At 47.5% G+C, this 276,576-nt stretch overlaps 4 protein-coding genes and 1 long non-coding RNA gene across 9 annotated transcripts; 3 read left to right on the top strand and 2 right to left on the bottom strand.

The window, feature by feature from the left end:
• Positions 1 to 43,768: 43,768 nt before the first annotated feature.
• Positions 43,769 to 59,876, bottom strand: FAM32A (family with sequence similarity 32 member A). Its single transcript, XM_066604623.1, has 4 exons — positions 59,677 to 59,876; positions 58,472 to 58,610; positions 51,395 to 51,448; positions 43,769 to 43,951 (listed from the first exon to the last, which is right to left on the bottom strand). The coding sequence occupies exons 1-4, from the start codon at positions 59,748 to 59,750 to the stop codon at positions 43,883 to 43,885; spliced, it is 336 nt and encodes a 111-aa protein (XP_066460720.1). The 5' UTR covers positions 59,751 to 59,876; the 3' UTR covers positions 43,769 to 43,882.
• An 84-nt stretch (positions 59,877 to 59,960) lies between these two features.
• On the top strand, positions 59,961 to 81,059 carry LOC136628594 (integrator complex subunit 13-like). Of its 4 annotated transcripts, none has more exons than XM_066604624.1 (5): positions 59,961 to 60,083; positions 64,859 to 65,072; positions 68,057 to 68,077; positions 68,619 to 68,646; positions 80,608 to 81,059. In XM_066604624.1, exons 2-5 carry the CDS (start codon positions 64,883 to 64,885, stop codon positions 80,645 to 80,647), a joined length of 279 nt encoding a protein of 92 aa, XP_066460721.1. In that variant the 5' UTR covers positions 59,961 to 60,083; positions 64,859 to 64,882; the 3' UTR covers positions 80,648 to 81,059. The 4 variants fall into 4 exon arrangements, 1 of the variants encoding a protein (XP_066460721.1); XR_010792889.1 differs by lacking the exon at positions 59,961 to 60,083 and adding an exon at positions 70,353 to 70,485 and having other exon boundaries at positions 64,602 to 65,072; XR_010792890.1 differs by lacking the exons at positions 59,961 to 60,083; positions 68,057 to 68,077; positions 68,619 to 68,646 and adding an exon at positions 70,353 to 70,485 and having other exon boundaries at positions 64,602 to 65,072.
• Positions 81,060 to 94,372: 13,313 nt separating this feature from the next.
• On the bottom strand, positions 94,373 to 129,638 carry LOC136628592 (uncharacterized). The gene is made up of 3 exons (XR_010792888.1): positions 129,566 to 129,638; positions 102,932 to 103,032; positions 94,373 to 94,852 (listed from the first exon to the last, which is right to left on the bottom strand). It is a non-coding gene; the product is annotated as an uncharacterized lncRNA (long non-coding RNA).
• Positions 129,639 to 130,411: 773 nt separating this feature from the next.
• On the top strand, positions 130,412 to 182,206 carry AP1M1 (adaptor related protein complex 1 subunit mu 1). The gene is made up of 12 exons (XM_066604622.1): positions 130,412 to 130,548; positions 145,922 to 146,078; positions 147,253 to 147,320; positions 162,815 to 162,945; positions 163,309 to 163,456; positions 164,604 to 164,730; positions 171,127 to 171,269; positions 171,358 to 171,429; positions 174,532 to 174,690; positions 176,730 to 176,855; positions 179,870 to 179,945; positions 181,385 to 182,206. The coding sequence occupies exons 1-12, from the start codon at positions 130,507 to 130,509 to the stop codon at positions 181,405 to 181,407; spliced, it is 1,272 nt and encodes a 423-aa protein (XP_066460719.1). The 5' UTR covers positions 130,412 to 130,506; the 3' UTR covers positions 181,408 to 182,206.
• A 4,082-nt stretch (positions 182,207 to 186,288) lies between these two features.
• Positions 186,289 to 253,342, top strand: TMEM38A (transmembrane protein 38A). 2 transcript variants are annotated; one of them, XM_066604620.1, is made up of 6 exons: positions 186,289 to 186,446; positions 241,419 to 241,575; positions 242,214 to 242,398; positions 244,576 to 244,663; positions 248,149 to 248,266; positions 252,388 to 253,342. In XM_066604620.1, exons 2-6 carry the CDS (start codon positions 241,469 to 241,471, stop codon positions 252,595 to 252,597), a joined length of 708 nt encoding a protein of 235 aa, XP_066460717.1. In that variant the 5' UTR covers positions 186,289 to 186,446; positions 241,419 to 241,468; the 3' UTR covers positions 252,598 to 253,342. The 2 variants fall into 2 exon arrangements, with proteins under 2 accessions (XP_066460717.1, XP_066460716.1); XM_066604619.1 differs by lacking the exon at positions 186,289 to 186,446 and adding an exon at positions 215,856 to 216,092.
• Positions 253,343 to 276,576: the final 23,234 nt, after the last annotated feature.

The following is a 276,576-nucleotide window of genomic DNA, read 5'->3' as shown; positions in this document are numbered from 1 at the left end:
TAAAGGGACTGCAGAGTAAAATATCGATATTTGCAGACAATACAAAATTATACAAGATAATTAATACAACGGAGGACAATGTAAAGCTGCAAATTGAGCTAGATAAGCTGGGGGCTTGGGTAGAAAAATGGCAATTAGTTATTAGTGATGAGCGAGTATACTCGCTAAGGGCAATTGCTCGAGCGAGCATTGCCCTTAACGAGTACCTGCCCGCTCGAGTCAAAAGGTCTGGGTGCTGGCGGCGGGCAGGGAGCTGCGGGGGAGAGCGGGGAGGAACGGAGGGGAGATCCCCCCGCTTCCCCCTGCTGACTGCCGCTACTCACCGAACCCCCATGCCGGCACCCGAACCTTCTGTCTCGAGCGGGCAGATACTCTCTAAGGGCAATGCTCACTCGACCAATTGCCCTCAGCGAGTACACTCGCTCATCTCTAAAGGTTATGCATATGGGTAGGAGAAATGGATATGGAAAAAAGACCTGGGGTTACTAGTTATCTGTAGACTTAACTGGAGCAACCAATGCCAATCAGAAGCTGCAAAGTAAATAAAGTCTTGGAGTGCATTGACCCTTTCCAATCCAATTTGTATCCTGGTTTTCCTAGGGGGCTTACTCTTTTTCTGCCGTTATACAATGGCACTATATGCTGGCTAAAGCCAGGACTGCATGAGGTGACGCATTGGATAGGCTCCAATAGCAGAGAGGCTGGCAATATACAGTAAGAGAACCCCCACAGATGTCTTCAAACATCAAAGCTGTACAGCCTTAAATCATAATGTCTTCAGAGGTCAGACAGTGGATTGTAAAGGGTTAAAAGAGGTATAAGGGTGAGGGACAAGAACATTATTCTTCCACTATATAAGGCACTTGTCAGGCCTCACATAGAAATTGCAGTGCTTGAGAGGGTTCAAAGAAGGGCAACTAAATTAATGAACAGAATGAGAGGACTGGAACATCCAGAGAGGCATCAAAACTGGGACTATTTACCCTGGAAAAAAGACACTTAAGGGGTGACTAATTAATTATGTATAAATACCTTAGGGGGCAATACAAGGATCTCTCTCATGATCTGTTTGTACCCAGGACTGCGATGGTAACGAGAGGACATCCGCTACGTTTAGAGGAAAGAAAGTTTCACCAACAACACAGAAGGGGGTTCTTTCCTGTTAGAGCAGGGAAACTGTAGAACTCTCTGCCTTAAGACATGCTGATGGCAAAATCCATAGAGGAGTTTAACCCTTTCCAATTCAATGTCGGGCCCCGACCCCCGAGGAGAAGGCAGAAAGGGTTTTTAACCCTTTCTGCCTTCTCCTTTACACATTACATAGCGCTCAATTAGCGCTATGTAATGCATGGAGATTCCGGACGGCGATCATGTGACCGGGGGTGCCACCTGACCCCAGCGGTCACATGATTGCCTAGCCGGGAGGCAGAAGGGAGAATGCGGAAGACGCCGGACAGGTAAGCAGGCCCCCCCACGGTGCAGTGAGCACCTGCACCCTCCTGAACTCTGTCAGTTCAGGAGGGTGCAGGGAAATGTATTTTTTCTCATCCATTCTCACCAGCTCCAATTTATTTGAATGGATGAGTACAAATAATTGGATTGGAAAGGGTTAAGAGGGGACTAGATGTCTTTCTAGAGCACTATGATATTACAGGATATAGACATTACATAACCAGTAGGGTTGTTGATCCGGGTCTTGGAGTCAGGTAGAAACTTTCAAACATTGATCCACGGATTATTCTGACTGCCATTATGCAGTCAGAAAGGAATTTGTACTCCCAAATAGGCTAAATTGCCTTCTGCCTTATTGGGTTTTTTCTTGCCTTCCTCTGGATCAACAAGTGTGGGTGGAAACAGTCTTAACTGGATGAAAAATGCCTTCTTTCAGACTAACATGCTATGTTACTATGTCATCAATAAGTCAAATTATGGCCAATTATTATGTTATTTCTCATGTACACATACATGTCAGCTTATTCTGAAAAGTCACCTGAAAAGTTAGGTATACTTTAAATATATAATGATAACGATGTGCAAAAACATTTTTAAGTGGGTTTATATTTTTGCATATAAACATTTATAACATATAACAAATCATTTAAATGGTGTAACTTGGATTTGACTAAAATACTTATGATGCAACCATTATTAACTGCAGTAGACACTACATAATTTCACTAAATGAGGGGTTTCTCTGAATCTGGCAAAGTTATTGCATTTACAATAATGTCCATACTAGATGATGCCCTGTCTAGTATGCTGCAAAACAATGGATTACTTTATGTAAAAGTTTATAGCGCTGCAGAATAAGTTGGCGCTATACAAATAAAGATTATTATTATTATTATTATTACCCCCTTATTAATTTTAATACCTCATTTTTCGCCTACTCATATTAGTTCTCACATTCACTAAGGTAGTCTTGCACATATTCTCGGCAATATGGTGATCATATATTGCCTTTTTTCTCTTGCTGTCAGATAGTAAGTCCAGGTTGACTATAAATTGTATGGTAAATAGAAGTAGGGATTGCTAAACCTCTGTCTTTCTTTTTTAACTGCTTTTTCAACCAGGGTAATACAAAATGCAAGATTCAAATAAATGTGTAGCTGGGTGTCTGCTGTGACTGCAATGCATACACAAAAAACAGAACACTTAAAGGAGTTTTCTAGATGACCTGTCCATGCCGACATCCATGTAGTGGCCTGCGCTTATAACTGCAGGCACGGCTCTCAATGAAATCAACATGAGCTCTCGCTGCAGTTACAATCGCCGGCCACTACACGAGGTCAGCGTGGAGACTTCCGCTGCTTCAGCTCCGACCTCTATGTATTTGCAGCACTGACAGCATGCCCCTGCTCAGCTGTTGGTCAGGGTCCCGAGCGATGGACCCCAGCCGATTAACTATTGATGACCTATCCAGAGGATAGGTCTTCAGTGGTATTCTCCCTGAAAAACCCCTTAAATATTTAGTTTATGCACATTTCTTGGCCCCAGGGTGCTGCTGATACATTTTGTTGTTGTTATTTTAAAGGCTTTTAAAGGGGTTGTCCCGCGGCAGCAAGTGGGGGTATACACTTCTGTATGGCCATATTAATGCACTTTGTAATGTACATTGTGCATTAATTATGAGCCATACAGAAGTTATTCACTTACCTGTTCCGTTGCTAGCGTCCTCGTCTCCATGGAGCCATCTAATTTTCAGCGTCTAATCGCCGGATTAGACGCGCTTGCGCAGTCCGGTCTTCTGCTTTTCTCAATGGGGCCGCTCGTGCCGGAGAGCGGCTCCGTGTAGCTCCGCCCCGTCACGTGCCGATTCCAGCCAATCAGGAGGCTGGAATCGGCAATGGACCGCACAGAAGCCCTGCGGTCCACCGAGGGAGAAGATCCCGGCGGCCATCTTCAACCGGTAAGTAAGAAGTCACCGGAGCGCGGGGATTCAGGTAAGCGCTGTGCGGATTTTTTTTTAGGTCCCTGCATCGGGTTTGTCTCGCGCCGAACGGGGGGGCTGTTGAAAAAAAAAAAAACCCGTTTCGGCGCGGGACAACCCCTTTAAGATCAGAGGTTCAGTAAACAATGGGCATTGTAAATGAGTGCACTTCTCACTACCAGCTATTTTAAACAAGTAGTTTTAAACACAATAAAGCTATATACATAATAATGATTTTAATTTGTCAATTTCTCTGAAAATACATGTTACATTAATCAAAATGGACCAAGACCTTTGAAATAAAGAATAAGCAAAGGGACTATCAATGCAAATGACATACTGCATTAATAATTCAAAGCATTATTGTAGGAAAAAGTGAAACAAAGGTTAGGAGCAGAATGCCAGACATCAGGATGCAATGAGGAGAAGAGAGGTCAACCTAATGATGCTTAGCAAACCATAGCTGCTTTACACATGACTATTTTCATGACTAGCTATGGCACACAAAACACTCTTTGATCTCCTCATCAATGTCATCAGTACGATTTATATATGCAAGCCTATTTTTATCTCTAGCAGCCAATATCTCTCTACAGTGGTTTCCCTGCAAAATTAAACAACTAATTCTATAAAATGTCACACATAGGTCAAAGTTTGACAAGTATATTGAGGTTTCCCTTGTGTCTTGAATTTTGGAATTACATTAAAGGGGTTCTGACATGAAAAAAAAAAAATTGTACTCACCTTGCCTGGCCTGGCCCGATCGCCAGGCATGTCCCCTCCAGCCGGCATCTTCTTCTGTGCCTTTAAAGCAGAGCAGGAGCGGTCAAAAAGACCGCTTCCTGCTCTGGTCCGTCCGTCAGGCACTTCCGAGGTCAACGGACGGACCACCACAGCAAGCACGTCACAAGCAGTGCTTGCTGTGGGCGGCCCGTCCGTCCGGCTGAACTCCGGAGTGCTGAGCATGCGCAGTGGAGACGCGGCCCGTCCTGACTCCTGTCAGAGGGCACCTCTCCACTGCGCATGCGCGCGATCCCGGAGCGGCGCGGCTGCTGGAAGAAGAAGACTGCCTGCCGGGAGGCATACTAGCACTTTCTGCTTAGGTTAAGCAGCGCTGCTGATTAGAGCCACCTGATTGGCTCTTCGGCACCACGTGACTGCACAGCGTGCACCAATCAGGTGGCTCTAGTCAGGCTGCTTAACCTAAGCAGAAAGTGCTAATATGCTGCCGGGAGATGACCCCTCGATGTCAACAACAACAGGAGAACAGGTAAGTATAAGATTTTTATGCTTTAGCAGCCATTAACCCATGGGTTCCCTGGGTCCATTAGGCAGACCAGGGAACAATGGCTGCTAAAGCATAAAAAAATTATTTGTGTCAGAACCCCTTTAATCCATCAAAATGTTTCATAGGCCATGTGAGAGTAATATTGATCTAGTCCTGCAAAAACGCACCTTGTTTGATAATTTCCCTTTTAGCTATGGTTTATCAGTCAAAAAAACATATCATATCTATAATTATTATGGTAATATCCAATTCTCAATTAGAACTGGGCTACACAGGGAATTTTTGTATACATATATTTTTAAACAAGTTCTATAACAGACGTAAGTTCTACATAAGTTATTCCAAATGTAAGTACTGTAACAGACATGAAAAGGGTATTAGTGTATCCCTGTCCCTGATTGGGTGCACAGGCTGCTGGCCGGCAGGTCCTGCACGGCCACTAAAGAATTGCGTAAAAAAGCAAACAGCGGCCCAACTGCACTGCAGCTACGATTTCCCCGGACCAAGTGACTTACTAGGTGGTGGTGGGAAGGGGGCAGAAGGCCGAATCTCCCCCTTACAGTGGAAACAATGTGCTCCATCAACAAAAGGGAGGGCTAAGGCAACTGAGATTTTTGTACCGGCATTGGCTGTCCCAGTGGTGTGATGCGACCACCGGCCGGGAGGGGGCGCCGCTGAAAAGCAATGGATGAGCGGCCGCGCGCAAAGCCCGCATAGGTGCACTGCTGCGCCGCCACACTGCTGTAATGCGGCCGGTGGAACGGACATAACTGCCGCCAGCCAGGAGGGAGCCAGCACAGGAAAGGGAGAGGTGAGCGGCCACAAATGCCAGCCGGCCCAAAGAATACAGGCTGCAGCGTGTGCATTGCTTTACACCTGTGCTGTAGACTTAGGCTGACAGTTACTATAGTTATTTGCCTTACATAAGGAGATGTAAATGGTGGCAGGTTACAGCGGTGACCTGGCAGCATTTACAGATAATTATGTAAGGCTAACAAGTATAGTAACCGTCAGCCTGTGCCGTGTATGATGAGCCTTTCCCACAATACAGAATTACAACTCACACTGACATGGTAGTGGGTTGCCCTGTATCTTAACAGTGGGCCACACTGGCTGACTTCTTGGGCTTCCCCAGACGTCTATAGCAAACTGCATATAGGAAATATTGATACACACTAATAAAATGTGCATGTTAGTTTAGCATTTTGGCCAAGACGCATAAGCTGACGTGCCGACAGCAAGGCCACACCGCATCCATCAGAATCTACACTATCACTGTAAAGTAAATTAAAAACACAGAGGTGAGAAGGAATACAAGAACATATTTCACTGGAAAAGAGCCAAAAATGCAATACCTGAAATCACATTCAGCTTATGCGTGTGTTGGTGCTGTGTTGGAGCGTACTGTATCTACCAGTCTCTGTGGATGGTGAATTAGCCATAGGTATCAGCGTTATACACGAGTTTAATTTTTTCTGGCCTTGCTCAGAGCCTCTTAAATCTACCAGTCTCTGTGGGCAGTAAATTAGCCCTAGGTATCAGTGCTATACACTGGTTATATTTTTTCTGGCCCTGCTCAGAGCCTCTCAAATCTACCAGTCTCTGTGGGAGGTGAATTAGCAGCATACAGTGGTTTAATTCTTTCTGGCCCTGCTCTTTCCTTTATCCTACATGATGAAGACTAGGGGTAAGGCTTGAGGTCGTCGACATGGACACGGGCGTCCAAATGAGGGTGTGGGCAGAGGCCGAGTTCCTGGGCAGGGTGAAACAGTGCCTGCTGCTGAGGGATTAGTAAAGCGCCGCGTATCTCCATTCCCCAGCTTCATCTCACATTTTGCAGGTCGCGTGGTAGACCTTTATGACAAGCACAACAGTGCGATCAGGTGCTGACGTGGATAGCGGATAACACATCCAGTAATTTATCCAACATCCAGTCTTTCACACAGTCCACTCATGCTGGCCAAGGGACTGCACCTCTGAATCCTCAGGCTGCTCCTCCTTCCTCCCAGCCTGGTCACTGCAGGAAAAGGAGATATTCTGAACAGGCATACTCCCAGGAACTGTTCTCGGGTCCCTGCCCTGAGTTGGAAAAAATGGTTCATCAGCAGCTGAGGAGTTTGTTGTGACATATGCCCAAAATTTGGAACTTTCACAGAGTTAGGGTGGTGACGCTGGGGACTTCTAAGAACTGTCTCAAGAACTTTTTGTGGATGATGATGATGAGACACAGTTCTCTGTCAGTGATGTTGTTGTTAGGGTAGTAAGTCTGAGGGAGGAGCAGACAGAGGATTCAGAGGAAGAGCTGGTGGACGATGAGGTGACTGACCCCACCTGGCTAGCTAAGCCTACTGAAGACAGGGCTTCAGAGGAAGGGGGGGGGGCAAGTGCAGCAGCAGAACAGGTTGGAAGAGGCAGTGGGGTGGCTAGGGGCAGAAGCAGGGCCAGAGCAAATAATCCCCCAACTGTTCCCTACTTCCCTGTGTCACAACCTGGCACACAGATGCAATCCCCCTCCCAGGATGCATGCACGAGCGTCCCCTGGCCTGCACACACACCCTCAGCTCCACGGTCCACCACTGCCTCCACCAATGTCTCCCAGTGCAGCGTTCAGCTGTCGCTAACCCAAGCATTGGAAAGAAAGCATAAATACGCGGCCACCCACCCGCATGCACAATCTTTAAACGTGCATAATGCAAAATTACTCAGCCTGGAGATGCTGTACATACAGGCTAGTCAAAACGGAGGCTTTTTCGCAACCTGATGGCGGTGGCAGTCCCTTGGTACTCAGTTCCCAGTCGCCACTATTTTTCCTGGTGCGCCGTCCCCGCCCTACACCAGTCTATGCTGAGGTGGAGGGAACACTGTGAATGTCCTCCGTGATCCATACAACTATTGCGTGTCAAAGCTGGACACGAGGCATGAACTTGCGCTGTACGCATTGGACTGTCCTATCAGAGGAGGGTGTTTAGTGCTGCTGGAGGGATCATCACGGATAAGCGTACCCGCCTGTCAACTGAGAGCATCAACAGGCATCAACTCATTAAGATGAACAAAGGCTGGATTTCCCCAGACTTCACCGGTGGAAAGTAGCGGAACATAAAGATTCTTTTCAGCTGGAACAGGAGAACCATGCATCCTCTATCACCCCAAAAAAGGGGAGAAATTGCTTGGTCTATCCCTCTCTGATTTTCCTCCTCCTCCTAAACCAGCATGTCATCATGCTGAACAGACAATTTTTCAGAGGGCCAAAAGTCTCTGTTAAAACTAATTTTTTCGGAGGGCTGCCTCCAGGCTCTGTTAGCAAAGTAAGCAACTACAAACTCTATCTTTAAAAAATGTTTCTGTGTTTCACTTGCACTGTGGGTAAACAAATGTTTCTGGGGTACACCTGTACTCTTGGTACACAAATTTTTCAGGGGTTCACCTATACTATTAGTAAATACATTTTTCTGTTGTTCGCCTATACTCTTGGTACACCAATTTCTCCGGGAGTCGGCTATACTCTTGGTACACAAATGTTTCCAGGCATCGCCTATACTCTTAGTAAATAAATTTTTCAGGCGTTCGCCTATACTCTTGGTAGAGAAATGTTTCAGGGGTTTGCCTATACTCTTGGTATACAAGTGTTTCCGGGCTTCGCCTATACTTTTGGTACACAAATGTCCCAGGGGGTCGCCTATACTCTTGGTACAGAAATATTTCAGGGGTTTGCCTATACTCTTGGTACAGAAATGTTTCAGGGGTTCTCCTATACTTTTGGTGCACAAATGTTTCAGGGAGTCGCCTATACTCTTGGTACACTAATGTTTCAGGGGTTCGCCTATACTCTGGGAGTCTCCTATACTTTGGGTACACAAATGTATCAGGGGGTCGCTTATATTCTTGGTACACTAATGTTTCAGGGGTTCGCCTATACTCTGGGTACACAAAGGTTTCCCAGCATGGTGTTCAGCTATCTGACACATAAACAGAATGAATTGTCCTGCTTTGCTCACTCCAATTTCTTCACAGTTCATGCAGTCTTTGGAGCAATCAAAGGAACCGTAACTGATTTAATGAGACTTTCACACGTTTACTGCATACCTGTGGTGGCAACTTTTGTGACGCCTCCAGCTTCAAGCCAATTTTTGTGTTTTAGAAAGGGTTGTTGAATTGTGCAGATGGTTAGAAGTACTAGCATCCGCTTTATGCCCACGTTTGTGGCTCCTGACAATGTTGTGACAGAGGTGGCACTGGGTTGCAATTCTGATCAGCACTGTGTAACCAGACAGAACTCATCGTACACTGCGTATTTTAGGATTAAAGCGAACGTAAAATACCCTGAGTGATAAACAGATGGTTTGGTTTGGGTCTGATAGACGCACGTCCATGGTCGCCATGTATTAGCTTTCGTTTTACCACAGTTATCTGAGACACTGGATTGGACCAATCAAAGGAAGCGTAAATGATTTAATAAGACTTTCACAGGCTCACTGTTTACCTGTGGTGGCAACTTTTACGATACCTCCTGCTTAAAAGAAATCTTTTATTTTAGAAAGGGTTGTTGAATTTATCTGATGCTTAGAAGTACTGGCATCTGAGTCCACTTTATGCCCACGTTTGTTGAGGGTGTGGGCAGAGGCCAAGGTCCTGGGTGGGGTGCAACTCTGCCATGTTTTGCCACTCAAATTTCTGCATACTTGATGCTGTCCTTGGAGCGATCACAGGAACCGTAACTGATTTAATGAGACTTTAACAGGGTCACTGTATACCTGTGGTGGCAACATTTGCGACACCTCCTGCTTAAAAGAAATCTTTTATATTCGAAAGGGTTGTGGAATTTTGCATATGCTTTGAAATACTAGCATCTGAGTCCGCTTTATGCCCACGTTTGTTGAGGGTGTGGGCAGAGGCCAAGGTCCTGGGTGGGGTGCAACTCTGCCATGTTTGGCCAGTCAAACTTCATACTTGATGCTGTCTTTGGAGCGATCACAGGAACCGTAACTGATTAAAAGAGACTTTCACAGGGTCACTGTATACCTGTGGTGGCAATATTTGAGACATCTCCTGCTTAAAAGAAATCTCTTTTATATTCGAAAGGGTTGCTGAATTTTGTAGATGTTTAGAAGTACTAGCATCCGAGTCTGCTTTATGGCCACGTATGTGGCTCCTGAGAATTTTGTGACAGAGGTGGCACGGGATTGGAATAATTGGAACCCAGTAGTCCTTTCTAGAACTACTACTCCTCTCATTGTGTGCATCAACGTTTTGGCTGCCTAGGACCAGTAGTGCGCATTAGGCATTCGCAAGCATCCCTGTTGTATAACAGGTCAACTCATTGTACACTGCCTGTTTTTGGATGTCCGCTGACGTATAATGCCCTGAGTGGTAAACAGCCGGATTGGTTTAGGCCTGATAAACGCACGCATCCCTGGTGGTCAGCACTGGTTGCCATGTATTATCTCTCGTGTTACCACAGTTATCCGAGATACTGGATTAGAGCGTTCACTGGAAGCCAAACTGATTTCATGAGACTTTCACAGGGTCACTGTATACCTGTGTTGGCTACTTTTGCGACACCTCCTGTTTCAAACCAATCTTTGGTTTTACAATGCATTGCTGTATTGTGGAGATGTGTAGATGTACTGGCATCTGAGTCTCCTTTATGCCCACGTTTGTGGCTGATTAAATTTTGTGACGGAGGTGGCATGGGATTGGAATTATGACCATATGTTAATTTATCAGCAATTCTCATCAGCATTCTGAGCTATCGCCCACAATTTCAAAGTCAGTCGCTGGCAGGGCCTGCCAACCCTCCGCAGTGTGTCCTCTATTCCTCCTCAACCAATACGCAATTATAAATAGACATGAGGGTGGTGTGGCTATCACGTGACCGTGTGGCATAATTACAGCTGGACGCTGCGCTGGGAAAAATTTGAGTACACTGTGAACACAGGCTCATGCCTGCATCCTGGGGGGGATTGGACAGCAATGCCAGCATGTAATACAGGAGAAGAGGCAGTGGTGTCACCCGCAGGTGGTGATTGGCCTTTGTTGCACCTAGTGTGGTGCAACAAGGCATGTGCCTTGCTGATTATGGTCTGGCCCAAGTGAATTGTTAGGTGGGTGACCACCAGGCTCTTGCCCAAAATTTGGCTTAATAGTGCGACCTGGGAGCCTCAGTTGCATCCATGCATGCTGCCCCTGCTGTTCCCTATCCATTTCTGTGGTGTTTCCATCACTTTTTGATGTTTTCAGGTGATTCACACAACCTCCCCTAAGCAGAGCATCGTTCACCTTGAAAAATGCTCGAGTCTCCCAGTGACTTCAATGGGGTTCGTTACTCAAAACGAGCTCTCGAACAGATGAGCTGGGAGGACATGCCACTAGTGTGTATACTCGGGTATGTTGGCAGCAGTCCGATTCTACCTCCCCCGCTGCATTGTTCTATGATGGCTAGCAGTTCTTCCACACCCCCAGATCAGATGACAGACACGGTGGAGGAGTAGGCATCATCCTCTCGCCAAACTGTACCTTCCAGGTCATTCCCTCAGCTCCCTCGCTTACCTTCCACTCCTTTGAAGTCCACACCCTACGACTCTTCCGCCCACTGCCCCTGTGTGTAGGAGTTATTTACTGCCCCCCAGGTCCCACCCGCCTGTTCCTAGACCACTTCACTGCCTGGCTCCCCCACTTCCTATCCTGTGAAATTCTAACCCTCATCCTTGGTGATTTCAACATCCCTACTAACGACTCCAGCTCCAGCTTTTAACACTTACCTCCTTCCTTGGCTTATCACTAATCTCTGACTCCCCCACTCACAGAGATGGCAACACTCTCGATTTAGTTTTCCTCCGTTTCTGCTCTGCCTCTCACTTTACTAACTCCCCCCTTCCACTGTCAGATCACAACCTTCTCTCTTTCTCCATCAGGCACCCTAGCATCTCCCCTGACCCTCCTATCTATCGCACCTCTAGGAACCTCCAGTCCGTCCGCACTAAACAGTTTGCCGAAACTATTCAGTCCTCCCTATCCCCTATCTCTCTCCTCCCTTGCCCTAACCTGTCAGCCGAATACTACCACACCACCCTCAGTCGTGCCCTCGATGAAGCGGCACCGCCCGTGACTCGGGCCGTCAAACGCAGACCACGGCAACCTTGGCTCATGTCCCAAACACGCTTCATCAGGCGGTGCTCTAGGTGCGCCGAGCGGCTGTGGAGAAAGTTAAAGCTGCCAGCAGACTTCCTCCACTTCAAATTCATGCTTAAAACTTATAACCTAGCCCTTCACTATGCCAAGCAAGTTTATTTCGCCTACCTTGTCTCCTCACTATCCCACAACCCCAAACAACTCTTTGAGACCTTTCACTCCCTCCTCAGTCCCAAAGTACATTCCCCTGCGACAGACCTGACTGCTGGAGAACTAGCTGCCTATTTCAAAGAAAAAATTGACAACATTCAAAAAGAAATCTCTGAAAACTCATCAGCACTGCATCCAGCACCTACTCACTATCTACGTTAGAACCAACGACAGAGTAAGAAGTCTCCAGGCTCCTTTCCGCTGCCCGCCCCACCATCTGCGCTAGCGACCCTCTCCCCTTTCACCTCCTCCGGTTCCTTTCCCCAGCTCTTATTACTCACCTCACCACAATCTGCAACATCTCCCTAACCTCTGGCACTTTCCCCTCCTCATTTAAACATTCCATCATATCCCCTCTGCTTAAAAAAACCAACCCTGGACCCAACTGTTGCTGCCAGTTTCAAACCTACCCTTTATCTCCAAATTACTAGAACGCCTGGTCTACTCCTGCCTTACATGCTTTCTCTCTGACAACTCACTCCTCGCCCCCCTCCAGTCTGGTTTCTGCTCTCTACACTCGACCGAAACTGCCTTTACAAAAGTAAGAAATGACCTGATGACTGCAAAGTCGAGAGGTGACTACTCCCTACTAATCCTCCTTGACCAGTCTGCTGCATTTGACACCTCCTTCTCCTTTACACGACCATAACCTCCTTCTCACTATGCTCCACTCTATTGGTCTAAAGGACACTGCTCTCTCCTGGTTCTCTTACTACCTCTCTTTCAGTGTTTCCTTTGCTGGTTCTATCTCCGCTCCACTTCCTCTCGCTGTTGGGGTACCCCAGGGCTCGGTCCTTGGTCCCCTTCTCTTCTCTATCTATGCTACCCCAATAGGACAAACCATCCACAAATTTGCCCTCCAATACCATCTCTACACTGACGACACCCAACTATACACCTCCTCTCGTGAGATCTCTGGACCATTCCTCCAAAATATCACCGTCTTCCCTTTTTCTCAAACTAAGCCTCTCTAAAACTGACCTCCTTGTCTTTCCACCTTCTAACTGACCTGCCCTCAACATCTCCATTCCAGTATCTGGCACCATCATAACCCCCAGACGGCATGCCCAATGCCTTGGGGTCACACTGGACTCTGACCTCTCCTTTACCCCCCATATTCAATATCTGGCCCAAACATGCCCCATGCACCTCAGAAATATTGCTAAAATACGTCCGTTCCTAACCACGAACACGCTAAAGACACTCGTGGTCGCCCTCATCCACTCCCGGCTTGTCTACTGTAACTCGCTACTCATCGGCCTCCCCTGCATCAGACTCGCTCCACTCCAATTCATACTAAATGGAGCAGCTAGGCTCATTTTTCTATCCAATCGTTACTCAGATGCCTCTGCATTATGCCAGTCGCTGCATTGGCTGCCCATCCACTGCAGAAGTAAATTTAAACTCCTCTACCTCGCTCACAAAGCTCTGCATGGCGCTGCGCCAGCATACATCGCCTCCCCCGTCAGTACATCACCCAGCCCGCTCACTCCGATCGGCTAACACACTCAGACTAAACACCCCTGTAATACAAACCTCACATGCTCGCCTACAGGACTTCGCCAGAGCAGCACCCATCCTCTGGAACGCTCTACCCCAAGGCATCCGGACAATTCCCGTTACACGAAATTTCAGACGTGCCTTAAAAACGCACCTCTTCAGGGAAGCATACCAAATCTCCTGACCTAGTCCCCTGCCCCTCCCTATGGTGCCCCACTCGTTTGCCTTCTAATAATTGATCTGCACATGAAATTCCCTATTGCCTGTGTTCTCCATGCCTTGCTCCTCCCGCCCACTCCTTGCACTTCCTGTACCACCCCCAACCCATTTGTGTCAAACCCAATGTACCTCAGATTGCAATTGTTGTATTGTTTTGCATTTATCCATAGAGACGTTAGTACTGTTGTATTAACTCAGTTACTTAATGATTCTAACTGATTTTTTAAACACAGTGAATGTTCTTTATGATTATCAAAATCTCAGGGCTTTTTCCCAGGAACGCATATCAGCTGGCCATTTTAACGGCCGGCCGATATGCACTGTGATCTGATGCATTGGATTCCAATGCATCAGATCACATGGCTGTATTCCTGAGACGTAAAAGCACCGGCCAAGCCAGTATAACGCCGGGCATTTATACGTCAGGTCCAAAAGATAGTACTGGATCTTTTTGGCCGGAATACGTCAGCCGCTGCATGGGCCCATAGCAGCGGCCATAGGTGGGAGGGAGTTTAGCAGCTGCTAAACTCCCTCCCTCTGTTCTCCTCCCCCCCCCCCCCCCACCCCGTGCAGGCTCACCTCCCATTCCTCCCTGCTAGTTCTGTGCAATGGGAGGAGGTGGGGTGGAGGCGGAGCTAAGTGCCAGTCTGCCCCGCCTACTCCCATTGATGGCTATGCACAAGGAGCAGGGCATGGGTGGAGCAAAGCATCCGCTCTCATCCTGCCATCGTCCATAGCCATCAATGGGAGGAGGCTGGGCGGACCGACGGGCTTAGCTCCGAGCGAGCATCGGCATTCACGAGTAACTGCCTGCTCGTCCAAAAGGATTAGGCGGGGGAGAAGAGGGGGTGAATGTGGGGGGGTGACACCTCTCTCCCCCCCCGAATCTTTTCAGACGAGCAGGCAGTTACTCGAAAATGCCGATGCTCACTCAAGTAATTTCCTTAACTGAGCATGATTGCTGATCTCTATAGCCCCTTATTAATTTCAAAGCAGTTGGGAGGATTTACAGAGAAAGAGAGCATGAGCTGCTTTGTGTAAGTGTATAAGGTTTGTATTAGTTTAAAGGATCTGGTCTAGCTTCTCTATCTAGGGGGTAGAATCATAGAATGGTAGAGTTGGAAGGGACCTCCAGGGTCATCTGGTCCAAACCCCTGCTCAGTGCAGGATTCACTAAATCATCCCGGACAGATATTTATCCAGCCTTTGTTTGAACACTTCCATTGAAGGAGAACTCACCCCCTCCTGTGGTAACCTGTTCCACTCATTGATCACCCTCACTGTCAGAAAGTTTTTTCTAATATCTAATTTGTGTCTCCTCCCTTTCAGTTTCATCCCATTGCTTCTAGTCTTTTCCTTGTGCAAATGAGAATAGAGCTGATCCCTCTGCACTGTAGCAGCCCTTCAGATATTTGTAGACAGCTATTAAGTCTCCTTTCAGCCTTCTTTTTTGCAAGCTAAATATTCCTAGATCCTTTAACCATTCCTCATAGGACGTGATTTGCTGACTGCTCAGCATCTTGGTAACTCTTCCTTGAATTTGCTCGCATTTCTCTGTCTTTTTTAAATTGGGGTGCCCAGAACTGGACACAGTATTCCAGATGAGGTCTGACTAAGGAGGAGTAGAGGGGAATAATTACCTCATGTGATCCAGATTCTGTGCTTCTCTAATACATCTCAGAATTGTGTTTGCCTATTTGGCTGCTTCATCACATTGTTGACTCATGTTCAGTTTATGATCTATTAGTATACCCAAATCTTTTTCAAATGTGCTGCTGCTTAGCCCAATTACTCCTATTCTGTATGTGTTTTTTCCATTTTCTTGCCCAAATGTAGGACTTAGTGTTGCTCGGCACCGACTAACAGAATGGTATTGAACAAGGAGAAATGCAAAGTCCTAGAGTCTAGTTGTTCTCATCTGGGGTCTGATTTTTTTGCTGCTGTAAAGGCTGGAAATGTCTACAGAAGCAAGGGGACAAACAAGTATAGGCAGCAAACTCTGCAATTATGGTGAAGGATGTGGGATCATGGTGCTCTGGGCTGGATTGAGAAGATAAGAAAAGAAAACCACTCCAATTAGAGAAAAAAATCACTGGTTTCCTTGAGAATCTGTTACCTCTCCTGACTTGTCTGTTATTAGAGATGAGCGAACGTACTCGTCCGAGCTTGATATTCGTGCAAATATTAGGGTGTTCGGGATGCTCGTTACTCGTAACGAGTACCACGCGGTGTTCCGGTTACTTTCAGTTTCCTCTCTGAGACGTTAGCGCGCTTTTCTGGCCAATTGAAAGACAGGGAAGGCATTACAACTTCCCCCTGTGACGTTCAAGCCCTATACCACCCCCCTGCTGTGAGTGGCTGGGGAGATCTGATGTCACCCGAGTATAAAAGTCGGCCCCTCCCGCGGCTCGCCACACATGCCTTGTGACTTAGCTGAGGGAAAGTGCTGCTGCTGGTGCTGCTGTAGGGAGAGCGTTAGGAGTCAGTGTAGGCTTCAAGAACCCCAACGGCCCTTCTCAGGGCCACATCTACTAGTGTGCAGTACTGTGTTAGCACAGTATTTTTTTTTTTTTTTGTCCAAAATTGGATCTGCAGAGCATTGCGCCCTGCAATAGGGACAGAAGTGGGGGTTAGGCAGGGAGAGTGTTAGGAGTTAGTGTAGGCTTCAAGAACCCCAACGGTCCTTTCTAGGGCCACTTCTATCCGTGTGCAGTACTGTCCAGGCTGCTGTTAGCAGTGTTGCATTTTTTTTTTTTTTTCTCAAAACCGGCTGTGCAGACCATTGCACCCGGCATTAATACTACAGGGATAGAATTGTGTAGGCAGGGCCAGAAGACATTTGTTATTCATTGAATACACGCAGTGGGGTGTTCCTTTGCTAAAAAGGAAAAAAATTATATTTGGCCTGCCTGTGTCAGTCCTAAGGTCTCCGTGTACGTGTGTGCTGCGTGTACAACGTACAAAAATCAGACGCAACCAGCTACGCTTTACTGCAGGCTTGCGCCATTGTCTTTCCTGACTGGCAAATACCTGCTCTGCTAGAGTTAATAACTCTGCTACACTATAGTTGTGTGACACTTTTTGAGGGCCACACCACAGATATTAAACTTCTTGTTCATTGAATATACGCAGTGGGGTCTTCCCTAAGCTAAAAAGGAAAAAAATTATATTTGGCCTGCCTGTGTCAGTCCTAAGGTCTGCGTGTACGGGTGTGCTGCGTGTACAACGTACAAAAATCAGACGCAACCAGCTACGGTTGAGTGCAGCCTTGCGCCAATTTCTTTCCTGCCTGGGAAATCAAATCACTGGTAATACAGCATGCTGAGGGGTAGGGGTAGGCCTAGAGGATGTGGACGCGGCCGAGGACGCGGAGGGCCAAGTGAGGGTGTGGGCACAGGCCGAGCCAGTGCGGTGGCCAGGGGTAGAGGCAGGGCCAGACCGAATAATCCACCAACTGTTTCCCAAAGCGCCCCCTCGCGCCATGCCACCCTGCAGAGGTCAAGGTGCTCTACGGTGTGGCAGTTTTTCACAGAGACGCCTGACGACCGACGAACAGTGGTGTGCAACCTTTGTCGCGCCAAGATCAGCTGGGGAGGCACCACCAACAGCATGCGCAGGCATATGATCGCCAAGCACCCCACAAGGTGGGACGATGCCCGTTCACCGCCTCCGGTTTGCACCACTGCCTCTCCCCCTGTGCCCCAACCTGCCACTGAGATCCAACCCCCCTCTGAGGACACAGGCACTACCGTCTCCTGGCCTGCACCCACACCCTCACCTCCGCTGTCCTCGGCCCCATCCAGCAATGTCTCTCAGCGCAGCGTCCAGACGTCGCTAGTGCCACAGTTTGAGCGCAAGCGCAACTACGATGCCACGCACCCGCACGCTCAAGCGTTAAACGTGCACATTGCAAAATTGATCAGCCTAGAGATGCTGCCGTATAGGCTTGTGGAAACGGAGGCTTTCAAAAGCATGATGGCGGCGGCTGCCCCGCGCTACTCGGTTCCCAGTCGCCACTACTTTTCCCGATGTGCCGTCCCAGCCCTGCACGACCACGTCTCCCGCAACATTGTACGCGCCCTCACCAACGCGGTTACTGCCAAGGTCCACTTAACAACGGACACGTGGACAAGCACAGGCGGGCAGGGCCACTATATCTCCCTGACGGCACATTGGGTGAATTTAGTGGAGGCTGGGACAGAGTCAGAGCCTGGGACCGCTCACGTCCTACCCACCCCCAGAATTGCGGGCCACAGCTCGGTGGTGGTATCTGCGGCGGTGTATGCTTCCTCCACTAAAGCACCTTCCTCCTCCTCCTCCTCCTCCAACGCAACCTCTGTCTCGCAATCAAGATGTGTCAGCAGCACGTCGCCAGCAGTCGGTGTCACGCGGCGTGGCAGCACAGCGGTGGGCAAGCGTCAGCAGGCCGTGCTGAAACTACTCAGCTTAGGAGAGAAGAGGCACACGGCCCACGAACTGCTGCAGGGTCTGACAGAGCAGACCGACCACTGGCTTGCGCCGCTGAGCCTCCAACCGGGCATGGTCGTGTGTGACAACGGCCGTAAGCTGGTGGTGGCTCTGCAGCTCGGCAGCCTCACGCACGTGCCATGCCTGGCCCATGTCTTTAATTTGGTGGTTCAGCGCTTTCTGAAAAGCTACCCCCACTTGTCATACCTGCTCGGAAAGGTGCGCCAGCTCTGCGCACATTTCCGCAAATCCCACACGCACGCTGCCACCCTGCGGACACTGCAGCATAGGTTTAATCTGCCAGTGCACCGACTGCTGTGCGACGTGCCCACACAGTGGAACTCTACGCTCCACATGTTGGCCAGACTCTATGAGCAGCGTAGAGCTATAGTGGAATACCAACTCCAACTTGCGCGGCGTAGTGGGAGTCAGCCTCCTCAATTATTTACAGAAGAGTGGCCCTGGTTGGCAGCCATCTGCCAGGTCCTTGGAAAATTTGAGGAGTCTACCCAGGTGGTGAGCGGCGATGCTGCAATCATTAGCGTCACCATTCCTCTGCTATGCATCTTGAGAAGTTCCCTGCAAAGCATAAAGGCAGACGCTTTGCGCTCGGAAACAGAGCCGGGGGAAGACAGTATGTCGCTGGATAGTCAGAGCACCCGCCTGTCTATATCTCAGCGCGTTGAGGAGGAGGAGGAGGAGCATGAGGAGGATGAGGAGGAGGGGGAAGAGACAGCTTGGCCCACTGGTGAGGGTACACATGCTGCTGGGCTGTCATCCTTTCAGCGTGTATGGCCTGAGGAGGAGGAAGAGGAGGAGGAGGAGGATCCTGAAAGTGATCTTCCTAGTGAAGACAGCCATGTGTTGCGTACTGGTACCCTGGCACACATGGCTGACTTCATGTTAGGATGCCTTTCTCGTGACCCTCGCGTTACACGCATTCTGGCCACTACGGATTACTGGGTGTACACACTGCTCGACCCACGCTATAAGGAGAACCTTCCCACTCTCATTCCCGAAGAGGAAAGGGGTTCGAGAGTGTTGCTATACCACAGGGCGCTGGTGGACAAACTGATGGTAAACTTCCCATCCGACAGCGCTAGTGGCAGAAGGCGCAGTTCCGAGGGCCAGGTAGCAGGGGAGGCGCAGAGATCAGGCAGCATGTACAGCGCAGGCAGGGGAACATTCTCCAAGGCCTTTGCCAGCTTTATGGCTCCCCAGCAAGACTGTGTCACCGCTCCCCAGTCAAGGCTGAGTCGGCGGGAGCACTGTAAAAGGATGGTGAGGGAGTACGTAGCCGATCGCACGACCGTCCTCCGTGACGCCTCTGCCCCCTACAACTACTGGGTGTCGAAGCTGGACACGTGGCCTGAACTCGCGCTGTATGCCCTGGAGGTGCTTGCTTGTCCTGCGGCTAGCGTCTTGTCAGAGAGTGTGTTTAGTGCGGCTGGGGGAATCATCACGGATAAGCGTACCCACCTGTCAACCGACAGTGCCGACAGGCTTACACTCATCAAGATGAACAAGCCTGGATTTCCCCAGACTTCTCTTCTCCACCAGCGGACAGCAGCGATACGTAAGCAATACGTAGGCTGCACCCGCGGATGGAAGCTACGTTCTCTCTCACCATCCAAAACGGGGACATTTCTGCTTCATCAATCTGTGTCTAATATTCCTCCTCCTCCTCCTGCTCCTCCTCCTGAAACCTCACGTTATCACGCTGAACGGGCAATTTTTCTTAGGGCCACAAGGCTCGCTCATAATTTTTCTAAACAATTTTTATACGTTTCAATGCTCTTAAAAGCGTTGAAACTTTAACTTGAACCAATTTTTCGTTAAACTGGGCTGCCTCCAGGCCTAGTTACCACTTAAGCCACATTAACCAAAGCGATTAATGGGTTTCACCTGCCATCTTGGTTGGGCATGGCCAATTTTTTGGATGTACATTAGTACTGTTGGTACACCAATTTTTGTGGGCCCTCGCCTACATTGTAATCAAATGAATTTTTAGCCCACCTGCATTACAGCTGACGTTACATCCGCTGTGTTGGGCAATGCAATGGGATATTTTTGTGTATCGCCGGTGGGTTCCAGGGAGCCACCCATGCTGTAGGTGCACACGGAGTTTAACCTACATCTGTCCACTTGTAAAGAACCCCAGTCTGACTGGGGCATGCAGTGTGGGCCGAAGCCCACCTGCATTAAGCACGACATTAATACCTCAGCTGTGTTGGGCAATGCAATGGGATATTTTTATGTACCGTCGGTGGGTTCCAGGGAGCCACCCATGCTGTGGGTCCACAGGGACTTCACAATAGGGAGTTGTACCTGCCTGTGTCTATGAATTAAAAAGCCCGGTCTGACTGGGGCATGCAGACACCTTGACAGAATGAATAGTGTGTGGCACATAGGTTCCCCATTGCTATGCCCACGTGTGCAGCTCCTGATGGCGGTGGCACAGGATTCTATTTCTCATTGCTTCTGTACAGCATTGTGGGCTATCGCCCCGCCCCTTTTAAAGAGGGTCGCTGCCTAGCCGTGCCAACCCTCTGCAGTGTGTGCCTGCGGTTCCTCGTCATGGCAGACGCACTTCTAAATAGACATGAGGGTGGTGTGGCATGAGGGCAGCTGAAGGCTGCGCAGGGACACTTTGGTGTGCGCTGTGGGGGGGAGGGGGGAGGGGGGGTTGGGCAGCATGTAACCCAGGAGAAGTGGCAGTGGAGTGTCATGCAGGCAGTGATTGTGCTTTGTTGGAGGTAGTGTGGTGCTTAGCTAAGGTATGCCATGCTAATGAGGGCTTTTCAGAAGTAAAAGTTTTTGCGAGGGGGGGGGGCCCCACTCTTGCCGCTATTGTGGCTTAATAGTGGGACCTGGGAACTTGAGATGCAGCCCAACATGTAGCCCCTCGCCTGCCCTATCCGTTTCTGTGTCGTTCCCATCACTTTCTTGAATTGCCCCGATTTTCACACATGAAAACCTTAGCGAGCATCGGCGAAATACAAAAATGCTCCGGTCGCCCATTGACTTCAATGGGGTTCGTTGTTCGAAACGAACCCTCGAGCATCGCGATAATTTCGTCCCGAGTAACGAGCACCCGAGCATTTTGGTGCTCGCTCATCTCTATCTGTTATAGTAGGTACTTGTTTTCCAGAAAAATATCTACAAAACTTATTTGTGCTGCTCAGTTTTAATTGACAACTGGGTGTTACCATAGTAATTATATACATAAGTGTCTTTTCCTGGTGTTGGCTGCCTTCTGTTAATTTCAGCTGTGCTTGGGCATAGTCCCTGGTGGCATCCTGCCACACCACTGAATATTCACTGAACAAAGAAGACCACCTAAAGTCCCATTATTAAGTTAACAGTTGAGCAGTTCATATGGCAAATTTTTGGCACAAATTTTGCCATCTGAAAATCAGCTTCAAACATCTGAATATAAATATTTTAGCAGCATGTGTAAAGACTTTTACAGACCTCATTTAGCTTTATGGTACAGTCGCTGAAGTTTCTATAACAAGTCTGCTGCATGTGAACATATACTAAGCCTTAATTGTATACAATAAATAGATTAATTCATCTATCTATCTATACAGTGAAGAAAAAAAAGGATTTAGTCAGATACCAATTGTACAAGTTCAGATACCAATTGTACGTGGTATCAGTAAAAACAGTGCAGGTTCGGTCAGGATTCTGTAAGGAGCTGTAATAAAGAAAATTGGTATACTGGACCATCTCCGCAGCTTTTACTATATGCCTTCTGGGCTTAGGGGTGCCAATTGATCGGGCACCCCTGACAAGTAAGTCCTAATCTTTTGGAACTATAAATCTTCTCTTCCAACAGAGCGTTGAGAGTTTTTTCTGATACCACGTACATATTTTTATTCTCTCTGACATACACTATGCCTAGAGCTTTCTCATGACGCTCTGCTGATGGGATGTCTATATGGGCCAGTGGAATATATGAGATCAACTGCCATTGGACTATATACCATTTACTTGGATTTAACGACAGACTGGTATCTACTAATCTAGTTGACCGACGGCGTCGGGATGAGTTTATTCGTCTCTCCTTATTGTAAGATATATACACCTTCTATCAATTATTTCACTGTTCCACTGGAGCGCCGCTTCGGACTTTTGTTTTACTTAAAAAGATGAAAGAGGCCTGTAATTGACATCATAGGTAGACCTCAACTATGAGAGACAACATGAGAAAACGCTTCCAGAAAATCACAGTCTGATTTTTAATGTATTTATTTGTAAATTATGGTGGAAAATAAGTATTTTGTCACCTACAAACAAGCAAGATTTCTGTGTGTCACAGACCTGTAACTTCTTCTTTAAGAGGCTCCTCTGTCCTCCACTCATTACTTATAGTAATGGCACCTGTTTGAACTCGTTATCAGTATAAAAGACTCCTGTCCACAACCTCAAGCAGTCACACTCCAAACTCCACTATGGTAAGGACCAAAGAGCTGGCGAAGGACACCAAAAGCAAAATTGTAGCCCTGCACCAGACTGGGAAGACTGAATCTGCAATAGGCAAGCAGCTTGGTGTGAAGAAATCAACTGTGGGAGCAATAATTAGAAAATGGAAGAGCTACAAGACCACTGATAATCTTCCTTGATCTGGGGCTCAAGATCTCAACCCGTGGGGTCAAAATGATCACAAGAATGGTGAGCAAAAATTCCAGAACCACATGGGGGAACCTAGTGAATGACCTGCAGAGAGCTGGGACCAACATAACAAAGGCTACCATCAGTAACACACTACGCCGCCAGTGACTCAGATCCTGCAGTGCCAGACGTGTCCCCCTGCTTAAGCCAGTACATGTCTGGGGCCGACTGAGGTTTGCTAGAGAGCATTTGGATGATCCAGAAGAGTATTGGGAGAATGTCATATGGTCAGATGAAACCAAAGTAGAACTGTTTGGCAGAAACACAACTCGTCGTGTTTGGAGGAGAAAGAATGCTGAGTTGCATCCAAAGAACACCATACCTACTGTGAAGCATGGGGGTGGTAACATAATGCTTTGGGGCTGTTTCTCTGCAAAGGGACCAGGACGACTGATCCGTATACATGAAAGAATGAATGGGGCCATGTATGGTGAGATTTTGACTGCAAACCTTCTTCCATCAGCAAGGACACTGAAGATGAAAAGTGGCTGGGTCTTTCAGCATGACAATGATCCCAAGTACACTGGCAGGGCAATGAAGGAGTGGCTTCGTAAGAAGCATTTCAAGGTCCTGGAGTGACCTAGCCAGTCTCCAGATCTCAACCCTTTATTTAATGCTAAGTGCAAAAGTTTTGGCGCCCCTGTGTAATGTACCAAATCTACTTCTCTATCTTCCCACTGTCGTACAAAAATGAAATTTGGCAGGAGCATTCTTTAGGTCCTAAATAGGAAAATTACATTCCTGGGTCAAAACTCAACATACAGTTGGATTCTTTGTGATCTTAAAGAATTTTTTTCTAGCAAAGCACATGTGGCCATGGTGGCAATAAAATGTCATCTTCATAAATTCAGCAAATATACATTAGAACTAAAAGAATTTACAATGGAAAGTGTTTATTTTTTGTTAAAGCACAACTTTTTTTCATTTAATAATGATTTCTTTTTGCAAATTTCTGGAGCACCAATGGACTCCAAATTTTCCCCTATAGCTGCTAACTTAGTGATGGCATGGTGGGAAAGTATGTATATATTTTCAGAAAACAACCCCTTTTATGGCCACATGGTATGGTATGCTAGGTTTATCGATGATATTGTTAATTTGAGATAATAGGAAAATGGAAAGTATGGGAAGAATAGAGAGGGTGCAAGGTTTTGAAAAATATATAATATGATAATAATCCGAGCCACCAGTTCACATGCATGTTTCATACGGAAGAGATTCAATTTTCGGATCTAATTCTCTGTGGTGATGATAAATCAGGCAATATTGGAATTAAGATTAGAGATGAGCGAACGTACTCGGATAAGCGCTACTCGTCCGAGTAATTTGCTTTATCCGAGTATCGCTGTGCTCGTCTTGAAAGATTCGGGGAGCGCCGCTGCTGACAGGTGAGTTGCGGCGGGAAGCAGGGGAGAGCGGACGGGAGAGAAGGAGAGAAAGATCTCCCCTCCGTTCCTCCCGGCTCTCCCCTGCAGCTCCCCGCTCTGCGGCGCTCCCCGAATCTTTCAAGACGAGCACAGCGGTACTTGGATAAAGCACATTACTCGGACGAGTAGTGCTTATCCGAGTACGTTCGCTCATCTCTAATTAAGATGTTCAGGAAACCATCAGCAGGGAACACAATGTTGCATTCAGCAAGTTGCCACCCCCGACATACAGTAAGTGCTGTCCCTGTTGGACAGGGACAAAAGCGGGATTGTTCTAGAAATGAAGATTATGAATATATATATATATATATATATATGACGTGTATGAGATTATCACTATGGGTATAGAGTAAATCAGTGTTACACAGCGCGTGCATAAAATTAGACAAATCGAGGAAGGGAAGAACTTCTGGTGAGTCACATTAACAACGAAAAAGATGAAAAAAGTATATATGAGAACAGAAATAGAAGAATGGTATTCTCTACACAGTTTATTAAAAAAAAATTTACCAAATCAAGAAAATATTTCTCAGATATTTGCCAATCTTACGCCAAGACAATGACTTATGTGAGATACTGGATAATGGCATTGCAGTTGTTGACAGAAAAAATAGAAACCTTGGAAATATTCTTTCACCCAGCTTGTTTATTCTGAAAAAGAAAACGCGCTGCCTTACACAAAAAAGGTTTTTATTGATGCGGCGGCACCCAATGTAACGTGTGTCATCTAACTCTAAAAAAAGATACATTTACTAACAATGAGGAAACGAAGGAGTTTAAAATTAATACCTTTATTAATTGTAACACAATTGATGTAATATATATCATATGGTGTTTGGAATGTAAAATCAAATATGTGGGGAGTACAACCAGGAAATTAAAATCCTGCCTAGTGGAACACATAAGGGATATTAAAAATAATAATTCCAATTGCTCAGGAGATGCGAAACATTTTATGGATAAATATGCAGGAAACATGAGCACAATTAAATTCTATGGCATAGAAAAAGTACTGGATAAAGGGAAACAAAAAATTAGCCAAAATATGCTTCTTAAGGCCTTAGTCAGACGGGCGTTTTTTCGCGCGATTTGCGGATCGCATGACGGATGCGCATCCGCAAATCGCGTGACCGGTGCGCGCAAGTCGCCCGCAAATCGCCCGAAAATCTGCTCCTAGCTGCGTTTCATTAGAAACGGGCCGGAGCTGTCCAGCGCATTGCATTCAATGGAGACGGCAATACAGCCGTCTCCATTGAAAGCAATGCGCTGCGGGCGAGCCCGGGATGAATTGTCGGTAAGGGCTTAAATATATAAGCCCTTACCTGCAATTCATCCTAAAATGTGTTAAAATAAAAAAAAATTGTATACTCACCTTCTGCCGGCAGCCGGAGCTCCGTGCAGCCGTCCTGCAGTGGGTGTGAAGGGGGTGTGAGTCAGACCTGCCCCCTGATTGGCTCAGCGCTGAGCCAATCAGAGGCATGCCTCACTCACACCCATTCATGAATGGATGTGAGTCAGACCTGCCCCTGATTGGCTCAGCGCTGAGAGGCAGCAGTCACTCACCCATTCATGAATTCATGAATGGGTGTGTGAGTGTTTTCAGCCTCTGATTGGTCAGGGCTGTGACCAATCAGAGGCAGATCATTCAGCAGGCGGGGATTTTAAAGCCCCGCCGGCTGAATAGTGCCAAGAAGCAGTTCAGGAGAAGTGACAGCGGCCGCGGCTGGACTCCGGCTGCAGCGGAAAGGTGAGTATACAATTTTTTTTTTATTTTAACACATTTTAGGAGGAATTGCAGGGAAGGGCTTATATATTTAACCCCTTCCCGACAATTCACCCCGCGCATGCCAGCAGCCCATTGCTTTCAATGGAGCGGCTGTATTGCCGCTCCATTGAATTCAATGGGCATCGTTCTTCTCTGCCACAGCTGTTACAGCTGTGGCAGAGAAGAATGATTTGTCTTCTATATGTTCTCAATGGGGTCGGCGCTGCTGCCGCCGGCCCCATTGAGCGCATATACAGAAGAGAACAGGAATCGCAGATCGCAGATAGGTGCGATCTGCGATTTTTTGTTCTATAATTTATCGGACGAGCGCATAAAAAGCGCTCATGTGTCCGATACCATTGCAAAGCAATGGTTTTATAAAATCGCCGGACGCATGCGCATGCGCAAATCGCGGCTAAAAACGCCCGTCTGACTATGGCCTAAAAGAGAGGCGTTCTGGATTCTGAATTTGAATACAAGAACACCCAACGGAATGAACAATAAAACAGACTTGTTATATATTTATTAATAGAGGACTAGATTTTCTCATAGTTGTCAATAATAAAGAATAAATACTCTTAAAAAAATCACATCGTAGTTGGAATTAATATATAGAAAATACAAGAACAAGCAGGAAAGAAAAAGTTAATGTAATGTAAATTTCATATAGTACATAATGATGTGAGATGAGACTCTTGCGACATTTATAATACAATCTAGTTCTGAAATAATAGGAACAGAGTGATTAAAATGTTAAAGTGGAACATTGTCTTGAAACACTGAATTTTGATTGAAAAGAACACCAATTTACACAATCCTGGGTACAAATATATGATCTGAGAAATACACCCATTCCATTTATTAATTTAGTTCTCCCCTCTTGAAATCGCTCAAGCTTCAATATGTCCTCCTTGAGTACTGGTGCCCAAAATTCTACACAATATTCCATGTGTGATCTGACCAGTGGATTGTAAGGAGGAAGAACAATGTTCTTGTCATGTGCTCCTACTATTTTGAGGCATCCTATGAGCCTTGGCAGCAGCTGCTTGACACTGGTTACTCCAGTTAAGTAGAGATGAGTGAGTATACTCGCTAAGGCACATTACTCGAGCGAGTAATGCCTTAGCCGAGTATCTCCCTGCTCGTCTCTATAGATTCGGGGGCCGGCGGGGATCGGCGGGGGAGAGCGGGGAGGAACAGAGGGGAGATCTCTCTCCCCCCCCCCCCCCACCGCAAGTCACCTGTCACCTGCACCGGCCCCCGAATCTTTAAAGACGAGCGGGGAGATACTCGGCTAAGGCACTACTCGCTCGACCCCTCATGAACCCATGGTGACAAGGACTTACTGCTTTGTTTTCCTTGAGGTATTCTAGGATGGCATCTCTCAGAAACCCTTGAATATTTTTCCAATTATTCAAGTGAGACTTACCGGCCTGTAGTTACCAGGCTGTCTTCTTGACCCCTTAAAATCAAAACCCCCCAAACAAGAGCGCTATTATGTTTTATTGTTGGTTTCAGCAAACTTAAAATTTGCTGTTTTGCAATACATTATATGGTAGATTAAATTATGATTAGAGATGAGCGAACGTACTCGTCCGAGCTTGATGCTCAGGCGAATATTAGGGTGTTCGGGATGCTCGTTACTCGTAACGAGTACCACGCGATGTTCCGGTTACTTTCAGTTTCCTCTCTGAGACGTTAGCGCGCTTTTCTGGCCAATTGAAAGACAGGGAAGGCATTACAACTTCCCCCTGTGACGTTCAAGCCCTATACCACCCCCCTGCTGTGAGTGGCTGGGGAGATCAGATGTCACCCGAGTATAAAAGTCGGCCCCTCCCGCGGCTCGCCTCAGATGCGTTGTGAGTTAGCTGAGGGAAAGTGCTGTTGTGTTGGAGCTGCTGTAGGGAGAGCGTTAGGAGTTAGTGTAGGCTTCAAGAACCCCAACGGTCCTTTTCAGGGCCACATCTATCCGTGTGCAGTACTGTGGAGGGTGCTGTTAGCAGTGTTGCCCATTTTTTTTTTTTTCAAAATCGGCTGTCTGCAGAGCATTGCGCCCTGCATTAATAGTCCAGGGACAGAAGTGGTGCTTAGGCAGGGAGAGTGTTAGGAGTGAGTGTAGGCCTCAAGAACCCCAACGGTCCTTCTTAGGGCCACATTTAACCGTGTGCAGTACTGTGCAGGCTGCTGTTAGCAGTGTTGCATTTTTTTTTTTTTCAAAATCGGCTATGCAGAGCATTGCGCCCGGCAGTAATACTACAGGGAGAGAATTATGTAGGCAGGGCCAGAAGACATATATTATTGATTGAATATACGCAGTGGGCCTTTTCTTTTAAAAAAAGGGAAAAATTCTATGTGCCCTGCCTCTGTCAGTCCTCAGCGTTCTGTGTACGTGTGTGGTGGGTGGAGATAGTAAAAAATTCATACGCAGCCAGCTACGTTTAACAGCAGGCTTGCGCCAATTTATTTCCTGCCTGGGAAATTCCTTGCTCAGCTGTAGTTAATAACTCTGCAACACTAAAGTTCTGTGACACATTTGCAGGGGCACAACACAGTTATTAAACTTATTATTCATTGAATAGACGCAGTGGGCCTATCCTTTTAAAAAAAAGGGAAAAAAGTATATTTGGCCTGCCTCTGACAGTCCTCGGGGCTCTGGGTACGTGTGTGCTGCGTGGAGAACGTAAAAAAATCAGACGCAACCAGCTACGTTTAACAGCAGGCTTGCGCCACTTTCTTTCCTGCCTGTGAAATTCCTTGCTCAGCTGTAGTTAATAACTCTGCAACACTAAAGTTCTGTGACACATTTGCAGGGGCACAACAAAGTTATTAAACTTATTATTCATTGAATAGACGCAGTGGGCCTTTCCTTTTAAAAAAAAGGGAAAAAAGTATATTTGGCCTGCCTCTGACAGTCCTCGGGGCTCTGGGTACGTGTGTGCTGCGTGGAGAACGTTAAAAAATCAGACGCAGCCAGCTACGTTTAACAGCAGGCTTGCACCACTTTCTTTCCTGCCTGTGAAATTCCTTGCTCAGCTGTAGTTAATAACTCTGCAACACTAAAGTTCTGTGACACATTTGCAGGGGCACAACACAGTTATTAAACTTATTATTCATTGAATAGACGCAGTGGGCCTTTCCTTTTAAAAAAAAGGGAAAAAAGTATATTTGGCCTGCCTCTGACAGTCCTCGGGGCTCTGGGTACGTGTGTGCTGCGTGGAGAACGTTAAAAAATCAGACGCAGCCAGCTACGTTTAACAGCAGGCTTGCGCCACTTTCTTTCCTGCCTGGGAAATCAAATCACTGCTAATACACCATGCTGAGGGGTAGGGGTAGGCCTATAGGACGTGGACGCGGGCGAGGACGCGGAGGCTCAAGTCAGGGTGTGGGCACAGGCCGAGCCAGTGCGGTGGCCAGGGGTAGAGGCAGGGCCAGACCGAATAATCCACCAACTGTTTCCCAAAGCGCCCCCTCGCGCCATGCCACCCTGCACAGGTCAAGGTGCTCTACGGTGTGGCAGTTTTTCACAGAGACGCCTGACGACCGACGAACAGTGGTGTGCAACCTTTGTCGCGCCAAGATCAGCTGGGGAGGCACCACCAACAGCATGCGCAGACATATGATGGCCAAGCACCCCACAAGGTGGGACGATGCCCGTTCACCGCCTCCGGTTTGCACCACTGCCTCTCCCCCTGTGCCCCAACCTGCCACTGAGATCCAACCCCCCTCTGAGGACACAGGCACTACCGTCTACTGGCCTGCACCCACACCCTCACCTCCGCTGTCCTCGGCCCCATCCAGCAATGTCTCTCAGCGTAGCGTCCAGACGTCGCTAGCGCCACAGTTTGAGCGCAAGCGCAAGTACGACGCCACGCACCCGCACGCTCAAGCGTTAAACGTGCACATTGCAAAATTGATCAGCCTAGAGATGCTGCCGTATAGGCTTGTGGAAACGGAGGCTTTCAAAAGCATGATGGCGGCGGTGGCCCCGCGCTACTCGGTTCCCAGTCGCCACTACTTTTCCCGATGTGCCGTCCCAGGCCTGCATGACCACGTCTCCCGCAACATTGTACGCGCCCTCACCAACGCGGTTACTGCCAAGGTCCACTTAACAACGGACACGTGGACAAGCACAGGCGGGCAGGGCCACTATATCTCCCTGACGGCACATTGGGTGAATTTAGTGGAGGCTGGGACAGAGTCAGAGCCTGGGACCGCTCACGTCCTACCCACCCCCCGAATTGCTTGCCCCAGCTCGGTGGTGGTATCTGCGGGGGTGTATGCTTCCTCCACTAAACCACCCTCCTCCTCCTCCTACGCAACCTGTGTCTCGCAATCAAGATGTGTCAGCAGCAGCACGTCGCCAGCAGTCGGTGTCACGCGGCGTGGCAGCACAGCGGTGGGCAAGCGTCAGCAGGCCGTGCTGAAACTACTCAGCTTAGGAGAGAAGAGGCACACGGCCCACGAACTGCTGCAGGGTCTGACAGAGCAGACCGACCGCTGGCTTGCGCCGCTGAGCCTCCAACCGGGCATGGTCGTGTGTGACAACGGCCGTAAGCTGGTGGCGGCTCTGCAGCTCGGCAGCCTCACGCACGTGCCATGCCTGGCCCATGTGTTTAATTTGGTGGTTCAGCGCTTTCTGAAAAGCTACCCCCACTTGTCATACCTGCTCGGAAAGGTGCGCCGGATCTGCGCACATTTCCGCAAATCACACATGCACGCTGCCACCCTGCGGACCCTGCAACATCGGTTTAATCTGCCAGTGCACCGACTGCTGTGCGACGTGCCCACACAGTGGAACTCTACGCTCCACATGTTGGCCAGGCTCTATGAGCAGCGTAGAGCTATAGTGGAATACCAACTCCAACTTGCGCGGCGCAGTGGGAGTCAGCCTCCTCAATTACTTACAGAAGAGTGGGCCTGGTTGGCAGACATCTGCCAGGTCCTTGGAAAATTTGAGGAGTCTACCCAGGTGGTGAGCGGCGATGCTGCAATCATTAGCGTCACCATTCCTCTGCTATGCATCTTGAGAAGTTCCCTGCAAAGCATAAAGGCAGACGCTTTGCGCTCGGAAACAGAGCCGGGGGAAGACAGTATGTCGCTGGATAGTCAGAGCACCCTCCTGTCTATATCTCAGCGCATTCAGGAGGAGGAGGAGGAGCATGAGGAGGATGAGGAGGAGGGGGAAGAGACAGCTTGGCCCACTGGTGAGGGTACCCATGCTGCTTGCCTGTCATCCTTTCAGCGTGTATGGCCTGAGGAGGAGGAAGAGGAGGAGGAGGAGGATCCTGAAAGTGATCTTCCTAGTGAAGACAGCCATGTGTTGCGTACAGGTACCCTGGCACACATGGCTGACTTCATGTTAGGATGCCTTTCTCGTGACCCTCGCTTTACACGCATTCTGGCCACTACGGATTACTGGGTGTACACACTGCTCGACCCACGGTATAAGGAGAGCCTTTGCACTCTCATTCCCGAAGAGGAAAGGGGTTCGAGAATGATGCTATACCACAGGGCGCTGGTGGACAAACTGATGGTAAACTTCCCATCCGACAGCGCTAGTGGCAGAAGGTGCAGTTCCGAGGGCCAGGTAGCAGGGGAGGCGCAGAGATCAGGCAGCATGTACAGCGCAGGCAGGGGAACATTCTCCAAGGCCTTTGCCAGCTTTATGGCTCCCCAGCAAGACTGTGTCACCGCTCCCCAGTCAAGGCTGAGTCGGCGGGAGCACTGTAAAAGGATGGTGAGGGAGTACGTAGCCGATCGCACGACCGTCCTCCCTGACGCCTCTGCCACCTACAACTACTGGGTGTCGAAGCTGGACACGTGGCCTGAACTCGCGCTGTATGCCCTGGAGGTGCTTGCTTGTCCTGCGGCTAGCGTCTTGTCAGAGAGTGTGTTTAGTGTGGCTGGGGGAATCATCACGGATAAGCGTACCCACCTGTCAACCGACAGTGCCGACAGGCTTACACTCATCAAGATGAACAAAGCCTGGATTTCCCCAGACTTCTCTTCTCCACCAGCGGACAGCAGCGATACCTAAGCAATACGTAGGCTGCACCCGCGGATGGAAGCATCGTTCTCTCTCACCATCCAAAACGGGGACATTTCTGCTTCATCAATCTGTGTCTAATATTCCTCCTCCTCCTCCTCCTGCTCCTCCTCCTGAAACCTCACGTAATCACGCCGAACGGGAAGAGAGAATTATAAATGCATCTGAAACCACATCTAAAGAACCCCAGTCAGACTGGGGCATGCAGTGTGGGCCGAAGCCCACCTGCATTAAGCACGACATTACTACCTCCGCTGTGTTGGGCAATGCAATGGGATATATTTATGTACCGCCGGTGGCTTCCTGGCACCCACCCATGCTGTGGGTCCACAGAGAATTATAAATGCATCTGAAACCACATCTAAAGAACCCCAGTCAGACTGGGGCATGCAGTGTGGGCCGAAGCCCACCTGCATTAAGCACGACATTACTACCTCAGCTGTGTTGGGCAATGCAATGGGATATTTTTATGTACCGCCGGTGGGTTCCAGGGAGCCACCCATGCTGTGGGTCCACAGGAAATTATAAATGCATCTGTTCCCACTTCTAAAGAACCCCAGTCTGACTGGGGCATGCAGTGTGGGCCGAAGCCCACCTGCATTAAGCACGATATTACTACCTCAGCTGTGTTGGGCAATGCAATGGGATATTTTTATGTACCGCCGGTGGGTTCCAGGCAGCCACCCATGCTGTCGGTCCACAGGGACTTCACAATAGGGAGTTGTACCTGCCTGTGTCTATGAATTAAAAACCGCGGTCTGACTGGGGCATGCAGACACCTTGACAGAATGAATAGTGTGTGGCACATAGGTTCCCCATTGCTATGCCCACGTGTGCAGCTCCTGATGGCGGTGGCACAGGATTATATTTCTCATTGCTTCTGTACAGCATTGTGGGCTATCGCCCTGCCCCTTTTAAAGAGGGTCGCTGCCTAGCCGTGCCAACCCTCTGCAGTGTGTGCCTGCGGTTCCTCGTCATGGCAGACGCACTTATAAATAGACATGAGGGTGGTGTGGCATGAGGGCAGCTGAAGGCTGCGCAGGGACACTTTGGTGTGCGCTGTGGACACTGGGTCGTGCAGGGGGGGTTGGGCAGCATGTAACCCAGGAGAAGTGGCAGCGGAGTGTCATGCAGGCAGTGATTGTGCTTTGTTGGAGGTAGTGTGGTGCTTAGCTAAGGTATGCCTTGCTAATGAGGGTTTTTCAGAAGTAAAAGTTGTTGGGAGGGGGGGGGCCCACTCTTGCCGGTATTGTGGCTTAATAGTGGGACCTGTGAACTTGAGATGCAGCCCAACATGTAGCCCCTCGCCTGCCCTATCCGTTGCTGTGTCGTTCCCATCACTTTCTTGAGTTGCCCAGATTTTCACACATGAAAACCTTAGCGAGCATCGGCGAAATACAAAAATGCTCGGGTCGCCCATTGACTTCAATGGGGTTCGTTACTCGAAACGAACCCTCGAGCATCGCGAAAAGTTCGTCCCGAGTAACGAGCACCCGAGCATTTTGGTGCTCGCTCATCTCTAATTATGATATTAATAACTACAATTTGTCCAAACAAAACCAAATCCACACATACACTACCGTTCAAAAGTTTGGGGTCACATTGAAATGTCCTTATTTTTGAAGGAAAAGCACTGTACTTTTCAATGAAGATAACTTTAAACTAGTCCTAACTTTAAACAAATGCACTCTATACATTGCTAATGTGGTAAATGACTATTCTAGCTGCAAATGCCTGTTTTTTTGTGCAAAATCTACAAAGGTGAATAGAGGCCCATTTCCAGCAACTATCACTCCAGTGTTCTAATGGTACAATGTGTTTGCTCATTGGCTCAGAAGGCTAATTGATGATTAGAAAACCCTTGTGCAATCATGTTCACACATCTGAAAACAGTCTAGCTCGTTACAGAAGCTACAAAACTGACCTTCCTGTGAGCAGATTGAGTTTCCGGAGCATCACATTTGTGGGGTCAATTAAACGCTCAAAATGGCCAGAAACAGAGAACTTTCATCTGAAACTCGACAGTCTATTCTTGTTCTTAGAAATGAAGGCTATTCCATGCGAGAAATTGCTAAGAAATTGAAGATTTCCTACAACGGTGTGTACTACTCCCTTCAGAGGACAGCACAAACAGGCTCTAACCAGAGTAGAAAAAGAAGTGGGAGGCCGCGTTGCACAACTAAGCAAGAAGGTAAGCACATTAGAGTCTCTAGTTTGAGAAACAGACGCCTCACAGGTACCCAACTGGCATCTTCATTAAATAGTACCCGCAAAACACCAGTGTCAACATCTACAGTGAAGAGGCGGCTGCGGGATTTTGGGCTTCAGGGCAGAGTGGCAAAGAAAAAGCCATATCTGAGACTGGCCAATAAAAGAAAAAGATTAAGATGGGCAAAAGAACACAGACATTGGACAGAGGAAGACTGGAAAAAAGTGTTGTGGACGGATGAATCCAAGTTTGAGGTGTTTGGATCACAAAGAAGAACGTTTGTGAGACGCAGAACAAATGAAAAGATGCTGGAAGAATGCCTGACGCCATCTGTTAAGCATGGTGGAGGTAATGTGATGGTCTGGGGTTGCTTTGGTGCTGGTAAGGTGGGAGACTTGTACAGGGTAAAAGGGATTCTGAATAAGGAAGGCTATCACTCCATTTTGCAACGCCATGCCATACCCAGTGGACAGCGCTTGATTGGAACCAATTTCATCCTACAACAGGACAATGACCCTAAACACACCTCCAAATTGTGCAAGAACTATTTACAGCAGAAGCAGGCAGCTGGTATTTTATCTGTAATGGAGTGGCCAGCGCAGTCACCAGATCTGAACCCCATTGAGCTGTTGTGGGAGCAGCTTGACCGTATGGTATGCCAGAAGTGCCCATCCAACCAATCCAACTTGTGGGAGATGCTTCTAGAAGCGTGGGGTGCAATTTCACAAGCTTACCTCAACAAATTAACAGCTAGAATGTCAAAGGTGTGCAATGCTGTAATTGCTGCAAAAGGAGGATTCTTTGACGAAAGCAAAGTTTGATGTAAAAACAATGTTATTTCAAATACAAATCATTATTTCTAACCTTGTCAATGTCTTGACTCTATTTTCTATTCATTTCACAACGCATGGTGGTGAATAAGTGTGACTTTTCATGGAAAACACAAAATTGTTTGGGTGACCCCAAACTTTTGAACGGTAGTGTAGGTATAGAAACTTAAAAAGGTTGGGGTGCCCCTGAAGTATAAGTCAGGCCTAAAAATTTATTATGGAGTCTATAAGTTGAAGACAAAATGTCTTTGAGGAGTAATGTGTTGTGTAGTGGCATTCCCAATCAGAGAAACACCCCACAAATGGATATGAGTAGCACAAGAACGAGGGTAAAAACAATGGCAAAATAGTGCATCGCTTCATTGAAGGGACAGCAGCGGACACTTCATTCCATACTAAGCACAGCGTTGTACATTAACTAGTGGCTTTGCCTGGTACAGCTCAATCCCCATTGCTATGATTAATGAATGTTATATCACAGGCCTGGGAAGAGGCCGCAGTGGCGTGCTCAACCAGGAACTGTGATCTCTTCAATCAGATGATTGGCGGGAATGCCGAGCGCCAGATAGGTCAACAATTGTTTATTCATGGATAATTACGCTGCAGATTTCAGCTGTTCTTGTAAAATGCATGGAACTGGCCTGAATGTACTTGTTGTATCCATTGAAAAAAAGAAAAACTAGAAGTCTATGTAAATAAGGAATTAAATATTAGTTATACAAAATCCTGCGCTCGTAGGATCGCCTATATAAAATAAAACTCATCCATTGATAGCCGTATAAACAGGCTAGTCCCAACAATTACTTTGAAAAAGGGGGATATGTGGAACACAGAAGCCCCCCTCCTAGTAATAGTATATCAGAAGAACGTAAATGGTGTAAGCACGGCCCGTTACTCCGTATATAGATGAAGTAAACTTCCTTTATTGGACAGACAAAACTATGGCAACGCGTTTCTGTAAATAATCGCACCTTTCTAAAGCCTAAATGTACTTGTTGCATCTATTGGAGAAAAAAAACTAGAAGTCCATGTAGTCTAGTGTCTTCATTATGGAACTGGATGGAACGAACACGCTGCTGGGAGAACAGTGTAGGATTATTCATTTTTGCATTTTCAGCATACTCTGGAGTGCAGAACACATACTCTAGCTGTACGTTATTGACAGGAACATCTCTTGAGCATTTTTTCGAGCTGGGCATCATTACTGAAGCACACTCAGATCATAGAATCACAGAATAGTAGAGTTGGAAGGGACCTCGAGGGTCATCTGGTCCAACCCCTAGCTCAAGGCAGGATTCACCAAGTTATCCCAGAGCCGGTAAATGAAGTACAAAAAATATACCAGCGCTCCAGTGTTTGAAAAAGTATCAGACAGATGGTATATATATATATATATATATATATATATATATATATATATATATATATATATATATATATATGGGGATAATATCACACCCAGTTATGCAGCATATATCACTTACTTCTCAGGGGGTGCTTATTGAAAAGCACCCCTGGATCCCGGAAAACAGGCAGAATCCAAATATTGGATAAGGAAATCTTTATTATGCGACGCGTTTTGGCCGAGCAGTCGGCCTTTCTCAAGCATAAAATCATATACAACAAATTGACAATTTATAGAACATTCATACCAATCAGGTAAAGGGCATTTAGGTCGTGTCTCCCTTAGATGACGTTTCATCCTATCAGATAGAAAATATGGTGAGGATCATGCACAGGGGCAGAGCTGGATAGCTCGCCCCTCTGTGCATTAGGGTAGGTACGTCTTTGATGGACGTGGTTATGGGCGTGGCATCAATGATGCGATGCGTCAGACATCATTGGTGGGCGTGGTTATAATCACGTGGTTAATAACGAAATATACTCTATGGCACCTAACTAAGTTATAATGTCCTGTGGCTGGATATAAAATGAAAACGCTATGGCTCATAGGGAATATAATATCACGCTGCGGCCTGTGGAAAATGTACTGTCGCATGACCGCGGGCGTCATTGATGACGCCGTGGTCTATAGAGGGTGTGTCAGAGAGGCCACATAACCGCCGATGTCAGTAATGACGCCGCGGTCTATAGGGGGGGGTGGCCGGAGAATCACATGACCGCGGACGTCCGTCAAGAAGCCGCGGTCTGTGAGGGGTGTGGTAATTGTGGCATCACATGGCCGCGGACGTCACTCATGACGCCGAGGTCCATGGAGGTGGTATCCTATCACATGACCGCGCACGTCAGTAGTGATGCCGCGGTCCATAAGGGGTGTGGCCAGAAAATCACATGACCGCGGATGTCCGTCATGACGCCGCGGTCTGTGAGGGGTGTAGTAATTGTGACATCACATGGCCGCGGACGTCACTCCTGACGCCGAGGTCCATGGAGGTGGTGTCAAAAGCATCACATGACCGCAGGCATTCCCCCTAACAACAAGGTAATAGGGATTGTGTCACATGATTACAGGCATATCATAAATTGTATCTTTTGACATTAAATCAATAAATCAGCCATTGTCCCAAAAAAGTTCAATAGACCAACCATATTAAATACTCAAGTGGGTTTCAAGTGGTTGAACTTCTACTTATCATAAGTTGTTTATGAACTGTGTATTTGCATATGGATAAACATAAAAAAATATATATACATATTGTACTTTTTTAGGTGTTAGGTGCAAATATCTGGATCTGCATATGGATAAACATAAAAAAGTATACATATCTATTGTACTTTTTTAGGTGTTAGGTGCAGATATCTACTTATTGTATTTACATTAATGCATAGATTAAATAATCGATGTTTTATCCGTTTATTGTTGATAATATATATTTACACAAATTGATATATTGGTACATATTTCATCTTAACTTGATATACGAAGTTGATAATTTAATCTATATTTCGTTATTAACCACGTGATTATAACCACGCCCACCAATGATGTCGGACGCATCGCATCATTGATGCCACGCCCATCAGACGTACCTACCCTAATGCACAGAGGGGCGAGCTATCCAGTTGTTCTATAAATTGTCAATTTGTTGTATATGATTTTATGCTTGAGAAAGGCCGACTGCTCGGCCAAAACGCGTCGCACAATAAAGATTTCCTTATCCAATATTTGGATTCTGCCTGTTTTCCAGAATCCAGGGGTGCTTTTCAATAAGCACCCCTGAGAAGTAGTGTCTCTAACGACCAGTGCAAGAAAATCTAACCCATGCCTTATGATTTGCTACGTGACCTTGGGACCTTGACGTACCGGAGCCTGTTCTACGGGCCCGGCGTCACGGGTGAGTCCTTGTTTTCATAGTGCCTTTATACACAAATTTTATATAATTTTATTTTGATAGCTTATTATTTATTCCATTGTCTGGAGCGCTACCCATTATTACTTCTTTTCCAAGTTATCCCAGACAGATATTTGTCCAGCCTTTGATTGAACACTTCCATTGAAGGATAACTCACCACCTCCCCCGGTAACCTGTTCCATTCATTGATCACCCTCACTGTCTGAAAGTTTTTTGGTTTTTTTTCTAATGTCTAATTTGTGATCCCTCTGTACTTTAACAGCCCTTCAAATATTTGCAGACAGTTATTAAGTCTCCTCTCGGCATTCTTTTTAGCAAGCTAAACAGTCCCAGATCCTTTAACCGTTCCTCACAGACATGATTTGCAGACCGCTCATCGTCTTGGTAACTCTTCTCTGAACTTGCTCCAGTTTATCTAGGTCTTTTTTAAAGGAAGGAAGGGGGGTGGGGGGGGGGGGTGCCCAGAACTGGACGCAGTATTCCAGATGAGGTCTGACTAAGGAAGAGCAGAGGGGGATAATTACCTCACATGATCTAGACTCTATGCTTCTCAATACATCCCAGAATTGTGTTTGCCTTTTTATCTGCTGTATCACATTGGTGACTCATGTTCAGTCTATGAACTATTAGTATATACACAAGTCTTTTTTACATGTGCTGCTTAACCCAATTCCTCCCATTCTGTATGTGCTTTTTTTCATTTTTCTTGCCCAGATGTAGGACTTCTTCTTTGTCCTTGTTAAATACCATTACTTCAAGCTTTTCTGGTTCTTTTTGAGTAATCTCTTCCCTAGTGTTAGCTATCCCTCCTAGCTTTGTGGCATTGGTAAATTTGATCAGTTTCCCCATCAATTCCCTCATCCATATCATTTATAAAAACATTGAACACCACTGGGCCTTGTGGCTCCCCACTTGATACATTCTTACATTTGGATATGCAGCCATTTATAACCACTCTGAGTATGATCACTCAGCTAGTTGTGAATCCACCTAATAGTTGCCTTGTCATTTTTTTCAAGAAGTATGGTATGAGATGTTTGTTTGTTACAAACCCATGCTGGCTCTGGTTAATTACTCCATTTTTATCCAAGTACTTGCATACATGCAGTTTAATAATTTGTTCAAAGATCTTTCCTGGAATATAGAAGTCAGGCTCACAGGCCTGTAGTTTCCTGAATCCACCTTCTTCCCTTTTTTGAAGATAGGAACAACATTTGCCCTTTTTCAATCCTCTGGGACTTCTTCTGTTCTCCAGGAATTTTCTGAGATTATGGAGAGTGGGGCAGCAATTACCTCTGCTGCTTTCTTTAGTATCCTAGGTTGTAATTTATCTACACCTTGAGACTTCAATTCATTTACGTTCGCTTTGTGTTCCTTCACCATCTCTCTGCTTACAGATAGCCTGCATTCGTTTACTGCACCAATAACAGAGGGAAGATCAGTTGATGTTCCATCTACTCTGAGAGAAACCAGATACAAAAGTAAGAATTTAAAAGTTCTCAATATTATTCTTAACCAATTCATCATTTTCAGCTTGTAAGCATCCAATAGCATCTTTGATTTTCCTTTTGCTATCGGCCTCCCTTGCAAGCCTCAATTCATTATAAGCTTTAGTTTTTCTGACACTTTATATTGTGCATCAAGATATCTCTCTTCACCCCCTTTCATTTGATAAACATTTGTCTTACTAGTGCTGCACACTAGGGGTTGAGTGGGGGCAAACTGAGGAATTGAGAAGATTACACTGGCTCTGCTCAATTCAAAAGCAGGGTTGAGAGCATAGCATCAAGTTGGCAACACCCAGTGCAAAACCACTTCCAGTTTATCCTGGATCCAGGGCTGGTCTTGGGAGGAAGGGGGTATAATAAAATGAAGCAAACTAAGGAATTGGGGGACCCCAGGTAATCTGAGAAACTGGCTAGACTTGTCAACGTGGAACAGTTTAGACAGGTTGTGACCTCTTCTCTCAGTTGTGGCGTAGCACAAGGGGTTGCAATTGCATGGGCCATATGGTAGGAGGGCCTAAGGGCCCCCTTCACCACCGTGAATTCCACACGTCGGCCAAAAATCCAACTCTTTTCAGAGTCCTGTATGTGTGCTTTTCCCTAGACCTGTATGGTAAGATGCACGCACAGTACTCTAAAACGAGTTGGCTTTTTACCCGTAACACAGACTTTTAAATTGACGATCACCACAGGAACCAAGTAGCGGGTAAGTATGAAGAATACCTCACCTGGCTCCCTTTAACCTGCCCTAACAGTACCACGGGTTAGTTTATGGTGCTTTCGGCAAGTGACCGTTTCCTCTTAACTCCAAATTGTCTTCACCAATATGTGCAGAGCAGCACACCTTCCCATAAACTTGCTCAATGTAAAGCCCCACCACACGCCTCACCACTGTGCATCAGAATTTGGCTTTCTTAATAATTATTACTATACAATAATTTAGTCACCAACCAGCATGCCCGTTCACACTACATTCACCATGGATTTGCACTTGAGTACATGCCCAAGTCTGCTACAAAAGACAAGCGTTTTTGGCACCATAGCTTAGTGTGGATCTTGTACAAAAAAATAGATTATACCTACCTGATAATCAGGTTTCCAGGAGTCTCCACGACAGCACCAATTGAGATTGCCTCCTCCTGATAGGACAGGAACACACTGAGAGGTTAAAAGCTCCCCCCCTTCCCCACTTTCCTCAGTGGATTCTAACGAATTGCCGGGGTAGGAGCTCAACTTAAATTTCTTCCCTTAACCGGGGTTTTTTGTTGATTATAAAATTTTATTATATTATATATTTATTCATTTTTTATATTATATTCTATAGTTTCTTTTCTATCCATTTAGGGGGGGGGAAGGTACAGGTGCTGTCATGGAGACTTCTGGAAACCTGATTATCAGGTAGGTATAATCCGTTTTTTCCCCCAGTCGTCTCCACGACAGCACCAATTGAGATGTACCAACTAAAGTTTATTAGGGTGGGATTGCTGCCGAGAGGACTTTGCGGCCGAAGGCCATGTCCTCGTCCTGCTGCACTTTTACCCTATAGTGTTTAGTGAACGTGTGGGGTTTTTTCCAGACTGCGGCTTTGCATATCTGCTCGACCGAAGCTGAGCTATTTTCGGCCCATGAGGATGCAACTGCCCTTGTAGAATGGGCTTTAAGAGCTAAGGGGATTTCCTTCCCTAAGGGCCTTATAGGACTCTATGATGGCCAGGCGGATCCACCTGGCTATGGAGTTTTTTGCCGCTTTGTTCCCTTTATTTGGGCCACTGAACTGGACGAACAGGTTGTCGTCCCGTCTCTAGTGGCTTGTTGCATCTATGTAGTCTAGGACTGCTCTCCTGACGTCCAGGCAGCTTAGGGTTTTTCTTCCTCGTTTTTAGGTTTGCTAAAAAATGAGGGAATTATTATGTCCTGGGACCTATGAAAATGTGATACCACTTTGTCCGAGATTTTTAGAAATGGGTGGCGAATGGACAAAGCCTGAAGCTCGCTAACCCTCCTCGCAGACGTGATGGCTACTAGAAAAACGGTCTTGATCGTAAGCATTTTTATCGGTAGTGCTTCGATCAGCTCGAATGGCTCCGCTGACATGGCCCTTAGAACCCAATTAAGGTTCCAGTCTGGAACAAGTTTTATGGGTCTAGGTCGTAATCTAGCTGCTGCTGTCAGGAACCTGTTGACCCATCTATTGTCCGCGAACTTTGTGTCGCATATGGCGCTAAGGGCTGCGACCTGGACCTTCAGGGTACTTGGAGAGAGGCCCATCTGTAGGCCCTCCTGCAAGAATTCTAAGATCAAAGGGATGCTCGGGATAGAATCCCCCGGAATCCCTTTCCTGTCTCCATGAGGAGAACCTTCTCCAAACCTTCTGGTAGATAAGGTGGGTCGTCTTTTTTCTGCTGGACATTAACGTTTCTACCACGCTTTGTGAGAATCCCTATCCCCCTTAGTGAGGATTCCTCAAGAGCCATGCTGTTAAGTGGAGTCTGTCTAAGCCCGGGTGGTTCAGTGGCCCCTGTGATAGCAGATCTGTCCAGGTCGGAAAGGTGACTGGGTCCTGGACACTCAATGTTGTCAGAAGACCGAACCAACTTCTCTTGGGCCAGAAGGGGGTCACCAGGATTAGCGTGCATACCTGGGTTCTGAAATGTTGCAAGACCCTGGGGATCAGCGGTATCGGAGGAAACGCGTACGCTAGCCCCTTTCCGCAGTCCTGGCCTAGGGCGTCTATTGCTGTAGGACGATCTCCTGGCCGGAGGGAGAAGAAATTGCCTACTTTGGCGTTCTCCCTGGTTGCAAATAGGTCCAATTGTGGGGACCCCCACCGGTTGGTCAGGATTCTGAATGCCTCCAGGGAGAGAGACCATTCTCCTGGGTTTATCTGCCTCCTGCTGAGGAAGTCCGCTTTTTGGTTTAGCGTCCCTTTTAAGTGTGTTGCCGTGATCGAAAGGATCCGGCCCTCTGCCCAGTGGAAGATTTTCTGCGAAATGTTTTGCAGGGCAGGAGACCTTGTGCCCCCCTGGTGCCGAATATGGGCGACCGTGGTGGTATTGTCTGACAGTATCTTTATATGCTGGTTCCGTAGCGAGTTTCCTAACTGCTGTAGGACCCGCCATACGGCCTGTAGCTCTCCGTAATTAGAGGATTGTTCTTTTATCCTTTGGAACCACGGGCCCTGAAAGAACTGGTCCCCCCACATGCGCTCCCCATCCCCAGGCACTTGCGTCTACATATTATAAAAAGAATGACACCTAGCACATCTTTCAATGCCCAATAGTTAGAGAACCATCATTTTTGATAATTTATATCTTAGTTACCCTTGGAAAACTAACCCCATAACCAAATGAGACTGAAAACTGAGATTTTTATTCCATTAACAAAAAGTGCACGTGTTTGGAAAAATAGGAGACAGTTAGGCGTTTTGTCCTAGAATTAACCTTCTGTGGGTTTTCAAGCACTACGGTATTTTAAAAACTTTATAAATAAGGCCTTGGTCACACTGCTAACGATGGCTCCATTCAAAGCATTCACTGGTAGTTTCACTGCAAGAATACACAGCATGCAATACTATGCTTACTGTCAAAAAGACAAACTACAATAGATTCCATAAGTCACTTAAGGCTAAGGCGCTACTAGTATTTATCACACAACAGATATAGCAGTGTTGGGGCTTCATTTATAAAAGAAAGCTACAAAACATAAAAGTGTCAGGGATTAACAAAATGCCATTTTAAATTTGAAGTTCAGAAGAATAGTTTAGAAAAGTTTATTTACTCAACAAAAAACGTACAAGTGGATCAACAGGGAAAAACAAAGATATACAGTTTTATGAATGCGATCTTCATATCCATGACGATATAAATATTATTTGGTCCAGCTAACTTTAGGGATATCATAATGTTCAGTAAGTGTGTCCAGATGGCGATTAAAATCCTAAAAATAAAAAAAATAAAATTATTAACAATCCCCTGGAATTAAAGCGACACCACAGTTCTAAAAAAGAAAAATACAACGAAAAGAAAAACCCAAGATGGCTGCAACGCTTCTCCAAGTACATGATGCACACTGTATGTTGCTAGTGCAATGGTAGTTTGAGATTACACTCTTCTCTGATTGGCTAATCTAAAGAATTGAGTAATTTCTTACTGTCAATGTGCAGTGTACATCAGGTAGTAAAAACATGTGTCCTGCAGAGAATAAAGCCCCTCGGCTGTGGACATGACAGCTCCATGCTGTCGGTGTCCGCAGGTAGCTGACAGCATGGAGCTGTCATCCCGGGCTGTACGGACCCCCCCGACATTGCAATCGGCGCTATCCAATGATCCAATGGATAGCGCCGATCGCAAAAAAGTAAATAAAAGTTGAAAAAAAGTTACATATTCAGCTGCCCTGATGGATCGGATCCATCGGGGCAGCTGAAATTACTCACCGAGGTCCGCCGCACTGCTACCCGCTCTCCCGATGCTCCGGGCCCCGTAGCCGTCCTTCTGCGCATGCGCGCCAGGCGGCATTATGTCAGCCGCATGCGCAGAAGGCCCGGCGGCGCGTGAAATTTAACCCCTTAACGACCAGCCCATAGTGTTTTTACGTCCTCCCGAAGTGGGCCTTATTCTCCGAGGACGTAAAAACATGCTTCCTGCAGAGAATAATGCCCCTCGGGCTGTGGACGTGACAGCTCCATGCTGTTGGTGTCCGCAGGTAGCTGACAGCATGGAGCTGTCATCCCGGGCTGTTCGGAGCCCCCCCCGGCATTGCGATCGGCGCTATGCAATGGATAGCGCCGATCGCAAAAAAGTAAATGAAAGTGCAATAAAAGTTAAAGATTCAGCTGCTCTGATGGATCGGATCCATCGGAGCAGCTGAAATTACTCACCGATGTCCGTCGCACGACTCCCAGCTGTCCCGATGCTCCGGGCGCCGTAGCCGTCCTTCTGCGCATGCGCGCCTGGCGGCATTACGTCAGCCGCATGCGCAGAAGGCCCGGTGGCGCGGGAGACTTAAAATCTCCTGGCTCCCGGCTCCTGTAGGTAGCCGGGAGGCAGGAGATGTCAGCGGGGACTGTGGTGAGCGGTCCCCGGTACCGCGATCGCCGTTATCCAATGGATAGCGGCGATCGCAAAAAAGTTAAAAAAAAGTGTAAAAAAAGAAAAGTTTCACCTCCCCTCATGGATCGGATCCATGAGGGGAGGTGAAAATACTCACCTCAGGTCCGCCGATGTCCTCCGGCCGGTGTCTGGACCCCCCGCTGGCTTCTGCGATGTGCCGATGCGGCGCGCATGCGCAGAAGCCGGCGAGCCCGGCAAATTCAAAATCTCCCTGCACCCGGCTGTCACAGATAGCCGAGTGCAGGGAGATATGACTGGGGACCGCTGTATGCGGTTTCCAGTCATATGATCACCGTTATCCATCAGATAACGGTGATCATATAAAGTTAAAAAGTAAAAAAAAAAAAAAAAAGTTAAAAGTAAAAAAAAGTTTAAAAAGTTAAAGTTTCATCTCCCCTTATGGATCGTATCCGTAAGGGGGGATGAAATTACGTACCCAAGGTCCCGGATTTGTTCCCTGGTGGGATGTTGATCCGCGGATGTTACCCCAGCTTCGGCGCATGCGCCCGTCAGCATGATGGCGGACGCATGCGCAAAAGTGAAAGATTGCCCAAGAAATATAAAATCTCCCTGCTTCTGCCTACCAAAGGTAGCCAAGAGCCTGGAGATGTCACGGGGAGCCGCGGTATGCGGTTACTGGTCACGTGATCGCCGTTATCCAATGCATAATGGCGATCACGTAAAAGTTCTTTAAAAAGTGGCAGTTTCATTTCCCCTCACCGATGCGATCGGTGGGGGGAGATGAAACATCTTCTCGGAGGCTTCCGCATTTGAATCCAGATGCGATTATCCTCTATGGACCCTTCCGGCTGCTGCGCATGCGCCCGCCGGCAAAATGCCGGACACATTCGCAGGAGCCGGGAAGCCCAGGAAATGTTAAATCTCCTTGCTCCCAGCGACCAACGGTTGCTGAGTGCTTGGAGCAGTGACCGGTGGCCTCGCTGAGCGGTCCCTGGTCACATGATAAAGTAGCGAACTAACATTAGGCCGGTCACGCGTGACCGGAGAGGAATTACAGGTTCTGCATGCGCTTGATCAGCGGTAATCCACGGATCAATCGCATGCATTGGATTACACAATTCCCCCCAATTAGCGGGTCGGAATTACGTAATCCACTCGCAGAAACAGAACACGGCATGCTATATTTTACCACGAATATCTGCGACCTAGAGCCCTTTGTGCTCTATGACCGCGGATATACCCGCAGCCCATATGCAAACACATTGTGTACGGGCTGCGGGTACCCGAGTCATCTCTAAGCGACGGCACGGGAAATGCAAACAAAAAACCGCCTGTGTAAGTAGGCAGTTATGTGCAGTACATTACGCAACCGTACGCAGGGTTACAGCCGGGCTCACAGCTGGAATCCGCTGCGGGCCTCCGCAAGCAGATTCCGCCTACAGCTACGTGAGCCCGGCGTTATTCAGACCGCTACCTGTAATTCTTAATTTACAAGAAGCCTCGGGAACGCTCGCCTTCCTGCAGTTCCAGGAGCAGCTTGTTGAGCGCCTTCTCTGTGAGACCGCTGCACCGCAGCAAGATTACAAAGCCTCACAGCGCCACTTTCTACACCCCATCCCCGCCGCTGAGGTTACGAAATACCCCCCAAAATACATGAGAGGAGGGGGGGGGATACCCGGTTTTCTTGCCCCATGTGCCCAGCCCAACCAGCCTCCGTAATTACCCCTGTCTTCGGACATAAAACGCATTTATATTATTACCTTGATCTAATATTTAGGGAATGCCAAAAAATGGGGATGGCGGGGGGGGGGGGGGGGGATTATTTTTAGGAAGTCAATTTTTTTTCCGTATAAGTGGGCAATGGGGCCTTGAATTTATTCAGTTCTGCCCTGAAATCCAGCGGGCATTCCCTCCATTATGGGCCTAGCCATGTGTCCTGTAAGTAGATTAGGGCCACAATGGGTATGTTTCTGAACAGGGGACAAACAGGGGTATCCATTTTGGGGTGAAAGTCTTCATTCCTATGTACACTGTACAAAAAAAACAGTTTTTAAATTGACAAAATTGCCAAACAAATGAAAATCATAATTTTTTCCTTTTGCTTTGCTTAGATTCATTCAAATACTTTGGGGTCAAAATATGCAGTACACCCCTAGATGAATTTGTTAAGGGGTCTGGTTTTTAAAATGGGTCATTTGTGGGGGTTCTCTATCGTTTTGGACGCTCAATGGCTCTACATGTGGGCAATGGGGACTGGAATTTATTCCGTTGTACCCTGAAATCCAACGGGTGCTCCTTCCATTATAGGCCTAGCTATGTTTCCTTTAAGTAGATTAGGGCCACAATGGGTATGTTTCTGAACACGGGACAAATGGGGGTATCCATTTTGGGGCGAAAGTCTTCATTCCTATGTACACTTTCCAAAAAAAACAGTTTTTAAATTGACACAATTGCCAAAAAAATGAAAATCGTAATTTTTTCCTTCTGCTTGGCTTAGATTCATTCAAAAACTGTGAAGTCAAAAAAGTCATTATACCCCTAGATAGATTCGTTAGGGGGTCTACTTTTCAAAATGGGGTCACTTGTGGGGGTTCTCCATCGTTTTGGTCACTCAATGGCTCTACAAGTGGGCAATAGGGCCTAAATCTCCTTCAAGCAAAATTTCTGTTCCAAAAGCCACCGGTTGCTCCTTTCATTTTGGGCCCCATTGTGCATATAGACGTAATACTAGGGCCACAATGGGTATGTGTCTGAGCACGGGACAAACAGGGGTATCCATTTTGGGGTGCAAGTCTTCATTCATATATGTGTGGTACAAAAAAAACTGCTTTTGAAATGACAGAATTACCAAAAAATGAAAATCGTATTTTTTTTCCTTCGGCTTGGCTTAGATTCATTCAAAAACTGTGAAGTCAAAAAAGTCATCCTACCCCTAGATAAATTCGTTAAGGGGTCTACTTTTCAAAATGGGGTCACTTGTGGGCGTTCTCCATCGTTTTGGTCACTCAAGGGCTCTACAAGTGGGCAATGGGGACTAAATCTCCTTCAAGCAAAATTTCTGTTCCGAAAGCCACCGGTTGCTCCTTTCATTTTGGGCCCCATTGTGCATCCAGACATATGATTAGGGCCACAATGGGTATGTTTCTGAGCACGGGAGAAACAGGGGTATCCATTTTGGGGTGCAAGTCTTCATTCATATATGTGCTGTACAAAAAAACTGCTTTTAAAATGACAGAATTACCAAAAAAATGAAAATTGTAATTTTTTTCCTTCGGCTTGGCTTAGATTCATTCAAAAACTGTGAAGTCAAAAAAGTCATTATACCCCTAGATAAATTCGTTAAGGGGTCTACTTTTCAAAATGGGGTCACTTGTGGGGGTTCTCCATAGTTTTGGTCACTCAATGGCTCTACAAGTGTGCAATAGGGCCTAAATCTCCTTCAAGCAAAATTTCTGTTCCGAAAGCCACCGATTGCTCCTTTCATTTTGGGCCCCATTGTGCATCCAAACGTAAGATTAGGGCCACAATGGGTATGTTTCTGAGCACGGGACAAACAGGGGTATCCATTCTGGGGTGCAAATCCTAATTTTCATGTGTACTATAGAAAAAAGTCCTGTCTTTAAAATGACATATTTGCAAAAATATGAAATTTTTGTTTTTCTCTTCTAAATTGCATTGACTCCTGAAAAAAAACTGTGGGGTTAAAATACTCATGACACCCCTCAGTGAATACGTTAAAGGGTGTAGTTTTTAAAATGGGGTCACTTGTGGGGGTATCTATCATTTTGACTCCTATGAGCCTTTCCAATCTTGGATTGGTGTAGGAAAACAAAGTGTTCCTCAAAATGCTGAAAAGTAATGTTACATTTGTACGTCTCCTAAATGGTTAAAAAAAAGGAAAGTTTTTCCAATGTGCGCCCAAAATAAAGTAAACGGATGGAAATATAAATCTTAGCAAAAATGTCTATATTATGTTTGCACATATTTGAGATATTGCAGTTGGAAATGTGAAAAAATGACGATTTTTTCAAAATTTTCCCAATTTTGGCGCTTTTAATAAATAAAAAAATTCTATCGGTCTTTTTACCGCCTAAATGAAGTACAAAATGTGGCGAAAAAACAATGTCAGAATCGCTTGGATATGCAAAACCTTTCTGGTGTTTTTCCATGCTAAATTGACACGTGTCAGATTTGCAAAATTTGGCCTGGTCATTAAGGCGCAAACAGGCTTGGTCACTAAGGGGTTAATGCAAATATCACATTCAGAACCACACTAGTTTACACTCCCAAACATTCAGTGTTAAATTTTAACCTCTTTTTATCCATAATCACATATCTCAGGAGTAAACACTCGCCACGATTGTGTGTTTTTTTTGCATAGAACCTCTTGCTGCAGCCCCAATATTCAGGGGGCGAAGGACCAAGAAAGTTTAAGAATAAGTTATACACAGACTATGTGCTCCCTATGACTGTCCAACGTCAGGTCTCTCTTCTAAATATTTGCATCTTGATATAGGAATACACTGAAGATTCAGCAAGTGATTAGATCCCTGCATAAACTGCCAGCATGTGTGATAAATGCAGACAGATAAACTGAGAATGACATATGGACTACATCCGGCTTTGTGCTAAAAGACCAGCTTCCCCAACATGTTTCACCAGAATTCTGGTGTCATCAGGGGTATAAGAGCAAAGAGCAATATAAAAGGGCAGCAGAGTATAGTGACAGAACAGAACTCATCTGCAAAATTTCTACAAAAAAAACAAAAACAAAAAACACAGGAACACGCAGACGACCCTGCAGACTCTCGAGTGCTCCTCTAAACTGAAGGTTACTATACAAATAAGATTACCATCGGCAAAATGCTTGTTTGGCCAACAGCTATTCGTCCTGCTCCGCCACCACCCACACATCGCGGGCAAGAGTTGGAATACCACTATACATTAGATGGGCGACCAGTATTGGGCTCAGCCCACATTTATCCATTGTGTATGACATTTATCCATTGTGTATGACTTTTATCCATTGTGTATGACTTTTATCCATTGTGTATGACTACCGTAACTCCTTAAGAGCACAGCTAGCAATGCACTATAAACAGCTGGTAGCTATTTCTTTTGACTACCATACACATGCTAGCATGACCAATCATGTAGGTGTTCTCAATAGGGAATTTGTCACTTCCAGAGATTTACCTCTCCCAAGAACATATTATAGGGTATGCTGAAATACAACATACCAGACCCTTCTTTCCTAACAGCCATCATTGAAGGAGAGTTGAAACATCACCATAACACATCAGAAGGTTGTCCAGTCATGTAAAAAGTATATGGCCACCATAAAACACTTAAAATGCATATATTCAGGTGAATAGCATTGTCACACTTTCACATTTAATTAAAAAATTAGCCCACCCATATGCAGTTTCATATATAAATTACCCCTTCAACAATTTAAGAGCTGTTACTTCTAGCCCTCTAAATGGGATATCGCAGGTGACATTCTGCTTAATGTGGGCATGTAGTAGGACATTGGCAGCAGTGGTCACCTAAGTATACAAACATGTAATCCCTGGACCCAATGTAAACAGAGACAAAGCAGCAGCAGGTGAGCTGCAGACTATTATGGAGTGAGCAGTGCATTTTATTTTGTTTATATATATATACACACACACACACACATATACACACACAAATAAATGAAAGCCCTCGCTGACTGACTTGCCACTAATTCTCCAACTTCCCGATGTCGTAGAAACATGCAACTTGGCACAAGCATAGATTATGTCCAAAAGAGGAAAAGTAAAGGGGTTTTAACTCGATTATTCAATTCTAAGCGCAAAAGAGCTAGCGTCCAAATTCTACGTACATAATCTAATTCTCTCACTTCCCGATGTCATAGAAATTAGAAATTTGGCACGAGCATTGATTAGGTCATAAATAGGAAAAGTTAATGGGTCCCAACTCAATTATTCAATTCTAAGCGCAAAAGAATTAGCATCCAAATTTTACATACGGAATCTAATTCTCTCACTTCCTGATGTCATTTTATATAAAGGAAACGTCGCATGCTTACCTCCCCGTGGTGTTTCCTGGGTAACGCAAAGAACCATGCAAAATGGTGAACATATGTTTTTCCGGTATCTCTAAAGTAACCACGACTTCATAAGATTTTCCGTGTGAACACCAGATAAACACCAGTACCAAATTAACTCGGGCGAAGCCGGGTATATAAGCTAGTTTTATAATATTCCCTTCCTCTGCCACCAATGTTTAGTTAATCGAAAAACCCCTTTAACATATTACTTACCTCAACTCTTTGTTTGTGCGTCTTTGAAGCCTTCTTTAAAATTCTTTCCATTTGCTAAAAGAAAATATAAGTGGTTATTTTTTTTTGGCTTCAACCGCATAAGAAAAAGTCCTGGAGAGCACCAAAATGTCAATCGTCTGGTCTTGAGAATCAACAGATGAAACTAAATCTATTAAATAATTTTAAATCAAGTGTATTCACGAAGGAAAAATAAATGTCACACGAGATGCAGGGGAATAAAATGAACACACAAACATGCACAAAATATCACCTGCCGACTGCAGGAGGAAGTGAAAAGTCGGTGAAGATATAAAAACAAACAAACAAAAAAAAAAAGAAAATCGCCAATCCCAGATGGAATACACCCCAAGGTTTCTAAGGGAATTAAGTGACGTGACCGCTATTACTCTATTGAGACCGAGGTTGCACCACTGAATTGGCGTATTGTCAATGTGGTTCCAATATACAAATAGGGGCCCATTTACACGCAAAGATGATCGCTCAAAATTTTTTTTTTTTTTTTTAAAACAAGAGATTGGCAATTTTAGTGATCGTTTCGGATAAGCTGCTAATGGGCTCTAATGCCCATTAGCAGCTTATTACCTTCATTTGCATTTAAATGAGCCTCCAGGAGCTGTATACAGAGGACAGCAGGTGGTGTGTTCTCTGCATTCAGCTCATTTGTTCTGCCAAAGGCTGCAGGCTGAATACAATGTGATCAGAGCCTCCGTGTAGAACCCAGCGTGTGGTCTGTATCATCACTCTCCGGTCGAACAATGGATTGTATGCTCACCTAAAAATCATCGTTCGTCCAAAAAGAAAGGATAGAATTTGTTACCGAAAATTCCTTCCCCCCCCCCCCCCCCGAGTCATCATGACGGCAGTACGTGGGAGGTTGCCCTCTGACCTCGTAGGGACAGGAAGCAAGAGGCTTGAAAAGACTCCTCCCCTGGGAGCGGGCCACCGCTTTTCTTAGGTTTTGTTGCTCGTCTTTAACTATTTTTGTAGTGCAGTCCGAGCAAAAGGGTCTCTTAGCGTTATCGTCCACTTTTTTTGGCGCATAACGCACACCTTTTTATCCTCTTTTTTTTCCTGTTTAGTTTTTAATGCTTCCTCCTATAAGGAGAAGCCATACTCACAAAAATGTTCCTTTTTTTTTTTTGTCCAAGTGCACTACTTACGGTTGGCACAATCCCTTTTTCGACCTCAGCAATGTCCATGCAGAAAAAGGAGCCTGGGAACCATAAGGGAGGATTTTTCCGAATGGAATTTTAAATTTGGCGCCTTTATGCACCAGCGCTGACGTCTGACGTCATCGCGCACGACGCGGCGCCATGCCCGGAAGCCGGCCGTCGCGCCAGACGCCGGGAAACAGGAGCGCAGAGCAGCCGCACCTGCCGCTCCCTCCCCTCCGATGGTGCCGACGTCCAGATGGAGCCGTGGAACTGCCTCCCCCGGCCGGATACCCCGCGCCCCGAGGAGTAGCGCTATGCAGCCCGCAGCCTCCATCCACAGCACGGAAAACTCCCTCCTGTGTCCGTTTGGGACAGGAAGACACTGGAGTCAAGCGGTGGGAGGTGGCCTTTTAAAGAATTCCTCTTCCTGTCCCAAGGATCACAGGCAGAGCAACCTCCATTTGTGCTGTCAGGATGGACGAGATAGAAAAAAAAAATTACTTACCTGTTGGCCACTGCTGTGTCCCCCGCGGGGATGAAGAATACATCTGCATGCGGCAGATGTTTCCTTCATCCCCGCTGCTACATCTTCCACATCTGTGGCAGATGCAGCAGAGGAATTCTTTAATTCTCCGAGGTGCTCAGCCAATCACAGGCAGCTCTCACCCGTCATTCATTCAGGGAGAGCTGCCTGTGATTGGCTGAGCACCTCAGTGTAGGGGACAGCAGGAGAAGACATGGCCGAGTCTTGGCAGCTGAAGGGAGGTGAGTATCTTTTTTTTGTCTTGTTTTTTTAAACCACTTTTACTTGATTTTCAGGGAAGGGCTTATATTTAAAGCCCTTCCCTGAAATCAATTGCCAGCAGCAGAATCCTCTACCGCAGCTGACATGTGTGACAGCTGCGGTAGAGAATTTAAGAAGTCCTCTGCTGCATCTGTGGCAGATGTAGCAGCAGGGAATTCTTTTAACTAGTGGGGATGAAGAAAACATCTGCCGCACACGGCAAATGTGTTCTTCATCCCTGCGGGGGGCAAGGCAGCGGCAGAACGGTAAGTAATTTTTTTTTTTTTTTTTTAACACTAAAATTTTTTCTTTTTCAGGGAAGAGCTTATATGTAAAGCTCTTCCCTGAAAAACAATTCAGGTGTGCCAACAGACTGTTGTCTTCAATGGAGCGGCCGGCAGCAGCAGCGGCTCCATTGAAAACAATGCGTGCATTCCCTAAGGTGCACGCATGTCCTATCTTTGCAGGCACACACCTGTAAAGTACGGACATATGCACACACCATAGGGAATGCATTGTTGCAAATAGAAGCGTGTTGTTGTGTGTGCGTATGTACGCACAAAAACACGCTTGTGTGAACGCACCTTAAATAATGTGATAACATTCTCTAAGTCAGCACGATTCCGGCGATATAAAGTTTACAGTTTTTTTATGTTTTGCTATTTTTTTTTTTCTTAAAGGTTTGCTTTTGTGTCGCCACATTCCAAGAGCCCCGTATTAGTTTTTTTCCCATTGCCAGAGCTCTAGAAGGCCTTGTTTTTTGCAGAATGTTTTCTAGGGGCAAGATTAACAAAATCTGTAATTCTGGCATCTTTTTTTATTTTTCACTGTATTCTCTGAGCAGCAAAAATAATATATTCAAGTAATTCTACAGGCTGGTACGATTATGCCTATACCAAATTGTGATAGTTTTTATTTTTTGCTACTTTTTCACAGTTAAAAAAAAAATAAATTATTATTTTTATCGCTGCATTTAAAAGACCCCCTTTTTTTTTTTTATCATTGGAGCTGTGTGAGGGTTTTTATTTTGCGGGATGAGTTGTACTTTTTATTTATTGATCAGTGCAGAATTTTGATCCCTTTCTATTCCATTTTTTGTATGGCGAGATAGGCTACATTAGCTAGTTTTGGCTACATTAGCTATTTTTGCCACGTTTTACTTTTTTTTCCCATGCAGATTAACCTCTTCCTGCTCCAGGACATACATCTACGTCCTGCAGCGTTGGGGTATGTATGAAGAGAGATCGCGGCGCAACCTCTCTTCATAGAGCGGGGACGTCAGCCGTTTACTACAGCTGACACCTGTGGGCAATAACTGCAACCGTACAGCATTATGTCATAGGGGAGGAGTGATCAAAGCATCACTAGCCCCAGGGGGGGGGGGGGGGGGGGGCTTTAAAAAAAAAAAAAAGGAATAAAAGTTTAAATCCCCCTCCTTTTGCCATATCTATAATAAAAAAAAAATCTAAGTCATAAAAGAAAAATACATTTTTGGTATCAGCGCGTCTGTAAAAGTCCAATCCATCAAAGTAGTGCATTATTTACCCAACACGGTGCACGTAGCCTGAAAAAAATAAAAAAAATTAAAAATAACCCAGAAATGCACTTTTTCAGTCACAGTCTCCCAGAAAAAAAAAAAGAATGCAAAAAAAAGTGATCAAAAAGTTTGTATGTATTGCGAATTGGTACTAACGTAAACTACGGGACATCCCGCAACAAATGAGCCCTCGCCTAACTATGTTGACGGAAAAATAAAAAAGTTATTGCGCGCAGAAAATGTTAAAAAATTAAGTGTCTTTGAAAAAAAAAAAAAAAAAACCACACACACTATAAAAGTTTGGTATCGTAGTAACTGTACTGACCCATAGAATAGTTACGTCATTTTTGTTGCAGTTTGTGCGCCGTAGAAACAAGACGCACCGAAAGATGGTGGAATGTTTTTGTTTTTTTTTCATTTTATTCTAATCAGAATTTTGTTAAAGTTTTTTAGGGCGACGCATCATTAAGGGGTTAAATAATGTACTAACTTCCTTCTCTGGGTCATTATGAACGCAAGGATACCACATGTGTAATTTTGTTTTTCATTTTCTACAAAGTAAAGAGATAAGGGTTTTTATTTTTTTTAATCATTTTTTTAACTTTTCCCCCCAAACTTTTATAAAATTTTTGTCCCTTTAAGGGACTTCCACAGAGACCATCAGGAGCCCCTAAATCACATTGTGGGGGTCCGATGGTGTCAGCCCTCTACGTGCTGCGGTCGCATAGAGTTAATTGCTGTAGGACTTGCCAGAATCTGTGAAAATTTCTGGAGAACAGGAGAAGTCCCAGAAGATTGGAAAAGGGCAAATGTCCCCCCCCCCCCCCCATCTTCAAAAAAAGGGAAGAAGATGGACCCAGCAAACTACAGGCCTGTGAGCCTGACTTCTCTACTGGGAAAGATATGTGAACAAATTATTAAACGGCATGTATGCAAGTACTTGGATAAGAATGGAGTAATTACCCAGAGACAACATGAATTTGTAACAAACAAGTCATGCCAGACTAATCTAATTTCCTTCTATGACAGAATCACTGACTGGGTTGATCAGGAAAATGCGGTGGATATAGTATATCTTGACTTAGGTATAGCATTTGACAAAATATATCTCATACCATACTTATTGATGGGAAACTGATCAAATTTGACAATGACACGAAGCTAGGAGGGATAGCTAATACTAGTGAAGAGAGCGTATTCAAAAAGATCTAGAAAAGCTTGAACAGTGGGCAGTGACTAAAAATGGTATTTAACAAGGAGAAATGCAAAGTCCTACATCTGGGCAGGAAAAATGAAAAAAAAAAAAAAAACACAAAGAAAGGGAGGAATTGAGCTAAGCAGCAGCACATGTGAAAAAGACTTGGGTATACTAATAGATCACTGACTGAATATGAGTCAACAGTGTGATGCAGCAGCAAAAAAGGCAAACACAATGCTGGGATGTATTAAGAGAGGTCTAGATCACCCTTTACCCTTCCCTTAGTCAGACATCTAGAATACTGTGTCTAGGTCTGGGCAGCCCAATTTAAAAAAAGATCAACAAACTGGAGCAAGTCTAGATAAGAGTTACTAGGATGGTGAGCGATCTGCAAACAATGCCCTATGAGGAACGGTTAAAGGATCTGGGAATGTTTAGCTTACATCAAAGAAGGCCGAGAGGAGACTTAAAGGGGTTGTCTCGCGCCGAAACGGGTTTTTTTTTTTTTTTTTTTTTAATAGCCCCCCCGTTCGGCGCGAGACAAACCCGATGCAGGGGTTAAAAAAAAAAACCGGATAGTACTTACCCGAATCCCCGCGCTCCGGTGACTTCTTACTTACCTTGCGAAGATGGCCGCCGGGATCTTCACCCTCGGTGGACCGCAGGTCTTCTGTGCGGTCCATTGCCGATTCCAGCCTCCTGATTGGCTGGAATCGGCACGTGACGGGGCGGAGCTACACGGAGCCGCTCTCCGGCACGAGCGGCCCCATTCAGAAGAGAAGAAGACCGGACTGCGCAAGCGCGTCTAATCTGGAGATTAGATGCTGAAAATTAGACGGTACCATGGAGACGAGGACGCCAGCAACGGAACAGGTAAGTGAATAACTTCTGTATGGCTCATAATTAATGCACAATGTACATTACAAAGTGCATTAATATGGCCATACAGAAGTGTATACCCCAACTTTGTTTCGCGGGACAACCCCTTTAATAGCGGTCTACAAATATCTGAAGGGCTGTCACAGTGCAGAGGGATCAGCCCTATTCTCATCTGCACAAGGAAAGACTCAAAGCAATGCAATGAAACAAAGGGAGGAGGGACAAATTAGATATTAGACAGTGGGGGGTGGGGGTGGAACAATAGGAGGAACAGATTGCTATGGTAGGTGTCAGGTTCTGAGCCAATCGCGGGAGATTAACTACTGATCTTGGGGATTGGTCATCCATAGGATTTGCCCTGGAAACCCCTGTAACAGACATGTGCGATGAAGCTCTGAACCTATAGAATGTAATAGGTGGGAATCCAGCTTGGCAGTTCAAATCTGCACTTGGGAATCCACAGGCAGTTTTACTGGAATTTGCCACTATTCTCAAATTTGCCATTTAGGCTGGGCTCACACAGGGCGGATTTCCCGACGGAAATCTCGCGGTTAGGCCGCAGCGAAAAAAACGCGAGATTTCCGCCGGGAGAACCGCGGCTTCAAAACCCGCCTGGCTGCTCTTTCCTCTATGGGAGCGCCGGCCGCAGTGGGAAAAAAACAAAAAACGAACATGCTGCAGACGGCAAATCAGCGCCACAGCGGGGGCTTCTGCCGGCTTAGCCGCAGCGGATTTGCTGTCCCGTGTGGACGAGATTTCTGAGAAATCTCGTCCACATGGCTGGCTAATCCCGGGATTAGCGGCCACATGCGGATTTGCCGTGGCGAAATTCCACACGGCAAATCCGCCCCATGTGAACCCAGCCTTAAAGGGGTTGTCCCGCGAAAGCAAGTGGGTCTATACACTTCTGTATGGCCATATTAATGCACTTTGTAATGTACATTGTGCATTAATTATGAGCCATACAGAAGTTATTCACTTACCTGCTCCGTTGCTGGCGCCCTCGTCTCCATGGTGCCGTCTAATTTCAGCGTATAATCGCCCGATTAGACGCGCTTGCGCAGTCCGGTCGTCTTCTCTTCTGAATGGGGCCGCTCGTGCTGGAGAGCTGCTCCTCGTAGCTCCGCCCCGTCACGTGCCGATTCCAGCCAATCAGGAGGCTGGAATCGGCAATGGAACGCACAGAGCCCACGGTGCACCATGGGAGAAGACCTGCGGTCCACCGTGGGTGAAGATCCCGGTGGCCATCTTCGCAAGGTAAGTAAGAAGTCACCGGAGCGCGGGGATTCGGGTAAGTACTATGCGGTTGTTTTTTTTTAAACCCCTGCATCGGGTTTGTCTCGCGCCGAACAGGGGGCTATTGAAAAAAAAAAAAAAAAAACCGTTTCGGCGCGGGACAACCCCTTTAAACTCAAAACGCGTCCACAACTACAGCAAATCGGTAAACCTGAAAACTGTTCTGACCAGATGATCTGAGCACATGCGTTCTGTATGTTCATCTTACTCGTTTCTCCTGCATCTTCTCAAACGCGATCTGTGCCGGCGTCCTTTTATCCAGAGCAGGTTTCCTTTTCTCCTCTTCGTTTTTCTTGCTCGCCATCATCTGTTGAATCCTCCTGCTGTTACTTTTATCCTTTTTCTTTCTGAAACATAAGATGGCGCACTATAAATGATAACGAGCGGCCCGCACATAATACCGGGTGATTGGCCAAAAGGGTTGCCACCAAAAACGTCAAAATGGGGCGTGGCTTACATGTTATTCCATGAATATACTGACAACTGGCCGTTCATGTTCCTATATTATTACATTAGGTTATAGACCGCCTGCAGACGGCCGGGTCGGATCCTGCTATGAGAATTCTCGCAGCGGGACCCGACCCGAGCCCCTGCAGCGACCAGTGCGGCGCTCACCTCTCCCGCGGCTCTTTGAGGAGACTCGCACAGAAATAGAGCATGCCGCGATTAGACAAATCGCAGCCATCTGCCTAGGATTGAGTTTTCTAACGCAACCCTATGGCAGCCTTCATGGGCGGAAATTCTGCGGAAAATCCTGCCCATGTGCAGGGGGCCGTACTGAGGCGCAATGGTCCCATAATGAGGAGCCAGCCACGACACCCTTCATATTGGGACACTAAGTGTAGAAATGCATTGGTGGTGGGCAAACTAGGACTTACAGACTGTAGGGCGCCACAGCAAAACTAAGCAGCAGCTGAGCTCTAGGATAGCAAGACCTAGCGACCAAATAATGGTAAACCAGTTCTGCACAGTCACAGTACAGTTACCTCCAGTGACCACAGGGGGCGTCTCCTCTGATTTGTGGACTCCATTGTTATTCTTCTGTATTTGTGCAAAGACTTCCCCTCAGTACCCTCCCAATAGTACTAGCATCCCCTTTTTTTGGCCCAACTTACGTCCAGCTTCCCCAGCGCTCCGTGTGCCACGCCCCCTTTACGCCCAGCGCTCCGTGTGCCCCGCCCCCTTTACGCCCAGCGCTCCGTGTGCCCCACCCCCTTTACGCCCAGCGCTCCGTGTGCCCCGCCCCCACTTAGATCCAGCTCCTTTGGGGCTCTGTGGTCTCCGCCCCCACTTACTTACCGGCGTCCTGACCTGAATCACTGGCCCTGTGTTAAGCCCCGGCTGACTACAGACTTCTCACGGCGGGCACGCGCTCTATGTGCTTTCCAAGTCAGCAGCCGTGGCTGCACTTACTTTTTGGCCTCGCTGACGTCTCCGACTCCTTTGAGCCGCAGCGCCCCCTTGTGTGCAGACTCGTACTCCGACATGTCCCACAGCTGGTGGTTTTGCGAACCCGGAAGCCAAGAGCGACGACAACAACTGAATTTAGCAGCCGGTTTTGCTTCGCCGGAAGGAAGCAGCGCCTGACGTGCGAGGTCACGTGGTTTTGCCGTCACGGGGCGGGGCCTTGTCCTCCCTCGGAAAACCGAGTTTATTGCTTGCTAATATTTCAGCCCCAGTTAAGTAGCAGCGAGCAATTCAAGCGACCTCATTGGTTGTTGGGGACACGCCCTCCGTGGACGAGGATCCGCAGAGCTGTACGAGAGAAGCACGTGACTCTATGCCCGAGATTACAGTTACACAGAGCTGTGCGGAAGCAGGTGCGAGAGGCGCGCGTAAGCCGCCGCCGCATCTGGGCGAGAGGCGCGCGCAAGCCGCCGCCGCCGCATCTGGGCGAGAGGCGCGCGCAAGCCGCCGCCGCCGCATCTGGGCGGGAGGCGCGCGCAAGCCGGCGCCGCATCTGGGCGGGAGGCGCGCGCAAGCCGCCGCCGCATCTGGGCGGGAGGCGCGCGTAAGCCGCCGCGTCTAGGCGAGAGGCGCGCGTAAGCCGCCGCGTCTAGGCGAGAGGCGCGCGTAAGCCGCCGCCGCCGCCGCGTCTAGGCGAGAGGCGCGCGTAAGCCGCCGCCACCGCCGCGTCTAAGCGAGAGGCGCGCGTAAGCCGCCGCGTCTAGGCGAGAGGCGCGCGTAAGCCGCCGCCGCCGCGTCTAGGCGAGAGGCGCGCGTAAGCCGCCGCTGCGTCTAGGCGAGAGGCGCGCGTAAGCCGCCGCGTCTGGGCGAGAGGCGCGCGCAAGCCGCCGCCGCCGCATCTGGGCGAGAGGCGCGCGCAAGCCGCCGCCGCATCTGGGCGAGAGGCGCGCGTAAGCCGCCGCCGCCGCGTCTAGGCGAGAGGCGCGCGTAAGCCGCCGCCGCCGCGTCTGGGCGAGAGGCGCGCGCAAGCCGCCGCCGCCGCATCTGGGCGAGAGGCGCGCGCAAGGCGCCGCCGCATCTGGGCGAGAGGCGCGCGTAAGCCGCCGCGTCTAGGCGAGAGGCGCGCGTAAGCCGCCGCGTCTAGGCGAGAGGCGCGCGTAAGCCGCCGCCGCCGCGTCTAGGCGAGAGGCGCGCGTAAGCCGCCGCGTCTGGGCGAGAGGCGCGCGTAAGCCGCCGCCGCCGCCGCATCTTGGCGAGAGGCGCGCGCAAGCCGCCGCCGCGTCTGGGCGGGAGGCGCGCGCAAGCCGCCGCCGCGTCTGGGCGGAAGGCGCACGCAAGCCGCCGCCGCGTCTGGGCGGGAGGCGCGCGTAAGCCGCCGCCGCGTCTGGGCGAGAGGCGCGCGTAAGCCGCCGCCGCGTCTGGGCGAGAGGCGCGCGTAAGCCGCCGCCGCGTCTGGGCGAGAGGCGCGCGTAAGCCGCCGCCGCCGCGTCTGGGCGAGAGGCGCGCGTAAGCCGCCGCCGCCGCCGCGTCTGGGCGAGAGGCGCGCGTAAGCCCGCGCCGCCGCGTCTAGGCGAGAGGCGCGCGTAAGCCGCCGCCGCGTCTGGGCGAGAGGCGCGCGTAAGCCGCCGCCGCCGCGTCTGGGCGAGAGGCGCGCGCAAGATGCCGCCGCATCTGGGCGAGAGGCGCGCGTAAGCCGCCGCGTCTAGGCGAGAGGCGCGCGTAAGCCGCCCCGCCGCGTCTAGGCGAGAGGCGCGCGTAAGCCGCCGCCGCGTCTAGGCGAGAGGCGCGCGTAAGCCGCCGCCACCGCCGCGTCTAGGCGAGAGGCGCGCGTAAGCCGCCGCGTCTAGGCGAGAGGCGCGCGTAAGCCGCCGCGTCTAGGCGAGAGGCGCGCGTAAGCCGCCGCGTCTAGGCAAGAGGCGCGCGTAAGCCGCCGCCGCCGCGTCTGGGCGGGAGGCGCGCGCAAGCCGCCGCCGCATCTGGGCGGGAGGCGCGCGCAAGCCGCATCTGGGCGAGAGGCGCGCGTAAGCCGCCGCGTCTAGGCGAGAGGCGCGCGTAAGCCGCCGCGTCTAGGCGAGAGGCGCGCGTAAGCCGCCGCGTCTAGGCGAGAGGCGCGCGTAAGCCGCCGCCGCCGCGTCTAGGCGAGAGGCGCGCGTAAGCCGCCGCCACCGCCACGTCTAAGCGAGAGGCGCGCGTAAGCCGGCGCGTCTAGGCGAGAGGCGCGCGTAAGCCGCCGCGTCTAGGCGAGAGGCGCGCGTAAGCCGCCGCCGCGTCTAGGCGAGAGGCGCGCGTAAGCCGCCGCCGCGTCTGGGCGAGAGGCGCGCGTAAGCCGCCGCCGCCGAATCTGGGCGAGAGGCGCGCGCAAGCAGCCGCCGCGTCTGGGCGGGAGGCGCGCGCAAGCCGCCGCCGCGTCCGGGCGGGAGGCGCGCGCAAGCCGCCGCCGCGTCCGGGCGGGAGGCGCGCGCAAGCCGCCGCCGCGTCCGGGCGAGAGGCGCGCGTAAGCCGCCGCCGCCGCGTCTGGGCGAGAGGCGCGCGTAAGCCGCCGCCGCGTCTGGGCGAGAGGCGCGCGTAAGCCGCCGCCGCGTCTGGGCGAGAGGCGCGCGTAAGCCGCCGCGTCTAGGCGAGAGGCGCGCGTAAGCCGCCGCCGCGTCTAGGCGAGAGGCGCGCGTATGCCGCCGCCGCGTCTGGGCGAGAGGCGCGCGTAAGCCGCCGCCGCGTCTGGGCGAGAGGTTCGCGCAAGATGCCGCCGCATCTAGGCGAGAGGCGCGCGTAAGATGCCGCCGCATCTGGGCGAGAGGCGCGCGCAAGCCGCATCTGGGCGAGAGGCGCGCGTAAGCCGCCGCGTCTAGGCGAGAGGCGCGCGTAAGCCGCCGCGTCTAGGCGAGAGGCGCGCGTAAGCCGCCGCCGCCGCGTCTAGGCGAGAGGCGCGCGTAAGCCGCCGCCGCCGCGTCTAGGCGAGAGGCGCGCGTAAGCCGCCGCCACCGCCACGTCTAAGCGAGAGGCGCGCGTAAGCCGGCGCGTCTAGGCGAGAGGCGCGCGTAAGCCGCCGCCGCCGGCGCGTCTAGGCGAGAGGCGCGCGTAAGCCGCCGCCGCCGCGTCTAGGCGAGAGGCGCGCGTAAGCCGCCGCCGCCGCGTCTGGGCGAGAGGCGCGCGTAAGCCGCCGCCGCCGCGTCTGGGCGAGAGGCGCGCGCAAGCAGCCGCCGCGTCTGGGCGGGAGGCGCGCGCAAGCCGCCGCCGCGTCTGGGCGGGAGGCGCGCGCAAGCCGCCGCCGCGTCCGGGCGGGAGGCGCGCGCAAGCCGCCGCCGCGTCCGGGCGGGAGGCGCGCGCAAGCCGCCGCCGCGTCCGGGCGAGAGGCGCGCGTAAGCCGCCGCCGCCGCGTCTGGGCGAGAGGCGCGCGTAAGCCGCCGCCGCCGCGTCTGGGCGAGAGGCGCGCGTAAGCCGCCGCCGCGTCTGGGCGAGAGGCGCGCGTAAGCCGCCGCCGCCGCGTCTGGGCGAGAGGCGCGCGTAAGCCGCCGCCGCGTCTGGGCGAGAGGCGCGCGTAAGCCGCCGCCGCCGCGTCTAGGCGAGAGGCGCGCGTAAGCCGCCGCCGCCGCCGCGTCTAGGCGAGAGGCGCGCGTATGCCGCCGCCGCGTCTGGGCGAGAGGCGCGCGTAAGCCGCCGCCGCGTCTGGGCGAGAGGTTCGCGCAAGATGCCGCCGCATCTAGGCGAGAGGCGCGCGTAAGATGCCGCCGCATCTGGGCGAGAGGCGCGCGCAAGCCGCCGCCGCATCTGGGCGAGAGGCTCGCGCAAGCCGCCGCCGCATCTGGGCGAGAGGCGCGCGCAAGCCGCCGCCGCATCTGGGCGGGAGGTGCGCGTAAGCCGCCGCCGCATCTGGGCGGGAGGTGCGCGTAAGCCGCCGCCGCATCTGGGCGGGAGGCGCGCGTAAGCCGCCGCCGCCGCATCTGGGCGGGAGGCGCGCGTAAGCCGCCGCCGCCGCATCTGGGCGGGAGGCGCGCGTAAGCCGCCGCCGCCGCATCTGGGCGGGAGGCGCGCGTAAGCCGCCGCCGCAGCATCTGGGCGAGAGGCGCGCGTAAGCCGCCGCCGCATCTGGGCGAGAGGCGCGCGTAAGCCGCCGCCGCCGCCGCACCTGGGCGAGAGGCGCGCGTAAGCTGCCGCACCTAGGCGGGAGGCGCGCGTAAGCTGCCGCACCTAGGCGGGAGGCGCGCGTAAGCTGCCGCTGCCACATGGCGCACGTAAGCTGCCGCATGGCGCACGTAAGCTGCCGCATCTAGGCGGGAGGCGCGCGTAAGCTGCCGCTGCCACATGGCGCACGTAAGCTGCCGCTGCCGCATGGCGCACGTAAGCTGCCGCACCTAGGCGGGAGGCGCGCGTAAGCTGCCGCTGCCACATGGCGCACGTAAGCTGCCGCTGCCGCATGGCGCACGTAAGCTGCCGCACCTAGGCGGGAGGCGCGCGTAAGCTGCCGCACCTAGGCGGGAGGCGCGCGTAAGCTGCCGCACCTAGGCGGGAGGCGCGCGTAAGCTGCCGCTGCCACATGGCGCACGTAAGCTGCCGCTGCCGCATGGCGCACGTAAGCTGCCGCATCTGGGCGAGAGGCGCGCGTGAGCTGCAGCCCTCGCTGAGAGTGCCATAAGAAAGCGCCGATCACACGGATTACACCCGGCTCATTCCCCTTGTGAGCCAGACTGGCAATCCTGCATACCTTATCTTGCCGGATTGTGAATGAGCGCAGGAGCTCGCTGTCCGTCACTTAGCGATGACACAGGCATCCGCCTCCCATCCGCAGTGTTCATTGTGTGTGGGATGTGGGTCAGATGGCCTACATTGACTTCAATGGAGGTGATCTACGCAGAGACCACGGCGAAAAACAGCAGGCTGTGCTTTTTTTTTTTTTTTTCTCTGTTTGCAGATTTTTTTTTTTTCAAAATCCTGTTTTTCCGCGGCATAGCACAAAAACATCTGCGCGTGTGCTGCGGGACCCGGACGGCTTCCATACGGCTTCAATGAAAGTGTGCGTGAGCCGTCCATGGCTGAGACCCGCAGAAGAAGCTTCAGGTCCTGTTGGCCAGGGAGCTTGGTGCCAACTGTTACGGAGGGCTGGAGATTCGGTGGCGCGCCCTACTAGACCTACGTATCCATTTATGGGAATGTTGAGTTGGATACGTGGTGGTGACCATTTCTTCTTTTGTAGGGCACAAGATGAAGATGTTTTCGGATGTCTCACAAGACTGTGTTTGTGGTGGACCGCTGCCCATACATGGAGGAATCCTGCAGGCAACACGTAGATTTTGTAATGGTGACGAAGAACCGCACCCAAGGAGTCATCCCGCTGGCGCCCATCTCCAAGTTGCTGTGGAGGTGCAAAGTGGAGGCATCTATGGAGTACTACAGGATCATGTATGAAGGTAAGGATGGGGGAGGGGTGGTAGTTATGCCCAGGCTCCTGCGCTGCCAGCAATACAATAAGTGTTGGGGCCCTGGTAGAGATTTTGCATTAGGGCGCAGGAGCCTTGAGCTGCCCTCCTGGCATTACATTGCAGGAGTATACCACTTTAACCCATTAATGACCATCAATACGTATTTTTATACTGCACCCTAAGCCTAAGGGCCTCTTTGCAATGGCGGTGACGATTTGTGATGTGAGACCAACATGTCAAAATTGCCATAGTGTTCCAGCGATTCAGATTATTTATCTTGTGAAAAATCGCATCTGCTTGTCATTTTCTTCCCCAATAGGAATCTCTACTGTTAAACACATAACTTCGCACAGACAGCGCAAGTTCGTGCAATGCGATAAAACCAGGGTTCCATACAGAAACATGGGAGAATTAAAAAAAAAAAAAGACAAGATGGTACCTGCGGCGATGTTTCGAATCTTGCAACATTGCTGGACTGAATGAAAGCATTAAAAAGTGGGGGTTTCATAATTCTACTTTTCTCACATCACAGCGCATTCGCATGATTTTCTTGCAGTTGCGAAGGCAGCCTAAGGGCTCATTCACGCACGCTGGGTGCAATTTCTGTCTGAGAAATATGCAGCATTTTCAAATACCAAAACTGCACGTATTTCTAGATATTTGGTCTTTTTTGTGTTTTCCACGCATGCAAAAAAATGTAGGTAGCTCCCATGGATTTTATTCTTAAAGGGGTTGTCCCGCGAAAGCAAGTGGGTCTATACACTTCTGTATGGCCATATTAATGCACTTTGTAATGTACATCAGGCATTAATTATGAGCCATACAGAAGTTATTCACTTACCTGTTCCGTTGCTGGCGTCCTCGTCTCCATGGTGCCGTCTAATTTTCAGCGTCTAATCGCCGGATTAGACGCGCTTGCGCAGTCCGGTCTTCTTCTTTTCTCAATGGGGCCGCTCGTGCCGGAGAGCGGCTCCGTGTAGCTCCGCCCCGTCACGTGCCGATTCCAGCCAATCAGGAGGCTGGAATCGGCAATGGACCGCACAGAAGCCCTGCGGTCCACCGAGGGAGAAGATCCCGGCGGCCATCTTCAGCTGGTAAGTAAGAAGTCACCGGAGCACGGGGATTCAGGTAAGCGCCGTGCGTTTTTTTTTTTAAGTCCCTGCATCGGGTTTGTCTCGCGCCGAACGGGGGAAGGCTGTTGGAAAAAAAAAAACCCGTTTCGTCGCGGGACAACCCCTTTAATTTTGTTCCGAAATACAGACCAAAATAAAGAAGGTTGTTTGTTTTTTATCATGCACATAAAATCCAACCTGTGAATGCGGATGAGCGGGTCTGAGCTGTTTGTGCTATCCGTGTAAGATGGAGCGTGAATAATGCCGAAGTACTTAAACGTACAGAGATTTCGCATTTGTGCCAAAAACAAAAAAACCTCAAGAAGGTCCCATTGCTTTCTCCTACCTTCATACATAAATACACATGTATCGTGCATTCACTGCGTATTTACACCATCCCTTGGCTTTTTATGGGCAATTTACGTCCATGATGGAGATTAAAATAGGAAATGGGTAGAGATGAGCGAGCGTACTCGGCCACGCCCCTTTTTCGCCCGAGTACCGCGATTTTCGAGTACTTCCGTACTCGGGCGAAAAGATTCGGGGGGCGCCGTGGGTGAGTGGGGGGTTGCAGCGGGGAGTGGGGGGGAGAGGGAGAGAGAGAGGGCTCCCCCCTGTTACCTGCTGCTACCCCCCACGCCGCCACGCCTCCCCCCGCCCCCCGAATCTTTTCACCCGAGTACTGAAGTACTCGAAAATCGCGGTGCTCGATCGAGTAATTACTCAAAACGAGTACGTTCGCTCATCTCTAGAAATGGGACGAGTTTTTTTTCCCCCACGCATTTCAAAAACGCATCTTTGAGCACCACAATGCGAATGGAGGGTCTAAGCTGCTCATATTGTGCTAATAAAACTACATGCATACTACAGCGCACAGGTACGCCCGCAAGGTTTGTGGCTGGTGACACACCCATGGATTTGGACTGCATTGTTGCGTCTACAATACTGATATAAACTTCTAGCATAGTCGATTCTAAGATGCTCAGAGTTTGTGTCCGAAGACCCACGTTCAGACTGCAGGACGTATCTGTGGCACGGACGCAAAAACATGGCCTGATGCGCTGAGCCGGACGCTCCTGGATTAAATAAACCAGTAACCATGGATGATTTGCTCGCCATGGCCAGGTGTGGACTCGCTGCTCTGACTGTGACCAGGGCCAAAAGTTTAAAGGGGTTGCTTAGGACTTTGGGCATCCCTACTGATCAGCTGATTCCCGCACGGATAGCGTGGCAAGCAGACCGGGTTATCTGTAGTGCACCGGCACGTGTTGGTGTTGCAGATACAGCTCCCACCGAATTCAATATCTGCAATACCAACCGGGCGGCTGCCGTGTTGTCGGCGCTGTCTGCCTCCACGTCTCTGTGCTGACAGCGGCACTACATATTAACTGACCAAGGAGATCCAGAGCGGTGTAACAGAATGATGTCAGTGACCCCCTAAGCCCCTTCACACAGTATTTTTTGACTTGGAATCTGTGCCGATTTTGCGGCAAATCCATGTTAAAAAAGTGCACCAATCGCCCCCGCCATAGTCTACATTTCATTCATAAAGAAGTAACTCATGGTTTCCCATTTTACTGGTTATTTACTGGACAGGGAGTAACATGCATATCAGTTGGTTCCAACCTCTGGGACCCACAGCAGTCTCCAAAGCGTGGGCAGCAGAGAACACACATTCGCACCTCTACTCACTTCAGCAGAGACAGGTGAGTGCGTGGACTGGGCCATCTCCGCCTAGAAGTGAATGGAGTGAAGGTGCATGTACACACTCGCTGTGTTGGAAATATGCCTATAGACAATGTAAAAAAATAAATAAAAAGACTGTCGCATACCCAGAAATATCCTGTCTGTCGTTCACAGGTGAATCGTCAGCAACTCCTGCTCCCGGACATTAAAGGGGTTGTCCCGCGAAAGCAAGTGGGGTTATACACTTCTGTATGGCCATATTAATGCACTTTGTAATGTACATCGTGCATTAATTATGAGCCATACAGAAGTTATTCACTTACCTGTTCCGTTGCTGGCGTCCTCGTCTCCATGGTGCCGTCTAATTTTCAGCGTCTAATCGCCGGATTAGACGCGCTTGCGCAGTCCGGTCGTCTTCTTTTTTTCAATGGGGCCGCTCATGCCGGAGAGCGGCTCCGTGTAGCTCCGCCCCATCACGTGCCGATTCCAGCCAATCAGGAGGCTGGAATCGGCAATGGACCGCACAGAAGCCCTGCGGTCCACCGAGGGAGAAGATCCCGGCGGCCATCTTCACCGGGTAAGTAAGAAGTCACCGGAGCGCAGGGATTCAGGTAAGCACTGTCCGTTTTTTTTTTAAAGTCCCTGCATCGGGTTTGTCTCGCGCCGAACGGGGGGGCTGTTGAAAAAAAAAAAAAAAATAAAAATTTCGGCGCGAGACAACCCCTTTAAACTCCTGGAGCCAAGAGGACCAGAACCTGCAGGAGGTGAGCGCTCTGATCACATTATAGTAGGAAGGTCTGCAGAACAATTTTCTGAATCTCTGCTTGCTGTAAGTGGGCATCCATGTGGTTGCTTACACCCAGAAGCAGAAAATCTGTGCTAAATCTGTCTGACGGTCTGAACCACAGCGAGGCCGCAGCTGTATCGCTGGTACCTCTTGGGGTCAGGAGGACGGCTTTTTCTACTTTGCGATGTGAAGAATACAAGTTTCCATTCTCTGACTGCAATCGGAGATCTACGAAATGAAGAACTGAAACCCAAAATATGTTGGGCACAATGGTGTAATATTCAGTATTTTACCAATTGTCTATAATAGTGTTGTGCCATTTATGGCTGCTAGTCTGTGGGAGTACCGAAACTTCCAGGATCACTATTTTAATTCCTTCCTGACCACAATATGATTTTTTTTTTTTTTAATTGCCTTACCAACGAGCTTCAAACTTGCACATGCATCTTTTTAAAGGCAGTAGCTTGGCTGACTCCTGACAGCCCGACTCCTTCTCTAACAGCCAGCAATAGAGAAATCTCTGATCGTGGGAGTTTAACCCCTTACGTGCCACAAACGATAGCGGCTGCAGCAGATAACCTGGGAAGGGACTACCTTGCAGTGCAATCGCAAGGTACCAATAGGTTCTCGTGGCAGACGGAAATCCAGACAAAGTCCTACAATTCTACTATGTAAAGGCCCATTTAGACGGAACGATTAATCGCTAAAAATTCGCCCATCTTCCATCTTTTGCATGTTAAACGTTGCGTTTAAATGCGCCCCAATTGTGCACTTTTTGCCCACTGTTCGTTCATCTGTCATTCAAGCCGGCCTACAAATCGTCATGTGGTCTTATGAGATTTCTCTGCGGGTAGCGCTCATAGCATTGTTGCAGAAATTTCATTCCCTAATATTCAGGATGGCGGATGTAAAGCTGGCGGAGGGGTAGTGTGGTATGTGTTAGAGGTCTGTGATAGACATGATGATTAGTTAGTATAAAATGTCTATCGATTTGTATAAACCAAATGTATTATGCTGTTGTAATGACTCTTAGCTCTGTGGAGTTTAATGGACACACACACAATCTAATCATGGTATTTACTAGACAATGGGATGGTGAAGGATGTCTGATGTAATGTTAGCTAAGTACATAGGAATTGCACAAGAAGCCTCTAAGAGTTAAGAGCCATAGTGTTATGTGTATATCTGTGTTCAACACTGAGTGTTTACCTAGACCTCTCCACCCCTCCCATCCTGAAGCTAGATAAACAATGGGTTGCCACATACACAGAAACTGCTTAAGGTTGCCTGCATAGAGGACAGAGTCCATGCCACATCAGCACTTGGAGAGGGTGGGCAGAGAGGTGGGAGATTCTATATGATCCGACAAATGAGAATCCTATATGTTACTGATGTAACCTGTTGCACGCCCATTGTATGTCTTTACAATAAAAAGGCCCTGTCTGGCTGTTTCTGAGCAGAGAGCCATTTTGGATATGAGACTGATCGCTTGTGTCTAATCTGCTCGACGATGTGTGCACACGGTACAATTCGGAAGCTACAAAATACCCCGAAGCCTGCTGGAGAAACTATAATCCAGAACAGGTCTACTCAGTCATCTAATATGCACTATGATGGGTGGAGCATCACTCGTGACTCTCCCTGCCACACATCATGACAACTCTTCCTGTCCTTTCCCATCAGGCACCATGTCTCTGCTGTCTCTATGAAGGAATAGAATAAATACTGCGAATTCCAGGAAACATGAGTTTATTGGGCGCCTGAACACTGTCAACAACAAGGCAGAGTTATACCGGCACCTCAAGGAAGAGAACGGGTGAGTTGGACACTTGTAAAGTTTGTAGCTCCAGTAAAACTGATGCTTTGTTTATTGTAGACGCCGACTTTAACTAATCCCTTCCACCTGTAGGACGTACATTCACATCCTGCAGTGTCTGGTTTTGTATGAAGGGAGATCGCGGGGCGACCTCTTCATACTGTGCGGACATAAGCTGTTTTTTACAGCTGACACACATAGGCAATGGCTGCAATCAGCAGTGCGGCCGATCACGGCTATTAACCCTTTAAATGCTGCAGTCAATTCTAAGAGTGGCATTTAAATCCCCCCGAAAGATGTTCGGGGGTCCCGTATGCCCCCACCACCCCTCCTGCGGTGAGATTGCAGGGAGACGTACGGGTGTCATGGCAGCTGGGGGCCTTCTTGGTAGACTGCCTATGAAAGCCATTCCCGTGGGGTGGCTTGATAGACTGCCTGTCAGGAGCGATCAAAGCATCGCTAGTTGCAGTGCCCTGTAGGAACCAAAAAAGAAAGTAAAAATTAGAACAAAGTTTTACAAAAAAAAAAAAAGTCATAAGTTTAAATCAAACCATATTTTGCCAAATCTATAATTAAAAAAAAAAAATCTAAATCATAAATGGAAAATACACATTTCGTATGGCTACGTTCGTAAAAGTACAATCTCTCTCAAACTAGCACATTATTTACCCCGCACAGGGGATGTCGTTTGAAAAGAAAAAACATATTAAGCACACCAGAAATGCTCTTTTTTTTTTTTTGTCACCCTGTCTCCCAGAAAAAAATGCAATAAACAACGTCCACAATGTCATATCTATACAAAAACGTGAGCAACGTAAACTATAGGAGGCCCCGCCAAAAAGAGCCCTTGCACAGCTACATCAATGGAAAAAAAAAAAGGTGTTGCGTGCAAACGGGGCAGAAATTTATTCTAACAAATTAAATTTCTTAGAAAAAACATACAAGTAGTGCAACCAAAATAACCTGCACTAGTTTGGGATCATGGTAATCCCACTGACCAGAGATGAGCGAGTATACTCGCTAAGGCACATTACTCGAGCGAGTAGTGCCTTAGCCGAGTATCTTCCCGCTCGTCTCTAAAGTTTCAGGGGTGAAAGGTGAGTTGCGGCGGGGAGCAGGCGGGAGAGAGGGAGATCTCCCCTCCGTTCCTCCCCACTCTCCCCCCGCCCCCCGAATCTTTAGTGACGAGCGGGGAGATACTCGGCTAAGGCACTACTCGCTCGAGTAATGTGCCTTAGCGAGTATACTCGCTCATCTCTAGTACTGACCCGTAGAATAAAGTGAATAAAGTTATCAGGTCATTTTGTTGCAGTTTGTGCGCCGTAGAAACAAGAAAACAAAGATCTGGTACCGTGTTAGCCATTAAAAGGTATCATATCTACAAGATTACGTCGTTTCTCTTGTAGAAACAAGATGCACAGGAAAAGATGGTGGAATCCCCCCCTTCATTTCTCTCCACATAGAATTTTAACATTTTTCAGTACATTAAATGGCACCATTGAAACATACAACTCGTCCCGGGGGGGGGGGGGCGAACAATACTTTAGAAAAACTAAGGGTTGCATCATTAAGCACCACTTTTAGGAATGTGTGTGTAAAAAGTAAATAAGTAAAATTTAAATTCAGTGCAATTTCCAGTCTGGATCCTCTTTACGCAACATTACATCCTGGTTATAAACATTTGCAGCGGAAGAGTCTGAGTCACAGGTTTCAATTAAAAGGGGCAGCGCTGTGTGTTTAAATTGTCAGTGGGGTCCTGATTGTCCCCACGTGAATGTTTTGCTACTTCTCCATTCATTCCTATGGGTATGTTAGAGATTGTTGCGCGCTGAAACCTGCAACTTCTGATGCGCGAATTTACATTATTAGGGCTCATGTCCACGGGCAAAAGAAGAATTAAAATCCGCAGCAGATTTTAACTCTTCTCCTGCCCGCGGATCCGCACCCCATAGGGATGCATTGACCACCCGCGGGGTAGATAAATACCCGCGGATGGTCAATAAAAGGGATTAAAAAAAAAATGGAGCATGAAAAAAATCTGGACCATGCTCCATTTTCGTGCGGGTCTCCCGCGGGGACGGCTCCCGCGGGCTTCTATTGAAGCCTATGGAAGCCGTCCGGATCCGCGGGAGACTTAAAATAGGAATTTAAAAGAATTTACTCATCCGGAGCGGGCGGGGAAGGTCTTCTCTTCCTCACGGCCGGATCTGTCTTGCTTCGGCTCGGCGGATGTGCCCGGCACATGCGCGCGGCACGTCGGCGACGTGCCGGCGACGTGACGAGTTCATCCGCCGGCCGAAAAAGAAGATCCGGCCGTGAGGAAGAGAAGGCTTTCCCCGCCCGCTCCGGATGAGTAAATTCTTTTAAATTCCTATTTTCAGCGCTCATGTCCGCGGGGCAGGAGGGACCCGCTGCAAATTCTTCATGGAGAATCCGTAGCGGGCCTGATTTTCCCCGTGGACATGAGGCCTTAGAGTGTGAGAGTGCATGCGTACATGTGGACCTCTTCAGGACCCCTGTGCTTCTGAACTGTGCGGGTCCCAGCAATCCTTTAATCTTTATTTTTATTTTTTTTTTTTTCCACCTCATTTTCCAAAAATTCTTATACTTTTCTTTATAGATTGACGTAACATTTTTGACGGCTTAGTTTTGCGAGGCAAGCTGCATTTTTCTGTGCTGCTAAAAATTCAAAGTGGAGTGAAATCAAAAAGCTGCAATTCCAGCATTTGAGGATAGAGAAAGGGGGTGTCTGGGTTTTTAAAGTGTTCACACTGTAGCAGAAATGACATGATTACTTTATTCTGTGGGTCAGTACGATTTAGGCCTACTGCATACAGGCGGATTTGCATTGCAAAATCGGGAGCCGGATTCTGCAGCAAATACTTCCCACAGCTTGCTTTGAGAATCCGCTCTCAGGTGTGAAATCACAGCATGCAGAACTGTGGTGTGGGCTACGCAGAGACGGCTTCCATTGAAGTCAATAGAAGCAGTCTGTCCTGTGCCACTTCCGCTGTGAGCAATGCGGAAGTATCGTGAGATCGAGGTCATCACAGAGCTTCGGCGGCTACTGTGCATACGCAATTCAGTGCTGCACGGCACATCTGCAGCGCTGAACACTCTGGACAGGTACGCAGGGGGCACCATCCGGGCACCGTGTCAAACTGTGCTGCAGTAATCCCGCATACAATGTCTGACCCGCCCTTGTGCAGGAGGCCTTACTGCCATACCTAAATTAATTTTTTCCCCCTTTTGCTGTATTACCTATTGTCAACATGGATGGACGATTATAGACAAAGTGACTGCAAATGTGTGTGTGTGTATGTATGTATATATAATTTTTTATTTATTTTTTGCTATTATGTGAAAGGACCTGCACCTGTGATAATTTGATCACCCATACTACCGTATTATGGAATAATGCCACAGGCATGTCTTGATAGGTAATCAGTAGAGATGAGCGAACGTACTCATCCGAGCTTGATATTCGTGCGAATATTACGGTGTTCGGGATGCTCGTTACTCGTAACGAGTACCACGCGGTGTTCCGGTTACTTTCAGTTTCCTCTCTGAGACGTTAGCGCGCTTTTCTGGCCAATTGAAAGACAGGGAAGGCATTACAACTTCCCCCTGTGACGTTCAAGCCCTATACCACCCCCCTGCTGTGAGTGGCTGGGGCGATCAGGTGTCACCCGAGTATAAAAGTCGGCCCCTCCCGCGACTCGCCTCAGATGGCGTGTGAGTTAGTGAGGGAAAGTGCTGTTCTATTGGAGTTGCTGTAGGGAGAGTGTTTGTAGTGAGTGTAGGCTTCAAGAACCCCAACGGTCCTTCTTAGGGCCACATCTACGTGTGTGCAGGCTGCTGTTAGCAGTGGAGAAATTTTTTTTTTTCTTCTCAAAATCGGCAGTGCAGAGCATTGCACCCGGTATTAGGGACAGAAGTGGTGCTTAGGCAGGGAGAGTGTTAGGAGTGAGTGTAGCCTTCAAGAACCTCAACGGTCCTTTCTAGGGTCACATTTAACTGTGTGGAGTACTGTGCAGGCTGCTGTTAGCAGTGTTGCTTTTTTTTTTTTCTCAAAATCGGCGGTGCAGAGCATTGCACCCTCCATTGATACTACAGGCACAGAATTGTGTAGGCAGGGCCACAACACAGTTATTAGTCATTGAATAGATGCAGTGGGCCTTTTCTTTTTTAACAAAAGGGAAAAAAGTATATTTGCCCTGCCTCTGTCAGTCCTAAGGGCTCTGGGTACGTGTGTGCTGCGTGGAGAACGTAAAAAAATCAGACGCAACCTGCTACGGTTGAGTGCAGCCTTGCGCCAATTTCTATCCTGCCTGGGAAATACCTGCTCTGCCACAGTTAATAACTCTGCAACAGTAAAGTTCTGTGACACTTTTGCAGGGCCGCAACACAGTGTCAGTTATTAAACTTCTTATTCAGTGAATAGACGCAGTGGGCCTATCCTTTTAAACAAAAGGGAAAAAAGTATATTTGCCCTGCCTCTGTCAGTCCTAAGGGCTCTGGGTACGTGTGTGCTGCGTGGAGAACGTAAAAAAATCAGACGCAACCAGCTACGGTTGAGTGCAGCCTTGCGCCAATTTCTTTCCTGCCTGGGAAATCAAATCACTGGTAATACAGCATGCTGAGGGGTAGGGGTAGGCCTAGAGGACGTGGACGCGGCCGAGGACGCGGAGGGCCAAGTGAGGGTGTGGGCACAGGCCGAGCTCCTGATCCAGGTGTGTCGCAGCCGACTGCTGCGCGATTACGAGAGAGGCACATTTCTGGCGTCCCCACATTCATCGCCCAATTAATGGGTCCACGCGGGAGACCTTTATTAGAAAATGAGCAGTGTGAGCAGGTCCTGTCCTGGATGGCAGAAAGTGCTTTGAGCAACCTATCGTCCAGCCACAGTTCTGCGCCGTCCACTGCTGCAAATCCGAATCCTCTGTCTGCTGCTCCTCCTTCCTCCCAGCCTCCTCACTCCACTACAATGACACCTGCTCAGGAGCGGGAAGACTCCCAGGAACTGTTCTCGGGCCCCTGCTCAGATTGGGCAGCAGTGGTTCCTCTCCCACCAGATGAGTTTATCGTCACTGATGCACAACCATTGGAAAGTTCCCGGGGTCCGGGGGATGAGGCTGGGGACTTCCGGCAACTGTCTCAAGACCTTTCAGTGGGTGAGGAGGACGATGACGATGAGACACAGTTGTCTTGCAGTGAGGTAGTAGTAAGGGCAGTAAGTCCGAGGGAGGAGCGCACAGAGGATTCGGAGGAAGAGCAGCAGGACGATGAGGTGACTGACCCCACCTGGTGTGCAACGCCTACACAGGACAGGTCTTCAGAGGGGGAGGCACGGGCAGCAGCAGGGCAGGTTGCAAGAGGCAGTGCGGTGGCCAGGGGTAGAGGCAGGGCCAGACCGAATAATCCACCAAGTGTTTCCCAAAGCGCCCCCTCGCGCCATGCCACCCTGCAGAGGCCGAGGTGCTCTAAGGTCTGGCAGTTTTTCACCGAGACGCCTGACGACCGACGAACAGTGGTGTGCAACCTTTGTCGCGCCAAGAGCAGCCGGGGAGCCACCACCAACAGCCTGACCACCACCAGCATGCGCAGACATATGATGGCCAAGCACTCCACAAGGTGGGACGAAGGCCGTTCACCGCCTCCGGTTTGCACCACTGCCTCTCCCCCTGTGCCCCAACCTGCCACTGAGATCCAACCCCCCTCTCAGGACACAGGCACGACCGTCTCATGGCCTGCACCCACACCCTCACCTCCGCTGTCCTCGGCCCAATCCAGCAATGTCTCGCACCGCACAGTCCAGCCGTCGCTAGCGCAAGTGTTGGAGCGCAAGCGCAAGTACGCCGCCACGCACCCGCACGCTCAATCGTTAACCGTCCACATAGCCAAATTTATCAGCCTTGAGATGCTGCCGTATAGGGTTGTGGAAACGGAGGCTTTCAAAGCTATGATGGCGGCGGCGGCCCCGCGCTACTCAGTTCCCAGTCGCCACTACTTTTCCCGATGTGCCGTCCCAGCCCTGCACGACCACGTCTCCCGCAACATTGTACGCGCCCTCACCAATGCGGTTAGTGGCAAGGTCCACTTAACTACGGACACGTGGACAAGCACAGGCGGGCAGGGCCACTACATCTCCCTGACGGCACATTGGGACAGAGTCAGAGCCTGGGACCGCTCACGTCCTACCCACCCCCAGAATTGCGGGCCCCAGCTCGGTGGTGGTATGTTCGGCGGTGTATGCTTCTTCCACTAAAGCACCCTCCTCCTCCTCCAACGCAAACTCTGTCTCACAATCTAGATGTGTCAGCAGCAGCAGGACGTCGCCAGCAGTCGGTGTCGCGCGGCGTGGCGGCACAGCGGTGGGCAAGCGTCAGCAGGCCGTGCTGAAACTACTCAGCTTAGGAGATAGGAGGCACACGGCCCACGAACTGCTGCAGGGTCTGACAGAGCAGACCGACTGTTGGCTTGCGCCGCTGAGCCTCCAACCGGGCATGGTCGTGTGTGACAACGGCCGTAACATGGTGGCGGCTCTGCAGCTCGGCAGCCTCACGCACGTGCCATGCCTGGCCCACGTCGTTAATTTGGTGGTTCAGCGCTTTCTGAAAAGCTACCCACGCTTGTCAGACCTGCTCGTAAAGGTGCGCCGGCTCTGCGCACATTTCCGCAAGTCCCACACGGACGCTGCCACCCTGCGCACCCTGCAACATCGGTTTAATCTGCCAGTGCACCGACTGCTGTGCGACGTGCCCACACGGTGGAACTCTACGCTCCACATGTTGGCTAGGCTCTATGAGCAGCGTAGAGCTATAGTGGAATACCAACTCCAACATGGGCGGCGCAGTGGGAGTCAGCCTCCTCAATTCTTTTCAGAAGAGTGGGCCTGGTTGGCAGACATCTGCCAGGTCCTTCGAAACTTTGAGCAGTCTACCCAGGTGGTGAGCGGCGATGCTGCAATCATTAGCGTCACCATTCCTCTGCTATGCATCTTGAGAAGTTCCCTGTAAACCATAAAGGCAGCCGCTTTGCGCTCCGAAACAGAGCCGGGGGAAGACAGTATGTCGCTGGATAGTCAGAGCACCCTCCTGTCTATATCTCAGCGCGTTCAGGAGGAGGAGGAGGAGGAGCATGAGGAGGATGAGGAGGAGGGGGAAGAGACAGCTTGGCCCACTGCTGACGGTACCCATGCTGCTTGCCTGTCATCATTTCAGCGTGTATGGCCTGAGGAGGAGGAGGAGGAGGAGGAGGATCCTGAAAGTGATCTTCCTAGTGCGGACAGCCATGTGTTGCGTACAGGTACCCTGGCACACATGGCTGACTTCATGTTAGGATGCCTTTCTCGTGACCCTCGCATTACACGCATTCTGGCCACTACGGATTACTGGGTGTACACACTGCTCGACCCACGCTATAAGGAGAACCTTCCCACTCTCATTCCCGAAGAGGAAAGGGGTTCGAGAGTGTTGCTATACCACAGGACCCTGGCGGACAAGCTGATGGTAAAATTCCCATCCGACAGCGGTAGTGGCAGAAGGCGCAGTTCCGAGGGCCAGGTAGCAGGGGAGGTGCGTAGATCGAGCAGCATGTACAGCCCAGGCAGTGCAACAGTCTTTAAGGGCCTGGACAGCTTTATGGCTCCCCAGCAAGACTGTGTCACCGCTCCCCAGTCAAGGCTGAGTCGGCGGGAGCACTGTAAAAGGATGGTGAGGGAGTACGTAGCCGATCGCACGACCGTCCTCCGTGACGCCTCTGCCCCCTACAACTACTGGGTGTCGAAGCTGGACACGTGGCCTGAACTACCGCTGTATGCCCTGGAGGTGCTTGCTTGTCCTGCGGCTAGCGTCTTGTCGGAAAGGGTGTTTAGTGCGGCTGGGGGAATCATCACAGATAAGCGTACCCGCCTGTCAACCGACAGTGCCGACAGGCTAACACTCATCAAGATGAACAAAGCCTGGATTTCCCCAGACTTCTCTTCTCCACCAGCGGACAGCAGCGATACGTAAGCAATACGTAGGCTGCACCCACGGATGGAAGCTACGTTCTCTCTCACCATCCAAAACGGGGACATTTCTGCTTCATCAATCTGTGTCTAATATTCCTCCTCCTCCTCCTGCTCCTCCTCCTGAAACCTCACGTAATCACGCTGAACGGGCAATTTTTCTTAGGGCCACAAGGCTCACTCATATAATTTTTCTAAACAATTTTTATATGTTTCAATGCTCTTAAAAGCGTTGAAACTTTAACTTGAACCAATTTTTCGTTAAACTGGGCTGCCTCCAGGCCTAGTTACCACTTAAGCCACATTAACCAAAGCGATTAATGGGTTTCACCTGCCCTCTTGGTTGGCCATGGCCAATTTTTTGGATGTACATTAGTACTGTTGATACAGCAATTTTTGTGGGCCCTCGCCTACAGTGTAATCAAATGAATTTTTAGCCCACCTGCATTACAGCTGACGTTACATCCGCTGTGTTGGGCAATGCAATGGGATATTTTTATGTACCGCCGGTGGGTTCCAGGGAGTCACCCATGCTGTAGGTGCACACGGAGTTTAACCTACATGTGTCCACTTGTAAAGAACCCCAGTCTGACTGGGGCATGCAGTGTGGGCCGAAGCCCACCTGCATTAAGCACGACATTACTACCTCAGCTGTGTTGGGCAATGCAATGGGATATTTTTGTGTATCACCGGTGGGTTCCAGGGAGTCACCCATGCTGTAGGTGCACACGGAGTTTAACCTACATGTGTCCACTTGTAAAGAACCCCAGTCTGACTGGGGCATGCAGTGTGGGCCAAAGCCCACCTGCATTAAGCACGACATTACTACCTCAGCTGTGTTGGGCAATGCAATGGGATATTTTTGTGTATCGCCGGTGGGTTCCAGGGAGCCACCCATGCTGTCGGTCGACAGGGACTTCACAATAGGGAGTTGTACCTGCCTGTGTCTTTGAATTAAAAAGCCCGGTCTGACTGGGGCATGCAGAGACACCTTGACAGAATGAATAGTGTGTGGCACATAGGTTCCCCATTGCTATGCCCACGTGTGCAGCTCCTGATGGCGGTGGCACAGGATTCTATTTCTCATTGCTTCTGTACAGCATTGTGGGCTATCGCCCCGCCCCTTTTAAAGAGGGTCGCTGCCTAGCCATGCCAACCTCTGCAGTGTGTGCCTGCGGTTCCTCCTCATGGCAGACGCACTTCTAAATAGACATGAGGGTGGTGTGGCATGAGGGCAGCTGAAGGCTGCGCAGGGACAGTTTGGTGTGCGCTGTGGGGGGGAGGGGGGGCGGTTGGGCAGCATGTAAGCCAGGAGAAGTGGCAGTGGAGTGTCATGCAGGCAGTGATTGTGCTTTGTTGGAGGTAGTGTGGTGCTTAGCTAAGGTATGCCATGCTAATGAGGGCTTTTCAGAAGTAAAAGTTTTTGGGAGGGGGGGGGGCCCACTCTTGCCGCTATTGTGGCTTAATAGTGGGACCTGTGAACTTGAGATGCAGCCCAACATGTAGCCCCTCGCCTGCCCTATCCGTTGCTGTGTCGTTCCCATCACTTTCTTGAATTTCCCAGATTTTCACAGATGGAAACCTTAGCGAGCATCGGCGAAATACAAAAATGCTCGGGTCGCCCATTGACTTCAATGGGGTTCGTTACTCGAAACGAACCCTCGAGCATCGCGAAAAGTTCGTCCCGAGTAACGAACACCCGAGCATTTTGGTGCTCGCTCATCTCTAGTAATCAGCCATGGCAACCCTCGGGGCCACAGGCTGCCATGACAACCGAACTGTACATCGTTGTTGGTTCGGAACACCGGTAAGTGCATTGAAATGCAACTGTATGAATGGACAGCATCATTTAAAGGGTTAACAGTCGCAATCTGTGTTAGCATTGATTGTGGCTGTCGCGGGCACTTCTTTGAATGAAAATTAGCTTAATGTCTTCTTAGACGGTCCAGAAAAAAATCTGGATTGTTGGGAAATTAAGAAATCTCTTGCTGTCTGATTCTGACCTGGTTGGGGGAGTAGTGGTCAATGTAAGAGGGTGGAGCGGATCTAGGGATCAGTAATACTGGTGGGATGTGAATGCTAACCTGCTGATTTCTCGTCATTTCCTGTAGATCTGATGTCATTGAGAACGGGAAGGCTGGCAGACAGTGAAGAGACTCTCGACGTTCAACAATCTTGAAACCGTTCATTTTATGAACTGATTTTTGCCCGTGACTCATCTTTTTAAAAGCTTTTTCTTTCAAAGACTTAGGACGGAGGATCCTAAAAAACTGCGCAATATTTTACTATGATGGAATAAACAGAAAAGACCCGCAAACACAGCGGCCTTTTGTTTATATCGGGGAATGAAACTTGGTTTAGAATCCACATTTTCACTAAATAATAAAGTGTGACTTGAATTTGGTACTTTTGGGCCATATTTATGTTTTCAAACTCCTTATTTCCAACACTTTTTAAAAGGGTGTTTTAGGATTAACCATTGATGGCCTATCCTGAGGATAGGTCATTCATAATTGATCTGCGGGGTCTACCGTTCAGGATCTCCACTAATTAGCTGATTGAAGTGGCCATGACGCTCAGGTGAGATGAGTCACGTTCGTTGGTCACATGGCCAGAGCAGCTCTGTTCCATTAAAGGGAAGGAGATTGAGCTACAATGGCAGGTGCATCCACTCTACAATATACGGTGCTGCGTCTGGCATAGACTGAATTGGCAGCACTGGTCACTCATAAGCTGGTTGGCAGGGATTCTGAGAGGCAGATCACCACTTCACTGCGCATAGATCATCAGCACTGGAGTCCCAGGAAACCCTTTTAACCCCTTTCCACCGCAGCACGCGAATGTACGTATACGTTGGAAAGCAGCTTTCAGGAATGAACTTACATTTACATCCTACAGATCTGAGCCCACACCATCTACTGCTGGAGATTGTTGCTAATGACAGTTGGCCTCCCGCAGCCACAGCGGGGATGGGTGAGACTACCGATTCCCGCTGCTAACGCTTTACATGCAACAATTGCTCTGTGATTTCATTAGCCCATTTGCATGTAATCACATATACTTCAGTGTAAGCCGACCCGAGTATAATCCAAGGTACCAACTTTTACCCTAAAAACCTGGGAAAAATTATTGACTTGAGTATAAGCCTAGGGGTAATATTAGGTACCTCGGCTTACTCGAGTATAGCAGCTCCAAGTGTATGTATTGTGGCTGCTGCTACAGGCAAAATGGGCAGTACACCCCAAGATAAATTGATTAAGGGGTCTAGTTTTCAAAATGGAGTCATTTGTGGGGGTTCTCTATGGTTTTGGCTGCTCAAGAGCTCTACAAGTGTGCTATGGGGCTTAAAAGGCCTTCAAGCAAAATGTCTGTTCAGAAAGCCACAGACTATTCCTTTCATTTTGGGCCTTATTGTGCATACAGACCTACTATTAGGGCCACAATGGGTATATTTTTCCCGGCGTCATCCTGACGGCAGACCTGGAGGTTGCACCTTGACCTTGTAGGGACAGGAAGCAAGAGACTTCAAAAGGCTCCTCCTGCCTCCCATTCACCAGTGCTTCCTGTCCCTACAGGGACATGAAAGAGGTGCTGCCCCCAGGGAGCTACAGGATAACACCGGGACGGTCCACGGGGCCGCTTTCCCTCTCACCTTCTTCCAAAAGGAATCTTGTTGACAGCGGGGTTGACGGTCCACAGGGCTGCTTCCCCGCTCACCTCCCCTCTGGAGAGTCAGCGCGGTCCGGGAGCACTGCGGGCCACGGGTCTGACCGCCCGGGGATCACCACCGCAGCGCATCGGAGCGGCGGACCAGAGGTCCCTGAGTCTACTCCTGCATCGTGCACGGGGCTTCCGTGCAGCGTTCCAGCCGGGGAGAGCGGCGGGCCATAGGCTCAGATGCCTCTCTCCTCAGGGCATGCCGGCGCGGCCGTGCGCAATGTCGGGGGGCGGAGCCAATGACGCGGCGTGACGTGGTGACGTCAGACGCCGTCAGCTGACCCGGACAGCGGGAGATTTAAAAATGGAGACCCCCCGGCAAGCTTCCACTGACAGCATACCTTCAGAGAAGGATTTATCTGTCTGCCTGATCCTGTCTACACTTCTGGCAAGTATGACTGCAAAGGAATCAGAGATGGAAGCCCTGCAAACCGTAAGTGTGACTTGCTGCAGGAATGTTATGCCCAGGGATTTGCATTGTGTGGGGGTTTTTCATTATGTACATGCATGTGTCCTTTGCAGGACAGGGAATCCACCCGGTCTAAGCAGGACCTTAGGAAAAAGTACAAAAAATGCGCCCTGTGCCTCAAAAAATTAGATGAGGCGTACAAAAAACCGCTATGCCAGGACTGTACTTCCAAGATCCTTACGGATGAACAGGCCGCATTTAGGGAGGATATTATATCCCTAGTCAGGGAGGATGTCCGGGCATCGATCTCCAGTCTCCCCCCAGCCCAGCGGGAAAGAAGGGCCACTAAAAGAGCGAGCCACATACGGCTGTCGAGCTCAGACTCTGAGCAATCCCTGGGCGACCTGTCGGACGGCGAACTCTTAGACCGTCCCTCTGACACCAAGGATGAGAATAAGAAGTATTATTTCTCTTCCGGGGACCTGGATGACCTGATCAGAGCCGTCAGGGATACAATGAAGCTAGAGGATGTGGTCGAGCCAAGGTCCGTACAGGATGACATGTTCGGCGGGCTCAGGCCAAGGAATCGCATCGTGTTCCCAGTCAATGATACTTTGAAAAAAGTAATCATGCATGAATGGGCTAGTGCGGACAGACATCTCTTCTTGTCCCGCGAGTACAAAGAAAGACTCCGCTTCGCGGAGGAAGATGTGAGCGTCTACGAAGAGGTCCCCAAGGTGGACGCACAAGTGGCCAGAATGGCAAAAAAAGACAGCCCTGCCATTTGACGACTCCTCACATCTTAAAGACCCGATGGACAACAGGGTTGATGCATTGATGAAACGGGCCTGGCAAACAACGGCCTACACGCTGGAGTCCAACATCGCAGCAACTTCCGTGGCGAGGTCGATGTTCCTCTGGTTAGGGGAACTAGACGACCAAATTAAGCAGAAGGCCCCCAGAGAGGCGTTGCTGGAGTGTATGCCTTTACTAAAATCAACAACAGGCTTCCTGGCAGACGCATCCGCCGAGTCCATGAGGCTGGCGGCCAGAAGCGCCGCATTGTCCAACATGGCCAGGCGGGCAATCTGGCTAAAAACGTGGAAGGCAGATACGGCCTCCAAAGGAAGATTGTGTTCCATCCCCTTTCATGGCCAGCACATTTTTGGCGCGGATTTGGAGGAGATCCTAAAAAGAGCCACAGACAAAACGCACAGTTTCCCGGATCAAGCCAGAACAGGATTTCCCTACAAACGGCAGCCATCCTTCAAGCCATACCGGGGCAAAGGAAAGACAGGGCGCTGGTCCTACCCCAAAGGAGGCAGGGGTAAGATAAAAACAACCCCTACCCCTATAGAAGAGTACCAGGTGGGGGGCAGACTATTGAACGTTTCCCAAGAATGGCAAAAGATTACAGATAACCCGTGGGTCCTGCAGCTCATAGCCCAGGGGTACAGGATAGAATTCTTCACCCGGCCCCCCAATTTCTTCAGAATCACCCCCACACAATCCCCTGCCATGCAGGACATCTTTAAAGATGAAATCTCTAAGCTGCTGCAAATGGGGGCGGTAGTTCGGGTCCCCACAGTAGAGCAGGGCCAGGGGTTCTACTCGCCTCTATTTTTGATAAAAAAGCCAAACGGCAGTTTTCGGATGATTCTTAATCTGAAGGGTCTGAATAAATTTATTACCTACAAAAGGTTTAAAATGCAGACAGTCCAGTCAGCGGTAACCCTGATCGAAAGAGGAGACTTTATGAGTACCGTCGACCTAAAAGACGCGTACTACCACGTCCCAGTCCTGCCAGAACATCCTAAATACCTGAGGTTTGCCATCAGAATAGGGAGCCGGGTACGCCATTTTCAGTTTCAGTGCCTACCCTTTGGCATCTCTACAGCACCCCGAATATTTTCTAAAATAGTGGCAGAGATGGTGGCGCATCTCCATGTAGCAGGTATAAATATCATCCCGTACCTGGACGACTTCCTGGTGATCGCCTCCTCATCCAAGATCCTCAGAGACAATACTAGCAAAGTCATTTCTCTGTTTCAGAGATTGGGGTGGATAGTCAACTTCCCCAAGTCTAGTCTTCTCCCCGAGACACGGAAAACCTTCCTGGGGGTGCAGATAGACTCAGTATCACAGACCTTGTCTTTGCCTCCACTCAGACAGGAAAGTCTTAGATGGGCGGCCAGAAGAAGCAAATGGCAATTAGGGACGCAATGGAGGCTCCTGGGCCTCATGACCTCCTGCATTGGCATTATCCCTTGGGCCCAGGCGCACTCCAGAACACTACAGAGAGCCATCCTGGGTAACTGGGATGGGACACCGATCTCTCTGGATAGGAGGATGCCCATGTCATCATCCGTCTTAAGGTCCCTCCGCTGGTGGCGGTCAACCGACACTCTAGAAGCTGAGTCCCCATGGGTGGCAGAACCCTTCATCTCTGTAGTAACCGATGCGAGCCAGTCTGGCTGGGGAGCGCAAGTGGGGCAGCGCCTGCTCCAGGGCGAGTGGGGACCGACGCTGCGTGCCCAAACATCGAATTTCAGAGAACTTAAGGCCATCTGGGAAGCGCTTCACAGATCCCAGGATATCCTAAAGAAGAGACACATAAAAGTCTTCTCTGATAATGTGACTGCCGTTTCACTTATTCGCCACCAGGGGGGCACCAGAAACGTTCATCTGCTGAAACTAACAGCCCGGATCTTCAGATGGGCCGAGACCACGGTACAATCCCTGACAGCGGTCCACCTCAAAGGGTCCCAGAACCAGACAGCCGACTTCTTCAGTCGAAGACGCCTGGACCCCGGAGAATGGTCGCTGAATCAAGAGGAGTTCCGTCTTATTACAGAAACCTGGGGCAGTCCACAGGTGGACCTGTTCGCGACCAGAAAAAAAACTCAAAATGCCCCGCCTACTTTTCCCAAGATCCGAGGGACAGGGCCGAGGGGTTAGACGCCTTTTCCCAGAGTTGGGATTTCAGTCTGGCATACGCCTTTCCCCTCATACCCCTGATCCCGAGGGTTCTTCAGAAGGTCCAGCAGAGCAACATCACGCTGATCCTAATCGCTCCACACTGGGAAAAAAGGGCATGGTTTCCGGTACTCCTAAAACTCGCCATCACGGAACCAATCCGCCTTCCATCCAGGAAGGATCTTCTAACGCAGGGCCCAGTTCTGTGCCCCAACTTAGAGAGACTGAACCTCGCGGTCTGGATATTGAGGAACAGACGCTACTAAGACAAGGTCTGTCCTCTAGAGTCATCGCGACGTTACGCCAGTCCCGAAAACCCGTGACCTCAGCTATCTATAATAAAATCTGGAAAAGATTCTCCTCCTGGAGGGGGTTGGAAGTCTCCAATCTCGACACTTCAGTGGCAGAGATTTTGGATTTCCTCCAGGAGGGTCTAGACAAAAACCTGAGACCGGGAACCCTGAAAGTGCAGGTATCAGCACTCTCGGCCATTCTAGATCAGCCCCTAGCGGATCATAGACTAATTCGCAGGTTTATGAAAGCGGCAGAGAGAATGAGGCCAGTTAGCCGCAGTATGGTCCCCCCATGGGACCTAAACTTAGTCCTCCAAAACCTGTGCAAAGATCCCTTTTGAGCCTATCGAGCAGATACCAATTAAGTTCCTCACGTTTAAAACTATGTTCTTGGTAGCTATCACAACGGCAAGGCGCGTGAGCGAGCTCCAGGCCCTATTTTGTAAGACACCTTACTTATTAATCCAGGACGATAGGGTCATACTAAAAACAGACCCCTTCTTTCTCCCAAAGGTAGCCTCAAAATTCCATAGACGGCAAGAAATTATTCTCCCTTCCTTCTGTCAAAATCCCCAAAACGAGAGGGAAAGAGTCTACCATACCCTGGATGTAAGGAGGGCCATTTTATGCTACTTAGAGCAGACCTCATCCTTCAGGAAGGCTGATTGTCTTTTTGTCCAATTCCAGGGGCCGGGCAGAGGAAGAGCGGCTTCTAGAAGATCCATTAGCCGCTGGATAAAATCCACCATCCAGCAGGCCTACTCTTCCTGCAACAGAACTATCCCGGAAGAACTCAAGGCCCATTCAACCAGGGCAGTATCCTGTTCCTGGGCAGAGAGGGCTATGGCGACGCCGGACCAAATTTGTAAGGCAGCCACATGGTCCAACCTGCACACCTCTCCTCCGATCTCTCTTTCGGGAGAAAGGTCCTGCAAGCAGTGGTCCCTTCCTAGAGAGTTAATCTGGTATACTCCAGGTCTGCCGTCAGGATGACGCCGGGAAAAGGGAGTGAATTTCTTACCGAAAATTCCTTTTTTCCGAGTCATCCTGACGGCACGTATTTCCCTCCCAAAAATTCACACGATTATATCTACGTCTATGCGGGCACGAACCAGTAGCCCAGAGGCTCCTATGTTGGACATTTCTGTTTTATGCGGTAAATTTGTGCATATTTCCTTTGTTTAATCCGGGTAAGCTACCCTCTTATTGTTTATGTTCAAATAGAACTAACCATGTTAATTTTGTCTCTGAGCAATAAAAATCTTCCTTGGTTAACCACGACATGTCCATGTAAGTAATTTAGAAGACACTGGTGAATGGGAGGCAGGAGGAGCCTTTTGAAGTCTCTTGCTTCCTGTCCCTACAAGGTCAAGGTGCAACCTCCAGGTCTGTTGTCAGGATGACTCGGAAAAAAGGAATTTTTGGAAAGAAATTCACTCCCTTCTGAACACAGGACAAACAGGGGGATCCATTTTCATGTGCACTATAGAAAAAAAACTGTATTTAAAATGACATATTTGGGGGCGTGGCTTGCCAATGGCGGGATAAGACGTGTTCCACATCAGCTCCCGAGCCGTCCATGCACCTAAACCCACCAGGTCCCATCTAAAAGAAGAGCAGGCACCACCAACAGACATGGGGAAGAGGAGGACTCAGCCACGCACTCCGGTACCGGCGGAGAGGCACCCGAACGGTCTCAACCGCTTCTTCAGCCCGCGCGGACGGAGAGGCAGCAGCTGGAGAGGGAGAGCCGCAGGAAGCTATGCCAGCGCTCTCGGAGGAGAAGCAGACCGCACACAGCGGCAGCAGCCGCGCTGCGGCAGTTATAGAGGCTCCTGCAGAGGGGGTAGAGCGGAGGGAGACGGTGGATCCTCCGGTCACAGCCAGGGCAACCCTGCAGTCCGACGGGCAGGAGATGGGAACACATCCCCCCTCCAAGGAGAATCCGAACCCACCAACTGCTGGAGCTCAGAAGCTCACACGGTACGTGCAGCAGGAGGAGAGGGAGGAAGCACCAGAGGGGAATGCTCCAGATCGGGGACCCTGGATGGTAATGTCGCCCAGTACACAAGGGACAGAGACGACCCGCAAGAAAATGGAGACACAGTCCCCCCCTGCACACAGAGCGGGGAGGGGTGGGGGGGAGGGGAAGCATGCACTCCAGTGCACATCAACAGGCAGATCTGGGGACACGGCTGACATCAGGGGCCGACAACCCAACCCACAAGGCACCCCAAGCCCCACTCATAAAGAAGGGACAGCCAGCTCCTCATCGTGGCTCTCCACCCCCCCCCCCCCCAAAACGCCAGAGGACATTGGGCTCCATGCTCTCCCTCCCTTAGCATGTACTCAGAAGACAGCGAGTGGGATTGGAAGGCGCACCTCAGAGCCCTCCCCACCAAAGCCGAAATCGATGCGTCTTTTTCCCATCTCGAACAATCACACAAGCGAGCGATGAGCCAGGTCCAGAAAGACATACAAGACATTGAAGAAACACTGGAACAAACCAATACAGTCCTCGAAGCCCACAGAAAAGTTATTACCTCTCATTCTAACCAGATCGCCAGCATCCTCACACATCGACGACATAGAAAATAGGCACAGAAGGAACAATATTCGCATAAGGGGCCTCCCAGAAGACGTCACCAATACGCAGCTGGAACAGTGGGCACAGGACTTCTTTGGCTCCCTTATCCAGAGAGCACGGGATAAGCCCATAGAAATCGATCGCATACATAGATCACTCGGCCCTAAGAACCCCGACCCGAAACGCCCCAGAGATGTAATTTGTCGCATCCGTTTTTATAAAGATAAAGAAGATATCCTTAAGCGAGCCAGGATCTCAGGGAATCTGTCTTACAATGAAGAGCCCATTATCCTACTACCAGATCTAGCGAGAACGCTACAACTCCGCAAAGCAGTGAGGCCACTGTTGGAGGCCCTTAAAGGAAAAGACATCCCATATAGATGGGGCTACCCATTCCAGCTGTCGGCCTGGAAAAACGGCAAATCCGCCATATTCCGCAATCTGGGGGACCTTCCTAACTTCGTAGGGACTTTCGAACTCCCAATGGTGTCATTACCGGACTGGCCGGCCCTACCCTCTCTACCGGGGCAACCAGCCATGGAGAACTGGCACACGGTGGAACCAGCACGCAGGAAGAAGGACCGCAAATCCGGATCCGGTCCTCCGCAGACATGAAGACCTCATCACAACCTGGGGCCCTTCGAGATCCACCCAGCTGGAGACACTGCCGGAACCTGAAAGACCCCCCTGCCACGGAGGGGCCTACATGCAGGGAGGCCCTACCTCCCTTGCCTCTTGTCCTTCCGCAATTCTGGGTCCTCCCTCACCGCCCTCACCTGTGCCTAGTTCTTATTTTATGTCCCTATACTTCACAAACTTATACGTTCTTATAAGTTATATATTCTACCTGCTCTCAACTATAGCTTGCCTGCTTTTCACAAATTTTCTCTTCTATCTCTGAATAATCTGGTTCATACTTTGAACCCCGCTGGGGTATCTGAATCATCTCAAGTGTCGGCCGGGATGCTGGTCCCCGCTGCTGTCAACTACTTTCCCCTCAAGGCTGGACGACACTACGTGTGGTCCGCCCCCCCCCGACGACGATGGTCGGGGAATAGCCTGCCAAGTTCCGGCTATCGTCGGATGTACAGTCTGTTTTTGTGTTTTTGTTTTCCTCTTCTCTCTCCCCTCACCTTCCCCTAGGTCGTCAGCATCGAGAGCTCCCCCCTTGAACATCGACAATGGATAACGTAACATTTTGTACCTACAACGTTAGAGGCCTGAATAAACCCGCCAAAAGAGGTCAGATACTCAGGCACCTACACAAAAATAGAGTTATGATCGCGCTCCTACAGGAGACCCACTTCTCCTCAAATAGCACTCCCAGCTGTAAGTCTAACTATTTCCCAACGTGGTTCCACAGCACGCTCCCAGAAAAGAAAATCTGTAGAACATCTATAGCAATCCACAAAAATCTCCCTCACCAGGTTATCGCATCTGAGATTGATCCAGATGGCCGCTATGTGTTTATTAAAATCTCTGTCTGCTCCAGAGTCCTAACTGTTGCAAATGTTTACTTCCCCAACCAGGCACAGGTCTCCTTTGGTCTCCGGGTCATGGACGCACTATCGAGCTTCGCCGGAGGATCACGTGTAATCCTGGGAGGAGACTTTAACCTCTGCCTCGATCCCACCCTAGACTCTGCAGCGGGTAGGTCCGGGGTTTCTTTCTCCAAATTACGCAAATTCAAAAAAGCCCTAGTTTCCCTAAAACTGGTAGATCTATGGAGGATACAACATCCTAAGACAAAAGACTATAGCTACCACTCGCTAGCCCACAATAGCTATAACCATTTAGATTACTTACTGGTCTCGCATGATCTTCTAGACTTGTCCCCCTCAAGCTCAATAGGGATCTTTTTATGGTCGGACCATGCTCCGGTCTTTGGGGCTCTAAAGGGCTTCACAGAAAGGAGAGGGAGCCACACGTGGCGCCTCAATGACAATCTCCTCAAAGACCCACAATGCGTTGAAGAGGTGAAACAAACGATTCACAACTTTAGAACAGATCACTTACACGATCCCACGACCCGACCCACCCAATGGGAAGCCCTGAAGTGTGTGATCAGAGGGGTCCTCATCTCTCATGGTGCTAGAATAAAACGCGAACGGGCACAGGGACTAAAAGACCTATTAACGAAACTAGGCAACCTTGAATCGGCTAACAAGAGTCTCCCCGCGGAGACACTTAAAGCGGACATCTCTGACACTAGGACCAGAATTCTATCCATCCTAGACCAACAATCACTATACGCCAGGGATAGATGGTGAAGTAGTTTCTACGAACACGGGAATAAATGCGGGAGGGTATTGGCCAGGGCCCTCCATCCCAAGACATCCGCGCCATACATCCCTTCACTAAACTCACCCTCCAAAGGACTAATACACACTAACAGAGACATTTTAGAGTGCTTCCAACAATACTATCAGAAGCTATATGACCTCCGCGAGGGCCGGGACAGTCAACAGTCTCAGGCAATCAAGGAGTACCTGGACAGACACGCACCGGGAGTACTCCCGGAGGAGGATGTGATTGGTTTAGAGAGCAACATCACGGAAGGGGAGATAAAGGAGGCAATCCAAAATCTAAAATTGGGCAAGAGCCCAGGCCCGGACGGGTTTACCCCTCGCTTCTACAAGGCGTTCGGGGACCTCTTGACCCCCTCATTAACTGATACCTTCAACTCTCTCTCTAACACATGCCCCTTTCCACCTCAGGCCCTCCAGGCAACAATTACAATTATCCCGAAACAGGGGAAAGACCATTCGCTCTGCTCTAGCTATCGACCAATATCTTTGTTAAATATCGACACAAAAATGTTCTCTAAAATCCTTGCCTCACGTCTAAGGCCCCTTATTCCGTCCCTGATCAATCGCGAACAGTCTGGTTTTGTCCCAGGCCGAGAGGCAAGGGACAATACTATCAGAACAATCTCCATAATCTCGCGGGCCCGCCTCCTGGGTACCCCCTTGTGCTTACTGTCAGTAGACGCCGAGAAAGCGTTTGATAGGGTTCACTGGGGGTTCCTAGAGGCAACCTTGAGAAAGATTGGACTGGGGCCCAGATTTATTGCTTGGGTTATGGCTCTATACCGAGATCCATGAGCCAGAGTCAGAGTGAATGGCGCCCTATCCTCACCGTTTAAAATTAAGAACGGGACGAGACAGGGTTGCCCTCTCTCCCCCTTCCTGTACGTCCTGGTGATGGAGTCCCTGGCCAACGCCCTAAGGAACAACCCCAACATCCGAGGGATACAATCAGCTTCCACCGTACATAAGCTCTCCCTTTTTGCCGATGACCTTTTAATTTACATTACAAACGCCCGGGTAGCTATCCCAGTTGCTTTAGAGAAATTCGAAAGATTCGGCAACGTTAGCAATTTCAAAGTAAATATAAACAAGTCCGAAATCCTCAACGTCTCTATCCCACGGGAGGTCGCCTCGGCAGTTAGCAGATTCTCCTCCATGAAATGGAGGAACGATCGCATAAAATACCTAGGTGTGAACATCACCAGCGACCCTGACGCCCTCTTCGACGCTAACTTCAAACCGATGCTAGATAACCTTAGAAAAGACCTTGGGAGGTGGAAGCCCCTCATGTTGACATGGTTCGGGAGAATACACGCTTTAAAGATGGACGTTTTGCCCAAATTCTTATATCTCTTCCATAATCTTCCGATCAAAATCCCAAAAACATATCTGACTAAGCTCCGCAAAATATCCTTGGTGTTTGTCTGGGAAGGAACAAAACCAAGGGTTAAATTCAAGACCCTAATCAGAAGAAAAAGGGATGGGGGAGTAAACCTACCCAGTTTCTCAATCTACTATAGGGCCTCGATAAGTAGATGCGTTATAGACATCATCCATAACAACCCTCCCAAACTCTGGGTGGACCTGGAACGGGGGGGGGGGGGGGGGGGGGGGGGGACACGTAGCTCTGGTGGCGGGTTCTTTCTGGCTCCCATCACAGGTGGCGGGTTGGACCTCCGAACTCTCTCCTTTGATGAAACAGCTATTAGCAATCTGGACCGGTTTCGCCTCACACATGGGCCTGGTCTCTCGCCCCGGCCCCCTCACCCCGGTGACCGGGAACCCTGACCTTCCAGTCCTCCTAAAGGGTTCTCCACTTCTGGCAGAAGGGGAGCCCTTGGCTCTCAGAGCTAGGGATGTAGTGACGACTCAAGGAGTCCGACCAATGCACGAGGTGCTGGGTGGGGACGGCCCCAGGACCGGAGCATGGTTTTTATATTTGCAAATTATACACTTTATCCAGTCCCTGGGCTCGCCGGCCACTCTCCAAAGCCCCCCTCTCCTGGTTCGAGCAGCTCTGCACCTCTCCCTCCACCGGCCCAGTAAAGGTTTCGGCACTATATAGCCTCCTGCTGGACGCAGAAACCGGGGACGACCCACCGGGATATGTGGCAAGCTGGGAGAGAGAGCTGGGGAGAACTTTTGAGAGAGACACATGGAGGAATGCCTTGATCCTAACACACTCAATGGCGACATCCTCCAAATACCAGGAAACCAATTATAAGATCCTAACCAAATGGTACAGAACCCCGGCACTACTAGCCAAAATATACCCCCAAACCCCAGACTTATGCTGGAGATGTCAGGGCGAAAGAGGCGACCTCCTGCACATATGGTGGTCTTGTCCTCTGGTCTTGCCTGTGTGGCAGGATATCGCCAAGCTATTCAATGCGGTTCATAGGGACAGCGTGGTCCTCACGCCGGAGGTTGCTTTGCTGTCCATGATCCCGGGACCCCTGTCCAAAGCTAAAAAGAGCATTCTCAGATTCTTTCTCATGGCTATGAGACAGACAATCCCGAGACTGTGGAGGTCCTCCTCCCCTCCCACGAGGTTCATGTGGTTGGAAGCCCTCGACAATATAAGCGGCATGGAGGACCTTGGCGCAGCAGACAAAGGGGAATCCCAAAAGTACTTTGCAGTATGGACAGCATGGATCCTGTTCAGGAACTCCCAGGAACTAAAAGACTGGCTCCAATCAGGTACAACCCCCTCCCCTTAGGCACTAACAGCTTGCTCATTGTCGTACAAATTACGAGATCTGGGTCAGAGCTCTTGAATGCTGACGATCACCCCCCGCGCACACCCTCCACCCACCCCCACTGCTCTTTATCCGCTTCCCCTCCTCCTGTTTCCAAATTCCTCCAACCCCCCCCCAAATCCTTTGTCTGTGTGCCCCTAAACCCCCCCCATCCCCTTGTTGATTAAGTCTAGTATATTAACAAGTTCACAGCATCAGCCCAAAAGGTAGCCGTATACCAGCCTGGCCCAAGGCTTAAACGCCCCTTACAGCCATGGGGCGGCAATTCTATAAACAAACCAACAACGACAGATCCGATCAGAGACTCCAACCCATATGGTTGAATCAAAAAGGCTACACTGTTTCCCCCCACGTTATGATGCTGTATCGAACTATATTGCGTTATATATTGTCTGTTAATCTGTTTCTCTTATAGGAAAACTAATAAATACATTTTGAACTATAAAATGACATATTTGCAAAAATATGAAATTTTATTTTTTCTCTTCTAAATTGCATTAATTTCTGAAAAAAACTGTGGTCAAAATACTCCTGACACCCCTCAGTGAATACATTAAGGGGTGTAGTTTTTAAAATGGGGTCATTTGTGGGGGTATCTATCGCTCTGACACCTATGAGCCTTTGCTATCTTGGCTTGGTGCAGGAAAACAAAGTGTTCCTCAAAATGCTGAAAATGTTAAATTTGTACGCCATCTAAATGGTTAAAAAAAAATAATTTTCAAACGTGCATTCAGAATAAAGTAAACATGGAAAAATATATCTTGGCAAAGATTTGTACTGTATGTTTGCACATATTTGAGATATTACATTTGAAAATGACAATTCAATTTTCCCAATATTGGCAATTTTAATAAATATACACAAGTTCTAACAGTCTATTTTTACCACCTAAATGAAGTACAACAAGGGGATGAAAAAACAATGTCAGAATCACTTGGATATGCAAAGCCTTTACGGAGTTATGATAGGTTAAGTGACATGTCAGATTTCCAAAATTTCGCTCTATCACTAAGGCGCAAACAGGCTTGTTCACTAAGGGGTTAAATAGCTTAGTGTACAAACTTTGAACCCACTGTAATGAGGGACAGTGAGCAGGTAATCTTCATCGTATTGCTCCATCAGGTCCCGTTTATGTAGTTCCAAAGCATGGAATGGGCCATTACCAGCTTTGAAAAATGCAATCCCCTTTAAGCGTCCTGAGCCAACATCTCGGACCTTCAGGCTCTCTGCTGATTGAACTCTGTGGTTGTGAGCACCGGAAATTGTAACCGCAGTGGGGTTTTCTGGCAAAAACGTATCAGGTGACCTGTAAAGAAAAAAGAAAATTAACCCTGCAATTGGCTTAATTCCGGGGGTTTGCGTAGTTTATTGGCTAAATCTCTAAACATCTATAGGCTAGATACTGTCCCTGCTTTTCTTCACCACAACGTTAATAGATACAGACATCCTATTTGGACAATTGGTATTTTTTTCTGAAGGTTTGTTCACTTTGTGCTAATTTGGTACAGTATTGTGATGGCACCTGTATGTTTGCTAGAAAAATAAAAGCAATTAGTTTAATCAAAAAATACAAAAAAAAACCTGATTGCGTCACCGCATCAGTGAGGTCTCGCGGAGACGCAACCGGGAGGTGTTCGTCTGCTTCCTGCCAGTGCTGGTGAGTATGGCCTTCTGTGTGTGTGAGAGAGAGAGGGTGGCTGTGTAAGTGGGTGAGCGGGTGGGCGGCTGTGTGAGGAGCAGAGTGTGTGGATGCTGGGAGTGATGGTGGATAAGCATGAGTGGATGTGTGCGGAGAATGGGGGTGATGTTGCAGGAGCAACCATCAGCCAATCGCTGGAGGGGTATTCTTATACGGCGAGTAGACCCCAAACTCGATATTTTAACTGGAAAATGCTTCATCTGTCAATTAGAACTGGCCTCTGTGCGGTCCTCATTCCAAATTGAAATTTGGCACGGGCATGGATTATGTCATAATAGGAAAAAATCCATGGGTCCCAACTCGATTATTCAATTCTAAGCGCAAAAGAACTGGCGTCCAAATTTTACATACGTAATCTAATTCTCTCACTTGAAATTTGGCACGAGCATTGATTATGTCATAAATAGAAAAAGCTAATGGGTCCCAACTCCATTATTCAATTCTAGCGCAAAAGAATTAGCGTCCAAATTTTACGTATGGAATCTAATTCACTTTCCGATGTCGTAGAAATTTGGCACGGGCATTAATTGTCATAAATAGGAAAAGTTAATGGGTCCCAACTCGATTATTCAATTCTAGCACAAAAGAATTAGCGTCCAAATTTTACGTACGGAATCTAATCCTCTCACTTCCCGGTCTCATAGAAATTTGGCACGAGCATTGATTATGTCATAAATCGGAAAAGCTAATGGGTCCAAACTCGATTAGTCAATTCTAAGCACAAAAGAATTAACGTCCAAATTTTACGTACGTAATCTAATTCTCTCCCTTCCCGATGTCATAGAAACTTGAAATTTGACATGAGCATTGATTATGTCATAAATAGGAAAAGTTAATGGGTCCCAACTCGAATATTCAATTCTAAGCGCAAAAGAATAAGCATCCAAATTTCCCCCAGTCGTCTCCACGACAGCACCAATTGAGATTGCCTCCTCCTGATAGGACAATACCACACAGAGGTTAAAAGCTCCCCCCCTTCCCCACTTTCCTCAATGTCTTCCTGTCCTGCCAGGAGTTAGGATCTCTGAGAGGGGCTGGTGGAGAAGCCAGCCAAAGCATACTCACGGGCAGATCGGAGGGCAGTGGGTCAGCCTGTCCTCCCTTCCCAGCCAGACGACTCCCGGGACGCCACATGGGGTGGTAACCCCCGGGCCAGGTTCCTCCCGCGGTGGCCCATGGGGGGTACAAAGCGGGAGCCTCAGTCCCCCTCCTCCTCCTCGTATAGTCACAGCGCGGCGCTCCAGGAAGCCCTTTGACGGCGGGGGGTCACGTGTCCAGCGTGGTGACGTCATCACGCTCGCATCAGGAGCCGCACGGAGGGGGCGGGGCTTAGCGCAGGAGCGCGAAAATTCAAAATAAGGAACCTGAGAGAAGCCAGAAGGTGGACCAGCACTACAGGTCGCAGGGTGTCTGCAGCACCGGTACAGTAATGAGTGCTCCAGCCCCAGACATAACTGAAACCTCAGCGTCAGCGGCCATAAGTAGCCAGTGCGGCAAAAATGCAAAATCCAATGTATTGTATATGGAAAAATTGCATATTTACCCGCAAAAAATACTTTCCCTTTTTGGTCAGGGGGATAAAAAAGACACCCCCCCCAGAACAAAACCCAAAAAATGTGTGGAGTGCGGGACGAGACTGCCAGCTACGTACCAGAGGCCTCTATGCAAGACATGCGTAGCTAGGCTAGTCAGAGGAATCGGGGGGATTCATGGATGACGTTAGGAAGCTGGTGAAAGAGGAGGTTCGATCAGCCCTAACGTCACAGCTGGCGCCGCCAGACAAACGCCAGAAAAAGGCGTATGTTCCTGACGAGCCTTCCGACTCCGAGAGTTCTATCGGGTCGGAGCAAGAGGAACAGGCGGCCGAGGAGTCCTCAGATGATGAGGGCCACAAAAGATACTTATACCATCAAGACGACTTAACGGAATTGATTAAGTCAGTCAGGGCTACATTAAAAATGGAAGAGCCTAGAGAACCACGCACCCTGCAAGATGAGTTATTCGGGGGACTAGGGGAGAGGCGTAAACATACCTTCCCTGTCCACAAAAACATCATTAAAATTATCCAAAAGGAGTGGAAGAAACCAGACGCAGGTTCCTTCTCCGCTAGAGGGGTAAAAAGAAGGTACCCATTTGAGGAGGAAGTTTGCGCAAACTGGGAAGAGATACCCAAGGTAGACATCCCAGTGGCCAAAGTAGCTAGGAGGACGAGCCTGCCCTTTGAGGACGCCGCACAATTAAAAGATCCCATGGATCGCAAAGCCGAAGGCCTTCTAAAAAAATCATGGGAGGCAGCAGCAAACATACTTAGGCCAGGGATCGCAGCCACTTGCGTGGCGCGCACTCTGGGGGTATGGCTCGAACAGCTGGAGCTACACTTAACCAATAAAACGCCAAGGAAACAGATCCTAAATTCCCTAGCTATCCTGCGTATGGCAACAAATTTTCTAGCAGATGCCGAGGCCGCAACGGTTAAACTCTCGGCAAAAGCTACAGCCCGATCTAACGCAGCCAGAAGAGTACTATGGCTGAAATCATGGTCAGGCGACTTAGCCTCGAAAAATAAACTATGCGCCCTCCCGTTCTACGGTCAGTTTTTGTTCGGACCAGACCTAGACAAAATCCTGGAGAAGGCGGCCGACAAAAAGAAGGGATTCCCGGAAGAAAAGCCGCAGAGAGGGAAGACCTTCTTCCGAACCCCAGGGCAACAGCCCGAGGCCTACCGAGGCAAGGGCAAGACAGGCCGCTGGAGTTACCCTAAGGGGGGCAGAGGGAGAAATATCCTCTGTAATCCCCACCAGGGGGAGCCCAAGCAGAGACCCTGATGCCAGCTCCGTAGGGGCAAGGCTGGGGAACTTTGTGGACCAATGGGCCACAATTTGCGAAGGCCCATGGATCCCAAAGATCCTACAGCAGGGATACCGGATAGAACTGGTGTCCCTCCCCAGAAGGAAATTCATTATCACAGGAGGCTCAGGGCAACAGTTACACTTACTAAGGCAGAGCGTTTGGGACCTGCAACATCTAAACGCAATATCCCCCATATAGCAAAACGAGGAAACTCAGGGCCATTATTCCAGGCTCTTCCTAGTAAGAAAACCCTGCGGGAAACAGCGGATGATAGTGAATCTGAAGCCCTTGAACACCTGTGTCAAGTACAGAAAATTCAAAATGGAGTCCATCTCTTCAACGATAAAGTTGATTCCCAAAGGGACCTACATGGCATCCATGGATCTGAAGGACGCTTATTTCCACATACCGATCCACGAGGGGTCCCAAAGGTACCTAAGGTTCGCAGTGAATATGGGCAAAGGAATAGAGCACCACCAATTCAGATGCCTGCCTTTCGGGATCTCCTCAGCACCCAGAATTTTTACCAAAATTATGGCAGAGGTAGCTGCCTACCAGAGGAAAAAGTCGATCCTAATAATACCCTACCTGGACGATATTTTAATAATAGCAGAGTCCAGGGAACTACTAACGAAGCACCTAGAGATAGTGCTAGAACTCCTCCAGTCTCTAGGATGGATCATAAACTGGGAAAAATCCAGCTTAGACCCCGACAGGAAGAAGACGTTTTTGGGCATAACGCTCAACTCAGAATTACAATGCTCCTGCCTGCCCGAGGAAAAAATACAAAAAATTCAAAGCCTGGTCAGATCCTTCTTACAGAAACGATCATGCACAATTCGGGAAGCCATGTCTCTCCTGGGAAGCCTAACATCATGCATTCCCGGAGTAGCATGGGCCCAGGCTCACACCAGAGATCTACAGGCCTCCGTCCTATCCACATGGGACAAAAAGCAGTCCTCGCTAGGGACAAAAATGTATATCCCAAACACAGTGAAAACATCCCTGCGTTGGTGGACATCCCCAGCGAACCTGCAGGAAGGGGTTCATTGGCTACAAAACCCAGCCACGCACATCACAACGGACGCAAGCGCCTGGGGATGGGGAGCACATGTGGGGAACCAGTTCTTTCAGGGCCTGTGGTCCCAAAGGATAAAAGAACAATCCTCCAATTACAGAGAGCTACAGGCCGTATGGCGGGTCCTACAGCAGTTAGGAAACTCGCTACGGAACCAGCATATAAAGATACTGTCGGACAATACCACCACGGTCGCCCATATTCGGCACCAGGGGGGCACAAGGTCTCCTGCCCTGCAAAACATTTCGCAGAAAATCTTCCACTGGGCAGAGGGCTGGATCCTTTCGATCACGGCACCACACTTAAAAGGAACGCTAAACCAAAAAGCGGACTTTCTTAGCAGGAGGCAGATAGACCCAGGAGAATGGTCTCTCTCCCTGGAGGCATTCAGAATCCTGACCAACCGGTGGGGGTCCCCACAATTGGACCTATTTGCAACCAGGGAGAACGCCAAAGTAGGCAATTTCTTCTCCCTCCGGCCAGGAGATCGTCCTACAGCAATAGACGCCCTAGGCCAGGACTGGGGAAAGGGGCTAGCGTACGCATTTCCTCCGATACCGCTGATCCCCAGGGTCTTACAACATTTCAGAACCCAGGTATGCACGCTAATCCTGGTGACCCCCTTCTGGCCCAAGAGAAGTTAGTTCGGTCTTCTGACAACATTGAGTGTCCAGGACCCAGTCACCTTTCCGACCTGGACAGATCTGCTATCACAGGGGCCACTGAACCACCCGGGCTTAGACAGACTCCACTTAACAGCATGGCTCTTGAGGAATCCTCACTAAGGGGGAAAGGATTTTCACAAAGAGTGGTAGAAACGTTAATGTCCAGCAGAAAAAAAGACGACCCACCTTATCTACCAGAAGGTTTGGAGAAGGTTCTCCTCATGGAGACAGGGAAGGGATTCCGGGGATTCTATCCCGAGAATTCCTTTGATCTTAGAATTCTTGCAGGAGGGCCTACAGATGGGCCTCTCTTCAAGTACCCTGAAGGTCCAGGTCGCAGCCCTTAGCGCCATATGCGACACAAAGTTCGCAGACAATAGATGGGTCAACAGGTTCCTGACAGCAGTAGCTAGATTACGACCTAGACCCATAAAACTTGTTCCAGACTGGAACCTTAATTGGGTTCTAAGGGCCATGTCAGCGGAACCATTCGAGCCGATCGAAGCACTACCGATAAAAATGCTTACGAACAAGACCGTTTTTCTAGTAGCCATCACGTCTGCGAGGAGGGTTAGCGAGCTTCAGGCTTTGTCCATTCGCCACCCATTTCTAAAAATCTCAGACTCCAAATTAGTATTTAAAACGGACCCGGCCTTCATGCCAAAGGTGGTATCACATTTTTATAGGTCCCAGGATGTAATAATTCCCTCATTTTTTAGCAAACCTAAAAACGAGGAAGAAAAAATTCTAAGCTGCCTGGACGTTAGGAGAGCAGTCCTAGGCTACATAGATGCGACAAGCCACTGGAGACGGGACGCAACCTGTTCATCCAGTTCAGTGGCCCAAATAGAGGGAACAAAGCGGCAAAAAACTCCATAGCCAGGTGGATCCGCCTGGCCATCATAGAGTCCTATAAGGCCCTCGGGAAGGAAATCCCCTTAGCTCTTAAAGCCCATTCTACAAGGGCAGTAGCATCCTCATGGGCCGAACATAGCTCAGCTTCGGTCGAGCAGATATGCAAGGCCGCAGTCTGGAAAAGACCCCACAGGTTCATTAAACATTATAGGGTAAAAGTGCAGCAGGACGAGGACATGGCCTTTGGCCGCAAAGTCCTCTCGGCAGCAATCCCACCCTAATAAACTTTAGTTGATACGTCTCAATTGGTGCTGTCGTGGAGACGACTGGGGAAAAAATAGATTATACCTACCCGATAATCGGGTTTCCAGGAGTCTCCACGACAGCACCCGTACCTCCCCCCCCCCCCCCCCCCTAAATGGATAGAAAAGAAACTATAGAATATAATATAAAAAATAAATAAATATATAATATAATTTTATAATCAACAAAAAACCCCGGTTAAGGGAAGAAATTTAAGTTAAGCTCCTACCCCGGCAATTCATTAGAATCCACTGAGGAAAGTGGGGAAGGGGGGAGCTTTTAACCTCTCAGTGTGTTCCTGTCCTATCAGGAGGAGGCAATCTCAATTGGTGCTGTCGTGGAGACTCCTGGAAACCTGATTATCAGGTAGGTATAATCCATTTTTTTACGTACGTAATCTTATTCTCTCACTTCTTGATGTCATTTTACATAAAAGAAACGTCACATGGTTACCTCCACGTGGTGTTTCCTGGGTAACGCAAAGAACTATGCAAAATGGTTAACATATTTGTTTCCTTGGTATTTCTAAAGTAACCACAACTTCATAAGATTTTCCGTGTGAACACCAGATACCAAATTAACTCGGGCGTAGCCGGGTAGATCAGCTGGTCTATATATGTAAAGAATAGAGATGAGCGAGCACATTCATCCGAGCTTGATGCTCGTTCGAGCATTAGGGTACTCGAGATGCTCGTTACTCGAGACGAACACCACGCGGTACTCAATCAATTGCATTTCCCTTCCCCGCATGTTTAGCGCTATTTTCTAGCCAATAGACATGCGGGGAAGGCATTACCACTTCCTGCTGTGACATGCAGGCCTATCCCACCCCCCAGCAGTGAGGGTCTGGCGAGATCAAGTGACCGCTGAGTACTTAAAGCGGTCCCACCCGCGGATCACCTTAGAAAAATGCTGGCAGAGGTTAGGGAAAGTGCTGCTGCATAGGGAAAGTTTTAGCGTAGGATCCTGTCTTCAAGAACCCCAACGGTCCTTCTTCGGGATACATCTGACTATGTGCATTATACTTTTGGCTGGCTAGGAGTTGTAGTGCATCCATTTTTGTATTACGCATCTAGGCTTGTTTACAGCCTTTCAGTAATACTTTTTTCAGGCTGCAGTGCCCTACAATCAGCTCTCACCGTGAAACTGCACTTAAATATTTCCTAGCCAGCTGCGAACAACTTCATTTATACCATTCTCTGTCTGCAGTGAATTAGACAAAGTGTTGGGGCACAGCCACTTCTATAGGGAAAGTTATATACACTTTACAGTCCGTATCCTCTGTGCAAAAACCCCAAAGCTCCTTCGTTGGGCTACATCTGACAGTGTGCATTATACTTGTGGCTGGCTGGGAGTTGCAGTGCATCCATTTTTGTATTACACATCTAGGCCTGTTCGCAGCCTTTCGGTAATAGTTTTCTCAGGCTGCAGTGCCGTACAACCAGCTCTCACCGTAAAACTGCACTCAAATAATTCCTAGCCTGCTGCAAACGACTTCATTTATAACGTTCTGTGTCTGCAGTGCATTATACAGAGCTCTCACTGCTAAACAGTACTGTTATATTACCTGGGCCACTGCAAAGTATTTCAGCTCTGCCGCTGTGCAGAGCATATAACAATACCCTTTCCTTGGTGGGGTTGAGATAGCCGCAGTTACCAGCACTATCCACTGGCTTTAGAGTCTTCTCCCACTCCACACAGCCTCTATTGTCTACAAGTCTCTGCGAGCGGTAAATTACCCCATAGGTATCAGCATCCAAAAATAAAAATATCCAGTATAGCGCTTCACGGGATGAAGGAAAATAGTCGAGTATATATATCTACACCATAAAGGTGGGATTTTATTGCGACGCGTTTCTGCCCACTGTAGGGCCTTTTTCAAGCATATAAAATAACAGTATACAATCATTAATATAGATAAACGAAGTAACTTACAATTGGGAGTCATTACAGTCCTCACGGCAGTCGCCATGTTGTGGGTGGAGTCACCATGCCGGCGTGATGACGTCAGTACGCATGAAAATTCGTACGGTAAACTATAACAGAAAGCATAATCTTCATGGTTAGAAGTAATGACAGGCAAGTTTGAAAACGAGCCTGGGTTGTCTAGTTAAAAGTGTAATTACTTTAGATTTGTGCTTGGATCCAAAGGTCCGGATTACCAGCCCCGGTCATGTGATGCGTGTGCGGAATGACGTCATCCCGTATGACACGTACATAGGTCACCTGATGGCGGGGGGCATTCTAATTCTCAGGAGCTACCTCTGTATATGTTTAGCTCTGTATCCTAGGCTGTATAGGTTGGTTATGTGATCTCTGTGTGCGATGACGTTCATATATGTGAGGGAAACCTTTAGAGGTCAAAGTTTACAGAATATCTCATGTGACACATTGTTCGCATATTAAATATACGTGAAGTCCTGACCACAATGGAGTGAATAGCATATTCTTTACAAAGGAATAAATCTAAATTTAAAAAGAGGGGGGGGGGTGCAACTCCATTGAATGCAGATTTCATAAGTAGATAGGCTGATGTCGTATTACCTGCTCCAATATTACCAGTATTAGAACTGGCCGGTTAATTTATAAAACGTTACTAAACTATATGTACATTCTAACCTTAAAAGTTGATACCAATAAATATATATGTGTTTGTACAATAAGATATCTGCAATTTGATAAAAATCTCATATTATTGACTCCCAATTGTAAGTTACTTTGTTTATCTATATTAATGATTGTATACTGTTATTTTATATGCTTGAAAAAGGCCCTACAGTGGGCAGAAACGCGTCGCAATAAAATCCCACCTTTATGGTGTAGATATATATACTCGACTTTTTTCCTTCATCCCGTGAAGCGCTATACTGGATATTTTTATTTTTGGATTCCTATCTCCACTGGGTTCCCTATCACTAGGGACCCCAGACATCCAAGCAGCTCTCCAGCCAGGATTGGGAGGAAGGATTGACTGATCCATTTACTTATAGGCTATCCCGGAATTGGAGGTACTAGTGAGTTATCCCACCACCAGGGATACTCACTAAGTACCGGGTAAGTTCTTTTTCTTCACTTCATTTAACTGTTACATCACCATTCAGTACTGAAGGAGCGCTATTTCTGATCCCGACACCATTGTCACTTTCTCCCTAGGTATCAGCGCAAGACAGTGGGTTAATTTTTTCAAGTCACAGCATAGAGCCTCCGCTATCTACAAGTCTCTGTGTGCGGTGAATTAAGCCACAGTTGTCAGTTCTGTACAGTGGGGTAATTTATTTGGGCCCTGCTCTATTCTTAATCTGCCATGATGAGGAGTAGGGGGTAAGGGTCGAGGACATGGACGTCCAAGTCAGGGTGTGGGCAAAGGCCAAGTTCCTGGTCGTGGTGAATTACAGCCGGCTGCTGCGGGATTAGGAGAGAGCAAGTTTCTGGGGTCCCCAGCTTCATATCACAATTTATGGGTCCGGGTGGTAGACCTTTATTACAAACAGAGCAGTGTGAGCAGGTCCTGTCGTGGATGGCAGAAAATGCGTCCAGCAATGTATCGCCCACCCAATCTTCTACGCAGTCTACTACTCCCGACCTAGGGACTGCAACTCTGAATCCTCTGGCTGCTGCTCCTCCTTCTTCCCAGCCTCCTCACTCCATGAAAATGACACATTCTGAGGAGCAGGCAGACTCCCAGGAACTGTTCTCGGGTCCCTGCCATGAGTGGGAAAAACTGGTTGCTCTCTCACCTGAGGAGTTTGTTGTGACCGATGCCCAACCTTTGGAAAGTTCCCGGAGTCCGGGTGATGAGGCTGGGGACTTTCGGCAACTGTCTCAAGAGCTTTTTGTGGGTGAGGATGATGATGAGACACAGTTGTCTGTCAGTGAGGTAGTAGTAAGGGCTGTAAGTCCGAGGGAGGAGCGCACAGAGGATTTGGAGAAAGAGCAGCTGGATGATGAGGTGACTGACCCCATCTGGTTTGCTAAGCCTACTGAGGACAGGACTTCAGAGGGGGAGGAGTGCAGCAGCAGGATAGGTTGGAAGAGGCAGTGGAGTGGCCAGAGGTAGAGGCAGGGCCAGACGAAAGAATAGCCAAACTGTTTCCCAAAGCATCCCCTTGCGGCAAGCCTCCGTGCAGAGGGCTAGGTGTTCAAGGGTGTGGATGTTTTTTAGTGAGAGTGTGGACGACTGACGAACAGTGGTGTGCAACCTGTGTTGCACCAAGATCAGCTGGAGAGCCACCACTACCAGCCTCACCACCACCAGCATGCGCAAGCATATGATGGCCAAGCACCCCACAAGATGGGACGAAGGCCATTCACCGCTTCCGGGTCACACCACTGCCTCTTCCCCTGTGCCCCAACCTGCCACACAGATCCAATCCCCCTCCCAGGACACAGGAACGAGCGCCTCCCGGCCTGCACCCACACCCTCACCTCCACCATCCTCCACTCCATCCAGCAATGTCTCTCAGTGCAGTGTTCAGCTGTCGCAATCACCAGCGTTGGAGCGAAAGTGCAAATACGCCGCCACCCACCCGCACGCACAAGCTTTAAACGTGCACATTGCCAAATTAAATCAGCCTGGAGACGCTGCCACACAGGCTTGTGGAAACGGAGGCTTTCAAAAACATGATGGCAGCGGCGGTCCCACGCTACTCGGTCCCTAGTCGCCACTATTTTTCCCGGTGTGCCGTCTCAACCCTACACCAGCACGTCTCCCGCAACATAAATCGTGCCCCCACTTAACCACGACACGTGGACAAGTACTGCTGGGCAGGGCCACTATATCTCCCTGACGGCATCGTGGGTGAATTTGTTGGAGGCTGGGACCGAGTCAGAGCCTGGGACTGCTCACGTCCTACCCACACCCAGAATAGCGGGTCCTACCTCGGTGCTGGTATCTTTGGCATTCTTTGCCACCTCCTCCAAACCCTCCCCCCCCCTCCGCCACCTCTACTTCTCAATTAAGAAGTGTGAGCATGTCGCCAGCAGTCGGTAGCATGCAGCAGCATAGCGGTGGGCAAGCGTCAGCAAGCTGTGCTGAAACTAATCAGCTTAGGTGACAAGAGGCACACGGCCCCCGAGCTGTTGCAGGGTCTGACAGAGCAGACTGACCTCTGGCTTTCTCCGCTGAGCCTCCAACCGGGCATGGTCGTGTGTGACAACGGCCGTAACCTGGTGTCGGCTCTGCAGCCTCACACACGTGCCATGCCTGGCACACGTCTTCAATCTGGTGGTTCAGCGGTTTCTGAAAAACTACCCCCACTTGTCTGACCTGCTCGGCCAGGTGCACTGCGTCTGCGCACATTTCCGCAAGTCCACCACGGACGCTGCCACCCTGCGAACCCTGCAACATCGGTTTCAGCTGCCAGAGCACCGACTGCTGTGCGACGTGCCCACACACTGGAATTCTATGCTGCACATCTTGGCCAGGCTGTATGAGCAGCGTAGAGCAATAGTGGAATACCAGCTGCAACATGGGCGGCGTAGTGGTAGTCAGCCTCCCCAATTCTTTACTGAGGAGTGGGCCTGGATGGCAGATATCTGCCAGGTCCTCGGAAACTTTGAGGAGTCTACCCAGATGGTGAGCAGCGATGCTGCAATCATTAGTGTTACCATCCCGCTGCTTTGCCTGGACAGGAGACAGAGATGACAGTATGTTGCATGATAGCCAGACCACCCTCATGTCTATATCTCAGCGCATTTTGAAGGAGGGGGAAGAGACAGCTGGGCACACTGCAGAGGGTACCCATGCTGCTTGCCTCTCATCTCTCCACGTGTATGGGCTGTAGAGGAGGAGGAACCTGAAAGTCATCTTCCTCGTGAGGACAGCGATGTGTTGCGTACTGGTATCCTGGCACATGGCTGACTTCATGTTAGGCTGCCTTTCTCATGACCCTCGCGTTAGACGCATTCTGGCCAACATGGATTACTGGGTGTACACCCTTCTCGGCCCGCGGTATAAGGAGAACCTATCCACTTTCATTCCCAAAGAGGAAAAGGGTATGAGAGTGATGCAATACCACAGGGCTCTGGTGGAAAAAGTGATGCTAAACTTCCCCTCTGACAGCGCTAGCGGCAGAAGGAGCAGTTACCAGGGCCAAGTAGCAGGGGAGGCGCGGGATCAGGCAGCATGTCCAGCGCAGGCAAGGGAACACTCTCCAAGGCCTTTGCCAGCTTTATGGCTCCCCAGCAAGACTGTGTCGGAGGGAGCACTGTAAAAAGATGGTGAGGGAGTACATAGCCGATCGCACCACCATTCTTCATGAGGCCTCTGCTCCATACAACTATTGGGTGTCAAAGCTGGACACGTGGCACGAACTTGCGCTGTGCTGGCCTGCCCTGCTGCTAGCGTCTTGTCAGAGGGTGTTTATTGCAGCTAGGGGAATCATCACAGATAAGCGTACCCGCCTATCAACTGCCAGTGCCGACATGCTTACGCTCATAAAGATGAGCAAAGGCTGGATTTCCCCAGACTTCTCTTCTCCACCGCTGGAGAGCAGCGGAACCTAATGATTTTTTTTCGCTGCAACCGGAGAAAAAAGCATTCTCTATCACCGGAAAAAAAGGGGGAATTAGCTTTGTCAATCACTCTCGGATATTATTACTCCACCTACTCCTTCTCCTAAAACAGCATGTCATCACGCTGAACTGCCAATTTTTCTGCATCCCAAAAGGCTCTGCTTACAATTTTTTTTACAATTTTTCAAGTTTCAAAAGTATTGTATTGATACTTTAACAGTCAGAAACCAATTTTTTCACAGGGCTGCCTCCAGGCTCTGTTACAAATTAAGCAACAGCGAGCTGTATCTCTAAAAAATGTTTTTGGGTTTCACCTACCCTTGCGGTTGAGCAATTTTTCAGGGGTACACTTGTACTCTTGGTACACAAATTTTTCTGGCCCTCGCCTATACTGTTATCCAACTAATTTTTCCGGCGTTCGCCTACACTCATGGTACACCAATGTTTCAGGGGTACAGAAATGTTACAGGGGTACAGAAATGTTACTGGGGTCTGCCTATACCTTTGCTACAGAAATGTTACAGGGGTCTGCCTATACTACTGCTACAGAAATGTTACTGGGGTCTGCCTATACTTCTGCTACAGAAATGTTACTGGGGTCTGCCTATACTTCTGCTACAGAAATGTTACTGGGGTCTGCCTAGATCTTTGCTACAGAAATGTTACTGGGGTCTGCCTATACCTCTGCCACAGAAATGTTACTGGGGTCTGCCTATACCTTTGCCACAGAAATGTTACAGGGGTCTGCCTATACCTTTGCCACAGAAATGCTACAGGGGTCTGCCTATACCTTTGCCACAGAAATGTTACAGGGGTCTGCCTATACCTTTGCCACAGAAATGTTACAGGGGTCTGCCTATACCTTTGCCACAGAAATGTTACAGGGGTCTGCCTATACCTTTGCCACAGAAATGTTACAGGGGTCTGCCTATACCTTTGCCACAGAAATGTTACAGGGGTCTGCCTATACCTTTGCCACAGAAATGTTACAGGGGTCTGCCTATACCTTTGCCACAGAAATGTTACTGGGGTCTGCCTATACCTTTGCCACAGGAATGCTACTGGGGTCTGCCTATACCTTTGCCACAGGAATGCTACTGGGGTCTGCCTATACTATGGGTGCACAAAGACTTCCCATTGCAGTGTTTTACCTATCTGGCACAAATACACTGACTGACTATGGCAGAAATGTGGGCCGAGGCCAAGGTCCTTGGCGGGGTGAAACTCTACCATGTTTGGGCACTGTGTAATACCATCTTTGTGCACTGACAGAATAGGCGAGCCCAAGGAACTCAAAGACTTCCCCTTGCGGTGTTGAGCTATCTGTGTGGGGATGCATGGATTTCCTATTGCTTTGTAACTCAGGGCACCTTGGGTCACACAAGGTGGAGGCTGGGACCGAGCCTGACCCAGGGCCCGCTCACATATTTCCCACACAGACTATAGCGGGTCCTGGTTTCTTGGCCTTGTAATGCCACCTCCTACTCCTGCTGCTTGGGGTCATGGGATCAGCACTGGTCAATATGTATTTTCTCTCGTGTTACCACAGTTATCTGAGACCCTGGTTTGGGCCAAACAAAAGGAGCGTTACTGCATTAATGAGACATTCACAGCTGTAGTAGCATCGGAGTCCGCTTTATGCCCACGATTGCTGAGGGTGTGGGCAGAGGCCAAGGTCCTCAGCGGAGTGAAAGTCTGCCATGTTTGGGCAGTGTGATTGCTTCATGTTTAATACTTTCCTTGGGTTCCTTTGGCTTGCATATGCTGTGAGTGTACAAAGACTTCCCATTGCGTTGTTTTACCTGTCTGGCACAAACACACTGACTAGGGCAGAAAAGTAGGCCGAGGCACTTAGCAGGGTGAAACTCTGCCATGTTTGGGTACTCTGATTTCCTCATGTGTAATACCATGCTTGAGTTCCTTGGGCTCGCCTATGCTCTAAGTGCATAAAGACTTCCCATTGCGTTGCTTTACCTGTCTGGCACAAATATACTGACTAGGGTAGAAATGTGGGCCGAGGTCCTTGGCGTGGTGAAACTCTGCCATGTTTGGGCGCTCTGACGACTTCTTGTGTAATACCATCTTGACTTTTCACTGCGGTGTTGAGCTATCTAACACCTACACAGAATGAATTGCGTGGGCACACATGGATTTCCCATTGCTATGTAACTCGCGGCACCTTGGGTCACACAAGGTGGAGGCTGGGACCGAGCCTGACCCTGAGCCCGCTCACGTGCTTCCCACACAGAGTATTGCTGCATTGAGGAAATGTGTAGAAGTGCTAGGACCCGAGTCCCCTTTATGCCCACGTTTGCAGCTCCTGACAATTTTGTGACGGAGGTGGCACGGGATTGGAATGATCGTACATCAATCTATCATCAATTCTCAACAGCATCGTGGGCTATCGCCCACACTTTCAAAGAGCGTCGTTGCCTGGCCCTGCCAACCCTCTGCAGGGTGTGCCTCCAGTTCCCCATCCAGTATGCGCTTATAAATAGACATGAGGGTGGTGTGTCTATGAAGCGAGCATGTGGCATGAGGGCAGCTGAACGCTGCGTAGGGAAACTTTTGTGTGCGCTGTGGACCTAGGATCGTGCGGGGGTTGGGGGGGTTGGACAGCAATGCCAGCATGTAACCCATGTAGTAGTGCAGTACACAGAAGGGCCTGTAGAGGGCCAGAGACAGGACTTCTGGTGCGAGGGTTAACAAAGGGGTGGAGCAGGAACAAGATAAAAAGCCAGTTCCTACAAAGGAGAGAGAGAGGGCCAGCGCAGCATAGGAACGTGCTGCAGGCTGGTGGCCTGAAAAGGCAAAGAGTTCGACAGGGATGACGCCCCTGGACTCCCACCCAAGTTGGGTTGTTTATGGACATTGTGTGATGTGCTATGCTGTGACGTGCTGTGCAATAAACGCTGGCAGGAGCCAGACAAAGATATCTGCTATTCCTGAGCTGTAGTTACCCATGTAGTGCGCCATTTCTGGTACGAGAGACCAGCAATCCCGAGGCAAGAGTACCCCCCTTGCTACATATGGTGGAGGATGCGGGCAAGATCTAGGGTGGCGCACAAAGCGGCAGGAGCACAAGGCGGATGTCTGCTGGGAGCAGTCCTGCGGTACGCAGCGTTTAAAGGGCCAGGAGGCCGAAGCTGCGGTTAAAAGGGCCAGGAGGCCGAAGCTGCGGTTAAAAGGGCCAGGAGGCCGAAGCTGCGGTTAAAAGGGCCAGGAGGCCGAAGCTGCGGTTAAAAGGGCCAGGAGGCCGAAGCTGCGGTTAAAAGGGCCAGGAGGCCGAAGCTGCGGTTGCCTTGCAGAGCAACAGCGGACCTCAGCGAAACCTCTACAAGGCAAGTTAGTGGACTTGTTGATTTATTTTCTCATGGTGGACTGTGTAGTAAAGATGGCGGCTGTTGCTGGAGGCCACCTAAAGCTCTGCTGTGGTTTCAGGCGGCATGGACTGCAGCGAACCGACAGCACAGGATGGACATTTCTGCGCATAATGACACAGTGGAAGCCGCATAGTGTGAACGGACATTTAAAGAAAATTTGTCTAAGAACTGTGTTGCTGACCGGGTGGGGCAAGAAAAGTCCATTAACCCCGGCAGGTCATGTGTGGGGGATGGTGGGATGTATTCTGTACCTAATATGTGTCGCTATGTTTCCCAAATGCAGTCAGGATGTGAACAGGGTGCAATGAGTGCAGCCAACGCCCATGTGGGAGCCTGTGCAAGTATACCTCTAGTGAGAGAGGGAAGGAAGAGTGAAGATAGGGGGTGTAGTACTAGAATTGCTGAAGTGAGTAGTACTATGCCTTCAGAGAGAAAGGATAGATTGTACTAAATCTGAAAAAAAAGAGGAAAAAAGAAGAAAAAGGCTGCGGCTAGGGAAACAAGTGAGGTTGTCAGTGCAGATCCTGAGATTCAGGGTGAGACAGCAAGAGAAAGCTTGGTTCAAATTCAGGAGAGATTTGCACCAATGCAAGCGTATATAAAGTTTCTGGAAGAAGCATCGCAAACTGCTCATAAAAGACGATGCACAGTTTGAGAAAGAAAGGACTATCTTGTGTCTGCTTGGAGAAGAGGCCAAGAGGCAAAGGCTGTTAACAGAGGAGCAGACAGATAAATTCCTAAAAGAAAAGGAAAGTATTCTTCAAGAAGCTGAGCAGCTGAAAGCAAAGAGTGCAGCTCCCTTAAAGGAGAATGAGCACCTTGAGAGATTGGCTAAGGAGGAAGCTGATCACCGGGTGTTGCTGGAACAGACAAATGTTCAGTGTGAACAGAGCTTAGAAGAGATGAGAAGTAAGAAAAAGTAGTATGAGGGATATCTTTCAACAGCCCATGAAAAGATATAAGACCTCAGATGTAGCCAGAGATGAGGCTGATCGCAGAGTATGTCTGGAGGCACAATCTGTGCAGTATGAACAGGACTGTAAGAAACTACAAATGAAAACCCAAGAGTTGGAGATGACGTGTTGCGAGTTAGAAAGAGCTTCTACAGATGCACGTAATTAAAATACAGGTTTGCAGAATCAAGTTGCAGAGTTGAAAATGCTGTTAGCAAAGAAAAATGGTGACTTGGAGTGCCAAGTAAGTCAGCTCAAGGAAGAGCTGGAAATACAGAAAGCTGCTTGCAGTCAGGCAGAGAAGCAAGCAGAGATCTTGAAAGACTTACTGGGTGACAAGGAAAACCAGGAAGCGCTGCATGAGAGACTGGTGCCCCAGCTACAGATGAGCTTGGATGAGAAAACTGAAGTACATGGAACCCAGATCCAGGAGCTGGAACGGAGTCATGCTGCAGTTGTTGGGAAACTGTCCAAGCAATTGAAGCAAATTTAAAAAGTGAAAGAAAAACGGAAAAGTGAGTGTCTTGAGCTGACCCAAAAGGTGAAGGGGTTGTTGGAAAACAAGTGTGCATATGAGTGCAACAGAAATACAGTGGAAATGCAGCTTCAAATAAAAATAACTCAAGGTGACAGTGTGCAGACAGCGTTGTCTGAGCAGGTGAGCAGGCTGCAGGTGAAGCTAGAAGCTCAGAGGGAAGAGTCCCAGAGACTGCTGCAAGAAGAGACGCAGCAGAGGCTTGGACTTAATGCACACCTGAAGATTATGCAAGGTGAGAGAAATGTGTTCCTCAAGCAGTTAGAGGAAGATGCAGAAGCTAAGAGAAACCTGTCAAAGCAGATTGCAACACTTCAGGCTGAGGTGTTGGACCTAAAATATGGACTGGAGAAGAATGCTGTGTGCTTGGATTCTGTGGAAGAGCAGAAAAGAGAAATACAAGAGGAGTTGGAAGCTACAAGGCAGCAGTATGAAGAGAAGATAGCTGCGCCTGTGATAAGCTTGAGAAGGTTAAAGTACATCTTCAGCAAGAGATAGGTGCTTCTGTGAAGCTTGGTCTCCAAAAGGAGCTTGTGTCCAAACTAAGAAAGACACAGCAAATATGTGAACAGCAGCTTACAGAGGAGAAAATCAGGTCTGCAAGATATGTCACTGAATGTGAACGTGCTGAAGAAAAGGTCTGTATGAAAGAGACCAAAGTGTTAACTTTAACACACACCCTGAAAATGATATTAGAGATGGAAGAGAAACTGTATGAGAACCCTGCATGCTGGGTCACGGTTGAAGAGCAAAACGGTGAAATCCTAAAAGAGGTGGAAGTGATAAATCAGCTGTTTGTCTTCAAACTGAGGTCTATGATGAACTTGAGAAGTTTACAGCGAGTCTTCAGCAGGAAGTAGAAGACATTCGTTTACCAATGTCAGTTGGTGTCCAACTGGGAGAAGAAACAAAAGATGTGTGAACAGTGGCTTACTGAGGGGAAGTCGGTATTCCCTAAAGTCGCAAAAGAAAGGTGTAACGAGCGGGTGCGTACTGAAATGCAAGACTGGATTAGCACCAAGACAGATGCTGAGAAGAGAACCCTGATACGGGAAAAGCCAAAAGGTGTGTTCCAACGACCAGTAGAAGTGGAGATCCTGTTGGAGAATATTAAGAAAGAGACTGAAGCGCTAACCTTGAAGCGCCCCCTGAAGGTGGTGTCAGAAGAAAAAAGTGGTATTGCAAAAGTCCGCTAAGAAGTTAAACGCAAAGGTGATGCTCTGGAAGTCAGAGTCATATTGCTGAAAAGAGGGTTCAGAGATTACACCCAGGAGAAGAGGCAGCGGTGTCACCCGCAGGCAGTGATTGTCAATGGTCGCAGGTAGTATGGTGCTTAGCTAAGATGTGCCAGCGCGTGTGCCTTGCTAATGAGGGTTTGTTCGAAGTAAATCGTTTAGGTGGGGTGACACCAGACTCTTGCCCCCATTTTGGCTTAATAGTGGGACCTGGGAGCCTCAGATGCAGCCATGCATTCTGCCCCTGCCCTTCCCTATCCGTTTCTGTGGTGTTTCCATGATTTTCTGATGTTTTTTGGCGTTTGACAAGTCATCAGCTATGTGGAGCATCAGCCCCATACAAAAATGCTCGAGTCCCCCATTGACTTCAATGGAGTTAGTTACTCGAAACGAACTCTCGAGCATTACGAAAAGTTCGACTCGAGCAACGAGCACCCAAGCATTTTGGTGCTCGCTCATCTCTAATGCTTACAGAATAAAAATGGTGAATTGGTTAATAAAGATATTGAGAAGGTCAAACTTTTAAATTCCTAATTTGTATCCTTTTTTCTCTCAGAAACTAGATGGAACATCAACTGATCTTCTCTGTGCTATTGGGGTAATAAAAGAATGCAGTCTATCTATAAGCAGAGAGATGGTAAGGGTAACACTTAGCTAGCTTAAATGTGTATGGTTAAGTTAGCTTGAAAAAGGCCTAATATGGCCGAAACGAGTTTCTGCTCATGCTGCCACTATGCTCAATTATACATAAATAGCTAGCTTGAATGAATTCCAGTCTCAAGGTCCACATGAATTCCATCCTAGAGTACTAAAAGATGCAGTGGAGGTAATTGCTGAACCACTTGCCATAATTTTTGAATATTTCTGGAAAAAAAGAGAAGTCCCAGAATATTGGAAAAGGGCAGTTGTTGTCCCCATCTTCAAAAAAGGGAAAAAGGTGGAGCCAGGAAATTACAGGCCTGTGAGCCTGACTTCTAGACTGGGAAAGATCTTTGAAGAAATTATTAAACAGCATATATGCACGTACTTGGATAAAAATGACCAAATATGGGATTGACAAGGCAACTGTTAGGTGGACTCACAATTGGCTGACTGATCATACTCAAAGAGCGATCATAAGTAGCTGCACATTCAAGTGGAAGAATGTATCAAGTGGGGTATCACAAGGCTCTGTCCTAAGCCCAGTGGTGTTCAACATTTTTATAAAATGATCTGGAGGAGGAAATTGATGGGAAACTGAATACATTTTCTGACTACATACAGGTAGGAGGGATAGCTAACACTAGTGAAGAGAGAAAGAGTATTCAAAAAGATCTAGAAAAGCTTGAACAGTGGACAGCGACTTACAGAATGGTATTTACCAAAGAGAAATGAAAATTCCTACATCTGGGCAAGAAAAAGGAAAAAGCACATACAGAATGGGAGGAATTGGGCTAAGCATAAGCACATGTGAAAAAACTGAACATGAGTCAACAATGTGATGCAGCAGCCAAAAAGGCAAACAGTATTCTGGGATGTTTTAAAAGAAGCATAGAGTCTAGATCACGTGAGGTAATTATCCCCCTCTATTCTGCCTTAGTCAGACCTCATCTGGAATACTATGTCCAGTTCTAGGCACCCCGATTTAAAAAAAAAAAAAAAAAAAGACAGACAAACTGGAACAAGTTCAGAAGAGTTACCAAGATGGTGAGCGGTCTGTAAATCATGTTCTAAAGGATCTTGGAATGTTTAGCTTGCAAAAAAGAAGGCTGAGAGGAGACTTAATAGCTGTCTACAAATATCTGAAGGGCTGTCACAGTGCAGAGGGATCAGCCCTATTCTCAGTTACACAAGGAAAGACTAGAAGCAATGGGATGAAAATGAGAGGGAGGAGACACAAATTACATTTTAGGAAAAACTTTGTCAGTGAGGGTGATCAATGTGTGGAACAGGTTACTACGGGAGGTGGTGAGTTTTCCTTCAATGGAAGTGTTCAAACAAAGGCTGGACAAATATCTGTCTGGGATGATTTAGTGAATCCCATACTGAGCAAGGGGTTGGACCAGATGACCCTGGAGGTCCCTTCCAACTCCAACATTCTATTAAATAAAGATATACACATACGAAGAGAGATGGAGAAAAGAAATTCAGAGTAAGCTCCCAGGAAATTAATGTGTTAGAAACAAGTATCTCATTTATTATTCACTGTATGTGTTGAAGAAAATTACCTCAGCTCCTTGCCTTATTGAACAATAACATAGTGTTTACAAGTTAAGCAAAATATCCAACTGTGTTTTATTCAGCACCTTCACTACTCAATACTACAAATTGTGCCCAAGGGCACTGGCGTCCGAACTACAAAGGAAAACACATTATAATTAGAGATGAGCGAACGTACTCGGTAAGGGCGATTTCGCAATCAAGCACCGCGATTTTCGAGTACTTCACTACTCGGGTGAAAAGTACTCGGGTGCGCCGGGGGCCGGGGAGAGGCGTGGCGGCGCGGGGGGTAGCAGCAGGGAACAGGGGGGAGCCCTCTCTCCCTCTCCCCACTCCCCACTCCAACCCCCCGCGCCGCCACGGCGACCCCCGAATTTTTTTGCCCGAGTACGGAAGTACTCGAAAATCGCAGTATTCGGGCGAAAAAGGGGCGTGGCCGAGCACGTTCACTCGTCTCTAATTATAATTATCCCACTAAATAAGCCCACCATATGAGCTTTTCTGACACTTGCCAATACAGTGTTTGCAGACTGCATTATATTCTTCTTTAGATATTCCCCCCCCCCCTCTATCCATTTGCTAAACATATTTTTCTTCCGAGTGTTATGCCACAACTGAGAGACACCAACCCTGGATCCAGGGGGTGGGAAGATTGCGTTGGCTGTGCTCCATGCAAAAAGCAGGGTTGAAGGCAGAGACCCCATATTTGGGCATTTTTTTCCAATAAGTATGGTATGAGATCCTAGTCAAATGCTTTATCAAAGTCAAGATATACTATTTCCACCACATTACCCTGATCAACCCAGTCAGTGATTCTATCATAGAAGGAAATTAGAATAGTCTGGCATGACTTATTCCATAGCAACTTAGGCCGCGGAGGTTTGTAGGGAATGTAGTCTGCCCATCATCTGCACAGGGATGAAGGACTTGTGATGACATTACTGTATTCTGATGAGGGCGGAGCTCAGAGGCCCGGTGACTGATCCCATGTTGGTGAGGTCATCACTCCCTTTTTTTAAAATATATTTATCAATATGAATGTATCCAGTCCACATAAAGCAAACCTATATATTACACAAAGACAAAGAAGAAGAAAAATGCAAGATTCTAAAAATTGGAGAACCCGGAGAAAAAGCCTGTCTCAGTACATTTGATTTACCAAATTGTACCCAATTTGAAAGTCCATTATGCCTCACTTTTAAGTAAAGGCCCATTTAGACCCAACGATCAATCATTGGGTCCAACTGCACGGACATCATGCAGTTTTCGTTAACAAGTCGTTCATCGATGAGCTTTATCAGTGCCACGTGCTGAGTTCTCAGCGAGATACCGATGATACTATTATTTTGGCTGCTATCCAGCTCTGAGAGCACAGCCGGAGTCTGCATACCTCGCTTGGAGCGCTCTGCTGTATACCAGCGGTGCACTCCGTGAACACAGCAGGAGTATGAGGAATACAGCGATCCAGCTGTCTTTTGTATACTCCACTCGGAGTGCTCAGCTGTATACCAGCTGAGCGCTCTGAGGGAAAAAAAACAGCTGTATACAGAGGACAAGCAGCCCCGCTTGTCTTCTACATACCCCGCTCAGGTGTATAGCAGCTGAGTGCTCCGAGAAGACAGCAGCTGTATGCAGAAGAGAGCGGTCCCACTTGTCTTCTGCATACAGAATGAGCTTTCATTTATACACACTTATGCAAAGTGAACGCTCAAAACTGTCACAAAGTGCCGTTTGAGCAAATTTTGAGCCATCATCTTGCTGTATATATACACAAGATTATCACTGAAAAGATGTCTTGAGCGATAATCGTGTCTAAATGGACCTTAAGCGTACAAATCGTACAAGCGTACAAAGTTTATTCGCTATGTGTTTCAATGCCATACTGGTGTCTTTCTCTGGCCCATTGCAGGTTAAAAAGTGTCAAGAACATTTAAAAGCTGCAGATGATGCCACAGACAGTAACATGAATGGTCACAGTGCTTGAGGGGATTCAAAGAAGGGCAACTAAACTAATACATGGAATGAAGGGACTGGAATACCCAGAGAGGCTATCAAAATTAGGATTATTCACCCTGGAAAAAAGACGGCTAAGAGGCGACCAAATAACCATGTATAAGTACATGAGGGGACGATACAAGGATCTCTACCAAGATCTGTTTACACCCAGGACCACGACGGAAACAAGAGGACATCCGCTACGATTAGAGGAAAGTAGGTTTCATCACCAACACAGAAGGGGGTTCTTTACTGTAAGAGCAGTTAGACTGTGGAACTCTCTGCCAGAGGAAGTGGTGATGGCAAAATCCATAGAGGAGTTTAAAAGGGGACTTGATGTCTTTCTGGAGAGGAAGGACATTATAGGATACAAGCCTTAGGTTAATTGTCAATCCGGGTATACAGGCAGGTAGGAACTATTAGGGGTTGATCCAGGGAACAGTCTGATTGCCATTAGGGAGTCAGGAAGGAATTTTTTCCCCAGAAGGGCTAAATTGGCTTCTGCCCTTGGGGTTTTTTGCCTTCCTCTGGATCAACACAGGAGGATAGACAGGCTGGACTAGATGGACATTGTCTTCATTCAGCCTTACATACTATGTTACCTGACTGCTGCCTGTGATAAGTTTAAATTAAGTCATATAGAAGCACAAAATAGCCTATTACAGTAGATTTGAATGGCAATGAGAACATTATGCAGTGCCCTACAGAGAATTAACTAATTTGTAGATAAATAGATGGGTAACACAGATTATTACTTTTATGAAAAACTTCCACATATTCCCACGTCTCATTATAAATCAGCTTATGAATCGTTTTTTTTTCCCTCTTCCTTTCATCAGGGAATCCTGAAAAAGAGTGAGCATTCTTTTTGACTATCGATAACCACCTTTACCTTTGTTTTACCATCTTCCTAAAATTCATAAGAGCCTAACTAACTCACATACTCATATCAAATGTTTTCTGAAAGTGCAGGTACTCTTTAAGAATGATGCTAAGGAACTTTGAGACTACAGGAACAATTTTGAAATGGCCTAAGTTATAGCTAATAAAATCTCAGTTCAAATAACCAGAATTACTACCTGCTAAAAGGAGATCATTTTGTTATAAGTTGTAATCAAGGGGGGGGGGGGGGGGGGAGTTCAGGAAACACAAATATTCATTAATTTACCAAAAAATTATTCTATAAAAATGATATAAAAAATAATTCATAAAAAAACAAAATTCTTTTGGAGGCATAGAGAACATATACATACACGTGCTTACTAGGTATTGCATAATGAGAAAAGGGGAAGCATAAATGGGGGAAGCTCATATAATTATGTAATTGCCACCAACCATTGGTATCCGGTGTATCCCATGCCCATTTTGTCTCTAAAATTACATCTATCTATATATATAAAGCTGAAAGCCCTCACTGACTGACTGACTGACTGGCCAAAAGTTCTCCAACTTCCCGATGTCGTAGAAACATGAAATTTGGCGCGAGCATAGATTATCTCCAAAATAGGAAAAGAAATTGGGTCCCAACTCCATTATTCAATTCTAGCGCAAAAGAATTGGCGTCGAAATTTTACGTGCGGAATGTAATTTTCTCACTTTCCGGTGTCATAGAAACGGGAAATTTGGCACGAGCATTGATTATGTCATAAACAGGAAAAGCTAATGGGTCCCAACACCATTATTCAATTCTATGCGCAAAAGAATCAGCGTCCAAATTTTACGTACGGAATCTAATTTTCTCACTTTCTGGTGTCATAGAAACATGAAATTTGGCACGAGCATTGATTATGTCATAAATAGGAAAAGCTAATGGGTCCCAACTCGATTATTCAATTCTATGCGCAAAAGAATTAGTGTCCAAATTTTACGTGCGGAATGTAATTTTCTCACTTTCCGGTGTCATAGAAACTGTAAATTTGGCACGAGCATTGATTATGTCATAAATAGGAAAAGCTAATGGGTCCCAAATCCATTATTCAATTCTATGCGCAAAAGAATTAGCGGCCAAATTTTACGTACATAATCTGAATCTCTCACATTCCGGTGTCCTAGAAATGGGAAATTTGGCACGAGCATTGATTGTGTCATAAATATGAAAAGTTAATAGGTCCCAACTCGATTGTTCAATTCTAAGCGCAAAAGAATTAGTGTCCAAATTTTATGTACGTAATCTAATTCTCTCACTTCCTGATGTCATTTTATATGAAAGAAACGTCGCATGGTTACCTCCACGTGGTGTTTCCTGGGTAACGCAGAGAACTATGCAAAATGGTGAACATATGTTTTTCCGGTATCTCTAAAGAAACCACGACTTCATAAGATTTTCCGTGTGAACACCAGATAAACACCAGTACCAAATTAACTCGGGCGAAGACGGGTATATCAGCTAGTATAGATATAAAGCTGAAAGCCCTCACTGACTGACTGACTGGCCAAAAGTTCTCCAACTTCCCGATGTCGTAGAAACATGAAATTTGGCGCAAGCATAGATTATCTCCAAAATAGGAAAAGAAATTGGGTCCCAACTCGATTATTCAATTCTAGCGCAAAAGAATTGGCATCAAAATTTAACGTACATAATCTAAATCACTCACTTCCCAATGTCATAGAAACGGGAAATTTGGCACGAGCATTGATTATGTCATAAATAGGAAAAGTTAATAGGTCCCAACTCGATTGTTCAATTCTATGCGCAAAAGAATTGGCGTCAAAATTTTACGTACATAATCTAAATCTCTCACTTCCCAATGTCATAGAAACGTGAAATATGGCAGGAGCATTGATTATGCCATAAAAAGGAAAAGCTAATGGGTCCCAACTCGATTATTTAAAGGGGTTGTCCCGAGGCAGCAAGTGGGTCTGTACACTTCTGCATGGCCATAATAATGCACTTTGTAATGTACATTGTGCATTAATTATGAGCCATGCAGAAGTTATAAAAAGTTTTATACTTACCTGTTCCGTTGCTGGCGTCCTCGTCTCCATGGTGCCGACTAATTTTCGCCCTCCGATGGCCAAATTAGCCGCGCTTGCGCAGTCCGGGTCTTCTGCAGTCTTCTATGGGGCTCCGTGTAGCTCCGTGTAGCTCCGCCCCGTCACGTGCCGATTCCAGCCAATCAGGAGGCTGGAATCGGCAGTGGACCGCACAGAAGAGCTGCGGTCCACGGAGGAAGAGGCCATCTTCAGCGGTGAGTAGAGAAGTCACCGGAGCGCGGGGATTCAGGTAAGCGCTCCGGTGAGCTTTCTTTACCTCCCTGCATCGGGGTTGTCTCGCGCCGAACGGGGGGGGGGTTGAAAAAAAAAAAAACCCGTTTCGGCGCGGGACAACCCCTTTAATTCTATGCGCAAAAGAATTAGCGTCCAAATTTTACATGCAGAATGTAATTTTCTCACTTTCCGGTGTCATAGAAACGTGAAATTTGGCACGAGCATTGATTATGTCATAAATAGGAAAAGTTAATAGGTCCCAACTCCATTATTCAATTCTAGCGCAAAAGAATTGGCGTCGAAATTTTACGTGCGAAATGTAATTTCTTTACTTTCCAGTGTCATAGAAACAGGAAATTTGGCACAAGCATTGATTATGTCATAAATAGGAAAAGCTAATGGGTCCCAACTCGATTATTCAATTCTATGCGCAAAAGAATTAGCGTCCAAATTTTACATACGGAATCTAATTTTCTCACTTTCCGGTGTCATAGAAACGGGAAATGTGGCACGAGCATTGATTATGTCATAAATAGGAAAAGCTAATGGGTCCCAACTCGATTATTCAATTCTATGCGCAAAAGAATTAGCGTCCAAATTTTACATGCGGAATGTAATTTTCTCACTTTCCGGTGTCATAGAAACGGGAAATTTGGCACAAGCATTGATTATGTCATAAATAGGAAAAGCTAATGGGTCCCAACTCGATTATTCAATTCTATGCGCAAAAGAATTAGCTTCCAAATTGTACGTACATAATCCAAATCACTTCCCAATGTCATAGAAACATGAAATTTGGCACAAGCATTGATTGTGTCATAAATATGAAAAGTTAATAGGTCCCAACTCGATTATTGAATTCTAAGCGCAAAAGAATTAGTGTCCAAATTTTATGTACGTTATCTAATTCTCTCACTTCCTGATGTCATTTTATATAAAGGAAGCGTTGCATGGTTACCTCCATGTGGTGTTTCCTGGGTAACGCAGAGAACTATGCAAAATGGTGAACATATGTTTTTCCTCAGTATCTCTAAAGTAACCACGACTTCATAGGATTTTCCGTGTGAACACCAGATAAACACCAGTACCAAATTAACTCGGGTGAAGCCGGCTATATCAGCTAGTATACATATAAATAATTCATTAACTGAACACTAATGAACATAACTGAACGTATGGCAACGAGTTTCAGTGTAAACAGAACGCCTTTATACAGAGTGATGTGAGAAGCGCACCCAACATCCTCTGCCGCCGTAATTCCGTGATCAAATTCATAGGCGGATTGAAGTATGCTATGTACTGAATATATATATGTATGCATTCTGTAACTGGTTTATATGCTTCATAAAGGCATTCTGTATACGCCAAAATGTGTTGCCTTATTGCTGTTGGTCTGTCTGCTGTGGAATAAATATATGGACCTGATGCCAAGCGCTTAAAATCTGCGGTTACTACTGCTAGGAGGGGACTTCTGTACATCACACCCCACTGCTTCAAAGTAAATGGTAAAAATAATTATTAATACCCTTTTTTTCACTTGACTAGATCTCAGAAGTATAACCCCCTACTAAGATTTGTGCAAATCTCACATGAATATGAACTTCATTGTTTTGAATGGAGTCATATATATGAGCTATGCAGAGTGGAAAAAAAAGACGCTGCATGTCCTATCTTTTGCATTCCACAGAAGGCATGACCCATTGTTTTCAACGGGACAGGAAAACACATTGCATGGCGTATGATGTAGACGCAGGTGCGATGCAAGGTTTCCCATTGAAGACAATGGGGAACATTTGCAGATCCTCCGACACCACTGAAGGCCGCGACAGAGAATCGCTACTTTCCAAAAGTGATGGGAAGTGATGAGTTTCATGGCCTGATATCACGCACGGCCATGTGTGGGTAGTTTTATAAGGGTTTTTTGTTAAAATTAACCACTTGTGTTTCAACAGATGTTTGTATTTTTGTGGTAGTATTCTTTTAAGTGCAAATTAATCACATCCATGTCTGTGCCTTTTCATAAGTATGTCTGTATAAATATGCATGCTTCTTTGGATCAATTTCATTTTAGCCTGAAGCAGAACCCTGCTTTGGTTTAAAAGCTCGCTATAACATAATGTATTTTTGTTTGCAATTTAAAAAGGTATTATATCTACAAAATTACTTGGTTTCTCTTGCTGGAAACAATCAGATTTTGCTTCACAGTACCAAACATTTTTCATTAAACGTGTTTCCAAATATAATGCATTACACACAGGCATTGTACCTAAGTTCCCGGAAGTGACGTCAGATGCCAGAAGTGAGCCTGGAGCAGGGCGTAAGGGGACATCGGCGCAGCACCGGAGACGCCGCAAGGAGACCGAGGGAGCCACTGGAGGATCCATCCAGCAGGCAGAAGAAGATGAGCGGGCAGGTGGCCAGAGAATGTGATCGCCGCAGGAGAGGTCCTGATGCTGAGCCTGAGGGCGACTTCATCGGCTGCTGAAGCGGCAGACTGCTACTACTGACAAGGGTTGATAAGAATATTTTGTGTAAGTGCCTGTCAGTAAGTGCCTGTGAGCGAGGTGTAAGTGAAGCAGATCCATCGGTCATGGTACACATTGGCACCAAATGAACACATTAGAGGTCAATGGAGGGCCCTCAAAAACTATTTCAGGGACATAGGATCCAAGCTTAGGGCGAGGACCTGGAAGGTAGTTTTCTCGGAAATACTACCTGCACCTCAAGCCACACTAGAAATGCAGCAGGATCTTAGGGAGGTAAATAAGTGGCTCCGGAGTTGGTGTAAGAAGGAGGGGTTTAGGTTCCTGGAGAACTGGGCTGACTTTGCTGTCAGCTACAGGCTCTACCGTAGGGATGGGCTGCATCTTAATGGGGAGGGTGCAGCTGCGCTGGGAGAGAGGATGGCTGGAAGACTGGAGGAGTGTTTAAACTAGGGAGTGGGGAGGAGGGCAAAAAGAGAAACGGGGGGGGGGGGGGGGTAGACAGTGACCTGGGACCAAGTAATGGGAATGGGGGTTGAGCAGGGGATGGGGTTAATACAGTTAGAACTGACAGAACAGGTAATAGTACCATTGGTAGCACAATGACTATAAAGAACAAAAACAACTGTATAAATTGTATGGCAATTAATGCAAGAAGTCTGATTGGTAAAGTGGGTGAGCGTGAAGCGAGAATAACTGATGAAAATTACGATATATTGGGAATAACGGAAACAGGGCTTGATGATAAGTGCGATTGGGCGGTGAATTTACAGGGTTACAATCTCTTCAGAAGAGACGATGGGGGAACAGAAAGGGGGAGGGGTATGTCTAAGTTTTATCATACTTAATGCTGAGGCTACAAGAAGATATAGATGTAGAAGATGAACGTGTTTAATCTCTGTGCGTAGAACTACAAGGAGGAAAGAAAATAACTAAATCCTGATAGGGGTTTTCTATAGGTCACCAAAAGCAACAGAAGAAACTGAAATCTTATTATTGAGACAAATAGAAGAGGTGTCAAACAACAATGAAGCAATTATTATGGGGGACTTTAATTATCTGGATATAACCTGGGAAGATGAAACCTACAAATCTCACAAGGGTGATAAGTACTTAAGAACAATTAAAGATAACTACCTTACCAAACTTATGCGGGAACCAACTAGAGGGAGGGCCACTCTGGACTCAGTACTAACAAACGGGACCGAAGAGTGGGGGTGGAGGCTGAGAGACACTTGGGAAATAGTGACCACAATATCATTGATTTCCAGCTGTCATTCCAGCTTATCAGGGAGCGACAAAAGACCTAAACTTTAGTAAATCAAAATTTGATCAGCTCAGAACTGCTATCGGTAACACTAATTGGGACAACATCCTCAGAAATAACAGTACATCCTAATTATCTCATGTGAGCAGTTGATACCCTTTAGGGTGAAGTCACACGAACGTATATCGGCTCGGTTTTCACGCCGAGCTGATATACGTTGTCCTCGTGTGCAGGGGGGGGGGGGGGGGGGAGGATGGAAGAGCCAGGAGCAGGAACTGAGCTCCCGCCCCCTCTCTGCCTCCTCTGCACTATTTGTAATGGGAAGGGGCGGGGCTAAGTTACACGAATTAGCCCCACCCCACCTCTCCCCATTGTAAATAGTGCAGAGGGGCGGAGAGGGGTCGGGAGCTCAGTTCCTGCACTTGGCTCTTCCATCCCCCCCGCACACGAGGACAACGTATATCGGCTCGGCGTGAAAACCGAGCCGATATACGTTCGTGTGACTGCACCCTTAAAAACAAAGGAACTACAAGTAGAAGGAAACCAATGTAGCTCGACAAGACTATATGGGGGGGGGGGGCAATAAAAATTTAGTTTTAGCCATTAGTGTTACTATTATTACTATCATTATTTTAGTTTTTTTTATTATGCTTTCATTAGTATTACCGTATATACCGGCGTATAAGACGACTTTTGAACCCCCAAAAATCTGCTCTGAAGTCGGGGGTCGTCTTATACGCCGGTAATACAAAAAAATGAAAGTGTCAAAAAAAAAAAATTATTCACCTCCCCCGGCGTTCTGCGGCGCTGCTGCAGGATGTCGCTCCCTCCTGGTCCCCGGCAGAGCATTGCTTTCTGAATGCTGGGCTTGAAATCCCCGCCTCCAGAAAGCTAATACTGCGATTGGCTAACACACGCAGTCAGCCAATCACAGCCATTCAATTACATCATTGAATGGCTGTGATTGGCTGAAGCCACGTGTGTTTTAGCCAATCACAGCTTTCAATGATGTCATTGAATGGCTGTGATTGGCTGACGGCGTGTGTTAGCTAATCACAGTATTAGCTTTCTGGAGGCGGGGATTTCAAGCCCAGCATTCAGAAAGCAATGCTCTGCCGGGGACCAGGAGGGAGCGACATCCTGCAGAAGCGCCGCAGAACGCTGGGGGAGGTGAATAATTTTTTTTTTTTTGCTCCGCTGTATTCCCGGCGTATAAGGTGACAGTTGGGGGGTCGTCTTATACGCCGGAATATACAGTATCAGTATACCATAGTATTTATGTTATTGCCATTTATTTTGTTTGTTTTTTTTAAAATTATCATGACTATTTTTAGCACAATTGGCGCTGTTCAATATACTGTGGGTGCAATATTAAGTGTGGTAAGAGCTCGGAGAGGACAACAAAGGCTACACATAATGACAAGGTGTTGCAAACGCTGACTCTGCTTTATTGTAAATTAGTTGATATATCGACTTCGCCCGAGTTTATTTGGTACAGGTTTACCTGTTCGCATAGAAAATTTTATGAAGTCGTGGTTGCTTTAGAGGAACACAGAGAGGAGCGTTAGATTCTCCTCAGATTGCATGTACCGATGTCCCTCTGCAGAATGTGCCACCCCACACTCTCCTCACTGTTTACCCTTAAAGGTAACTCCCCTTTTTGCTCAAATTTAACCCCAGACTACAGCTGAAGTCCCTTCTTTAGGGTGCATGCTCCATCCCTGCAGGTCTATGGCCATTTCCTCATGTACTTTACAGCCTTTCAGTACGCCCGCACCGAGGTGAGCCAGAGTCTCCTCGGCGCGCCCGCACCGAGGAGAGCCAGAGTCTCCTCGGCGCGCCCGCACCGAGGAGAGCCAGAGTCTCCTCGGCGCGCCCGCACCGAGGAGAGCCAGAGTCTCCTCGGCGCGCCCGCACCGAGGAGAGCCAGAGTCTCCTCGGCGCGCCCGCACCGAGGAGAGCCAGAGTCTCCTCGGCGCGCCCGCACCGAGGAGAGCCAGAGTCTCCTCGGCGCGCCCGCACCGAGGAGAGCCAGAGTCTCCTCGGCGCGCCCGCACCGAGGAGAGCCAGAGTCTCCTCGGCGCGCCCGCACCGAGGAGAGCCAGAGTCTCCTCGGCGCGCCCGCACCGAGGAGAGCCAGAGTCTCCTCGGCGCGCCCGCACCGAGGAGAGCCAGAGTCTCCTCGGCGCGCCCGCACCGAGGAGAGCCAGAGTCTCCTCGGCGCGCCCGCACCGAGGTGAGCCAGAGTCTCCTCGGCGCGCCCGCACCGAGGTGAGCCAGAGTCTCCTCGGCGCGCCCACACAGAGGTGAGCCAGAGTCTCCTCGGCGCGCCCGCACAGAGGAGAGCCAGAGTCTCCTCGGCGCGCCGGCACAGAGGAGAGCCAGAGTCTCCTCGGCGCGCCCGCACAGAGGAGAGCCAGAGTCTCTTCGGCGCGCCCGCACAGAGGAGAGCCAGAGTCTCCTCGGCGCGCCGGCACAGAGGAGAGCCAGAGTCTCCTCGGCGCGCCCGCACAGAGGAGAGCCAGAGTCTCTTCGGCGCGCCCGCACAGAGGTGAGCCAGAGTCTCCTCGGCGCGCCCGCACAGAGGAGAGCCAGAGTCTCCTCGGCGCGCCGGCACAGAGGAGAGCCAGAGTCTCCTCGGCGCGCCCGCACAGAGGAGAGCCAGAGTCTCTTCGGCGCGCCCGCACAGAGGAGAGCCAGAGTCTCCTCGACGCGCCCGCACAGAGGAGAGCCAGAGTCTCTTCGGCGCGCCCGCACAGAGGAGAGCCAGAGTCTCCTCGACGCGCCCGCACAGAGGAGAGCCAGAGTCTCCTCGGCGCGCCCGCACAGAGGAGAGCCAGAGTCTCCTCGGCGCGCCCGCACAGAGGAGAGCCAGAGTCTCCTCGGCGCGCCCGCACAGAGGTGAGCCAGAGTCTCCTCGGCGCGCCCGCACAGAGGTGAGCCAGAGTCTCCTCGGCGCGCCCGCACAGAGGTGAGCCAGAGTCTCCTCGGCGCGCCCGCACAGAGGTGAGCCAGAGTCTCCTCGGCGCGCCCGCACAGAGGTGAGCCAGAGTCTCCTCGGCGCGCCCGCACAGAGGTGAGCCAGAGTCTCCTCGGCGCGCCCGCACAGAGGTGAGCCAGAGTCTCCTCGGCGCGCCCGCACAGAGGTGAGCCAGAGTCTCCTCGGCGCGCCCGCACAGAGGTGAGCCAGAGGTAGAGTCTCCTCAGTACAGCCACAAAGACGTGAGGTAGAGAGCCTCCTCAGTACGCCCACAAAGACGTGAGGTAGAGTCTCCTCTGTATATGCACAAAGCTCAGGTAAATTCTCCTCAGTACATACACAGAGGTGAGCTAGAGTCTCCTCAGTACGCACACAAAGACGTGAGCTAGAGTCTCCTCAGTACGCACACAAAGACGTGAGCTAGAGTCTCCTCTGTATATGCACAAAGCTCAGGTAAATTCTCCTCAGTACATGCACAGAGGTGAGGTAGAGTCTTCTCAGTATGCAAATCATTTCCCCAAGCTTTATGGATTTTGAGAAGAGAACTCTCTCATGTATTGTGAATTTTCAGTTTTTTTACGCTTAGAATTCAATATTGAAGCTGTGACCATATAGTCTATGTGGGACTAGGGAAGCATCCATTGGTATTATTGTACCTTGTCACCATCGGAAGTTAGGGGTGGTGACAAGGTACGAGCTGTCTAAGAAAGTAGTAAGGCCCCCAGCTTGTGATTGGCTGGGGCATTTGTAATCCCCACAGTAGGACAGCGGCGAGGCAGGGAGCAACACTGAGGACACAGCTAAAGGTGTCAGAGGACACTGGCTACGGCCGTTGTGAGACGGCAGGAAGACAGCGCCCACAGCGGCGACCCTGGGAGCAGAGGCAGGGGCGCCGTTGGAAACCAGGGAGGCTGGGAGTGGTGGCCTGTAGAATCCCCCAAGCGCCGTTCTGACACAGCATGAGGTGAACGCAAAAACCGTGTGCTGCACTGCCGGCAGAGGGACAGCAGGCCGCGTAAGTGAGTGCCAGGGGCAATTGGTGCCCAGCATGGAGCTAATAGCCGGCACAACGGATGCAAAAAAAAAAGTGGGCGCACGGAGCACTCAGGGAGCGCAGGGCCAGCAGCAGCGTGTACTTTGATGTAGTGCCCATGCTGGAGGGTTAAGGGGTTCGTTTTCCTATTGGGCTTACATTTATAGCTGTAAAGGCTTCTGCATTTACAGCTAATAATGTAAAACTAACAGGAAAGCTAATCCCTAAACCTCCAGCATGGGCACAAAATCAATACACACACTGCTGCTAGTACCTTACTGCCTTCAACCAATCGAGAGCTAGGGGTGTGACTGTGGGGTTCCTCCATCCAAGCCCAGTGAAACCCCTAGCCTCTGGGTGGTGACAAGGTACAATAATAGCATCCATCTAGTCTGTGCATCACTGCGGGAGGCGGCCATCTTGTCTGTGCATCACTGCGGGAGGCGGCCATCTTGTCTGTGCATCACTGCGGGAGGCGGCCATCTTGTCTGTGCATCACTGCGGGAGGCGGCCATCTTGTCTGTGCATCACTGCGGGAGGCGGCCATTTTTCTTAAGCTCAACATAACAGCATTAAGAGCATATATATATAAATAAAAGGTGAAAGACCTCACTGACTGGCCACTAATTCTCTAACTTCCCCATGTTGTACAAGCATGAAATTTGCACGACCACTCTTTAGGTCCTAAATAGGAAAAGTAAAATGAACACAACACGAGAATTCAACGCTAATTGCAAAGTTATTGGCACCCCTGTATAACGTACCAGATCTAATTCTCTAACTTACCGATGTCGTGCAAACCTGAAAAAAAGGGATGATCATTCTTTAGGTCCTAAATAGGAAAAATAAAGGGGTCACAACTCAATTATTCAATTCTAGGTGCAAAAGTATAGGCACCCCTATGTAACGTACTTGGTGTCCTCGTGTTGGACAAACATGAAATTTGGCACGACCATTGATTAGGTCCTAAATAAGAAAAGTAAAAAAGGGGTCCCCACCCCCTCCCGTGGCCTCCAGTTCCCCAGTCTCCCCCACAGACCCCCAACTCCCCACAGACCTTCAACTCCCCAGTCTCCCCTCCGCCAGAACCCCCTTCCCCTCCACAGAGACCCCCCCAGCCTCCAGCTCCCCAATCTCCCCCACAGACCCCCAACTCCCCACAGACCTTCAACTCCCCAGTCTCCCCTCCGCCAGAACCCCCTTCCCCTCCACAGAGACCCCCCCCAGCCTCCAGCTCCCCAATCTCCCCCACAGACGCCCCCCTTTCCCGGCCTCCAGCTTTACCCTGGTCCCCACAGACCCCCAGCTTTCTAGTCCCCTCCACAGACCCCCTCGGTATACAGCTCCCCAATCTCCCCCACAGACCCGCCCCCCGGCCTCCAGCATCTCAGTATCCCCCCACAACTCCTCAGTCTCCCGAACAGACCCCCACGGCCGCCAGCTTCCCTCCCCCAGTTTCCCACAGCCCCGTAAGCTATATCCGCGCTTTTCTACCAAGCACATTCTGGCTGATGCTGGAGCCGTACAGTAATGTCCGTTTCTGACATAGTGTTAATTATTCAGTCAGGAAGCCCGTGTCCGCCATCTTTGTAGAGGAGCGGCTTGGCGTCACACGTCGTTTCCGAACCGCCATCTTGGAAGTGGACGGCGGTGCTTCCGGCGAGCGGCGCGCCCCGCTAGAACCACGGCGAGTGCGTACGTTGAGGCGCTGTGTGACCGGTGGGAAGATGTCGGCGAGCGCGGTCTACGTGCTGGACCTGAAGGGCAAGGTGAGGGCCACCATTCCTGCAAGGGATGCCTTCCTTTATAGGCGCTGCAATTCTGCAGGCTCCGTATTGTCGCTCACACAGATTACAAGAAAGATGGCAGCATGTACGTTCCTGGTCGTATGATATGCGCATACATGCCATGCCCGTGCGGGGGATTGTATCCGTCCCTCTGCTTCATTTTTTGAAGGAGAGAAACTGTAAAAAATGGCTCCGTTTTTCCACCCACTGATTTCCGTTCCATCAGCCTTTTTTTTTGTTTTGTTTTTATGAAAAAAATAGCGCAGTCTGCAGCCTTTTTTTTTCCATATAAAGAAACGTAAACCTGCCAGAATGGACGCCGGGGTACTGTTGTACCTGCCAGAATGGACCCCGGGGTACTGTTGTACCTGCCAGAATGGACCCCGGGGTACTGTTGTACCTGCCAGAATGGACCCCGGGGTACTGTTGTACCTGCCAGAATGGACCCCGGGGTACTGTTGTACCTGCCAGAATGGACCCCGGGGTACTGTTGTACCTGCCAGAATGGACCCCGGGGTACTGTTGTACCTGCCAGAATGGACCCCGGGGTACTGTTGTACCTGCCAGAATGGACGCCGGGGTACTGTTGTACCTGCCAGAATGGACGCCGGGGTACTGTTGTACCTGCCAGAATGGACGCCGGGGTACTGTTGTACCTGCCAGAATGGACGCCGGGGTACTGTTGTACCTGCCAGAATGGACGCCGGGGTACTGTTGTACCTGCCAGAATGGACGCCGGGGTACTGTTGTACCTGCCAGAATGGACGCCGGGGTACTGTTGTACCTGCCAGAATGGACGCCGGGGTACTGTTGTACCTGCCAGAATGGACGCCGGGGTACTGTTGTACCTGCCAGAATGGACGCCGGGGTACTGTTGTACCTGCCAGAATGGACGCCGGGGTACTGTTGTACCTGCCAGAATGGACGCCGGGGTACTGTTGTACCTGCCAGAATGGACGCCGGGGTACTGTTGTACCTGCCAGAATGGACGCCGGGGTACTGTTGTACCTGCCAGAATGGACGCCGGGGTACTGTTGTACCTGCCAGAATGGACGCCGGGGTACTGTTGTACCTGCCAGAATGGCCGCCGGGGTACTGTTGTACCTGCCAGAATGGCCGCCGGGGTACTGTTGTACCTGCCAGAATGGCCGCCGGGGTACTGTTGTACCTGCCAGAATGGCCGCCGGGGTACTGTTGTACCTGCCAGAATGGCCGCCGGGGTACTGTTGTACCTGCCAGAATGGCCGCTGGGGTACTGTTGTACCTTGTCGACACCGAAAGCTATGGGCAGACCTAGCTTTGGTGGAGCTAACTGCCCCTGTCAAGCCCCTAGCTTCTGATTGGCTCTCCCGTTTCCCCTGCTGTTCAGTGCCCACACTCACTTGCCGGAGTCAATTGCGGCAGCCACAGACCACAGCAACTGAGACCCAACGGGCAAGGTGAGCCGCACATCTATCCCGCCACTGGCAGCACAGAGGAGAATAGGGTGGCGGCGGCAGCAGGAAGCCTCTGTAAACCCCACTCAGGTTAGGGAGGGTGGGCGCTTTGTACTGCTCTGCCAGTGAGACGTCCGGAAAGCCTGCGGGACCGCCGATGCCTTGCCGTGCCTCCTCGTCCTGTTTTGCCGCTGCTCCCATGTACTGTCCGCTATTCTGCAGCCCTCTTGCACGGCTGTCTCCTCCTGCGGTGCCTCCCACTTTAGGCGCTGGTTCGGTCTCATGCCCTCCCCGTTGTGCTGATGATGGGGTTTCCTGCCCCATCACATTGTGAGCCTGGTCTGTGGGTGTTCATCCTATCTCCACAATACCAGACGCCGGGCCCTTTGCTTTCTGTTTTTTCGAAACCCCGTTGAAATCAACGGATCTGTATTTCAATTTCCTTCAGAAACGAAGTACCTGGCGGTACTACCGGTTGTTGACTATAGGTTTAAAGGGGTTGTCCCGCGCCGAAACGGGGTTTTTTTTTTCAACCCCCCCCCCCCAAATAGCTACATTAGGGGACAATACGAGAATTTCTCCCATGATCTGCTTATATCCAGGACAAGCAAAGGGATTGCACCCAATCGTATATACGTGACCATCTGAGGCGTTGGTTTCGAATGTATTCGTTCGCACGGGCGATTTTACGGCGCGTAAAAACGGCAACCCGAAAAAAACACGGAACATACACGACCGAAATACGCGCCAACGCATATTCAATGGCCGAAAAGATAGTTTGCAAAGTAGGAACAAACGATAATACGCTTTCTAGCTCTGGTCATGATCGGCAAAAAACGTTCTTTCCGGTAATTATACGCTGCGCACGTGCGAATGCACCCTCAGGCAGAGAGTTCCACAGTCTCACTGCTCTTACAGTAAAGAATCCCTTTCTATGTTGGTGATGAAACCTGCTTTCCTCTAGATGTAGCGGATGCCCTCTTGTTACCGTCGCAGTCCTGGGTATAAACAGATCCTGGGAGAGATCCTTGTATTGTCCCCTCATGTACTTATACATAGTTATTTGGTCGCCCCTTAGCCGTCTTTCTTTCAGGGTAAATAATCCCAGTCTATATTTCGTTTATTAGTTTAGTTGCCCTTCTTTGAACCGCTTCAAGCACTGCAACCTCTTTCCTAAACACCGGTGTCCAGAACTGTGCGCAGTATTCCATGTGGGGCCTGACAAGTGCCTTATATAGTGTTTGCGTCCCTCGCCCCTATGCCTCTTTTAATGCCCTGCCCCTCCCTAAGACTTTATTAGCTTTTGCAGCAGCTGACTGGCATTAATTACTCCAGTTTAGTCTATAGTCCACTAGTACCCCCAGGTCTTTTTCCATATCACTTTTCCCTAGCAGTACCCCATTTAGTGTGTTTTGGTGACATCCGTTTCTCCTGCCCATGTGCATAACTTTACATTTATCAACATTGAACTTCATTTGCCATTTTTCTGCCCAAGCCCCCAGCTTATCTAGGTCCGTTTGTAGCCGCACATTGTCCTCCGTTGTATTAATTATCTTGTATAATTTTGTGTCATCTGCAAATATTGATATTTTGCTGTGCAGCCCCTCTATCAGGTCGTTGGTAAATATATTGAACAGAATGCGGCCTAATACTGAACCCTGTGGCCCCCACTGGCGACGGTGGCCCAATCAGAGTACGAACCATTTATTACCACCCTTTGCTTTCTATCTCTGAGCCATTTCCTTACCCAGATACACACGTTTTCGCCCAATCCGAGCTTCTCATTTTATATATCAGCCTACTATGCAGCACGGTGTCAAATGCTGTAGAGAAATCCAGATATACGAGATCAATAGCCTCTCCCAGGTCCAGCCTAGAACTTACTTCATCGTAGAAGCTGATCAAATTGGTCTGACGTAATCGACCCCCTCATGAAACCGTGCTGGTGAGGAGTTATTCCATTCTCCTTGAGGTATTCTAGGGTGGCATTTCTCAGAGACCCCTCAAGTTTTTTTCAGTTATTGATGTGAGACTTACCGGCCTGTAGTTACCGGGCTCCTTTCTTGACCCCTTTTTGTATATTAGAACCACATTGGCAATCCAATGGTACAACTCGGTCTTGATAGTGTCCTTAAATATAAGAAATAGCGGTCTAGCTATCACATCACTTAGTTCTCTTAGTACCCTTGGGTGTATTCCATCTGGGCCAAGCGAGTTATCGATTTTTAATCCTCTTTAACCAGCTCTGCACTTTCTCCTGTATTGGGTATGCAATGTTTAGCAGGGGGTTCATTTTATTCCCCTGCATCTCATGTGCCAATTTTTTTTCGTTCTTGAATACACTCGAAAAAAAACAATTTAGTAGATTTGCCTTTCTCACATCGATTTTCTCTTGGATTATTTGTTAAAGGTCCAGTTCTCTCAGTGCAAGTCCTTTTGCTGTTAATGTGATTGATGAATGGTTTAGGGTTATTTTTGCTCTCTTTGGTGATCAGTCTTTCCGCCTCCTCCTTAGCAATTTTGATCTTTTCTTTACATATTTTGTTTTTATCCCTGTATGATTTTAGCACTTCTTCGCTGCCTTCTTGCTTTAGTAGTTTAAATGCTTTCTTTTTTTTTTTTTTTGTTTATTGCCTCCCTTACAGTTTTATCGAGCCACATTGGTTTCCTTCTACTTGTACCGTGTTTCCCAGAAAGTAGGTCCACCCCGGTTTTCAGGGGAGGCTTGAAATATAAGACCTAGCTAATTTACTAACTTTCGGTTCCCCACGCTCTCTCCTGAGGAGATTGTAACCCTGTAAATTCACCACCCAATCGCACTTATCATCAAGCCATGTTTCCGTTATTCCAACTACATCGTAATTTTCATCAGACATTCTAGCTTCAAGCTCACCCACCTTACCGATAAGACTTCTTGCGTTCTTTGTCATAGAATGTATATGGTTCCTTTTGTCCTTTATATTCATTTTGCTACTAATGGTACTATTGGCTGTTCTGTCAGTTCTAACTGCAGTAACCCTCCCCTCCCCCTGCCTTCCCATTTCTTGGTCCTAGGTAGCTATCTGCACTGTCTACCCCCGTGGTTTTCTTCTTGTCCTCCCCCCTAGTCCCTAGTTTAAACACTCCTCCAACCTTCTAGCCATCTTCTCCCCCTTCTAGCCATCTTCTCCCCCTTCTAGCCATCTTCTCCCCCTTCTAGCCATCTTCTCCCCCTTCTAGCCACCTTCTCCCCCTTCTAGCCACCTTCTCCCCCTTCTAGCCACCTTCTCCCCCTTCTAGCCACCTTCTCCCCCTTCTAGCCACCTTCTCCCCCTTCTAGCCACCTTCTCCCCCTTCTAGCCACCTTCTCCCCCTTCTAGCCACCTTCTCCCCCTTCTAGCCACCTTCTCCCCCTTCTAGCCACCTTTTCCCCCTTCTAGCCACCTTTTCCCCCTTCTAGCCACCTTTTCCCCCTTCTAGCCACCTTTTCCCCCTTCTAGCCACCTTTTCCCCCTTCTAGCCACCTTCTCCCCCTTCTAGCCACCTTCTCCCCCTTCTAGCCACCTTCTCCCCCTTCTAGCCATCTTCTCCTTCAATAGAAGTATTCAAACAAAGACTGGACAAATATCTGTCTGCGATAATTTAGTAAATCCTGCACTGAGCATGGGGTTGGACCAGATGACCCTGGAGGTCCCTTCCAACTCTACCATTCCATGACTGTTAGGGTAGCAAGAGGGCATCCTCTACAGCTAGAGAAACAAAGGTTTCATCACCAACACAGAAGGGGGTTCTTTACTGTAAGAGCAGTGAGACTGTGGAACTCGCTGCCTGAGGACGTGGTGATGGCAAAATCCATAGATGAGTTTAAGAGGGCACTTTAAGAGGCGTTTAAGATGCCTTTCTAGAGTGCTATATTACAGGATATACACATTAAATAACCAGCATGGTTGTTGATCCGGGTCTTGGAGTCAGGTAGGACCTATCAAATTGTTGATCCAGAGAGTATTCTGACTGCCATTATGGAGTCGGGAAAGATTTTTTTCCCCTAAAATGGCTTAAATTGGCTTCTGTTTCATTGTTGTTTTTTGCCTTCCTCTGGATCAACAAGGGAGGCGGGTGGAAACAGGTTGAACTAGATCGATAGTGTCCCTTCACCCTAACATACTATGTTACCCCTGTACCTCCCGTATCACCCTGGAGCAGACCCCCACCCCTATTGTCTCATTTTATCACATGTAACTTTTGTACCCCCTGTGTTTGAAAGCGCTGCGGAATAAGTTGGTGCTATACAAATAAAGATCACCATTATTCCTGGTTAGCTGTATATCTTTACCTGGCCTTTTACTTCCCTTCCCATATTGTTTTAGCTCTCCAAATGAGTGGAGCAAGGCACCTGCCAAATATTTACTTACCTGTTTCTATAAGATGCAAGCAGTCCATCATATAGGTCAGTGGTGGCGAACCTATGGCACGCGTGCCAGAGGTGGCACGCAGAGCCCTGCCTGCTGGCATGCAGAGCCATCGGCCGTTCACCACTAGTGTGTACCTGGAGGGGCCGCGGCTCCCCGGCAGCATGAGACGGAGCGCCGCCGGCGGCAGCAGGAGGAACGCTGGGCGGAGCACCAGAGGCAGCAACAGGAGGAGCGCTGGAGGGAGCGCCGCCGGTAGCAGGAGACAGAGCGCCGGAGGCATGAGCACAGCCACTGCCAGCAGAGGCTGGAGAGAGCGGCGGTAGCAGCAGCTGGACAGCAGGACACAGAGCGACTTCAGCACAGACTGTGGGGCGGCTGGGGGGGTGTCACTGGTACGCAGGGGGGCGCTGGGAGGGGTGTCGCTGGTACGCGAGGGGGCGCTGGGGGGCCGTCACTGGTACGCAGGGGGGCGCTGGGAGGGGTGTCGCTGGTACGCGAGGGGGCGCTGGGGGGCCGTCGCTGGTACGCGGGGGGCCGTCGCTGGTACGCGGGGGGCCGCTGGGGGGCCGTCGCTGGTACGCGGGGGGCCGCTGGGGGGCCGTCGCTGGTACGCGAGGGGCCGCTGGGGGGCCGTCGCTGGTACGCGAGGGGCCGCTGGGGGGCCGTCGCTGGTACGCTGGGGGTGTCAATAATACGCAGTGGATGGGGGGCGCTGTGGGGTGTCACTAGTACGCGAGGGAGGGGGCGCTGTGGGGGTGTCACTAGTACGGGGGTGCCGTGGGGGTGTCACTAGTACGCGGGGGGCCGTGGGGGTGTCACTAGTACGCGGGGGGCCACTGTGGGGTGCCACTAGTACGCGGGGGGGGGCGCTGTGGGGTGTCACTAGTACTGCTGCGGTATGTTTACATGTGGTGGAAAAAGGCAGAGCTGTTTCAAAATAGACAGGGTGCAGATTTTGACTGCTTTTTGGATGCGGAAATACTGCAGAATTTTCCACATAAATTTCCGCTGAGGACATGCTGCAGTATTTCCGCATCTAAAAAGCAGCCCAAATCTGCTCCCTGTCTATTTTGAAATAGCGCTGTCCTTTTTTAGAACAAAGGGGTAAAATCATACGTTGTGATAAGCCCCGCCCCCTGACTTGTTGGCACTTTGCAATAAATAGGTTTTGGGTTGCAGTTTGGGCACTCGGTCTCTAAAAGGTTCGCCATCACTGATATAGGTAATTCACTCCATGGCATGGTCTAGAAATCTAAATCTGATGGCACCATCGACGTAGCCATTTGTTCACCTCTATATCATTGGATAATGGTAATCACGTGACCAGGGACTGCTCAACAAGGCCACCAGTCACTGCTCCAGGCTCTTGGCTACCTCCAGTAGCCAATAGCAGGGAGCCGTCGCACGCACAGACCCCAGGGCTTTAGTCTACAATTGGTTTTACAGTTCTGTAGAATAAAGCCCAGACACCCAAAACGTGAAAACATGTATGGTGCTCACTATCGGATTAAGAAAGCCTTTATCCTCACTTTCACTGCTGAAGAAAACAGCTACTTCTGGCGCACGGTGCATTTGTACAAAATTTTGTGCAACTTTCTTTTGAATTTACAACACTTTTTGAAATATGGGTTAGGCAAGAATGGTAGCCTCCCTTAGGCTGAGCTCACATGCAATTGTGATTGCGGATTCCGCAATGTCTATGTGGGCTTTCCATGGAAAAACGTGGGCATTGAAAGACAAGAATTTTTGCTTTTTTGTTCACACTCGCGAATATGAACTTGGTATTCCGCAAGCGGAGGAAAAACCGCAGAATGCTCTATTCTGCTGTGGAATTCGTGTGCCAATGGAGGCAGTCTAACCCGCAGACCATACGCAACTAGCAATGCATATGGGATGTGGATACGCGTGGCATCGCTAAGCAACGGCGCTAGAAATGCACTGTACTGCGTATGACCAATGACGAGCCACTGCGGTCAATCGCAATACAGAAATAGAAGGTATGCAGGGTCGCTGGCTGGGTTCACAGACCGGATCTGCCCGTGTGAGCGCGGACTTCAACCAACTTCCTATAATTTGTATGAAAAACTGGAGTAGATTTATATTCTTAACACGGGGTCAAGAGATGTGTAATAATAAATTTGCCGCACTTCGGATTAAGCGCTCCTTCACAATAATGTATGTGCATTTGCGTGTTTCTGAGTGCTGCGTCTTTGTGAAATGAATAATGCTTTTTTGCACGCATATCTGTTTTTTACTGTACGTTTTTTTTTCCTGCCCATAGAGCATGTTCCTTTTCTCGTGGCAAACAGACGAACCACTTGAAATGACTTGAAATAGTCTGAGTTCCAGATTTGTTCTGGAAGCCCTGCCATGCCTTATCTTAGCAATTATCAGTGCTTTACTGTAAGTGCCCCAGAGGGACACAAATTGTCTAAAAATGTAAAAAAAAGTTAAAAAACCCTTTTATGCCTCTCCTCATATTAGCATAAAAAAAAGTTAAAAAAATTAAAACCCCACATATTTGGTATCGACGCGTCCGTAACAACGCAAACAATAAGTTGCACGTGCTTTTCCCTGTGCACAGCAAAAAGCGTTTTAAAAAACCGAGGCAAAATGCAAATTTTTAGCGTTTTGCCTTCCTAAAAACGCAATAAAAGTGATGAAAAAAGCCGAATGTACCCCAAAATGATACTAATAAAAACTACAGCTCGTCTCGCAAAAAATAAGCCCCATAGAGCTCCGTTCATGGAAAAATAAAAAAGTTACAGGACTCTGAATGCAGCAATGTAGGGGGAAAAAAATTTCCAAATAAGGGTTTTTATTGCAGAAAAGTGGAAAAAAGCTAAAAAAAAGTAAGAATTTTGGTGGTTTTGTAACCGTACCGGTCCGCAGAAAAAATGGATTGTGTCGTTTTTACTGCATGATTTACACTGTAAAAAAAATTCTATGGCAGAATTGATGCGTTTTCATAAAAAAAAAAATAATAAAAGTTTTATATAGTTTATGTACCCAAAAGTGGCACTGATTAAAAACTACAGTTGGCCACACAAAAAACAAGCCCTTATACGGCCGCGTCAACGGAAAAATAAAAAAGTTATGCCATGTCATTAAGGGGTTAATGCACCTCAATGGTGGGGCGCGTTAAAAAATGCTGTTTAACGCTGTAAAATGCATTTTGGAATCGTGGTAAAGCGCCACGGTTTCTAACAGTGTTTTGTGAACACTTGTGTGAGAGCGGCTTAAAGGGGTTGTCCCGCGCCGAAACGGTTTTTTTTTTCAAACCCCCCCCCCCCCCCCCCCCCAGGGGTTAAAAAAGAACACCGCACAGCGCTTACCTGAATCCCCGCGCTCCGGTGACTTCTTACTTACCGGTTGAGGATGGCTGCCGGGATCTTCTCCCTCGGTGGACCGCAGGGCTTCTGTGCGGTCCATTGCCGATTCCAGCCTCCTGATTGGCTGGAATCGGCACGTGACGGGGCGGAGCTACACGGAGCCGGCATCCTGCACGAGCGGCCCCATTCAGAAAAGAAGAAGACCCGGACTGCGCAAGCGCGCCTAATTTGGCCATTAGACGCCGAAAATTAGACGGGCTCCATGGAAACGAGGACGCTAGCAACGGAACAGGTAAGTGAAAAACTTCTTATAACTTCTGTATGGCTCATAATTAATGCACAATGTACATTACAAAGTGCATTAATATGGCCATACAGAAGTGTATAGACCCACTTGCTGCCGCGGGACAACCCCTTTAAGGAAATGTAAATGAACCTATTGAAATCAATGGGTTCTATCCTCTGCATATCGCCCGAGTGAATTAGCTTTAAGACGAACGTGCAAAACCCCAGTCTTCATAAGTTCACCCCAACGTGAGTGCTTCTTAAATCCTCCGACAGTTTTTGTTTTCACCTCTGCACCAACGATGTGTCTTTCCAATAAGTGATGTCCTGAGAAGTTGGTTGCTGCCATCATCCTGCTGTAACATGGTAAACAAGGAGCAGCATGTGTCCACCAGGGAGCACTTGGCACGGAATTTAAAGGGAACCTGACATGTCATATGAGCCCCAGAAACTAAGGTTATGGACTCATTGGACGGGGGATGCTGCTCTCACAGCCTGCCACAAAACCAGTGCATGGAGCCGCGCACGTGCTGCTCTCTCATCATGGGCAGTGGAGGAGGAGTCAATTCACTAATTGGCTGGTGTTTTTGTGGGTGTATAGCAAGGTAATGGACAGTTGGATAGATATAAAAGTCACGTCCTATGAGCCCATCATCCGTAATTTCTAGTGTGCTGCTGTTGCTTACAGCCCTTTTCTTTAGTTGTGTCCTATGAGCCTGTAACCTTGGTTTAGGATGTGACAGGCTCCCTTCAGGCAGGGTTCACGCCGGACGGAAATCTCATGGAATGTCCGCAGCTGGACCACATGGCAATTCGGCGAGATTTCTGCAGCGGAAATCTCTGCAGGGTTTTGAAGCGGCTTTTCAGCCTGTATTCTGCTGTGGAAATCTCTCCCATCATCCATTTAAACCCTATAACAAGGGGGCGCTCTAATAACTATGTATAGATATATGAGGGGTCAGTACAGAGATCTCTCCCATCATCCATTTAAACCCAGGACTATAACAAGGGGGCGCTCTAATAACTATGTATAGATATAATAGGGAACAATACAGAGATCTCTCCAATCATCTATTATACCCAGGACTGTGTCTGTAACAAGAGGGAGCGCTGGCTACGTTTAGAGCAGGGGTGTCAAACTCATGTTCATCCCAGGGCCACATCGGGCTTATGGTGACCTTCAGGGGGCCGATTGTAGGACAGTATAGTAAGAACTTGTTCACACAAGCGTATTTGCTTACATAAAATGCAGTGAATAGAAGCCATTGATGTCAGTGAGTTCATCACATGATGTATATTTTCACACAGCATGACCTATTTTGTTGGGTACTACACACCCCAATAGGCCATTAAAGCCGTGGCCACCCTTGCCCCCCCCCAGCAGCCGTGGCCACCCTTGCCCCCCCCAGCAGCCGTGGCCACCCTTGCCCCCCCCAGCAGCCGTGGCCACCCTTGCCCCCCCCAGCAGCCGTGGCCACCCTTGCCCCCCCCAGCAGCCGTGGCCACCCTTGCCCCCCCCAGCAGCCGTGGCCACCCTTGCCCCCCCCAGCAGCCGTGGCCACCCTTGCCCCCCCCAGCAGCCGTGGCCACCCTTGCCCCCCCCCAGCAGCCGTGGCCACCCTTGCCCCCCCCAGCAGCCGTGGCCACCCTTGCCCCCCCCAGCAGCCGTGGCCACCCTTGCCCCCCCCCCCAGCAGTCGTGGGCACCCTTGCCCCCCCAGCAGCCGTGGCCACCCTTGCCCCCCCCCAGCAGCCGTGGCCACCCTTGCCCCCCCCAGCAGCCGTGGCAACCCTTGCCCCCCCCCCCCCCCCCACCAGCTGCCGTGGCAACCCTTGCCCCCCCCCCCACCAGCTGCCGTGGCAACCCTTGCCCCCCCCCCCACCAGCTGCCGTGGCAACCCTTGCCCCCCCCCCACCAGCTGCCGTGGCAACCCTTGCCCCCCCCCCCCACCAGCTGCCGTGGCAACCCTTGCCCCCCCCCCCACCAGCTGCCGTGGCAACCCTTGCCCCCCCCCCCCCACCAGCTGCCGTGGCAACCCTTGCCCCCCCCCCCCCACCAGCTGCCGTGGCAACCCTTGCCCCCCCCCCCCCCACCAGCTGCCGTGGCAACCCTTGCCCCCCCCCCACCAGCTGCCGTGGCAACCCTTGCCCCCCCCCCCCACCAGCTGCCGTGGCAACCCTTGCCCCCCCCCCCCCACCAGCTGCCGTGGCAACCCTTGCCCCCCCCCCCACCAGCTGCCGTGGCAACCCTTGCCCCCCCACCAGCTGCCGTGGCAACCCTTGCCCCCCCACCAGCTGCCATGGCAACCCTTGCCCCCCCCCCACCAGCTGCCGTGGCAACCCTTGCCCCCCCCCACCAGCTGCCGTGGCAACCCTTGCCCCCCCCCCACCAGCTGCCGTGGCAACCCTTGCCCCCCCCCCCCCCCACCAGCTGCCGTGGTCACCCTTGCCCCCCCCCCCCCCCCACCAGCTGCCGTGGTCACCCTCTCGCCCCCCCCCCCACCAGCTGCCGTGGTCACCCTCTCCCCCCCCCCCCCCAGCTGCCGTGGTCACCCTCCCCCCCCCCCCCCACCAGCTGCCGTGGTCACCCTCCCCCCCCCCCCCCCCCAGCAGCCGTGGCAACCCCCCCTCCCTTCCTCTGGCAGCCATGGTAAACCACACACCCCCATCCCCCATCAGCAATGTTAAACCCCTCCCAGCAGCAATTTTACCCCCAACCCATCCCATATACTTACCTGCTCCTTGCTGTCAGCACCGCTCCTGCGGAACTGAAGAGCAGGGGACTCGTGGTGGAGTATCCCAGCTGCACACTGATGTCAAAGTGTGCTCCGGAATGCATATTAACTTTTTCTTCCCTGCTTCTGCCCTAAACAGCCATTCCAGCAACCTGATTGGTTGTTTGGTGAATCAGTCAACCCAATCAGGTTGCTGGAATTGCTGATTAGGGCAGAAGTGGAGAAGAAAAAGTTAATATGCTGCTGGGATCATCAGTAACAGTGCGATTGCCAGTTGGGAGCTGCGGCACCCCAGCTGGTAATCGCTACAGTGGTGAGCGACCGTCGGCATGCCGCAGGCCACGTAAAATAAGGCAGCGGGCTGGATTCGGCCCGCGGGCCTTGTGTTTGACACGTGATCTAGAGGAAAGAAGGTTCTTTACTGTAAGAGCTGTGAGACTTTGGAACTCTCCGTCTGAAGACGTGGTGATGGCAAATTCGATAGGCCGTACGTGGAAAAATAAAAAAGTTATCGCGCAGAAGATGGCGGCAGAAAATAATTAGTTTGTCTTGATTGAGAACTTTGGCTGTTTGAGGGGGGGAGCTCCTCTGTAACATCTGTGTACTCGTAAGGGTGCAGTAGATTTCTGCTATTTGATACATTTTTGTGTTTGAGAATCTAATAAATAGCAAGGCTGTCGTATTCGGAGTTGCTCGGAATTTGTAAATCCTAATTCCCTAGCGACCTTCCTGCCTTCTAGGAGTATTTCATGGTTACCATGTAGAGCTGTTCTTGTTGCCCGGTGTCGTTACATTAAAGGGGTTGTCCCGCGGCAGCAAGTGGGTCTATACACTTCTGTATGGCCATATTAATGCACTTTGTAATATACATTGTGCATTAATTATGAGCCATACAGAAGTTATACACTTACCTGTTCCGTTGCTGACGTCCTCGTAAAAACATGCTCCCTGCGGGAATTAAAGCCCTGCAGGCTGTGGATGTGACCGCTCCATGCTGCCGGCTACCGGAGGAAGCCAACAACCTGGAGCTGTCATCCCGGGCAGCTGAAAGTACTCCCGACGGCGCGTTCTGCGCATGCGTGCCACACGTCGGCCACGTGCACGGAAGGGCGCACAGCCCGGGAAATTTTAAATCTCCCTTGTTCCTGGCTAACATGTGTAGCCCAGAGCAAAGAGAGATCACCGGGAGCCGCTGTATGCAGTTCCTAGTCACGTGATCGCTGCTATCTAATGGATAGCAGTAATCATATAAAGTTAAAAATAAATAAATAAAAAATAAAAAGTTTAAATTTCATCTCCCCTCATGGATTATATCTGTGAGGGGAGATGAAATTACGTACCTAACGCCCCCCCCATGGATTTATCTGCAGACCTCACCACGGCTTCTGCCCACGCGTCTGCCGCCAAAATGGCGGATGCATCTGCAAAAGCCACGGATTGCAGGGTAATTTAAAATCTCCCTGCTCCTGGTTACTAAACATAGCTGGGAGCCTGGAGATCTCACGGGGGCCGCAGTATGTGGTCAAACGATTGCTATTTTCCAATAGAAATGTCGATTAGGTAAAAGTAAAAAGTTAGTTTCATTTCATTTCCTTTCACAGATATGCAAAATAGTGGCTGCAAGTGCAAAAGCTGGGGAGGGCCCGGTAAATTTAAAGTCTCCTTGGTACTACAGGTAGCCGAGGGCCTGGAACACTGACCAAGGGCCGCAGTGAGCGTTCGCCAGTCAGGTGATCGCCGTTATCCAATGGATAATGGAGATTTACGTAAAAGTTAAAACAGTTGGAGTTTAAAGCTCCTTTCGGTTTGGGCCCCGTTGTGCATATAGACCTAATATTAGGGTCACAATGGGTATGTTTTTGAACACGGGACAAATTGAGGTTTCCATTTTGGGGTGAAGTCTTTATTCATGTGTGTGCTGTACAAAAATAGCCTGTTTTTTAAAATGACACAATTCCCCAAAAAAATGAAAATCGTAATCTTTTCCTTCTGCTTTGCTCAGACTCATTCAAAAACTGCGGGGTAAAAATATGCAACCCTAGATTGTTGTGTTAAGGGGTCTAGTTTACAAAAGGAGGTTATTTGTGCGGGTTTTCCATCATTTTGGCCGCTCAAGGGCTCTACAAGTGGGCAATGGGGCCTGAAACGCCTTCAAGCAAAATGTCTGTTATGAAAACCAACCGGTTTCTCCTTTCGGTTCGGGCCCCGTTGTGCATAGAGACACAAGATTAGGGCCACAATGGGTATGTTTCTGAACACAGGACAAACAGGGGGATTCATTTTGGGCGCAAAGTGGCACATGTCAGATTTCCAAAATTTGGCTCTGTCACTAAGGCACAAACAGGCCTGGTCACTAAGGGGTTAACAAATCCAGCATCAATCGAATTGTTGCTGCAACCCCCCCTAAATTGCTAATCTTTAAAGGGCTTTTAACCAGAATAGCAAGTTATCCCGTAATAGTTTCAGTGGGTGTGACAGAAATAACTGAGCGTGTGCCGCTGGGTACCTGGGCAGCCCCATTGAAAGTGAATGAATACGCATGCTCCGCCAGCGCTCTATTCAGAGTGAAAGGGGTTGTCCCGCGAAAGCAAGTGGGGGTATACACTTCTGTATGGCCATATTAATGCACTTTGTAATATACATCGCGCATTAAACATTGGCCATACAGAAGTTATACACTTACCCCCCCTGGTGTTGGCGTCCCCGTCTCCATGGCGCTGACCGAAGCCTTCTTCTGCCTCGATTAGACGCGCTTGCGCAGTCTGCCCCTTCTGTCCCGCTGAAGGGCCCGCTCCGACGTGCTCACGCCGCACAGCTGGTCTGTCTCTTGAAGTCACAGCCAACACTTCACTTCTGCGTGACTGATGGAGATGAGGCCACTGATCAATGACTCTGTTGGAACCCTTGAAATAATATTGCGGCTTAGTGACAAACTCCAACTCTTCTCCCCATGTCATGTTTTCCTTTACTGGAGTGTGTCCCTGAGTGGCGGGGCTCATTTTGGAGTGTTTCTATATTGTAACATATAACGCATTGTAAGATCTAATTTACTGAAGTCATGTCTACGTCAGCTGACATGTTCCTAGCAATGTGTTTGCCTGGGAAGCAGAATTTCAGAATGAACCGCTTTTAACTTAGATGAGATTTTAGCCGTTGCCTTTTTTTTCTTCCTTTCAGGTCCTCATTTGTCGGAATTACCGTGGAGATGTGGACATGTCTGAAGTTGAACACTTTATGCCAATCTTAATGGAGAAGGAAGAGGAAGGGGCGCTTTCACCGATTTTGGCTCACGGAGGAGTCCGCTTCATGTGGATCAAACACAATAATTTATATCGTATCCTTCTATTCAGAATATATACGCCTGTTTATAATAATTTCTTAACAAATTTCAGCAGTAAGGTGCCGTTTGAGGCGGATTGCTTGGAAGGCACTACCTGTTTGTAGGTAGCTAGTCAGCTTCAATTTACCTGGCCGACCAGTGGCCAAGAAAGTTAAAGGGGTTGTCCCACGAAAGCAAGTGGGGTTAAGCACTTCTGTATGGCCATATTAATGCACGATGTATATTACAAAGTGCATTAATATGGCTTGATTAGGCAGCCCTGGGGCCTTTTAGGTGGACCCCGGCTGCCATGACACCCGTACGGCTCCCTGCAATCTCACCGCGGAGGGACCGTATGGGGAATTTAAATGCCGCTGTCAGAATTGACAGCGGCAGTTAAAGGGTTAATATGTGGCCGATTTGCAGCTATTGCCAGCAGGTGTCAACCGTAATAAACAGCTGACGCCCGCGCTGTTGAAGAGAGGTCATTCCGCAATACCGGCCGTCAAAAGGCGTATCAGTACTCGTTAAGGGGTTAAACTTTTTGGGAGAGATTGACTCTCCAACTGTCACTACTTTTGGGAGAGGTGTGCTTTGTGCCAGATTTGTAGCTACTTCTCCTATTAAGATGACCTGTTATATACAGATTTGAAATCGGCTGGCCGCACCTTCCTACATGTTCCTCTTCTTTCTCTTTTGTTTTCAGCGGCCGCACCTTCCTACATGTTCCTCTTCTTTCTCTCTTGTTTTCAGCGGCCGCACCTTCCTACATGTTCCTCTTCTTTCTCTTTTGTTTTCAGCGGCCGCACCTTCCTACATGTTCCTCTTCTTTCTCTTTTGCTTTCAGCGGCCGCACCTTCCTACATGTTCCTCTTCTTTCTCTTTTGTTTTCAGCGGCCGCACCTTCCTACATGTTCCTCTTCTTTCTCTTTTGTTTTCAGCGGCCGCACCTTCCTACATGTTCCTCTTCTTTCTCTTTTGTTTTCAGCAGTCACACTTTTTAATGTTGTCTTAGATGGGATTGCTGTTATTTCCATTCTATATTTCCATAACCTTACGAGTGGCTTGAAGTACATCTGCATGATAGATTTTGTATGTATGGAAGATATTTCGCCCTTGTTTTACCTTTTGTTGTACCTGTCCTGTAATCTTTTCATATCCCAATGTATTTGCCTTAACGGAGCTCTAGTGGTTGCAACCTCCAAAAAAAATGCCTGTGTGTCCTTGGTGTTCTCCTTCCTTTACAAGGTGGTTCAGGTGAGGACGCTTACCATTTCTTCTTGCAGACATTTTTACCATTTCAAAACTGGGGAGTTTCACCTTTGTTTTATATAAGGCCTGTTTCGCACAGGCAACAACGATATCTCCGCAAGAGAATCGCAGCGATATCACTGCTGTGTTCTGTGTGTTTTCTTGCAGCGATATAGCAATGCTCCAGTCGTGCGATTTTGGAGTGTTTTTTTTTGGGGGGGGGGGGGGGGGAGTGGGTTGTGTTGAAAAATAAGCCCTGGCTGCTTTGGCTGAGCCGTGCAGCTTGAGAAACAATTGATGCAGCGCTCGATGAACCAATCCCAGCCAGTCAATGAGATGACTGATTACCTCATCGAGCGCTGCATTGATTGGTTCTCGAGCGTTATGGCTCAGCCAATCAAAGCCAGTGCTTCCCGGGGGCAGTAACCCAATGACTAGGAAGTGCTGGCTGAAGACTGCAGCAAGTGCCAGAGCTTCGGGAGGAGAACTGTGGCAGCGCTTGTTAGGTGATTGTATTGTGTTTTTGTGTTTTTAATGCAGCTAGGGCTTATTTTAGGGGAAACAATAGGATTTCATAGAGCAAAAGTTGCATCACACTGCAAGAGAACTGCATTTTCATGCAACACAACACAAAGGAAAGCTCCATAAGGGAGCATGGGCTACAAAACATTGCAAACTGCAGTAATATTCAGCATTCCGCATTTTGTTTCTCTCACCATGTAGCAGCCTACAAAACATCGCTAATGTGAAGGAACCCACTGGAAAGCATGGGCTTCACATACATGCGATTTTGTAGCGCTGTCACAAGAAAATCCCACGCTTTTGTTGAAACGCCTAAAGAAGGGGGAAAAAATCCAGTCTCAGTAAACATGCAAATCAAGTAGGAAACTCTTATTTTTAACCCACCCATGGCATTTGTTCGAAGATCTCGTTCTTAGAAGGATGCCTGACCTTAAAGGGGTTGTCTCGCCGTGACAAATGCATCTATATACTTCTGTATGGCCATCACAAAGCACTTTGTATTATGTGTGCTTTGTAGATGAGCCATACAGAAGATATATACTTATCTGATCAAGTGCCCCCCCCCCCCCACACACACACGCACGCACGCGCGCGCATGCATGCACGCACACACACGCACGCACATATTTACCCATCCGTCGTCTTTGGATACGACAAATCCAGCGATGTCTTGTCGTATCCAAGGACGACATCTTGTCGCTGAGCCGCAGAAGCTCTTGCCGGCTAGTTGGGCCCTGTGAATGCATGTCACGTGCATGCGCAGTCCGCTCACCCCACGGCTCCCGCTGACAGTCAGGACCAGAAGAGAAAAAAGAACAGCGTCTTCCACCTGCTGGCCATCCTCAGCTGAAGGGTAAGTTTGGTAAGGGGGCTTATGTATGTGACTGTTCATGTGCCGGGGATGGGGCTGATCAAATTTTGATCAAAGTTCTGAGCTGATCAAATTTTGCTTTACTGAAGTTTAGTTTATTTGTCGCTCCCTGATAAGGCTTCTTATTAAATGACAGCTGGAAGTTGATTATATTGTGGTCACTATTCCCCAAGTGCCCCTCAACCTGTACCCCTGTTCTTCGGTCCGGTTTGTTAGTACTAGGTCCAGAGTGGCCCTCGCTCTAGTTGGCTCCCGCACAAGTTGAATAAGGTAATTATCTTTAATTGTTCTCAAGAATTTATCACCCCTATGAAGATTGCAGGTTTCGTTTTCCCATGTTCTATCCGGATAATTAAAGTCCCCCATGATAATTACTTAGAGGAGGTGTGAAAACGCAACAATCTGCCCTAATAGTAAGATTTCAGTTTCTTCTTTTGCTTTTGGTGACCTATAGAAAACCCCTATCAGGATTTTGTTATTTTTTTCTCCCTGTATTTCTACCCACAGAAATTCCACATGTTCACCTCCTGCACCTATATCTTCCCGTAGCCTCGGTAACAAGTATGATTTAATGTACAGACATACCCCTCCCCCTTTCTAGTCTCCACGGTCTCTTCTAAAGAGGTTGTAACACTGTAAATTCACCGCCCAATCGCACTTATCATCAAGCCATGTTTCCGTTATTCCGACTATATCATAGTTTTCATCGGTCATTCTCGCTTCAAGCTCACCCATTTACCGATTAGACTTCTTGCATTCGTGGTCATACAATTTATATAGGTTTTTTTTTTTTTGTTCTTTAAAGTCATTTTGTTACTAATGGTACTATTGGCTGATCTGAGAGTTCTAACTGTACAAACCCCTCCTCCTGCTCGACCCCCATTCCCATTGCTTAGACCCAGGACGCTAGCTACACTGACTACCCCCTTATTTCTCTTTTTGCCCTCCCCCAGTCCCTAGTTTAAACACTCCTCCAGCCTTCTAGCCATCTTCTCACCCAGCACAGCTGCACCCTCCCCATTTGAGATGCAGCCCGTCCCTACGGTAGAGCCTGTAGTCGACAGCAAAGTCAGCCAAGTTCTCCAGGAACCCAAATCCCTCCTTTTTACACCAACTCTGAAGCCACTTGTTTACCTCCCTAAGATTCTGCTGCCTTTTTAGTGTGGCTTGTAGTGCAGGTAGTATTTCATAGAAAACTACCCTGGAGGTCCTCGCCCTAATCTTGGACCCTAAGTCCCTGAAATCATTTTTGAGGGCCATCCATTGACCTCTAATTTGTTCATTTGTGCCAACGCGCACCATGACCGCTGGATCCTTACCAGCCCCTCCCAGTAATATGTCAATCTGATCCGCGATGTGTCGAACTCGAGCACCAGGAAGACAAGACACCGTTAGACGATCTCTGTCTTTATAGCAGATTGCCCTATCTGTCCCCCTTATAATTGAGTCCCCCACCACTAGCACCTGTTTAGCCTGCCCTACCCTCCCCGTCCCCATCTCACTGGAGCAGTCATCTCCCTGGCATACAGAGGGCATGTCGTGCTGCAGCGGTGCTGGCTCTGTAATGGCATCCCCCTTATCTGCCAGTTTTGCAAACTTGTTGGTTGTGCCAGTTCAGGACCAGCCTCCCTGGTTCTCTTCCCTCTACCCCTCCTTCTATCTGTCACCCAGCTCACTGCCTGCTCGCCCTGCTCTTCCATACCACCATCTGCCCCCGCCTCTACCCCAGCGAGTGTCTGCTCAGTGAGCACCAAACTCCTTTCCATGATGTCAATGGCTCTCAGTGTTGCCAGTTGCCCATTTAGATCCAGGATTGGGGGCATTGTCTTGCAGAAGACTGTCACCTTTCGTGAGCATGCCACGTCTCTTGGTTTTGATGGCCTTCCTCAGCAGTGAAGTATAGTATGCTCCAGTAATCGTGCTACCCTTTGCTAGGAAATCCCTCAAGACTACTCCATGCCGGTCCCAAAACACTATGAGCATGACCTTGCCTACCAAAAATTGGGTACGTGCCAACTTTGGAGGCGGTGAGTCCGGATGCTTCCATTGCATCAACTGGTTTTCAGTCACCAGATCATGGTGATGGACCCAGCTTTCATCGTGTGTGATCAGTTTGTTGAAAAAGTCCTTCTGGTTTCCATGGCACATCGTCAGAAGAGCCGGGAAGCATTTGACTCGTTTCTGCTTTTGGAAATGTATGAGCAGCTAGGGAACCCAGCGAGCTGATGCCTTATGAAGATGCTCTTGGATAATTTTTTCCACGGACTCCATACTAATTTTGACATTTTGGGCTAGGTCGCCAATAATTGTGCGTCAATTTTTTTTAAAATTCAAAATGGCAGCTTCCACTTGCTGGATGGTGTGCTCATCGATAGCGGAGTGGGGTCGCACTGGAATTGGAGCAGTTTCCACCAAAGTCCAACTACATTTGAATTGATGATGCCAGTTCTTGACCTCATCATAAGATTGGGAATCCTCCCCATAAACCTCTTCCATCCCATAAAATGTCTCCCTTGGTGTGCGGCCTTTCAAGTAAAGGAACTTGGTTAATTCTCTGTATTCCATTGGGTCCATTGCCTGACCTAGCAACTGTAAAAGAAAGATCATCAGTGCAGAGCTGCAAGTTGGCATGTGTCTTATAGAGACTTATATCATTACACATGTGCAGTTTAGGATCCTGCGCTAAATAAAAATGGGTCAGGGGAAATCTTTAATGATCGTCCCTCGTACCATATAATGTACTGAAAAACTTTTTAAAAATTATACTAGGAGTGAAAAAGAAAACCAAAACGAAATTCCGACTTTTTTGAGTGCGCACACTGCAACAAAAATGACATAACTATATTCTATCAGTCAATACGATTACTACGGTACCAAATTTATATCGTTTTTGGCTGTACTACTTTTTATTTTTTCCAAAGATATTTAATTTTTTGACTATTTTCTGCCGCCATCTTCTGACAGCCATAGCTTTTTTATTTTTCCATCTACATGGTTGTGCGACGTCCTGTAGTTTCTATTCGTACCATTTTGCAATACATACGGGGTTTTTTTAATCGCTTTTTACTACATTTTTTTTATTTGGAGATGGGGGGATCAAAAAAGCGCTATTTAGGTTATTTTATTATAAATATTACAAAAGTGTTTTTAGTAAACTTCTACTCCTTTTTTTTTTAATAAAACTTATTTAAACTAATATTTTTCCTTTTTTTTTTTTTTTGTCCATTAGTGGACAAGAACTTGAGATGGTTTAATCGCTCCGGCAATATGATGTAATTAAATAGTATTACCGTATTTTTCGCTTTATAAGACGCATTGGATGATAAGACGCACCTGGGTTTTAGAGGAGGAAAATAGGAGAAAAATATTTTGAACTCCTCAGACCAGGCAGTGAGGGAGGTATTACAGGAGAAACAGCAGTAGTACCGCCTCGGAATGAAGTATATACCACTAGGTCAACCTGTCATTCAGGATCCAGGAAAGCTGAGTATAAATGTAATGGTGATCTCATTACTTGTCGTACAGCTTTCCAGGAGCCCTGAATCCCACGTTGAATAGTTATGGCAATGCATGTGTATGCATGCTTGCATAACTCTGCAGTTGGCATTCAGGATCCTGGAAGAGCTGAGTGACAGTGTAATGATTCCATTAGTTGTCACCCAACTTTCCAGGAACCCTGCATGGCATGTCTCATTATGGTTATGCATAACTAGGCACAAATATATACACAATGCAGGCAGCTCTTTTCCCTCTGCCCTTCCCTCTCCCCCTCCTATGTAGCTGGCAGATGTGAGAGTGTCTGTACATACAGCTGACTGCTGAGGCAGGGGGGAGCAGTAGCTCCCTCTTACTAATCAGCTGTTGTATGGGTGCTGGTGTGGAGCGGACCTCCTATCGCTATCACACTGTCAGCAATATAGCAGGAGCTGCCTGTCTGTACAATAGCTTTCTGCTCCTCCCCCCTGCCCTCAGCAATCAGCTGTTGTACGGGCTGCTCTGCTCCCTGCTCCTCCCCCGCCCCCAGCAATCAGCTGCTGTATGGGCTGCTCTGCTCCCTGCTCCTCCCCCGCCCCCAGTAATCTGCTGTTGTACGGGCTGCTCTGCTTCCTACTCCCCCGCCCTCAGTAATCTGCTGTTGTGCGGCCGCTCTGCTCCCTGCTCCTCCCCCGCCCCCAGTAATCTGCTGTTGTACGGGCCGCTCTGCTTCCTGCTCCCCCGCCCTCAGTAATCTGCTGTTGTGCGGCCGCTCTGCTCCCTGCTCCTCCCCCGCCCCCAGCAATCAGCTGTTGTGCGGCCGCTGTGCTCTACTTCTGTGCCGGCTTTGTATGCAAGTGGCCGGCAGCTCAGTGAGAAGGATTCGCGATCCTTTTCCGCTTCGGCCGGGTCTGATCTCGGCACGTTCGCTCTATAAGACGCACTGGCTTTTTCACCCAACTTTGGAGGGAAAAAAAGTGCGTCTTATAGAGCAAAAAATACGGTATATCATACTGCTTTCTAACAGGCACATGCTTGAATTGCTGGGTATTGTGCTATGACACTGACACAGCTTCCTGTGATCTCATCACGGGGAGGTGGTGGGGGAGTTCAGGCATTTAAATGGTGCTGTCAGAATTGCAGGCGGATGTCAACTATAAGAAACAACAGACACCCGCATTGTATGGAGCAGGATTGACGTGTTCCCCTTCCATACATACCCTGAACCTGTGGCACGTAACTGTAGATCCAGTTGCGGGGTTAAAAACCGTTAAGGGGTTAAAAACATTTTTTTTTTTTTTGACTGGCTAAACTACTGCAGCTATGTTTTTTTTTTTTGTCCCATAAAAAAAGTATCCAGAGGTATAGTTTTTGTCTGCTTTGTTTCTTGTGGTTTTTTTTAAACCCATATGTGTTTTCATGTCCTGAGTGTCTGAGCTTTATTCTACAGGGCCGCGAAAACATTTCGGCCCTATACAAAAAAGCTTGGAGAGCTGCAGAGCGTGACAGCTGCCTGCTATCAGCTACCAGAGGTAGCCAACAGCTTGGAGCTGTGATCAGTGTGATCGCAGTTATTTGTTAAATAACGCTGATCATGTGAACGTTAAAAAGAAAAAAAAAAATTAAGTTTCATCTTCCCTCACCAATCAGTGAAGGGAGTTGAAACTTCTTACCTGAGGCCTCCTCCGATGTCATCTGATGCGATCTTCAGTCCCGAACCCCTTCGCTGATCTGCGCCTGTGTCGATTCCAGACTATGGACCCTACAAGTGTCCCAGAAATAATTCAATTCCCAAAAATGTTCTTATTAATGGGTTTAGAAAAGAGAAATCCTCCATCCGCTTGTACTGGTCTACCAGGGATGTGCATGCAACCCCTATATTGGCATCCGTTATGCCCCAACACACTTTGAAAAGCTAATGCGTGTCTTCCATTTCTTAAATAATTCCCCACAATAGATGACCCTGCCTACGACAGATGGAATAAACTCAGGCCCCGAATCTCTCTGCTGAATGACTGAAAGAATCCTTTATTTATTTATTTATATATATATATATATATATATATATACACTACCGTTCAAAAGTTTGGGGTCACCCAAACAATTTTGTGTTTTCCATGAAAAGTCACACTTATTCACCACCATGCGTTGTGAAATGAATAGAAAATAGAGCCAAGACATTGACAAGGTTAGAAATAATGATTTGTATTTGAAATAACATTGTTTTTACATCAAACTTTGCTTTCATCAAAGAATCCTCCTTTTGCAGCAATTCCAGCATTGCACACCTTTGACATTCTAGCTGTTAATTTGTTGAGGTAAGCTTGTGAAATTGCACCCCACGCTTCTAGAAGCATCTCCGACAAGTTGGATTGGTTGGATGGGCACTTCTGGCGTACCATACGGTCAAGCTGCTCCCACAACAGCTCAATGGGGTTCAGATCTGGTGACTGCGCTGGCCACTCCATTACCGATAGAATACCAGCTGCCTGCTTCTGCTGTAAATAGTTCTTGCACAATTTGGAGGTGTGTTTAGGGTCATTGTCCTGTTGTAGGATGAAATTGGTTCCAATCAAGCGCTGTCCACTGGGTATGGCATGGCGTTGCAAAATGGAGTGATAGCCTTCCTTATTCAGAATCCCTTTTACCCTGTACAAATCTCCCACCTTACCAGCACCAAAGCAACCCCAGACCATCACATTACCTCCACCATGCTTAACAGATGGCGTCAGGCATTCTTCCAGCATCTTTTCATTTGTTCTGCGTCTCACAAACGTTCTTCTTTGTGATCCAAACACCTCAAACTTGGGTTCATCCGTCCACAACACTTTTTTCCAGTCTTCCTTTGTCCAATGTCTGTGTTCTTTTGCCCATCTTAATCTTTTTCTTTTATTGGCCAGTCTCAGATATGGCTTTTTCTTTGCCACTCTGCCCTGAAGCCCAAAATCCCGCAGCCGCCTCTTCACTGTAGATGTTGACACTGGTGTTTTGCGGGTACTATTTAATGAAGATGCCAGTTGGGTACCTGTGAGGCGTCTGTTTCTCAAACTAGAGACTCTAATGTGCTTATCTTCTTGCTTAGTTGTGCAACGCGGCCTCCCACTTCTTTTTCTACTCTGGTTAGAGCCTGTTTGTGCTGTCCTCTGAAGGGAGTAGTACACACCGTTGTAGGAAATCTTCAATTTCTTAGCAATTTCTCGCATGGAATAGCCTTCATTTCTAAGAACAAGAATAGACTGTCAAGTTTCAGATGAAAGTTCTCTTTTTCTGGCCATTTTGAGCGTTTAATTGACCCCACAAATGTGATGCTCCAGAAACTCAATCTGCTCACAGGAAGGTCAGTTTTGTAGCTTCTGTAACGAGCTAGACTGTTTTCAGATGTGTGAACATGATTGCACAAGGGTTTTCTAATCATCAATTAGCTTTCTGAGCCAATGAGCAAACACATTGTACCATTAGAACACTGGAGTGATAGTTGCTGGAAATGGGCCTCTATACACCTTTATAGATATTGCACAAAAAACCAGACATTTGCGGCTAGAATAGTCATTTACCACATTAGCAATGTATAGAGTGCATTTGTTTAAAGTTAGGACTAGTTTAAAGTTATCTTCATTGAAAAGTACAGTGCTTTTCCTTCAAAAATAAGGACATTTCAATGTGCCCCCAAACTTTTGAACGGTTGTGTGTGTGTATGTATTAGAGATGAGCGAACACGTTCGGCCCCGCCCCTTTTTCGCCCGAACACCGAACTTTGCGAACACTTCAGTGTTCGGGCGAAAAAGTTCGGGGGCCGCCGTGGCAGCGCGGGGGGGTGCGGCGGGGAGTGGGGGGGAGAGGGAGAGAGAGAGGGCTCCCCCCTGTTCCCCGCTACTGCCGCCCGCGCCGCCGCGCATCTCCCCGCCCCCCGGCGGCACCCGAACTTTTTCGCCCGAACACTGAAGTGTTCGCTTTTCCTCTGGTAGTTCATCCTATCTAAACGTGCCATGTATGGCGTCAAATTATATAAGGCATGCGAGAACACTACAGGATATACCGATGATTTCTTCATATATGAAGGCAGGGGCCACCACCTTAATGCCCCAGATTGCCGAGACCACATTGGTATAAATGAGAAAATAGTTTGGGGGCTCATGGCACCATTTTTACACAAAGGGTATCGCATATACATAAACAATTACTACACCAGCGCCGCGCTATACAAATCTCTCCATGCCACAAACACAGGGGCCTGTGGGACAATAATTTATCATGTCCAAGCATGTGAAAGGGGGGCATCATATGTCCTTGCATGTGACCCAATACTCAGTCAAGTGGCAAAAAGAGGTCTACATGCTCTGGACTGCTCTGTAGTAGTAAGGGAGAGGGGGGGGCTGCTACATAGCCTGAGTCAGATTATAATAAATGTATGGGGGGATGTAGACCCGTCCGACCAGGTGCTTCAGCCATACCTTGTGAAGCGAAACCCCAGGGCCTGGTATAAAAAGGTAGTGATATACCTTATTCAGACTGCTGCCTGTAATACGTAATTTACAAGAAGTCCCCGGGAATGCTTGCCTTCCTGCAGTTCCAGGAGCAGAGTCCCTTCTATGTGAGAGCACAGCACCTCAGCAAACCTACCAGTCTGAGGAGGTGTGAAGCCTCAACAGAGCACCACTTGCTACACCTCATCTCTGCCACTGAGGTCAGTAAATACCCCCCAAAAAGTGTCAGGTTTGCAGCAAGCATAGGAGGAGGAGATACCTGGTTTTATTACCCCATGTGCCAATTCCAACCAGGCCTCCATAATTACCCCTGTTTTGAGACCTAGCAAACCGTTTTACATTAATACTTTTATCTAAGATTTAGGGAATGACAAGGGGGGGGGGGTGTATTCCTTTTTTTATTTTTATTTTTCCCTATCTTCTCCACGACAGCACACCGGAGATTGCCGCCTCCTTATAGGACAGGAACACACAGAGAGGGTAAAAGCACCCCCACCTTCCCCAGTGTTTTTCCTGCCCTGTATCCCAGAGAGGTCCTCGGGGCTTGAACTCCTAGCAGAAGAGGCATACTCTCCTCTTCTGCTAGGAGCAGGCCAGATGAAGGCTCTTTTTCTTCCAGGGGTATCAAGAGGCACGACCCCTTTGCAGATGAGGTCTGTGCAGATTGGGAAGAAATCCCCAGGTTAGACGTTCCTGTGGCCAAATGTACGACTGCCCTTTTGAGGACAACATCCAGTTGAGAGACCCAATGGACAGAAAGGCAGAGTGTCTCCTTAAAAAGACCTGGGAGGCAACCTCCAATATATTGAACCTGAGAGGAGCAGACACTTGTGTCGCCAGAACACTAAACATGTGGCTGAACCTGTTAGAGGTGCACATATTAAACAAGAACCCCGAGAGATCAAATACTGAAATCTCTCCCAGTCTTAAAAATGGTCACTAGTTTCTTGGTTGATGCATCAGCAGCGCTCTCAAACTCAACAAGAAGAGTGCTATGGCTGAGGTCGTAGTCAGAGGACCTAGCGTCCAAGAGCAAGCTATGTTTCCTGCCCTTTCACGGCCAATTCCTGTTCGGACCGGATTTGGATAGGATACTGGAAAAGGCGGATAAAAAGAAGGGGTTTCCCAGAGAGAAACAGCCAAAGAGGAGCAGTCAGAAGCCTATAGCTGGAGCTACCCCAAAGGGGTTAAGGGAAGAGGCTTTCTCTTTAATCCTCACCAGGGAGAGGCCTCTAAGCGTAGACCCTGACGCCATCTCTGTCAGAGCGAGACTGAGGGCCTTCTCAAATTGGGCCCATAACTGGATTCCTAGGATCCTAAAACACATTTACCAAATTAAATTTTTGTCTCGCCCAAGAGAAAATTTGTTAACGACAGACTCAGCCTGATGGTTGAAACAGCTTCAACTAGCAGTAAGTGAACTACTACAAATAGGGGCAGTAATACCGGTCTCTCAAAAACAAGGACCAGGGGGGCCACTACTCTCGTTTATTACTAGTTTAAAAAAAAACATGGAAAATCAAGAATGATAATAAACCTGAAACCATTGGATATCCATATAAAGTACAGAAAATTCAAGATGGAGTCGATAAATTCAGTTTCAAAGCTTTATTAAATAAAAGATGTATATTTTCACGTGCCGATCCACGAGGCCTCCCAAAGGTATCTAAGGTTCGCATTATGCATGAAGGGAAGAACAAGCCATTTCCATTTTACCCGTCTCCCATTTGGGATTTCCTCTGCTCCCCGCATCTTCACCAAGATCATGAGGGAACTAGTAGCCAGCTTGAGGGAAAAATCAATCCTAATCATACCATATCTAGACCTTATATTGATAGTGGCAGACTCAAGGGAGCGTCTAGAAGATCACCTGACAAATGTAACCCACTTCCTCCAATATCTAGGGTGGATAATCAATTGGAAAAAATCAGATACAACTCCCAGTCAGAAGAAGGTTTTTCTCGGAGTTTGCTGGATGCAGAAAATCAACGTTCCTTACTTCAACAAAGGTGCAGGTGTTACGCTGACTTGTCAGTAAAATTCTGAAACCCAAAACCTTCACGTCAGCAATGAAACTATTAGGGAAATGCATGTCATGCATCCCTACGGTGGCATGAGCCCAGGCTTGGGCAAAAGTTTTACAAGCAGAAATCTTTGCATCATGGGACAGGAAACAATTGTCCCTGGACAGTGCATATAACCAATGCAGTAAGAGTCTCTCTGACCTGGTAGCTTTCAATCCAGAATCTTTCACGAGGTGTTCACTGGTCACAGTACCCAGTGCTATGTATCACAACGGATGTCAGTGCAACGAGCTGGGAAGCGCAGGTAGAAGAGCTGTATCTTCAGGGGACCTGGTCTTAGAGGATAAGGCAACTGTCAGAGAGCTTTAAGCAATCCTGAAATCCCTTCAGAAAATAGGGTAGTCTGAGGCAGACATCTGAAGATCCCATCGGACAACACAAAGGCAGTAATCCACATCAGACGCTAGGGAGGGACAATATGCGGGGCCCTACAGAGTATAGCAAAAAAGATCTTCCTGTGGGCAGAGAAAAATGTCTTGTCAATCCCAGCAGTCCAGTATGGGTGAAGACATGGGTTGGCTGAGCTGAGGTACAGGAAACGCCCACAGCTGCTGATTAGCTGATGGGCACACACCTTCAGAGCCACGCCCACAGCAGCTCATGGCTACACCAATTCCTCTGGAGACATACTCCAGGACCAACACACTGGGCATCTTCATCAGCATTCGTGAGTGAGGATGCGCACGTCCACAGCAGTCGCTGCTGGCTCAGCCCTCCCTCAAGGCGGCAGCCGGGTGACTTCCCAGCCGCCGGCGGACCAGTTGGGCATTTATCGGTAAGCAGAGAGGGCTGCCTCCCGCACGCGGCTATGTCACTGAGACCGTCCACAGCATGCTTGACCGCACGGTGATGGCAGTTGTCAGGAAGAAAGGCGCGCACCTGTTGCCCGGCAGCAGATATTTTTCCATTGGCTGAGAGCAGCGTTCTCCGGCCGAGTATGAGGACTGCTGGGAACACAAACTGTGCTAGTCAGCGGCTCCTGGGGCTGTGCCGGGGGCCCCGTACAGAGTTGCTGCTTTTGCGGGGATGAGGAAGAGCTAGAAGTACATCTGTCGGCTACGAGTAGCCCCTCACTGCAGGAGACCTGTCCTTCTGCTCCTCATAGGGGTAAGCAGGGGGAGCTGCATTAGGAGTACAACAGTCAGGATGCTGCGGATGGTCCCAGGGCAATCGACTGCATCGTGAATAAAGGTGTGTCTCCTGCCAGCCAATCAGCAACTGTGGGCGTTCCCTGTAACTGCATGGCTAACCCATGTATCAACTCATACTTCCGGTGGAGACATATTGCACTAATACCCAGCAGTCCATCTAAGAGGAGTTCTAAGCCGGGAGGCAGACTGAAGCAGACAACAAATTCATATCGGAGAATGGTCCCCTTTGCAAGAGGTCTTCAATGCATTAGCAACCAAATGGGGGGCTCTGTACACAAACCTCTTTTCGACGAGAAAGAATCGAAAACTAAAAAGATTTTTCTCATTTAGTCCAGGAGACCACTTGAAAGCAGTAGATGCCCTGACACAGGATTGGGGCCAAGGACTGGTCTACGCTTTCCCTCTTATTCCATTGACTCCGAGGATTCTGCAGAAGTTTCGCTCCCAGAAGTGCACCCGTATATTAATAACTTATATTAATAAGAAGGAGCTGGTTCGGGCTTCCAAAAAGTCTCAGTTGGCAGGTTCCAGTCCGATTGCCAGTAAATCCAGATCTTCTAACTTCTTCCTCTAAAGCACCCAGACCTGACGAACCTTCATATATAAGCTTGGATTTTGAGAAATCTATGTTATTAGGACAAGGTTTCTCGTCAGAGGTAGTTGGCACTCAGTAGGAAGAAATCGACAAAGAAAATTTGTCAAAAGAGCTGGAATAAATTTGTAGCTGGGTGTAGAGAAAGGGAAATCCATTTTTTCCTCTCCCGACATCCCCATGATCCTGGAGTTCCATTAGGGGGGTCTGGACAAGAGTCTCTCTCCAAACAACCTGAGAGTCCAGACAGCGGCCTTTTTTGACGCTAAGCTTTCAGAGAACGCCGTAGGGCAGCGAACAGGCTGAAGCCTAGAATTCCCATAACATAGTACAGATGGTCCCCGACTTGCGAACAGGTTCCGTTCCAGGAACCTGTTCGCAAGTCCATTTTGTTCGCAAGTTGAACAAACGGTAGTATGGAGCGGGATCGCGGGTGGATCCCGCTCCATACAACGTCGGATGCAGGCTGTTCTTACAGCGGGCACCCGGTGGCAGCAGTTCCGACGCGCCGCTCGTCTGAACTGTTAACACTTTAAATACCGCTCTGACAGCGGTATTTACATCCTGGAGCGTCGGGGTATGTATGCAGAGAGGTCACGGGGCGACCTCTCTGCATACAGCGCGGGTGTCAGCTATTTAGTACAGCTGACACCCGCGAGCAATAGCCGCGATCGCAGCTACTAACCCCTTAAAAGCCCCCCACGATGTTCCGGGGGCCCCGTACGCCCCCCCTCCCCCGCGGTGCGATCGCGGGAGCCGTGCAAGTGTCATGGCTCCTGGGGGCCTTCTGCAAGACTCTTGAGAGACTGCCTATCAAGCCATCCCTGTGGGGGGGCTTGATAGGCTGCCTGTCAGAATGCAGTATGACCCAATGCTACAGCATTACCTCATACTGCAGGAGCGATCAAAGTATCTCATATTGTAGTCCCCCAGGAGGACTTAAAAGTAAAGTTAAAAAAAGAACATTAAAGTTTTTTTAATTGTAAAAAAAAAAAAAGTAACAAAAGTTTAAATCACCCCCCCCCTTTTGCTATATCTATAATTAAAAAGTCTAAATAATAAAATAAAAATACATATTTGGTATCGCCGCGTCCGTAAAAGTCCGTTGAGCTTTGTCCGAAAAAAAAATAGAGAACACCAGAAATGCACTTTTTCAGTCACCCTGTATCCCAGAAAAAACGCAATAAAAAGTGATCAAAAAGTCGTACATATTGCGAAATAGTACTAACGAAAACTACAAGACATTCCACAAAAATTGAGCCATCGCTGAACTACGTCGACGAAAAACTAAAGTTATTGCGCGTACAAGATGACGGCAAAAAATAATTGAAAAAAAAAAAGTGTCTTTGAAAAAAATAAATAGTATAGTAGAAAAAAAAACTACAAGTTTGGTATCGTAGCAATCGTACTGACCCATAGAATAAAGTTATCATGTCGTTTTTGTTGCAGTTTGTGCGCCGTAGAAACAAGACGCACTGAAATATGGCAGAATGACGTGTTTTTTTTTTCATTTTACTCCACTAGGAATTTTTTAAGTTTTTCAGTTCATTATATGGTACTTTAAATAGCACCATTGAAAACTACAACTCGGTCCGCAAAAAACAACAAGCCCTCATACAGCGACGTCGATGGATAAATAAAGGAGTTACGATTTTTTTTTAAAGGTAGGGGGAAAAACGAAAATGGAGGGAAAAAAAGGACCGCGTCATGAAGGGGTTAATATTCTTCACAGATTACACTAACTAAAAATAATCTTTCTTTTAGATGTTAAAAACACCAATAGGGTAACTGAATCGAACACCTAAACACACTTTCCAGTAGATTGGATTTATCTCAAAAGATTGCTGATAACTGTGACCGCTCTGCAATCTGTACTTGGAAGCCTTTCTCCTCTGTATAGGTAAATGCCTTTGTAGATGAAGTGCAGGGAGACCTTATAACTATTAGTGTCTGAGCAAAGAAATAAATAATAAATATCCACAAATTCTGTTGGCCTTTTTTTTACCACCTAAATGAAGTACAACATGTGGCGAAAAAACAATATCAGAACAACTTGGATATGCAGAGCTTTTACGGAGTTATTCTATGTTAAAGTGACACACGTCAGATTTCCTAAAGTTGGCCAGGTCATACTTTGGTCATGAAGGGGTTAATGAGACAAAGTTGCCATTCTGTTTTCTGTGAGCAGTAACAACATACACTTTAGCAGTGTGGTAAAACAATGTGATGTGTACCCAGCCTAAACCTTAGGGTCTTCATAGGAACTGTGTTTGTCTTTTTAATTTGCATTGCGTTTGACTAGAGTGCCTTCCTGTTCACTAGGTGTTTTCTGAATATTTCAAAGAATTAGAAGAAGAAAGTATCCGGGATAATTTTGTGATAATATACGAGTTGCTGGATGAATTAATGGATTTTGGCTATCCACAAACTACTGATAGCAAAATTTTGCAAGAGTAAGTATTGAAGTTTCTTGTAACTCGCTCGTTGCTTGCAAATTTGCAATTTCTCCTTGTTAAATACAATTATTAGTCACCGGCCACTGTTCAAGCTGTTCTAGATTTATTTGAATACTCTTTCTTACTTAGTGTTAGCTATCCCTCCTAGCTTTGTGTCTTTGTCGAATTTGATCCGTTTCCCATATCTATCTATCTATATGCCTTTAATGTGCCTACACATATATATATCTATATATACATTTTGACTTTGGCCTTCCAACGAGCAATGATGGAATACAAAACTCTAGCTAGATCTAACAAAGATGTGTTGTATTAATGCTTGCGGTGTGCATTGTTATTTGCCTCATGCATGTTGTGTAGGTATATCACTCAAGAAGGACACAAACTAGAAACTGGAGCTCCTCGTCCTCCTGCCACAGTCACTAATGCCGTGTCTTGGAGATCAGAGGGAATTAAATATAGAAAGAATGAAGTATTTCTGGATGTGATTGAATCTGTCAACCTACTTGTAAGTCAGCAGATTATTAAAACAATGGCCTGGTTAAAGACATGCTACACTTACAAATAAATGCTAAAAGTTAGCAAAAAAGAAAGTTGCTGTCCGCTATCCCTCTGCAACATCTTCTGCTTGTTCCTGGAACAGTCTTGGAACAGTCTTAGAGAGCACATGGGTTAATCTCTTGCTGTACTGCTCATTTTTCATTTGGGGAATGACTAAAAATCCCGGTTTATAGCCAGACTGTAAGACTTTATAGGGCTTGGCTACTTTATACCGTTTTTAACCCCTGTATCTAATGCAGTATATTTTTACTGGCAATCTATGAAGCCCTTAATAGGCATCCATGCTCGTCATTCTGCTGTCATGCTAACATATCGTGCCAGGAATGGGGGAGTTGCTCCTATGGCTAGATGACCAGCCACTGCGGTCAGGATTGACCTTCGATTTAAAGGGGTTGTCCCGCGGCAGCAAGTGGGTCTATACACTTCGGTATGGCCATATTAATGCACTTTGTAATGTACATTGTGCATTAATTATGAGCCATACAGAAGTTCTAAGAAGTTTTTCACTTACCTGTTCCGTTGCTGGCGTCCTCGTTCCCATGGAGCCGACTAATTTTCGCCGTCTAATGGCCAAATTAGCCGCGCTTGCGCAGTCCGGGTCGTCTTCTGTTCTCAATGGGGCTCCGTGTAGCTCCGCCCCGTCACGTGCCGATTCCAGCCAATCAGGAGGCTGGAATCGGCAATGGACCGCACAGAAGCCCTGCGGTCCACGGAGGGAGAAGATGTCGGCGGCCATCTTCAGCCGGTAAGTAAGAAGTCACCGGAGCGCGGGGATTCAGGTAAGCGCTGTGCGGATTTTTCTTTAGGTCCCTGCATCGGGGTTGTCTCGCGCCGAACGGGGGGGGGGGTTGGAAAAAAAAAAAAAACCCGTTTCGGCGCGGGACAACCCCTTTAAGCAATTAAACTGCTGCAATTGGACCAACCTTGGCCTCTGCTGACTGATGAGTATGAAGTGAGTTTGGCTTCTAAGCCAAATTCATATCTTCCCTTTCGACGGATGACCGATCGGTTAATGGACTGAATAAATTGTTTTCTTATTTTGGAAAAATCAGTTTTGGATATTGCTAGTAATCTAAAATGTTCTTTTATTTAAGGTGAGTGCCAATGGAAATGTCCTACGGAGCGAGATAGTTGGGTCCATTAAGATGAGAGTCTTTCTATCTGGAATGCCAGAGCTGCGTCTTGGATTGAATGACAAAGTTCTCTTTGAAAATACAGGACGTAAGAAAGCTGTTTGTCCATTTGACAATTTTCACAAAAATATAAGTTATACAATCAATGTACTCAGTAACCTTGTACTTAAAATGGGCCAAAATGTCAGACACCGGGATGCAACACAGACCAAACCTTGCAGCTTTGGTCTTTTTCAGTAATGGCAGTCTGCAGAGCTGGGGTCCCGTCTGAATGCAGTTTTTGGCATCACAGACAGAACTCCTAGATGGAAAGCCTGGGTGAGAATCTGAATAGTATGCCGCTGTAGCATTGGCTAAGGCCAGGCTCACATGCCCGTATGGTAATATTCTGCGTAAAAATTGCAGCATTTTACCAGCGTATGGAACTGCGTATGTACAGCTTATTTCGCGTACACTGCCTTGCTTGTTTCCTCTTAGTTTTTTTCTATTTCCTTCTCAAGTCTCCTAGCAGCATGCATAAAAATGCCGCGCATACGAATGCACCCATAGAGAACAATAGGGCTTTTACACATGGAATACATGGTAAAATAGAACATGCTGCTTTACCTTTTTTTTACGCGCGTAGCATTCAAAGTAAATATACCGTATTTTCTGGCATATAAGACGACCCCTGACTTTTTGTCTCATATGCCGCGAATACAGTGTGGAAAAAAAAAAATCAATACTCACCTCCGGCGTTAGCCAATCAGAGCATTAGCCTTCTGGAGGCGGGGCATTCAAGCCCCGCTTGCAGAAAGCAATGCTCTGCCGGCGTGCACGAGGGAGCGACAGCCTGCAGGAGCGCCGCGAGAGGGGAGTATTGATTTTCGTTTTTTGGGGGGGTTAAAACGTCGTCTCATACGCCAGAAAATACGGTACGCAAGTGTGAGTGGGACAATGAAAATCAATGTACTTTCCTTGACACCCTTTATCGCTTATTATGTGCAAGTACATTACAGATGCCATATGAAATGCAAATGTGTTTGTATGTGCCTGTAGCAACATTCAATGTCAGGTACCTTCAGAAGTAAACTTGTATAAATCTATAGAAGATCTATAATAAGTAGAGATGAGCGAGTATACTCGATAAGGCAAACTACTCGAGCTAGTAGTGCTTTATGCGAGTACCTGCCCGCTCGTCTCTAAAGATTCGGGTGCCGGTGGGGGAGAGAGTGAGAGAGAGATCTCCCCCTTGTTCCTCCCCGCCGCTCCCCCCGCCCGCTGGAGTAGTTTGCCTTAGCGAGTACGCTCGCTCATCTCTATTAATAAGAAATGGCATCAAAAAACTTTCCGTTCCAAAGCTGTATATGGTATAAGTGGCATGAATTGTGTTCTGCTGGTCAGTGCAATCATGGCAATACCACACTCTTATTGATTTTCTTATGTTTTCCTACTTGCTTGTTACTATAGTAACATAATATGTTAGGCTGAAAGAAGACAATGTCCATCTAGTTCAACCTGTTTCCACCCGCCACTTGTTGGTCCAGAGGAAGGCAAAAAAAATCAATGAGGCAGAAGCCAATTTATTGGGGGGAAAATTCCTTCCAGACAGTTAGAATAATGAAAATGATGGCAGTCAGAATAATACCTGGATCAACATTTGAAAGTTCCTACCTGACTCCAAGTCCTTTATCAACAGCCCGCTGGTTATTTAAGCCCTTTCTGTTGCAGGACCTCATGGAGCATTGGGGTATGTATGAAGACAGGTCGTGGGGCGACCTCTCTTCATACAGCGTGGGCGTCAGCTGTTTATTACAGCTGAACCTCACGGGCAATAACCGCTATCGGCTGATAGCGGCTATTAACCCTTTAAATCCCGCTGTCAATTCTGACTCGGCATTTAAATCCCCCGAACTATGTTCGGAGGTCCCGTACGGCCCCCCGTGGTGAGATCAGGGGAGCCGTGCAGGTGTCATGGCAGCCGGGGGCCTATAGAAAGGCCCCAGGGCCGCCTTAGCAGACTGCCTATCAAGCCATCCCCATGGGGTGGCTTGATAGACTGCCTGTCAAATTGCAGTATGACGTAATGCTATTGCAGGAGCGATCAAAGCATCGCTGGTTATAGTCCCCCAGGGGGACTTCAAAGTAAAGTAAAAAAAAAAAAATCAAAGTTTTATTAATTGTAAAAAAAATAAATAAATAAAAGTTTAAATCACCCCCTATTATTAAAATAATATATGTATTTGGTATCGCCACATCCGTAAAGGTCCAATCTAGCACATGATTTTTCCCTCACGGTGAATGTCATCCAAAAAAAACCAAAACTAATGAACGCCAGAAATGCACTTTTTTAGTTACCCTGTTTCCCAGAAAAAACGCAATAAAAAGGCGTATGTATTTCGAATTGATACTATCGGAAACTACAGGACATGCCGCAAAAAATGAGCCCTCGCTCAACTACGTAGACGGAAAAATAAAAAAGGTATTGCGCGCACAAAATGACCGCAGAAAATTATTGAAAAAATTAAATGTCTTTGAAAAAAAGAAATAGTACAGTTAAAAAAAAAACCTATACAAGTTTGGTATCCTAGTAATCGTACCGACCCATAGAATAAAGTTATGTCGCTTTTGTTGCAGTTTGTGCGCCGTAGAAACAAGATGCACTGAAAGATGAGGAAATGTCGTGGGTTGTTTTTTTTCAATTTTACTACTTAAAAACTTTTAAAGGTTTTTCAGTACATTATATGGTACATTAAATAGCACCATTGAAAAATACAACTCGTCCCGCAAAAAAACAACGAGCCCACATACAGCGACTTTGATGGATACATGAAGGAGCTACAATTTTTTTTGAAGGGGGGAGGAAAATACGAAAATGGAAAAAGAAAAAGGGACTGCGTCATTAAAGGGTTAATTTCTATATCCTGTAATATAGTTCTCTAGAAAGGTATCTATTAAAGGCTTAAACTCCTCTATTGATTTTGCCATCACCACGTCCTCAGGCAGAGAGTTCCACAGTCTCACTGCGCTTAAAGCAAAGAACCCCCTTCTGGCGTTGGTGATACTCTAACCGTAGAGAATGCCATCTTGTTACCGTCGCAGTCCTGGGCATAAACAGATCATCAGAGAGATCCTTGTATTGTCCCATGATATGTTTATACATAGTTATTTGGTCGTCCCTTTTTTACAGGGGGAATAATCCAATTTTGATAGCTTTGAACCCCTTCAAGCACTGCAACATCTTCTGAACTAGTACCCCAGGTCTTCCCCTATCACATTTCTCTATCAGTACCCTATTTAGTGTATATTGGTGACATCCGTTTCTCCTGCCCATGTGCATGACCTTACATTTATCAATAGTGAACTTCAGTTGCCATTTTTCTACCCAAGCCCCTAACTTATTTAGCTCCACTTGCAGCCGTACATTACCCTCTGTTGTATTAATTAGCTTGTATAATTTTGTATCATCTGCAAATATTGATATTTTGCTGTGCAGTCCCTCTATCAGGTCGTTGATAAATATATTGAACAGAATGGGGCCTAATACTGAACCCTGTGACACCCTGCTAGCGACTGTGGTCCAATCAGAGTACGAACCATTTATTACCACCCTCTGCTTTCTATCGTTGAGCCAATTTCCTTACTCCAGTGCACACGTTTTGAGATTGAGCTTTCTCATTTTATATATTGACCTATTATGCGTGGTGAGAATTCTCGCAGCCGGACCCGACCCGAGCGCCTGCAAAGAGCACCACGGACTCGCCCGCTTCCACAGCTCCAGCTCTTTCATGTGCCGGCAGCTGGCGCATGCGCAGAGCGAAGCCGGCGGCCAGGGAGTGACGTTTCTGTGCGGGGCACCGTACAGAATTAGAGCATGCCGTGGTTTGTTTGCTCCGCGTGATTTCGCACAGACAAACCGCGTCCGTCTGCATAGGATTGCGTGAGGTAATGCAATCTTATGCAGGCGTCCAGGGGTGGAAATTCTGCGGGGAATCCCACCACGGAATTTCCCCCGTCTGCAGGTGGCCGAACTCCAAGGACTCTAACAAGAGCGTTCCTACCCAAAATAAATAAGAGCTGGGGAGCGTGCTGGTGGCAGGGAAATTGGATTGGAAAGGGTTAAACATGTGATACTTGACCCACTGGTGTGTGTGTATATGTGTATATGTATATATATATATGTATATGTATATATAATATATATTTGCGTGCGCACATGCACACACTTTAGCATTTTTATACTTACCTGCATCCAATATGGTCCCAATGGCAGGCCTTTCAGCCCTTCTTGGGGCCCTCCTGCATACTTGGGCCCCTGATGTCTCCGGAGATCTGCTGCCATGAACTAGGGAGGGACGGTGAGAGAAGTTGAGCGCTGGCCGGCTCTCACCCTGCAGTTGCTCCTCTTCAGTATCACTCTCACACTGCAGATCATGTTTTCTGCAGTCTTCTTCCCTCCTTCGGCTGTTGTCATGGTGATATCGGCACTCCTCTATTACTGTCTACTCTACTGAGACAGAACAAGCCGCTAGAAGATCATATACTGACAGTCGCACGGAGGGTGAGGGAGCGTGCTGCACAGCCGGCAGGCCACAGAAAATGAGGTGGCCTTGTGTTTGACATGTGTGCCTTATATTATGGGTAGCCATGTCATGCGGTCCCCACTGTAGGCCAGTGGTGTTCAATGCATTGGGGAAGAGTACAGTGAGAAACACTCAAGTTATGTTTCCAAGCATCTCTGTTTTATTGTTACTTCAAGTGTTACAAGAAGAAGAAAGAAATGCCTGTGCTCAGTGTCCCAAACTATTTTAAAGCACCATAAACACGATCAAGCGTAGACCAAAAGGCTACACGTGAATCCAGAAATTGTGGACCAAGTTGGAAACTGGTATGAAGAAATAAATAATGATTTACTTATAAGTTTGGGGTTTTTTTTTTGTTTTTTTAGTTTTTAGTTTTATAATTTTAAATTATTTTATAAGTTTCAATAATAATTATTATAGTTCACATTAAAAAGGGTACTTATGGAAGTCAACATTGTGAAGTCCAGTTTACCAGTTTGTTTTGCTTGATAAAGGCCCCCTGCACATGGGCCGAAATTCGGCGTCAGGATTTCCCGCCGAATTTCCGCCTGTGGAAGCTGCCATAGGATTGTGTTAGAAAACGCAATCCTAGACAGACGGCCGCGATTTGTCCGCGTGAAATCACATGCAGAAAATAAATCACGGCATGTTCTATTTCTCTGCGGGTCTCGCAGAGGCCTGCACAAAAATGGCGCTGCCGGCTCCGCTCTGCGCATGCGCTGGCTGGCAGCCTGCACATCAGAGAGCCGGAGCCGCGGGAGCAGATGAGACCCACACTGGTCCCTGCAGGGGCGCAGATCGGGTCCCGCTGCGAGAATTCTCGCTGCGGGATCCGACCCGGCTGTCTGCAGACAGCCAAAGGAGCACATTGGCTACGAAACGTGTTGCACTCTGTCTTGTATACAATGAATAAATCATTTTTTCGTCATACCAGTTTCCAACTTTGTCCACAATTTCTGCATTCACGTATCCTTTTGGCCTACAGTTGACCGTGTTTAAGGTGCTGTAAAATAGTTTGGGACACTGAGCGCAGGGGTTTTTTCTTCTTCACTTCAAGTAGTTCTCTCCCATTGGGGCTGTTCAGTCCCCAGGGACTCCACCTTGCTTTAGCTCTCTACTGGATGTCCTCCAGGACAGGGTGTTTCCTCCCTTTACAGCACACTTTCCATGTGCACATTTGGGCAGGCATCCCGTTTCATTGTTGCAACACAAGAGGTTATATAGTGTGGCGTCCCCCACAGTCATCAATTCAAAGTGTATGGTTAGGGGGTCGGTTGGCAAAGTTCCAGTCCACATGGCTCCAGTTTGTACCAGATGCCTGGGTTCGGCACAACGTTGCTTCGGGTTATACCATCGAGTTAATTAGCAGTCCACCGGCTTATTTTTTTCGCATCTCCTGTTCCCAGATGCCCCACGAAGGCCAGAAAGCTCCTGGGGGCCATTGACCATCTTTTGGCGCAGCAGGTCGTAGTTCCAGTCCTGCAAGGCATGTGTGATACTTCTCTCTTAGTAAAACATTACAAAGGTTAATTATGACAAAGCTGCACGCTCAGCGTATGAGATCCTGTTAGTAGAATTTCACTACAATGCATCTTTTGCACACATACTTCTTGCTCTGCATACAACACAAATATTATGCACACAACACTATACTGCATAAAATATTCTGTAATTCACACTGACGTCCTGTAAACTGCAGGACTCGATCAGCATCTATCAAATCTCCCCTGGCAGCTCTCAGACACCTCTGTGCCAAGCTCTGCCGTGTGTATACATTGCTGCTGAAATTATAATTTCTGCCCTACCTAAAATACGAGGAGTGCAGTTATATAAGTGGATTAGCTGCGGAATTATAAAACGTCCCTGACTTATACTGCCTATTTTGCAAACACAGATGTCTTGTGCAATTGATGTCCCTTTAGGTGGGAAGAGCAAGTCTGTAGAACTGGAAGATGTCAAGTTCCACCAGTGTGTGCGCCTCTCCAGATTTGAAAATGACAGGACTATATCTTTCATTCCTCCAGATGGGGAATTCGAGCTCATGTCTTATCGCCTGAACACACATGCAAGTATCCTTGTACCGTATATATTTTACTGTATATAAAATCAGATCACCTGTTGTTGATATTATCTATTAATTTCCACTTTTTTAGGTGAAACCACTCATCTGGATAGAATCTGTAATAGAAAAACATTCCCACAGCCGAATTGAATACATGATAAAGGTCGGTAAATTTAATTGCAGAATATATTTTTTGGTTTGTGTAAATTTGTACCAGACTTTTTAGGATAAGCTTCGTTTTCTCTAAGCTGGCTGGAGCAGACTTTGTCTACTGCACATGGAGAAGACAGGATATCATCTTCTCCTCTAAGGCCTCATGTCCACGGGCAAAAGAAGAATTAAAATCCGCAGCGGATTTTAACTCTTCTCCTGCCCGCGGATCCGCACCCCATAGGGATGCATTGACCACCCGCGGGGTAGATAAATACCCGCGGATGGTCAATAAAAGTGATTTTAAAAAAAATGGAGCATGAAAAAATCTGGACCATGCTCCATTTTCGTGCGGGTCTCCCGCGGGCTTCTATTGAAGCCTATGGAAGCCGTCCAGATCCGCGGGAGACCTAAAATAAGAATTAACTCGCCGGGAGGGTCTTCTCTTCCTCACGTCCGGATCTTTCTTGCTTCGGCTCGGCGGATGTGCCCGGCGCATGCGCGCGGCACGCCGGCGACGTGCCGCTGGCGTGCCGAGTTCATCCGCCGGCCGAAAAAGAAGATCCGGCCGTGAAGAAGAGAAGACCCTCCCGGCCCGCTGCAGGTGAGTTAATTCTGTTAAATTCCTATTTTCAGCCCTCATGTCCGCGGGGCAGGAAGGACCCGCTGCAGATTCTCCACGTAGAATCCGTAGCGGGCCTGATTTTCCCCGTGGACATGAGGCCTTAGGCTCTTTTCAGATGACCTTTTTCATCTCCAATCCCTCCTCCATCCTTGCAAGAAACTGCATAGGAACTGAACCTTAACCTTAGGGGTTAATATGGGAGACTGAGACCCCTTTGATCTACGTTCCACATAATTTCCCTCCCTGCCAGCTTTTTACATTGAATAGAAAAACTCTCACGACTATTTCTGTCCTTATGCATTTTGTGGCATAAAAGAGAGAAACAAGGAAAGGACCAGTGCTAGACTTGCAAAACATAATGTGAATCTCTATAGCACACATCGGCCTCTAAGACCGTGTACAGCAGTACTGAGCAGTGTAGATGTGAATCCAGTAAACAAGTCACAATTAGCTCTAAAAGCATGTGTGTAAGGCCCCATTCACACCGAATCTGCACAAATTTAGCATTCAGTTTAATACTATGGAAATCTGTGCTTTTGTTGATCTGGTGTGGATTTTGAAATCTGCATCATGGAAAATAAAAGATTTGCAATGTCAAGCAGCTAAGTTATTGACTGGGGCTAAATCCGTGTGCAGATCAGTCTCTAAATCCACAGAAGAACTCCAAGGCCCAGACTCGGACTTCTGCAGTTGATTAAGTCTCAGATCTGTATTGAAAGCATTTGACATTGACCTGACACTCGATTGAACCATGTCTCCCCTGCCTCCTCTCCATTGACTTCTGTGGGCAGAATGCGCTCTCATATTCCTTCACTTCCTGCTTTCAGTCTTATTCCTGGAGACCTTTTTCTAGTTATCACATTGGCTATCCTATTTAAGCTGTTTGGAAAGTCCATGACTCTATAAGTCCCCGTTGGCCCCAAACACTTTGCAAATCTCCTGATGTGTGCAGGCTCCAATATAAAAAAAATATAGATAAAAAACATAAAAATTATATGCAGTAGCCAATTGTATAGGAGAAACGTAGCTTTCTATTTTTTCCTATACGGTCATCTTCCCCCCCCCCCCCCCCCCCAATCATGTCTACAGGTGTCTGCAGATCTACGCAAATGGTGAGCATATGCTTTAGGTCAGATGCATGCCTTGAACTTGCCAAACTTAAAGGGGTTGTCCCGCGGCAGCAAGTGGGTCTATACACTTCTGTATGGCCATATTGATGCACTTTGTAATGTACATCGTGCATTAATTATGAGCCATACAGAAGTTATCAGAAGTTATTCACTTACCTGTTCCGTTGCTAGCGTCCTCGTCTCCATGGTGCCGTCTAATTTTCAGCGTCTAATCGCCAGATTAGACGCGCTTGCGCAGTCCGGGTCTTCTTCTTTTCTGAATGGGGCTGCTCGTGCCGGAGAGCGGCTCCGTGTAGCTCCGCCCCGTCATGTGCCGATTCCAGCCAATCAGGAGGCTGGAATCGGCAATGGACCGCACAGAAGAGCTGCGGTCCACCGAGGGAGAAGATCCCGGCGGCCATCTTCAACCGGTAAGTAAGAAGTCACCGGAGCGCGGGGATTCAGGTAAGCGCTGTGCGGATTTTTTTTTTAGGTCCCTGCATCGGGTTTGTCTCGCGTCGAACGGGGGGGGCTGTTGGGAAAAAAAAACAAAACGTTTCGGCGCGGGACAACCCCTTTAATGTAAACTGTGTCTTATTATCAAAACGTGCTAAAACAGTTAACACTAATTATAAAGCCGCTAAAGTTCCTATACGCTGTTTTGTTTTTCTTGTATTTTCATATACTATGTGTTGTTTTTTTCCCCCCTTCAATAAGTCTTTTCATACCTAAAATAGTACTTGTCGTTTTGTATAATGCCTAGGTATTGTGTACAGTGCCTGCTTCTTATGCATTGCCTGTACCATATTCACCTAAATAAACTACAGACCAGAAGTATCCAATCAGGGGGCTGAACTGTGATCGCCTTCATTATAATTGTTTGACAGGAGCCTCTAACCATCACCAGTAACTGTGATAGGAGTTTGTTTACCCCTCTTAAAGAGCTTGTATGGTACAGTCCATGTAATATCACACAGAAATTTGGATTGACAAACTGACTAATTTGGGAACACACAAAGCCAAGGAAATATCAGACAGTCAGAACGGAGATCACATGACCACCTAAGGAGAAGGTCTCCAGGAGTTGGTTAAAAAGGACAATCCAGCTTGGGGTTTGAAAGGGGTCTGAGTGTCTATTATTGACGTGCTGCTTCATACATGGCAATGGACATCGGCACATGTCCCGATTAGGGCTCTAGATGGCGACCAGAATGTCTTATCTGCTTTGCACAACTGTAATGTAAAACCTTCCTTCTACTATCTGCCCCCTGCTGCTGACCGCCAGGAGCATGAGGTGCAACACGCATGGTTTCTGGATGAGTTGTTACAAAACACACACATAATGTGGATTACCTTTTTTGTTGTTTTTGTTTTTCTATAGGCCAAAAGTCAATTCAAGCGCCGATCCACGGCCAACAATGTAGAAATTCACATTCCAGTTCCAAATGATGCAGATTCTCCCAAGTTCAAAACCACCGTTGGGAGTGTTAAATGGGTGCCAGAAAACAGCGAGATAGTGTGGTCTATAAAGTCTTTCCCGGTAAGATGCATGTCCAGCTCTCTGTATGGCTCGTAGTATATTAATCCAGGAACAGTGTGCACTCCTTGAGACCACTTTAGCTTTCACTTTACATTTGCAGCTTTTTTCTCTTCTAGTTTTCTTTCTAGCATTTCCTGCTGTTAATATGAGGAACTTTCTGCTCCTTAACGACCGCCCATAAGTCCTTTGCCGGCGGTCAGTGATTAGAGGGCTTTATTAGAAGCCAGGCATTTGCTCCAAGACCGGGGAATAAAAAAAAGTTGAATCCCCGGTGTTTAACCCTATACACGCTGCTGTCAGTGTGACCATGGCATGTAAAAGCTTGATAGAGGAAGGTGGATCCCTCTGTCACCCGTCGGTCCCCCGCGTAGGATCAACTCCTGTCTGATCTCGTAGACTTTTTTTAATTCACTACCATACTGAAGTATAGTATTGTATGAGAAGAATGATGAAAGATGGTGTCTTCTAGTGGGACAAAAATAAAAAGTTAAAGGGGCTGTCCCGCGAAAACAAGTGGGTCTATACACTTCTGTATGGCCATATTAATGCACTTTGTAATGTACATCGTGCATTAATTATGAGCCATACAGAAGTTATACACTTACCCACTCCGTTGCTGGCGTCCCCGTCTCCATGGAGCCGTCTAATTTTCAGCGTCTAATCGCCGGATTAGACGCGGTTGCGCAGTCCGGTCTTCTTCTTTTCTCAATGGGGCCGCTCGTGCCGGAGAGCGGCTCCGTGTAGCTCTGCCACGCCCCGTCACGTGCCGATTCCAGCCAATCAGGAGGCTGGAATCGGCAATGGACCGTACAGAAGCCCTGCGGTCCACCGAGGGAGAAGATCCTGGCGGCCATCTTCACCGGGTAAGTAAGAAGTCACCGGAGCGCGGGGATTCAGGTAAGCGCTGTGCGTTTTTTTTTTTAAGTCCCTGCATCGGGGTTGTCTCGCGCCGAACGGGGGGGGCTGTTGAAAAAAAAACAAAAAACGTTTTGGCGCGGGACAACCCCTTTAAAGTATAACAAAAAACTGCAAAACACCACCTCTAACCCTTTTACTATCTTAAAAAAAAAAAAAATGAAATAAAATCGCATGTGGTATGACTGCATTCGTAATGACCCAGAGATAAGTTAGTACATTATTTATCCCACACAGTGCACTCCATGGAAATAAAAAACTGCAAAAAAAACATGGCTAACTTTCTCTATCTCGCCTTACAAAAAACTGAATAGAAAGTGATCAAAACATTGCATGGATCAACGAATGGAACCATTTTAAAAAGTACAATTCATCTCGCAAAAAAAAACCCGTCACATAACACCGTTGTGAAAAAAAATTCCAATGTTCAGGGTCTTTAACTGCAGCAATAAACAAATACTTAAAAAAAAAAAAAAAAGTGTGAAAAAGTTGCAAACAAACAACCTATACAAATTTGATATTGCCATAATAGTACCGGCCTGCAGAATTACTTTATACTACACGGTAAATGCTGTTAAAAATAAAAACATGCCAGAACTGCAGATCTTGTTAATCTTGCGTCTAGAAATAAATGGAATAAAAAGCAATCAAAATGTTATATTCCCAAAAAATTGGATATATGAAGATATGAGTTCGTCCCGCAAAATATCAAGCCCCCATAGAGATAGAGCTCAGTCGTTGGAAAAATAACAAAGCTACGGCTCTTGGAATATAGCGACGCACAAGCAAATCTTAAACACTTTTGCTATTTTTGCACATTAAAAAAAACCCCGAGAGTAATGTTATCACATTATTTATTTTTGCACATTGAACGCTGTAAAAATGAAATCCAAAAAACAAATAAGTTTTATATGATACATTTTATGCACCTGAAAAGGTCATTCGAAAATACAACTTGTCCAGCAAAAAAGAAACGTCTGTCAGAAAAGTTAAAAATGTATGGCTTCTGGAACGCAACAATTTAAAAAAAACTGAACAATGAGTTGGTCACTATGGGGTTAAAGTGCATGGTTTTATACTGTATTCCAGTTCTGAGAAGCAGTGTTTCTTTTGTGTTGTTGCAGGGGGGTAAGGAGTACCTGATGAGAGCTCATTTTGGCTTACCAAGTGTGGAAGCTGAGGACAAAGAGGGGAAGCCTCCTATAAGTGTGAAGTTTGAGATTCCCTATTTTACCACTTCTGGAATCCAGGTTTGATACTGCCACAATGACATTGTCTGAGTGCGAGGTCACATGTTTAGAAGGCGGGATACCCAAAACATAATTTAACAGAGTTAGGGCTCATGTCCACGGGCAAAATAAGAATTAAAATCCGCAGCAAATTTTAACTCTTCTCCTGCCCGCGGATCCGCACCCCATAGGGATGCATTGACCACCCGCAGGGTAGATAAATACCCGCGGATCGTCAATAAAAGGGATTTTAAAAAAAATGGAGCATGAAAAAATCTGGACCATGCTCCATTTTCATGCGGGTCTCCCGCGGGCTTCTATTGAAGCCTATGGAAGCCGTCCGGATCCGCGGGAGACCTAAAATAGGAATTTAAAAGAATTTACTCATCCGGAGCGGACCGGGAAGGTCTTCTCTTCCTCACGGCCGCATCTTTCTTGCTTCGGCTCGGCGGATGTGCCCGGCGCATGCGCGCGGCACGTCGGCGTGACGAGTTCATCCGCCGGCCGAAAAAGAAGATCCGGCCGTGAGGAAGAGAAGACTTTCCCCGCCCGCTCCGGATGAGTAAATTCTTTTAAATTCCTATTTTCAGCGCTCATGTCCGCGGGGCAGGAGGGACCCGCTGCAGATTCCCCATGTAGAATCCGTAGCGGGCCTGATTTTCCCCGTGGACATGAGGCCTAAGGCTGCCTTCACACTGGTGTGAAAATCGCACTAGATTTGAGTGTTGAGAGACGCACAAATCTTGTACAAATATGAAACCCATTCTTTTGATGCATGATACAACGCTATGCAGGAAACAAATCGCAGTATGTTCTATATTTCTGCGAGATTGCCCATTGCTCTCAGTGGGACTGGCCCCAGCACACTGGCCCTATTGAAAGCAATTAGAGTGCTCCGTGATCCTCCGTTGTGGCTGTGACCAGGGGATTCCCTTCATCCCTAAAGTAATGGGAGACTGCTTTCACATGCAAACTCCTTGCTTCCACGGGGCTTTCACATGGTGGCACGTGCAATATCGCTAATATGAAGGAGCCCTGAGGCCACTCACACAAAAGCATTTTTTGCAGCGTTTAAAAGTCCGCCAGAAAACGCTGTGAAACCTATCGATTTCAATGGGACTTCTCAGACGAGTGTTTGTAACGCTGCGTTTTTCGAATGTTGTCTGCTCTCTTTTAGAGCGTTTTAGCGCTTTTTAACGCACCTCGTTACCCATTGCGATGGAGTGTGTTAAAATGCTGTTGAACGCGGTGAGGGCTGCGTTTTCACGAACGCCTGTGTTAGAGTGGCCTAAAGCCACATTTACACTGCCGATATTCCTGCATGAGTTTTGTGCGTTGAGATGCTCGAAAATATACCCCACTGTTTGCAACGGATCTGTTTCCATGGGCAACTTTTCTCTGAGCGATGCTGTGAGCCGGAAAGATCGCAGCACGCACTATTCTCCTGTGAGACTCATGCATGCACTTGTGTGGTGTCCTCTATAGAACACGGATGCTAAGGGCTCATGTCCACGGGCAAAAGAAGAATTAAAATCCGCAGCAGATTTTAACTCTTCTCCTGCCCGTGGATCCGCACCCCCATAGGGATGCATTGACCACCCACGGGGTAGATAAATACCCGCGGATGGTCAATAAAAGGGATTTTAAAAAAAAATGGAGCATGAAAAAATCTGGACCATGCTCCATTTTCGTGCGGGTCTCCCGCAGGCTTCTATTGAAGACCTAAAATAGGAATTTAAAAGAATTTACTCATCCGGAGCGGACCGGGAAGGTCTTCTCTTCCTCACGGCCGCATCTTTCTTGCTTCGGCTCGGCGGATGTGCCCGGCGGATGCGCGCGGCACGTCGGCGACGTGCCGCCGGCGTGACGAATTCATCCGCCGGCCGAAAAAGAAGATCCGGCCGTGAGGAAGAGAAGACTTTCCCCGCCCGCTACGGATGAGTAAATTCTTTTAAATTCCTATTTTCAGCGCTCACGTCCGTGGGGCAGGAGGGACCCGCTGCAGATTCTCCATGTAGAATCTGCAGCGGATCTGATTTTCCCCGTGGACATGAGGCCTAAATCTCGGGTTTGTTTTGCGTAAGTTCGGCCTTTGGCTATATTTACATGGGCAAGTGCGATATCTGTCGTAGTGATATTGTACTTATGAACCTGTGACTGAGATGTTTTGAAAGAAAACAGCATTGCTGCATATGACATTTTTTTTGACTTGCATAAAAATCGCATGTTTCATGAGTAAAAATAGAAAATGCAAGAAAATACTTGCATAGAAATCATATTGACATGCGATGGTGGTGCTTTTTTTATTTTCTGTCTCATAGGAAATAATGAATGATTCCTGGAAAAAATCTCCAAAAAATAGGACAAGCTACGTTTTTTATATCTCACCAACTTAAATACACCCATTTAAAATGATGGGTTCTTTTCACGTGCATTTTGCAACCCACCGGAATCGCGCATAAAACTTGCTCATGTAAATACACCCAGTTGCACCTCGCTATAGTGTTTACGGAATGGTAAATTAAAAGGTATTTGTGCATTAACGTATAATTGTAAATGGAAGGCTGGGCTCACACGAGCAGACCAGGTGGCCTGCAGCTAATTCCGGCGTCAGCTCGGCCGGTGGCCCTGCGTACCTCACTTTCGTTGGATTGTGGATGACCGCGGAGGCTCACCATCTGTCATGTGCATTACAGTTTGTATTTTGGGCACCGTTGCTTAGTGATGACATAGGTACCCACGGTCCATACGCAATCTTAATCGTATATGGACTATGGGTATGACCGCTTCCATTGACTTCAATTTCGTGCAGAATCCGTGGCAAAATAGAGCATGCTGCGTTTTTTTTTTTTGCTCTCTCTCAGATACGACTTGCGTATTTACATGCTTTGCAGTTGCCCCCATTAGGCTGGTCTCACATGGGGCAGATTCCAATTGTGGAATCTACGGCAAAAGTCACATTTTGTCTTCTCAATATGTCAACGTATTTCTTTATTCAGGGGAGAGCCTGATGTCCGTTCTCCATTCTTCTCCAGGTCCGCTACCTGAAAATCATAGAAAAGAGTGGATACCAGGCCTTGCCGTGGGTGCGATACATCACTCAGAATGGAGGTATGAGAAGGGTCAGCGGAGGGTGGAAAGAGGATGCTGTTATATGGAATTAAATGGCGCCCACTTGACTTTTTGTCACTTTTACATCAGCGGTTTTAACAGTAGTGCCAGACGTTACATACAGAAACGGCTGTCTTATTTCAGTGCGATTTGATCTTCTGTTCCTGGTTTTAAAAAGTCATAAGATGTGGGCTTCATGGGAGCAGCTTGCCCCTTTTCTGAAATATAGTGGACTATTCTAAGCAAAGGACATCAAGGTTTAAGTGCTGGAAAACCTTTTAATATTTCTACAGTAGTCTTTTTTTCCATATAATGCACCTAATTGTTGTAAAGAAGGGAATGCTCAATTAGTGATGGCTTCCCAACTCCTGGTTTTGGTCAGAAAGATTTAAAGGGGTTCTGTCATTAGAAAAAAAAAAATTCAACACTTACCTATTCCTCCCCAGGCCATCTTCCCCCCCCCCCCTGCAGTCACCTCACCTCCAGCCAGCCGGACCCTCCTCTTCTTATTTTGTTACATACGTTCTCGGCATTCTGCTTCCGGCAGGTCAGTGTACCCAGTCACTAGCAGGAAATGCTGAATCTTATGCCAGGCTATTGCCAGGACCGCACATGCGTGGTGTCTCACGGCAATAGTATATGGTCACTCGCGGTGAGACATCGCACATGCACAGTCGCCGCAATAGCCTGGCATAGGATTTGGCATCTCCTGGTAGGCAGTGAACTCTATGTCACCAGTGACTGGGTACACTGACCTGCAGGAAGCAGAATGCTGGTAATGTATGTAACGTCACAGGAAGAAGAGAATGTGGCCGACTGGAGGCGAGATGACCAAGGGAACTGGAGGAACTAGAAGATCAGTGACTAGAAGATGCGGTAAGAAGACGACTGACAGGGGAGGAATAGGTAAGTAGTAGAGATTAGCGAGCATACTCGCTAAGGGCAATTGCTCAAGCGAGCATTGCCCTTAGCGAGTACCTGCCCACTCGAGAGACAAGGTTCGGGTGCTGGCGCGGGGGAGCGGTGAGTTGCGGCAGTCAGCAGGGGGGGGAGAGAGATCTCCCCTCCGTTCCTCCCCGCTCTCCCCCGCATCTCCCTGCCCGCCGCTGGCAGCTGAACCTTGTCTTTCGAGCGGGCAGGTACTCACTAAGGGCAATGCTCACTCAAGCAATTGTCCTTAGTGAGTATGCTCGCTCATCAATAGTAAGTAGTGATTTTTATTTTCCCTAATGACAGGACCACTTTAACTCCTATCATGCCCCACAGAAGACATTTTCAAACATTTCTTTTTTTGAGTAGGTACCTTCTTTTCTGCTCACTGTCATTTCTTGGTTTGAAGATTTGGTTTGCTTTTCTAAATGCATAAAATGTAAAGAATGCTTCACAATTGCAAGTTTGTGAAAACTATTAATCGTTTTCTCTTTCCCTCTCTCCAATAGACTATCAACTTCGAACACAGTAAAGAAATGTCACGCTATGGCTCACATAATATTTAGTAGAAAACAGAAATCTATATGAAGGTTCCATTTAGATAGAATATGGAAGAAATCTACTGAATTTGTTGAATTCCAAGACCCTGTATAGAAGCTGCTGAGCATTTGTCCATACAGCTCTGGATGGGTTTAATGAGCATTCTGTCTGCATGGTCATTTTTTATTTGGTATTTTCTAGGGTGACCTGGCAAATCCACTGTAACTAATTTGTTACACAAGCAATTGTATTTTTTAGCATATTTTCAATGTGCCTGTTACGTGCCATCATCTTAAATAGGATTACATCTGAAGATCTTTTCTGGCCTCTGAGAAGCCCATTTTCCGGCTTCAGACAACCCTTTTAATGTTGGATTTCTGTTACCAAAAGGCATCTATATATATATATATATATATATATATATATATATATATATATATATATATATATATATATATATATATATATATATATATATATACATACACCTATTTCAGTATTTTTTTTTTCTGTCCTGTCTAGGATTCAAGCGTCATAGTATTGGATACTTTATAAGCCAGTAAATGAACTATCGTTCTTTTTAGTTGTATTTCTTCTACTGACCAAGGGACTGATAGTTTGATCAATTCTGGCAAGAATGCAAAACTAAATCTGTAGGACACTGTTCCCCCAGTCATTAGATGCTATTTCTATCTGCATGTGTCTTTTGTTGCATTAAAATGCAGATTACATTGATACAAAGTTTGACTTTTGTATTTTACATGCTTAAATAAAACTTCAGGGTCCTTCTGCTTCCCTTGTTAGGAATATATTACTGTATATACTTTATCCAGCGCTTGTGGATTTACCTTAACCAGGCCTCATTAGCCTGCCACAGAGGCCTCATGTAAGGTTGGGACATCAACACAAAAATATCGATAGTCGATAGTTTGTTCAGCGATAGGCGATACTATCGATTATCGTAAAATATCTGTGGAAAACTATCGATATTTCGATATATATCGACTTTATTGAATGCTGCATGAAAATAAAACAAGTCTAGGGTTAATAAAGCAACACAATCAACCAAAAAATATATAGTTTTCTTTTAAAACTTTAAACTGTTGAATTTATTAACTTTTAACTATTAATAACATGAAAATATATTAACCCTTTCCAATCCACTGTCTGACGTCTAAAGGCATTCTGATTGAAGACTGTACAGCTCCGATGTCGGAAGACGTCCAGTAGGGTATTCTTACTGTAGATTACTGGCCACTCTGTTGTCGGGGGCCTCTCCAGCATGTCCCATGCCGCAGTACTGGCTCTAGCCAGCAGATGGTGCCATTGTGTAATGGCAGAAAGAGAAAGCCCCCTAGGAAAACCCTGAATCCAAATTGGATTGCAAAGGGTTAAGGTTTACAAATGAAAATAAAAAATTACAGATGAAACATATAATTAAAATTAGGGATATGAAAAGAAGTTTTTTTATCATTGGCCCCAATAATCATTATCTAATGAGCCAAGAAAAATTAATTTGCTCACATGCTCTCCCCTCAAAATGCTGTTTCAATGTCAGCTACAAGGAAGCCAGAAGATGGACGCTGGACCTGATGGGATGTGAGCATGATCTCTCTGTGTGTTTGTGGGGCTGTGTGCCCTGCATTTTTCCAAGTTGCCGCTGAGGGACCAATGGTCTCCATGGTAATTTGTAAATAATGCAGGGCCTGTTAATGCGAACGCAGTGCCCCGAACGCAATTGTAATTGCGTTAGAGAAGTCTCCTATCTTTTCTATGGGCACTGCGTTCGCGTTAGACGCTGAACGTACAACATGTCGCGTCTCCTTTTCTCGCCGCGACCTTCGTGCGTTCAGCGCAGCCCTCCATCTGCATGTGGAAATGCTTTCATTTAGAAAGCATTTCCCACAGCCATCACGTTACACGCAAGCGTTCGGAGCCTGCGTCTAACGCGATGAACAAACGCATGTGGAGAAGGGGCCGAAGACCCCACTTTTTCTGAGAGTCGTTTTGCCTGGAGCAAACCTGATTGGTGACAAAGAGTCACCTGACACTTCCCAAAAGTATCTAGAACTTGTTTATAAGTTCATTAGGGCCTCGAGCAAAACTACATCCTGTACAACACAAAGGAAAAGGCAGAATGTAAAGGAAGAAAATATGGTCACCGAACCACAAGACACGTTTCTGCTTTACCGAAAACAATATTATATCGCCTTAAACTATCGATGTTACCGATATATCGGACAGAACAATATCGCTGAAAAGTATCGCCAAAGCATTAGTGATATATCGGTTTTTGATGTCCCAACCTTAGCCTCATGTCCACTGGCGGGTCGGATTCTGCATGTGGGAGCCTGCAGCGGAATCCGAACCTGCCCGAGGCCGGCAACCCTGCTCACCTGTATGGGTCTCCATTTTTTTGCACTGCGGAAGTGCTTGCTGGGGCACATGTGCAGTAGAGGGTCCGCAACTCCTGCTTTCCCGCGGAAGCCGCAGCTTATCTACAATCTCAATTGCGGACAAGCCGTGGATCAGACGGCTTCCATTGACTTAATGGAAGGCGTCCATGCGGGAACTGCAGCAAAATGGAGCATGCTTCGATTTGCTTTCCGCACCAAAAGGTCCGCAAAACAAATCCGCTTGCTTTAATTCAGCTGTGCGCGCCCATGCTCCTCTATAGGTGGCTTGAATTGCGGCTCTTCCGCGCATGAAATCCGCCCATGGTCATTCGGCCTTGTACTTGCTGTTTATGATCCTACATGGCTTCAGACAGGGCCTAGCGGCATTCAAGTCCTGCATAGCTGGTTTGATCTAGTGTGTCTCAATGACAGCTGATTGAATCAAAGACAGGCATGTACCTTTTCAAATCACAGCTTACTCTACTCAGGTGGTTGGGCTCAGCTCTACAACTATGTAAAGTAGCTTTCTGATCATGTTTACACACCTTCTCAAAAGTTCTACAAGGTGCACACTGTTGCATCCTCAGATGTGGCGCTCAGTTGCATGGTTTTGTAAAAGTGGTGCACTGACCCCATGGGTTCTTCCATGTATACTTTCCAAGCCTTTAGGCCTGCTTTTGAACATCCCAAGGTCTCTTTGTTCCTCCATGACATGGACAAGAAAACAGGAAATTGTTAACTTCATCAGGGGTCACGGCCCCCAATTTTTTGCTTACAATAGCCGTGATTACTTACTTAAAGGGGTCTTCAATCTTGGGCATGGAACCACGGAACCTTTTTAGTGGTCGCATTACCTAACCCAACACCTCAAGCAAGAGGGCATACATGCCCTCTAGTGACAGGTGATGTATGGAGTGGGCCTGGAGGCTGAGCTCTCTCCACACACAGCAGCAACAATCTGAGAACTCTAGTCACAGCTTCTAACCATTTTAAATAGCCCTACAGAGGGAGCTTTCCTGTCTTCTAAACACCCCCCTCCTGCAATGACGAAGTCGGGTGTCATCAAGGCCCCCAGAGCCATGCCTGTGGCACGACTTAATAGAATTCCTAGAAATACAACTTTTCCTGCAATACTGAAGTGTATAAGTGATCGGACAATGACTTGTTAAAGTCGCCTATCCAGAACTGAAATTTGTTTAGGTTTTTATAGAAGCAGCAATTTTTCCAATTTTTCAAATCTAAGCTTTTAATTTCATTTTGGACAATAAGTAAAAAAAAACAACTAATTAATCTTTAGGTCTGCTCACACAACTGCAAGCGTAAAATGCTGCATGTATTGCACAGCATTTTACTGCTGTGTGAGCTGGCTATTTCAGCGATTGTGCACTGTGCATGACAGCATATCTCACGCACACTTTTATGCACAGTGACTTTTTTTTTTAATATCCTGCTCTGTCTCATATGTATTATGTAAGTGCAGCATGTAATATGCGCCCATAGAGAATAGGGCTGTACGCACATACAGAATACAAGGAGAGAAGAGCAGAAAGTACACCATTGTAGGCATTTACTATAGGCCGCCTGGACAAGCAAAAGATATTGATGAACTCTTTCTACATCAGATGGCCAAACTCACAAAAAAAGCATGACATGGTGATCATGGGAGATTTTACCCATCCAGACATTTGTTGGGAATCTCAGGTTAAAAAAATGGATCCAACAGATTCTTATCCGCTCTTGCTGACAACTTTATCTTCCAAAAGGTAAAAGAGAAAACAAAGGGATCTGCTATCTTGGACCTAAATCTTACCAACAGGAAGAGAATGGTTAAGAAGTAAGGGTGGCTGGGACCTTAGGAGGCAGTGATTATGCTATCCTTGAATTTTGCATAAAAAGGGGAGGAAGACCTGAGAAAACTCAGACCTCAAGGTTGGATCTCAGAAAGGCAGATTTTAATGAATTCAGAAAGAGGGTAGGAAGAATTCAATGGCTGGATGTTCTTAAGGACAGAAATGTCCAAGAAGGTTGGGAAATTTTACGAAATGAGATTCTCAAAGCACAATTGTTAACAATCCATTAAAAAAGGAAGAATGGGAAGCATTTAAAGGGAGCAGGATGGATGAACACAGAACTTACACATGTTAAAAACAAAGAAAAATGTATTTATCAAATGGAAAGAGGGGGGGATATCTAAAGAAGAATATAATGGGGTCTGCAGAAACTGTAGGGCAAGTGTCAAAAAAGTTAAAGCTGGGGCGTGGCCTGGATGCAGGCAGAGTTAGTCGTGGAGTACTGAGCTCCGTTCTCCAACAGCCTTTTTAGCTACTTAAAAAGCATCTGCAGCTTCATAAACTTCTCAAAATACCTCCCGGAGGATCCCTAATCAGCCCAGGAAAGTATGCCTAGAAGAAGAACCTCAAAAGCTCCCCTTACCAAGGTCTCCGATTTCTTCTCCTCCCGCGGCGCGAGACAGAAGGGACTGACATGCAGAGATGGCTCCCCTCACTCCATGAACTCCGGAGCGAGCGCTGACAGAGCACAAACCTCACCAGCTATATATCACAGCGGAGCTGCTTCTGCCGACGATCCAGAGCAGCAGGAGAACAAGCTGTCAGACGTTCCCCTGCACTGTCGGGTGAGTGAAAACAGCGCTGAAACAGGCATATTCATTACTGATACATCTAAAATGGTGCCTGAATGCCCACACTCCATCTCTGTCACCTCCACCCCCTCTGCAAACCCTGAAAAACAGAGACCTCGTCTCTCACCTCATGCAAATTCAGACCAGCAACTATTACAACAAGAAGATGATCCAGGCTCTGATTCCTGCTCTAGGCTGGAAGGGCAACCAGAAGCCTCTTTCAAACACGATGTGCATGTTTCAGGTGCCGAGATACAGGATGGTTAAAAAAGTAAGTTTGTGTTAGATGCGAATCGGGCTCTGATTCCTGCTCTAGGCTGGAAGCGCAACCAGAAGCATCTTTCAAACACCAGAACCATAAATACTACAGCACGGCAGCCATTTACAGCCAGTCTCCATTGGAGATGGAAGTGGGCAGAAATGTACTGGCCTATCTTCCCAAGACGCCACAGCAGCCGGACAAATTGTATGCTCGACAGAATGGCTGTTTTATTCAGCCCATAAGGGTGACTACCCACTACAGTTTTTTTTTTCACTGCAAAATTCGCAGCAGTTTTTTTTCTGCAGGGGTCTATGGGACTTGTAATGTTAAAATTGCAATCGCGCAAAATCGCAATTTACCGCGAAATCGCGATTTTAACATTACAAGTCCCATAGACTCCTGCAGAAAAAAAAACACTGCAAATTTCGCAGTGAAAAAAAACTGTAGTGGGTAGTCGCTATAAGGGGGAAACGGCGGCCTACAAAATCTGATTGGTCGCTGCTGCTACCATTTATTAAAAGGTAGGCTCAGTTCTTCCATGGGTAAGAATAAGGTAGGTACATAGGCAGGCAGGTAGGTTCAGTTTTTGTAGGTTGAGGACTGCTTATGGGCAAGGCCTTATGTCTGAACGCTGGCGCATGAAATGGCAGAGAGGCCCGGCCCTGTGCATTCGCTGATCATTGGCGTCAGCTGCTGTCTGCTTTCAAGCATGAATCAGGGGCTTGACACTTATCAACTGGCCTTGATTGTGGGTCACGCAGGTTGGTTGCAATGCCCTAGTATGAACGATACCTGGAACACAAGCCAGTCCTCAGGATGCGTTCTAACTCAAGAGCACGATCACGTTGTGCCTGACCAATGTTTCTATCTTGGTTAATAGCACAGTCCTAAGCGATATGGAGTGGAGTTGGCATATGAGCTGGTCTGTGGTTTTGCTTCCAACAGTTTCTACCGCACGCAGATGCTTGGTGGATACAATGTTGCGCGCTGGGGAAAACCCCTGGAATTATCCACAGCAGGCAGGCAAGCAAAGTATAAATAAGGGGGGGATTGGTTAGCTGCGCTGGAACTCTTGCTTGTACCCGAATAAGGTTTTGCCTGCAATGCGGCCTTCTACTGCTTGAGGCGATGTGACATTCATGCACAAGGCACAGATGCTGGCAGGTTTCTGCGGGCACCCACAGTGCAGCGTTGCATTCTTGAAACCGTTGCTTGACCCTTTTCCTTAAAATCAGGAAGATTCGCTTACACCTCTTATGGTGTATAGTAGCCGTCCCCTGTGATGTTTGTGTTAGACGCGAATCATGCTCTGATTCCTGCTCTAGGCTGGGAGCGCAACCAGAATCCTCTTTCAAACACGATGTGCACGTTTCGGGTGCCGAGCTACAGGAAGGTTAAAAAAGTAAGTTTGTGTTAGACGCGAATCGTGCTCGGATTCCTGCTCTAGGCTGAAGTTTATATTGCTGAGGTAGAATAAAAGTTGCGCTGTGATTGGTTGTTATTTCTCTTATTGCTGAGGTAACATGAAAGCTGCACTGTGATTGGTTGTTATATATTATACTGCTGAGGTAGCATGAAAGCTGCGCTGTGATTGGGTGTTATATATTATAAAGCTGAGGTAACATGAAAGCTGCGCTGTGATTGGGTGTTATATATTATACCACTGAGGTAACATGTAAGCTGCACTGCGATTGGTTGTTATATATTATACCACTGAGGTAACATGAAAGCATCACTGGTGATTCAAAAGCAGAGATAAATTCCCAGCAGCACTGCAATAGTCCTCTTGTAGAGTCAGGCAATATAAATGCAAACGCCAGTCAAGGAGCCCAAACCAGACGGGCTCCACAAATGCAGTCCAGATATAAATAGTAGTAACCGGCAGCAGACAGGAATGTAGAAAGATGCAAAAATATTTATTTACCCCATTACAGAAAAAGAGTAGCGATGTTTCGGTCAAATAGACCTTCCTCAAGCTAATACATACTCATTAAAGTTCATGCTATATATAGGGAATGTGAAATGAACAAACCAATAAAAACATGTTATACACAGGTATACCTCATAAATCGCTGATTGCCCCGTTCTCCACGTCATGGAGAATGAGCCGGGCACATAGTGAGTGACATCATCTCATAGCCGGCCCGGTACGTGCAACCGCGCGTGTGTTGATCGTGCAGTGCCGTCTTTGCATCTGCGCATGCGCGGGATCTTAGTTCTCGCGAGAGCCGATACACAGCCCCGAAGGAACGCGGAAGAGCTGTACGTTATCCCAGCGCATGCGCCTTGTTGTGGAAGAGTCTCCTTAACTCTTCATGTATCGGCAGCTGAACAGACCGCTGCATTCCAAAGCTCAGTACGGCGGACTATATATTATATACTCAATAAACCTCCATAGTCATAACAGAGACAGAAAGACTTGCATGTCATCTCATTCTGCCTTAAGCTTATTCAAAACATATGTATATGGGGAACCAAAATTGATCCCCCCATCTAACAAATATACAATACATTAGGACAGGTAAGTTACAATCAAGGTGGACCAGACATAGCAACTATGCGCAAAATGTTGAAATTTATCCAAATAAACTATTTGCGTGTTATGCAACATTAGACTAAGGATTGTAGTCAAATCACAGTAGCTATGTCAAAAAATGTTTAAAAGATAGGAGAAAAGACAACCTAAATCGGTCATGCCTATATATTGTCCATATCATAGCCTAAAATCTCTATATAGTCAAAAAAAAATTATATCTGTGATTTCTAGTATTGGTGAATCCCATATATGCCATATTAACTGCTCCACCGAGATGAAACTTTAAGACAGAAAATAAAAGACAGAAAAAGTATCTGACATGCCAAATCATAATTTTATTAATAGTATACGTGAATGTATCCAAAACAGAGCATTGGAAATTGCAGCCACAGCCGACATGGAACGAGGGAACCAGCGACAGAGGAATCCTGTGGAAACAAACACAAATTAATAAACACACATAACCACAAATAAATTAAAAACTAATATACATATTTAAAAATATATGCACAATACATATACTGATATGTATCCCAAGATTTTAGAGAAATGGCTGAAAGGCGTATTCTTGGTTAAGTCCCTTAGGATGCATGGTGTCAAGCTCATAAATCCATTTTAACTCACGCTTTTTGAGTAATGACTCTGTCCCCACCTCTAGGAAGCAGGGGAACACGGTCAATGACCCTATATTTGAATTGACTAATACTATGTTTAGCCTCCACAAAGTGCCGTGATACAGGTAACTGCAAATTTCTCGTCCGGATAGTGCTCTTGTGCTTCACCATACGTGTCCTTGCCTCCATGGTGGTCTCACCAACATACCCCATGCCACATGGGCAGGTGATGAGGTAGATCACGTATGATGAAGCACAAGTATACCTTTCTCGTATTTTGTACCTATTGCCCCTGAGGGGATGACGAAATTCATCCCCCCTGACTAAGTTGTTACAACAACAACAGGCAAGGCATGGGAAATTCCCCTTTCTGGGAGGTTTTAGGGTACTCTGGACGCCAGATTTTTTTTGGCACAAAATGTGAATGGACCAAGCGATCGCCTATGCTCCTCCCTCTTCTGTATGCCATTAAAGGTTCATTATTAAATTCAGGTATCAAGGAGCCATCCAATGTCAACAGTGGCCAATGCTTCTTAATGATATTACCAACCGTACAACTGAGATTGTTATATGTGGTTACAAATGGTATTCTATCCGTCGTTTTCCTCTTATATTTTTGGATCAACAGGTCATGTTGCGGTATTGTCCTAGCCTGTATCGTTGCCTTCTTAACGATATGTGCAGGGTATCCCCTATGTAGGAACCTCCTGCACATCTCGTCTAGCCTTTGATCAACAGTTTGATCATGTGCGATCCTTCTTACGCGTAAGAGTTGGCTCCATGGGAGCGAATCTTTCATGGCAACAGGATGATTGCTACTATATATCAATGAACTGTTACGATCAGTTTTTTTTGTGTAAAGATCTGTTTGTAGTCTTGTCCCTTGTTTTTTAATCAATACGTCGAGAAATTGAATCTCCACAGTAGAGCACGACATGGTGAAATGAAGCTCCGGGTACACGGAGTTTAAGAAGACATGGAATTCTTGTAGGGCTTGGAGAGAACCCTTCCATATAACAAACACGTCGTCGATGTACCGACCCCAGTACATCAACGACGATCCGTACATGGAGGTATAGATGTAATTTTCTTCAAATTGGCGCACAAAAATGTTGGCGTATGTGGGCGCCATATTTGAACCCATGGCAGTGCCCTGTCGCTGTCTGTAGTACATCCCCCCGAACAGAAAATAATTGTTCTGGAGGATGTACTCCAGCAGCGACAGGGCAAACTGCATACACTCAGAGGACATTTCAGAGGTCATCAGAAAATGTCTGACAGCCTCCACTCCCTTGTTGTGACTAATGGAGGTATTTAAGGCAGTCACGTCAAAGGTGACCAAGATGGTGTCATTGGTCACTTCGAGTGATGCAATCTTGTTCAAAAAGTCAGACGTATCCCTAATATGAGAATCCGCCTCTTCTGCAAATCGTCTCAAGATTTTGTCTAGGAAAGGTGCGATATTGCAGAAGAGTGAGTTTCGGCCTGATACAATTGGCCTGCCCGGCGGGTTTAGTGGATCCTTGTGGATCTTTGGTAGGGTATATAGGGTAGGGACAATTGGATGTTGGATATCCAGGAATTTAAATAGTTTGTTGTCGATGAGACCTGCCAACAATGCATCATTAAACATACTTCTCAGTTGGTGTTGGAATCGGATTGTAGGATCCGTTCGTAATTTTTCATATATGTCCTCGTCATTGAGTTGTCTCTGAATTTCTGTTGTGTACATGCTAGTGTCCATTATGACTATGGCCCTGCCCTTGTCTGCTGGTTTGACTAGGATATTATCATCCTGTGCTAGTGTTGTAAGGGCTTTCCTCTCGGTCATATTTAAATTATTTTTCAACTTGTTCTTATTACTGAGTGTTTTAAATCTCAGTTTCTTTATGTCTTTGAGCACTAATTCAGAAAATACCTCAACCTGAGGGTTAGACGTAGGTGGTTAATAAGTGCTCTTGTTGCGGAGACCGATTCCAGCCAGGGAAAAAGACCCCCGGGACTCAGTCTGTGCAACAATACGTGTAGGCTGTGAAGAAAAAAAGCTTTTTAGTCTTAAATTCCTGAACAAGCGATGTACATCAAGATTTACAGTAAATCAAACCAGTTCATAGATGAGACAGAGCAAAAGGACAAACCTTTTCCCAATACAGCTGTCTCATCAGGTCACAATACTCTAGAGGAGATATTAACTACAATACCGTCACTGTTTGTATCACAAGGTCCATCGCTGCTTATTTCCTGAAGTCCATCAGAGGCGGTCTCTTGGTGGAGCGAGTTGTCACCCTGTCGGGATCTCTTGTATGCCCTATTTGCCCAGCTTTCAGTGGGTGAGGAGGACGAAGACGATGAGACACAGTTGTCTATCAGTGAGGTAGTAGTAAGGGCAGTAAGTCCGAGGGAGGAGCGCACAGAGGATTCGGAGGAAGAGCAGCAGGACGATGAGGTGACTGACCCCACCTGGTTTGCTAAGCCTACTGAGGACAGGTCTTCAGAGGGGGAGGCAAGTACAGCAGCAGGGCAGGTTGGAAGAGGCAGTGCGGTGGCCAGGGGTAGAGGCAGGGCCAGACTGAATAATCTACCAACTGTTTCCCCAAGCGCCCCCTCGCGCCATGCCACCCTGCAGAGGCCGAGGTGCTCAAAGGTGTGGCAGAGTTTCACTGAGAGTGCAGACGACCGACGAACTGTGGTGTGCAAGGTTTATCGTGCCAAGATCAGCTGTGGAGCCACCACCACCAGCCTCACCACCACCAGCATGCGCAGACATATGATGGCCAAGCACCCCACAAGGTGGGACAAAGGCAGTTCACCGCCTCCGGTTTGCACCACTGCCTCTCCCCCTGTGCCCCAACCTGCCACTGAGATCCACCCCCCCTCTCAGGAGACAGGCACGACCATCTCCCGGCCTGCACCCACACCCTCACCTCCGCTGTCCTCGGCCCCATCCAGCAATGTCTCTCAGCGCAGCGTCCAGCCGTCGCTAGCACAACTGTTTGAGCGCAAGCGCAAGTATGCCGCCACGCACCCGCACGCTCAAGCGTTAAACGTGCACATAGCCAAATTGATCAGCCTGGAGATGCTGCCGTATAGGCTTGTGGAAACGGAGGCTTTCAAAAACATGATGGCGGCGGCGGCCCCGCGCTACTCGGTTCCCAGTCGCCACTACTTTTCCCGATGTGCCGTCCTAGGCCTGCACGACCACGTCTCCCGCAACATTGTACGCGCCCTCACCAACGCGGTTACTGCCAAGGTCCACTTAACAACGGACACGTGGACAAGCACAGGCGGGCAGGGCCGCTATATCTCCCTGACGGCACATTGGGTGAATTTAGTGGAGGCTGGGACCGAGTCAGAGCCTGGGACCACTCACATCCTGCCCACCCCCAGAATTGCAGGCCCCAGCTCGGTGGTGGTATCTGCGGCGGTGTATGCTTCCTCCACTAAACCACCCTCCTCCTCCTCCTACGCAACCTCTGTCTCGCAATCAAGATGTGTCAGCAGCAGCACGTCGCCACCAGTCGGTGTCGCGTGGGGTGGCAGCACAGCGGTGGGCAAGCGCCAGCAGGCCGTGCTGAAACTACTCAGCTTAGGAGAGAAGAGGCACACGGCCCACGAACTGCTGCAGGGTCTGACAGAGCAGACCGACTGCTGGCTTTCGCCGCTCAGCCTCCAACCGGGCATGGTCGTGTGTGACAACGGCCGTAACCTGGTGGCGGCTCTGCAGCTCGGCAGCCTCACGCACGTGCCATGCCTGGCCCACATCTTTAATTTGGTGGTTCAGTGGTTTCTGAAAAGCTACCCACGCTTGTCAGACCTGCTCGGAAAGGTGTCCCGGCTCAGCGCACATTTCCGCAAGTCCAAGACGGACGCTGCCACCCTGCGGACCCTGCAACATCGGTTTAATCTGCCAGTGCACCGACTGCTGTGCGACGTGCCCACACGGTGGAACTCTACGCTCCACTTGTTGGCCAGGCTCTATGAGCAGCGTAGAGCTATAGTGGAATACCAACTCCAACATGGGCGGCGTAGTGGGAGTCAGCCTCCTCAATTCTTTACAGAAGAGTGGGCCTGGTTGGCAGACATCTGCCAGATCCTTGGAAACTTTGAGGAGTCTACCCAGATGGTGAGCGGCGATGCTGCAATCATTAGCGTCACCATTCCTCTGCTATGCCTCTTGAGAAGTTCCCTGCAAAGCAAAAAGGCAGACGCTTTGCGCTCGGAAACGGAGGCGGGGGAAGACAGTATGTCGCTGGATAGTCAGAGCACCCTCATGTCTATATCTCAGCGCGTTGAGGGGGAGGAGCATGAGGAGGACGGGGAAGAGACAGCTTGGGCCACTGCTGAGGGTACCCATGCTACTTGCCTGTCATCATTTCAGCGTGTATGGCCTGAGGAAGAGGATCCTGAAAGTGATCTTCCTAGTGAAGACAGCCATGTGTTGCGTACAGGTACCCTGGCACACATGGCGGACTTCATGTTAGGATGCCTTTCTCGTGACCCTCGTGTTACATGCATTCTGGCCACTACGGCTTACTGGGTGTACATACTGCTCGACCCACGGTATAAGGAGAACCTTTCCACTCTCATACCAAAAAAGGAAAGGGGTTCGAGAGTGATGCTATACCACAGGACCCTGGCGGACAAACTGATGGTAACATTCCCATCTGACAGCGCTAGTGGCAGAAGGCACAGTTCCGAGGGCCAAATAGCAGAAGAGGCGCGGAGATCAGGCAGCATGTACAGCACAGGCAGGGGAACACTCTCCAAGGCCTTTGACAGCTGTATGGCTCCCCAGCAAGACTGTGTCACCGCTCACCAGTCAAGGCTGAGTCGGCGGGAGCACTGTAAAAGGATGGTGAGGGAGTATGTAGCCGATCGCACGACCGTCCTCCGTGACGCCTCTGCCCCCTACAACTACTGGGTGTCGAAGCTGGACACGTGGCCTGAACTCGCGCTGTATGCCCTGGAGGTGCTTGCTTGTCCTGCGGCTAGCATCTTGTCAGAGAGGGTGTTTAGTGTGGCTGGGGGAATCATCACGGATAAGCGTACCCGCCTGTCAACCGACAGTGCCGACAGGCTTACACTCATAAAGATGAACAAAGCCTGGATTTCCCCAGACTTCTCTTCTCCACCAGCGGACAGCAGCGGTACCTAAACAATACGTAGGCTGCACCCGCGGATGGAAGCATCGTTCTCTATCACCATAAAAAACGGGGACCTTTTAGCTTCATCAATCTGTGTATTATATTCATCCTCCTCCTGAAACCTCACGTAATCACGCCGAACGGGCAATTTTTCTTAGGCCCACAAGGCTCAGTCATATTACTTTAGTAAACAATGTTTATACGTTTCAATTCTCATTAAAGCGTTGAAACTTGCACCTGAACCAATTTTTATTTTAACTGGGCTGCCTCCAGGCCTAGTTACAAATTAAGCCACATTAACCAAAGTGATTAATGGGTTTCACCTGCCCTCTTGGTTGGGCATGGGCAATTTTTCTGAGGTACATTAGTACTGTTGGTACACCAATTTTTTGGGGCCCTCGCCTACAGTGTAATCCTAGTAATTTTTATGGGCTTCGCCTGCACTCATGGTACAGCAAGGTGTGTGGGGTTGGCCTACACTTTTGCTACATAAACATAAATGTAACTGGGGCCTTGTCTATACTGCAGCTACTGAAATGTGAAAGAGACTGTTATCTCCCTAAACTGCTGCAACGGGAATGTTACTGTGGCCTGTCTTGACTGCTACTACTACTGAAATGGAACTAATACTGTGCTCCCCCTATACTGCTGCTTCGGAATTGTTACTGGGGCCTGTCTGGACTGCTACTACTACTGAAATGGAACTAATACTGTGCTCCCCCTATAATGCTGCTAGTGATATGTTACTGGGGCCTGTCCTAATGCTACCACTGAAATGTTACTAATTCTGGGCTCTACCTATACCGCTGCTAATGCTATGTCACTGGGGTGTGGAAATGGAGGCTTCCCAAAGACATGATGGTGGCGAGGCCATTTCCCACCAATGCGGTTACTGTTAAGGTGCATATAACCACGGACACGTGGAGAGGACACGTAGTGCCTCAAGAACATCCCCCTCCTCCTCCAACAATGAAAACATTCTTGGCAAATACCTTTGCATTGGTCCGTCTGGTGGCAGTCCAAGAGTTTCACCTTTACCGACAAAACAAGAGAGCCCCCCCGCCACGGCCCACTTAATCCTGGCCACATTCCGAAAACCAACTAAATAAAACCACGCTACTAGGTCCGCAGTCGCCACCACATTCCCACCAACGCGGTTACTGTTAAGGTACATATTTCCAGTCTGACTGGGGCATGCACTGTGGGCCGAAGCACACCTGTATTGTATGTGACGTTAGCTCTGCTGAGCAGGGCACTGCAATGGGATACATTTATGTACCGCCGATGGGTTCCAGGGAGCCACCCATGCTGTGGGTCCACAGGGACTTCACATTAGGGATTTGTACCTGCCAGTGTCTATGTATTAAAAACCCCAGTCAGACTGGGGCATGCAGTGTGGGCCGAAGACCACCTGCATTTAATCGGACGTTACCTCAGCTGTGCTGGGCAATGCAATGGGATATATTTATGTACCGCCGGTGGCTTCCTGGGACCCACCCATGCTGTCGGTCCACACGGAGTTGCAACTGCATGTGTCCACTTCTAAAGAACCCCAGTCTGACTGGGGCATGCAGTGTGGGCCGAAGCTCACCTGCATTAAACCTGACGTTACCTCAGCTGTGCTGGGCACTGCAATGGGATTTATTTATGTACCGCCGGTGGGTTCCAGGGAGCCACCCATGCTGTGGGTCCACAGGGACTTCACAATAGGGAGTTGTACCTGCCTGTGTCTACTTATAAAAAACCCCAGTGTGACTGGGGCATGCAGTGTGGGCCGAAGCCCACCTGCATTTAATCTGACGTTAGCTCTGCTGTCCAGGGCACTGGAATGGGATACATTTATGTACAGCCGGTGAGTTCCAGGGAGCCACCCATGCTGTGGGTGCACACGGAATTCCCATTGCGGAGTTGTACCTGCCTGTGACTATTTATAAAAAACCCCGGTCTGACTGGGGCATGCAGACACCTTGACAGAATGAATAGTGTGTGGCACATAGGTTCCCCATTGCTATGCCCACATGTGCAGCTCCTGATGGAGGTGGCACAGGATTGGATTTCTCATTGCTTCTGTACAGCATTGTGGGCTATCGCCCCGCCCCTTTTAAAGAGGGTCGCTGCCTGGCCGTGCCAACCCTCTGCAGTGTGTGCCTGCAGTTCCTCCTCATGGCAGACGCACTTATAAATAGACATGAGGGTGGTGTGGCTATGAGGCCAGCGTGTGGCATGAGTGCAGCTGAAGGCTGCGCAGGGACACTTTGGTGTGCGCTGTGGACACTGGGTCGTGCGGGGGGGTTGGGCAGCATGTAACCCAGGAGAAGTGGCAGTGGAGTGTCATGCAGGCAGTCACTGTGCTTTGTTGGAGGTAGTGTGGTGCTTAGCTAAGGTATGCCATGCTAATGAGGGTTTTTCAGAAGTAAAAATTGTTGGGAGGGGGGGGGGGCACTCTTGCCGCTATTGTGGCTTAATAGTGGGACCTGGGAACTTGAGATGCAGCCCAACATGTAGCCCCTCGCCTGCCCTATCCGTTTCTGTGTCGTTCCCATCACTTTCTTGAATTTCCCAGATTTTCACAAATGAAAACCTTAGCGAGCATCGGTGATATAAAAAAATGCTCGGGTCGCCCATTGACTTCAATGGGGTTCGTTACTCGAAACGAACCCTAGAGCATCGCGAAAAGTTCGTCTCGAGTAACGAGCACCCGAGCATTTTGGTGCTGGCTCATCTCTATTCATAAGGGATTTGATCAACATGAGCTATATGTTTTTTGACTATCAAAAATAGGCTTCAGAATGCCTAGAAACCGCATAAGAAAAACTTGCGTGAAAAAGGAGCGAAGGTATCCTTCATTTGATCCAGATAAATTGTATTTCTGCAATACTTGAGAAGTGACAGTGGCTTTATGTATTGCCATAACATACATGGTTTAATTGAGGAAATGGGAAATCGAATCTATAACTCAACTGAATGGTGACTCTTGATCGATAGCTCAATGCAGAAATATCTTTCACAATGGCAATTTATTTGGTGCAGACCCAATTGGCCATTCAGTTTCTCTTTGTGAAGAATATGGAGACAAAGCAAGTCATTGAGTTGTTGCAATATCACAAACACATTTGGATCATCTGTGTTGACTTTAAAATGGTATGCTTCCTTCTTGGTCAGCAATGCAGATAAACCAAGTATCCCTGTTATCTGTGCATGTGGGACTACAGAGCTTGTGAGAAACATTGGGTGGAAAGGAATTGGCCTCCGAGATCTGACCTCAAACCTGGTGATCCAAGCATTCTACATGAGACGCTTGTTGACAGAACATTATATTCCCACCTCTGCACATAAAACTGGGTCTCATAAAACAATTCCTTAAAGCTTTGCCAACCGAGGTAGACTGTTTTGAGTACCTCATTCTGGCATTTTCTAGCTTGTCATGTGAAAAAATAAAAGCCAGTGTGTTTGATGGTCCACAAATTTGGCAACTTGTCAAAGATGAACATTTCATTGGCACAATGTCAAAACTCTAAAAGAATGCTTGGTTTTCATTCAAAGACATTATCAATGACTTTCTAAAGGCCCTTTTAGACACGATTTTTGCTCAAAAATCGCCTAAAGCCGTCTTTTGAGTGATAATCGTTGTGTCTAACTGCACTGACATAACTGAAAGATCAGTTATCAGTAATTCACAGAGGCATATAGCTGTATCCTGCTCCCTGATGACAGGCGGGGTATGAAGAACAGAGCGGTCCAGCTGTGTTTTCCATACCCCGCTCGGGGTATATATATATTTCTCTCTTTCTCTCATCTCTCTACATTTCTCTTGTCTCTCTCGACATCTCTCTCTCTCATCTCTCTCTACATCTCTCTTTCTCTACATACTTTACAGACAATTAAAAATGCATCAAAACACATGCAGCTTTTAATATTATATGTAGTTTCTTAAAAACATTTGTGTTTTTTGAATACCGCATGCAGTTTTTTATGTGTTCTTCTTAATTGTGGTTCAAAAGTACAACAAAAAACACAGGAACACATTCTAAGGCCACTCTCACACATGCGTTCAGAAAATACAACTCGAAACAGTGGCATTTTTACCACAATTTTGAGCTGCGTTTTTTGACCCATGGTACAAAGCTTTTTAATCCACTCCATCATTGTGATGGGTTTGCAGGTGCGTTAAAAGCCGCAAAAATAGAACAGGCAATATGATTTAGGTATGGGTATGGAGGAGGGGGCCCTGAGTCTTTAGTTATGCCACACGATCATGTGCCCACTGATGGGCACAGAGCTGCAGGGTCCTAGCAGATGCAGATCAGCTCTGTTAGTGACTACTGACACTACGGGGGATGTTTTCCCCTGTAACTGGGGTACTTTAGATTTGAAAAGTGTGAAATAAAATAAAATGTGAATAAACTCCAGAGGTCTTATATGATGTCATGTGGGATATAAAAAATAGTTACAAAAATAAGTAAAAGGAAAGAGGATAAAATAAAAATGTAAATAGAAAAAAAGAAAACAACCCAACGCCAACCAAAACCGTTGCATATTTGCCCTGTAATCTGAGACTATAGAAATTGAATATCAAAACATCTGAAACAAAAGGAAGAACCCATTCCTGTACTTTATTTTAGCAGTAATGTACTATTTTTTAAAATAAACAACTATAAACTTTTTTTTTTAAGTTGTTTTTTTTAGCTTTTTTACTTCTAATAGAACTACAAAGCAGAAAAAAATATATGAAAAAATAGCCCTATATGTCACAGAAAAAAAACGCAGCAAAATTAATTTTGGTGGTTGAAGAAAAAAAAATAGGGTAGTAAAACCACCACATGGGTCCTAAAGGGGTTAAGGAAAGTGCAGGCTTTTAGAGTGAAAGAATACTGTATGTGTTGGGTATAATGTTCCAGCAACATTTAAATTCCCCAAGACTTACAGACGTATATTACATAATGCCCGAGGCTGTCATGTGCCCAGACCTTCTGTGCCTCAGCAGTGCTGTGCTCTGCAGAACACTTAAGCTTCTGTCATTCATGTAACTCTTACTTGCATGTATTTTGATCCAGACACCTGTTTTTGTCAGTAAGAATGAATTAAAAAAAGCAGAGTCTTCTGAAGTGCCAGTCGAGGGGTCCCTTCGACTTCGTGGCAGAAGATTACAATCCCTTCCGTACTGTTTCTTTCCTGACAGTAAATAATTTTAATATATATATATTTGTATGTGTGTGTTCGTGTGCGCTCGTGTGTGTTACGCAAACATGTCTTTACGCACACATAAAAACTTGTACACATCATAGAAAAAGTCATCAGGAGAGGGAAGATGTAAGTACATTAATGTAACCACTTTGAAAACCCTGGTAACAACTAATCAAGGGTAGACAACTTGGTGTTCACTTTATGATACAGTAAGGCTACCTGTCTACAGCCGAGGCGGCATATTGCTAGCTATATTCTGTCGCGGGGGAGAACTGATAGGTCTCCATGGTGAGTCTATCTAATAGATAGGCTCATCACAGAAAATCGTAGGATGCCGCGATTTTTGAATCCCGCGAGCAGAGAATCTCTATGATTCTCCGCTTGTGGACGTCAGGCTGAGCTTTTCATGGTTAGCCTATGGAAAGCATTTCATGCAAGGTCTGCGGGCGATTTATTGTTGCAGATCTTGCAATGTCAACTCGTCTGTGGAAAGCCAGCCTTAAGCTGCCCATAGACACAAGACTTAAGGCTCATTTACACGCAAAGACAATCTTTCAAGCAATTGAAAGATTGACAATTTTAGCAATCATTTTGTATAAAGTACTAATAGGCAATAATGCCCATTAGTACTTTATCAGCTTCATTTGCATGCGAATGAACCTCCAGGAGCTGCTTGCAGAATTCAGCAGGTGGTCTGAGCTCTGCAATCAGCTCCTTTGTTCTCGAGTGGGCTGATGGCATGAACTCCCCTGCAGAACACAGCGTGCGGTCTGTTTTCTTGCACAGGCTGCAGAGAGAATACAATGTTATCTCTAGCTCCAGTGGAGAACACAGCACGGGGATGGTTTTTAAACTCACCTAAAAACATCATTCAGATGAAAAGTGCACGATGGTAGCATTTACATGCAACGATTCGCTCACATGCCAAAAATGTCATCCATCAGATTGAAAAATTTTGGTGGACTGAAAATGGCATTTGATTTTCCTTCATTAAATCTAATAAAACTATTGTTAAAGGCTTTGTTCATATTGTGTTTAGTTTATAAGTTGGAAGTATTCCTGGGATGCAAGGTCAACCAAGCTTGTCCTCGCATAGACTCCCTCCTCACGGGAGCTAGTATTGCTGGCTCGCTCACAGAGTATAAACAATGGACGATGAGCTGAACGATGAGCGTTCAGTACTGAATGTCCGCTATATTAAGTAAATGGAGATGGTCGGGGAAGCGCAAGGAGAAAATCTCCAGCCGCTCCGCTGTGAGCCAGCTTTGAGCGATCATTTTGCATAAACTATTAAGTAGCTACTCAGCTACTTAATAGCTATTCAGTGTGCAAATAGTGTGCAAATTAAGCCTTTAGCTGAATGCAGTTAATAGCCCGAGGGCTCTTATCTGCTTTCAGTTCCTTTGTTCTCCAACGGGAAATAATGCTATCAGCACCACCCGTGGAGAACTCCTGATAAGGCCGAATGATGATTTTTAGGTTGGCCTGAATTTAATGATCAGCTAGCAGTGCACAGAAAAGTGCTCGATGGCCGCGCGTTTAGATACAATGATGATCGCTCACCCGATGACCCTGGAGGTCCCTTCCAACTCTACCATTCTAATAATAATCTTTATTTGTATAGTGCCAACTTCTTCCACAGTGCTTTCTATGATTCTATGAACTCATACAAGCTGTACATATATAATTATATACAGCATATACCCAGGTCATACCAGCATGGTCCATATCACTATATACAGGATATGTAGCTTATACCAGCTATTCATATATAATTATATATGGGAGATATCCAGTTTATACCAGCATGGTCCATATCACTATATACAGGGGGATGTACATCTCCCTGTATATAGTGATATGTTGCATGGTGATATAACCTGGATACGTCCTGTATATAAGTATGCATTTATAACTGGCATTCCTTATACCAGTTATACATATATGATTATATACAGTACATACCTGGTTGCACCACATGGTCGCTGCTCTCCTCCTCCACTATCAGACACTGTCAGTGCATCACTGGCTGGCACTGCACTGATAAATTGCAATTGTGACCAATGAAAACTGCAGTCTCTCAGTGAAAGAGAGGACTGCGCATCGGGGGAGTCTGCTGCATGTAATTGGCTGCCCCGGGTAATGGCCATCTCCTCCCTGAATGCCACTCACAGCAGAATCGCAAGCCATGGCAGCGATCTAGTATATACAGGGGGCCTGTGGGCCCCTTTTGATAAGTGGCTGGGTCGCAATTGCGACTCCTAGCGGTAAAGAAAATCTTTTGTCCTACGTCAGGTCAATTGGGGCTTACTAAAGATGAGCGAGCGTACTCGTCCGAGCTTGATGCTCGTTCGAGCATTAGGGTACTCGAGATGCTCGTCACTCGAGACGAGCACCACGCTGTGTTCGAGTCACTTCCATTTTCTTCCCAGAAACGTTTGCGCCGTTTTCTGGCCAATAGAAACACAGGGAAGGCATTACAACTTCCTCCTGTGAAGTTCCAGCTCTATCCCACCCCCCTGCAGTGAGTGGCTGGGGAGATCAGGTGACACCCGAGTATATATACTGGGGCCGGCCGCGGCTCGCCACAGATGCACGCTGAGAGACATTAGGGAAAGTGCCGTCCTGCTGTAGCTGCTATAGGGAGAGTGTTAGGCTGTTATCTTCGTCTTCAAGAACCCCAACGGTCCTTCTTAGGGCCACATCTGACCGTGTGCAGTACTGTTGAGGCTGCTTTTAGCAGTTTTGTACATTTTTTTTTTGTATATTGGGCGTGCAGACCATAGCGTCCTCAGTCTGCAGTCATTTTACTGAGTATAGGGGCAGTACTGGTGAGGCAGGGACAGTGGTACAGGGAAAGAGATATACTGGCTATAAGGCAGTGGGCTTTTTCAAAAAAATTTGAAAAAAAAATCTTTGGGCTGCCTGTGACCGTGTTCAGTTTACTGCGTGTCTGCTGGGGGTAGTAGTCGCTCACTATTACCCAGCTAGGTGTTACTGCAGCCTTGCGCATAATTTTTTCTGGCTGCACTGTGCTTTCAATAACCACAGTCATCCTCCAACAGGGAAATCCATATACAGGCTATATAGGCAGTGGGCTTTTTCCCAAAAATTGGAAAAAAATACTATATTTGGGCTGCCTGTGACCGTCTTCAGTTTACTGCGTGTGTGCTGGGGGTAGTAGTCGCTCATTATTACCCAGCTAAGCCTGTGACCGTGTACAGTTTACTGCGTGTCTGCTGGGGGTAGTAGTCGCTCATTATTACTCAGCTAAGCGTTACAGCAGGCTTGCGCATAATTGTTTCCTGGCTCTGCTGTGTCCGTTACATGATCGCCGTCATCCCGCCAGAGGGAAAGAGTATACATATATATGCTGCATACGGTGTCTGTCTGGATTTTCACCTCACCGTTTTAAAAAATTGAAGCAAAATACTTAAAGGGGTTGTCTCGCGAAAGCAAGTGGGGTTAAGTACTTCTGTATGGCCATATTAATGCACTTTGTAATATACATCGTGCATTAAATATGAGCCATACAGAAGTTATTCACTTACCTGCTCCGTTGCTAGCGTCCCCGTCGCCATGGCTCCGTCTAATTTCGGTGTCTTCTTGCTTTTTTAGACGCGCTTGCACAGATGGGTCTTCTCCCTTCGGCTCAGCTCGGAAGCAGCAGAGTTTTGGCTCCGCCCCCTTGTATGCGTCATCGCGTAGCTCCGTCCCCGTCACATGTGCCGATTCCAGCCTCCTGATTGGTACACGTGGCCTGAACTCGCGCTGTATGCCCTGGAGGTGCTTGCTTGCCCTGCGGCTAGCGTCTTGTCAGAGAGGGTGTTTAGTGCGGCTGGGGAAATAATCACGGATAAGCGCACCCGCCTGTCAACTGACAGTGCCAACAGGCTTACACTCATAAAGATGAACAAAGCCTGGATTTCCCCAGACTTCTCTTCTCCACCAGCGGACAGCAGCGGTACCTAAACAATACGTAGGCTGCACCCGCGGATGGAAGCATCGTTCTCTATCACCATAAAAAACGGGGACCTTTTAGCTTAATCAATCTGTGTATTATATTCATCCTCCTCCTCCTGCTCCTCCTCCTGAAACCTCACGTAATCACGCCGAACGGGCAATTTTTCTTAGGCCCACAAGGCTCAGTCATATTACTTTTGTAAACAATGTTTATACGTTTCAATTCTCATTAAAGCGTTGAAACTTTCACCTGAACCAATTTTTATTTTAACTGGGCTGCCTCCAGGCCTAGTTACAAATTAAGCCACAGTAACCAAAGCGATTAATGGGTTTCACCTGCCCTGTTGGTTGGGCATGGGCAATTTTTCTGAGGTACATTAGTATTGTTGGTACACCAATTTTTTTGGGCCCTCGCCTACAGTGTAATCCTAGTAATTTTTATGGGCTTCGCCTGTACTCATGGTACAGCAAGGTGTGTGGGGTTGGCCTACACTTTTGCTACATAAATGTAACTGGGGCCTTGTCTATACTGCAACTACTGAAATGTGAAAGAGACTGTTATCTCCCTAAACTGCTGCAACGGGAATGTTACTGTGGCCTGTCTTGACTGCTACTACAACTGAAATGGAACTAATACTGTGCTCCCCCTATACTGCTGCTAGTGATATGTTACTGGGGCCTGTCTAGACTGCTACTACTACTGAAATGGAACTCATACTGTGCTCCCCCTATACTGCTGCTTAGGAATTGTTACTGGGGCGTGTCTTGACTGCTACTACTACTGAAATGCTACTACTACAGGCCTTTGGCCATACTGCTGCCACGGAATTGTTACGGGGCCCTGTCTATTCTGCTACTACTGAAATGAAACTAATACTGTGCTCCAGCTATACTGCTGCTAGTGATATGTTACTGGGGCCTGTCTATTCTGCTACTACTGAAATGCTGCTAATACTAGCCTCTGCGCAGCCTGACTAGGGCTTGCATTGTGGGCTGAAGCCAACCTGCATTTCTTCTCGCATTCCATCAGTTCTAAGGGAGGCACTGCAATGGGATATATTTATGTACCATCGGTGGGTTCCAGGGAGCCACCCATCCTTTTGGGTGCACGCAGACACACCATAGGGGAGTTCGTGCTATCTGTGACAAATCTTAATTACCCAGACTGACTGGGGCATGCAGTGTGGGCCGAAGCCAACCTGCCTTTTTTTTTTGACATGCCATCAGCTATGAGGGGTACTGCAATGGGATTTATTTATGTACCGTCGGTGGCTTCCTGGGACCCACCCCTGCTGTGGGTGCACACAGACTTCCCAAAGCGGAGTTCTACCTACCTGTGACTATGAAAATAACCCAGCCTGCGTGACTAGGGCTTGCAGTGTAGCCCGAAGCCAACCTTCCTTTCTTCTCGCGTTACCTCAGCTTTAAGGGAGGCACTGCAATGGTATTTTTTTTGGTACCGTCGGTGGCTTCCTCAGAACCACCCCTGCTGTGGGAGCACATTTAGTTCCCATCGCAGTGCTTTACCTGTCTGCCACTAAGACACTGAGTGACTTGGATAGGGGGCATAGTGCAGATGGCTTTCCCCTTGCAGTGTCGATTGAGCCACCTGACACCTAGACAGAATGAACACTGTGTGGGCACATGGATTCCCCATCGCTACGTAACTCTTGGTGACATTTGCAGCTCCTGACGGAGGTGGCACAGGATTGGAATGAAGATCGAACGTCGATTTGTCAGTGATTCTCAACTGGATTGTGGGCTATCGCCCCGCCCCTTTTAAAGAGGGTCGCTACCTGGCCCTGCCAACCCTCTGCAGTGTGTGCCTCCGGTTCCTCCTCATCACAGAAGCAATTATAAATTGACATGAGGGTGGTGTGGCTATGAAGTGAGCGTGTGGCATGGGGGCAGCTGAAGGGAGCGCAGTGACACTTTTGTGTGTGCAGCAGACGCTGGGTCGTGTGGGGCGGTTGGGCAGCATGTAACCCAGGAGAAGTGGCAGCGGAGTGTCATGCAGGCAGTGATTGTGCTTTGTTGGAGGTAGTGTGGTCCTTAGCTAAGGTATGCCTTGCTAATGAGGGTTTTTCAGAAGTAAAAATTGTTAGGGGGGGGGGCACTCTTGCCGCTATTGTGGCTTAATAGTGGGACCTGGGAACTTGAGATGCAGCCCAACATGTAGCCCCTCGCCTGCCCTATCCGTTTCTGTGTCGTTCCCATCACTTTCTTGAATTTTCCAGATTTTCACAAATGAAAACCTTAGCGGAGCATAGGTCCCATACAAAAATGCTCAGGTCACCCATTGACTTCAATGGAGTTCGTTACTCGAAGCGAACCCTCGAGCATCGTGGGAAGTTCGACTCGAGTAACGAGCACCCGAGCATTTTGGTGCTCGCTCATCTCTAGGGCTTATTCAACATATGTGGCACAAGCTTTAAGGCCTCATGTCCACGGGGAAAATCAGGCCCGCTACGGATTCTTTATGTAGAATCTGTAGCGGGTCCCTCCTGCCCCGCGGACATGAGGCCTAAAAATCAGAATAAACTCACCTGCTCCGGACGATGCGGATCTTCCTTCCTTCGTGGCCGGATCTTCTTTCTTCGGCCCGGCAGATGTGCTCGGCACGCCGGCAGCGTGCCGCGCGCATGCGCCGGGCACATCCGCTGGGCCAAAGAAAGAAGATCCGGCCGCGAAGAAGGGAAGAACCGTATCGTCCGGAGGAGGTGAGTTTAATTCTGGTATGGGCATGTCCATTTTTTTCCCGCACGCGGATCCGCGCCTGGCGGGAAAAATGACATCTGCAGGTATTTAACTACCTGCGGGTGTCCAATGCATCCCTATGGGGCGCGTATCCACGTGCGGGAGAAACGCTGCGGATTTAAAGCCCGTGGACATGAGGCCTAAATCCTCGGATTTACTTCTAATAGCTTAAATAGCAGCAGCTGTCTTCTTTTCCGAGCGCTAGACACATGTAAACTCCAAGCCCTATCTTTTCACTCAGTGAGAAAAATCGGCGACCGAAAATCGCTTATGTGAATAAATGCATTGGAATCCAATGCTTCACATGGTCGCTATTTTTCAATGCAGCTCCAATAGCTGCATAAAAACACTTGTGCGAATGAGGCCTAAAAGTAGAGATGAGCGAGCATACTCGCTAAGGACAATTACTCGAGCGAGCATTGTCTTTAGCGAGTACCTGCCTGCTCGGAAGAAAAAAATTCGGGTGCCGGCGGGGGGCGGGGAGAGCAGGAGGGGAGATCTCTTTCTCCCTCTCCCCCCCCCCCCCGCTCCACCCTGCTCACTCACGCCACTCACGCACCCGAATCTTTTCTTCTGAGCGGGCAGGTACTCGCTAAGGACAATACTCGCTCGAGTAATTGTCCTTAGCGACTATGCCCGCTCATCTCTACCTAAAAGTGATTCTCTGATTCCACAAAACTGATGACTTTTCCCTAGGCCGAATGCACACGGCAGGTCCAGATTCCGCCTGCGGAATCCCACATTGAATCCAGCCCTGATCACGTTGGGGGACGCTGCGTACCTGTCGTCTACTTCACTGGCGTCCACGTGGAGCTGTCTTCTTCCAGCTTTTCTATACTCTGGGTGGTCCATATGGCTCGCAGTACAGATTTTTTTTCAAACTCCTGCTTTTCCCATGGAATCCGCGACCCATCCGCAAGGGCAATTGTGGACAGGCCGAGGGTTGGAGTCAATGGAAGTCGTCTGAGGGGGAACTGCAGGAAAATGGAGCATGCTGCAATTTTTTTCATCCACGAGCCGGAAACTGTAGTTGGTTTTTCCTCATGTTCATGAAGAATCATTTTTCCATAGCGTGCTATGGAGGATTATTGATGCAGAACCCAGAGGTGGACACCCACTCTGAATTTCGTAGCAAAAAATCTGCCTGTGTGCGTGAGGCCATTGGCTATATCATCAATACTACATAGGCGAGGTCTGACCACAGTGGTACTTTCCCTTCATTGTTCAACAGGCACTGCTCCAAACCTCTAGTAGTGACTGTGAAAGTATTAAGGATTCTTTGTTACACTTGTTAATCAAGGGTTAATATTTAGTGTGTGTGAGCTATCCTTGTAGTACAAGCAGTGATTCCTGAAGACCATATTTAGTCATTGATGAACCAGAGATTGGAGTTGCAGGAAGATCATTTGCATATTGTAATTATACAGTTAGGCTAGGTTCACATGGGGTGGAATTTCCTTGTGGGAATTTGCTAAGGTACATCCAGGTATTAGCCAGCCATGTGTATGAGAATTTGCAAAAATCTCATCCACTCGGGGCGGTCAGTCTGTCGCAGTAGAACCGGCGTTGCTGTGCGGATTTAGAATATGCAGCATGTCTGTTTTTTTCTGCTACGGCCTTGCTCCTCTCTATGGGGAGAGAAAGCCACAGTGGAATGCTGGCGGCTGAACCACTCCAAAGTCCACAGGTTTTGAAGCTATGCTTTTCCAGCGGAATTCCCGCAGTTTTTTGGTGCTGCCAAACCTCATGTGCATGAAGAATCATTTTTCCATAGCGTGCTATGGAGGATTATTGATGCAGAACCCAGAGGTTGACGCCCACTCCGGATTTCGTAGCAAAAATCTGCCTGTGTGCATGATGCCATTAGCTATATCATCAATACTACATAGGCGAGGTCTGACCACAGTGGTACTTTCCCCTCATTGTTCCACAGGCACTGCTCCAAACCTCTAGTAGTGACTGTGAAAGTCTTAAGGATTCTTTGTTACACTTGTTAATCAAGGGTTAATGTTTAGTGTGTCTGAGCTATCCTTGTAGTAAAAGAAGTGATTCCTGAAGACCATATTTAGTCATTGATGAACCAGAGATTGGAGCTGCAGGAAAATTATTTGCCTATTCCCTGTGCATTCTGGGAAGAGCAAAGAATCACTGTAAGCATAAGAGTGCTGGAATTAGCTGGGTTTAGCTGCTCGGAAGACATCGCCAAGCCAGAGATTGGAATTGCCGGAAGATCATTTGCATATTGTAATTGTACAGTTAGGCTAGATTCACATGGGGTGGAATTTCCTTGTGGAAATTTGCTAAGGTAGATCCAGATATTAGCCAGCCATGTGGGTGAGAATTTGCAAAAATCTCATCCACTCGGGGCGGTCCATCTGTTGCGGTGCAGATTTAGAATATGCGGCATGTCTATTTTTTTTTTCTGCTGCGGCCTCGCTGTTCTCTATGGGGAGAGAAAGCTACAGTGGAATGCTGGCGGCCGAACTGCTCCAAAGACCGCGGGTTTTGAAGCTACGCTTTTCCAAAGGAATTCCCGCAGTTTTTTGGTGCGGCCAAACCACAGGAATTCCGATGGATATCCGCCCCGTGTGAACCTGGCCTTAGTATTTTACAAGTTATATATCCTCACTACAATTCTTGACTTTTAGACGTTTGGAAGTGGACATCAACTGACAACATGGGAAAAGAGAGGAGCCATTTGGTGAGCTGCAATGTATGCTATATGTTTACAGACCTACCAAAGGAAAAGCCAAACTTCACCTGCCAGAAATGCAAGCTGGGGTCTCTACTGGAGTTAAAGGTGTGTAGTCTTCCGGAGAGAATAGCTACATTAAAACATATTAAGAAAGGTGAGGATTTCCTTGACAGAGTAGAAGAAAGTCTTCGAAATTTTGAAGGAAAAGAAATGTCCAGTGTACATGCAGAAGCAGAGGAATGGAAGTAGTGACCCAAAGAAGCAAGATCAGGAGTCAGCCAGCACCCATACTGCTCGGGAACCGGTACGAAGTTTTCACACAGGGGGACCTGGTACTGGTTCCTGAGCAGAAGGAGAAGGAGGTACAGCAAGAAATGACTCTACCCACAAAGAGTAGAGGAGAAAGGGTTACAGCAAGAAATGACTGTACGCACAAAGGACAGAGCAGAAGAAAAAGAGGTACAGCCAGAAATTACTCTACCCACAAAGAGCAGAGGAGAAAGAGGTACAGCAAGAAATAACTCTACCCACAAAGAACAGAGCAGAGGAGAAAGAGGTACAGCAAGAAATGACTCTACCCACAAAGAGCAGAGGAGAAAGGGTTACAGCAAGAAATAACTCTACCCACAAAGAACAGAGCAGAGGAGAAAGAGGTACAGCAAGAAATGACTCTACCCACAAAGAGAAGAGGAGAAAGAGGTATAGCAAGAAATGACTATACCCACAAAGAACTGAGGAGAAAGAGGTACAGCAAGAAATAACTCTATCCAAAAAAGCAGAGGAGAAAGAGGTACAGCAAGAAATAACTCTATCCACAAAGAGCAGAGGAGAAAGAGGTACAGCAAGAAATAACTCTACCCACAAAGAGCAGAGGAGAAAGAGGTACAGCAAGAAATAACTCTACCCACAAAGAGCAGAGGAGAAAGAGGTACAGCAAGAAATAACTCTATCCAAAAAAGCAGAGGAGAAAGAGGTACAGCAAGAAATAACTCTACCCACAAAGAGCAGAGGAGAAAGAGGTACAGCAAGAAATGACTATACCCACAAAGAACTGAGGAGAAAGAGGTAGAGCAAGAAATAACTCTACCCACAAAGAACTGTATAGTAAGCGCACATAGTCCTCTTGAATGGACAAAAAGAAGTGCTGTTGTGAAGAAGAAAGGAGAGTGGTGGTTGTGGGGGATTCCCTATTGAGAGGAACAGAGGACACTGACCCCTCATGAGAGGTGTGCTGTCTTCCAGGTGCACAAATCAGATGTGTCTGATAGGCTGTCAAGACTCTTCAGTCCTACCAATTCCTACTAATACATGTAGGGACAAATGACACTGCAAAAAGGACCTTGTAACTATCTGCAGAGACTTTGAAGACCTCGGAAATAAGATGAAGGAACTAGGAGCACAGGTGATCTTCTCATCCATCCTCCCAGTGGATGGCCATGGAATAAGAAGATGGAACAGGATTCTAGAGGTGAACAACTGGCTATGTCAATGGTGCCATCAACAAAGATTTGGATTCCTAGACCGTGGAGTGAATTACCTATATGATGAACTGTTTATTAGAGATGGGCTGCGCCTTAGAAAAACAGGTAAGCATATATTTGGTAGGCAACTTGCTTCACTCATTAGGAGACCTTGAAACCAGAACAATTAGGGAAGCAAAAGGCCAGATAAAAATATACAGCTACTTAATACATCTGAGAACCTCGCTATCAGAATAGGAAAAAAAGAACAAAGACAAAAAATTCAGAAGGCAAATATAGGAGCAAGAAACACCGATCACAAACTAAATTCTCTTTACATAAATGCCCAGAGCATGGGAAACAAACAAGGAGAATTGGAGCTCCTAACACAGGAAGAGAAATATGATGTCATAGGCATCACTGAAACTTGGTGGAATGATGCACATGATTGGAATACAAGGCTTGAAGGATACAACTTATTTATAAGAAACAGAACAAAAAAAGTGGAGGAGGTTTTGTGATGTATGTTAGGAAAACATTCATCTCCACAGAGATTCACGCTTCAGAGCATGGGAGTTCTGTAGAAAGTGTTTGGGCAAGAATACAAGGGGAGAACAACAGAAAGGACACTATTGTAGGCATTTACTATAGGCCACCTGGACAAGCAGAAGATATGGATGAACTATTTCTACATCAGAAGGCCAAGCTCTCAAAAAAGCACGACATAGTGATTATGGGAGATTTTAACTATCCAAACATTTGTTGGGAATCTCTCTCAGGTAAAAGTAATGGAACAAACCAATTCTTATCCGCTCTTGCTGACAACTTTATTTACCAAAAGGTTGAAGAGAAAACAAAGGGATCTGCTATCCTGGACCTAATTCTTACAAACAGGGAGGGAATGGTTGAGGAAGTAAGAGTAGCTGGGACCTTAGGAGGCAGTGATCATGCTATCCTTGAATTTTGAATAAAAAGGGGAGGAAGACCTGAGAAAACTCAGACCTCAAGGTTGGATTTTAAAAGACTCAGAAAGAGGATAGGAAGAATCCAATGGCTGGATGTTCTTAAGGACGGAAATGTCCAAGACGGTTGGGAAATATTGCGAAATGAGATTCTGAAAGCACAATCATTAACAATTCCTAAAAGAAGGAAGAATGGAAAGCATTTAAAGATACCCCGATGGGTGAACACAGAACTTGCACACATGTTAAAAACAATAAGTTTATCAAATGGAAAGAGGGGGCAATATATAAAGAACAATATAAAGAAGGTGTCACAACACACTGCAAATAGCCCAAGAAGGCGCAACATTTCAGCTCCTATTCAGGAGCCTTTGTCAGGCCAGTCTCATGCACAGATAACACCAGTTTTATACACAACTGTTTCAAACACTAATTAAAAATTGACCAATCGGTGCTCACTAGAGATGAGCGAGCGTACTCGCTAAGGCAAACTACGAGTACCTTATGCGAGTACGTGCCCGCTTGTCTCAAAAGAGTCGAGTGCCGGCGGGGGAGAGCGTTGAGTTGCGGGAGTGAGCAGGGGGAAGCAGGGAGGGGAAGAGAATTAGAGAGAGATCTCCCGGCCACTCCCCGCCCCCCGCCGCCACCCAAATCTTTTGAGCCGAGTGGGCAGGTACTCGTATAAGGTACTACTTGCTCGAGTAGTTTGCCTTAGCGAGTACGCTTGCTCATCTCTAGTGGTCACACATCATTATCAGGTATATGTTCAAAAGTTAAAGTTCAATCTCTCCTCACTGTTGCGATCAATGAGAGGAGATGAAGCTTCTTAGCGGAGGCCTACACATTTGAACCTCAATGTGATCCTCCTCCATGGAGCTTCCCCGGCATCTATGCATGCGCCCTTTGGCAAAATGCAGGACACATGCACAAAAGCTGGGGAGGGTCCGAGAAATTTAAAATCTCACAATTCCGCTCACATTAGTGGGTCAGAATTATGTAATCCACTTGCAGAAAACAGAACGCAACAGTTTCTATTTTATTGCAGATATCCGCAACATAGAGACCATTGTGCTCTTTGGTCGTAGATATGCCCGCAGCCCATACACAACCACATTGCGTACGAGCTGCTGGTACTCTGGTTATCCTTAAGTGATGGCGCGGGTATTATAATCAAAAAAAGGGGTACTGCAAATGACCGTTTGTGTGAGCACATAGTTATGCGCAGTACATTACGCGGCCGTATAAAGGGCCATAGCCGGGCTCACAGCTGGGATCCGCTGCAGGCCTCCGCAAGCGGATTGCACATACGACTGTGTGAGTCCGGGGTTATTTAGATCAGGGGTCCCCAACCACCGGGCCGCGGACCGGGGCCGGGCCGTTGGATGCTTAGCGCCGGTCCGCGGCACCGCCGGGAAATTTTGCTCTAAACACAAGGCCCGCGGGCCGAATCCGGCCCGCTGCCTTGTGTTTTGTGGCCCGCGGCGTGCTGACGCCGCTCACCACTGAAGCGATTACCAGCGGGGGCACCGCAGCTCCCCGCTGGTAATTGCGCTGAGCCCGGCGCACACTGACGTCTGTGCAGCCAGGATTCTCCTTCCCGAGTCCCCTGCTCATTAGTTCCGCAGGAGAGGACTCAGGGAGGAAGCGTTCCGGGCTGACGTCAGGGCAAGCAGACAGGGAGCGACAGCAGGGAGGAGTTAAGTATATGAGTTGGGGGGGGCTGCTTACTACTAGGGGGTGCTGCCTATTACGGGGGTGGGGGGCTGCATATTATGGGGGGGGGGCTACCTATTACAGGGGAAGGGGATGCCTATTACTGGGGGGGCTACTTATTACTGGGGGGGCTGCCTATTACTGGGGGGGGGCTGCCTATTACGGGGGTGGGGGGCTGCATATTATGGGGGGGGGCTACCTATTACAGGGGAAGGGGATGCCTATTACTGGGGGGGCTACTTATTACTGGGGGGGCTGCCTATTACTGGGGGGGGGCTGCTTATTACTGGGGGGGCTGCCTATTACTGGGGGGGGGGACCTGCTTATTACTGGGGGGGACCTGCTTATTACTGGGGGGGGTTGCTTACGGGGGGGCTGCTTATTACTGGGGGGGGGGGCTACTTATTACAGGGTAAGGGGTTGCCTATTACTGGGGGGTGGGGTGGGGGCTACTTATTACAGGGGAGGGGGCTGCCTATTACTGGGGGGGCTGCCTATTACGTGGGGCTGCCTATTATTGGGGGGGCTGCTTATTACTTGGGGGGGTTGCTTACTGTGTAGGCTGCTTATTACTGGGGGGAACTTCTTATTACTGGGGGGACCTGCTTATTACTTGGGGGGGTTGCTTACCGTGTGGGCTGCTTATTACTGGGGGGGCTACTTATTACAGGGGAAGGGGCTGCTTATTACTGGGGGGGCTGCCTATTACTGGGGGTGAGGCGCTGCCTATTACTGGGGGGGGGACCTGCCTATTACGGGGGGTGGACCGGCTTATTACAGGGGCGGGGCTGCTTATTACGGGGGTGGGGGACCTGCTTATTACGCGGGGGGGGGGGACCTGCTTATTACGCGGGGGGGGACCTGCTTATTACTGGGGGGGAGCTAGTTATTACAGGGGGAGGGGCTGCTAATTACTGAGAGGTGGAGGCTGTCTATTACTGAGGGGTGGCGGCTGTCTATTACTGGGGGGGGGAGATAAATTATATGCTGCCCTTTGTGTGTGCTGGGAGGGGGGATAGATTATATACTGCCCTATGTGTGTACTGCCAGGACATTCTAAATGTCATAAATAAATAAGAATGGACTAAACTCCAACCCCCTTCATAACCCCGCCCATATAACCAAAGCCCCGCCCATGTCCCACCCAACTCTGCCGCGCCTTGTAAAAATGGTCTTGCTGGAAGTCGGTCTCTGGTGCCAAAAAGGTTGGGGACCACTGATTTAGATCGCTACCTGTAATATGTAATTTACACCCCAGCAAGTTGCCAGTGTGAAGGAGCCCAAAGAGATTAAAGGGGTTGTCCCGCGCCGAAACGTTTTTTTTTGTTTTCAAACCCCCCCCCCCCTTCCCCCGTTCTGCGCGAGACAACCCCGATGCAGGGACTTAAAAAAAAAAACGCACAGCGCTTACCTGAATCCCCGCGCTCCGGTGACTTCTTACTTACCTGCTGAAGATGGCCGCCGGGATCTTCTCTCTCGGTGGACCGCAGGGCTTCTGTGCGGTCCATTGCCGATTCCAGCCTCCTGATTGGCTGGAATCGGCACGTGACGGGGCGGAGCTACACGGAGCTGGCATCCTGCACGAGCGGCCCCATTGAGAAAAGAAGAAGACCCGGACTGCGCAAGCGCGTCTAATTTGGCCATTAGACGCCGAAAATTAGACGGGCTCCATGGAAACGAGGACGCTAGCAACGGAGCAGGTAAGTGAAAAACTTCTTATAACTTCTGTATGGCTCATAATTAATGCACAATGTACATTACAAAGTGCATTAATATGGCCATACAGAAGTGTATAGACCCACTTGCTGCCGCGGGACAACCCCTTTAACTGAATAGACATAATTACTGTAAATGACTGCAGCAAAAAGCAATCAAAGGCATAGTCCGCAATTATGGCATCTTTCTGTCTTGATTTTATGAAATACAGGCGGATTGTTTGACTTTAGAGATCATGAACACAGATAATATACATACACTGATGACAAGGAAGTCCTGCAATGTCCTACGATTGTGTATTCGCCCTCCCATGCAGGCAGCATAGAGGAGTGGCTTCTTGCAGCCAGCTAAATATAGTCCTTACAACCCGGGTTTATTTTAGCAGTGACGGAGGTGGGAGAGGGGATCCCGCACAAACCGACTGCACCCCTCCCCTTAAATCCCCTGTACAGTGAGTGCAGCTTGCTGTCACTATCAGCTAGGACAAGTGTGGGAAGCTGAGCTACCACTATGGAGGTGCTATCATCTCTCAGCCTGAACGATCTGGTTGTATCTTTCTCCAAATTACCTGTTTTCCCACTCTTCGATGTGGCATATTATATTATCTCCATCCTGTATCTCAAGTATGAGCCAGGTGGGTCATTTCAGCTTAAAATGTGCATGCACTAATGGTATTTGCTCGTAAAGTCTAATGCATGTGTTCTGCATACATAGTTCTCACCAAAAGGGGTTAACTGCCAGTCTGTAACAACTGCTCATTTTCCTTTTAAGGATATAGACATTATTGTAAGACAATGCATGGATGAATTGTTGGCAGTTTTCACACTACTACAATGAAAGAAGGCTTCGGAAAAATGACTTAAATGACACAACCGCAATGTGTGAGCCCAGCCAGAAGTTGGTAATTAGATAGCAGAAAATACTAATTCAGAATCTTATGGTTACAAAATTGTAGCTTTTTGTAGTTCAGTTAAATTAACCCCCAAAATGAAAAGAAAATGTAATGTAGCAATAATAATGTAATGTGAGGCAGGGAGCAAGCTGATGCACAATTACACAAAATGAATGTCAGGTTGGGCTCGATTTCGTCCCGTTATGCGGCCGTGTTAATCACAGACGCACGATGGGATCAAACGAAACCATTGATTTCAATGGTTTTGTTTTCATTAGCGGTATACTCGTCTGTTAATAGTACGGGCAAGAAAATATAGGACTTGCCCTATCTTTCCCACACATAGCATTAAGTGTGTACGGAAAAGATAGGGCAGGACCTCTCTTCCTGCTGTTTTTTACAAACTAGCGCAGAGTTTGAAAAATCAGAGAAGCAAAAACCCTGTTCATGCGCAACTACGATCTGTAGCGTCAAGCGTAGTTGTGCATACACTTATGTGTTTTTGCCCTTAGCCAGAAAAAGTTGTCTCAATTCAGAATATATAAAGTCCAGTTATATTCACCCAGGACCCGATAGCCCAATCCACAGTCATAAATGGTAAATCAAGTCTAGACAATCATTTCGCATGTCAATTCTAAATGTGCAAACATCTTATTGGTGACATCGTAGACCATCAATGATTGCCAGCAGGAAAGGGGTCAAACCTTTTGGCACTACTCAGTAAAACCTATTATGGGATCCATGATCACTCTTGGTCCCTCGTTATGCTGCCGTAGGATTCCAATGAGTTACATAATATAATGCCCACCGAAAACTCCAATTTTTCTACATGCAGGTACGAATGCAGACTAAAAGAGTGTAATTTCTGCACAAGAATTCTGCAACTCCGGCTGCTTTATGTGATAGACTAGAGATATCATCGTTTTCTGTCTAATTTAGCTGATGGCAGTAGGCTTAAAAAACACATTTTTTTACTCTTTCTTTTTATGTTTTTCAACCAGCCATATTGAAAACTGAAATAGAATCACATGCGGCTCTTCATGTTCTTTTTTTTGTGTGGTTTTGACCGCACCATCTGAATACATTCTATGGCTACATTCACGCAGTGGAGCGTGATATCGATAGCGAGAAACTAGGCCCAATGTTGCACTCACCAACGTGCACATTTCACGCCAATGCAAAGCATTTTTGTTTTAAGAACTCTTCGCATCACTTCTGTGAAATTGCAATCTGCATGCACGTTTCACACGTGTCAAAGGATCACAAGTGTTTCCCAATGGGAAACATCACATCACACTTGCATGCACATCACACAGCATGCGAGTGCAATGTGATGTCTTATAAGGTCCAATTGAAAGCAACAGCGAGGCATTCTGAGGGAACCCCCAAGATAGAATGTGCTGAGATACTGCGAGGAAAAAGATCGCTCAAGTGAATTAATCCATTCAAAATATTGAATTTCAAATTCGCGTAAGTGTTGCACAAAACTTGGGTGAAAATACAGCCCATTTGAATAAGCCCCAACATATACAAATTCCCCCGCTCCGGTCTTGTGGGTGCTCTCTGCAGTAAATTGGTCGTATTTGCCGTAGTCTGCATTCTATGAATGACATTCTCAAGAAGGCTATGCCAGCATTCTGGTGATGATGCCTGCAGAAAACACTACTGATAACCAATTATAGCTGCACTTTCTCTTGTCACTTTGCAAGTGCGGCCTCCATGAAAAAAGGACAAATAAAAAAACAAAAGCAAACCAAAAATTTCTAATATATCTGTAAATTATGCTAAACTTTGGTTATTGCTGTAATGTATGGCTTATAAATTGGAACTCACCTTACATAGTCCTGCACGAAAAACAACACCTGACCTGACACAAAGATCACTGATTCCTAGGGGATAAGAAAATCTGCAAATAATAATAATAATAATCTTTATTTGTATAGCGCCAACATATTCCGCAGCGCTTACATAGAGAGGGGGGAATACAGAAAGACAAAATACGAACATTACAGAACCACGGTTACATATAGTAATCAGTTGATGGAAACAATAGGGGTGCGGGTCCTGCTCCAACGAGCTTACATACTACAAGTATTGGGGTGATACAGAGGGTAAAGGGGCTGGAGATGTGCTCAGTATGGCGAGGTGGAGAGTGAGCGATGCTATACACATAGACAATGGTCAGACATTTAGCCGTGTGACGGCAGAAACGGTGTGACTGCAGGAGCGGTTTATGGTGGCTAGCAGGGATTGCAGTCAGTAGGTCAGGGAGCATGTTATCAGGCGGAGTACAGAGAGGTTTGTTTAGGGAATGCGGTATGCCTCCCTGAAGAGGTGCGTTTTTAGAGCACGCCTGAAGTTCTGCGAGTCCTGGATTGCTCGGGTAGCCTTTGGTAGTGCGTTCCAGAGGACCGGTGCTGCTCTGGAGAAGTCTTGGAGGCGGGAATGAGAAGTTCGAATGAAAGGGGCGCTCAGTCTGGTTTCATTAGCAGAGCGGAGAGCCCGGGCTGGTTGATGGATTGAGATGAGGGAGGTGATATAGGGTGGCGCTGCGCTGTGGAGGGCTTTGTGGATGAAGGTAGCGAGTTTGAATTGAATTCTGTATTTAACGGGCAGCCAGTGCAGTGACTGGCACAGGGCAGAGGCGTCCGAGTAGTGGCTGGACAGGAAGATGAGCCTGGCTGCCGCATTCAGGATGGACTGGAGAGGGTAGAGTCTGGTGCAGGGGAGGCCGATCAGCAACGAGTTGCAATAATCGAGCCGGGAGTGGATGAGGGCGACAATAAGCGTTTTTAACGTCTCCACAGTGAGAAAAGAGCGGATTCTTGCGATGTTCTTGAGGTGCAGCTGACATGTTCGGGCCAGAGATTGGATGTAGGGGGCAAAAGAGAGATCAGAGTCAAATATGACCCCAAGGCAGCGGGCGTGCTGGCAGTTATGGTGGTGCCACACACTGAGATGGAGATGTCAAATAGAAGAAAGTGTAAATAGCATAGTGTCCTGGGTGTTCCTTCTAAAACTGGTTTTCTTCCATTCAGCTCCCTCTTACTGCATATTTTCATGCATTTACATTATCTCTGCATGAATGGATGCAAATACACAGTAGTTTAATCTGCCCTTAATTTGCATAGGATGACTCTCACTGTAGTCACCACTGATACATGATTTAGTATAGAGATGAGAACATTTATATTACTGTAAACGTTACATCTTTCTATAAAACATGGTGAACTGTTGGGGACTTGAGCAATCTTATCTGCAGAATGCAGTGAGCTTTGTTGAAATACTAAGGCCACACGATAGTGTTTTGGCATCTTGTCTCACATGGATCCAAAATACAGTATTAATGATTTTCGATTGGCCCATGTGGTGTCCTTGGCTTCAGAAGGAGGTCTGGGATGTTTGTATACCTGGTCCTTGCCTGGGGTTTCCCTTTGCTTGCCTGTCAAGGAAAAATGTAACCAATGGGGATTCACAAAATTGTGGCTCTGCGGGGTAAACACAATACATTTTTTCCCTAAAGGGGTATTCCGGTTACTCAAAGTTGCTGTCAGATGAATGCTAATCAAATGTTATTAAAGTTTGCAACGTGGTTCTAATAGTACCATTGTTTCCTGTGATCTCTTCACATGTCCGTCTTTTACAGGTGCAAAATACTTGCACCTGCAAAAGATAGAACATCCGTGCAATATGTAAAGATTCCCTGCACTGTCACAGGGCTCAGTGATTATGAGCCTCCCTGTGGCGACAAAAAGAAAACCCTGTCACAGCTGTGGAGGAGGACCGTGATGCCATCCCATTGCAGTAGCACCGGCCTCATTGGGTTGTGATTGAGCTGCCCCTTCTGCTAAACCACACCCACTTTAAAAAAAAAAATGCAAGAGCTGCATCAAATTGAAAAAGTTGCACAATTTTAAGTAAAAAGGCAATGCTCCAAAATTTGCTACTTTTTTTAGGCATAAAAGCTGGCCTAAAAAAGTTGCAAATTTTGGAGCATTGACTTTTTGCTTAAAGGGGTTGTCCCGCGGCAGCAAGTGGGTCTATACACTTCTGTATGACCATATTAATGCACTTTGTAATGTACATTGTGCATTAATTATGAGCCATACAGAAGTTATAAAAAGTTTTTTACTTACCTGCTCCGTTGCTGGCGTCCTCGTCTCCATGGTGCCGACTAATTTTCGCCCTCCGATGGCCAAATTAGCCGCGCTTGCGCAGTCCTGGTCTTCTGCTCTCTTCAATGGAGCCGCTCGTGCAGAATGCAGGCTCCGTGTAGCTCCGCCCCGTCACGTGCCGATTCCAGCCAATCAGGAGGCTGGAATCGGCAATGGACCGCACAGAAGAGCTGCGGTCCACGGAGGAAGAGGATTCCGGCGGCCATCTTCACAGGTAAGTATAGAAGTCACCGGAGCGCGGGGATTAAGGTAAGCGCTCCGGTAAGCTTTCTGTACGTCCCTGCATCGGGGTTGTCTTGCGCCGAACGGGGGGGGGGGTTGAAAAAAAAAAACCCCGTTTCGGCGCGGGACAACCCCTTTAAGATAAAGTCCACCCATTGTATTATATGGCTGTAATGAAATATAGTGGTTAACAAAGATGACATCGACATTTCCATGTCTTCAGGGCAATAAGGTTTAAAACCCCCAGGTTCTAAGTTTCATAAATAAATCGTTACGATAGGATTTTAAGCAATATTGATTTTACTTAGGTTCGAGTATAATAAAATATAGCATTATAGCAAAAAAATATACAGTTCCTCTCTCCCAAACGACTGTTCCAATAGAAAAGTTCTCACACAACTTTGAAAGCTGAGCAACTGTTGGAGAAACATGGGAGTTATACTTTTCTTATACATATGGGGGTAGGGGGAGAATGTATCAATCAGTTTGCACCAGAATCTGATATAGAAAAGTCGCAAATTTTGGCACATGCTATATTCTTCTTACATTTTTGAGCGTACTCTCCCGTTTAGAAAATTGGCAAGAGGGAGGGGTTAACCAGTAGGAGGCATGGCCAGCAACTTTTCAACTAGTTTATTATTAGTGAAGACAGAAAATGGTACAAATGTTAGCCCAAATCTATGTCTGCTCACAGCAGGTATAGATTTCATTTTCTCACTTTAGGACAGCCCAAGATACACCAAATTTTTTAAGAGATGTGGGCTTTTTAATACATTTGGCATATTTTACTCCAACAATCTTCAGTTTTAGACTTGCGTATGAAACGCCAGTCTTAAAAAGGAGTATGTCAACAGTTTTGACACTGCAAATTTACTGACAGAGCTATGTAGGAGCCATGGAGTAGGGCTATAACGTACTGGACCTTTGTCAATTATGATACTAGCAGTACTGAAGTACTGAGAAAATGACATTTAGTTCCTCCATGTGCCCCAGGTCCCCCGAAGGCTGTCTTTCTCCCTGAAGTGCTGTCCTCCTTCTGCATTGAGATACTCTTATTGACGGCTGTAGCATCCAAGCAGGAGAGGGTTACAGCTGTCAATCAGAGCAGAGGGGAAGGGCGGTAAAGCAACTGAATGGAGAGACCTGAGCGCAATTCAAGGAGAAGGCTTGACTTTAAATTGGTAGTACCAAAATTGCAAGTTATCATGCAATGGTAGGGGTCTTGCCACTGAGACCCCCGTCCACCTACAAAACTGGACTCCCATGTCCCACCTAAACCGTATGGTTCAGGTAGCTGGTTCAAGGTTGACTCAGCTTTTCATTCTTCCGAGGTCAGTAAAATGAGTACCCAGCTTGCTGAGGGGTAATAAATAAATAAATAAATTACCTAAAAGCGCTGCAGAATAAATTGACGCTATACAAATAACAAGCCCCTTTTCCACTTACTGCAAGGGTTGCTTCTCCTGCTGCAGTGACCTCACTGTGAATGGAGTGCTGGCTGAGCATGCACTGTCCACGCTCCATTAATTTCAATAGGGATGATGTAAATACCCAAGGGGTGTTGCTCAGCTGTCTTGGCAGTCCCATTGACGGCAAATGGAGCACTAATGCACTTGTGCAACCAGCACTCCATTCAGTTTCCTCCTCACTGTAGGTTCGTACAGTTCCTGTAGATAGGGGATAACTTGCAATTTCGGTACAATTCCCATAAGGTTTTTGTGGCGGTATATGGGGATAAAACTTCATTTTGCCAATGGTGGTGATCCTACAGCACATATAAATATATTATGACTTTAGAGGGGCCAATTGGATGAATTGAAGCATTTGTGAATTATTGTGTATGCTAGATGTCACTAGTGCACCCACCTGACACTAAGCCATCTTCGACTATTCAAAAGCACCAAAAATGTTGTCATTTCTCCAGAATTCTATAATATGAGTGTTAGTGGCTGCAAGTAACAATCATGTTTTACTGCTAATTACTGGGTGGCACCTGACCAACAGCTTGAATCAAGCCAGTTGAATGCTCATGACATCTTGGCAGCTTACTGCTTCTGCCAGAGGTCACACCTCCCGTCAGTGTGTAAATATCTGCCTGTTACCCATTTACATATATTCATAGATGAATAATTACACTGTGGGCAAAAAGTGAGCATATAGAGAACACAGAAAATACTGAAGCCACGGCCTGCCTTCATTACTGATATGAGATGCACAGGGTGCGGTTGCGCCCAGGAGCCTTGGGGGGGGGGGGGGGGGGGGGGGCAAATAAAGCCTCTCTTCTCTATAGAGGGAGCACAGTACTAAGAATAAGGCATTATAGTTGGGGTCTCTGTTACAGATTTTGCAATGGGCCCAGAATCTTCAAGTTGCGCTTTCAATAGCTGCTGTTCCTTCCACCCAATGTAGTTGTGCATGCATCTATCTTCATTGGGTAGAGGGTAGTAGGCCACTTCCAAACACGTGGCTGATCTCCCCTGAAAACAAATTATTGGGCTATGAAATTACACATCTTTGATGCTGCTTTCCCGCATATTAACTGCTGAGGGAGAGCCAGGTAATCCCCATACATATAAGATCGTCCAAACCCGATAAAATCACCAAGTTTGGTAACTTTTCTCTTATGTGCATGGGGGCCTCTACTGGGGCGGACTTATTACAGTGATATTCTTTTCTATATCATGTAGTGACATAAAAAACTGATAAGATTTAGCTGGATGGGTTTCCACCCTAGAACAGTAATACTCTTGTAGCTTAAGTAAATACTTAATGTCAATATGTGTATAACATTCTGTCCAGCATGTCGCTATCAACCAGAAACACTTGAGCTTGTGCCTGGATAGATAGCAGACGTTAAAATGCATATCTTTGTATGACTTTAGTTGTTAGTCGTCATATTAACCCTTTCGCTCACTCCAATGTTAATTAACCCTTTCCAATCCAATTTGTATCCTGGTTTTCCTAGGGGGCTTATTCTTTTTCTGCTATTATACAACGGCGCTATCTGCTGGCTAAAGCCAGTACTGCATGAGGTGACACGTTGGATAGGCTCCAATAGCAGAGAGGCTTGCAATATACAGTAAGAGAACCCCAACGGGTGTCTTCCAACATCAGAGCTGTCCAGCCTTAAATCATAATGTCTTCAGAGGTCAGACAGTGGATTGGAAAGGGTTAATGTAGGATTGCACAGGATTAGTATATAGCAAGCTCCAGAGCTGAGCCTGCTTCATACACAGCAGATGCCGGCTGTGAAATACAGCTGACACACAGACGAAGCGGCCAGAATTGGAGATAACCGACAGATCCTGGCTGTTAACCCTTTCGATGCTGTGGTCAGCATTACCTGCAACATTTAAATGGCTTGACAGAGGGAGGTGGCTCCTTCTCTCCCCTGAACAGTTCCCTCACAATGAGATCACAGGGTGGTAGACCTGGCTTTGATTTCGGCCTATTAAGCCCTGCCTGTGGAGGTGCTTAATAGGCTGGGGTTAAAAGTACAATTTACTGCAATATACTATCCTATGTCTTCTTCACTATTGAATTTTTCTTTGGTAAATGGCATATGTGTTTATCATATTTAGTCATTATTACTTGACTCATTGCTTTTGTCTGTTGATTCATGCAGTAGTTGGTTTGGCACTCTCCACTTTAGAAGGGTGTCTATGCATTAGATTTATGTAAAGGGGTTTTCAGGACTTCAGTATTGACAACCTATCCCCTAGGTCATCAATATCAGATTGGTGGGGGTCCAATCTGATCAGCTGTCTGAAGTGGCTGCTATCACTTCACGAAGTACTAGTCACAGCACTGTACATTGTATAGTGGCTGTGCCTAGTACTATAGCTCAGTCCCTGCTCTCAGGCCATGTGACCCATTAGCACTTAAGCGTGATGGCATCTTCAATCAACTGATTGGCGGGGCACACAAGCAGTATACCCCCACTGATGAGATATTGATGACCCATCAATTCTTTGGTCATGGAAAGCCCCTTTAATGTATTTTAAATGCATGTTACACTGTTGGGGTATAAGCTTCTGAATTCTTCCTGTATGCCGTGAGATGAGACTGTTTTTTATATTTTTGGATCTGGTCTTGGATCTGGTTTTAAAAAATTCTATTTGAAGCCACCTATTTGATATAATATGTTGGGGTTGGTCTATTTTGCCTCATTCCTTTATTTGTTGAATTATTTGTGTGCTTTTTGTATACTCTAAAACGTATGTCTACACACACTTGTCTGTGAACGTATTTCCCAAATCTGATGGCTGTGTACTGTCATTTCCCAAAAAGGATTGTGCCATTACAACAGAACAACGCTGGCAATCACACAGTCCCATCCAAAATTAGTTATTAAGAGCAGTGGGCGCAGCACAGAGTTGTCAACCTGAACTTTCCTTTTTTCTGGACAAATACAAAAATCACAGAGAGCCAACAATTGTATTTTACTGACACTTTGTAAAGCCATAATGCATGATAAAGATTCTAAGTAATACATGTCTAGAGGTCGGATACTGATATAAACTCATTATCAACATTCACAGGGAGCTGTAATTACAGTCATAATAACCTGCTCAACTACCACTAGCCTAAGGCTTTATTCCCACGAGCGCATATCGGCCGCTCTTTTCACGGCCGGCTGATATACGCTATGCTGGGAGAGAAAAAACTGGTGAACGGGCGCATAAATCAAATGTTTGTGTGCCCGTTCAGACGGCCTGGGGCCCAGAGCATATGCGCCGAACTCACCAAGCCGTTGCCCATTTACCCTCCCTCCCTATCGCAGGCTCACCTCTCCTCTCCTCCCCACTCGTTCTTTGCAATGGGAGGGGTGGGACAGGGGCGGAGCCTATCAGTGGCCCGCCCCTTCTTCTCCCATTGATGGCTATGGACAAGGAGCGGGAGCTTAGCTCCGCCCACATCCTGCCCCTTGTCCATAGCTATTAATGAGCGGAGGCGGGGTGCACCGTCACTTAGCTCTGCCCCCTCCCATTGTGCAGAAGGAGCGGGAAGGAGACGAGAGGTGAGCCTGCAAGGGGGAGGGAGAACAGAGGGAGGGAGTTTAGCAGCCACACTGCTAAACCCCCTCCCACCTACGGCCGCTGCGATGGGCTCCCATAGGAGCCCATGCAGCGGTAGATGTATTCTAGCTCAAAAGATAGTTCCAGGACTATCTTTTGGGCCCGACGTAAAAACGCCTGGCCCTATATTGGCTTGGCCGAGTGCTTTTACGTCTCAGGAATATGCCCATGTGATCTGACGCATTAGAATCCAATGCGTCAGATCACAGCGCATATCGACTGGCCGTGAAAACAGACGGCCGATATGCGCACGTGGGAAAGAGCCCTAAAGGTCCTTTTAGACGTAACAATTATCACTGAAAATGTGTTCAATCGAATGAATTTGAGCGATAATCGTGCAGTGTAAATGCAAAAAAAAACAACTCACTATTCGTCCGCAAGTCATTATTGCTCACTTTCAGTCAGCATAAAACTATCGCTTCGTGTAAATGCTCCCTGCTTAGCGCTTCACATAGAAGGCGAAGCACTGAGCGAGAAGCCAGCGATCCAGCAGCAAAGTCTGTCTGTCTAAACACTCTGCACGAGCGCTAACGACCTTAGCAGTCATCATTGGCTGGTTCACTTTCGTGCAGCCTGTTCATACAGGCAGATACATCATTGACTCATTCAAACAAGAATCATTCAGTCGTTCACATGCGCAGTATGAGGGTGCATTCACACGAACGTATATCGGCTCGGGTTTTACGCCAAGCCGATATACGCTGTCCTCGGGTGCAGGGGGGGGGGGGGAGGATGGAAGAGCCAAGTGCAGGAACTGAGCTCCCGCCCCCCTCTCTGCCTCCTCTCCGCCCCTCTGCACTATTTGCAATGAGAGGAGGCGGGACGGGGGCGGGGCTAAAGTCTAGGAATTAGCCCCGCCCCTGTCCCACCTCTCCCCATTGCAAATAGTGCAGAGGGGCAGAGAGGAGGCAGAGAGGGGGCGGGAGCACAGTTCCTGGCCCTGGCTCTTCCATCCTCCCCCCCCTGCACCCGAGGACAGCGTATATCGGCTCGGCGTAAAACCCGAGCCGATATACGTTCGTGTGAATGCACCCTAAGGGACTTTGAGGGACTAAACGATTGCTGTTTCAACTGGATGATAAGTGAACGAGCGAAGATGATTTTTATGCCTGCGTAACGTGAACAAAAAGTGAATGGTTATCGTTCATTGTTTGATTGTTTGCTACATGAAGACCGAACAGTTTACTTTCGCTCGTTTGACCAATTTTTTGAATGACATAAAAGCACCTTTAAAAATGTTTACGGCAATCCTTTGTGGAGCCACCTTTTGGTGTATTTACAGATGCAAGTCTCCTAGGCGATGTTTCCACTAGCTTAGCACATGTGGATACTGGGTTTTTGCCCATTTTTTCAGGCAAAACTGCTCCAACCCTGTAAGTTCGATAGGCTCCATTGGGGTACAGCAGTCATCAAGTCCTTCCACCGACTCTTATTTGGATTGAGGTCTGGGTTTTCATTAGGCCATTCCAAGCTATTGAAATGTTTCCCCTTGAACTTGAACTTCCCTTGAACCTTTCCATTGTAGCTTTAGCCATATGTTTAGGGTCGTTATCCTGCTAGAAGGAGAAGCTTTTAGAACAGATGTATTTATACTGACATCATGTGACACTTTGAAACAAATGTAGGCAGCATTAATGGTGCGATATCATCCACATGGATATAACTTTTATTCCTCAAGGTCCGTACAAAGACGTTTTGGCTCTTGCTACGACCTTGAGGAATAAAAGTTATATCCATGTGGATGATATCGCACCATTAATGCTGCCTATGTTTGTTTCATTTGGACTGTCTTCTGGATCTGAGTCTAATCCGTGTGAGGCGTGCATCAAATCCACTCTGCCTGATATTATAGGCTCATTGGTGAGTGCTGCTGGGAAAATTTAATTTTATTCTTTGTTGCACACCAAGTTTGCGTATTCAACTAATTATGAGCTTTCTAGAGTTAATTTGTTGTATCAGACTTTATTTAGGCGTTTCATAGAAAAGGGGATGAATACATGCACACTCACAACTTTTCAGTTTTTATTTAGTTTTGAAACAAGGTATTTTTTTCATTCCACTGTAACATAGTAACATAGTATGTAAGGCTGAATGAAGACACTGTCCATCTAGTCCAGCCTGTCTATCCTACTTTGTTGATCCAGAGGAAGGCAAAAGACCCCAAGGCCAGAAACCAATTAGCCCTTTTGGGGAAAAAAATCCTTCCCGACTCCCTAATGGCAATCAGACTGTTCCCTGGATCAACCCCTAATAGTTCCTACCTGCCTATTTACCCGGATTGACACTTCACCTAATATTTATATCCTGTAATATCCTTCTTCTCCAGAAAGACATCAAGTCCCCTTTTAAACTCCTCTATGGATTTTGCCATCACCACTTCCTCCGGTAGAGAGTTCCACAGTCTAACTGCTCTTACAGTAAAGAACCCCTTTCTGTGTTGGTGATGGAACCTACTTTCCTCTAATCGTAGCGGATGTCCTCTTGTTACCGTCGTGGTCCTGGGTGTAAACCGATCGCGGGAGAGATCCATGTGTTGTCCCCTCATGTACTTATACATGGTTATTTGGTCCCCTCTTAACCTTCTTTTTTCTAGAGTAAATAGTCCCAATTTGGATAGCCTCTCTGGGTATTCCAGTCCCTTCATTCCATGTATTAGTTTAGTTGCCCTTCTTTGAACCCCCTCCAATACCGTAACATCTTTCCTGAGCACCGGTGACCAGAATTGTACGCAGTATTCCATGTGAGGCCTGACAAGTGTCTTATATAATGGAAGGATGATGTTCTCGTCCTTCGCCCCTATACCTCTTTTAATGCACCCCAAGACTTTATTTGCCTTTGCAGCAGCTGACTGGCATTGGTTACTCCAGTTTAGTCTATTATCCACTAGTATCCCCAGATCCTTTTCCATATTACTTTTCCCTAGTGGTACCCCAATAAGTGAATATTGGTGACATCCGTTTCTCCTGCCCATGTGCATAGTGTTACAATTTGCACCATTTCGTCACGTCCATTACATAAAATCTAAATAAAAATCCATTTTTAAATTCAGCTTGTAATGCAACAAAACAGGAAAACACCAAAGCTCTCATTAGGCAGATAATAATCAATATTACTTCAATGTTGTGCTAACGTAAAAACATTTCCACATTTGCCCTCCCATTTCTACTGTGGACTGGAGATCACATTATCTGAATGTTAATGATTTCAATGATGCTTGAAATGTTTAACACACTTCAGTATATTCTACACACCAGCAATGCAATACCATTACTACAACTTGGTACTTGAAAATCATGTAACACTACTACTGTGAATACACTTAGTGACAAAAATATAATGTACCCAGATAGAAACGTCGTATTGCTGCAAAACTCGGCCTGCAGTTATGTCTCCGGCAGATATGTCAATCATTACAGTTGTGGTCTGATAAGACGCTTGGTCTTGCCACCATAGGCAGTATAAATGCTTCCCCTGTTGCCCTAGAAAAAGGCTCTCAAAGGCTATTTTTGTGTGGAGGACCTCTTGTCTTGTTGAGAGATCTTTAGAGGGGTTGTCCCGCGGCAGCAAGTGGGTCTATACACTTCTGTATGGCCATATTAATGCACTTTGTAATGTACATTGTGCATTAATTATGAGCCATACAGAAGTTATTCACTTACCTGCTCCGTTGCTGGCGTCCTCGTTCCCATGGAGCCGACTAATTTTCGGCGGCTAATGGCCAAATTAGCCGCGCTTGCGCAGTCCGGGTCCTCTTCTTTTCTGAATGGGGCCACTCGTGCAGGATGCCGGCTCCGTGTAGCTCCGCCCCGTCACGTGCCGATTCCAGCCAATCAGGAGGCTGGAATCGGCAATGGACCGCACAGAAGCCCTGCGGTCCACCAAGGGAGAAGATCCCGGCGGCCATCTTCCGCAGGTAAGTAAGAAGTCACCGGAGCACGGGGATTCAGGTAAGCGCTCTCCAGTGTTCTTTTTTAACCCCTGCATCGGGGTTGTCTCGCGCCGAACGGGGGGGGGGGGGGGGGGTTGAAAAAAAAAAAAAACGTTTCGGCGCGGGACAACCCCTTTAACTGCTGGTCATGCCTCTATGATGGAATCAAAGACATTTTGTTCAGTTAACAGACATTGAGAGGGGGATCATGCGTGGAATGAGAGAAACAGCTTGGTCAATTGCCCATCATCTAGATCAGTGGTTCTCAACGTGATTTTTTTTCGTCTGGTAATTACATTTTTCTTAAAATTAGTACTGATACCTCAGTTTTGGACGATAATCTGTCCGAAAACAATCAGTGAAATCCGAAACCGACGAAAACCGGGGCAATTATTTCCATATGAATCTCTTATATGTAATAAGAAGTTGCGTGCAGCCTGCGCACTTTTATCATATAACATATGACTTTTATAACTCCATGACTTCGCTACAGATCAATCACACTCCATAACACTGGATAATCTACAGTACAACCTAAAGGTCCATTTACACGGGACGAATGTCAGGCAAACGATGCCCGACACTCGTCCCTGTGTCTCTGCGCTCCCATGCTCCTGCACAGGAGCTAGTAGAGCAGACTGGTTCACAGAGCGGCCAGCAGGGGGGCGGGGCAGGAGATTTCTCTCCTCTCGCTCCCCCTGCCCCTCTCCATTGAGATAACACAGCTGTCGTTCACTACTAAACTGCGGCTGTTTAAACTGCACAATGAGCGATGAGCTTCATCGCTGATCTTTTATTTTGCCTGAATTCCTGTGGCCACATGTGTTGCCTTGCATGGCAGGTTTCAAGAGGCATTTTCAGCAGGAAGATGCTCACCCTCACATAGTAAGGGCTTCCCAGGAAAGCCTTCACCGGGTTTCCACATTTCTAATAATAATCCTTATTTGTATAGCGCCAGCTTATTCCACAGCGCTTTCAAGCATGGGAGAACACAGACAATACAACAATTGCATGTGATATACAATCAGTTTGAAGTCAGCGGGGTGGGGGATACAGGAGGTACGAGGGGGAGATAAGGCAAGGGGGAACACAGGCAGTATGGGAATTACATGTGGAAATCAGTTATAAGAAGTAAACAGGGTAGGGCAGTAAGGAGGTGCAGGGGTAGAGGTTGTATGCAATAGGCAGGGTGGAAGGTGTGGGGAGCCATAGGGAGAAGCAGGGGGACTAGCTCAGAAGATTTAGTATGCCTCCCTGAAGAGGTGCGTTTTTAAAGCGTGTCTAAAGTATCGTGCATCAGGAATCGTCCAGATACCTTGGATTAGAACGTTCCAGAGGATGGGTGCTACTCTGATGAAGTCTTGTAGGCGAGCATGTGAAGTTAGAATTAGAGGGGTTTTTATTTTGAGTGTGTTAGCGGATCGGAGTGTACGGGCTGGGTGATGTATGGACAGAAGGGAAGCGATGTACGGTGGCGCGGCGCCATGGAGAGCTTCGTGGGTTTGGAGTTTAAATTTAGTTCTGCAGTGAATGGGCAGCCAATGCAGTGACTGGCATAGTGCAGAGGCATCTGAGAAATGGCTGAATAGAAAAATGAGCCTAGCTGCCACGTTTAGTATGGATTGGAGTGGAGCGAGGCTTGTGCGGGGGAAGGCCAATGACTAGCGAGTTGCAGTAGTCGAGTCGGGAGTGGATGAGGGTGAAAACTAGTGTCTCTAGTGTGTCCGTGGTGAGGAACGGATGGATTTTAGCAATATTTCTGAGGTGCAGGTGGCATGTTTGGGCCAGAAATTGGATGTGCGGGGTAAAGGAGAGGTCAGATGACCCCAAGGCAGTGGGCGTGCTGTCTGGGGTTATGATGGTGCCAGACACTGGAATGGAGGGGAGGTCGGTTGGATGGCGGAAAGACGAGAAAGTCAGTTTTAGAGAAGTTAAGTTTGAGAAAAAGGGAGGACATAGTATTAGAGACAGCAGACAGACTGTTGGTGATATTTTGGAGGAATGGTTCAGAGATGTCACGGGAGGAGGTCTATAGTTGGGTGTCATCAGCATAGAGATGGCATTGGAGGCCAAATTTGCGGATGGTTTGTTATTGGCTGTGAAGAGAAGAGGACCAAGGACCAAGTCCTGGGGGACCCAGACAGTGAGAGGAAGTGAAGAGGAAATAGAGCCAGCAAAGGAGATGGTGAAAGAGTGGTCAGAGATAGGAGGAGAACCAGGAAACAGCAGTGTCCTTTAGGCCGGTAGAGTGAAGCATAGTGAGAAGGAGGTCATGGATGACAGTGTCAAATGCAGCAGAGAGGTCAAGGAGGATTAGTAGGAACTTTACCATCATAAAGTGATTTGATACTTTTATGAGGGTGGTTTTGGTCGCATGTAAAGGGCGGAAACCGGACTGGAGGGGGTCGAGTAGAGAGTTGTCAGAGAAAGCATATTTGGTTTTTAGCAATCAGGCTTTCTAGTAATTTGGAGATGAAGATGAGGTTTGAGACGGTAGTTGGCAGCATCAGGTGGCTCAAGGGTTGTTTTGTTTTTAGCAAAGGGGATCTGATTGAGTGTTTGAATGAGAAGGGGAAGATGCCGGAGGTTAGGGAGATGTTGTAGATGGTGGTGAGGTGGGTAATGACAGGTACCAGATGAGGGGGAAGGGTCGCTAGCGCAGGTGGTTGGGCGAGAGGAGGAAAGCAGCCTGGAGACTTCTTCCTCTGTCATTGGTTTTAGCGTTGAAAGTGAATGGGTGATGGATGCAGTGCTGAGGAGAGTGAGATCAGGGCTAGCCATGCAGTTTTTGGAGATTTCTTTTCGAATGTCTGTCTTTGAAATAGGCGGCTAGTTCTCCAGCACTCAGATCCGTGAAGAGTTCGTAGATAGTTGGGAGTTTGTTGCACGCAGATTGGGAGTTCCAAAGACCGCATTTGATCTTGTGTGGCCAATCCAGTGGCCACGTGTTGCCTCTAATGGTGGCTTCCAAGAGGCATTTTTCAGCAGGAAGATGCTCACCCTCACATAGTAAGGCTTTCCCAGAAAAGCCTTCACCAGGTTTCCACATATCCTTGGCCTGCCCATTTGGCAGATTTATCGCTGATCAAAGCTTTTAGAAGCTGGCATCCTTCAGCAGCCTATGAATGTGCAGGATCTAGAGGTCCAGTTGCAACATCTGTGCTTCAGGATAACATATGTAGCCTACATGCCACCTTGGCCAACCATATCTTATCATGTATCCAGGCTAGAGGCAGACCAAGAGGGTACTACCGTCACCTTTTGAATTGTACAGTTTTCTCCAATAAACTTAAGCTTTTGCTGTAATATTGCAGTCACTTACATACGGTATATCATCATTACATTCACACATAGAAAGTTTCATTCTATTCCAATAACTCATTCTTGGTGCATTGTTTTTTGTCAATAAGTGTATCTTTGAAAGTTTTTTTCCTTTTGATATTTAATGTAACTCAAAACTTCATATTAACTTTATTTACTGGAAATTCTCTTTAACCCCTTAAGCACATAGCCTATTTTACATAAGGATGCAATGATTTTTGGCAGATTTTCATCTCCACTTTTCAAAATTCACAATTTTTTTTATTTTTCCATCAACGTGGCTGTATGATGGCTTGTTTTTTTGAGTGGTGAAGTGTAGTTTTTATTTGGGTACATAGACTATATTGTAAAACTTGTATTCATTTTTTTATTAATAGTGGGTGATAAAACAGATCTAATCTGCCATTTTTTTACAGCATTAATCATGCAGCATAAATGACACAATACATTTGTATATTTTTTTCTGTGGGTCGGTACAATTACAATACCAAAATTCTTCTTATTTTTTTAGGTTTTTCCACAATAAAACCCTTTTTTGGAAACTTTTTTTTCTAAATCATTGCATTAAAAGTCCTATAACTTTTGTATTTTTCGATGGATGGAGCATTGTGAGAGCTTAGTTTTTGCGTGAGGAGCTGTTATTTTTATTGGTACCATTTTTCGGTACATACAGCTTTTTTTTTCACTTTAATTGCGTTTTTTTGGGAGGCAATATGGAAAAGATAAGCATTTGGCCTCCGTTTTAAAGGCTTTTTTTATGCTTTTTGACGTGCAGGATAAAAACTGAGTTCAATTTATTGTATGAGTTGTTATGGATATGACAATACCAAATATGTGAGATTTTAATTTTTTGTATACTAATGTGGAAGATTTCCAATACGTTCACCATTTTGTATGTATTTTCTGTTGTCAACTGTTAAGATACTATATTTTGTCTATAATGTAAACCTCTGGGGGAAGGGAACATCGCCCCCCCCCCCACCTCCACAAGAATTGGAGGAGCAGTGCTGTGTGTCCAAGAACTGGTCAAACCGGTTCTAACTGGCAGAAACCTATCTAGAAATGTCTTTGTCTTCGACAAGCAGAGAGGAGAAACAGGATGTTCTCATGAGACCAAATTCAAGAATGAACTGAGCGTGCTCACCGAAGTTCCTCCCAGATGGATGACCTCACAAGCTACCTCACAAATACCTCCCTCTGAGAATGACCTATCAGCTCACTAAATAATGTAACTGTATCCTAAATTACTTCACTTCCTGTGTTGAGATTTTATTTAAACTTTACGCGCGTGAATAAAGTCAGACTCTTTTGGGACACATGATGTGAGACGTGATCTTTGAAAGGCTCTCCAGGCCTGTACATATTATCTAAATTTGAAACACACAGTATATCTGAAATAGCAAATTTTGCGCTAACACTAATAAAGGGAAAAAGCACAAAAAAAGTGTTTTTTCACCTTTTTCTTTTTACATCTTTTTTGTTTTTTTGCACTATTTTTACCTGCTTTTTAATCCTTTTCATGTCCCTGTAGGGACTTGTACCATAACAGCTAGGATCGCTATGATAAAGCATAGCAGGACTTCTGTAATAGAGATCATAGGCAATGGCAAAGCAGGACTCTTGTAGTTGGCATCCCATTGCCATTACAACCCGTCGGCCCTCCGCAATTACATTGTGGGGGTCCAATGACATCACAGAGGGAGCGCACTCCCTCGATATACCCTTTATATGCTGCGAACTACATAGATCGTGGCATGTAAGGGGTGACAGCGGGGGTTGCTGTCCTTATGCACCCCTGCTGTTGCAGTGGGAGGCCGGCTATCGATAACAGCCAACTCCCACTGCTGGATGGCGCGGGATCTCTTCTGATCTCATGCTATCGACAGGGTGTAAGTGTTCGTCCTGTTACATTAAGTACCCTGTAGCCAGGACGTACACTTACGTATTGTGGCATTAAGGGGTTAAAGAGAACCTGTCACATCCTCAGACCAATGGGACAGGCTGCATAGCTTTATCATTTCAGCTACGTCATTGTTTCGGTGATCTTATTTTTGATTTTGCCCTCATTCGTCCTCGTTTTACTTTTGGAGCCCGACACTAGTCTACTGTCAGTGTAAATGCAAGCCCCGACTGAAAGACGAATGACAATTTGCTTGTGTTGCCTCTCATGGCGGCTTCAATGTGTAGATTCATGTTGGTTTAAATATTAGACATTACCAAAGTGGACCTGTATATGTGCATTACCTCGGAACTAATTTTCTTGGTAATCATGTCTTTGTATTGTACTTTTATGAGTGAACAGTCACCTTACAAGTAAACTGTTGTGAGAGGATATTTAACATTCTAGAGCAATGATACATCATGCTGTTCATTTGTGCATAGCAGGCTTGTTCAGTAATTGCACCATAAAGTAACTGCATCTCCAGCCACAATGGGTTAGTCATCATGTTAAAATTTCATATTTACAATTGCATATTTACTTCCATACATATTTACATACATTTTGGATATATAAAAGGAATTATTAACCAATGTGATTCCAAATGTTCTTTTGAATTTACAGTATAAGTTAGTAGAGATGAGCGAGCACGCTCGGACAGAGCAGTTACTCGAGCGAGCATCACTCTTCTCAAGTAACAGCTTACTGGTCTGAGCATGCTAGGGGTGGCGGTGGGGGGAAGGAGAGAGAGAGAGAGAGATCGGCCGCCAGCAGCTTACCACCGCCCCCCCAAGCACACTCGGACCAGTAAGCAGTTACTCGAGGAGAGCGATGTTTGCTCAAGTAACTGCTTTATCCAAACATGCTCGCTCATCTCTAGTTAGTAGTGAAAGCAAGTATTTGATCCCACACAATGCTACTTATTTGTATGCACTACTTTGTATACAGAGCATCATTGTGTTAATGCACAATGCTCTGATTCTCACCACTAGGAGAAACTTACTAAATCCTATGGGAGCATTAAGTTGGTATATTGTTGGTGGAAAGTAGGCAAAATGGGCGACACTTAAGAAGGCTTTAAGAGAACTCAGTATCAGACTTTTGAAGCGAAGAGGAAGGGACTTGTTATTTGTATAACATCAACTTATTCCGCAGCACTTTCAGGTAATTTTGTTTATTATTTTACCGACCTTGGAAGGATGGAAGGCTGAGTCTACCTTGAGACGGCTACCTGAACCATGCAGGAATTAAACCCGCAACCTTCCGGTCGTGAGTGAGAGCTTAGGACTGCATATCTGCTGCCTTAACACTCTGTGTCAGACAAGGCCCTACACTGCCCGTTGAATGCAGCATACCCCCACCGGTAGGAGGTTTTGTTGCAAATATAAGAGAAGGGAAGATATAAAAAAAAGAAGCTGTTTGACTAAGCAATAATCATTCACCCAAGTGAAGGAGCAAACAATGTCACCCTTTGTTTGTTTGTTTGTTTAGGCGTTTAGTTTAAACACAAAGACGAATCATCTTTTTTTTTACAAGATCGTTTAGTCATTCAGTTCTCTTTTCCAGTTAATGAGAATGACTCAACCATAAGCGAACATATTACTGTTCATCATTCGATCGCTGGCAATGTTTACACTGAATGATTACTCTTCAAATTCGAACGATCCAGACATTTTATTGAACAGTAATCGGCCCATGTAAAAGCACTTTTATTTTGAGGAAAATTGGATAGTTAATATTGAATGCTGGTTTAATAGAGGTACCATAGTAAAGTTTATGGGGCTTAGAGTGGATTATGGGGAAAGGCGAGAAGGTGGAGAAGAGTTAGTCCTTAATGTTGTTGGGAATGCTCCGAATATATGAAGAGCTACGCTTACATGAGAGGAAAATGTTGCGGAAATTCTGCAGCATTTCTGCATCCAAAGCAGAGTCACAATCCACACCCACGGTGTGTAGCTGATTTCATATCCGCAGCTGATTTTATCAGATTCAGCGCTCCCCTCACCTACCAATTTTTCGTGCTACGAGCACAGCTTTTAATCCAGTGGTGTCTAGTAAGCGCAGTGCTGCTGGTCAGGTGATGCAGAAGTGATATCACCTGACCATTGGCACGGTGCTCAGCAGAGGGCGCCAGGTATCAGGCGAGAGGCTGCTGTGATAGCTCCAAAATTTTGGAGGTGAGCACTGAATCTTCGGAAATCAGCTATGTATATGCTGCTAATTTTGAGTCCAAATCTTCACTCCCTGTGGGAGTTCTGCAGTATTTCCACCCCGTCTGAACATACCCTTTAGTGCACAGTGTGCCCAGGGAAATTGAACTAAGCTTGGCACAGGAAATGTCAACTTAGTAATGTGAAAGTATTGAATTATATTTTATGCGTTAGTGTCATATGCATAGCAAGACGTACGTGTACAAAAGACACGTATTGTAGTTTTACTAACAGGATCACAAATGCTGAGAATGCAGCTTTGTCATAATTAGCGTTTGTAATGTATCATATATGCTGTGGACTTGAATTGTTGACTGTGGAGGATGCTACTCTATATAACCTCTTGCATTGAAACAATAGAACGAAAGAACTTGGAAACATCATCTGGGTGTTTCTCATTGATTTCTTCTCCGATGCATCGAAAAATAATTAAGCATACCTGATTGATAAGGCTATAATACCCCTTGAGTATCACCTAAATTAAGTGATTACTTTAACAGTAAATTTCCCTCTATGTTTATAGTGATATGGAGTTCTGTATCTGAAACATACATCGCGCCAAAATTTTGTACTTGGAAAAACACATCCAAAATGATCATCATAGTTGAAGTTACATTTTCCAAGCACACAAGTTGCTTTGGGATCATTCTTCCACCTAATGATTATTAATGCTTGCCATTATCGTTAGAATCATTAGTGGTAATTGGTGTTCCTACATTTGTCATTCTACACATTTCTCCGGGCTCCTTCAGATGGGCGTATTTGTCCACATATTTGCGTATTTGTCCACACACAAAGTTGCGTGTGCAATATGCAGAGAATAGAACCCATTGATTTCAATGGGTTCATTCACATTTCCTTTTTTGCACATATTACTTGCGTACACAAAAAATAAGACCTGCGCTATTTTTGTGCGCATTTGTGGACCAAATGCCCCCATATAAGTCTGTGGGAAATGCACAATATTTTGCACAATTCTGTAAAAAAGAGAACAAATCTGGAACTCATTAGACCGGTCTCACACGACCGGAATTGAACTGCGGATTCCGCAATCATATTATTCACAGTAGTAAAATACGAAATTCAAAAAAATACATGGGATTGCAAAATTCCGCTCACATTAGAGGTTCAGAATTGCGTAATCCATTTGTAGAAAATAAAACGCAGCGTGTTCTATTTTACAGTGGAATCCATGACCATACGGCGCATTGTGCTCTATGGTCGCGGATATACTTACAGCCCGTACTCAGTTACATTGTACATAGGTTGCGGGTACCCATGACAACACTAAGCGAAGGTGTGGGAAGTATGGAAGACAAAAAAAAGCTATTCTGTGCATGTCTGGCTGCATACGCAGTTATACCTAATATTATTACGCACTGTACGCAGGGTCACCAGCTAGGCTCACAAACTTGGAATCTGCTGCAGGCCCTTTGTGTGAGCCTGGCCTTAGGCTAAATAACCATTTAAATCATGGTGTATTCTTCTACCATGCACAAATAAACATGCCCTGCAATATGTACAGCAAAATGTGCCGATACATGCACAAAAAAAAGCTTTGTACATAGTGCAAATGGGTTATGCTGAGGCGTGCGCAAACACGCATTCACCGTGTGAAGGGGGCCTCAGAGTTTCAACTTGGTGCATTTTTCTCCTCTCTTACTAATGACTTAGATGGCCACAGACAGCTGTCCCCCGGCCGCTGCCTCCATGCTGACCTATTGACTATATTTAGTTCCGTATAGCAGATCAGCTGTCCGTCCGCCAGGGTCCCCTCCCACATTACACTGTACTTACAGGGCTGGTTAGTAACAGTTGTGCTGCTGAACTTGTGAAGTTCTTGTGATCTCACTGTGAAACAAGTTAGAAGTTCGCTGATAGATTAGTTTAGTTTTTAAGGGCAGCTTCAGACGGACATATTTGGGAGAGGGAGGCGAGCAAATGCGCAATTCCATGAAAAAGAACACATCTGAACCTCAACAGGCAAAATAGCCTTTTAAATCAGCGTGGGGTTGTATTGCGCGCACATATGAACAGGTCCTGCCTGCGTATAAATGTACAGTACAATGCACAGACACGCGTAAATCACCCTCATTGAGGGCTTAAACACATGGGCGTGTTTTTGTCCCGTTTTGCGGTCATGATAGTCACGACCACATAATGGGACAAAACAAAACAATTCATTTCAATGGTTTCGTTTGCATTAGCAGGATTCTCAGCCATTAAAGGTAAGGGCAAAAAAAGATAGGGCAGGACCTATCTTCCCGCAGTTTTTTTCAAACTCCTGCGCTATGGTGCGGAGTCTGAACCGCCCGAGAAGGAAAAAAAGCAATTCATGCGCAACTACACTCCATAGCAGTGAGAGTTGTTGCACATACGCTCGTCACAAGCCAACCTAAGGCCTCATGTCCACGGGGAAAATAAGAATTAAAATCCACAGCGGTTTTCCCGCACGCGGACCAGCACCCCATAGGAATGCATTGACCATAAGGTTCTTATGGGCAGCTTGTTCTGTGGGCCCTTTAGTTGACTGATTTGTTGTTTTTTTTTACTGATTGTATTAATTAATTCATGGCATTTTTTAATTACCACTAATGAATGAATTCATTGTTAGCCTAGATTCACACAGACTCAGGCCCCTTGCACACGGCCATAGGCGTTCTTATGTGCGGATGCCGGCGACGTAAAAACATAAACGGGCGCACAAATCTAACGTTTGTGCGTCTGTTCAAATGGCACAGGCCCTGGAGCATATACGCCAATGCCGTTGCCTCCCCTTCCCTCCCCCTCGCCGGCTCACCTCCTCTCTCCTTCCCTCCGGCTGTTTGCAATGGGAGGGGTGGGACAGGGGTGGAGCTAAGCTTAGCTCCGCCCCACCTACTCTCATTGCAAACAGCTGGAGGGGAGGAGAGAAGAGGGAGGGAGTTTAGCAGTCACGCTTCTAAACTCCCTCCCACCTCCCTTCTCCAGCTGCTGTCATTGGCTACCATAGGAGCCCATGCAGTGGTCGAAAAGAACTATCTTTTCGGCCTGGTGTGGTAGCGCCTGGTGCTATATTGGCCCGGCCGGGCACTTTCACGCTGTGGGAATACAGCCATGTGATCTGATGCATTGGAATCCAGATCGTAGCGTATGTTGGTCAGCCGTGAAAACAGCAGCTGATATACACTCGAGTGCAAGAGCCCTTACTTGAACGTGTATTTCAATGGGTTTGTTCACCTGCATGTATTTCCCGGCACATTTTGGTAATGCAAAAAGAAATACAGCATGCTCTAATTTCCTGTGCATTTGCTCACCAAAGGTCCCATTGAAGTCAATGGGGATGCGCATATGTGTGCACAATACGCTAAGAGATGCGTGAAACAGTGCGTAATTGTGCAGGAAAAGAACACTTCTGGAACTCATTAAACTAATTAGACATTTAAATCGCTGCGTCTTTATTTAGGGTGCATTCACATGAGCGTATATCGGCTCGGTTTTCACGCCGAGCCGATATACGTCCTCCTCATCTGCAGGGGGGGGGGGAGGATGGAAGAGCCAGGAGCAGGAACTGAGCTCCCGCCCCCTCTCTGCCTCCTCTCCGCCCCTCTGCACTATTTGCAATGGGGAGAGGTGGGACAGGGCGGGGCTAATTCACGGGAACTTAGCACCGCCTCCGCCCCGCCTCCTTTCATTGCAAATAGTGCAGAGGGGTGGAGAGGAGGCAGAGAGGGGGCGGGAGCTCAGTTCCTGCTCCTGGCTCTTCCATCCTCCCCCCCTGCAGATGAGGACGACGTATATCGGCTCGGTGTCAAAACCGAGCCGATATACGTTCGTGGGAATGCAGCCTCACTGCGTATAAATGAACATGCCTTGTGGGTGCAAATACACGCACAAAAAACCCTGTTTAGTATGCAAAAAAGTTGCGGTGAGGTGTGCACAATTGTACAAAACCAATCCTATTGACTATAATGGAGTCCATAATAGTACGGGAAAAAAGCGCAGAGTGACCCCAGCCTTACAAATGTAAGCAAGTATTTCATATACATCACTATGAACAGTGTCAACTGGGCCTATAGCAGGGTGACTTCTTAAAAAGTGATATTTATAGAGCTTGCAGTCAGTACGGATCATCGATATGACGTATATTTAGTAAATTAGCCATATCTCAGTAGGATTTCTATGCTGATTACTGTATTCCTCCTCTCACATATAGGTGCTGTGGCCCTTTCCAGACGCAGTCCGGTAGCCTCCTGGCTTTGTGCCATGCTGTACTGCTTTGGTAGCTATATACTTGCAGATGTTTTGCTTGGAGACTCTCCCATCGATTATTTCAGCAACAATGCCAATGTACTTCTAGCGTCTGCCGTCTGGTAGGTATTTCGGTGTTGCAGACTATGCTTTCATGACTGTGCATGTAGTATCAGATGGTATAAGCCGAAAACCAGCACAATGCTGCATGAGCAAGAAAATTGTGAGGTCTCCAGTTGGCACATACTATGACAGTTTCTCCAAAAATGGACCCCGGGCATCCTTTTGGGCAACTGTCATACTTACGGTGTGTGCCGTGTCCATACAGCAATGCATGATGGCAATATCTCTGAAATACATTTGATTTTCTTGTGCCTCCATATTAAATTGGAAGCATGCCAATGTACAGAATAAGTTTTTAGACTGCTCTTGGTATTACTGCTGTATACAACCTATACAGAGTTGTAGTACTCATCCCTGCCAATACTTGAATACGTAGCTGCAGGAATTCTATCCACAATCTGCACAAGAACGCCCACGAAATACTCTTTTTGAGGTATTTATACATAAGCCCTATACCTTCGGGACGTGTTTTGTGGAACAATCCCACAGCCTTCCTAAAAGTGGAGAACCCATTTCAATACTTTTCGGTTGTCGCCACAGTTCATGCGCTTGTAACATTGAAGTCTACATTATTATCACAGCAGATCTTAATTGTAAGCCTCTCACAATCTCATATTATGCTCTCTCATCTGTGTAGGTACCTCATGTTTTTCTGCCCTTTAAGTCTCTTCTATAAGTGTGTAAGCTTCCTACCTGTGAAACTTGTTCTTGTCGGTATGAAAGAAGTGGTCCGTGTACGGAAAATTGCCATTGGAATTCACCACGCCCATCACCACTTCCATGATGGTTGGGTTGTCATGGTACTTATTGGATGGGTAAAAGGTAAGCACCATGGAGGGTTCAGGAGTATGATTACGGCCCCAGTCATCTGCTCGTATGCGCATGTCAGAAGATAACAACAATGGGAGCCAGGCATTAGGACCCTTGTCAATCACTTGAATAAAGAGGCCATTTTGAGGACCCTACATCATCCTGTAAGGCCTCCTTCACACAAGTGATGCGACTTCACGCTAGCCAAATTGCAGGTGAAAAATGTGTGAAAAGGAAAAAGCCGTGATCAAGTCGCAGACAAAATTAGCGTTTTTGCATCCATTCCTGCCGGTGGCGTATACGCAACAGTGCGGAAATCCCTCGGTTGGCAGAAATCCTTGTAAAGGTTAACTAGGGACGGTTATAATATTTACTCCCTTCCCCTCCCTTTTTATCTCAGCTCCCATAGAAGCCAAATGGGCGCTTCCAGCATATCCCGGCCAAAAGATAGGGCAAGACCTATTTCTTCTGGCCGCGTATAAAATCAGCTGCCGTTTTTTTAGTTGCTAATGTCCTATTATTCCGATGCGGCTAAAAATCGCTCGTGTGAATGAATACATTAGAATCCAATGCTTCAGAGTGTCGTGATTCTTTTACGTGGCTATGTGCGTGAATAAGACCTAAATTTAACAGTTGGGTCGGAGTGCTACAATTTTGCAATCATGGACTCTTTGCCTGGTCAGATGGCTTGATAAAGGCCGATGTGTGGCTGAAACGTTGCCTGAATTGGCTAAATGGATCAATAAAGTTCTTTCTTTTTTTAAATAACTGATTGCACTCATATATGCTGCTACACGTACATATTCTGGATGGCATCTAGGTTGTTAGTTCACAACCTTTTGTGGCTATTGCATTCCTTGTACTGAGGAGGTTCCTCCCTGATGGGAGTTTTTTTGTAATCAGTGAGTGCTGCGGGCTTCTAGTATTTCGGGAGTGCTACAATTTGGCCTCCCACTGATGATTTTTTGCCAGATCTTTATGATGTTTAATACACTCTTTGTTAAAACCAATCTCTCCTTAAGGAGGAGTAGTTTTTTTTTTCTACAAAACTCGGCATGCAGTTACATCTCAGGCAGATATGCAAATGATTAGAGTTGTAGCGTGATTAGATGAGCGGTCTCTATGGGTGCATTCCAAGCGCAATGCATATGTAAATACTTTGCGTATTTGAGTTTTTTTATGCATGTTGCTCGGAGACATGCAAAGGAAGTTAAAAAAGAAACCAGGAAGTTGCTGAATTTCTGTGTAGGTTTACCAATTGCCAAACCTAATCCAATAGGTCAAATTGTATTGCCTTCACCACTAGATGTCACCATAAGCAATACTTCATCTTGAGATCAGTTATTCATAAGGCAGGCAATAGTTCAAGGGGTTATCCAAGTTTTTTTTTTATTGAATGCCTATCATCAGGATATCTCATCGATGGGGTTTTCCCACCTGGCGCCCCTATTGGTCAGCTGATGGAAGGAGTGGAAGCACTCATCCAAGTGCTGCCGTCACTTCCATGTTTGCATCTGAGTACAATGCTGTTTATACTCAAAATGCTGCATTTTTATAGCAGCCATTCTGCGTACTGCAGGCTTTTTCCATTGAAGTAAATGTGACCTGTGCAGATGTCATAGTGCAGGAAGGAGGAGGAGGTGAGCTGTGACTGTTACCCATAGTTAATGATGATCCTGTGTTATCAATATATATGTGATACCGTAGCTTTCATTGTAATCCTACAGAACAAGAAGTGTCAGACTATATGATCACTGGCTAGAGTGAAAACTGCAAAGTTTTGGGATATTTTTTAATATAAATAAGGACATGAAGTATTAAAAAATGGCAGCAAAACTTCTTAACAAATTTAATTTAAACAATATGCCATTTTCTGATGACGCATTCCTTTGAAGGAAACACAGTGCAGTCTCTGTTAAAGAGTAGCACCACTTCTCGGTCGGCCATTTTCGGCTCCTCACAGCAGCTGAAGACGACCCTATAAGCACTATAAGAGGCTGTCTTCAGCTGCTTGGAAGAAGTGCAAAACAGCTGACCGAGCAGAAGCGCCCCGAAGGTGAAAGTGCTGGTACTCTTGAAGTTTTGCAAACTTCCTTCAGAGCATGAGGCGCAGATCTCAGGGAGCTATTACATGTTACAAAGTTTTACACTATGGAATTACTGCAGCTTACTGCTTGGTTTTCTAATAGGTTCTGGTGTAGCACTGATGTCTAATGTGGAGCAGCTCTTGCGTGGTGTATGGAAGCCGGAGACCAATGAAATTCTTCACATGTCCTTGTGAGTGCGCAGCTTCCTATAGTTGCAGGCGTCTTGGTGTTCGCACTAATAGCATGGTAGCTGTTGTACTCTAAGTTAAATGGGACATTGCGCTCATTGATTTTAGCGTTGTGTATGGATGCTAATAAATGCATGGGGTGTCCTATACTTAAGATCCAAAAAAATATTATTCCAGGCTCTAGCTCGTAGGAATGGTCCCCAGCGGTGGTCCTTTCTCCTCTGTTAGCTCAGCATGCCCTAATAAAGCTTACTCTACTACTATGCTAAGTATGAACACACTCTTAAGGGTGTCCACCCACTAGCGATATTTTTTCTTGCGATGCGAGAGCGATGATTATGAAACCAATGATTTTCAATGGTCATACTCATTTGCAATTTTTACTCTCAATCCTCGCAGCGCAGAGAAAAAAATCTGCGATATCACTCAGGGCTTTCAATGGGGCCAGTGACAGCAGCGCCAGCCCCATTAAAAACATAGGGAGTACATCGCAGAGCTGTGGCAGACGTCTATGATGCTATCCCATTGCTTCCAATGGGGTCGGCACTGCTGCAGCCCCATTGAAGGCAGTGGGTTGCAGGCAACCCCCGCAGCGATGATTTTCGGGGAAGGGCTTGAACTATAAGCCCTTCCCTGAAAATCACCCTCACCTACAAGAGCTGTCCGGTTCTTCTGTCCAGCACGGCAGTCTTCTTATGTGTTCTGAAGGCCGAGGATTGAAAAATCCCCACCCCCAGAAAGTGATGGTGTCATTGACTGAGGGCTCAGCCAATCACAGGCAACGCTCACCCATTGAATGACAGCTGCCTGTGATTGGTCACAGTGCTCAGCCAATCATAGGTCACAGCATTCAGCAGTCTTTCAATGGCTAAGTGCTGCCTGTGATTGGCTGAGCGCTCAGCCAATGAGACCAGTGCTTTCTTGCGGCGGGGAATTTTTTTTAAAACTTTTTTACAGCTATGGATGATTTTCAGGTAAGGGCTTATTTTTTAAGCCCCTCCCCGAAAATCATCACTGCGGGGGTTGCCTGCAACTTATTGCTTTCAATGGAGCCGCAGCAGTGCTGACCCCATTGAAAGCAATGGGATAGCATCACGGACTTCTGCCATAGCTGTCACAGCTGTGGCAAAAGTCTGCGACGTACTTGCTATGTTTTCAATGGGGCATCGCTAGAACAAATATCGCTAGTGGGTAGGCACCCTAAATGTATCACATACTCACGACTTCTGTTAGCTCTAGAGTGCTTTCTGTGCTGCACTCAAAAAACACCATAGCTTATCGTGTTGTTGACAGCCATTGACTTCTATGGAACTCACAGAAACAACATCGCAAAGCCCTCTCGGCTCCAGGTCACCCTCAGCCACCACATTCAGTCAAACTGAGAATGGTAGAGACTAGAATTAGAGATAGGTATGGGTCCCAAAGGTGGTCACAGCCGGCGGCACCTTCTCTAGCTTCCCTTGGCCGCAGTTGCTGGCATTCTCCATTTCTTCTGTGTGGCAGACAACACACTATCCTTCCAGCTGTCTCCTGTGCTTATAGGGCATGCATGCTTGGCCTACCTCTTAAAGGGCCAGACCTCACAACTAGATTTCCTGTCCCCACCTACCAAGACTTTTCCCGGGTAACTTTAGGTGGAAGGTGCCTGAGAAAAAGATTCCTACTGTTCCAAGTAAATATGTTCCAGTATTCTGCTGGCTACCTGGATTTAATGTATACCCAGCCTATATACGCAGCTTTCCTGAACTCTGCCTGTCTTGATATCAGCCTATTTTCTGATTACGTCTTTGTCTATTGTCCTGACTTCCAGCCTGATTTACCATATAGCATGAAGTCCACCTCCATCAACCTCATCGACCATTTGGAACTCACCTCAGGTTTTTCAAATGGGAAGGGGGTCATGTGATATATGTATCTAGCCTAGAATTTACTCAGAAACACACTGGAAGTGTCAGTTTTGTAATATATTTACTTGTATAGGAGCTAAGTTAGAGCAAAGCTTCACAAAATGCTTTACATGATGGGTTAAATATGTTCAGTATTCTGCCTGATATACATGGTTAAACATTTAATCCAGTCTTCGTGAACATGCTGAAGAACTACAAGTGATATTTCTTCACAGCACTGTAAGATTCACCATTTCAGGTGAACCACATTGCGTATTTTTTCCACATACCCAAGGGACTTTAAATGGCTACAGAGATAGAAGTCAAAAAGCATTAAGTGAGGCGACCTTGGTGGCCATTCTACCAGACCTCTATGCCCAATCCACTGCTCAGGGAATTGCAAATCTAATTATCTTTGCACAGCCACAGCAAAGTGTGGAGGTGCACTATTCGGTTGAAAGTAATTTGGGAACTCACTATTCTCATTGAGCACAGATAGGAATATAGTATTCTGTAATATCTGGAGGTACTTCACCCCGTGAAGTGATCTGTCAATGAAACAAGGCCCTAGATGTCTGACACAATTTAAAAACTTTGCCCTTGCTTAACTCCTTGACAAGTAAAGATAGGCAAAAACAGACACTTTCAGTGTGTTTCTAAGTAAATTCTACCCATGACGGATATTTCACATGACCCATTTGAAAAACATGAGCTGAATTTAATATGGTGAAGTTCAAAATGGCTGACAAAAACATCTCCTCCACCAAAAAATGCAACCGCCTTCCCAATTATTTATTTCACAAATGAGGAGTCAATTTTCTCATCACTACACCAGTTAAATAGGTGTATTCATATTTTTAGTTTCAAATTTTTGTAAAAATATAGCAGTATATAAGCCAAAAATATACCCCATGCAGGGGGATTCCAAAATGAAAAAAAAATAATGAAACAAAGCATAACATAGTGAGAATTAATGAAAAATCAAGGTAATAACTTTGAAATATATTGTATCAAATATTTCTTCAGGTTAGTTCTGCTGTCCTCTATTACTGCCATAGGACTTCTATAGGCCTCTCTTCCCTCCCAAACCACTGTCCCCCCACCCCCATCTCACCACTGAGGGACCTCAGTAAGACCCGGAGCTCCCAAATAGTCAGACCATGGCTGCCACGTCTTCAGGAACATCTCCATCCTATCTTTCCTGGTAACTGAAAGCTTATAGTAGACCATCATTATGTAGGCGTATAGGCGATAACCATTATGATGCTATATAAACTCTGGTGGCAATACATATATTTTGAGCCAATTTATGCTGCTGATTGTTAAAGCCTAACTGTTTGTCTGGTAGCAAACATATTGTGACCTGCCTCCAGAGTGATCCCACCTTCGTAGCAGTTCCACCAGCTGTGCACAGTGGAACGCAATTCATTGCATTCCCAAAAGCAGGACAATGAGCGGTTCTGGTAGTCATACTTTTACTGCACCCTTTACTGATCTTCAATATACACAGTCACCTAAGCCAGTAATAGTCTTTACCTATTTTATTTTCCATGTATTGTTATTTACATGTGCTTTAATGTTCTTTTTTTTGTTCTCTACAGCCCAACCAAGGCCAGTTTGTATGGTGCCATCCTGTTTACTCTACAACAATCCCACTGGTTACCTATTTCCAAAGCCAACCTCATCTTTTTCTTTACTCTCTTGATGGCTACTTGCAAGGTATCAACTTGTTTCATCTTTGCATAAAAAACTGTTTTTCTCATAGATTGCTTCTAATTGCTAGGGGGGGTCATACCATCAGCACGTCTTTCTATGTGCTCGATTAGGGGTTACAGACACTATAGATGTTCTGATGGAACACTTTTGAATCCCTTAATGACCAATAATATGCATGCAAAATTCATTGAAAATTATGAGTTTTTCTATCATCAGATGCCAGAAGTGATATTTACAGGAGTTGTCCAGTTGTAAATTATCAATGGCCTATTTGCAGGATTAGTCATCAATAGTAGATTGGCAGGGATCTGTCACCCAGAACCTCCATCGATGAGCTATTCTCTGGGGTAATACAATTGTGCACTGCGCTGATTTCTGCAGTGGCCAGGCTTGGTATTACATGCAAAGTTCCCATTCATTTTAATGGCCTGCAATATCAAGCTTGGCCACTGCAATGAGAATGGAGCTGTCTGCTTCCTGCAGTAATCAACTCAGTGCATGAGCGCTCCAGGCCAAATGATGGACCCTTGCCTATCTACTATCGATAAAATATCCTAAAGATATTGCGGCATGGCCTAGCTAGCCAAGAGGGCAGATGTGCTCAGGAGAGCTCCGTTCTGTCCACCACAATCACAGACATCTTGCATGGCCTGGACCCAGGGCAACCTCCTAAACCACTGTGGCAACATACCCAGCCTTAAGGGGAACATCTAGAGACCTTTTAAGGTCTCCTCTGTGGAGGAAATCTGCAGCAGCCTCCTAGGCCTGAAAATCCCTGGGCTTGAGTGCTGTGCGCCAGAACCCGGAAAAGTGCACGGCTGGTACCTCGCCGCTTGGTGGACTGAAGCAGGGACGCATCAGAGGCACCAGCAGGGGGGAAGTGACTGCCTGCCCTCCACTTCTGCAGGACCGGGTGGGTGACACTGTAGTTCCGTCAGACTCCCGGCCTGACAGCCTCCATCTTGCGGGTCCCTGCTGTCTGGCCCATGCAGAGGGGTTGAAGACCTTTGATTGGTGGGGGGCAACGTAAAAGCCCCAGGGGGCACCTGGCATAGGCTCCCCGGTATCCAGTAACCATCCCAGCACCAGCAGGCATTCAGGTTAAGGTGACTGGTTGGCTCTCTTGGGGTAGGTCTCGCACCCGTTACAAAGTTGTGAGTTATGGGACCTAAACCTGTCCTACGTTCAGGGGGATAGGTAGTAGGGGGTGGGGTGGGGTTGTTTGGGGCCGGTAAGCGCGAGCTGACTTTTCTCTGTTGTATCACTTTTTTTGGCACAACTCCTTTTTGGATACTGTGCGGGTGTTCTATGTACAGGATGTCCGGCTTTACAGTAATGGCTAGTACATATCTGAAGCTGGTCTCCTGGAATGTCATTGGCCTGAATTTTAAATTTAAAAGACCAATAGTCTTCAATTTCCTCCAAATTCACCCCCCCCCCCCTATATAATACTGCTCTAGGCTTTTACCAGTGGGTCCTTTACCTCCGCCATAACCAAATAAAGAACGTCGCTGCGGGCCACCAGATTGGACTTGGAACACTGCCTTGACTTAGCAGAGGCCAAGCATATAGCAGATCCTTCCCCGGAAACTTCCTTTGCTTTTAATGATCAGTCACTACCACCGATTACAGCGGTGCAGGATGACTCTGGTGCCCTAATACATGACCCCGGGCTGGTTAACCAGGTGTTTGCCCAATTCTATAAAGACCTATATACCTCCAAACTAAGCTGCGCTGCTGAACAGCTGATAGCTTATCTCGATGACATCCCCTTCCCTACGCTGAGACGGGATAGTGCAGCCTACATGGATTGTGCCCTGAATATAGAGGAAATAATGGAGGTCATTAAGTCGCTTCCCAACAGGAAATCACCAAGTGTAGATGGGCTCCCTGGGGAGTGGTATAAAAAGAATGTAGAACTCTTGGCCCCTCAGCTCCTAAAACTGTACAACCCTATCCTGCGGGAGGGGGCTCTGCCAGATACTATGCACAAGTCCCTAATAGTCATGGTCCCTAAAACAGGAAAGGACCCTACAGATTGCAGTTCTTACCTCCCCATTTCACTCCTTAATAATGACGTTAAAATCCTTGCAAAAATACTGATGACTCATATAAATTCACTTCTTGGGGAGATTATACAAGCTGACCAGTCTGGCTTCATGCCTGGCAAAAGCACAGACATGAACTTAAGGCGACTTTTCAACCATCTGACGTATGAGCACACTAACTGTGGGAAGCGCACCTTGGTATTTATAGACTAGGCAAAGGCCTTTGACTCAGTAGAGTGGACATACTTGTGGGCAGTGATGCAGCGGTTTGGGTTCGGGACGGCCTTTGTTAAGTGGGTTGGGATCCTGTATGACTCCCCAGTGGCCAATATTAAAGCCAATGTTCATGTTTCTGCGCAGTTTCCTCTAGCTAGGGGTATGAGGCAGGGCTGCTTTCTATCCCCGGCCTTGTTGGCCCTTGCTATAGAGCCTCTTTGATCCGGGTCCGAGCATCGCTTACAGTAAAGGGGTTTAAATTAAGCAATTAGAAAGAGCACATAGCACTTTATGCGGATGACAAGGGAGTCTGGTTTTTGGAGACTTTGGGGCATTAACGTCCTCTCTGACATAGCCAGTGAGGTAACGTTCTGCACCTTCCTGCAGCTGCAGATAACCCATGACCTGCCTGAGTATTCCTATTTTAGATATTACCAGCTGCGGGATGTAGTCAGGGCCCAATTTGGGGGCTGGAGGGTTTGGTGCAGATGTGCAACCTGGTTAGGCCACTGTCTAGCTTTTATGCCGATTTAATGCAACATCTCGGCCCCCTGAGTGAGAAGGCCATGCAGAAATGGGTTGCTGATATCCCTGCTCTGTTATCTGGGGAAGATGGAGATATACTAAAAGGATCTGGTCCTCCTTTGATTAGCGCTAGGGACAGGCTCATCCAGGTCAAGTTCTTGTATCACATATACTATACCCCTTCCAGGCTGCATGTCATGGGTCTGCCCCCTTCAGCGGTATGCCCACGATGTCTGTTTGTGGATGGGACTGTCAAGCATGTGTTTTGGGGATGTGCCATCCTGCAGGACTATTGGAGGGACATTATCATATTCATGGAAGCGCATTTGGGACCCACGAGGATCATGCATCCTGGAGTGTGCCTCTTTGTGCTTGTTTGAGACCTACCGGTGGCTGCAGCAACTCGCACGTTATATGAATTCCTGCTCTTTTATGGCAAAGAGGTAATTTTACTAAGCTGGAAACACCCTGGGAGGCGAACAGGAATGCATGGGTCCACGTGGTAAATTCTGCAATTCCAATGTACAAGCTAACATATATGGCCAGGGGATGCCTGGAGAAATTTGATATGATCTGGGGTGGCTGGTGAATTGTCCTGCAACAGCAACAGGAGCGCTGGACTAAGTATTGAGGGACACCCGCGTGACCTGTCTCTTAAGCTGCATTTATTCTTTTGGGAGTCGCGCTGGGGGGTTAGGGTAGGCGGGGGGGGGGGCGTGGTTGTGGGTGTTATTGTTTATCTTTTTTCTTTGTTCTCTGACAAAGCTAAAATATAATTTTCTGGCCAAATATTATGTGTCATCAGGAATATATGCATATTTATGGGTAATGATGGTTTTCCTGTTTTTGTATTTATGCAATGTTCTGTATCACTGTGATGGGCACCTGCGGTGCCAGCTGCCTCTGCCTATTTGTTAATTGTTTTGGCTAAATAAAAAGTTCCTTTAGAAAAAAAAAAGGGATAGGCCATCAGTAGTTTAATACTGGAAACCCCTTTAGGTAGGCACTAACTTGGTTTTCAGTTTTTGGCCAGTGCTTCATTCCAATAGAAATAGAGAAGAAACATCATGACTCGATTTATAAGACTATGATAACAACCTACAGTCAAAGTAAAAAATATGTTTATGAGAATGTGTCATATATTCAATGATAGTTTTGGGGTTAATGCTTACGTTTAAAGGTTAATTTCTTAGAACTTTATTTCATTCTCTCAACATCAGCAATGTGGATTTTTTGCGCTTGCTGCATTGATATTATGGATGCAGCGGACCAACTATTATAATTGTTAGTTTAGTGTATTGACTTTCATTATGTGTTTTTTCTTTTCCCCTGCAGATCTATATGACAGCAACTCATTCTCATGGATCACCATTTGCCCTTCTGGAAAATGGCATCTGCTCTATCCTTTTTGGCTCTGCAAATGGTGACCATAATGGCCATGCAGATCACCATCATGATGACCATGAAGTGTCCCATGCAAGTGCAAAATCCAAAGAGGAGCTAAATGAGGGCACTCGCAAGAGAAAAGTGAAAAAGGCAGAGTGAGAGTAGAAAGGGTCTTGATTTGGGTCACCAAGACTAACAATCAATGTATCTTAAGCAGTCGTAATGTAAAACCTCAGCTTTTTTATGGTCTTTTTTTTGTTTGGTCGGAATGGGCATCCTGCAAGATGGATACGGGATTTTTTTGCCTGAGATGGCAATAATCTATCAACTATGTATTCAATACACTGGTAGAAAGATTGAAGAACATGTCATCTACATATCATCCTTTATGTATCTGTTTTGCTCCCTCGCAGTGTGAGATCAGAAGCTGATTATAGCACAAAAGTATCCCATTCCTCTTGATAGAATCCGTTATATATTTTGCAGTTAGCCATTCTGCGTTTTTAACGATTTCCGTTCATCATTGACTCATTTAATATTGTTAAAGCTCTATTTAAACTGTTTTGACATTCACTGTCAGAAGGAAACATCTCACACATCCCTTTTGTATTTTATGCTTTCATAAATTCTATTTTGTGAATAAGACAGAAGAATTTATTCTATTTATTAAACTATATTAAATTAAAGGCAGATGATTATTTTTAAAGGTGTTTTTTTTAACACAACAGTTTCTCATATATCATAGAATTGGATTTGTACAAACCTTCAGAGCTCTAAGGAAGAAGAAACTTAGTAAGTGAAAACATTTTTCATACCTTTTGTCCTTTTAAAGTAATTCTACAAACTTTTGTAAATGTCCTGTATTTGCTGACTCAAAAAATAAAATGATTGAAGAAGTTTTAAAGACCGAATGTGGATTATTTGACTTCTAATTCAAACCATTCAATACATACAGTAAATCTACTGTATATATGAGGGAAAGGAAGAAAACTTGAAGACCGCAATAGGGATCATTTTTAATATCAGAAAACAGAGTAATTGTATTTCATCTAGAATTGTTAGGGTGCTTTCACACAGTGCGGAAATATTCTACAAGACGCATGTAAAGGCAGCTTTAGGTGAGCATATGCGCAACTGTGCATGCTTCATCACAATTAGAGATGAGCGAGCATACTCGCTAAGGCAAACTACTCGAGCGAGTAGTGCCTTATTCGAGTACCTGCCCGCTTGTCTCTAAAGATTCGGCTGCCGGCGGGGGGCGGGGAGCGGCGGGGGAGAGAGGGGAGGAACGGAAGGGAGATCTCTCTTTCACTCTCTCCCCCCGCTCCTCCCTGCTCACTCCCGCAACTCACCGCTCACCCGCGCCGGCAAGCGAATCTTTAAAGACTAGCGGGCAGGTACTCGAATAAGGCACTACCCGCTCGAGTAGTATGCTCGCTCATCTATAATCACAATGTATTTGCACAGTGAACGAATTTGATTTGCATATCGGTGCATGGTACTGTACTTCTTACACACCCAGGGCATGTTCACATGCATGTGCAAACCCCCCATGCCATTAATTAAAAGGCTATTTAGTCTAATAAGGTCCAGATGTGTTCTCTTTCTAACACAATTGCGCAGCGTATTGCACATGTTCCTGCGTTTTGCTGGCATATTTGTGCACCTCCCATAGATTTCTATGGGGCCTTTTCATTCGCAAACAAACAGCAAAATAGAGCAGGCCCTATTTTTTTCTGTGTGAGAAATACGTGCACAAAATACAGAAATAAGAATGAACCCATTGAAATCAAAGGGTTCTATTCTATGCGTATTTTACAGGCAAATATTGTATGCGCAAATACATTTGTTTGAAGCCTGACTACTTAAGGGGGTTGTCTCGTGCCAAATCGTTTTTTTTTTTTTCCATAGGCCCCCCGTTCGGCGCAGGACAATCCCAAAGGATGTGTTAAAAAAAAAAAATTATTACTTACCCGAATCCCCGCTCTGCGACGTCTTCCTTCTTCTTCCTTCACCAAGATGGCCGCCGGGATCTTCACCCACGATGCACCGCGGGTCTTCTCCCATGGTGCACCGTGGGCTTTGTGCGGTCCATTGCCGATTCCAGCCTCCTGATTGGCTGGAATTGGCACACGTGACAGGGCGGAGCTACGAGGACCAGCTCTCCGGCACGAGCGGCCCCATTCACCAGGAAGAAGACCGCACAGCGCAAGCGCGTCTAAAAAAGCAAGAAGACATCAGAATTAGACGGATCCATGGCGACGGGGACGCTAGCAACGGAGCAGGTAAGTGAATAACTTCTGTATGGCTCATATTTAATGCACGATGTACATTACAAAGTGCATTAATATGGCCATACAGAAGTGTATAACCCCACTTGCTGCCGCGAGACAACCCCTTTAAGACTTTCACAATGCGGACACCGGTCTACAAAAACCCGGGTCCTATGGATGCTTCAGCTACAGTGGAAAAGTATGAAAAAAAAAGACAGTGTGAATGACTCCCCGAGGTCTTATACAAGGGGGTGCTGATAAGTCTTTGGCTTTGTGTTCTTTTTTTGTTTCTATGGTAACAGATGTTACATCATATGAAAGCTTTATTCGTCTAATATATGTTTTCAAAATTTTGTGCTTGTAGGTTATGGCAACAGTGATCTAGGCACGCAGGAAAACACAACAGCGGAGTCTAATTTTCAGCGGAGCTCTCATTCACAGCAAATGAGAGCAGAGGAGTGATAAAATTCTTGTTTCTGCAAGGAAAGTCTGCGAAGGATATTCATGGTGATATGTCGCAGACATATCTTAATGCCTTTCATATTCTACAGTTAAGGGGGGTGTGGCTAGCGAATGGCGGGATAGGTCGCACTTCAGGCGAGCTCCTGCACCAGCAAGAGGAGACTGCCGCGCTCACAGTCGTGCACTCCGATCAGCCGAGGATGCACTATGGAGTGGTTCCTGGGTGGAGTGGGAGAGCCGGCCGCGGGATCCAAGATGGCGCCGCCGGTGGCAGGAGCGCGCAAGATCGGCCTGCAAGCCCAGCTTCACTACAGCATCAGGGGGAACAGGAGCAATGGGCAAGCGGTCAAGAGACGGCACTGGGCAGTGACAAGAGGAGGAGGGAGATCAGTCTGAGCCCCTCATCAGTGGAGCAGCTAATGCAGCAGAGGGGTGCCCTGGATGAGGAGGCAGTGAGTACACCGGGCAATAGCCCTTATACACGGCACAGCTCACTCTCCCCTCCAACACAGACCCCATGGCTGACAAAGGTGGAAGCCCCTCATGGGCACACTCCCCAACAGCCAGCTCTACAAATAGCCTGGCACATAAAGGGTCCAGAGGCTCACCTAATATAATAAATAAAGAAGCATGGAAAAACCGCATAATGGCCATACCAACAAAAAGCGAACTACACGAACTGTTTCGGAGGCTTAAGTCCTCCAACAAACAGGCTATGGAAAGCATACATGCAGATATACAACATCTAGGTCACGGAATACTACAAGTGGAGGGCATGGCGGCCATACTAGAGACACATAGACAAGTAATCCAAGCACAAGCTGATCAAATCACAGGCCTTATTATGCACCTTGACGATCTGGAAAACCAGAAGACAAAATAATCTTCGTATACAGGGCCTGCCAGAGGAGATAGAGGGGCAGCAGCTGGGCTCGTGGACGCAAACCTTTTTTCGGCAGCTATTAGGTCACCCTGCAGAGCGCCATGTGGAGATTGATCGCATCCACAGAGCCTTGGGGCCCAGAGCCGCTGATCCCAATCGGCCCAGAGACGTCATTTGCAAAATCCATTTCTTCAAACATAAGGATGCAATCCTCAGAAAGGCGAGAGAAAAAGGGGACTTAGACCACAATGGCAGACCCATCATACTCCTCCAAGACCTAGCACGCCACACCCTGCACTTGAGAGGGGCCCTTAGATCACTACTGTCGGTCTTGAAAGATAAGGGGATACTGCACAGGTGGGGGTACCCCTTCTCACTGACATCCAAATGATAGCGCTGCTGGACTGGCCCTCGGTCCCATCGGTATTGGCCCCAACATCACAAGAACAATGGCAGACCATGCAACCAAAACCATGTCGCGAGAAGCGGTCACACGCGGGGTGAGACGCTTGAGTCTACGGGGGACTTGTCCAGAGAGAGGCAGTTTTACTCCGGGGCCGGAAACCCTCACTGCAGTTTTGTTACATAAAGCATGATGGGGGCTCTGGGCTCACCTTTCCTGGGCCGGTCGTCCCGGTCTAGACAGCTTCGATGGGTTTATTCCTCCTGTTGCCTTGTCTCCCCCTGCGAGACAGGGGGGAGGCAGATCTGGCCTGTGAAGGGGAGTAGGAGCTGTTGTTGGGTCGGAGCTCTGCCCCCACCCCCCGGAGAACGGCTCTCGAGACCCGATGTTGGAGGTTTGGTTGCCAATTCAGCCTAACTAGTTGCCCCTCCCTCCCTGTGGTTTGTTTAACCCCATGTTCCTATCTATTCTTATATTGTACTAGGTTATATTTTGCCATAGTTTTTCTCTCTTTGACTGTACAGATACGCTGTAATTTTGCTGGTGCCTCCAGAGTTTTCTATCAAGGCCCTATATAGGGCTTATAGCAAATTTCACATATTTTATCCTGGGGGGACGCAGGAGGCTGGAACTATCCTTAGCCGGTACCTCCACGTTCCTCACCCAGGGTAAACAATCACATTAGTGAGAACGCTGGCTATACCAATGCCAGCAGTCTACCCAACAAACAATGCAGCCGCTTAGCGCTGCAAAAGGCTTCATCTGATAGGCCTTTTTTTCCCCTCATTTTCCTTTTTTTCAGAACTATGCTTTCTACTTCTTTCCCCCTACCTCCCCCAAAGGGTGTGACAATCAGATGACTATCGGGTCAGACTATCCACCCACTCCCCCCCCCCCAGCCTTCCCTTTTTACACCTAACCCTGCTCCAATCTGTCAGCTTTCTCTTCTCTTAGATTATTCTACTACATTTTTCTTTTCTTAGGAGTGTTATTAGTATTATAAGTAATTAATACCTTTAGAATGTGATTCTGGTAACATGATTAATATTTCACAGACCTATTCTGTAAACGATACGACGTGCAAGAATGGTACACATTTTCGCAGTACTCAGTTTATTGTTTCTAATACTAAAATGTCATAATGTTCTAATTTGATAACACTTGCTGTCTTACTGTGACACTTGTATCTATATAAATGAACTAAATAAAATACATTTTGAACCATATTCTACAGTTAAGAACTGGGTTGCCAAATTTAAAACGGGCCACTTTAGCACCAATGATGAGGAACGTCCTGGACGACCGAGAGAGGTTGTTGTTCCGGGGATCGCCGATGCTGTGAACAACCTCATACTGAGGAATCGGCGAATTTCAGCTAAAGGAATAGCAGACATCATGGGGATTTCTTGTGAACGTGTTTGTGTCATTATCCATGAACATTGGAACATGAAGAAGCTATCTGCAAAATGGGTCCCCAAATGTTTGACAACAGATCAGAAAAGCATGCGAGTGAAAATTTCCTGGTCCATTTGTCAGCATTTCCGGACTGATAAGAACTTTCTGGATCGACTGGTCACTATGGATGAGACCTGGATTTATTTGTATGACCCTGAAACCAAGGAGCAGTCAAAAGTGTGGAGGCACAGTGGTTCGCCTCGCCCAAAGAAGTTCAGGGTGCAAAAATCAGCCACTATGGTGATGGCGTCTGTGTTCTGGGATAAGAATGGCGTGCTGCTAGTGGACTACCTTCAAAATGGTTCCACCATCAATGCAAGGTATAACATTGAGCTTTTGGACCAATTGAAGGCAGCTCTGAAGGCCAAATGGTGCGCAAGCTGTCCAAGGAATCTTGTTCCTGCAAGACAACGCCTCCGCTCACACTGCACAAGCGACCATGGCAAAACTGGTGGAGCTAAGCTTCCAGCTGGTTGACCACCCACCTTATTCACCAGATCTAGCTCCCTCCGACTATCATCTGTTTCCAAACCTGAAGAAACACCTCAAGGGGACCAAATTTCACACCATTTCTGATGCCATGGCTGCTACGGATGACTGGTTTGAGGCACAAAAGAAATCCTTCTTTTTGCAAGGCTTACATAACTTGGAATACCGATGTAAGAAGTGTGTTGACATCAGTGGAGAGGATGTGGAAGAAATGTAAAGTTTCATCTTCCTATCTCGTTTCTTTCTGGGTAAAGCCAAAGACTTATCAGCAGCCCCTCGTATTACATCATTGGGGACATAGATGTAAAAAAAATAATTACAAAAATAAGTAAAAAGAATTACAAAATAAAATAAAAAATATATTTAAAAAAGAAAATGAATCAGCGCCGATGCCAGCCAAAACCCTCGCCATATGCACCCTGTAATCTGAGACTATACAAATTATATGTCAAAACAAAATGAGGAATCCATTCCTGTGCTTTCTTTCAGTACAAATATACTAATTTTAAAAATAAACAACTATAAGTTTTTTTTAACCTTTTTATCCCTAATAAAACTACAAAAATGAAAAAAAAAAAATCAGTGAAAAAACAAATAAAAAATAGCCCTGTCTCTCACGGGATAAAAAAAAATAATTCAGGTAGTTGAAAAAAAAATAGGGCGTTAAAACCACCACATGGGTGAAATCCCTAAAAGGTATCTAGTCCTTTAGGACCAAAACACCCTAGTCCTTAAGGGGTTAATAACTTTTCCTCTCCATAATGGGGGCAGTACATGGGGTCAACTGACATGTTAGATCCTAATGAAGATTGTAATACCATGTAAGAAATGTGTTGCATCAACAAATATGACAAAGCTGATAAGGTTAGCTGTTAGAGATGAGCGAACACCAAAATGTTCGGGTGTTCGTTATTCGTAACGAACTTCCCATGATGCTCGAGGGTTCGTTTCGAACAACGAACCCCATTGAAGTCAATGGGCGACCAGAGCATTTTTGTATTTCGCCGATGCTCGCTAAGGTTTTCATGTGTGAAAATCTGGGCAATTCAGGAAAGTGATGGGAATGACACAGTGACGGATAGGGCAGGCGAGGGGCTACATGTTGGGCTGCATCCTAAGTTCACAGGTCCCACTATTAAGCCACAATAGCGGCAAGAGTGGGCCCCCCCCCCCTCCCAACAACTTTTACTTCTGAAAAGCCCTCATTAGCATGGCATACCTTTGCTAAGCACCACACTACCTCCAACAAAGCACAATCACTGCCTGCATGACACTCCACTGACACTTCTCCTGGGTTACATGCTGCCCAACCGCCCCCCCTCCCCCCCCACAGCGCACACCAAAGTGTCCCTGGGCAGCCTTCAGCTGCCCTCATGCCACACCACGCTCATGTCTATTTAGAATTGCGTCTGCCATGAGGAGGAACCGCAGGCACACACTGCAGAGGTTGGCACGGCTAGGCAGCGACCCTCTTTAAAAGTGGCGGAGCGATAGCCCACAATGCTGTACAGAAGCAATGAGAAATAGAATCCTGTGCCACCGCCATCAGGAGCTGCACACGTGGGCATAGCAATGGGGAACCTATGTGCCACACACTATTCATTCTGTCAAGGTGTCTGCATGCCCCAGTCAGACCGGGCTTTTTAATTGATAGACACAGGCAGGTACAACTCCCTATTGTGAAGTCCCTGTCGACCCACAGCATGGGTGGCTCCCTGGAACCCACCGGCGGTACACAGAAATATCCCATTGCATTGCCCAACACAGCTGAGGTAGTAATGTCGTGCTTAATGCAGGTGGGCTTCGGCCCACACTGCATGCCCCAGTCTGACTGGGGTTCTTTATAAGTGTACAGATGTAGTAAAAAGTCCGTGTGCACCTACAGCATGGGTGGGTGCCAGGAAGCCACCGGCGGTACATAGAAATATCCCATTGCATTGCCCAACACAGCTGAGGTAGTAATGTTGTGCTTAACCCTTTCCAATCCAATTTGTATATGGTTTTCCTAGGGGGCTTACTCTTTTTCTGCTGTTATACAACGGCGCTATATGCTGGCTAAAGCCAGTACTGCATGAGCTGACACGTAGGATAGGCTCCGACAGCAGAGAGGCTGGCAATATACAGTAAGAGAACCCCGACGGACGTCTACCAACAACGGAGCTGTACAGCCTTAAACCCTAATGTCTTCAAAGGTCACACAGTGGACTGGAAAGGGTTAATGCAGGTGGGTTTCGGCCCACACTGCATGCCCCAGTCAGACTGGGGTTCTTTACAAGTGGACACATGTAGGTTAAACTCCCTGTGGACCCACTGCCTGGGTGGGTGCCAGGAAGCCACCGGCGTTACATAGAAATATCCCATTGCATTGCCCAACACAACTGAGGTAGTAATGTCGTGCGTAATACAGGTGGGCTTCGGCCCACACTGCATGCCCCAGTCAGACGGGTTCTTTAGAAGTGTACAGATGTATTAAAAACTCAGTGTGCACCTACAGCATGGGTGGCTCCCTGGAACCCACCGGCGGTACATAAAAATATCCCATTGCATTGCCCAACACAGCTGAGGTAACGTCAGCTGTAATGCAGGTGGGCTAAAAATTAATTTGATTACACTGTAGGCGAGGGCCCACAAAAATTGCTGTATCAACAGTACTAATGTACATCCCAAAAATTGGCCATGGCCAGCCAAGAGGGCAGGTGAAACCCATTAATCGCTTTGGTTAATGTGGCTTAAGTGGTAACTAGGCCTGGAGGCAGCCCAGTGTAACGAAAAATTGGTTCAAGTTAAAGTTCCAATGCTTTTAAGCGCATTGAAACTTATAAAAATTGTTCTGAAAAATTATTTGAGTGAGCCTTGTGGCCCTAAGAAAAATTGCCCGTTCAGCGTGATTACGTGAGGTTTCAGGAGGAGGAGCAGGAGGAGGAGGAGGAGGAATATTAGACACAGATTGATGAAGCAGAAATGTCCCCGTTTTGGATGGTGAGAGAGAACGTAGCTTCCATCCGCGGGTGCAGCCTACGTATTGCTTACGTATCGCTGCTGTCCGCTGGTGGAGAAGAGAAGTCTGGGGAAATCCAGCCTTTGTTCATCTTGATGAGTGTTAGCCTGTCGGCACTGTCGGTTGACAAGCGGCTACGCTTATCTGTGATGATTCCCCCAGCCGCACTAAACACCCTCTCCGACAGGACGCTAGCCGCAGGACAAGCAAGCACCTCCAGGGCATACAGCGCTAGTTCAGGCCACATGTCCAGCTTCGACACCCAGTAGTTGTAGGGGGCAGAGGCGTCACCAAGGATGGTCGTGCGATCCGCTACGTACTCCCTCACCATCCTTTTACAGTGCTCCCGCCGACTCAGCCGTGACTGGGGAGCGGTGACACAGTCTTGGTGGGGAGCCATAAAGCTGGCCAGGCCCTTAAAGACTGTTGCACTGCCTGGGATGTACATGCTGCTCGATCTACGCACATCCCCTGCTACCTTGCCCTCGGTACTGCGCCTTCTGCCACTAGCGCTGTCGGCTGGGAATTTTACCATCAGCTTGTCCGCAAGGGTCCTGTGGTATAGCAACACTCTCGAACCCCTTTCCTCTTCGGGAATCAGAGTGGGCAGGTTCTCCTTATACCGTGGATCGAGCAGTGTGTACACCCAGTAATCCGTCGTGGCCAGAATGCGTGCAACGCGAGGGTCACGAGAAAGGCATCCTAACATGAAGTCAGCCATGTGTGCCAGGGTACCAGTACGCAACACATGGCTGTCCTCACTAGGAAGATCACTTTCAGGATCCTCCTCCTCCTCCTCAGGCCATACACGCTGAAAGGATGACAGGCAATCAGCCGGTGTACCGTCAGCAGCGGCCCAAGCTGTCTCTTCCCCCTCCTCCTCATCCTCCTCATGCTCCTCCTCCTCCTCCTGTACGCGCTGAGAAATAGACAGGAGGGTGCCCTGACTATCCAGCGGCATACTGTCTTCCCCCGCCCCCGTTTCCGAGCGCAAAGCAGCTGCCTTTATGGTTTGCAGGGAATTTCTCAAGATGCATAGCAGAGGAATGGTGACGCTAATGATTGTAGCATCGCCGCTCACCACCTGGGTAGACTCCTCAAAATTACCAAGGACATGGCAGATGTCTGCCAACCAGGCCCACTCTTCTGAAAGGAATTGAGGAGGCTGACTCCCACTGCGCCGCCCATGTTGGAGTTGGTATTCGACTATAGCTCTCCGTTGTTCATAGAGCCTGGCCAACATGTGGAGCGTAGAGTTCCACCGTGTGGGCACGTCGCACAGCAGTCGGTGCACTGGCAGCTTAAAGTGATGTTGCAGGGTGCGCAGGGTGGCAGCGTCCGTGTGGGACTTGCGGAAATGTGCGCAGAGCCGGCGCGCCTTTACGAGCAGGTCTGACAAGCGTGGGTAGCTTTTCAGAAAGCGCTGAACCACCAAATTAAAGACGTGGGCCAGGCATGGCACGTGCGTGAGGCTGCCGAGCTGCAGAGCCGCCACCAGGTTACGGCCGTTGTCACACACGACCATGCCCGGTTGGAGGCTCAGCGGTGCAAGCCAGCGGTCGGTCTGCTGTGTCAGACCCTGCAGCAGTTCGTGGGCCGTGTGCCTCTTATCGCCTAAGCTGAGTAGTTTCAGCACGGCCTGCTGACGCTTGCCCACCGCTGTGCTGCCACACCGCGCGACACCGACTGCTGGCGACATGCTGCTGCTAACACATCTTGATTGTGAGACAGAGGAGGAGGAGGAGGAGGAGGGTGCTTTAGTGGAGGAAGCATACACCTCCGCAGATACCAGCACCGAGCTGGGGCCCGCAATTCTGGGGGTGGGTAGGACGTGAGCGGTCCCAGGCTCTGACTCTGTCCCAGCCTCCACTAAATTCACCCAATGTGCCGTCAGGGAGATGTAGTGGCCCTGCCCGCCTGTGCTTGTCCACGTGTCCGTAGTTAAGTGGACCGTGGCAGTAACCGCGTTGGTGAGGGCGCGCACAATGTTGCGGGAGACGTGGTCATGCAGGGCTGGGACGGCACATCGGGAAAAGTAGTGGCGACTGGGAACTGAGTAGCGCGGGGCCGCCGCCTCCATGATACTTTTGAAGGACTCTGTTTCCACAACCCTATACGGCAGCATCTCAAGGCTGATGAATTTTGCGATGCGGACGGTTAACGTTTGAGCGTGCGGGTGCGTGGCGGCGTACTTGCGCTTGCGCTCGAACACTTGCGCAAGCGACGGCTGAACGGTGCGCTGAACTACACTGCTGGATGGGGCCGAGGACAGCGGAGATGAGGGTGTGGGTGCAGGCCATGAGGCGGTAGTGCCTGTGTCCTGAGAGGGGGGTTGCATCTCAGTGGCAGGTTGGGGCACAGGGGGAGAGGCAGGGGTGCAAACCGGAGGCGGTGAACGGCCTTTGTCCCACCTTGCGGGGTGCTTGGCCATCATATGTCTGCGCATGGTGGTGGTGGTGAGGCTGTTGGTGTTGGCTCCCCGGCTGAGCTTTGCGCGACAAAGGTTGCACACCACTGTTCGTCGGTCGTCAGGCGTCTCTGTGAAAAACTGCCAGACCTTAGAGCACCTCGGCCTCCGCAGGGTGGCATGGCGCGAGGGGGCGCTTTGGGAAACACTTGGTGGATTATTCGGTCTGGCCCTGCCTCTTCCCCTGGCCACTGCACTGCCTCTTGCAACCTGCCCTGCTGATGCCCTTGACTCCCCCTCTGAAGACCTGTCCTCCTGAGTAAGCGTTGCACACCAGGTGGGGTCAGTCACCTCATCGTCCTGCTGCTCTTCCTCCGAATCCTCTGTGCGCTGCTCCCTGGGACTTACTGCCCTTACTACTACCTCACTGCAAGACAACTGTGTCTGATCGTCATCGTCCTCCTCACCCACAGAAAGTTGTTGAGACAGTTGGCGGAAGTCCCCAGCCTCTTCCCCCGGACCCCGGGAACTTTCGAATGGTTGGGCATCAGTGACGATAAACTCCTCTGGTGGGAGAGGAACCGCTGCTGCCCAATCTAAGCAGGGGCCCGAGAACAGTTCCTGGGAGTGCTCCCGCTCCTGAGCAGGTGTTATTGTAGTGGAGTGAGGAGGCTGGGAGGAAGGAGGAGCAGCAGACAGAGGATTCGGATTGGCAGCAGTGGACGGCGCAGACCTGCGGGTAGACGATAGGTTGCTCGAAGCACTTTCTGCCATCCAGGACAGGACCTGCTCACACTGCTCATTTTCTAATAACCGTCTCCCGCGTGGACCCATTAATTGGGCGATGAATGTGGGGACGCCAGAAACGTGCCTCTCTCTTAATCGCGCAGCAGTCGGCTGCGACACACCTGGATCAGGAGCTTGGCCTGTGCCCACACCCTGACTTGGCCCTCCGCGTCCTCGGCCGCGTCCACGTCCTCTAGGCCTACCCCTACCCCTCAGCATGCTGTATTACCAGTGATTTGATTTCACAGGCAGGAAATAAATTGGCGCAAGACTGCAGGCCAAATATAATTTTTGCCCTTTTTGGAAAACGAAAGGCCCCACTGCCTCTAGTGAATGAATTATCTAAGTTTAATAACTGTGCTGTGTCCCTGCTTATGTGTCACAGAACGTGAGGGTAGCAGAGTTATTATAACTCTGGCAGAGCAGGTATTTTTTTTCCCAATTAAGGAAAGCAAATGGCGAAGCCAGCAGTAAAGCGTAGCTGGGTGCGTATGATTTAGCACTGTTCTTCACGCAGCTCACACGTCTCCACCGCCCGTAAGGACGGACAGAGGCTGGACAAATAGATTTGTTTTCAGTTTTTTCCCACCAAAAGGCAGCACTGCGTATATTCTATGAACATGAGAAGTTTAATAACTGTGCTGTGTCCCTGCTTATGTGTCACAGAACGTGAGGGTAGCAGAGTTATTATAACTCTGGCAGAGCAGGTATTTTTTTTCCCAATTAAGGAAAGCAAATGGCGAAGCCAGCAGTAAAGCGTAGCTGGGTGCGTATGATTTAGCACTGTTCTTCACGCAGCTCACACGTCTCCACCGCCCGTAAGGACGGACAGAGGCTGGACAAATAGATTTGTTTTCAGTTTTTTCCCACCAAAAGGCAGCACTGCGTATATTCTATGAACATGAGAAGTTTAATAACTGTGCTGTGTCCCTGCTTATGTGTCACAGAACGTGAGGGTAGCAGAGTTATTATAACTCTGGCAGAGCAGGTATTTTTTTTCCCAATTAAGGAAAGCAAATGGCGAAGCCAGCAGTAAAGCGTAGCTGGGTGCGTATGATTTAGCACTGTTCTTCACGCAGCTCACACGTCTCCACCGCCCGTAAGGACGGACAGAGGCTGGACAAATAGATTTGTTTTCAGTTTTTTCCCACCAAAAGGCAGCACTGCGTATATTCTATGAACATGAGAAGTTTAATAACTGTGCTGTGTCCCTGCTTATGTGTCACAGAACGTGAGGGTAGCAGAGTTATTATAACTCTGGCAGAGCAGGTATTTTTTTTCCCAATTAAGGAAAGCAAATGGCGAAGCCAGCAGTAAAGCGTAGCTGGGTGCGTATGATTTAGCACTGTTCTTCACGCAGCTCACACGTCTCCACCGCCCGTAAGGACGGACAGAGGCTGGACAAATAGATTTGTTTTCAGTTTTTTCCCACCAAAAGGCAGCACTGCGTATATTCTATGAACAGGAGAAGTTTAATAACTGTGCTGTGTCCCTGCTTATGTGTCACAGAACGTGAGGGTAGCAGAGTTATTATAACTCTGGCAGAGCAGGTATTTTTTTCCCAATTAAGGAAAGCAAATGGCGAAGCCAGCAGTAAAGCGTAGCTGGGTGCGTATGATTTAGCAATGTTTTTCACGCAGCTCACACGTGTCCACCGCCCTTAGGACGGACAGAGGCTGGACAAATAGATTTGTTTTCAGTTTTTTCCCACCAAAAGGCAGCACTGCGTATATTCTATGAATAATAACTGTGTTGTGGCCCTGCCTATACAATTCTTTCCCTGCAGTATCAATGGAGGGTGGAATGCTCTGCAGAGGCGATTTTGAGAAGCCCACAAAAAATGCAGCACAGCTAACAGCAGCCTGGACAGTACTGCACACGGATAAATATGGCCCTAGAAAGGACCGTTGAGGTTCTTGAAGGCTACACTCACTCCTAACACTCTCCCTGCCTATGCAGCACTTCTGTCCCTAATGCCAGGTGCAACGGTCTGCAGAGGCGATTTTGAGAAAAAAAAAAATCCCACTGCTAACAGCAGCCAACACACAGCTATCAGTGGCCCTAATAAGGACCTTTGGGGGGTCTTGAAGCCTACACTAACTACCAATTCTTTCCCTACAGCAGCTCCGGTACAAACAGCACTGTCCCTCATCTAACTCACACCGCATCTGAGGCGAGCCGCGGGAGGGGCCGACTTTTATATTAGGCGAACACCTGATCTCGCCAGCCACTCACAGCAGGGGGGTGGTATAGGGCTTAAACGTTGCAGGGGGAAGTTGTAATGCCTTCCCTGTCTTTCAATTGGCCAGAAAAGCGCGCTAACGTCTCAGGGAAGGAAGTGAAAGTAACCAGAACACCGCATGGTGTTCGTTACGAATAACGAACATCCCGAACACCCTAATATTCGCACGAATATCAAGCTCGGACGAACGCGTTCGCTCATCTCTATTAGCTGTCCATCACGGGCATGGATGTTTATCTATGGTTTGGATTTCAAGTGATCTTTTTATGTTCTACCAGCATTTGCTGCATTAATGTGTCATTATGTCATACAATGTACCAGAGAAATCCAGATTATTTTACCTTACAGAATATTGACATTGAACTGTAAACCCGTCTTGTTTGGACATGTTTATCTATCCTGATAATACAGACAAAGCATTACGTTGTTACATTAATGTCATCGGTATGACAGCAATAGCCTTTGGCAATGGAAAAGAATCTGTCCTAATTCGCTTGGAGATTGGACTGTTACTGTTGGGAAAGAATCATTATGGTAGATAAAAAAGGAGTAGAACATTTAGACTATGTGCAGCTTTGACATGAAAACTTTTCTTTTTATACATGTAAGGGTAACTGCATATGGGTGTTAAAAAAGTTGCACCTAAGATTCTGGGACACAGCTGGGGTCAGACAGCACAAGGACATCTCTCGGCCAAAAATTGGACAAGAATAAGACAAGCTACATTCTTTTTTACTTGGACTATTCATCCCAGTAAAACAAGCCCGTATGCAAATGAATGGACGCTATTTCCATTTGATTTTCAGACTGATTTTCTGATGCATGGGCATTAAAACAAGCCCTCCCGAGGCGGAGCCTAGCCGATGCCGGAGTAAGACAAACTCCATCGGGGCTCCCCACACACTGACCGGCTAAAAGCACCTACCGGGCCAACAGCGCCAGGAAAGACGAGACAGCAGGACCATGGGGAAGAGGAAGACCACAGCAAGGGCACAGGAGGCGGCGGAGGACGAGCCGCAGTCTATAGAAAAGATGGCGCTGGACCACATGTGCCCACGGCACAAGGAGGCGAGCGGAGCAGCGGATGAGACGAACGGCGCGGAGGAGACGGGAGCGCCGACCGTACCAGCACCACCGGCGGCAGCGGAACACAGCAACCACCCCAGGGGAGATCCCAGAGGCGGCGGGAGCGGCGGCCGCGGACCCGAGCCGGCCACCTCCAAGATGGCGCCGAACCACGTGAGCCAGCGGCAGAGAGAAACAAGTGGGACCGGCGGGGAAACGAGCGGCGCGGAGGATGCGAGAGCGCCGGCACTGCCAGAGACAGAGGAGCGCAGGAAGCCCCCAGGAGAGAGCCCGGCGGGGTCGGGAGCGGCGGCCGTGGGCCCCTGGCGGCCACCTCCAAAATGGCGCCAGACCATGTGCGCCCGCGGCAGAAGAGGAGGAGTGGATCCAGCGGAGGGCAGAGCGGAGCGGAGGAGTCGGGGATGCCGACACCACTAGCACCACCAGAGACAGATAAGTACAACATAAACCCCAAAAGGGGATCCAGCAGTGGTGGGATCGGTGGAGGCCCCAACCCCCAGACAGAGGTGACAAAGGGAGCAGCTATGCCACCCCCCCAGTCAAAAGAGGCCCAGCACAAGACAGCAGGCTATTTCAGAAAGGAACCCGCGCCCCCACAAAACACAGGGGGGCAAGCCATATGCTCTGCAGGTAGTGGGAGTCCCGAGTACACCAGGGGCTCTCCCCATACATGGCCTGAGGGGGGGGGGTTCCTGGTGGAAACCGGACACCACACCAAACACGCTGCGCAGGAGGTACACCAACTAGTTCAGACAGAGGCAGCGGCCTCCCACAAAGAACGCGCAGAGCCACCCCCGCGTCAGGAAGAAACCCACGACCCGATGCAGCCTCCCCAGACAGCTATTCTACAGATGACGAGTGGGATTGGAAGGAGCACTTAAGGTCTCTCCCAACAAAACGGGACTTTCAGAGGTTGGAAGCCTCACATAAAGAAGCATTATCCCTTCTACAACAAGAGCTTAAACACGTAGGTCATCGACTAGACACGGTGGAAGAGACCCAGGAAAAAGTCCTTACTACACTCGAGGATCATAGCCAAGTAATAAACGCACAAGCCCAACAAATAACAGACATCCTAGCACACATCGACGACCTCGAGAATCGCCACAGGTGCAATAACTTACGGCTAGGGGGACTATCAGAGGAAGTGGAGCCCTCCCAACTGGAGGAGTGGGCTCGTAATTTCTTTAGCTCACTATTGAATTGCACTGCGGACTAACCGGTCTTAATAGATCGCATACATAGAACCCTGGGGCCCAGACCAGAAGACCCTAAAAGGCCACGAGATGTTGTCTGTCGCATACATTATTTCAAAGAGAAAGAGGCAATTCTGAAAAGTGCCAGAGAACGGGACACTTTAACCCATAACGGCACCCCCATCGCAATATTCTCAGACTTGGCGAGGCGCACCTTGCAACTGCGCAGAGCAGTAAGGCCCCTTCTGGAAGTCCTGAAATTCAACAAAATCTTGTATCGCTGGGGGTACCCTTTTCAGCTTACGGCCACGAAAAACGGCAGGACAGGGACTTTTAGATCCCCTGCCGATCTCTCTAGATTCCTGGACATCCTGGAACTACCAAAGGTGGCATTACCAGACTGGCCGCATTTGCCATCCCTACCCACCCCCGGTCCCAGAGAATGAGGCAGACTCACTGGGGCCGAAAGCTCGCGGCCGCGCCAACAGACCGCCTCGCTGAATGCACACCACCCAGACGGCCTGACTAAGACCACCTGGGCAGGCCGAAGTGCCCGAAGGAGCCCTTTATAGATAAGATGCCTTAGTATGAGCGGTTAGACCCTGCATGGTCCTGATTAAAGATAAACATTTTTGAACAGTAGCAGCTAAAGCTCTAAATCCACCTGGCACTTGACCAGATGGATGAAGTTTTCCTGAGCTGACTGATCGCCAAACGCATATGATCCTAATGTTACAAATGTTACAAATGTCACTAATGTGCCTGGTAATATAACTCGTTTACTGATTGAATGTTATGCCGGTTGGGGCGGAGGGAGCCCTGAGATGCTCTGGCACCTGCGACATCTCCACCTACTCGGGGGGACGACACAACAGTGTCGTCTACAACTGACCGTAGGTTGGTTACCCACTAGTTGAACTGGGAATATACTTCCTAGTCGACAGATCGTCTACTCTCTGTCACCCTATCCCTCCTCCCCCATCCTCCTCCCTCCCAAGTGTCCTTAAATCTATTCCCCTCACCCCAATCTTGGTTCCGGGAGCTGTGGTACTCTAAGATGCCGCCACGCACACCAGTAAACGATCATGACTAATATATCATTCTGCACTTACAACACCAGAGGTCTGAACATACCGGCCAAAAGGGGCCAAATACTTGCACATTTACACAAAAAAAAGATTGCAATAGCCATGTTCCAGGAAACACACTATAAGAAAGACCACATCCCTAAGGGCAACAACAGATACTACACGAAGTGGTACCATAGCACACACCCGGACAAGAAAGTCTGCGGAACTTCCGTTGCAATACACAAGAACCTCCCCCACAGAGTCCTAGCCTCCATGGTGGACACGGAGGGCAGATACCTTTTTCTTAAAATAGACCTGGGAAATCGCATAATTACAATCGCTAACGTTTATCTTCCCAATACAGGTCAGGTCGCCTACGCCTGCCGGATGCTACGAGAACTGACACGGTTCGCGGAAGGCTCACACATTGTACTAGGCAGGGACCTCAACGTGGCCCTGGACCCCACTCTTGACGCCTCAACGGGTAAGTCCAGTCTATCCCATACGGCCCTACATAGATTGCGGAGAAAACTATCTGAACTGAAGCTCGTTGATCTCTGGAGAACACTTCATCCAGAGACCAAGGACTATAACCACCACTCCATGGCCCATAACAATTATGGACGATTGGACTACATATTTGTATCACATAGTCTTCTAGAGTGGAGCCCCAGATGCTCAATAGGAAACTTCATCTGGTCGGACCACGCACCTGTCTATGGGGCCCTATGCGGGGGGGAGACAACAAGACGCCTAAACAGTTGGAGACTTAACGACAATCTCCTGGGCGACGCTTGCTGCTTAGAGGAGATAAGGCGGACAATAGGAACATTTGTGGAGACCCACAGGACAGACACTACTTCACCGACTATCCAATGGGAGGCGCTAAAATGTGTCTTAAGAGGAGTCTTCATATCCCATGGGACAAGATTAAAACGGGATAGAGTAGCAAAGTTAGCTGACCTGATATCTAGACTAGAAAAAATGGAGCTGGCCAATAAGGCTAGCGCTTCCCCGACACTAAAGGCGGAGATCTCGGCTCTACGCCAACAAATACTTGGGATTATGGACCAAAAATACCTACACATAAGAGACAGAATAAAAAGGGGGTACTACGAATTCGGAAACAAATGCAGCTCCTGGTTGGCGAAAGCATTAAACCATCGGGAGAACCAGTCATACATCTTTGCACTGAGCAAAGCTGACAAAAGCAAAGTACATGCGACGAAAGACATCCTGGAATGTTTCAGGGAATTCTATGGGGAGCTATATAACATAGAGGGGGTAGAGGAAATAACGGCGATAGATCAATATCTACAAAAATATGCCCCGACGGAGATCCCGACGGAAAACGCGCAACAGCTGGAAGACGACATTTTAGACCAAGAGATAATAGATTAAATTAAAAGCTTAAAGATTGGAAAAAGCCCGGGACCAGATGGCTTCACGCCCAGGTTCTATAAGATATGCGGAGACCTATTGACCCCTATGTTAAGTAGAGCCTTTAACGCGGTATCTGGAAACTGCCCATTCCCATCCCAAGCCCTGCAAGCAATAATCACAGTAATCCCAAAACCGGGCAGAGACCCCATGTCATGTAGCAACTACAGGCCAATATCCCTGCTAAACGTCGACACTAAAATATTTGCTAAAACACTAGCCTCCTGCCTCCGTCCCCTTGTCCCTGGGCTCATCCACAGAGATCAAGTGGGGTTTGTGGCAGGACGCGAAGCCAGGGATAATACAATACGGACCATTTCCCTGATAGAGAGAGCACGAGAGGAAAAAAGCCCACTATGTCTGCTGTCGGCTGATGCCGAAAAAGCTTTTGATCGCGTAAACTGGAGGTTCCTAGAGGCTACATTAAAAAAAATAGGATTAGGCAATAGGACGATTGGCTGGATAATGGCACTTTATAACAACCCCACAGCTCAGATACGGGTCAATGGGAAGCTCTCCGCACCAATAACCATAAAAAATGGAACAAGACAGGGCTGCCTGCTGTCACCGACACTATACATCCTGGTAATGGAGTCGCTGGCTAACGCGTTGAGGGAAAATAAGGAGATAAAAGGATACACAAAAGCCAGACAGGAGCACAAGACTGCCCTGTTCGCAGATGATTTACTAATATATATCACCAATCCCAGACAGGCCTTACCTGCAATCTTACAAGAATTTAAAAGATACAGTTATGTTAGTAACTTTAAAGGGGTTGTCCCGCGAAAGCAAGTGGGTCTATACACTTCTGTATGGCCATATTAATGCACTTTGTAATGTACATTGTGCATTAATTATGAGCCATACAGAAGTTATCAGAAGTTATTCACTTACCTGTTCCGTTGCTGGCGTCCCCGTCTCCATGGTGCCGTCTAATTTTCAGCGTCTAATCTCCCGATTAGACGCGCTTGCGCAGTCCGGTCTTCTTCTCTTCTGAATGGGGTCGCTCGTGCCGGAGAGCGGCTCCGTGTAGCTCCGCCCCGTCACGTGCCGATTCCAGCCAATCAGGAGGCTGGAATCGGCAATGGACCGCACAGAAGCCCTGCGGTCCACCGAGGGAGAAGATCCCGGCGGCCATCTTCACCAGGTAAGTAAGAAGTCACCGGAGCGCGGGGATTCAGGTAAGCACTGTCCGGTTTTCTTTTTTAACCCCTGCATCGGGGTTGTCTCGCGCCGAACGGGGGGTGCTGTTGAAAAAAAACAAACCCGTTTCGGCGCGGGACAACCCCTTTAAGATCAACCTGAGTAAATCAGACCTTTTAAGCATTACACTCCTGGTATCAGAAATTGCACAACTTAAACATCTGACCCCCATGAGCTGGAAAGAAGATAACATCAAATACTTAGGGGTGGTTCTCCCTGCAGACACCGGAAAAACGTACAGCTTAAACTACGAACGCATGCTCTCCACCATAACAAAAGACTTTGAGAGATGGAAACCGACAACCCTCTCGTGGTTTGGCAGGATAAACTCTGTTAAAATGAACTCCCTGCCCAAATTACTATACCTATATCAAACCCTGCCCATATGAGTCCCGCAGAACTTTTTCATCAAACTACAAAAAGCAGTGACGCGGTTTTTGTGTGTGGGGGGGGGGGGACAAGCCGCGTCTGAATTACAAACTACTAACCCAACGGAAGGAGAGAGGAGGGACTGGACTGCCAAACCTACTCCTCTACTATAGAGCGGCCATATGCAAGACAGTCTTGGACCTAGTACACACGGGGACCACTAAACGCTGGGTTGAGCTGGAAAGGGAGACAACGGCAGGGCGAATTAGGGGCCTTGCGTGGTTGCGAAGCGGGTTAGGAAGGAGAGGCATCAGAGTCTCTCCCTTCATAAATTCCTTGCTGAAAATATGGGATGGTTTCGGGACGCGACACGAGCTGGTAAAAGTGCCAGGGCCGTGGACACCACTGAGAGGGAACCCAGACTTCCCTCAGGGAGATTCGGCATTACCCCTTCTGGATGATCTGGATGTGGAGCTCCCCAGGGTCAGAGACGTGATGGATAAAGATGGTCTAAAACCGCTAGGAGACCTCCTGGGGGTGGGGAACCAGAAGACAGGTGCGTGGCTCCAGTACTACCAGATAGGCCGTTATATACGATCCTTAGGACCAATATCAGGCCTGACGGCACCAAACACACAATTTGAAATGCTATGTGATCAACCTCAGAGGTCCAAAGGAGAGATATCCGCGATCTATGGCTTCTTAGCTGCCGGGGAGGGACTGGACTCCGGAGGGGGGCACAGGAGAGCCTGGTAGAGAGAACTAGGGAGGGAAATACCGGAGCAGGAATGGGACAAAGCCATATGCTTGACTCACAAAATGACGATTTCAAGCTGCCACCAGGAACTTAACTATAAGCTATTAACGAGGTGGTACCGAACACCAGTGCAGCTGGCTAAGTACGGAGGGGGGGGGGTGTCTGACTGGTGTTGGCGATGCCTACGAGAGGCTGGCACACTCTCACACATATGGTGGTCATGCCCCCAGGTTAGGACACTCTGGAGGGAAATAGAAGCACTGTACAATGCGCTGAACAAGGGATCCCATGTGTGGACCCCTGAGATGGCCCTCTTATCGATCCTCCCGGGGTCACTAAAAAACAATAGGAAAAGCTCTCTTAGGTTCTATCTTCTAGCGATGCGCACGGTGATACCCAGACTGTGGAGATCCCAGGACCCCCCTACCAAAGTGCACTGGGTGACCGTTCTAGATGAAATAGGCCGCATGGAAGAACTGAAAGCACGAGACGACACGAAATATCCAGTATATCACGCCACATGGGAACCCTGGCTAACATTTCGTAGCTCCCCAAGATTTGACCAATGGTTGTAAGTGGAATACTACCTAGCTAGAACCAAACCTGAAAGGGTGCAAAACAGCCCCGGAGCCAAGAACCCCCCCCCCCCCCCCTCCCCTGTCCTACACCCATCTCTCTTAATGCTTCATAGACCCTTGCGCAACATGCGCATACAATTAGGCGTGGTCCACAACTGCCATCCTCCGCACCCCCACCACCCCCCTATTAGGGGCCCAGGGGATGCCGAGGCAAGGCTGGGGACCAACCCCTACCCCATGTCTCAAATATTCCCCCCCATTACTAACCCACCTTAGACCCCTCCTACCCCTTTTCCCTTCTATGATATTACAAAGTTTTAGAATAAGACGATCATAAAAGTTTACTAGAAGCAACTACAAGCGTAACTAGCAGGGGTGGGCGGGATGAAAACCTTTATTAAGTACAAGCAAGAAGTTTAATGAGCAAGAAAGTAATAGATGCTGTTGAAATGTTTTTGAAAATGATTGTACAACTGAGTATTGAAAATTAATAAAAACACTTTTAAATAAAACAAGCCCTCCCTCTACTGTTACCCAGGCCTTTCACTGTCACGTTGCCTCTTCTTTGTCCCAGAACTGTTTTTCTTCTAAAAAAAAAACCACCTAACCCATGCCCAGCGAACTACAGGCGTTCCCTTAGTCTCCTCTCCCCTCCAGGTCCAAGAAATGTAGTATCCGGCAACATAAGGTGGTACAATATTCACAACCCCATCAGGGGTCTCCTTTTTCGACTCGACAAGTCAATGACAGCAGCAACTTTTCGACTCTGACACCAGAGAGTTTGTCAAGCTACTGACCTATTTGTAAACATGAGTTTTATAGACAAAACACACCTCCTGTTTTACCCCACCATAATTATTAATACATTACATACCCCACACATGTGTACCTTACCACATAGCTCAATCTCCATTTGGTGCCTCACGGCGTCCAGGTGACCCCTGAAGGTCCAACAGTCATGTGCCTGTCTAAGCACATGACCACTACAGCCAGTCACTGGCCTCAATAAGAACTGAGTCCAGTGATCTGCCACAGCGGTCACATGCATGTGACCACTAGATCTGAAAGTGAATGGAGACTGAAGCAGCAGAGACACATAATTGTTGATTCTAGTTTTTTATTATTTTTTTAACCTCCTCAATACTTTTGAACTGTACCCGCATCCTGAAGCCACGGATATAGTTAAAATTGATGCCATTGCAATGGGGTCTAGTGCTACCACGTGGCATGGTGTAGATGCATTTTTTGCCCTATGGTTAAAGCGGTCCTGGTAAAGGAAGTACCAAATCCCTGCAACCTCTTAAAAATCTCCGAAATCCCTGCAATCTCCTACAAGATCAGCAGTTTCTTCTGACATTATCCATGTGAAAGATCGCTTATATCTATATTTAAAGGTAAGGAAACCTCAACAACTTCTATAGTTAGACTAGGATTCCATGTTCTACAATAATTTGTGAAATGCACTCTTTGTTAAAAAAAAAATCCAGCCCCTAGAAGAAGTTGTCGTTTTGCTGTAACTCGGCATTCAGTTACATCTCAAGCAAATATACAAATGATTAGAGTTGTGGTGATTAGATGAACGGTCTTGCCACCTGAGGCCCTAAAAGTGGTTCATCCCCTTGACCTATAAAAAAGGCTCTCAGGGGCTCCTTGTGTGCAGTGACCTCTTCTTCCGCTTGTGTGGAGCTTGTTGACCACTAGACGCCTCTACGACGCAGAGAAAAGATTTCACCCGGGTACCAGAGTCTGAAAGGGGCACATTATTGGGCTGTGAGAAGCTGGATGGTCGTATCGACAAATTGCCTGCCACCTGCGCCAGTTCTAACCAAACTGTTAGGAGGTGTTGGGACAGCATTCAAGGTAACTAAGCTTAGGACGCCCTCAACAGACCACCAGTAGAATGGATCATCTGATTCTATATCAAGCATGAGAATCTCCAACTGTTTCATTGCCATACAGAGACAGGTGGCATCATTGTTACATCCCTGTGTCTGTCGGAACCACTTCCAGCCACTTGACTGAAGGGCATTTGGTCTCACGG

This window comes from Eleutherodactylus coqui, chromosome 5 (assembly GCF_035609145.1).
Source record: "Eleutherodactylus coqui strain aEleCoq1 chromosome 5, aEleCoq1.hap1, whole genome shotgun sequence".
NCBI classification, from domain to species: domain Eukaryota; kingdom Metazoa; phylum Chordata; class Amphibia; order Anura; family Eleutherodactylidae; genus Eleutherodactylus; species Eleutherodactylus coqui.
This window is presented reverse-complemented; position numbering and strand designations above follow the sequence as displayed.

What these genes read in the sequence shown, in the direction of transcription:
- FAM32A (XM_066604623.1), bottom strand. Translation starts at nt 59,750, where the DNA reads ATGTCGGAGTACGAGTCTGCACACAAGGGGGCGCTGCGGCTCAAAGGA. An exon ending in AGAAGATGCAGGAGAAACGA is followed by an intron (nt 51,449 to 58,471) that starts GTAAGATGAACA and finishes ATTTTCTTTTAG; the next exon opens with CAAATGGAAAGAATTTTAAA. An exon ending in CGCACAAACAAAGAGTTGAG is followed by an intron (nt 43,952 to 51,394) that starts GTAAGTAATATG and finishes TTTTATTTTTAG; the next exon opens with GATTTTAATCGCCATCTGGA.
- LOC136628594 (XM_066604624.1), top strand. Translation starts at nt 64,883, where the DNA reads ATGTCTCACAAGACTGTGTTTGTGGTGGACCGCTGCCCATACATGGAG. An exon ending in CTACAGGATCATGTATGAAG is followed by an intron (nt 65,073 to 68,056) that starts GTAAGGATGGGG and finishes TGTCGTTCACAG; the next exon opens with GTGAATCGTCAGCAACTCCT. An exon ending in TGAATCGTCAGCAACTCCTG is followed by an intron (nt 68,078 to 68,618) that starts CTCCCGGACATT and finishes TTTAAACTCCTG; the next exon opens with GAGCCAAGAGGACCAGAACC.
- AP1M1 (XM_066604622.1), top strand. Translation starts at nt 130,507, where the DNA reads ATGTCGGCGAGCGCGGTCTACGTGCTGGACCTGAAGGGCAAG. An exon ending in TGCTGGACCTGAAGGGCAAG is followed by an intron (nt 130,549 to 145,921) that starts GTGAGGGCCACC and finishes TCTTCCTTTCAG; the next exon opens with GTCCTCATTTGTCGGAATTA. An exon ending in TTACCACTTCTGGAATCCAG is followed by an intron (nt 176,856 to 179,869) that starts GTTTGATACTGC and finishes ATTCTTCTCCAG; the next exon opens with GTCCGCTACCTGAAAATCAT.
- TMEM38A (XM_066604619.1), top strand. Translation starts at nt 215,969, where the DNA reads ATGGAGGTGCTATCATCTCTCAGCCTGAACGATCTGGTTGTATCTTTC. An exon ending in GTATCTCAAGTATGAGCCAG is followed by an intron (nt 216,093 to 241,418) that starts GTGGGTCATTTC and finishes TCTCACATATAG; the next exon opens with GTGCTGTGGCCCTTTCCAGA. An exon ending in TCTTGATGGCTACTTGCAAG is followed by an intron (nt 248,267 to 252,387) that starts GTATCAACTTGT and finishes TTTCCCCTGCAG; the next exon opens with ATCTATATGACAGCAACTCA.